This window comes from Drosophila mauritiana, chromosome 3R (genome assembly GCF_004382145.1).
Source record: "Drosophila mauritiana strain mau12 chromosome 3R, ASM438214v1, whole genome shotgun sequence".
Taxonomy (NCBI): domain Eukaryota; kingdom Metazoa; phylum Arthropoda; class Insecta; order Diptera; family Drosophilidae; genus Drosophila; species Drosophila mauritiana.
Window position 1 is genome coordinate 10768033 of NC_046670.1, and position 239980 is coordinate 11008012.

The window sequence follows — 239980 nt, forward strand, 5'->3', positions numbered from 1 at the left end:
TTGCCAGCTTTTCCGACTCGAATTTTCGTATTTTCAGTTGCTCTGTGGAAAGCCACCAGGCTGGGACACAAGCGGGCGAAAGCCATGGCTCCAATCCCAATACCAAAACTCAGACCCACAATGCTTTCAATGTACCATGCCTTCCGCCCTCTCTGCTTCGCCCCAGCTCCACATTTTCATCATTTCCTGAACTATTTTAGTGGGCCCGACCAACAAACAAAGCCAACTCGCCTTGGCTCGGTTCAATTCGGATTGCTTCAGCTCAGCTCGTATGGGTTGTGCTTTGCTTTGGCCGCTTTGCTCGTTTTCATAAAGTCGATAATTGTGATTGGCGCCTAACGGTTTCTGCACGAAGCCAAGTACATAGATGTATCGATAATATTGGATCTTTGTTGATAATGGAGAATCGATATTTTTGTGCTAGAAATCGAACTTCTGCGGCTTGTAAAGAATTTACAACCATATCAAATATAACTTATACGCAACGTAAGCTCTTAACTATATTTCCTTTTTTTTGGCCTCGTAAAATAAATCAAGATTTCCAACAGATTATTGACGATTTTGTAAGATCAAGTGTCATGTAAACTTAAAATTACAAATATTTCTATATTTTCATTCTGAAAGGCTAACAGGGCGTATGATTGATATAGCGAAAATCATTATATAAATGACTTTGGTAAGAGTAAGAACAAAAAACTTTTTCCTGAAGATCGGTAGGGATCATACGTTGGCTTAATAAATAAAACTGCAAAGTTGTATCTTAAATTACTAAAACCTTAAAACAAATCTTAGAATTAGCCATATCTCCTGTATATGTTAGTTTGAAATGATGATCAAATAAATTTATTTCGAATCAGTTCAAAGACGATCCTAAGTGCTCATATTATTTTTTCTGATTGCGAAGGCTGGCGGCATAACGTCGCACCTGATATCGCCGACTTTTATCAGTTGACAGTGAGTCAGGTGCTCTGCGGAGCGAAGCGACCACAGTGCCGAACGACCTTTTGCTGACTGATAAAAGTGGGCGGTTCGGGTGGCTAGGCTCTCTTTCCCCACACACAGTCACACTTACGAGAGCAATTCCCCACCCTCCGACCCCGCTGACTGCTGATTGCTTTGCTTGCTTCGCTGCACACACATACTCGCACACACAGTGCTGAGGAGAGAGTTGGGTGGCTCTTTGTTTGGCCCAGGCTCTCCCACAGTTACCAACCGTCATCCACCTCCCTCTTTTCCTCTCGCTCTCTCGTTCATTTATGAGAGCCAGGCCGAACGAAGAGCCGAAGTTTCTGCTGCCAAGGCAAAAGCTAAAGCCGCACTTAAACAAGAATGGATAATAAAATGGTTAAAAATTCTGATAAAAATTGATCAGGTAAGAAATATTCTAAATTATATGAAACTTGTTCATAAATTTAGGACATTATTCCAACGCTTTTTTTTTAGTTCATGAATAATTTGCTTAGCAAAAGTTTTTGTCCAGTGTAATGCCGGATTTCTAGTTCTGTCGTGGTCGCTGCTTTTGCCGCTGCCTCTGCTTCTGTCGCTGCCTCTGCTGGCGGAAAACTCCTGGTCCAAAGGCAGCCAAAACAACCGTCGACGGATGACGACGTTTTCCGACTAACAACGGACGCGCATTTTCCACCGTTTCGAGGCAAGAGCGCATTGAAATTTGTGCGACGCAGCGCAGCCTCGAAATTGGCAAAAGGGTTTTTTTTTTTGTGGGGATTTGAAAGAGGGGACAGCGCCGTGGTAATGGGCGGCTAGCAGAAAGGGGAGTCGGTTAAAGCTTTAACGATGTTGGCCACTCTGGCGGCTGTGGCATTCATTGTTCGCCTTCGAGCGCCAAGCGCTGAAAATGCCATTTTCACTGAAAACAAATATGATGTTTAAGAAGTAGTATGGAAAACAAGAGCTTAAATTGTTAGCTCTACGTTTCTCAGGAAATTCCAAGTGTTAATAGTTTAATAATATCTTTACGAACAAACCAAGAATCAATTTTTTTAACATTTTTGTTTTATTTTAGAAATCTTTAAAATGTACCTACCTACTCAATATAAAGTATATTTCTATGCAATAATTTTGTCAATCATATGCTTAATAATAATGTGTTCTATTTAAACAAATACATGTCCGTATGCATGTTTGATCGCTCAGTGTGGTGATGTTGTTGCCGCTGTTATTCATCCACTTTGCGTATCCTTTGGCTGTGCTGCTGATTTGTGCGCAAAACTTTTACAACATCGCAGTGGCAGTGGCAGCGGCAGAGGCAGAAGCAAGAGCAGGAACAGAGGAACAGAATCCAAAGCGGCAACAACAGCAACGGCCACGGCAACTCGCAACTGGCAACCTATGGCTATGGCTATGGCCATGGTATCAGCAACATTAACGAGTCTCAGCAGCGACAGCGTCACCGTCGACGAGCGCCGTTGTTGTCGCGTGGTTATTGCCGCCAGTTGCGGCTCTGCTTTGTCTACGAAAGGTCGAAGACGGAGTCTGTGGTCTGTCTCAGTCGCAGCCTCAGTCTAAGGGGACTCAGCCTGGAGTGACAGAGGCAGGGGCAGAAACAGGGGAAGGGGCGCTCCATCAGTCGCCTATGGCTTTGTCCGCTCTATCAAAAAGAAAAAAAGTTCAAAAATGCATTGCCTTGGGTTACGGGGTTCCCCCGTAATAGGGGGCAGGGGGAGAATATAGGATATGTAGAGATAGATGGGCGAATAGGTAGCTAGTTGGAATTTCCGGAAAGTTAAAACTGTCTAATAAAACAAGGGGATATAATGACTTTTATCAATTAATCACAAATTGCATAGATATCCTAGAAAGGTAGATCAAGACAGTAAGTTAGAGAAATATGCAGATAAACCAGCATTAAAGGAGATATAAGTTAACCAACACTTTAGAAGCAAATCTTTAAGATTAGAGATGAGAGATTATAAAATACCATTACTACAATAAGGATTTCAGATTAATGATCAACACATTCTATTCTATTCGATATTAAAAGATTGGATATGTACTTGAAAGTGGAAAATTGTATTTAATAAAAACAAGCTAAAGTCTTCAACCACCATGATCCTCTCCTCATCTTGATGACGATCAGTAGATGTACTGAAAGCCCCTCTTATGACCCATAACCCTTTTCTATTGCTCAACTTCCATCATTAAAGTCTTAACCGACTTTGCCTACGGAAGGCTTTAATAATTCTGTGTTTCTAATAAAATTCTCTTGATTGCCCGAAATGTTAATCATTTATTGATATTTCATTTCTGCCACAGGCCTTTCTACGCGCTTCTCATGCCCGACTCGAGCCGTGTCCACATCGCATCCCATGCAGCCCGCTTCTTTCGTTCAGCTGGCTAGCTGGGGGTTGAGTGCTCGCTTTGATGATTTTGTTTTCGAGGCTTATCCACCCCACTCTGCCACAGTGGTCCCTGGCTTAGGGTCACCCTCATTTCTACGTTTAAATCTCCCCTTAGCGAAGTGAAAGAAACTGCAACGGAGGAATATCTCCCAAGTGGGATGGGTTACCATTTAATGGGGGGATCTCGGAAAAGGATTTCACCTGAGAGCCGGTGCAAGGGCATTTGTTAGAGCTTTCACTGTATGTGCCACAGCGTACACATACAATCGCTGGCCTTTATATACATGCATGATATACTCAAATACATATGCATCTATATGAACACACACAGAGACACACACACACCTCGGGCATATACACACATCTATAAGTAAGCATATGAAGGCAAACAAAACTGAAAATGCGGTAAGCCAGGGGCGTGGGTGTTTTGGTTGTTGAATAGGGACCTCTAAGAAATAATATATATATTTGCCTGTCCCAAAAGTGTATTCTCCATTGATGTAGCAAATGAAAATGTTTTTATTGTAAGATATGATAATTAATCAGAAACTGAAGAAAATTAAAAAAATCTATGTAAATAATGGTCATGATCTTACACAAAATGGTAATAGTAAAAATGGCAAAGCTTGTTCTTTTTTTCTTTGAATTTTTCTAGTTTTCACATTTTCAATATTAAACGAAGATCTATCCACTAAATGGGTTATATTTAAAAATCATTCAGTTATCTAAAAAATAATACACCAAAAAAAATGTTCCCTTAACTACTTTAAAAGTAAAAAGTTGAAAGGAATATTTAAAATGATTATCGCGAATAAAACCCCCTTTTGCTGCGGACGCCTCTGATGTTGCTGCTGTGATGCGTTGCCTGCCCTTGTTGTTGCTGTTGTCGTTGTTGTATTTTGCCGCAGCAACAACAACAACGCCAACAAAAACATCAGCAAGAACAACAACGAACATTCGTTTCGTTCGTTAGATGACTGCCTCTGTGTGTATCTGTATCTCCGCCTGTACGTGTGTATATCTGTGTGTGGCGTGTGCTTGTGTGTGTATACAGTCCTACATTTCCATCGATTTAATCTATCTGACTACGACATCACCCAAACACACACACACACACACACACTTACCAAACCCACCCAAAAGGGGGCGGAGGGAGTCGTAGAGTGGGTTAGTGAGTGAGTCAGTGGGCGAGTGGGTGGGTTGGTGGGTTGGCGGGTTCGTCGGTCGACGGTTCGACAACGCCGACGATCCGTACAAATAACGAAATGGCAATGGGGTGTACTTGTACTGCGAATGAAAATGGGATTGGGATTGGGATGAGATGGGAGTTTGGTTCTCGTAGTGGGAATGGCAATGGAACTGGGTGCTGTTTTTGCTGGTTGGTTGCTGTTGCCGTTGCCGTTGCCTCTGCCTCTTCCTTTGCCGCTCCATGAGCAGTGACACGATGCTAGGGCACAGTGGGAGTGGGAATCGAAATGGGACGGAGTCGGACTGAGACTCCACTCGGGGACTGGGAATGGGCCAAATTTCGGTTCGTTTTGGTGCGACTATGGCTCCTAGCTTGGGTTCTGACTATGGCTCTGGCTCCGGTTCTGGCTGGTTCTACGGCTTGGATTGGATTGGACCCAGTGCTGTGTGCGCTGCTTTTTGGGCTGAGTTGGAGCCGCATAAATTTCGCTCGTCTAGTTGCCTCTGTGTGGCATTGTGTATGCCGACAACTACGACGGCGCCACAATTGAACTGTCAGTAAGCCGAGTTGGTATGGGGGACGGGGCTGGAAAATGATGAAGGGGAGTCGCTGGTAGGGCGGGATGGGGGCGGTACTGGAACAGAGTGTAACTCATAGTGCTGGAGTGTGCATAGTGTTGGAAAAGCACAAAAGGATTTCCCCCTCCAGCCAGGAAACGAATAAATTCATGACGAAACTGCAGTCTCTAGTCTCGCGAACTTCTGTGCAGAGCTTAGCCAGAGTTGCCACGTTTCGCTGAGCAGTTCATTAGTGATTCTGATGTGGGTGCTCAGTCATCAATCTAAAGGAAATGCTCACGTTATCTGCTCCCCCTTAACGCGAATGGTTTTTATATATCTTCTTTCTTTTGATCCATGGTGGGGCTTAGCTAGGGTTGCCACGTTCATAATGCAAGCAAATAAGCTCAGGTCATCATCAGAATTCTATTACATTTACAAAAAATATACCTCTGCATCTGCATCCGAATGCTATTTACTTGTACATATCTCTTTCAGAGTAATTTAGGTAAAATAATGCTTTTGTCCAAAAAATATTTTTGTATGTGATTCCGTCTCGATTCCTGATGAAACCGAACTCATTGGCACAATTTTGGTATCGTTTTAATTATATTGACACACAAAAAGAAACTAACTACTTTTTGTGGGCCAGTCTGCCAAGGACCTAGCCATCGCTCAGTGTATTCATATATTGCCATGGCGACAACAATGAAGCAACAATGCAACAAAGCGCGGCCCTTTGGTTAGAGAAGAAGTTTGCCTGCTTGCTGGAGAATCGGAAATGGAGGTAGAGCTGGAGCCATGGCCATAGTCGCATAGTAAAAGTAAGAGCTTTGGGCAGCAGTTCACTGATTGCCAGGGCAGCTGAGCGGGCTCTGAGTGGGGAAGTCTGTGTGCTGAACTCGGGTCCCAAACTGAATGGAAGGCACTGAGGGGATGCAATGGTCGGTAGTTACTACCACTCCAACAACCATTCTGAATTTGGCCAACGGTCACCGATGGTCCAGAACTCTGGACTCTGGACTCCGGACTCCGGACCAAGTCAGAACCGGAGGGGACATGTTGTGAGCTGGCAGGACGATGATGACTATTAGGACGAACAATTTCGACATACCTTACTTTCAATGGACATGGGTATGCAATAGTTGCATGTTACGTATACGTACTGTAGTCTCCTGTGCATACGGTTATGTGTTCGTGTGTGTGTGTTTGTACGGGCAGACACAAATGCAAATACACAGATACGGATACGGACACCAGTACATAGATACAGATACTCATAAACATGAACACGGACACGTGCATATGAAATACTGACCGCTGCATAGGGAACTCGCACATTATGTTTGCGGCAAGCTCTCGGCTTTCGTCTCTCGATTTGACCAAAGATTCGAGTTGGGGATCAAAACCGAGTGAGTTTTGGCATGGCAACGCTCTGTGTTTTTGCTGCTCCGTGGAACAATAGAGATATAAGATGGCTCGGAAAGAATTTGAGCTTAAATTCAATTGGCGACAATGCCTTTGTTGTGGCTTAAAGCTAGCTTTCAGGTGTTGGTTCACAGAACTATTATTATAATGTGTATTCTATGTCAGAATTTATCATTAACTTGCAGCTGAGATCAACACGCTGAGTAATTCGTTTTACTTTGGATGCTTCAATTAAAGTATCTAGTATATATACTGTATATATGTTTATTTACTTTTTAGCCTTACTGGAAGTAAATTCGACATGGATTTGTGTTTTAATGAAAGCTACTCAACAGTTAAATCCTTGTACACCATTTTATCTATTGCATTTAGGGCTGAGCATAATGATTTCTAAATATACACCTTCATAGACATCCCACATTCGTGAAACAATATTCTCCGCTAATTAGCAATACCGCCAAAGTGGTGAACTCTACTTAACGCCATTCTTGTTGTGGCTTTTTAGCCGCAGAAACTAAGGCAAACCTGATTTCGGTTCTGGCCATTAAGGTGAGGTGGGAGGGGCAGAACCACTTGTTACTCGCCGGGGTCTCGATATATTTTTTCGCGCTGTCGTTTTGGGAAAGCGCCAAAGTCAAAGTGGCCGAAAGAGCATTGAACGTAACACTTTCGCTGATGACGTAGCAGCAGCAGCTGATGCAGCAGCAACTGAAGCAGCGGCAACATCGGGGCAACAACAGCAGCAACATTGACTAATGATAGATGGATGGATGGCTGTGGCGGTGTGTTGTTGAATGCTTTTTGGTGGTTTGATGTTGATGGTTTTGAGTGACAGGTTCGCCGGTTGTTCTGCCTGCCCCCTTGTCGCACCTTTTCATACTCCTGCCACTTGCATACATTACAAAGCGGCAGCGGCAGCAGCAGCAGCAGCAGCAACACCCATAAATAAATAAATAAATAAAAAGCAGCCAGAGGAGCAACAACAGCAAGTCGCGGGGCGGAGCGGGCCGTTTGGGGTCGGTGAGGCAGTAAATTGTTCAAGGTCGCCGCTTGTCTGCTGCTTTCGAGCATGAAAAATGCAAAACAAACGCCGCCGTCGACGTCGACCGCGACTGCGAAGCTGGCGTCGGAGGTGGCGGTGGCGCTGGGCTTTAGGCGTCTGCAGCGACAACAAAAGTCTGTCATAATTCACATGCGAGTGCCGAGCCCCTGCGCTGGCCCCCCTTGGCCCCATCCCCACCAGCCCTTGGCGCCACTTACCCCACCCACCTAACTCAACACCCTCGAAAAGGCAGAACCAGACATAGAAGGTTTAGTTTAGCAGCGCCAAACAGCTGGAAAAATGTATTAAAAGCAAACGCACCGAGCGGCAACAACAGCCGGAGATTCTGCGGCAGACGACGCATCACCCAACCTCAAGCCACCACCAACCAGCCACCCACCACCACCCCCTTTTGTGGGTGCATTGCCACATATGCACATACGCGTACATACACACGAACATGCATATATGTATCCTGGGTGAGTTTGGCTTCGCCGGAGTCTGAGTCTGCATACAAAACCATAAATTGAAAATACGCTCTGCCTTCGATGCTTGACGTCGGCGTCGACGTCTCTGCCGCTGCGCTGCCGCCGTCGACGGCGGCGCTTAAAGGGGTTGGCTAAAGTTTTTCACTTTTCACGGCGGCGCAAAAAAAAAAACAAAATAAATAATAAAAACCGAAATTGCTGCCTGCCAAGGAGCAGCGGCAAAAGAAACTTTCGCTTGAAAGGGGATCCGGGGACTTACACAAAGGAAAAAGCCCAGTTAAAATAATATATGTTACAATTTAACTAGTAAACATTCACGTATTTTATTAATTTTCAACTGCATCTTTAAAGCTGGCTAAATATTTGCCAATTTCACCATAATTTATTCGGCAAATAAACACTGCTACAAAACGATTATTTAAACCCCAAAGCTACCAAATGGTATATCACAGCAAATTTGAACAGTAAGTTTCAAGGGGTTAAGTTGTTTTAGTTTTAATTAAAATTCAAATTTATGCGTCAATTGCAGAGATCTTGTCCGTACTGCTGTTAAATAAACAGTAAATATTCTCTGCTGATATCACAATCTTGCTAACGTATAGTGAAAACCAAGTTTATAGCGATATATATATATATATATTTGCTATACTCTATATATCAGGTATATTTCGTTTTTTTCGGTCTACAGTGGAGATATGTGGGGTGAAGGACTTTCCCATCTCCACCCGCTGATTAAGCGCCGCAAGGAGTCGTCACCGTCTGCAGTCTCGCTTGGCATTGTTGTCCTCTGTTGCTGCGGTTTGCCAGACTCAGACCAGAAGGAATTACGTGTGGGGGGTTGGGGTTAGGATCCCCGGGTAGGACGTGAAAGTGATGCAGCGGAAGGGGGATGCAGCGGTGTATGATGGCGAGGCGCTGATGCACCGCGGGGGGCCAAAGGGGAAACCGACACGAACTCCTACACTTCATGCATTTGCATAACTCCTCGACGCACTTTGACATGTGGCAGGCCAAGTGTTTGGCTTATATGAATGAACAGCCATTGTGTGTTGGTGCTGCTGTACATGTGTGCGTGTGTGTGGGTGTGCTGTTTGTTAGTATGTATTTGGGTCACATGCATACACGCACGGGGCCACAGACAGCCGCCAACAAGGAGGCGGCAACAGCAGCAGCAGCAGCAGGAGCAGAAACAGCAGCAGGACACGGCTGGTTCTCGGCCAAATTGCAGCGCAACCTGCGGTTGCCTTGGCTGACCTTTCGCACAGCGGGCGATGTCAGGTGGGCGGTGGGTTGTGGGTGGTGGGAGGTGTGTTGTGCGCGGGGTGTGCGGGCAGCGGGTGGACGGGCGTTAAGCCATCATTGCCTTCGAGGTGTCATCGCATCTCACCTGCTGCCTGCGAACCCCGAAAACTTTTACCAGGTCAAGTCATTTCATCGCTTTCTGCGCAAACCAATTAGTGGGTCATGTTACCGAATATTTACTTGCTGCAATTCGGCAATAAATATTGTTATGCGGGCGAGAAAAGGGTTGTGCCGGATCCACCAACACCCGTTTTAAATGCGGATATACTTCGCTAAAGGACATAAATTGCTAAATATGGAAAAGAAATAGCTAAACAAAATCTAGTCGTTCTTTTTGTGTTTAAGCCATGGCTTTCTTGCACCATTGATTTAGCTAACTGAAAGTCTTACCGCCTTAACAATTTTCGCAATATCATTAAACACTCATCACAGTGCGCAAGGGGTTGGTTTTGAAAATGAAGTGTCAGCAGGGAGTATAGCGTGATACTTATCGTCTTTTATCCGATCTGCGACACAGCTGTTGGCATTATAAAATGCCTAATCCTGGTTATTGTTTTTCAAGGGCACAAGATACGTTATAGGAAATGAGATCAAAGACTAAATGGTTTTTTCGTTTAGTAACGAATGTGGTGGTAGCAGATTTATAAATCATCTTATTTTAATATAGTCAGAATTAAGTAGATACTTTGTTCTTATTTAATTTTTTAGTGCAAATATGTAGATCTTAGCTGGCGCCTTTGAACTCTTTTGTTTGAGGATCTGATTGGTTATAATCCACCCATCAACAGACAACTATTCGGCACTCCTTCGAGATCACTATTATCCTGACCCCTCATTAAAAATATAATGCTCTTTCATTCTGCTAGATTGCATTTTGATTCTGTTCTTGTGCTTTGCTTTGTCTAGAGCGTCGGTTTTCCCAATTCCAAACAACAGCTCCAGCTTAAATGCCAGAAATTTAATAAACAATTCTAGTGGAATATATTTTCGGGCTCTGTGCTGCTACCAGCACGAGTCCTGCAACCCCAAGTCCTTTCCTTGGCCCCATCCCAGCTCGACCTAACATCAATTCCTTCCACCGACCACCTCTGCCCCGCTGTTGGGCTTCCACTTCTTCTGCTGCTGCTGCCGCTGCTGCTGCTGCTCCTCCACTGCTCCACTGTTTGTATAAAAACAAGAAGGCCAGGACATCGGGGGGCGGGAATGGAGAAGCATTACGACAACACCAACGGCAACAACAAAAACAACGTGGATTCTTGGCGTGTTAGACTTTGGCTCGGCAACAACAAGAAATTCGCTTCGAAATGAAACGAACGAAGCAAAGGACGTAGCTCTTCTTCTGCTGGTTTTCGGTCTGCACTAAACAAAAAGTATATCAAATATTTGGTAAATAATAGTGAAAATTCACTTAAAAAGGAAACAATTAAAATAAGCCTATTTTATTTTAAGTTTATCCTTTTTAGAATATCATTGCCTACTTTTTGGCGCGCCTAGTCGGCATTCTCTGGATGCACACAGATATCTACTAATTGCTTATTAAATCTGTAAAATTTCTTGATCTGTGATCGATATTAGTGTTTTATCATAAAAATCTAAATTGTATTGTTTAGGGGCTTTACTTTTTCCACTTCTGACTGTAAGGCAATCTATTAATCTTTTTAAAATACAATCATGAGTTTTTCATAATGAATACATTCAATTTTTACACAAAACATATCTTTTACTAATTTCAATAATTTTATTTAATTAAAGATAAAATTGCTCCCGAAGAAATTAAAATAATATATGCCAAAATATCCGTCGGCTATTTGCTGCATTTCTCTCAGTGTGGACACATCCTCAGATTCAGCTTCAGTTCAGCTCGCTTCTATCTCTGCGCATCTCTGTAATCATCATCAACACCAAGGCGAGGCAAGGAACGGAATGGTAAGGCAAGGCAGCCAGGCAGTCAGGCAGCCATCCTGTCCTCGTGCGCAATATCCTTGTCGTCCTTTCACAGAGCCGCACACATATACACGCGGCAACTGCGAGACAGACCCGTACACATTTTCCATTTTCGTTTTCATTCTGGCCAAGTAGTCTTCCTCTGCCTGGCTATCCTCGTATCCTTGCCTGCCATCGTTGCCATCCTTGCCATCAGTGCCTTTCCTAGCCATGCCTTGCCTTGTGCTGAGTCGAGTCGAGTCTTTGCTGCTTCATTATTTCAGCATGCGGCTGCTCGATGCCTTTTCTATCTGATGGATACGTATACGTACCGTGGGCCACGTTCAGACTGCTGCTGCTGCTCTCCTTGTTGTTGCCGTGAATTTGCAGCATTTTATCCTTCGCTCAAGCATGGCTCTCTGTGTATGTGCTTGTGTGTATGTGTGTGTGTGTGTGTGAGTTTGTGTCTGTTTGTGCTGACAATAAAAGTTTCGCACACAGACACGCTCACGGCTACAAACACACTCACATGAAAGCTTAATGCTTTGTCGCTGTTTGTTGCTGTGTGTGTGTATGCTTACCGGCTATGTATGTGTACATGGCTGTGTATATGTGCAGCCCATCGAATTTCAGAGCAAGTTTCATTTACCCTATAACCATGAAATCAGCAAAGAGTTCCAAAGCGATCCGTAATAGATTTAGTTAGGATGCGAAAACTAAGGATCGCCTCTAAATAATTAGGAAATAACTTTAGAAAATGTTATTACTAGGTATTATTTTTAATGCAATATATGAAATTTACTTTTATATCAAACTGAATATTTTAAGATAACAGAATCTAGGAGTTATTAACCTCCATCATAGTTTTACAAAATATTTTATATCTTGATTGATCTTCTTGCGATATTTCGTATCCTTATGTTTTTCCAGTACTGTTATTCCCTCTGCCACCAAGGGCATAATCCTTTTCGGCTATTCCCATCCTGTGCTGGCGTTCGTTATGCCGACAACGTAGCCCGTGTGGTGGAGATGGGTGGGTGATGGGTGGTGGGTCGTGGTGCGGCTGCCTGACGTGGTGGGTGGCCGGCTTGATTGGGTGGCCGTGGTGATGGCTCTGGTGGGTGGGTGGATGGCATGGCAAAGGCGGCGTATGGAGTGTAGGGAACAGTGGGTGGTTGGTGGCATTGCGTTGCGTTGCTCTTGCCTGTCAGACATTTGGGCTTTGGCTCTGGCTCTCTACCAGCTGGGGGAGGCAGGGCGGACAGGCGGGCTCGTTGGACGGGCGGTGGTGTCTGTGGGTCGCATAACGGTTACAGTGAAACTTTTGCCCTATTGTGACAAACAAACGAGAAGGAGGGGAGGCCGGGGAGGCTGGCTGTGGGAGGACAAGCGACTGGCATTCACCCTTAGCCGTGCGCCTTGTGCCCGTCCTTTCCCCATTTACGTCCCCGCCCCCGCTTCGGGCCGTTGAATAGCAAAGTGAGCGACCGACTGACAGCCGAACCGGCCTGAAATGTGTGCCGCTAAACAGGGTGACTCTTTCTAGGATAATTTAAAGCATTCGCACCAAATTTAAACATTTAAATTATAAGGAATCATTTACAACCAACGTGTTATTTTTCTCTTTTATTCATCGGTTATATATATTAATATTCTTATTGTTTTTGATAGACTTTGAATCACATAGATATACGAAAGATGAAAGTTAAATGTAAGTGTTTTTTTTTAATATTTGTTGTCAAGGAAGTACTGATCGATACAAATATATCATTTCTATTTTAAATTATATAATATAATATAATTTTATTAATATTAATATAAGTGGCTTCGAACGATTTTGGATAAACTGTAAAGGAGCTGCGCTCGAAAGGGTCACCCTCTATAATCTCCCCTGGCTTTTTATGCATTCGCCTGAGCGGCGGAGGAGGACGAGGACGATGGGCAGGGCACAATCTACCTAACAGCAAGGACTGCTGTCCCGTTTTCCCCCCGACCCCCAGGAACTATTGTTGCTCTGGCTGTACGAAAACTAAATGAATGAGGCGAGCAGTGGGTGGTGGTGGTGGCGGCGTTGATGGTGAAGCGTAGCTGATGGGCTAAAAGTGGGTGGCGCGGTCGAGATTGGTTTGGGGGGAAAATATCTGTGTGCGCCAACGGCTCGAAGGCTTGGTCCCTTCTGGAGGATTTCGACGGCGGCGCAAAAACGCTCCCCAAGGATCGCAGCCTGCGCAGTCTTGATTGAGCCATCGGCTCAAGTTCGCTGCTGGAAAGAGGGCATCACATCGCATCGCATCGCATGACGCATCGCCAACACTTTCAGGTTTTTATCGGCTGTTTCTCTTTCGGATGAAAAAACTGAACATAAAATGGAATTTTTTCGCGCTGCGTTGTTTGCTTGCCGAGTGACGAACCAAGCCGTACCGCACCGAGCCTGAACTCTGGGAACGTCCCAAAAAAATATCTCATGGCAGTACTACACGCAGTTGACTTGGCATTGGTTCAACACCAACGAAAACAACAACAGCCAGTCGAAGGGGCTAGGCCCCATTGAGGCGAACCTAAGTGGGGCACATACTCCCAAGCACACACCACTCGCACACATATTGGATTTAACTGTAATTCATGGTAGTACTTCGATGATTTATCGATTTTGTAATCGATTAAAGTGCATAGTTGCAATCAAACAAAATCAAACAGGCACAAGAGTTCAGTTATTGCCTTGAGTTATCTCCCAATTTACGATCTTAATGCAATGGTATATAAACTAAAAAAATGATCCATTGTTTGATTTAAATATTATGGGTCCTGGGAGAAATCGATGTAAGTGAAATATAAGGTTATTCAGATAAGATTTAATTTAAGTTAAAGTTTTAAAGCTTAAATATGTTAGAGAAAATTAATATGCTGAGGTCTTAAACAGAAATAATATCTGATTAGGGGACTCAAATTTATATTCATATCCCTAAAAAATTATAAAAAGTTTTTTATTATATTACATATGATTACACTAATCTAAAGATGCTTAAAGATGGTTTGGTGACTGCATGAGTTTATAACATTCACAGCCAAGATTCGATCGCGCTCCTTATCCTTCTTAAATTGGTATTTGACATGTATTTATGGTGCTTGCTCTATATCCTATACTAATGCCGCCTTCATTTTTAATTGACCCATCTTAAATTTGGAGCAATCGATAGAGAGCACTCTCTATCTTTCCATTCCATTCCTGCCCGCCCACCCATTTCTCTGCCCCAGAACCACCCACTCGCTTTTCCGCAAAAGCTGAGTCCGCTACTATTTCTGTCCTCCACAGCGGATCGATGCTTCAAGTTGTGTGTGCGAGTGAGTTGGTTGTTATTGCCGCCGCTGGTTTCGTTTGGTTTGGTTATTTTGGTGGCGTTGCGCAAATGGCAAGTGGTCGTCACCGTCTTCATCGACGTCGTTGGCCATGTGCTGGCTGAGAACCAGAACCGGAGTCGCGCTCAGCCAGGCGGAGCCTGAAGTTCGAATCTCGAACTGAAGCTGCGCTTGAGTGCAAGGCACGAGAAGAGCCTGAAGTCGCAAATGGGATCGAAGCGGCAATAATAAAGCTCTGCACTGAAAAAAGAGAACTTGAAAATCGAGCTTAAGTTCAATTATCATCAAAATATTAATTATGTATTCTATTCACTAAATGTATATGCTAAAATATATTGATTTTAAGTTCATTTCCAGAAAATATACAATTTAAATTTAGAATTAGGTTTCCTTTGTCTTTAATATACATATATATAATAATAATAATAAATCATTGTTGAATTTTAACCCAGGTTTAATTTCTTCGTTAGCTTAATTATGATATAGTTTGATTATTCTTACGAAAATATCTGCAAATATTTCGAAATAATACAATACCTTAATTAACGTATAGCTTTAGAACTATATGAAATATCATAAAATAAGATTCCGATTTATCAGATGATCAGATCATAGTAATCCTCCAAAAGAACATTTAAAAACCCTTCTCTTCAAATCTTTTATAATTAAAGTAGTCGATCATATCATACCTTAATTTACTTTACATTTGGTAAGATACTTGACTGGTGAATTTTTTGCCGTTGTAGATTTGCAGGTTCTAGCTTGGGGCTCAGGGTGGCAGGACGAGATGCGAAGACAGTGGGTTCGATCTTGGGGCAGGAGGCGTGGTGTTGGGTCGGCGGCAAATGTGTTGTCACAGTAGTGTGGTATTTCCTTTATCGCAGCAGAATGAATGGTGGTAGCCGAAGGACGGAGCAGGTGTGAGGGGAAAATTTTAGGTCTTCGCACACTCGATTGCGGCCCGGCACCGCACCACCCTCCCCACCATGCCCTCTGTTCCAGCTGAATCTACCAGTACTGTTGGGTCGCCCACCGCCCACTCCTTGGCGCTCCATTTCGGTCCGGCCCGGTTCGTTTCGTTGCGTTCGCTCTCTCGTCTTGACATTTGCGTTTTGCCTCTGCCTTCAGCACCAGCTCCACTCCAAGCGCCCGCCCCGGCCCCACATCCTGCCTCCAAAAGAGGGGACAGTGGGACGATGTGGTTTTCGGTTAAAGAATGCCAGCAAATTGAGGCTAAGATGCGGTCAGCAAGTCCAAACTATGAGTTACTATTTTGGGGTTATGCCTAGCAAAGGTTACGCAAATATCAGGAAATGAGCGCCAAAAAAAAAAATATATATTATTGATTATATTCTATTTCTATGAAATAGATTCTATGAAATATAAATATTAACTTCCCTATAGTATTATTATTAAACAAAATAATTGTTAAATAAGTTAAAAAGTTCTTAATTTAACAGATCTCTGCTCCACGGTGCACGGCTTAAGCGAATTTTCGTTTATTCTGATTACAAAAGGCGGCATGGGGGAAGGAAGGACGTTAGGTAGGGAGTGCTGTGGGTTGGGGGACTTGGGGAGGACAGAGCGCTGGTTGAGGCACAAATTCCAACTTTACTTTAACTTTAATGTTGGGTCGGGTCGGTCGGTCGGTTGGTTGGGTTGGTCGGTCGGTTGGACGGTTGCTTGTCGTTGTTCATCGCCGCTCGCTGGTTGCTGCTTGCTGCTTGCTGGTAACTCTGGGTTCTCGGTCTCGGTCCCGGTCTCATTCTCGTTTTCGGTCCGGTCTCTGTGTGTGCTGAGACCTCGGAGTAGTCGGTGCGGGAATGACGACAGCGCCGCCTTTGCCAATGACTACGACTTCGACTATGACTCTGGCTCTGGCGATATTCTGTTCTTTCGTTTGGAATACCCTGGGGATTCGGTGGGTATGCGTAATATATCGTACTTCTGTGTAGGTCTTAATATTTAATCTTTAATTTTTGGGTGTTTCCGTTTGTTCATAGTTTTTGAATACATTTCTTAGAATTTTGCATGAGTAGTTTTATTTATTTTTAAATGCGTGAAATAAATAAATGTATTTATTATATTATTATATATTATTTATAATTCATTATGTATTGAAAAAATGTTTCAAAATTTCTTTTATTACATTCTTCTTTGTGAAAGAGTGAGAAAAACTCGAATCCTTCAAATATCTTAGATCATTCATTTCATCATTTCTTATTTTGATATAATGTATGGATTGTATGGCATATGAAAACCGCATCGATCGGTTGGCAAGGGCATGCCCATTTCGGCGTGATGACCAGCACTTGGAATTCTCGTTCTTGGCCAGGTCCACCGGCCTGGTGATGGCTGATGTTGCTGCTGCCGCTGGTTGCAGTTGCAAGAGTCGCCAGCGACGTCCTCGCAGTTGTTGTTGCTGCCGCTTTCATTCAGCTGGTTCGTTGGTTCGTTCATTTGCTGTTTATATATATGACTTTTTTCCTCTTCTTATTTTCCATCAGCGACGCCGTCTTGCCTGTGGTACGGAGCCAGACCAGCCAAGCCATCCAAGCCAAACCGAACCGTACGGAGCCAGGCCAGGCCAACCAACGCCATCGCATGCTTCACCTTCGCCCCACCGCACACAGATACACACGCACACACCGGCACTTTGTGTGGCGGCTGCCTTCCCATTCAACTCACCATTCCCCCTACCTGCTCCCCCGGCCCCATCCCCTTGGGCCATTGCTGCTGGAGTTTCTTGTTTTCTTTCGACGTTTCGTCGTTGCTGCCCCCCATCCACTTGGCCAAGCAACCAGCCCAGCCACCGTCAGCCTTCTGCCCCATCCCCAGCCCCAGCCCCATCCACATCCCCATCCGCATACCCATTCCCACAGCCCACTGCTCTGGCTCTTTGCCTTGTCGTAATTTTACTTGGATTTTTTTGTTGTTCGTTCGTTCGTTCGTTTTCTTTTTCTTTTCCTTTCAGCGCGCTGCTTTCTGCGCTGCCTGCGACTCGGTTTCGAAATAAACTTTAATGCGAGCCATTCGTTCGGTTTTGGGGTCTCAGTTTCTGCTGCTCTGTTAAATTTTCTGGTTAAATTTTGTGCGCAGTCAGCTCGCGATGCAGTTCGAGGCGGTGACTCGATTGGGGCTGTTCGCGGGGTTAAAATTGCCCAACTTGCTGGAATTGGATGGTTCCGAGTTCTGGGGGTTAAATGCTGAGGGTTTCGAGCGATTACTTTAAAGCGATTACAGTTGTTAAAGTCTTTATAATAACAGTGTAATCCTAGAGTCTATAGATGCCTAGAAATCATGTTATGTGTAAAGGTTTTAGGGTTATTAGAGATTAGGATACAATATTGTACCTATTTAAAAACAGGTAATAGATAATATATGATATATGTTAAGCCAAAGACTTTACTACACGCATCACTGCGATCCCCTTGACTCTAAATTTTTAGGAGCACCTTGTCGTTCTTGGTCTTCTAGAAGACTTTAATCCTTTGGCCACCGGGCTCGACTCCTTTTGCGCAGTCTCGCACTGAACAGCAAACAGTGCTGTTGCCAGTGACCGCGGCAGCATTGCAAGTTTGCCGGAATGCTGCTGCCGTTTATAGTTTTACTATAAGGCGCACATATGAATTTTGCCATCGCTCGCTTTTTGGCACGCAAACGCACACAGCACGGCAGAGCCAAAGAGCCGGCCAGGCCAACCCAGTCAGCCATCTAGCGAACGTCCTCGACAAGCCCAGTCAGCCAGGCCAACGCCAACGGCAACAGCAACAGCAACATCATCAGCAACAACAACAGCAGCAGCAGCAACCACTTCAGTACCTCCAACCCGCCAACCTCCATGGCCATGCTACTATACAATCTGAAAATATAGAAAAAGCAGCGACATTTGGGACGTTCGCTCGTTCGTTCGTTGGTTCGCTGGTTCGTTTGCCTGGTACGTTCCGTCGTTCGTTTTTGTTGGTATCGCGGTGCGGAGCGTTCAGAGCCGGAGCCCCAAACGCCAGATACAGATACGAGCGCACATACTCGTGTATAGATACAGATACAGTGCCAGGCCGGGCAGCAACAACACAAACCTCCTATATGAGTGCGCCCCGTACATACATACATACATATATGTTCGAATGTATATTTATATAGAGTCGCAGCAACACGCGCACTGGATTCAACGACGGGCACAATGCTCTGTTTTCAGTTTGGCTACGACTGCAGATATAGATACGGACGGAGGGCTAGAATACAAAAATATGGGGTTGGATCTTGTTGGGGGAAATGTTTTTTGGGAACAATCAAGAAGGAAATCTGGTTTTTGAAAAAGCGCGCCATTGAAATATGTTGACTCTGGAATAGGCTTGGTTTTCAAAAATACTATATGCCTCTGGAATAGGCTTGGTTTTCAAAAATATCCCAATGTTTTCTAGGCAAACAAACACATTAGAATCCAATTTTTTTGAGGTAGCAGAGTCACAGAAAAAATATTTGAAAACATAAATTTTAAAGCAATAACTGCCCAATTTTCAAAAATTTTACTTTTATCCGATAGGAATAATATGTAATATGGAACAATACAAACATATATGTTTTCCCGCGCTCTACTGTGCTCATTTAAAAACTTCCTAGAATTCAGTAAATTCTGCAGTAACATATCGCGATATGATTAATAAGTGGGAACCCACCGCCATATCTGCGCAGCGTTATATCAGCTCCGCAGAATTGCTCGAGTGACGCAGATGGAGGGCAGTTAAGAGACTCTGGACGGCAGTATGATTTTCTTGGGGCAGCGACATCGACGCGGACTGTGTGTCGTCATCCTCATCGCCTGAGCTGAATTTGAATGCAAAGTCGAGAGTTGCAGAGAGCTCTTGCTGCAATTGCTGCTGCTGCTGCTGCTGCTTGTGATGTTGTCGTTGCTTTTGATGCTGCAGCAACAGCAGCAGCCTCGGCTCGAGAGCAATGGGAATATAAAAATGGTGATTCTGTTCTTCCGATCCGTTTCGGGGACGCCTCTCGGGTGTCCAGGTTTTTATTAGCACCCGACTAACGGACACTTGTCCGCTCGCTCTTCTTCCTCAGCAACTGCAGCTCAAACAAAGCCGCCAGCCGGTAACTAATTTTCAAAAAAGCCAAGATGATGACTACTCGTGGTTGGTGCGAGCTTAAGCTGTCTTGCTTGCATCCTGTTGTAAGGTTGAGGTTGTAAAGTTGGAATCATTGTGCATTATATTTGCGTTATTGAGTGAATGTTTATATGCACGCTGTATACTATTTTTTTGATAGTATATTTTTGAATAAAACTATTTTAAGGGGTTGGGAAACCTAAATAATATTTCCTATTTTATGAAAACAATTTGCATTCACAAAAATTGAATATTAAGTTGGTTTTTAAACATCATAATTGTACCGAAAACACTACATATCTATATCATTTAACTTACATTTTTATATATCATTTCTTTCTTTCTTTCTTAACGCTTATCCTATTTTAAATAAACCTATTTTAAATGAAATAACTACTTAGTTTATTAAGTATTCATTCAAAAAGGTCACAGTGGCGCCCTCAGCATTTGTTTGTTGAGATGCTGAACTAATGGAAATTGGCCACAATCACTTGCTCACAGTGTGCGCTCCACCTTTTGGTTGAAACGATCACTATACAACGTAGTCAGTTTCATCGCCACCTTTTGGCTGTTATTTTGAACTATGCACAGCTGACCGCTGACGTCCTCTTTTGGCATACAATTGAACTAGATAGTTTCTTTTGTATTCCACAAGGGCAGTATGTGGCGAATACGCTCCGATGGGCGAATTTAATCTCCAAATGCTAATTAATTTACCAAAATTATTAAATATTAAATAAAATAAGCATATACGACCGTTTCTTTTATTTGCTCACGAGTCGCATTTCACATCAATATGCAGATTAAGAAATATCGATATGCGATATTTTGTAAAAAAAATCTCGCGCTACAATCGTGCATTTTCGCACATATCATCGATATATCGATATATTAATAATACAATCAAGATGCAACACACAAGGCGCATGGTAAGTAATATTATTAAAAAGCCGGTAAATTGCAAAATACAATGAACAAACATGTTCTATTTTTTAGCTGAATCCCCTGTTGAGCGGCCTGCGAAATTTGCCGGCACGCGGGGCAACAACAACAACGGCAGCGGCTCCCGCCAAAGTTGAAAAAAGTGAGTAGTTATTAGGCTTAGTTATGAAATTGCACTAATTGTTGAATAAATAACAGCTGTCAATACGGTGACCATATTGGGGCGAGTTGGCGCCGATCCGCAGCTGCGTGGATCCCAGGAGCATCCGGTGGTCACCTTTTCGGTTGCTACACACACTAACTACAAGTAAGTGCATTAGTGTACGTTTTGCCGCCCAGCATGCGTCTGCAACTGAACTTGAATCTCAGAGGAGGTAAAAACAATCATGCCACTAATCAAGCTACATAAATGTTGGCAATTATGTTAGTTCTTAGCTTTAACCTCCAAGAAAATATCACGCTGAGCTGCTAATTCGGATTTATGTAATGAGTTATTGGAATATTTGTTGTATGTAATTACCTAACGATAACGGCAATACTGTACATTGCCTTGTTCAATTAACTTGAGTGAACAATTTCTTCATATGAAAATAGCTACCATTTCAGTTAAAAAGCATTCATGAAATCTTGACTATTTCCCCGCAGATATGAGAACGGCGACTGGGCCCAGCGCACCGACTGGCATCGTGTAGTGGTGTTCAAGCCCAATCTGCGCGACACCGTGCTGGAATACCTGAAGAAGGGACAGCGCACCATGGTGCAGGGAAAGATCACCTATGGAGAGATCACCGACCAGCAGGGCAACCAGAAGACGAGCACCAGTATCATAGCCGACGATGTGTTGTTTTTCCGTGATGCCAACAACTAAAATTTAAGCCCAGAACACCAAACCTAATCTTAAGCGAAAAGTTGAACTTGCAGCATTGTAAGCATTTATAATATTCGTTGGATATATTGTGTTATCAGATTACATGCGTAGTCGTACTTCAGTTGTGTCTTTTCGTTTTAACTCCTTGATCTTTTTGCAGGGGCACATTGCTTGGAATTGACTTTCATATTCTTTATTAAGCAGCTCAAACTCCTTTTGAACTTGAGTGACCTGGTTCTGCAATTTTTCGATCTGCTTTTCCATAGACTCCAGTGTATTATTGTGGCAATCGATAAGCTTGGTAACCTGTTGATACACTCACATTGGAAACTCTAAATACAACTTTTAGTCATCATATCATACCAAATTTACGGAAGGCACTTTTGCGGATATTTGCTCATTATACGTCGCGAACTCCTCTTTGATCTGATTGCACTGGTCGGCTGTTTTTTTCGTAGACATGAGCATACTCAGCAAATCCTGATAAGTGGTGCTTGCCAAAGGATACGTTTGGCCGGCCAGGATCTCAGGACTCGGATAGCTGTGCTCCAATTTCGTAACTGCTTTCTCCGCCTCTATAAGGTTAATCTCGTTTTCATGCAGCTCCATTTCTACCCTAAGCATGATGTGATTTACTGATTTCAGGGTTTCAACCACGGGAAGTGCCTGTTGTAGAATGACAAAATTATTTTCTGTTTGCCTTTGGCCATTGAGTCTCACGTTTTGGGCATTGTCTAGGCAAATATGTTCCTGTTCCTTAAGAAATTTCAACTTGGTGTTGAAATCTGACTCCATTTCAAGGCTGTCCTGCATTAAAATATCCGCCAGCATATCCAAGTACAGGAATGTCGATGAATCGGATAAGCTTGGCTCACACATAATTTTAAAATTAACTTCAAATGAATTTTATGTATTTTGGATCTGTGTTTTTGTGACATGTTTTGTTTGTCACTGAGTGTTAGGCAAACCCAAGCTTGCTAAGGATTGAGTTTTCTGATCGAATTCGAAGTGTAACCTCTAAGGAATCCTTGCCAAGAGGCATCATTTATTTTCATACATCAAGGATCCTCATGGTTCCATGATGATTAAAGATTTTGAAGCTCTTACCCTCGCGCAGAGTAAGCTCTTTAGCTCCCCACTTTGGAGACCTCCACAAGCTCTCTTCGCTCGCGAGCTTGGAGCGACCTTATCGCCATTTACCACTCGGTTTTCTCGCTGAGCGGCACAGTTCGCAGTTAGTTTTTGCCAGTTCAAATGCTGCCGGCGGTCGGAAGAGTTGATAGCTGATCGAGCGCTCCGTTTGCGATTTTGTTTCACTCGAGCACGTTGTTTATCCCGGATTCGTTTTCCATCTTCGCGACCCGTAACTATCAACAGTGCTCCACTGGTGTTCCATTCATGCATGCTCCACTTCTGCAGAAGATGACGATTTGTTAAGAAGCAACAGCGAACAGTTACTTTCATTTATTTTAGACTATCAATAAAACATCAAACATGGCTGTGGATTATGTGCTGGAGGACCTGATGGGGAAACTTGGTGAGTGGAATGGGCTTTTGGGAGCGAAGACTTTTGAAAGGTCAGCTGTTACGTTGCCAGGCGTCTCCATCCCGTGCTGATAAGAGCCTGGCGTTGTGCTTATCATTTTGAGAGGTCTTATCAGCGGTGCAAGCTACTCTATGGATAATATTTTGTTCCGCGCCGGCCAATGAGGTTTACCGCCCAACCTTCTGTTCTGCTTTTAAAATCTATAATTAATTTTTCCGTATTATGCTTTTAATCTCCGCCTAATCTATCCGGCTGGCTGTCCGTCACGTCAAGTGCTCAAAAGAAGCCGCCCATAATACTTTTTTAATTGCAACTATTTTCATTTTCATTTTGCACTATTCTTAATTTAATAAATCTTCGAGGCCGCCAAGTGACAGACACTTATGACAGCTTGATAGAGACTCCGACCTGTTGCTCCCCTTTTGACTATATACCATATGTAAGTATGTATATATAGTCGACACATGTTCGTGTGGGCCAAGTTCTGAGCTGGAGGCTGTCTGACACTTGTTGAGCCTTCTTGGCTTTAGCACAGTGACGCTAAAACGAGTGCGGCGGCTAACAAGCAAACAAAAATAAGACGGGCGGAAAGGGGGCGGTATCTGTCACAAGACTGTGAAGTAGGCTCGTCGTAAAGATCTTGGGATCTACGGATATCTGGGTATTTGCTTATAATTTATTATATACTCTAATTGTGCGGTTCAAACATTGCAGCTAGCTTGTGGGAGCTACAAAATTAAGCCTTTTTAAATGCAGTATGCAAAGTAGTTAAGATTAATTGAGGGAATACAGTGGAAGATCGATGGATGAACAGTTTTATTTGTCACGGCTGCAAATTAGAAATGTATGAGTCAAATAAAATATGAGTTGGAATATAAAATTATAAAATTTGTGTCAACGATTGTGCTAAAATTGTCGTTAATTAAAATAGAACAGTTTTTCCTGGGCAACAGTGCGAAACTGGTTTTGTATTTAGCACTCTCGAAACCGCAGCCTATAAGAAAGTGACAGGAGAGAGGGAGTAATAATCGCATTAGCGACTGTTTTATTCGTAATATATTCGCATACATTTGTATCTGTGAAATGCAAAAAACCTTAAACTGGTTTGCCCAAACTCAACCGTATGGCAATCCCCCCCAGACATCAAAATTCACATATCGCTCTTTTATTTCTGTTTACTTTGTTGAAGGCCTATTGGCGAGCAGCAACTCTAATTACTTCGAATTTGGAGGCGTGTTGCATTGCTGAGTTCGTTGTTTTTTTTTTGACGTAAGAAGGTTACCATGAAACCAGCAACTTAAAATGACTTGAGAGCACTTCCACACGTGCTATGTGGACAGCTCAGAACAAGAACTAAATCGACCTTCAGTTGTCAGTAATCGCGGGAAGTGAAAATGTTGAAGTACGGATGAACAAAAAGCGAAGGAAGCCTTAAAGTAGAGGTCTTAAACCATGATCTACCGCAATCAATCCAATCATGATATTTAACAGTTGATAGTAGATTAATAGTAGATTAATATACATATGACTGCATTATTTTTTAATATTCCGTGTTCTTATCAATCTCACTTATCGCCCAAAAGTTTGCCCAGGGTAAACAACGGTCCAAACCTGCGCCATTTTCATTTTAATGTGCAAACTGTTGGTTTTGTACATCATAATAGCTGACGACAATTAAGAGCACAACAAACATTGACAGGGCCAAAAACAAATGTCGTATTCAAGGGCCACTTGGCAACAATTATACGGCTGGTTATATTGGACGGATGCAATAAATCTGAAGCAACAATATCACTGATATATGATCTAGCATTTGGTGGCCTCTGATAATCCACTATGAGTTCCCCACATTAGTGTTTACTATTCCGAGTTTAGTTATCACGATTTTGGCCAATCGATTTCCTAGATTGTGCTCAATTATACGCTGATTATGTCTATTGGGGGCGTAATTGAATTTCATTAGGCGCAGCGTCAAATTTTATAATTGAGATTAATTAAGTCAACCCGATGACATAATTTTACACTTCGCGCAATCGTTTTAATTATGAAAAATGAAAATTCTCAGACGTTTAACTCATGATTTGTCGATTGTAACGTTCACCGGGGTGAACGTAACTTTTCATTTGATGGCAAGAGTTTCGTTTAAACGATCAATAAACGTAACCCACAAATCAATTGAAACGGCTGATTGAACATTGGACCGCGATCAAGTGTCAAATTCTCGTATCTAGGCTACATACTGTCCATGTCGTTAGAAATTTACACAGCCCCTGGCCTCCATCAACGCGATCGCCCTGGACTGACTGACCACCAGCCAAGTCATAATCGATTCAGTGCATTCTTCCAAGGCATCCGAGTCTCATTTCATGGCATTCGAAAGCACACAGACTAAACCAAAACCAAACCAAACTGTGGGCAAATATATGACGGGCTAGGCGAATGCGCTTCAATTGAAATCGAATTGAATAAATTTCACTTGATTTAATTGCAAAGCCTTTGGAGTGACGACAATTCCAGCGATACCCATTAAAAGTTCCCATCTACATAAAAGTCGCATGTTTCTCTCGGTTGTGTTTTTATCGCATCTACGTGTTATTCAAATTCAAATACTGAAATAATTATTCCAGTGAGAAACATATATATTTTAAAATGTAATCGACCTATGGCGAATAAAAACAGTGTTGAATAATGTTAGCTAGAACAGTTTAACTTACTTTCTTTTTATTAAATTTAATCGTAAACTGGGTGAATTATGGTTGCTACAGATAATCACTATCTGTTATGTTGCTGGAAGCTCACTTTCGTTGTGCGCTCTTAACCTTTCCCAAGACCTTAATGATTGTGGTATATCTTTCTATCTTTCTACTTCCAGGGGAGTTTGGAAAGTACCAGTTCCTGCAGTTCTTCCTGCAGGTGCTCTCCGGCCTGACCGCTGGCATGCACATGCTATCGCTGGTCACGGTGGCCGCCGTGCCCGAGCATCGCTGCTTCATCGAGGGCGTGGACAACAGCAGCTTGTCGGTGACACCATGGAACTCGAGCGCTATACTGGCCGCCATTCCGCTGAAGCCCAATGGCGAGCTGGAGTCCTGCCTCATGTTTGATCCGAGTAGTCCTGGCACCAATGCCACCATCAATTGCGAACGTTACGTATACGACACGACGTACTACAAGACCTCGCGCACCATTGACTGGAACTTCGTGTGCGATCGCCGTTGGATGGGGGCCATTGTGCAGACCGTGTTCATGCTGGGCGTGTTCACGGGCGCAGTCACCCTTGGCGGACTCGCCGACAAAGTGGGTCGCAAAACCGTGTTCTGCTGGTCGGCCCTGTTCCAACTGATCATCGGTGTGGGTGTGGCCTTCATTCCCGAGTACTTCTCATTCATGGTGGCTCGCTACCTGTTGGGCATTGTGGGATCGGCGGGTGCCTACATCTGTGGATTCGTGCTGACCATGGAACTGGTGGGACCTACCAAGCGTACTGTGTGCGGCATTACCTTCCAGGTGAGGAAGACTTAAATAGATCTATCATTTTTCAAATTAACTATCCAATACTTTTAGGCTGTTTTTGCTGGTGGCATCATGTTGGTGGCCGGATGGGGAGCACTTATCCCTGACCGTCAGTGGCTGCAGGTGATCTACGGACTGCATGGCTGTCTGTTCCTGGGCCATTGGTGGTGGCTCGATGAATCTCCGCGCTGGCTGTGGATGCAGGGACGTGCCGCCGAGGCGGTGGATATTGTGGCCAAGGGCCTGAGGATCAACGGATCGGGCATCCCGGTGGACAAGGAGTACTATGTGCAAAAGGCGAAGCAGCAGGCGGCGGCCGAAGAAAAATCCAGCGCCGGATTGAGCGACCTCTTCCGCACACCCAACTTGAGGATGAAGACTTTGAACGTGTGCCTCTGCTGGTTCGCCAATTCCCTGGTTTATTACGGACTATCGCTCAGTGCCGGCAAGCTGTATGGAAATCCCTACCTGATCCTGTTCATCATGGGCCTCGTGGAGTTCCCCAGCTACATAACCATTGTGTTCGTCCTGGATCGCCTGGGTCGTCGATCGATCACCTCCACCCTGATGTTGGGTGGCGGTCTGTGCTGCATTGTGGCCGCCTACATTGCCCAGGGCAGCACCACCTCCACGGCGGTGGTAATGGCAGGAAAGCTCCTCATCGCCGGCTCCTTTGCCGTAATCTACAATTACTCAGCCGAACTGTTTCCCACCGTGGTGCGGAACTCGGCCATGGGATTGGGATCGATGTGTGCTCGTTTGTCGGGAGCTCTTACGCCGCTCATTACATTGCTGGACTCATTTGATCCGAAGATTCCGGCCGTGCTGTTCGGCGTGGTGGCCCTGATCTCGGGCTTCTGGGTTATGTTCCTGCCGGAGACAATGAACCAGCCCATGCCCGAGTCCATTGAGGATGGAGAGAACTTCGGAAAGGGAGATACTTGGTTCAGTCAGTGTGCTGGTCGCAAGAAGCGCCAGAACAGCGTATATCCCGACGATCCGGAGCAGATGGTGCCGCTCAAGAACATCGAGAGCAAGTAGAACCTAGCCAAAGACGATTGTTTTCCAAGTCCACAATCCAGTTCAAATTCCTTGTTACCCTGTGTTTTCTTGTTAAGAATTCTACTCTTCTGCCTAGTAGTAAGGTTTACTAGTTTCTATCCATTCCAAGTGAATAAAATGATGTGCAGAATGGGGTGAATCCCAATATGTGGATTCACTCGTTTCTGAGTGTCCCTTTGTTGTTTGTACGGATTTTTTCTTTTGTATCTTCGGCGGTCAAATTTATTTTTAAAGAAAGTTAAATGATTGATTTCTATTAAATAGCATTGCCTACTTTTAGGCTCTATCAATTTAGGTGCAGATTTAAAATCTACAGTATCTTATAGCTTGAAGTTATTTTAATTGCAATTTTCTCTACGGTGAAACCAGTACACCAAAAAAATGATTTCCCAACTTTTCCCAATTAAAGTTTATTCTCCGACCGACACAGCCAATTCGGTTTCGTCTGGCCTTGCAAAGTTTCAGTAATTTCCACTCAATTGCACTATCGAATTGCCAATTGTCGACAGGGATTTCCAATGTCAAATCCATAACCCATCGCTTCCCTTTGCCCCAGATGATGTTTTCCTGCTGCAGCACCCGCCAATTAAAGTTGGTTTAAAGAGAGAGTTTTGGTTTTTCGGTTTTTGTTTCTTGTTTGGTAATTCTTCATTTTGTTTTGTTTCGTACATTTGAGAACATTCATTTCGAATTTGAATATATTTTCAATTTAAATTTTAACTACACGTAGGCATATAGATTTATAAACGTATGTATGTGTATGCCGATATCTGATGCGATATCGTTACACCATTTCGCTGGCTTAGAATTACATTAACATTTACATAGATATAGTAGCTTTATATCTGGGATTTCGGATCGCGGTTCTCGGTAGCGCCTCTGTCAGCGATTTCCCGTCAAAGGTACACAGAGATATATGTAGATATTGTTAGCAGGTATTCGCGATGGCTTAACATCAATAATCTTACACATAGACACACTCAAATCGCGAGATAAACACATCTAGATGCGGTTGCTAGCCAATGAACTTGTATCAGAAGCCAACTGGGGTAAATGCTACGCTTGAAGGAAGGGTGGGAAAGTATGTCGGGTATGGGAGTTCGAGTGCCTAGTAATACAAACATACGAACGTAGCTAAATATATGTATGTGTAAATTAATCACAATTGAATCGGAAAATATTTACAAAAAATACTCAATCGAAGCCCCAACCATCCGTAGAGCATGAGTCCCAACCCGTTGTCCCGTTCGTTTGGTTTTACAACTCAGGTTTTCAGCTTTAGTTTCGTCTTCACCTAATGATTATGCACGTTCCGGGCACTTGGTCTGGACAATTGGCGCCTTCACCTGCAGTCCCGGCCCGGTCTCCGCCAGCATGGCCGTGTGCACAATAATGGCCGGTTGGTCCTCGCTCTGAGGATGCAGCTCGTGCGACTCGCCGGGTGTGAGACTGGCCAACGCGGCCAGAAGATCATGGTTGACCAGTGGCTCGCCTTCCTCGCGTGGCTCCCAGCCGGCTGGCGGCGAGGCGGGCGGCGAGATGAGGAACTGTTTGACCGGTGCCGGTGGCTGCAGGTTCTTGTTGCTGACCGGTGTCACCGGCTGGGCAAAGTAGCAGGTGATAACCGTCTTCTTGTTAAACTCGTACTGGTGCAGCTTGATTCGCGCATTTGCCGCCGCAATGGCATTGTCATAGTTAACCCGCAGGCGACGGAAGCTGCGCAGCCACTGGAACGTGGCCGATTCGCTGAATGTGCGGAATAACTCCTCCATGGCGTGCTTCAGCTCTGGATTGGCAAACACCTCGGAGTGGATGTTGGTCACGATGATCGAGGTGGGTAGGTCGTCGAACGAGTCTGCATCCACCTCCGGCTCTGTGTCGCTATCCACGTCTCCCTCCTTTGGGAGCGACGGATGCTGATTGGGTAGACCGTCGGCGGCGTTGATGAAGATGTCCTGGTCCGGCGACAGCTTGTCTATGCTGCCGCCTCCACTGCTGTTCTGCGTCGACTTCAGTTTGTTCTTGCTTCTGCCGTTGGCGCTGTTGTTGTTGTTATGATTGCCACGTGGAGATGTCGGAGTGGCTGCATTGGCCGCGTCAGCTTCGCCAGTGGCGTCAGGAGTGGCCGGATCAGGTGCATCGGCGGACGCATTGTTGTTGGACTTGGCCGCGTCGGACATGGCTGGCTGAAAAGGAAAATAAAGTGATTTTTAATAATGTCGAATATCAGTCAAGAAATATACTTCTGTTAACACATACATTTATTATTTACAAAGCATAAACCCTTTTTATGTTGTTAAGCAACTAATTATTTGGGGTCAACTAAATGAATTCCTCATAAAACTCGTTTAATACAATAAGCTTGTTTTTAATGGCAAATGTATGTGGGAAGTTGCCGCTGTTCAGGGGAGTTATTTTTGTGATAGCCATTACTGCTATATTTATGTTATACGACCTTTAATTATAGCCCAACGAGCACGGACTTTACAGTAATTGGATTCAACAAGTCAGTGACATTCTCCATAAATAGAACTGTCAGCTAGTTAACCTTCACCTCCAAAACATTTTTAAAAAATTGGTAAACAGCACTCGCAAATTAATTCCGCACAAGCGCCGAGGGGGTTGGATAAACACCTCCACACAACGACAGGCTAGTATTTTTGTTTGCGTAATATATTTGTAACAAATTTCGAGCGCCACGCTATGGCAAAAGAATTGCTACCGCTTTCCACGGAACTGGCAGCCCTTCAAAGCAAACCAATTACGGTACCAAAAACTACAGACGTGTCTAAGTTTGGGAAGGAGCGGGGGGTACCACAAGGAAGTGGGTCTCCGGCAGGCGAGGACCTTAAGTATCGACACGTGAAGCTAATCAATAGGTCTACCAAAAGGGGTTGGAGTTCCACGGGGGATCTCCGCTGGTGACGCACTGTTGATTCACAACTGCTCTTGATTTTATTGTTATGCCTGCTCTTGCCACAAACTTATGGCGAAGGGAAAGCGGCAGACGGGTGATTAATAGTAGCGAAATTTTTATGAATGAATGAATTAGTGAGGAACTGGCGTCAGAATAAAAACGGTGACGTGTGTCTGCTTCTGCTTCTGCTTCGCACCTGTGACCGCCATGAAACCCATTCCCTGCGAATCCAAGGGAGCCCCCCTTGGTGGGTTTCATTATAATAACTGCCAGTCGTAGTTCTGGATGGGTGCTCATTTGTATGCTATAAAAATAGCATTCTTCTTAGTGTTTTATTGTGGCCCATGAATCAGCAATATGCAGTGAGTTAATTATACGCTGTTTACCCGGACAGGGAGTTATTTCGAACAAATGCAAATGGGTTTTTGTGCTGGCTTGGGCTAACAAAATTGGCTTAGTTTTTGGGTGCGAAATGTGCAAAGTTTTTATGAGTTTCCATGCAAGGATTCGGCCCAGCAGCTGAAATTTGTTTGCTTTGTATTTCTTAATTAATAATCTTGGCATAAATTAAATTTCCAAGAACTTTTAATGAATTTTAATTGGGGTTGGGATTTTATTCTACTCATAACTCAATTGATTTTATGCGGGTATCTATATTATAAGTTTATTTTTATTTCTTAGAATTTACGTTGTAAAAAATGCCTGTTAATAACAATGCGATTATACATATTTGTAAAGAAAGGAGAATAGGGTCAAAGAAAGATAACTAAAAAGGGTTAAGGGTTATCCTTGGCTATCAAATAATGTAACAAATTTCAATTACTTCTTTATCTATCTATGAAATATGTTTGCTCTGGAACCGTTCTTCTTGTTAGGTGAATTGCTTTTTAAAGCGATTAAATTGTAATACCATCTTTGTGCCAAGCTCATACTTATGATCTCCTGAAAATAAATAATCACTTGAAGGAATGACAAGGCCAAGGACTGGGGTTTTAAAGCTTGCCAGACGCGACGCAAGAACCTCTTTGGCTACTGAATTCCCATACCTGATGCTTTGTTAGTGCTTTCACTTTCCTTTTATGGCCATTTTCTTTTTTGTTGACTTTCACCTCAACGCAGGCGAGCAGAGCAACAACAGCAAGCGGCGTAGCTACCAATAAAAACAAAGGCCAAAAAAGAATCCAACGACGAGTTGATCTATTTCCGTATGATTGATTTCCTTGAAAGGACACACCCACGCAATTGCGACTTTTGCTTCCAGCGGCAGTGGGAGATGCGACTGTTGTTCATGACGTGTGTACTTTGTTTGCCGTGCAGCTTGATCCCTATCTCAGAGGCAGCATGGGAATGAGGACGCCCGTAAGTGCAAGTCAGCATAAACGAGCTGCTGGCATGCAAATCGCACGGGCCGCGTGTGACGTCACCGTTCCTGCACGCAATCCATAAAAAAAAGCGAAGAAAGCGGGCCGATAGCGCACTTTAAACTAGACAAAAGTAGCTCTCAGCCCCGCCCACTTTCGGAAAGGGGAGGCGGTGCCGTGGTTTCGACATGATGATGAATTGCCTGCCGGTCGTTAGCCAACGACCTTCACTCATTCATAATTGCTGTCATCATTATATCAAGTGGTTGCTGCCCCCCACCAACCTGCGACTCCTGCTCTGTAACCAACCATCCATATCCATGTAATCATTTGCCAATCCATCCATCCTTCTGCTCATCCCGCCATGTCAGGCTTTGCAGATTTTTAGCCATAAGTAGCCCGCATGTAAGCCACCTCAAAGACACGCAAAAGCTCTCTAAATCATTTGAGACGGCTTCAGTGGGGCACTCCAAAAAAATCAGCAACAAAGGGATATAAACAAATTTGTGTAACATTTTAAGCTGAACACTAATAAAATGACAGCGTCGCCTTTTATTGCTTTAATAATATTGATCAGAAGCTTAGGACATCCTTGAAACTCTTTTAAATGTTTAAGTTGCTATTTAATTGAAGCTCACGTCCCCCACTTAAAATTGATCGGATGTGTGCGAGGAAATACGAGTGTGAGTGAATTGTGGCCTTATTTACATTATCGTCCCGATTTCGTGACAAAAGGCAAATCCCACGAGTGCGTTTTCCACTCTCCATTACAGCTGCTGCTTTTGCATTTGCTGCTGCTGCTGCCGCTGCTGCAGTTGCAATTTCAGTTTACCCTATTTGAATGCAAATGCAAATAACGCTGGGGGAAGATTAATTTGATTTTCTGCTGAAATTTTAAACTTTCTCCTGGCAGATACCACGCGTCTGAGCCAGATATTTGCGATTGATGTAAACCGCTTGGAATTTAATTAAATTGTTCCTGGCCTTTTATAGAGAGCTTAAAGCGGCGCTCTGTTATTACAGCTCCTTGCGGTTGCCGGTGGAGGTTTTGCTGCTCATATTTGTGCCTGCAAGTGTCGGCTTCGTTTGCCACATGTCACATGTTGCTGCAACCGGAATCCTTTCAAGGCAACGGCAAAAGCAAAAGGTCAGGCGGTCAGGTACTGGTCGTTGGGCGGGCGAAGCCAGCATTACATCAGTAGTTCTGTGGCAGGGCAACACGCGAATCGTGTACGAAACTTAAGATATTTTGCTGAAAGCTTCGTCAACTAAATTAATTGAATCCTAATTAGTTTGGAACTTCCCTTTGTTCACTGTTCAATCTGGCCTGGATTGCTTCTGCTGCTGCTGCTGGCTTAGTAATTTCCCACACACGATGCTGATTGTTGGAAATTTAAATACTCGTATCTGTGGGCTGCACCTGAAAGTATGCTATTCTTCCCACACACACGGAGATTCTCTGTAATTTAGCTCCACCAAACCAAACCAGCTTTGCTTTCACGGCTGCTGTGGCTGGATAATTACTACCAAAGGTGAAACGTTCACCGAAAACTCACCCAGCATCATGGGCGGCTTTGCGTGGGAGTGGCACAACCTTGCTGAGTGGGTGGGTGTGGGCGGAACGGAACGAATACAGCTGATTGGCAGGACATCGATTGGCCGCATGAGCCATGTGTGTAAAACGCAAAATGCTTAAAAGCTTAGCTTTGGACTGCAGATCAGCGGGATTTGTGTTTGCTATGTATACACACTGCGGGATAATATTAATTCTAACACTAGAAAAATCACAATTTAACAGTAAAATATATCAGGTTAATTGCCACCATAACTATGCAGACCAATCAATATACATATTTACAGGAAATCGAATTACCAGGAAATTTCAATTACAGTAAACTGACAATTTTCAATGCAGATTATAATTAACCCGAATTATGCAATATTTTAGGAATCTACTTATTTTTTTGATTTTAGTACGTAACGAATATTCTTACTAATTCTACGTGGAACTGTGTGGGTTTGCTTTGTGGAAACATTAAACGTAATCCCTTTATCCATTGGCCAGTTGTTCACCACCCGTCAACTGGTCACAAGAGGGCGTCCATGATAACAACTATATAGCTCTGTTAATGCCGAGACCTTTGTTGGCTGCGCACAGCATCCGAGGGGAAATCACAGAATTTGCTGAATTTACCTTTGGCATTGCATGACAATATCAGGTTTTCGTAATTACCCGACACTTCCAGGCATGAACTGTTAATTAAATCATTTACACACCGATGAATCGCACCGCAATTGGTTTGTAAACACATTTGTACCAAGTGAATGTATGAAAAATGGTTTCTATTTTTTGGGGTTAGAAAATTCCTGGCATTTCGATTGACCTTCGACGAAATTGTAAATTCTAATGTGGGCCCCACACACACACATAACAGCTCATCCACCCCCGCCCACTACTTTTACAAATTGGATTGTTATCACTCAAAGTCCTTGGGCGATTCCGAGGAGTTCTCACTCGCCTCAGACTCAAACTGATTCGACCAGCCCCTTTGTTGTCGCCTGTCACTCGCAACTGTGCGGCTCCAAGTGCAAATGTATCTGTGTATCTGTGGCTTTCTGTGTGCGCCCGTCTTGTCAGCGCTTTGACATGAAAATAGTTTGGGCCAACTTGGCTATGCAAAAGCGATTTCTATTAGGAGCCGCCATCGCCGACATGTGCTGCCGAAATTCGGTGATTTGGGTAGGATGAAGAGATTACCAAAAGTTTACAGTGGTTCTTGCTTCCAAGCATATGAATCAATATCGCACGCGAAGGAATTAAAATGCTGTTCAGCAAGTATACCAATAAATCGCTTTTAAGCAAGTGTTATCAGCAGTTCAAGGTTGAGTTCAACCGGTTGAAACCCGCTGGTTATCGTAAATCATGGCCACGGTAGTCCCCTCGATTCGCTTCTTATCGCGACGACAGTCCCCACTGACGCACCAAATGGACGTATTTGGACTCCATAGATAACATTTGGCTATTGTTACTATGGTTAATTGAGACATTTACAGCTCAAGTATACCTCAAGTCCACCAGAACATACGTATGCGCGCATATACAGTCGAATGGAATCGACGTCGCTGCCAATCAGGCCGATGTGTTAAGTGAGTTAGGGGCACTTTTGCTTTTGGGACGTGACGTCAGTGCAAACTGCAGCTAGATCCAGTCAAGCCAATTGACGAAAGAGCCGACGGCAGCGGTCTGTACGTACTCAATTCATCAATTGGCAAAACCCTGGCAAAAAGGCAACAAATCGACGAAGCAGCAGGCAGGCAAAGAAGCTTGAAAACAAAACAAAAGCGAACGCAAACAGAAATAGCATAAAATGGACAACAGACGCGACAACACAGGCCCCAATCGTAGGGGCAAAAATTATGAGTTGCTTTTATTTTAAAATCGTTTCATTTATTTTGCGTCAGCAGCGCCTCTCAATGAGGAAACGCTGCGTATACATAATTTTCTGGCCACATATACACGCACTCCCATATCTTTCTCCCATCGATTCAGTGGTCGTTCGCAATCAAAGGCACAGACGAGTGATCTTTCCTTGGCCTTTTGCAGTCTCTTAAAATCGGTTTTTTTCAGAATGCTTTCGGTAAATTTTTATTAAACAACCCGTTCAGTAAATTTCACCAAAGGAAATGTTATCAGCGGGTATTCTCAAAATACCTCAATCTTTAACAACATATTTTTGGATTCAATCACATCAAGCCGTAATCAGATAACTGATAACATTTTAGAGGAAATAGTTTGTACTGGCACATTAACAAGTTAATGGTTTTGTTATTTGCCTTATCTTAAAATACTGTGATTTTTAAATTGCTTTTCGAAATTAGTTGTTTACAATTGAATTTATCAGAATGTTTTTTTCCCCCGGGCAGAATTAATCACGAAGTTGGGTAGTCCAGATTAACATAAGAAAAAAAAACATGTTTAAAATATAATATTAAGTCGCCATTATGCATGAGTAACAACTAACTACAAATAATAGGAGATAATCTTGAATACTGCTAGAAAGTATAATACAATGTAAGGCAATTATATGTGCAATTAAATCAATTCTATTGTTAGCATGATTGTATACAATAGTGCTCAAGACCCTAACGTTAATAACCAGCCACATTTCTTGGCTATTACCAATAGGTGCAATCTGCTGCTGGTTCTATCCAATATCTAATTCTAGATCTTCTTTGAATACGACCTTTTTGGCCATGAAACGATGATTTGCCACTTCATTCACAAGCATTAATTTGTTATGATTCTCTTAAGCGTGCACTTTATCTGAAACTCTGAACAGCTGGCTGCGAAATGGAATCCTCGGATTGGAAATGGCAAGTAAATCTGTCCTCGCTACAAACAAGTGGGCACCACTGGGCATTCAGGGAATAGGGATATGGGTGGGAATGGGGATATATTGTGGCATTGGCGAAAGGTCGCTATGCAAAGCCAAGGTCGAGACTTACACCCAGGTCATTGTGTTGAGTGGCTGGCAGTAGAAACGCCCACGCACACGCCCCTGTCAACTGGCCGGGTAAAAAATAGAATCAAATACATATGTATATAGAACAGGAGTTGAAGCAAAGCTCGCATTTTATTTGCATTTGTGAATTTATTGCTTTCGGTTACGTCTGCTTCGCCTTGCCACTTTTCCAAACTTGTTGTGCTGCTGCTGCTTGGGGAATTTTCGGAAATTCGAAGTGATTGGGTTTGGAGCAGTAGCCAAGGGCTTCTACTGTTGCTCAAAGCAATTAATATTTGAGAAAAAATAACGAAAACGAAGTCAGGCGGCAGCAACAAAGCGACCGCAACAGTGGCAACAAATCGACCCCCCCCTCCCCACCACCACACGTCTTCAGTTTTCAACCAAGGACTTGGCACGTTTAAAATTCAGCCAGCAGCCGCAACAACAACCGCGGACAGTGGGCGGAATATGATTTCGAAAAACATATTACTTTATTGTTCACATCTTTACCCACCTTCCTATTGAGTGCATACAATTCCACTGAAGCCAGTAAGCCTTCACTTAAAGTACCTTTTCCTCAACTTCGTTGAGTCTTTCTTCAACTAAAGACTTATTGTTACTTAAAAACTTACGTTGTTTTATCAAATTTGAATGATTTAGTTAAATATCATCTTTATAAATTTTTAATTTATTAAAGTGACTAAAGAAACAACTCTAATGCGTCTTACTTCATATTGGTCATCCCGACCACAGTGCACTGGTTGCCAAAGTATGCGATAACAATAACATCGTCCACTATGTGGTCGTTGCTGGGGTTACGGGCAGTCAGTCACGGTCACGGCTACAACCCCTCCGCTCCGGCCAATACGAGTCCACAGAACAATGGACAAGGACGAAGGGGGTAGGGGGGAATTCAATAACAACAGCAGGAACAACAAACATTCTGCTCCCACGCAAGAGCAGGAACTGTGGCAAAAACAGCTGCTGCAGGATCAACGAGGTGGGAGTGGATTCGAGGACTTTAAAACACGAGCCAGCTAAAAATATTCAGACACGCCGAAGCTAAAATACCCTTTCAGCAGGGGGTTTATTCAAGTGGGCGATTTTACACAAACGGGGTTTATTCCATTTCTAAAAATTTCAAATGTCTTGATGCACTTATTTCTTGGTATTTGACTATAAAAAAAAACAAATTTGCAGCTTTTGAGAAACTGATTCCTTGTTGACACAATTGAAGCCACCATATGACCACACCTTCCACGCTACTGCAATAACTTAAACATTTAGAACAACAAAACAGGAGGGCATTTTTATCGGCAAATGATGGCGCATGCATAAACATGAGAAGATCGAAATTGGGTGGCTGGGGATGGGATAACCTTGTACTTCTTGTGATAAAAACAGTTCGGTATTTAGCAGCGGCTTATTACTGAATGTTTATAAACAAATCGAGCGAGAGAGCGATGCATGAATGGCACTTGAGGGGGCTGGAGGGTGGTTGCAAAGGGGGTGACTTTTCGCAGACGCTGCGGCACCAACACAAGCAAAGCAACGGCAACAATTTGCACGTAAAACTCAGCTGCTGCTGCCGCTGCTGTTGCCGTTACATAAGAAACTCTTGCAAAAAGTACAAATCTCAATTCGGTATGCAAATGGATCGCTGCCACAATGTACTCACCGTTTTTAGAAACTATTCAGTGGCCAAATTGCGATTCTGCTTTTATGCGCCAATAACAATAACGGCTCTTCTCCCTCGTTGTTGTTGCTCTCCTCCTTGTTGTTGTGGTTGCAGCTACTGCTTAGCGAAGCAGTTGTTATTGTTGTTGCGGCAACGGTAATTTGCAAGTGCACCGCTATTGTTGAATGTTTTTTAGCCGATTGTCATGCCAGTGGAAGCTTCCAGTCTGCGTCATTCGCGGAGACGCGTAGTTTCACGTTCGACGACACAACCGCTCACAGCGAATATTGTTTTCGGACTAGAGCTGAGAAACGGTGAATTTTGGTGCTTCTGGAAACATCGATTGGCCTGAAACCCGATAGGTATGCGACAAGCGGTCACATTCGGCGATGTGCGATAGGTTTGCTGCATTCGATTATATACTTATCGAAAAGAGCAAAGAGAAGCCGAAATATTCGGCAGTAAAAGTGAATTTTGTATTAAAATTAAGGAAATAAGTAAGGATACATCGCAGAACAAGGAGACATGGCCAACGTGGAGTCTATGATTGTGGAGGAAAAGACGCAGGTCAAGCAGATTGACCGCGAGAAGGTTTGTTTGGTGGCACCGGCCATGTTTACTTCGCGCTTGCTCTAGATATGTTAATAAGTTTATGTATTTTTCAGACCTGTCCTATGCTGCTGCGCGTCTTCTGCTCTACGGGACGACACCACTCTGTGTCGGAGTATATGTTCGGCAATGTGCCCAACAACGAGCTCCAGATATACACCTGGCAGGACGCCACCCTCCACGAACTGACCTCCCTGGTGCGCGACGTCAATCCGGATACCCGGAAGAAGGGCACCTACTTTGACTTTGCCGTCGTGTACCCCAACTTCCGGAGCAATCACTTCCAGATGCGCGAAATCGGAGTGACCTGCACGGGCCAAAAAGGAATCGATGATAATAAGACACTTGCTCAGGCCAAATTCAGCATTGGAGACTTTCTGGACATCTCGATTACTCCGCCCAACCGACTGCCGCCTACTGTCCGGCGCCAGCGTCCCTACTGATTCTGCACTTTCATCTATTCTAATCATTTTAATCTTTCACTTGACACTCAATGGAGTATGGACATAATTATAAGTGGAATACAAGTAAGACGAACTACGAGCTGCTTGACTTAAGGGACTATATGTTGTGGGGAGTATCAGTTCCTGTAAAAGCCGTTCGGGCGCTTCGACTTCTTCTTGCCCAACTGCGTCATGTCGATCTCCAGGCCATTGGGCAGCACGGCGCGATTCTCTTCGTAGTTGACGAAGCCGTTCTCTTGTAACTCTTCCTCGTTGTTGCGGTTGTTAGGATCGCACTTGATACCAGTCTCGTAGTGGTACTCACGTTTGTTGCCATCTGGATCAACGTAGCCATAGGTTCCCCTGGTAAACGAGAAGTTTGGGTAAGCATAATGGCATACAGAGATTGGATTCAATATGTGTTACTCACTTGGTGATGCAATCGGTGCCGATCAGCTCTTCCTTGAAGGATCCGTCGTCGTTCTCATAGCCCCATGTTATGCTTCCATCCTCGTTTTCCTCACGCCACTTGCGAATGGTCTGGGAAACGGGCTGACGGCGACGCTGCTGCTGCTGGTCAACGTGATCATCCTGTAGCTGATTTTGATCAATGATAGGACGCGGCTGCACGGGCTTAGGGCGTGGCCTGGCCACAGGCTGTGGTGCTGGTGGTTCAGGTCGTAGGGCAGCGGAAGACGCTGGTCTCGTTCGAATCACAGCCACCCGCTGGGGCTGTTGTTGCGGTGGTGGTGGCGCTGCTGCAGTGGGAGTAGGTCGCTCCAAGCCGAATCTCTGCGAGTTTTCAAACCGACCGATGCCAAAGTCATTGAAGGCGGCGGGACGGTTTAAGGGTGTTGGAATAGATGGGCGTTCGGCGGGGAACCGAGAAGAAGGAGGAGGCAGGATGGCCGCCGGCTGTGAGTCATCGGACTGAAGGAACTGCTGCACTGGCGAGGGTTGTTCAACTGGTTGTTGGCCGGCCAGGAAGGCGGCAGCTGCCTGCTGGAACTGCGATTGCTGGGCCTGGGCCAGCTGCTGTTCCCGCAGAAGATTAGGCAGATATGGCTCCGGCTGCTCATCCTCCGCTGACTCTGTTACAGGACGAGGCTCCTCAATGGCGATGCGCTGCGTCACCGCTGGAAGTATGGTATTCTGCTGGCGTAATGAAGCTCCTGGACGGCGTACTCTCAACACAGGCTGTCGGTGGGGCACTGGGCCTGGTGATGCTACCGCTCCGGGAATGCTTAGACGCGGGGGATAGTTTTGGGCCTCTGTCAAAGCGATCGCGCTGCAAACGAGCTGGATTCGGAGGGGAAAAATGTATGTGATTAGTGCATTCCAAATGGGTATCAACTGTGCCAGTTGCCGGAACAAGGCGTTCCAACCGCTTTGGCCACCGCGTGCCACACGTGGCCAATTTGCCACTAACTGTTGATTCGCTTTTGGCAGTGCCCCTCTTAAGAAATTAGTTTTACATGCTCATATTTGGCATGCTGCTTGCCCAACGACTTCTTAGAATTTTCATCACTCTCCGATTTGGGGGTGGAAAACAGTAAGAATTTGGTACATCTAGTTGAAACCTAATTGGTCAATGAGTTCACAAGAAGACCAAAAACAAATATGGAATTCGAAATAAATGTTGTATATGTATTACAAGAATATAGAAGAGGTACACACATTATATATTTGGCTGTAGCCTAATTTTTATTGACCTACTCATATATATATTCCAAACATTTCTCAAACTTTTTCTTTAGCCACTACTAATTAAATCGAATACGGGGTTCGTAAAAAGCTCCACACTTGCAGCAGCCAGACTTTTGTGGCACTTCTTGGCTAACTGCACAACTCGCACCTTCGTAAACTGGTTTCAAATTTATCAACCGCTTATGAACAACTGCGGCAGCAATTTGTAGTTGTAACGGTGTGGCGGTGGCAACAACCACAGCAGCAGCAGCAACAACAACAACTGTGGCAGTACTGTGTAATGGCTGTAAATGTGGAACATAAAACAAATCGCGATTTCTGCCCCGCCTCGCTGCCGATCGATCATAAAAGCCGAATCCAAAGCCAAAACAAGCTGAGCCCAAGCCAAAAGCGAGACCAAAAGCAGAAAGAAAAAAAACGAAAACATTTCAGACTTTGGCGTCTGAGTTGCGTAATTTGCATGGCCGGAGTTATGCGGCATGTAGCATGTGGCAAGCACATTGGCCAAAAGTTTCCGGTTCGCGAAAGAAGTCAAAGTCTAGGACAAATGACCGACCGCCTAGTCGTATACTTAATGCTAGCACGATTTTCAGTGCGACAACTTTTAATTAGTACTCGCCGTAGTTGCATAATTCTGAAACCGGGTGGAGGGGCATTTTTAGCCGGCTTATGGCTTTTCGCCCTCGGTTTCGGTTTCCATCTGGTCACAGATCAGATAACAATTTGGCCCACATTGGCATGGTAGCTTATATAAAGGAATTAATGATTGGGGAAGTGAATAAAACTCGATACGGAATTACGGTTGCCATTTGGGTTCTTGGCAGGATTGGAAACCAGAGTAGGGTTATTTATTGAAATCGTGGTTTTGGTGGAATTATTATTTTAGCAAAATTTGAGTTGAATTATTTCTTTTGTTATATTTGGAGTTCAGCTAGGTGGACAATAACTTTTTAAATAATAAAATCAAATTCAAACTATTATTCCACTAAGTTCCTTATTAAGTAACTATTTCCTAGTAACTATAAACCCAGTTTGTATCTTAACTGTCGCACATAATTCAATTGTTCAAACATAAATAACTATTACGGCTTATAATAATCAATCGAATCAATGAAGCCTTCGGCTCATGCAGATTTTGTTATGCATGCAGTCGACACATTTTTTACTATTATTAACCATTACTTTCCTGTATCTGAGCTATGGCTTTGTTTTTGTATTGTTTGTGTGTGTGGGGAACCATTCAGCCATTCAAGCCAAACATTCCAGTGGCCAGAGGCTTGGCTGGCTGGCTGACCAACTACCTGGTCAAGTGAACTACTTGGCTTAAAAATTAATAAAAGCCAGGCCAGATAAAGCAAAAAAAAAAAGTGTATATGTGTATAAAACTGCGCAAGGCCTGGTAGACACTTGCAGCTATTTATTTGGGTGCATTGCTCGGCAGGGGAACTTGATTTGATTTAATTGCTTTTATGACTCCGCCTTGCGTCTGCGTCTCAGTTCAAGGAAACCGAAAATTTCGTAGCCATGTGTAACTGTTCGCAATGGAAGGTGTTCCCAAATTGAAGCCCAGCCAGGTGAAGTCAAGCCAAGCCAAGCCCAGGTGGAGCTGAATGCAAACGTGGGTGTTCCTCTCATCATCATCATCATAAGCATCAGTGAAAGACAACAAAAGATGTTTATGATGCGGACCCCACTCCCGTGGGTTCATCATTAGTAACAATAACTTGGCTAAGGACTTCTGGCCCGGCCTTGACTGTCCAATGGCCATTGACCGAACGAACGAATGAGCAGCGGAATGAAATCGAAAATATGTCCTATTCCGACCGGGCATTTTTTTTTAGCTCGCTGGACTCGTTGCGCTGGAATAGTTGTCAGTGCACTTTCGAGCCGGCTTCGGTCTCAAATATGTAACACTTTATGCATGTATAAAAGCCTTATTTATGCAGGCATACATATATTCCCATATACCCGTCCATTACGTAATCCCAGCACAGTACGCCCAAATGCGTCGCAGTGTGGGCAAGTATCTGTATCTGAAGCTGTAGCTGTATCTGAATCTGAATCTGCAGCAGCGACAGCCACTGAAAAATGAATGGAGCGTGCGTGCCGAGAATTTGCATCGCCTTGGGTGCGTTTTGTGGATCCCAATCGCCCATAACTAGTTATTAGCTGCGGCACCGCCAACGACCTTGATACACATAATCGGGGCTAGCACAAAAATGGTATCGTGACGAACTGCTCCCAAACAATACTTCTGTAAATTATGTCTTTCTTGTCATTAACAATTCATTTTCTGGTCCAAATTTTGGCAAGCTCATTAGGCCATGTCCGTAGTTTGGCCAAGTCAATCAATCAATCAAGCAAAAGCATGAAAATCTAATTGGAATCGCTGATTTATGGTGTTTTACAGATTTGTTTTGAAAATTTAATAATATAGTCTATAAAGAAGTTTCATTTAAAATGGATATTTATATACAAAGTAATAATTTTTTATGTCTGGTATTTTCGGAACACAATTTTTAATAATTGGTCATTTTAAATTACTTGACGTTTGTAAAGCAAATTAATCTTTTAATTTGTGAATAGCAAGTTAAATTAAGAAATGGTTTCCATCGCCAGCTTATTTTGATTGATTTTGTTTATTGTATTGCAAGTAATATAATTTATCTATCACATAATTGACAATTCATCAACTTTGCGCGGTAGCAAAGATCTTTGATAATTTTTGGCAGCATAACAAATTGAACTTAAGTCAATTGTGTGCCCATTTTGAGAGCCCAATATTCAGGTTAATAATGGAGGCCGGGGGAATTTTGCAAAGTTAAGGCGGAGCTGGGCTTTAAGCCAACAAATGCTCGTTAAAATTTCTGACCCGAGGGCTTGGTTTGGTAATTCCTCAAACGGAATTCTTTGGCCAACAGTGAAAAACCAATATCTGGGTGATTGTATCGCCTATTTATGATGCGAGTTCCTTTGTTCAGATCGATCTTAAGTTTTATGATGCCAAACGAAATTAAATGTCAATTGGCCAGCATTAATTGCTAATTGCATTGCATTGAGCCACAGGTACAGGTAAACACAACTCGCGCACTTTCTATTAAATGCAAATACTCGTAAATATCCAGCAATGTCTCAATCTATGATCGAGTATGAGCCTTAAGCTGGCAACCAAACGACCTTGGCAGCTGCATATTTATGATTCACTAACATGCTGAGGCTTTGACATGACCGAGAACACTAACACTTTTGATCCTTCCTCTGACTTCCAACTTACCGCAATTAGTTGAATCTTCATGGTCGATCTGGACTGGTAATCTCCTTTTAACTTTCCTGTCCCTTTGTAACACTTCCGCAACGCGAAAAGAATAATTTTATCCACAGGTAAACCTAGGTAGTACTTCTTGGCCAACCGTTGATCGCAGAAATGCTGGGCACGCCAGGTGCGCAGGCGGCTTTATAGCTCCAGCCCCAACGCCAAACGGAGCTTTGGCCAGCAGCGGAAAATTTATGTGCGGCGTGTGTTTGGCATGGATATGCAATTAATGACCGGGCCAAAAGTGGAGCGCATCTCTCGATGAAGTAACGAAAGTGACAGGGCAGCCTGGTTTTTTTCTTTTTTTGCACTCTTTTGTGGACATGAGAATGGTTGGTCTCGAACAGCTCCGGGAACGTGATATAGTTTTAAATTACTTTTACCGCCTTTAACGGTTTTGTATTTATTATTCAGTGGGCTGGCAACGCTCGACACCAAGCTTTAAGTTAAGACCAACCAAACTAAAGTCTTACCAACGGAGCGTATGCGCAATGGTTGATGCATCGGCTATGTGTTAAAGTTAGACAGGCTTCAAACCCACCGTATTATAGCATCTTTTTATAGGAACGGTTTATTTAGACCTTTTACGATTTAATTGTTTTAAACCCATTTTATTGTTTTTATATTCCGAACATTCCGAACACCCAGTACTACAAAATACTAATTATTTAAGCATTTAATAAAAATACTTTGTTTTTAATGCAATGAAGGTATAAATAAAATCATATATCAACAATATAAAATCTGTGTTAATGGTGGAATGAGAAGAAACGTTTTAGTGCGGGTGCGCAATGTCCCCAAAGGTCCAATAAATATCACAGTTAGGCATGTCAAAACGGAAAATCAGCTCTGGTTCTCTTAAAATTCCAATTCCTATTGCAGCTCTTGGTTAGACCACATCCTTCATAAGGCTGATGGCAACGGCGCCAATCAGGCCACAAACTCCCATAACATTCAAGGGCAGCAGGGGATCAATGTGCTCCTGTGAAGTGGGGGAAATAGGATTGGTAAAATAAAGACCACACAGGTAAACGATTTGAGGACCCACCAGTTGCCAGAGAAAGGGAACAAGGATTAGGGCAATGCCCGATGCCAGGTTGCCCATGCCAACGCCAAAGTTTCGAACTATTGTGGGATATTGCATCGCTGTGTAGGTGGGAATGATGGCGTTGTTGGCTCCAATGAGACACTTGGCTGGGGGAACATATCATCATTTACAGATTGCTATTGTCAAAGATGTTAGGGTAAAAACTTACCTATGGTGGCTAGTGCAATCACACCCGTTTGATTCGGCACCAAATTGGTGGCTAAGCAGCAAAGACCCGGCAACAACATGTAACCAATGAGACTTCGTCGGATTCCAACTTTCAAGACCACCAGGATGCTAATGCAAATGGACACGGCCTCCACGGTTCCAGCCACGGCACTATTGATATAGATATTGCCACCCAAATTGCTGAGGTGCAACGTGAGTCCAAAGTAAATGATGATCAGGGTCAGCCAGATGACCAGGGTTAGGCATGTGGTGCGCCAGTACTTGGCGCTGAATACCACCAGCAGGGGATTCACAGGGCCACTTGCACTTGGATCCGGTGCATCCGCTTCGACTGCCTTCGACTCTACGCTGGTCGTTGCATCTGGTGGAGATTGGACCGCCCGCGGTACCGCCGCCTCTAGGGTCTTGCGATAGTTGCTGGGCAAACTGGCGCTGGTGCCATTCATTCGGGCCGCTCGCTCAATTAGCCCGCACAGCTCGTCCAGCCGGCCCTGGGCCAAAAGCCAGCGGGGAGACTCCGGCAGCCAGAACCTAAAAAGCAATGGAAGCGAATAGTTGGGGTTTGGTGTGAGAATCAATGTCATGATCCGGTATTTATTGGCTTTTAGGAATTTTTTCATTTCATTTCTAAGGCGGTCAGCTAATGTGGCTCTGTGTGGTCTGCTTGGCACCCGAGGATAAACACTGAGGAATGTCCTGGACACGGTTTCTTTGTCCCTGCCGGAATCTAATTGATCCGACCAATTGTGTTGTGTACGGTTTTATCTTGTCAATTCATTTAGTTGACTGACTGCTAAAAATGTTTACGCTTTCAAGTTGAAATGCATTCATCTGGGGCTTGAATTCTAAAGTAAGCGGATTTTTAATAGATTTAAGTTTTTCGTTTACCTTTAAAGTAGCTTTGTTATTTCATATTTATTTGTATAGAAAATGCTAATAATCAAAGGTCATATATTATGTAAAATTGTCTCTAAAATACTCAGAGTATTTGTTAATTAAAGGAAGGAAACACATGAATTTAATTAATAAACAAATTTCGTTAATAAATATCATTTAGGCATTGATACAAATCAGAGCTCAAAGCAAAATGCATAAAGAGACCTCGATTTCCCTTTAGCTGATTTTTCAATTACCAAATAAACGCCCCACAATGGCACTGCCCCACCCAGGATGTCCCCGCAGAACTTACCAAATGCTGAGCATGATTAGCCACGGCCAGGAGATGGCCAGCTGTAGGTGCCGCCAGTCGCGGATGAGGTAGGCCAGTCCGGCGGAGAGGACATAGGAGATGGCCACGGGCAGAATGTTGAGAATGCCGATTATGGTGCGCCACTTGCCGGAGACCAGCTCCACCACCAGCACGAAGCTCACAACAGTCACGGTCATTGATGCGAATCCAATTATAACACGTAGCGACATGAACATGGCCACCGATGTTGAGAAGGCCAAAATTCCACCTGCAACGGAGAGCAGAGAACCCATGCAGGCGGTGGCCAAAAAGGGTTGGCCAAAGAGGGGGCGGAGGTTGGCGGAATGTCAGTGGCAAGGTCGGGCACGTAAATAAGAGTGTAAAGTCAATTAAAATCGCAGCCGGGCCAGAGAGCAGGACAAATGCGAACGCAAATGCAGCTGTTAGTCCAAGGATTCACGGACAAAGCTGCATATAAATGACAATTAGAAAATGAATCCCACTCAAATTGTCATGGTCAAAGGAACACTCGTCCTTCCAGCCCTTTAATCGGACTGTTGCAATTTCACTTGTATAATCTGCACTTGCAAAAATGGGATCTACGCGATTATACGTTTTAAAATAATTGTCTTGCATTTTTCCAAATTCTAAGCATTCTTGTGGTATTCAAAGAATATTTTAGAAACACGAATAAGGAGTATCCCTTAAGTTTACAATGGGCATTACTCACCAAACACGCTCTGAATAGTGACGAATGCCATTAGCGTGTGCCTTCTGCCAAAGCGATCCGATATCCATCCGCTGAGAACCGCTCCCGCTGCCGCGCCCACCAGGAAGCAGGTTTCCACCAGGCTGAGGATATCGCGTCCGCAAACCAGATCAAATTCCTGCACCAGAGTCTTGGCCGATCCATCCTCGTCGGAGAACTCAAAGTGCCAGCACTGTCGGTAGCCCAAATTTGTGGCATTCTCGGGCCAGTTGATGAGTTGGTTGTTCTCGTAGGTCACCTGGGTGTAGTCCACATCGAGGAGCAGGCAGCCATTGGAGGACTGACTAATGTTGCGCCATTCGGAGACGCTCATCTGCATCAGGTTCTCCGGCCGGGCACACCAAAAGTCTTTCGGCGCAATCTATAAGAGACATTAGGGTTTTATGCGTAATTTAATGCAATTTCTTTTTTCGATTAATTTAGTTCGATTAATAGAGTTTCATTAATATAGTTCGATTAATATAGTTTGATTAATATTGTTCGATTAATGAAGTTATGTTGTAAGCTTGTTTACCCAAATTCAAATTACTGCTGCTGGTTAAGTGAATTAAGAGATCGAATGACGCATTATAAGAATCCAAGTTCTATAAGAGTTGACTTTCATAGGATCATAAATAACTCCGCCCATAAAAATCCTATTAAAAATCCAAAAAGAAGCTTTTCGACAGAATTTAGGCAACACAATTTGAATTTAAATGAATTCAATTCACGTTTGTAGTTACGTGCACTAAATAAGAGATTTCCTCTTACCAACTTTCGAAGCAGCCAATCAAAGCTTGAACGCGATGATTGAGAGCTTGCGGAGCCATAAATCGAATCGCGCAGATCAGGCGGCTGGAAAACATTTTGTCGGGCACAATTTAAATCGGTAGTAAGCCGTTTAAATTTCTTCCGCATGTTGATTGCGGTTAACTCGCAGTTAGTTTGTTATACAGCAGCCCCATTTGTCATTTGGGTTTCGATTGCGAATGTTTCGTGACAGTTTAACACGGCTGAAATTACTGAATGTTGTTACAACACGAACGGCCATCTGATTGATGATCGCATCAATGAAAGCGGCTTATCAATCGAAAAGGTTGTTATCCACCGCCCACTGCGAAACTCCGCCCCATAATCGAACCCATAAACAAGTACAACCTACAACAGGTTGATAGCCTCGGCCGACATTGAACGTGCCTCAATTAAGCATTTAGTATGCGCTCCGAGGAAATGGTTTCAAGTTCAAGTTGAAGTGTAGCAAGAAAGCGAAACATTTTCAATAATTAATGGCCGATGAGAGTGGCGGTACAGGTGGTACAGGTGCATTGCTAGCTTTTCCCTTTTCGCCCAGGTTTTTGGTTAGAATTCTGGCGAGCGTTGATCGCGTGGCAGGCTCTGATGTCATTTGTGGTAAAATGTGGCACTTGTTCGTTCTGTCGCCAGTCGGTTACATGTCACGTTTCAGGCATTTGCATAGCGAAACAGACTCTCGACCAACAATGGATTTCTGTGCCACAACGTGGGCAGCACTCGACTTTGGATCCGACTCTACGCGGCCCATGTAAATTTCGCTTGATAAATTGGTTTGCAGATATGTATGCACGAGTTGCACCTGAGAGTGCGCTTTATTCTAATGACAGGCTGACAGGCACACTGGTTAAGGCTCAAATTATTAGTAATTCCTACTTTACAATCATAGCAATGAAACTATTTGTCAACTTACTAAATTTGATTGCCCTTTAATGAGCACTGACTTTAGTCTAACTTGCAGGTGATTTACCAGGTCAAGCACCCTGACTAACTTTGCATAATAGATATCTCAGTTCAGATATGCAAGTAAAGGCACGATTAGTGACAAATACAAATACTATTGTTTCTAATGAAGTTAATGACATATCCGTAATTGAGTGGTTCGGATAGTTTAAGTCGATTTGCATTCAATGGCTTTGAAAGACGTCAGTGGAGTTATACAAATCATTTCCTGGATCCTTTTTCAACAAAATCGCGTCATAATCCTATTTGAAAAATGTATATTTTTGGTTTTTTGAGAATCTTATCATTGTTTTAGCATATTAACTTTGCTTAAAAGTATTTTAAACTCCCCAAACTCCGCCTTATTTTTGACAATTAAAATGATCAGGTCTTTAAAAACAAGTTCAATAAAATTGTATTGAATTGATTTGACTATTAAGATGTGTTCTCTATAATCTTTTAAGAGATTTTCTGATTGCACAAAACCCGATTGTTAAATACAATATAACGCCCATGTGGTCTAGGTGCTCATGGGTGATCGTTAACTTAATTGTTACAGGGTCATCTGACTGACCCTAGATAGAGAAAGTACTTGAATTGCTGTTTTAAATCTGAATTTGAATCCGAATTTGGTTTCTGCGGCGAATTGGAGACCAGTGTGCCAGACAGAGTGTGGCTTACAAAGGTATTTCTGAGCATTTTATTATTATTGTTTAATTAATATACTTAGACAGTTAGCGGTCAATATTGGCCTGTGGCAGAGAGTAACCTTTCGAAGCCAACCTTGAGCTGGCTCGAACTCGGAGCAAGCCGCCGACACCACCGGCACCACCTGATATGGATCAGCTGGGAGTGGAAACTAATTGAAAAGTCTTGCCAGTACGGTGGGAAATCGTGTTGTCATGGTGTCGACCGCAGCGCCTAATCCACATAGCTGTCGTCTTCATAGCAAATAACACAGAAGCGTGCAATTTGCGGACATAGTCAATTAAGATAGGGTTATTCAGCACGAAGACTGTGTTTCAAATATCTACGCCATTAAATCAGTGTAAACAATCATCGACTTTTGGGGTGGAAAAGTGGGCATATTGCAAACTTGTTTCGGCCTAAGCCAGTTCAAATTTGTTATTACTCCGCAGGCAATTATTGTGTGTCAATAATTAAGCCAGAAGTGGAACAATTAAAGTGGAAGAGTCCAAGGCGCATTTCAGCCTCATGAGTGTGTTAAAATATAAAGTAGCGCACTTTTGTAATTAAAATTATTTGTTAGAATACCAAAAAGAAGAGAAATAATACCTAAAGTACATATACATTTAAGCAACAACTGGTTTGTATGCAATGAAATTGCAAACCTTCAGTGATTCTTCTATTCAATCGATCTTTGTAAAACATCCAGTTCAATAAACACATTTACTGAAGTATCTGAAGTTCCCGCATCCGAATTCGCTCAATGAAACAAATCTCGTAATCAATCGAGAGCGCGAACACGGGCAACAGGTTTGAGTGGCACACACACCTGCAATCGCAGTCACTTGAATACACGTTATCACGGGAACGCGCTGATAACTGACATTGGGGGAGGAGGCACTAATATACAGAACCTTGTCAATTGCGGTTGCGTTGTAGTTGGCCAATATTAGTTGGCAGTGGCGGTGCCAGCGATGATGGGCACAGGTGGCAGGCGATGGAGCGCAACGATGGCTCATGTTGTTGGCCAGAGGCCGACCGACTCACCTGGAACACGTAGACGAATATGTGGAAGGTGCAGATGGCCTGGAAGATCGAGAGCAGGGCGCACCACATGCCCTGCCAGGGCGTCAGGCAGCCCAAGAGCCGCTCGAGGAGCTTAGTGTGCAACAGATCTAGGTCCTCCATGTTGCCATCGCCCAACATGGGCGAGGCCTCGCCCGATCTCACATCCGTTAGCTCCATTGTGGCCCGGTTCGAAGTGCAACCGTTTAAGCCGTGCGTTGCACGTCAACTGAGTTAGAATGTTGACTTTCGAAAAATATCTTATGAAATTCAAATTGGTTTCGGATGCAAGATTCGGTGGGCCGGCGTTCTGAAGTGCTCCGAGGTGTCGAGAGCCGTGAGTGCGTGTGTCAGAGAGATTCGGCCGTGTCTCTGGTTTTTATGCAGGCGCGCCGTTGTTTCAGATTTCTGTGGGGGCCCTAAGATAATGTCCGAACACGGCGCGATGTTGCGATAGTCAAATTACTTGTTAGCTCCGTCTTCACACCCGGCCAAATGAGTCATTAAAGAATCACTTGATGACTTTATAATTTTGTAGAGTGTCGACCTTTCTGGGGAGTGCCTTGACCAACTCCACCCACAAGGCTAATGCACACACTTCGAGGCGTCAATTTCATTTGGAGCATCTGGCCAACATAAAGTAATCTTTATAGCAACGAACTTTCTTTCAGTTCGACAGTCGTTATCTTATCAGCGACTGTCTATTTCTGATTGCTTCATGTAAATTCACGAATAGTTTTCATAGATTACAGTCTTAAACAATTGGTTATTGTTTGTCTTCCCCAAGATAACACAGTGGTTATCAAGGAAAATAGAGGAATACAGAAACAATTAAATCAGTACCTGCTGTGCAATAGCCTTTATCAAAAAACGCTTATTTATTACCTATTTCGCTACTAGTCAATTAAGTCTCTATAAATGATTAAACAAATGCTTCAATATTTCAAGCTGATAGATGGGTTTGGCAAACTAGAAACTATAATATTGGGGGATGTCAAAGTATTTCCTCTAAGTATTTTATAATTTTTTCCAAATGAGCTAACACTTCGTCTCAGTTGCATCACACAACTTGCTGAGCTTAACCATTCCCCCCACTTGTTCCCCAATTTACAGCCCCTCAATTGGTATAATTAACCTCTGCAAATAACTGTGCTCAGGCAAACGAACTTCTTGGGTTCTTTGAATGACCATTGCATTTGCCATTGGTTCTGGCCAAGCTCTATTACCCACCGTTCCGCAGATCGTGTGTGTCAAGGTCGCATGTGGTTTTTGCTCAGCTCCCTTCGATTTGGGTCTACTTTTTCAGTGGGACATTAGCACGATAGCCGATGATTACGCTGATTACCTGTGGCATCGAAACTTCAAACCGTAGGCAAATGATGCACACGCAACCCGCATGCCGATAAATGGCTCCTAAGTACTCAGTGTTGTGACAGCCTCCCTGAAAGTTGGTCAAAGGTGCTCGAAGGTCAAGAGGCATTTCAAAAAATATTTAAAACAAAATCAAAGCCAAGTGGGTCTGGAATTGTTGGGCCAAAATTGGCATGCGTGCTGCTTTGATTGCTGGCCAACAAACTCAAGTGACAAGCTCTTCAGTGTGTTATCACTTGTTTTGTTACTGTAACTCGTTTATAGCAAACTCATTTGCTGATAACGTTTTGTAATGCCAGACTCTCTTTCGTTTTCTACTCATTGTCAACACCTTTCCGATGAATATACACATCCAATTAGCCGCCTATTATTAGTGCAAATTACTTTACAGAGTTTACAGCTATCAATCAATCAGTTGCATAATGTTTTCTTCCGGTCTAAGCACAAACTATCGAACATCCGGGGAAGTTTAGGAGGGGATTGGTGGGCGGGTGGTTTTAACGTACAAAAATATTTGATTTCGATGTTTTTTGGGCGACGCAATCAACTGGGCAAATATTTGCCAAGCCATAAAACCGAAACTCACCTGGAAGACAAACATGAACAGGTGGAAAGTGGTGGGCAGCTGGAACAGGCAGAGCAACAGGGTCCAAAGGAAGCTCCAGCGGGTGTAGTGGCCCAGGAAATTCGATATCACATCGCTGTCCTCGTCCTGGCTGAGATCCCTGCTCGGTGGCTGCTCCCTTTGCTCCGCTGAAGGTGGTTTCTTCAGGTCGTCGGAATATCGTCGAAAATCCAATGCTATGACACTGATTTCCGGAGTCTTTGGGCCGGGCCTTGTCTCGCGATATCCGCCATACAGGTTCGCCTCCAGGCTGCCCCTGCCCTTGTCCCGCGGCCCGCCAACACAATCGAAATTCAGGGAACCGCGACGCAGCACGCCACTCATATCGAGGAGGTATATATATAGGTTCTTGTATATGGACGATATCAAGCGATTTCGAAAGACTCTGATTTTATTACTCCACTTGGTGCGCCAATCGATCGATTGGAAATAAGTAGAAAACCGCGTCGATCGTTAGTAACTCGGCCGTCGGCGTCGATCTGGAACCGTTAACGGTTTGTAGCTCTGTTATAAGCACTCTGTAAATCTGCAAAAGAGCGAAAGCTACAGAGGTGGTCAAAAGTACAGAGGTGGTCAAAAGTATTTACACAACGAGCTTTTTTTTCAATTGTCAACTAATTGAAAAAAAAGCTCGTTGTGTAAATACTTTTGACCACCTCTGTATTTACACAACGAGCTTTTTTTTCAATTAGTTGACAATTGAAAAAAAAGCTCGTTGTGTAAATACTTTTGACCACCTCTGTATATGCAAGGCATTGCCAGTATCGAAAAAGCTCAACTCAAAGCTTCGACTACCCCACGATCAATTGATTTGGCATAGGCCTGCGAAAGCTTTCGCTCGACTTGAGTGAGATTCACTTCCGCCAGGACTCTCCATATCAACACAATTGGTTTTGTTTTTATTTATTTATTTATGTTTTATTTTGACACTATAATTGCGTTTGCTTTGGTAATTTTGATTTACAACAATTTTCATAAATTTATGTCAGTGTTTCGCTCAACACTTTAACTTAACAATTAATTTAATGTTGTTTTAGATTCGGGTATTCCGTTTGTTTGAAGCTTAAAGAAATCTCTTACTAATGACAAATACATAACAAAGCTGATATGATCTTAGCGGGTAAGTACAATAGGCAACAAAAGTAAATGTAAAATAAGCGACATAATATTGCGAAAAATAATACAAAATACAAATGAGCACATAACAACTTGGTAGGTAAGTACAACAAGTAATTCAACAGGTTGGCTTTCTCTAATTTGATTGTTTTTGTTTTTCTCTACATATACATACACAAACGCACACATATCCATATACACATAATTGTATACATTGTTAAATGCATTATATTGGAAATTTATTTGTTCATTTCATATACATATATTCTTTGATGGCTCCAAACAGTAAAACTCCTTGTATGTCCTGTGTCTCCGCACACAAACAGACAATATATACAAATCCATAATTGACCGATACTTAGAGACTGATCTGTTGTAGATACGTTTAAGGGTAGACTAAGGATTAATTGACTACGATTACTAGAGATTACAAATGGTCGCTTAAATCTGCCATTCTCATTTCTCTTTTCTCTGGAAGATTGAGCTGCTCTGCTTATTCATCTCGTATTTGGAAAACATTTATTAATAGACAACAAGAAGACGACGACGACGACGAGATTATGCATACGTTGAGATATTGACAAGACATATTGACAACATTATAAATTGTTTTTCTAATTTTTTCTTTGTGTGAACTTTAATTCGTTTGTAATTGAATTGGTAATTTCGTAATTAAAGCGCTCTGTGTTTACTGGGTATTTTCAAAAATGTTTCTTTTATTATTTTTCCTAGGGAGCTTGTGGCGCAATTTCGTACAAAAAAATACTTTCTTATTTTTAAAACCATTTAAATAAAATTATGAAATAATATAATAAAGCTGTATTAAAATAAATTTGTAAACTCCCGTTGCAAACCCTCCCTAAACTTGGGTCAAATTTATAACCTTCGATGGGAACCGAAGAACTTAAGCTACTTCGAGTGTTTTTGGTAACATTCTGGGTGTTCTGTGTGTTTTCAGTACTTAGATTATGACATAAGCTACAAGCCATTGTTGTTAGTTAATTGTTAAGATACATACTCACTACGTGCTACGCAAACAAGGTCCTGCCTGACATGTGACGTTCTCTAGCGAATTGGCATTACTTTTGGACATTCATCGAATCGTTACCATACATTTCAGGTGGCTTCAGGCGGTGGATATGTCGGGTGGCGTGGCAGGTTGGGGGTTAAGTGGGGGGCAGAGAGACAGCAACTGCGTTGGCTACGCTGACTTCTAATCGGCATACTTTGGACCAGCCAAAATACTTTGTTCCTCGGGGGCTGAGCAGGTTAGGATTGGCAATGGCGGTCATTACACCTGTTTGGCGGCACTGGCATTGGCACTTGAGCCACCCTGGTTGTCTGTCTTCTGACGCACAGCGGTTTCAGGCAGGAAGAGCACCACAAAGCCGCCAAAGATGCTCCAGGCGGTGAGCAGGGTCATCAAGAGGTGGCCCTCGATCTTGTTCTGAAAGACATAAGTTCAGGGTTACGGGTAATCCTTATGAGATAAGGTGATATAAACTCACCAGTAGCGACAGGTAAGGTGTGAGGATCAAGGCCAAACCGGCGGCCACGTTGCAGGCACCCACGCCCACATTGCGTATGGGTGTGGGATACAGTTCCGCCGTGTACACCGGCATTATGGTATTGCCAGCACTGATGGTGAACTTGCCCATCATCAGGAATGTGATCTTCAGCCAGAGCAAATCCGCATGCCCCTCGGTGATCGCCGCACAGCAGCAGGCGACGCCGGCACAGATCAAAGTGGCGCAAAAGAGCCACTTCTTGCCCACTTTGGTGATGATGTACATGGCCACGGCGATGGCGGGTATTTCGACTAGGCCAGCTAGCGCCTGTGGAAAAGATAGATAAAACATAACATTCAGGAGGGGATGAGGACGAGCAGGGCAAGTGGACAAGATGTCAGCTGTCGGCTGGGCGCATTAAATCAGAGCGGCATCAAAGGTGCGCCCGGCGTTGTCAAAATAAATTATGCAATAAATTAGCTGAAAACCTCGCTGTCACGCCCATTGTCGAATGCTGGACAGTGCTGAGCAGATGGCTTGGAAAAGTCGAGAAAATTGGACTCGAATTGGACAAAAATAATGTGCTTAATAAACACATGTCATGTAAGTGGATGATTTTGGGTTATTTAGGGTTTTTATTTAATAAAAATATTGAAATGTAGTACATAGCTATTTAATTATACATTAAAACATTTTTACCTGTAAGAAAATCTATAGTCATAGACATGTCTAGTGCGAACTGAACATCTTTAGCCCACTAATTCCATTAGCTTTTCGTTCCACACAAAAAGAAAAAAACAAAACAAACATGGATTTCGGACAACATTAGGTGCTTAGTGCTTTAAAACAATCAAATCCCGAACAAATGCCAAACATGCCGAACATTTTGTACACTCAAGGCCCGCCAGCACTGTGCTCAACATTCTGCTGGCCATCTGCCAGGTGGAAGGGGCTAAGATGGCTGCGAGTGGCGCTGCGGCCGCGACAGGATTTATCTACTATATGGTGGATGGATTGGAGGTGGGTGTGGGCCAGTAACATTATAATTCGATTGCAAGCACATTTTCACACCGTCCAGCCAGTCGGAGAACACTTGACATCGAACAGACGACAGTCTTTAGTCAGCGTCTGATGGAATTGCTGACAAATCCAATTAGGTGGCCATCAGTGCCACCGAAAATGGTGAACCTCTTGGCAGTGGCTAAATGCCTGATTGATCCTATATGTTAACAAGATTTCGGCTGAAGATTCCCATGCCGTCGCCGATGATTTGCCTAAGTGGATTTCCCTGCGCCCACTCTGCGTATACTTAATGTCTTAAGAGCAGCACAACTTACCGAATTCAAGTAGACATTGCCGCCAAAGGAGCTCATGTTAAGAATAATGCCGTAGTAGACCAGATTCATGGTGAACCAGATGCAGAAGAAGCAGATGGAGATGCGGCGCAGGTAACTGGAGCGGAACAGGTAGGTAACGTCCTGCGTACTGCTCTCCTGCGTCGGCGGCGTCAGTTGATAATCGGCGGGCAGCTGGCGACCATTGAACTTGGCGGCCGCCTCAATAATTCGACGCACTTCATCGATCCGACCCTTGACCAGCAGCCAGCGCGGCGATTCCGGCACCACAAACCTAACGTACAGAAGCACCCAAAATTAATCAAATCAAATTTAGCGCAGGAAACATGTGCCGCGGCAATTATGCCACTCTGTTTATAGTGGCGAAACACCCACGCGCTGTTTTCTTATTTATTCACATGGTCTGTGATCTATATACACATCTGTTTTCATGCCATATATTATGCTGATAGTTTACCTGCCCAAGACGATCAAAGACTTACCAAAGAAAGCACAGGAAGATCCCCGGAATGCCGATGCACAGCTGTAGGCGTTGATAATCCTGGGTCAGATAGGCCAGGCCCGAGATGATCATGTAGGAGATTGGCAGTGGAAACAGGTTGTACATTCCGGCGATGGTTCTCCACTTGCCATCCACATACTCAATGGCTAGGATCAGACCGGAGTAGGTGACCGATACCGATACCAGACCAAGCAGAGCGCGAAGTGTGAGATAAAGCTCAAAGGAGCTGCAGATATAGAGCCAGAGACCTAAATGAAATATACAATGCCACAATTAGACGTTATGATAATTTCTTAATTGGCTTGGGAAATGGCCCAAGATGACAGAAAAATGCTACGACACTTTGAATATCACGTATACGACTAGTTGAAAGAAAAAATTTGAATGCCAGGCCAATGCTTCAAATTCAATGCTGCAGTTAAAATGTTTAAATTTGTAGTAATTTAAGGTTAGTGTGGTAATACGCTTAACAGTTAATTAACGCTTTGAGAAATGTCCTAGGAATCCCCAGCAGCCTCGCAATCAAAAGCAATTCCGCACACGTGCCCACCCTCGATGCCAGTCCCTCATTAGTAATGTCCTTTCGAATGCAAATTTCAATTATACATTGTGAGAGATTTAATCAACAAGGACAACAAGGCTGGCAAGAGCCAGTCAGCCACAACTGCAGCAACGACCACCTGACAGCCCGGCCCCACAAAACCCGCAGAGAGCCACTCGATGTGCTCGTGTTGACCCCCCGACATGGCCAAGTTCACAGTCAACGGAGGAGGACATCGTCAGGGCCAATGTCGGTGTGACTTCCGTATATTCAGGGGTATATATGAGGTGGGATGAGGCGGCCAGTGGTGTGTGTGTGTGTGTGAGTGTGCGAGGGGAATGAAATGGCCTTTAAGGCTCGAGAGACACTCACCGAATATGGTCTGCAGCACGGCCGATATGAAGAGCATTGTCTTGCGGCCAAACTTGTCCGATAAATAGCCGGAGATAATGCCACCTGTTGCCACGCCCAGCAGGAAGAACATCTCGGCCACGTTCTTTAGGTGCTCCTTCTCGCAGACCAGATCCCACTGCGATGTCCAGGTGTTACCGACATTGTCGTTGGTCTCGTACTCCCATTTCTCGCATGCCACCAACTTTTTATCCATCTCCGCTGGTGTCTAACTCAATAGGGATATTTTAGCTCATTCTGTTAATTTTAAGCATTTTAGGTTAGCGTCTTACCTTCCAGTCTAATGGCAGCGTGGTTTCATTGCTCACTTGACTCCAATCGATGCCCTCCCATCGCCGGCAGTTGTCGACGGAGCCACTTAAGTTCCGCCAGGTGGCCACTGGCATGTGCTGGAATTGCGCTGGGCGCTGGCACCAAAAGTCCTTGTTGGCCGCCTGGTAGATGGACGAGGATATGTGGAAGGTGTTGGGCACCTGGAAGAGCGACAGCAGCACCGTCATCAGCAACTGCCACTTGCCGTAGTGGCCCATCAGGTCGCCGATCACGTCGGTCTCGTCCTCATCGTCCGCCGGATCCAGTCCGCTCACCGCCGCTGCTGGCGACTGAGGCGTCGCTGCCTGCTGTTTGGGCGGGATGGTGGGGCTGGTGGTGGGGGATTGTTTGGCGGAGTCGTGCATGATGCACAAAGGAACTGAAATCAGAAAGGTGACAATGAATTATCAGACAAAGAACTCTAGTAAGCAATATTTGACAAAGACATTTAAAGAATCTTTAATCTTTAATCATCTAAATAAACAATATAGTTTGTTGGGTAATGAAATGAATGAAAGCTACTGACCTTATACTAAATAATCAAATCATAAGAACTAGTTACTAATGATTTATTTCTAATTTTCCATCAACCGATGATAAATAACTAGCAAAGATGCAGATTGACTTAGGGGAACATGCAAATAATCGACTTCTGCGGGCAGGGGAATTAATTTTATTGCCCGTGTCAGGAGCACACAAAGGAGCAATTAGTTAAGTGGTCAGTGACTGGCCATAATCCAACTCGGAGTCGGAGGCCAAAGCCTCTCAGAAACAGTCAAGCCCGAATGCAGTCAAGTCAAGCGGCTCTATTTCATTTATTAGGACAAGCCCCCTGCCTCCTGGCCCCTTGAAGGGTTCTGATGCCCAAGTCCCGGTCATTGGTCAACCTGCGTTCGATGGAATTCAATCACGTTGGAGGCGATTAACTACAGCAGCCTGGTCTCCGGCAAGGCAAAAGTTGGTGCCGAGCACCGAGGATGGAGAACTGAAGCGAACCGAGCCAGCTAGCACTACAAAGTAAAAGAATAATAGCCAAGATTTAATGTAATTGCGTCGGGGTGGACGGAGGCAGGAGGAGGATGAGGATGAGGTGGAGTAGATTGCTCCTGCCATGTTCGTGTCCCTTAGCTCAGTTTGCTAGTTGAACTTCTGCCCCATCCATTCCGTTCGCATCCTTTCTCCGCTTTGCTCTGTTTGCGTTTTCTTTTGTGGCCACTGACCAGTGGGGCTTTTGTAGCGCATTGGCTTTGTCTGGGATTTGCCCAGAATGGGTCCATATATACCAGATATAGCTGAATTGAGCCCGCGGCCCAAGTAGCCGAAGGTATCAATGCCCAAAAGTAGGCAGCAGGCGGGCAAAGTTTTCGTCTCGAATTAGCCGACTTAAATGTTTAATTCCGTTCAGTTGATTTATTTGCGGGGTATTAGTAAGCCAAATTAAGCAAGCACGCAGTGAAAACGAGTTAGTTTGAAAGGATTTGGAATTATTCAGTTAGTTTGTAGAATACTAACTCTATTATATGTCACAAAGTAGTAGGATTTTCTTAACCCAGTTTAGTATGTGTGTAGTTAAAGCACTGAATAATACTCAATTTATTGAAAGGTAATGGTTAAAGTGATTACTAAGTTTTTTCTTTAAATCTGAATTAATTAAATGCGCTTAAATTCATAGAGTTTAAAACTATGCACAATATCAAATCTCTCCTTTCACATGACTTGTCAACAGCAAGGATATCACTATGTGTCCCCATGAATCAAGTTCCCGCGTATATCAATCAACGGAGCCAACATTTATGGCACGATTCCCGGGAGCCGTTAGTTAAATTTGCAAATGCCCAGGCGGCGGGGGGCGTGTCCAAACCCCCGGAAGAGATATTCCATTTAGAAGGGGACTTAGCATATGTGGCCAGTGGCCACCACACCGCATCACAGTGGCTGCAGCAGCAGCAGCAGCAGTAGCAGCCGCAGCAGCAGAAGCTGCAGCAGTGGTTGTGGCAGTAAAATTCACGCCATACGCCGCACGTGATAAGCAGTTGAGCGCACATTTTCACGCACTTGTAAACAGGAATAAGCGAAGCGTGTCCGGGAAAAGCCGCGGGCTGGAGCGACCGACCACCCAACCCATTCTATGCTGCCTGGCAGGATAATTAATTATCAATTTTATGGGCCACCCCCTCTTGGCCAGCTGCAGTTTGCAGTTGGCTCCAGCTTTTGGGCCAGCGGAGTTACTGGGCGGCTGCTGTCGCAGTTGCAAGTGCCACTGGTGTCCGCCGAAGGTCGTCGCGACGTCGCCATGTCGTGTGGGCACAACGGCTCAATTTCAATGCTATAAACTACGTCGTCGTCGCCGTTTACCTTCAACTCGCGGCGCACATGGCGTATGTGCAATATCGTGGCACGCTGAAAATAACGCTAATTGCATTCAGCAGCTGTTGTCGCTCTGGTCACACCCCAGTTGTCCATTCGGGCCCCTATTCCTGCCCAGCTCCCCATTCGCTGGCACTTGCTGGTATGACAGACAAATCGACAGGTTCCTGGTTTGTGGGATTAAATCAATTTAATAAACTAATTGGAAGCTGTCGAAGATGGATTAGTCCTATAATTCGTCTCTGCACAGGCATTAATTGAAAATAATTGGCGCGCGGATTTAATTGGCTCAACTAGATAATTCGAAGAGTAACTTAAATAATGTATATATTTCCTAATCCAATCATAAAGTAAATCATTTTATTGAAGTTAAGTGTGTACTTTCTAAAAGTGATAAGCTTTTCAATTTATTGAATTTGCTTTCTGATGTGCAAATTAATATTAATCGGATTTATATACATTCCAACGATAGGTAAATGAATGTACCACTCAATCAACTGCCTAGTTAACCGACAGCTAGCCGTAGTATGAGAAACTGGTTCAAATCGCTCTTTCCTTTTTTGTATGCATATCAGGCCCATTGTACTGCCAAAGATAGTACTATCTATATAGACAGTTTCACACCCCATGCAAATCAAACGGCAATGGCCCATGTCCAATTGGTAATTACGTTTACATTGCAGCCATAAATAACAAATTATAATGCCATGCACGATCATAAAAGTGCACACACATCCCGCTCCCACTGGTGATGTCCACATATCTGCGGGTTCCCAGGGACCTGGCAAAGCTCCGGAGGCGGATGCGTCTGGGCGCGATCTCTTGACACGCTCCACCAGCGCCAGGGCGCCTCAATTGAACACGATCCACACAAGCTCCTCTAATAATGATTTGTTTCAATTGAAAAGTCAATGCCAGAGCTCTCTCCCACTGGCCATTAATAATTTGCTTAGCTTCCATTCGTGGTTAATTAAAAAAAAGCGACGAAATGCGGCGCTAAAGACAATTGACAACGGGTGAAAGAGAGTGCGCGTCTATCTTGCTACTCATATTTGCATAAAAATGCGAAAAATTACTACCGCTGGTTGTAAAATATTAATGAATAACAAATTTAATTAGCCGAAAGTGTGCGTGAGAGCCAAGTTTCCATAGCATTATTGGCGTTTTGTATTTCATACAGATAATGGAAACTTTTTTTTTGGTATTTCCGTCTACTAAACATTAAAACTGACTAAAGGAAAATCCGAAAAGTTTTAATTAAGTTTATATTTAAGTATCATTTGTTGCAGTTATATATGAATAATTATATATAATATAATATATAATGAAAGTCCAGATATTTATATACCTTTCCTTTACATTTAACTAACTGCTCCCGTTCATCTGAATTTTTGTGGCACTTTAAGTAGCACAATGACAAATTGAGGGGGCTTTCCCCAGGCAATTACGACCAGCCGAGTGTAGATAATCAGGAATGCGAAAGAATCTCATAAGCGTCATAGTCACAAAAGCCGAAATGTGCTAAATATTTCTAATACAAAGGCAAGCGTTTAGCTCTGGGGAGCGAAGAGGTGGGGTGGGGCGGCTTTTGGGTGGGTGGCTACTGGCAGGAGAGGCAGACAAATTGCCGCTGTAATTAGCCGTCATGCATATAAAAGTGCATTCACTTTCATGCCATGATAGAAAAGAGAATTGAGAGTGCCGAGGGGCGGGATGGGATGGGATGGGGTGGTATGGGTTTGGGTTCGTTTGGGCTGGTGATGATGATGATAATGATGACGCCTGCATCTGCATTTGTGCAAGCATGGCTCGGTGACGTTGCCAGCTAATTTGCACATTTATAGGATTTGATTTGTTTATTATGCATTCACCGCCGCTGGGGAAGCGACGGGGTGGCGAGCGAATGCTCTGCCAAGTGGGTAATAGTAATCTTCAGACACTTGCACGCAGCAACGAGCTGCGCTTCCGTTTCTCCGACAAGTGCCCTCGGTGCGGATGAGCGATGACGATGCCGGATGGTGGCTAGGGGTTGCAGGAGCGAGACGACATACCGCCGGATGACGGCTCGTCATCGTATAGCATTGGCCAGCCTCACTTCATCACTTGTCAGACTAATTGCAACTGTGTGGCAGCCGCTTTCGGATAAGTAACAGCATCGCTGCACCACGGGGCGTATGCGCAACGTCTAGCGAATTGCATTTAATTCCGCCGTCTGCTGGCTGCTGCCTGCTGGCTGCTAGTTGCCTGTGGCGATAGTAAATAATGGCAATTCAAATTCGATTTGCGCCCGCACAACGCACCATTTTCAGTATAAACAATTCAACTTTAACTTTCTATATCGCCGATTTGCGCACGAACGTGCTCGAAACGACCGATAATGGGTCGATCTTTTGGTTGGTGAAATTTACGACCCCACGCCTTGCCATTAACACAATTGATTTTGGCACTGGGTAAACAAATTCAAAAACGAATCCATAAACAACACGAATCCGATCCGGCCGCTTGAGCCAGAAAACTAATGTGACTAATTCCGAAGTAAATCAGCCAATAAACGAATTTACTCCCAAACCTTGCGTTTTACGGCCATTTTTCCGGTGAAAAACAAATGCAAAGAAAATATACGAATCGGCTCCGTCCAAAGAAAACTTTGACCGTCATTAAAAGGCAAATTTCACGCATCATTAATTTTGAGAAAAACAAGTCTAGCGAAATATTCATAACATATTTTAGATACTTTTTCTTTAACATGTGTAAAACATTGTTTGAATATCAAATTCCTTTTTTAAACCATTTAATTATCTCTTCTCATTTTATGATGTATAATTTGAAATGGTATTGTCAAATTCTTATATAATTTTGTCAATTGACTGCAAATTCACCTCATGTTTGGCAAATGAAGTCAAGTCCTGGCAATAAAAAGGAGCATATGTCAGCATTTTTCATATCAATGCGAGAACACATTTGCAACTTTATAAGCCCAGCCAAAGCCACAAAACCCTCGAACACATTTGATTGCCACAAATTGAAGGCAGCTTGACAATTTTGTGTGATCGGATTTCGTAAAATGGCACATTTTCACAAATTTTCAAATGCCAAAATCATTACAATGAAGTGTGCTCCCCTTCGCACAAGCCCAACCACGAACAAGGATCAAATCAATTCGAATCAATTGAAAAGGCAGCCACAAAGTATTTGAAAGTTTTTATGAGGTGGGCGTTTTGTTGCCACATGTGTGCGTGTGTGTGTCTGTTTGTCGATATATTATGCAAATTTCCGCTACCTTTGGGTGCCTCCAACCCGCCTCCATCACTTCATCGCACTCGCAACAAATTCATCTCAAAACCGTTCATCTGCGGATATCTTTTATTTAGCAAGAATTGCGAGTGGGGCATTTGGGGAGGTTTATACCTATAGGTTAGTGGAAACATTGCAATATGGCAATTCCGTTTTGTTCTCGTTCACTTTTGAAGGGTCCTTACTGGCTTCCTTCCGCTTGCCGCCTACCGTGCAGCTGCTGCTGGTATGTCCTGCCCAGTTCAGCTCAGTTCAGTTTGGTTTGGTTTGGCTCGGTTCGGTTCAGTTGAGTCCGGCCCTGGCTGCATTTAGCTGTAAACAAAGTCAGAGATGCGATGCACAGGATACAACCGGACTCGCAGCCGGAATCGGTCCAGTGTTGTAGTGCAACACAAAAGAATATAGGTCATCAGCCATGGGCGAAATTGAGCTAACAAAAGGTATATGGGTACTCCATTTAAAATTAAGATGCTTTCTGTCAATAATGTTTAGTTAAACAAATATATGCTTTGCTAGTTGTAAATGGTTTCCAAGAAAGCTCTTTAGACGATAAGAGGAATGCCCATCCTACCGAGAAATACGCAAGTGGTCAAAAATTTAACCACTGTCAATCAAAGATCCACTTTCGCATAGGGTATTTCCAAGTTCGTTGGCCATATTTGGTATTTGGATTCATATTTGGTATCTGTTTAGCTAGACTCCTAATGTAAATCCGTATGGATGTCTAAGTGAGTGCCCGCTGCTGATCCATTGTTGTCAACATGAATTCACAATTCTATTTCCATTTGGTCTTGTCGGTGGCTGCTGATGGGCATATAGATGGGCCTTTGCCCATGCTCCGCGACTCGTGTCTTGTTAATCGAATAGCAAATCGTTTGGCAATTTCAAATTTTGCCAGCTAAGCAGCCATCTGCCTGCCCCTCTCCAACCCCACCCCCTCTATTGTGGGGTCGCGCGCCTTTTTGATTAGAATTTCCATTTCAAAGTGCGCACTGATTTGCTACTTTTATGCGCTTCCAATCAGTGGCAAGTCGAGAGTCAAAGCATCCGCCATTAGCATAATCTTACGGCAAGGAGTGGGTGGCCCGGCGCCAGGTGATTGCTAGCTATATTTGTTTGCCTGCCCCCCACCGCTCACCACCGTTGACCTCCGCCCCTGCGATTCATTGGCGTGCATTGTCAGGATTCCCATGCCCATTGGAATATGCTTGTGAGCTACTCAATATGTTCAATGCCGGGTTATGTGTCTCGGGACTCAGCCATGTGGAGTTTTCAATTTCATTTTCATGAGAACTCTTGGCTCCTTAGACATTTTCCTTGACTAAACTTAAGTCCTCGATGGAATGTAAAAGCACTCTATATTTGTTTGCTTATGCCAGAGAAGCGGCTTACAATGGCATATTTTATAAGTTCTCATGAAAATATATATCATTTAACATTGAAAATAAATTACTGTTGGTTGTTTTTTAAAGGCTATATGAACCAACGCATTTTATGGTATCATAAAAGTTGCCATTATACATGCTAGTGGATATGAGCTGGCTACTTTTAAAGACTATTTCCGTTTATGTCATTTATGGTTACCATTTACGGGAATATCCTCGAGGCAAATTCGGATCCTTGGAGTGGAATGAGCAGATTCTGCCTAAAGCTGCCTTCAACAATCTGTCAGGATAAAGTCATTGTCGTTGTCATTGTTGTTATTCTCATTGTTGTTATCCTGCTGTTGTTCTTCTTGTTGTCGCTGTTGTTGTTGCAAGAGCCAAACAAATAGACTCGGGCGGCGAAAAAAAAAACAAAGTCACACACACACACACACACAGACGCAGAGCAAGAAAGCAAGGAAAAAAAGGCGCACAAATAAACAAACAAAGGAGAGCAAAGCAAATGTCGCTGGCGGCACGTCCGCGAGCAAGGATGCCACGACATATATTCACACACCCCCCACCCCCCCACCGATTTCTGCACTGTGTCCTGCCGCGTTGCCAACGTCGCCAGGCAGCCTGTGTGCGTAATGAGCTTACCTTATGGATAGACAAAACAAGTTGCTGCGGGTGTTGCTGTTGCTGCTGTGCTGCTGCTGCTGCTGCTGCTGCTGGTGTCGCAGGTTCGGGCGCAGCCAATCCTGCAGCACGCGTCCTGCTGCACAATTGGCAGGGCTGATGGCGACTTCCTAGCCCGTTTCCTGCGGCTGGCTCTTTTTGTTTTGATGGTGTGTGTCTGTCTGTCTTGGCGCGGAAATCCGTCGCACGCTCTTCGTTTTTTTATTTCCTTTTTTTCTTTTTATTTTTTCTCACTTTTGGAATAAATTTACGGCTAGAGGCGCACTAAACGGAAACTGACACGTAAAATGCTGTCTGATTTTACGAGCGTCTACGGCCCTACGGTCTCTACGGAATATGCGATACACGTGGTCAGGTGGGGGTGCAGAGCATTTGCCACGCTATTTATTCGATGCATTTCGGGGATTACTCATACGCAGCGTGGTACGCGGGGCATGGAAATTGATTCGCGCGCGCGTTTTCCGCCCGCTGAAGCAACAGCAATTTGCAATTTGCAATTTGAACAACCGTAAATAAGTGGCGAAGAGCAGCGGCACTCTAGTAAATAATAACGCGATATTATAATAACAATAATAGGTTGATATTATGAAATTTCAAGCGATTCTGTGTGGGCTGCCGCTGCCCGCTCGCATTATTTATGGGTTGTCCAAACATTGTCTGGCGGAATTGTCTTTGGGCGGAATCATGAGTCCTATGTGTTAGCACATCTCAACAACGGAACCCAGTATATATAGCATGATTGTTGCCACTCGCATTTGTTGCTGTTGCTGTTGCTGTGGCTCTTGTTTTATTTATTTAATTTTATACTATGCGCACTCACGCACCCACACCACGGATATCGGGATCTCGGAATCCCAGAATCTCAGAGTTTTTGAATTTCGGACCTCGTACCGCACTCGTACCGCTTGTCTTTTGGCTGCTGGCGGCAACAACAACGCTTCCTGCTCTTGATTCGCACTATTTGCTAGGCGCTGATGCTGAAAATGCGATTCGACTGGCGACGGCAAAGGGCGACTGTTGCGGCGTTCAAGTTCATCACACAACGACTGACCAAGAGCAACTGAGCGCTCGTCTCCAAAGCGAAGAACTTTTATAACCTTCTCCCCACCGCCCCCAACGAACTGCGACGCCGGCAGCGACGTTGGCAGATTCGATGCTCGGATGCTGCCAGCTTGGACCATTCTCTTAACACGCTCTTCTGCGCTCTTTGGCTCTCGACTCGCGTGGCGCGCAAAACTGTTGCTGTTGTTATTTAATCGCCGGCAACGCTTCACTCGGCATTACTGCCATACACTACGCCCCAAAAGGGGACTCCCCGTCATATCGAAGCTCACGGGAAAAGTAAAACAATTATTCATTTTTAAATGAAATCATAATGGACAATTAATTTAGAGATGCTAAGTACTTTTTACTACCAAATATTGTTGGAAATAAAATGAAATCGTATCTAAAATGTTATAAATATTCAAATAAAATTATAGATATTTAGCATGAAATAGTGTGAACGTATTACAGTATTTCCATAAGATAGAATGAATGGTTCTTTTATGATACGAATTTAAAAAACTATCTAACAAAATAAGAGTGTTCATCTTTCGACATCAACAAAGCACTGCCGCTGCCCTCCTCTTGCACTTCCGCCTGAGGTGTAATGATATAAATCAATTGATGAAAAATGAATGACTGTAGCTATATCCGATGTGTGAAGTGCAGTTTGACCGACACAAGGAACAGCGGACGGCGGCGGAGATCGGCGGCAAATCGGCGGAGCGTGCCGAAAGATCGCCCGCCAACCGGCGATCAGCGGGTGTTTGGGCCTAATGTATCTAGCCGTCAGCGGTCGCGACCAATTTGCCTGATAGATCACATCAAATATGATTCTGACAATTTGTTGACACTTCTCTGTGTAGTTTGTGGGTGCCTTTGTATTGTTTCTCGTATTTATTTTGGGGTAGTTAGTTGACGATGATTGTTTAATGGCAATGTACTATGATGCCTGGTGGTCGTTTATGGCGTTATGATTCTCATATTGACAGCGATCTCCTCAATCCCTCGTTTTTCTTTCGGCAATGCCCGAATTTTGTTGTTACGGCGGAATTCGGCTGCTTTACGATTGATTTATGACTGCGGGGTCTATGGGGTCTGCGCTTGTTTATTGTTCTTTCGTCTCATTACGCGAAAATTTGTTATTTATTTGCTTAGAATAAAACGAACGAGAAGACATAGTTGCAAAGGCATTCCCGCTTCCGTCAAAGATAACAAACAAGAATCGTTGTTCGGTGGCTATATTGTTGCTAATTGAATGTCATAAATGGGTGCTAATTGTGAAGTCAAGCTAGAAGTCTAAATTACTATTGGGATATCTTTGGGCTGTTAACTTTATTAAATATTTTCAAAGTGTTATCAGCTTAAGAGTAGAAAATATTTGTTTTCTGAGGGGTTGGTAAGTCAATACCTTGATTAAGAATATGATTCATTTCAAATAGAATTCGGCGAAAATGAAATCATGATTCATTCATCCTGTTGATTTCCCTCATTCGTCTCAATGTTCTCAAAGAAAATGTAATAAATTTCTCATCGCAGTCTGTCAATTGGGAATTTTGAGTGATTAGACTCGTTAAAATTAGGTCGTAGAATATAAGATGTGCTGATAGAAAAAGTCGTATATGATGATCGATTGGATGTTAATTTATTTATTTATTTTGTAAAGCACTTGAAATAACTTGTTACAAATATGTCAATTATTTTATTTTCCCTTATTTTAGTGAAAAATTTGAGTTCCCATGAGTTGAATTTATAATAAATGCATTCGCATTGTTAATTTTAAAATTTTGTATCACTTGTTATACTTATTCCATAACCTTTCCATTGCCAACTTCCCACCCTTCACAGCTGAAAAAACCAAAGGGGAAAAATTATCGCATGCGATATTTCGACTTGCCTGCGAGAAACAGTATTTCCTAATCAATTTAAAACGCTCGTACAATAAATGTGACTATTCGCTGTTGTTTTGGTTTGGTTTATTGCTTTTCTAGCGGGAGACAAATGGAATGCAAATTCTGCTGGATTTATTTATAATTTCCCAACGACAGAAATAATTAGCTATTGAGTGGGAAATCAAACAACACCGAGCTTTTATCAATGAACCGAACAGAAATGGGGTGGGGTGTTTCAATAAGGGAGGGGCTCGACTTGATTTGGCTGACAGTCGGTTTCAGTTTCAATTTCAGTCGAGAGTTTTGTTTGCTTTGATTTATACTAATATTCTAATTGGATTGGCGCTACACGTTTTCCATAAATTAAGTGGCATACAAATAATTCGCATTCACATTCGATCGGTGGGGATAACAAAGCCAAGTACGCAGTATAGTATAGCACCCAAAAACCCCTGCCTGCCCCATCCCCGCGAACAACTCCTTCTGTATTGCAACGTGCAAGTGTCACTGATTTATGGCCAAGTGCGAGTGAATGTGTGTGAGTGTGCTGTGCCAGTTAGCTTGTTTTGACCAAGTTAACTGGTTTATTGGCCCAATGGGGAGCAGTGGTGGCATACTCACTTGTCCCGCTCCTGCTCCGCTGACTCCGCTCCTGCGGCGCCAGCAGCGGCAGCTCCAGTTCCATCGACGGGCTGTCGTGGGTTAAGCTCTTGCGTTTGGCCATCGGTTTTGCCCGTCGTTTTGTTTATACTTCTAATATGGCCCCTTGATTAATGATCATATACTAATTATCGAGATACGCGAATTGGCAAGGCCAGTTTTGATTTCGAATTCTATTTCTAGTTCGGTTTCTGCACACACTCGCTTTACGACTTGGCGCCTTCTTCCCGCTCTTATCACGCTCGTGCGGCGCTTATCAAACCGGCATTGGCTGGGTTCCGCTGTTGACTGACTGTCCAGCTGGGCATGGGCAGCTAGGGCGCTCGGAATAGGAGCTATTCACTCCGTTGCCCCACATAAATCACGTTCCAATTAACCGAAATTGGCCAGACGTGTTGGCATTCGGTGGCATTACTACTGTCCAAGTAGTTCCACAACAATGGCTCAATGGGATCCCCGATAAAAGTCGGGATGATCCAGGCACTACGGGATTGCTATTGCCTCTTGGCGCGACGTGTGAACTGAACGGCGAACGGTGGCTAACTGACTGACCGACTGCGGGCTGGCTGGTCAGCGAAGCCCCCAGAGTCTGAAGCGATTGGCGTCGCCTTCGGCTGGGGCTACCGAAATTCACGATTCAACGGAAACATTCCGCCGCAGAAGAGGGCACTGTATGATTTTTCATATGCTTGCAGCACGCCAGAACGAAAGCTGGCTAAATGCCTGGGTAATTAACACCACATCAGAAATTCTTTAAACAATTTTTTCAATCGCTATGGCCTAGGGTGTTTTGCATGCTCCAACCATTTAAGAAACATAACCGTTAGCTTAAGCGGTTGTTCCTTTTCTTCCATTTAAAAGTCCTCTTTACAAGACTTTAAAGCTCCCCAAAAATATTAAAAAAAAGTATACAAACATAGAAATAAAGTATAATTAAAAATATAATAAATTTTGATAATTAAAAAATGATATTTTAGGAACTTACATATTAAGTTTCAAAGAATATTTATGTTTTTTATTATGCTCATTTATTTAATAAGTAAGTAATAAAGAGTATTTAAACTTCGCCTGCTCCCCAACTGCATGTCGTTTGCTTGTGTATTTTTTTTTTGCACGGCTTGTTTGTTTTGGTTTTGTTTTACAATTCACAGCAAAAAGAACAGCAGCAAGTTCGTTTATTTGGGGGTTCATTAAAATGTATTTACACGTTCATTGATTACTAGTTTCGAACCGAAAGCTCACTTGTTTGCTCATTGAGAAGTGATGTGAAGTGCGCGGGCGACAGCTGAATGTCATCCGCGTCTGAATCCGTAAGCCTCATTGAACCCGGTCATCAATATGTTTCTGCGATTTCAGTTGCTCGTGATGATTTCGATTTGACAGGCTTTTATCGCGAAATATGCAAATTTCAAATAAGAGCGCTGAAGTTTGGCAAAACCGAGGACATGTTGAAAAACCTAAATCCAAGATTTATTATGAAATATTTGCTTGAATTATGGTACTTTTGATGAGTATTATTTTTCGTAATTTTATTTGCTTAGCCCAGGAAATGTAAAGCAGCCTAGATTGTCATTATATTTAAACTTTTGGATTTGCATGCCAGGATATCATCGGATGCACTATAAGTTCTGTATGGAAAGCTTAAGCGCAGGAAGACAATTTTCCAACCAATTTTCCTTGTCAAGCTCCCATGAGAAGCTTTCCGGTTTTCCCGTCAAAAACTCACCTCAACTTCCAACGCCAGGAATGTTTGGTTTTCCCAGGATATTCTGGCGCGGCGAATCGAAGCGCATGAAATGGCAGGGACTTAGCACGCATTAAACAACATCAAAATAAACAAACAATTTCGCAGACAATTGCTTCGAGGCAGTTTGAAGCAGCCGCAGCGAATTGCGGTCGAAGGTCGGAGCGAAATTCGGAGTGGGGTGGGATTATCCTTGCGGAAGAGTGCTCGGTGCTTGGGTCGTGTGCCGCCACAGAGATTCACAGAATGGATTTGCTCTGGTTTGGATGCAAGGCGCTAATCGATATGTACCAGACAAGGGTCCTTCGTCCTGTCAGCCACTTCAACGGGGATGGTCTGCGGTTGATGGTTGCGTTCGCAACTCCTTGACACCAGCAATCTGTTTTCTTTATTTGGGCAGTGTGTGAGAACCATTTGATTCAATTATGCCGACTGACTGATCTCAGATAATCGGTTGGTTGTTCTCAAAAAAGCCTGGTTAGAATATTCGAAGTTAGGAAAGTACAAGCACTGATTAGAAATGTACTACAATATTAACTTTGATTTACAGCATGCAGATAGAAAACTAATTTAGTTTTAATCAGCTTGATTAGATGATTATTGTATATGATTGGAAATCACCAAGTTTAAGAGATTAGTTTTATATTACTATTTTAAGAACTTTTTATGGTAGATAGTCACAGTTCTAAGTCCAGTCTAAACGCATAGGTCCAAATGCTCAATCATATTATATTATGTTCTCACAACCTTCCCATTCAAATTACCTTAACCCTAACTTACGTTTATAACCCTCAGTTAAATTGGCATGTTCCATACGGCTTAGACCTAAGGTACGTTTCAAGTAATACTCTTATATGCAAATCAAATGGATTTAGGATATTTATTCTATTTATTTTTGGTTTTCCCACAGTTCGTGATTTTCTTTTCCTTGGGTGCACTCGTTTGAAATGCGATAATTTAATTGTGGTGCGATGACAAGTCCACCTCAGTGGGTTATGGGTTAGGGTTAGGATTAGGGGAAGTACCGGCCTAAAGGGCGGCTTTCCTGCGGCAATTGCAAAAGTTAAATTAACAATCGTGTTTACATTGGTTGGTAACAAGATTTCACTTAAGGATGTCAGCTTTGTTCGCGGCACCACAATTCTATCTTCAGCTCAATCGGTCTGAGCTCGAATTCTGCACAGGATTCGGGCACTTACCCTCCATCAAAACTGATTACTGTCATCAGAGTTCGGGGTTCTGGGTGCGAGGGGTGTGCGAAGTGTGCGCCGACGCGTGCGACAAGCAAATTTGTCTGGTAATGAAAAGGTTTGCGCATCCGCATCCCTGACATATGCCCAGTCCTTTTGTTCTGCGGATCGGACTGCTCGGGATTTTCGCGCCTCGGGTTAGGGCACGCGACCAGGTCGCCCGACTGGGCGGGAATTCTCCACTTTGACGTGGCTGACGTAGCTAATTTGCGAGCAAACCAAAACATCAAATAAACATAATTCAATTTCAACAATTGCCCCGTGACGACTGCTGACAAAGACTGCGGCTTCGAGTGGTTCCAGATCCCGATTCTGATCCTGATCCTGTTTCTTGTTCTGGTTAGGTTAAATGAGCCGTGAAATGTAGCGACCAGCTATCTGCCTTAGATCTAATTGCCCTGACTCTACTTTGTGTCCTCGTCCCGTGGGAATGGAACTTTAGTCGAGTCAAATCAACAGGTCCATGGGCCCCTATATCTTACTCCGATTACCAGCAGATTTCATCGTATGTCTTTTTCCCCATATGGTTGTAAAAACTAACTTTAGTAGGGGAAGCGGCAGGGTTATCTGGCGTAGGGTTAGACTGGTCTCCTGCCTCCGCAAAGCTCCACTGGTCCTCCCCCATCATCAAAGCGGCGGACTCAAACATGGCGACTTCCTGCTGTGCGAAATATAATGGCAGAATGTCAAAAACAGGTGAAGGAAGCACAAAGCGAATGGAGCTGGATCGTAAAGGGGAGTGGCTGGAATGGTATGGTGTCGGCTAGGGTGACTTAAGCTGTGCTACAATCAAGGGGATACTTTTGTGCTTTTAAGAAATGCTTAGATAAATCTTGATATATATTCTAAAAGGTATGAAATCACAATACAAATATTTGTATTTATTAATTTTGCTTAAAATAACTTAAAACATAAAAATTTAATAGGGATGGCTTGTATTAAACATGTCTCTGAACAAAAGTCATTCAGATTTAAAAGTAGATGTGCAAATCAACTACCATTATTAACTCGAAGTCCAGATCTACGCCCAGCAATTGAAGGGTAGCCAGAGGCGAATTAGTCCAACGAATTTCCCACAGCATCCGTTCCATTTGCAGGGCAAACACCCTGTACTTGCCAAGCTCCGCCCATCTCGTAGAGGGCGCACGGTAACTGGCTGCAAGGACGTTTAGGGGTGGAAAGGTCCTGGCCAGAGTTGTGGCATTTCCAATTGGATCTGCGGCACTATAAAAGGCTCGCAATTCCCGGGAGATGGACTCACTAAAGTTTTTAACTTATTGGACAACGGAAGTGCGTAGAAGTGTCGGAAAAGTTAATAGTTGCTCCAGATTTTAATTAGATTAATATTGTTCAGTGAAAAAGTAATAAATTTGTTAAGAAAATGTCCCGAAATCAATTGCCAGATTCGTCGTCTTCGCCGCCCATTAGGTACGGATGTCTAAAATATATAGATTAAATACCTAAATTATTGACTGAATTTATTGATAAAATTTAAAAATATTTTATTGTGCGACATAAACGAATAACTTATTCCGTTTTTATTTAATCAAATAACTGAATAATTGCTCGTATATAAAAAATAAATATAATTATTTATTTATGTGCGCAGAAGTGGAGTCTACCCAAAAGCTGAACTGACTTTCGTCAGTGCCGTCGGTATCTCACAATACAGTCTTAATCATCAAATGGGCAATTCTTACCTTAAACTAATTACAATATTAAATTTTCCAAAAAGTAATGCGACTTATTTTCGCCGACAGCCATTTACCCTTCCACAATTTCGACGATGATCTGATCAACGATTTGCCCTCCTGCATTTATGCGGGTCAGCATCAAGGCGGAGGCGCCACCGGTGGAGGTGGTGGATCGGGAGGTGCCGGTGGCAGTTCTGGACTGCGTCTGAGCTCCAACAACCTGCGTCACATCCAGCAGCATTATATGCAACATAGCGGAGGTAAGACGGATAATCAATGTATTTACCTCGAGACACCTTGAATATCTGTCTGAAATCCCGCAGAAAATCTACTTGACTCCTCTACCAACCCAATGGGGGTGCACAATTCCGGGGGAGGAGCGCCCTTAATGTGCAACAGCCCCAGTGCCAGCAGCAGTGGAGGAGGTTGCGGCAACGCAGGATCTGCTACTCCTGGCGGTGCAGGTGGTCCCAATCCTGGATATGGATCCGTGGGAGCTGCAACTGCGTCCAGCTACAAAATGCAGCGACAGGCGGCCAATGTGCGGGAAAGGAAACGCATCCAGAGGTCCGCCCCAACTGGGTACACCAAATGGTCTTTTCCATTTTACAACTTGCTATCCCACGATCTCTTAACCAGAAGTTATAACTAACAAGCTTTCCTTTATTTTTTATATTTCTTGCGCTTTGCAGCAGCATCAATTCGGCTTTCGATGAGCTAAGGGTCCATGTACCCACATTTCCGTACGAGAAACGTCTGAGCAAGATCGACACTCTGCGGCTTGCCATCGCCTACATATCTCTGCTCCGTGAGGTACTACAAACCGACTACGATCCCCTAACCTACGTGGAGAAGTGTCTGCGCGGGGAGATCAAAGCGGACAGGGCCAATTGGAATACGAGTGGTGAGTAGAGAATTTGGTCGGAATATAAATGGTCAATAAACGGTTCGCTTCGCAGATCTCACAGCTCGTCTGTCCTGGATCAACTGGGAGAATCTCGGAGTACATCCTGGTAGGCGAACCCTGCTTACCTCGTTGGCTCTGTCCTCGGAACCCATGTGCGGAGCTCATTGCGGAATGCCGTAGATTCACCCTATAAATTTGAGCCTTAGCCCATCAACTGCTGAAAGCACTTACCACTTAAGTTTCTGATCTTCCCCAAAGATTACAAAGTCTTCCCTTTAGGTTTTGATCTCCCAATTTAGTTTAAGGCTGTACATATTTCTACAGTTACTAACAGTTAGCAATAGTATTTTATTTGAAAAGCGTCTCGGCTGCACGAAATACAAGACCCATCTGCCATTGAAGCCCACTACTGTGTTTAATAAATAGTTATTGGTTTCAAAGGCGCGCGGGATAATGCATTTACAAATCAATTCCTCAAATTATATTTCAGGATAAATCTTTTGTAAATAGTATTGAGTATTGGGCAACCGATTTGACAAACCGACAAACCAGTTGCAGCTAACAGACGTTTTACAGTTAGTGAACTATGTAACAACTTTAAAAGCATTTATATATTATAAAAGTAAATACATGTTTCAACTAGACGTAGACATTAACATAGCTCCCTATCAAAGTACACATACTCGAAAATAAATACTTCTTTGATCAACAAGATAACTTAGAACACAAACTGTTTGTTGTTGGGTAAAACGAGGGCTAAATGCGCTGCCGATGGTTAGGCATGTGTGTATATATAATAGGTATGTACTTGCTCTATTTGGACTACATGCGGAAGATATCAACTAGAAACTTTTGGCTACTACTCCTACGGCATAGGTACGTATGTACATATGCGGTTAAACTAATCTCTTCAATTCTGTTCCATTTTTAATTTCGCTTTGGTAACTCGACCATATTTCGTTGGCTAATACTCAAATTGTGTTGGCCAAATGCGCGCACATATAGGTATGTACTAAATAGAAACGATTACATAATGCACACTCACAATAATGAACATAAACACAATGACACGGTTGAACTACGCTCCTAATAATTGAATTTTCGATTGCTTCTCCAGTTTGTTTTTGGTTTTGTTGCTGTTGTTTGATCTATTGGTCGTGGAGCCCTTTCCACACTGGCTCCTTAGGCCGGATTAAGCACGGCCACTTTGCGTAGGCTCTCCAGCTCGCTTCTCTTCAAACGCAGACTGAACATGGCCTCAACAAAGCCATGACAGTCCGTCACAATGTTGTCCTGGATCATGGTATCCCGGAATAGGTTGGCCAAGGCAGCAATATCATCGCAGCCCAGAATGGCGTTCTTGTGAGTAACGAACATGGTTAGGGCGGCACGAAAAACGATCTTGTAGCCCTCGGCAAAGACGCAGTCCCATATGCGTAGCACAGTCTCCACGGGCAGCACCTCGGCAAAGATGCAGATGAACCATTTGCTAGCGATCACCGGATATGGCAGGCCTACAATAAAAAAATATGTTAGCAACCGATTATGGAATTTGTTTTTTAACCTAAATCTTACCCAAGTTATCAACATGCCGATTTACAGCGGGAATTCGCCGGATGACCAATTCCCGGAACACGGCCAGATCCCTCAGCAGGTTGGCCATATTATGCGAATGGTATTGCGGCACGATGTTTTCAACGATATGCTTGAGCAGCCAGAAGGACTTCTCCTCATCGTCGGTGACGATCAGCAGCAGGCCGGCTATGTAGTTGAGACCTTGGCAGTAACCCACGTCCCGATTGTGATGGGCGTAGGCGATGAGAATGTTGTACAACCGCTGCTTCTTCATATCGAAGTGAATATTGTCGGGAAAGGTACGAGGTAGATCGATTGATATGGAATCGCTGATTTCTTTGTCGAAGGGCTCGGTGCGCAGCAGGTTGCGAAAGAGATCCGGCGAGCGACGCTGTGCGGCAGCAGCTCCAGATATCTTCATCCAGACGTCGGGACGGTACGGACCAGGAATGCCCTTCCGAATGTAACGCTTCAGCTTGGCGTCCACCTGGGTGAGATCGGTGTTTTGCTGCAGAATGGCCTCCCATTTCATGCGGCGTCGCGTTAAAGTTTTCAGGTAACCATCCATGAACTTTGAGTAGTTGTTATAGTCGAAGTGGTCGCCACGCTTGAAGCCATATTCGTCCACATCGCTAACCACGTGCGGTTTAAATGCGTAAAGATATGCGTAAGTGAAAATAATTACTATATAACTGACTGCTCACCTGAACTTTGAACTTGCGGTAGCATCCATATGAACTATTGACTAGAGTTTCTATTGCTCACAGTGGAGAAGTGTGGATTTCTTCGACGTTGGCCACGATTTCCTGTCAGCCGCTCGTGGCTCGTGGCATGGCCCCAAAAAAAGATTTCGTATTCGGCGCACGTTGTGCGGTTACGTCGCTGCTTGCGCCTCTGCCGCTTCCGCTGCAACTGCAACGGATTGAACCTGCTGCAAAAGTCAATAAATATTGCCTTTAACTGGAGGCCCTTCATTTATTTATAAGCCCATTTGGCCTTCGCTGGCACTACCTCTGCCTACGCCTCGTCCTTGAGCGATGGGTGGCCTTTTGTGCGCGCCCACTCGACGTTGTTGCTGCCTCCGCTGCTGAACTGATAACATTAACGGACCGACGACCGATTTGGGTGGGCGGCCAACGGACAGGTGACAAGGGGGTGGGCGTGGGCGAGTGCGTTGGCTCCGCTTAACGCGCGCTTGCAGATGGTCAAATGCAGATTATTTAAAAGTAGTGATTTCATTGAAGATTGCTGGTCCGCTTATCAGTGGGCTTGAGTTTTCATATTTTTGTTCTTACTGGTTAATAAAATTCGCGTCTTGTGGAGAGTGACCAGAGTCACGAACTGGGAAAATGGCACAACCGGGAACTAGTTCAAATCTACGATATTTGTAATGCGATATATCGAACTGCTTTATTACATATCGCTTAAGATCCAAACAGTTACCAAAAATAGGAAATAATCGCTGAATGGCATAAAAAAAATCTTCACACGATTTAAGATTTGGAGCAAAAATTTAAATAAGTTGATTAGTTTATATCGTCAAATGCAGAAAATAGATGACCTAACAAATTAAGCGAATAGCAATACCGGTATGACACACGTGACACCTGTGAACATCTGTTGCACGAATCACCCACTGCTTTCATTCGTCGTCATGCGTCATTCAGTCGCATCGTGCTGTGACAAATTACGCAATGTCTAACAACTGATGTAAAATAAGCAATTTACCAAACAGTTGGCCAAATTCCGTGTGTACACACACTCCGATCGACCCAGCGAGGCACTTTATCCACCTCCTGACCACTTCGAAATGCTGCGCAGAACGGCAACGATGGGAATCATGGCGGCGGTTGCCGTTAAAGCGGCTCCCGAGCCCCAGAAACCAGCCTCCAGTGCGGCGGACTGCAGCCTGGTGTGCCGGCCCAGCGAGCTGCCCATCTACGGCAGCTTGCGCAAGACAGAGTGAGTGCCCCAATGCAGGAAAAAGGTCCCAACCTAAACGATACTCCTTTAATGCACCCGCAGACCCAAGCCAGAGCGGCATCCACCACAAGACTCTGTGTTGCACAAGAACCTGGAGGCCGGAGTCCGCTTTGTGCGCGAGGAGGTGCAGTCTGGATATAAGGCGGTGGCCGATCAAGCCGGCATTGTCGGCCATTACGTGGAGACCGCCAAGGCACACACCCAGTCCACCATCGACATGCTGAACGAGCCCCAGAACTCCCTGCACCGCAGCGGAGCCATTGTGGTGGGCGGTCTGGCTGGTTTCATCTTCGCCGCCCGTGGAGGCTTCATCAAGAAGGTGTTGTATTCGGGCATTGGAGCAGGTGCAGTCGCCTCCATGTGCTACCCCCGCCAGGCGGAAGAGAACTGCCGCGTGGTACTCTACGAGGGCCGCAAGATCTTCGCCGTGGCCTACAACTTCATCAAGGGCGTGAAGCCAGGAGAGGAAGTGCCCGCAGTGCCCTTCCCTACCTCGCTGGAGGACCTTAAGTACATGGCCAGCGACCTGTACGATGAGGCAAAGGATCTAATCTTCCCCAAAAAGAAGTAGGAAGTGCCCGCTCCCGCTAAAGGGGAACTCCTAGTCCACCTCCATCCGGCCGTGAAGTGTGCATCGATTTAAGTTGTATGAAGCTTGAATTCTATCCGAAAGTAGTTATCTCTTTTCTTGTTGCCAGAAATAAATTGGCCTCGCGTCCCAAAAGTGAAACGGCGGTTTAACTTGGCAAATGTGTGTGGGCCGTGGCCAGAACCCGCTCTCACATGAATCTTCGAGTGATTAATTGAGGTGTTGGTGTCAAGTCAAATGTCACGCCAGTGAGCTGTTGAAAAGTGAAATCCGGAGGAAAGTGTCGGCTGCGGATGTCTCCCATCCTCCATCTCCCCACGTGCAAAACCGATTGTGCCAATCATCATCGTCAATGACCATGGCCCGCAGCCGAACATGGCGATGACTACAAATTGTGTGAATGGTCTTGGCCGTCCATTCGCGGTGCCCTCGGGGGCTGCCATTGCTGAGGAGGAAATCGGCTCTTATAGCGATGGGTATCTCGAGCGGACCAATTCTCCGATTGCGGCATTATTTATTAGACAATATTTTCAGTAATCTTTTATTGCTCTCGAGCTTTTGCATCGCTATAGATAGACTTGTTCTTTGGGCAAGATACAAACAACGTTCGGATGTCTGCATGCATTTGTTTACAATAAATATAGATTTAGTTAATTGTTAAATACTACTACACTAAAATACCAACAACTTGTGGACATGCAAATGACTCCCAATCCCCCCTACCCCTCCCAAACCCCCTATCCCTTTCGGCTATGTACAAATAGATAATCCCATTCGAAATCCGACCGATTTCCTTGTTAGACAACTTACGGTGCTAACATTTCGCTAGACTAAATTAGTGGGCGTTGACTGTGTGTGTGTGTGTGTGTAAGTGAGTGGGTGAGTGTGGATAGGGGCGTGGCAGTGGCCCACAAGGCCAAGCTGTTAAAATTGTTAAATTGAAGCTAACTACGCTTAACATTCCTTTAAGATAAATCACACAAGACTTATAGATACAACTGATAAATTAAAACAAATAACAAAAGTCGATCTGCCGCCGTCAGTATCTTCTGATCATCATCTGACATGCTCCAGTATCCACGGCGTAAACTTGGAGATTCTCGTACAGACTCCGGGCAAATTGGCCTCGGCACAGCCAATGCCCCAGGAGATGATCCCGGCCAAAAAGAAGCGCCCATCCTGCGACTTGGCCTGCGAAATGTGTATTAGCATATATCTCATAGGGTTGCTTCATCCGGCATCTTACCTGCAGTGGACCTCCTGAATCGCCCTGACAGGAGTCCTGCCCTCCCGTTTCATAGCCCGCACACAGGAATATATCCGGAATGAACTCCTGGCGACCAGCTCGCATGAACATCGATTTGCAATTGTCGTTACTTACAATCGGCACGGAGACCTATTAAAATGTATTAGATTACCTTTGTGTCTCGCATTTAACTTTATTTTTAGATTTATCATATAGATCTTTAAGTTCACTTTGGAAATCCCTTTATGATCTCTCTGACTTTTCCTAATTGCAATCGCTCCATTTAGAACCACACCGACAATCTTTTGCGTTCGATTCGCAGCGGTTATCATTGTCGCTGCATTCTAAAAATGAAGCTTAAAGTCGTGTTAACACTCACCTCTTGGAGGACGGAGGGCAGGGTGCCGCCCTCGCTGAGACGACCCCAGCCGGTGACCGTGGCGTTCATGCCAATTAGGAGGCTGTCCGTCTCGGGCAGGCAAATGGGACTGACATGCGGCGCGAATTCGAGCGGCTGCTCCAGCTTGACCAGCGCCAGGTCGTACTCGTACGTGAGGAAGCTATACTTGGGATGCACCACCTTCTTGGCCACCCCGCGCTCTATGTAGGGCAGCTGTTCCTGCACATGCGAGAAGTCGTACTCGCCCACGCGGATGCGTATCTGCGAGATGAGTAGGCTGCAAATGGAAGAGGGGCAGGGATTAGCTCGATCTGGATCTGGATCTGGTCCGGTTTTGGGCTGATCCACTCACTCGTCCACGCAATGTCCGGCGGTGGCTATCCAGTTCTCGTTGATCAAAGCGCCACCGCAACGGTGGGTGCTCGAGAATCCAAAGAAGGAGGTGCGCCGCACCGACACCTGCCAGGGCCAACGACCGAAGGCCGCGCTCTTACCGCCCACGATTCGCGTCTCGGGCCGCGCCAAAGTCGGTACTCCGCACTCTGCAATTGCAGCAATAACAAATTGCATTGTCAGTATGGGTGCTAGCGAAGTCAGTTGTACATATCAATGTATCTTATTTGGGGAACTGTATCTCGAAACCTCTCACAAATTGATTCTTTAACAATCTACAGAGATATTTTATGAAGAAAAAAAAGTTTGCTCCTATCGAAACTTGAGTTTAATATTGAAATATATCTTTAATTTAAAAAATTAAAAAATTCCCTATCAGTAAACAATTGTAACCAGAATTTGTAGATATTGCTTACTAACAAAATTGGAGTCGTGATATCGTATATCTTTAAAATATACCCAATTATTTCATATTTTTGAAAACATAATAATAATAATGTCTAATAAGCTATAATCTACAATGAGCAAGCATATATTGAAGGGTCATTCAAATGGTCTACCCAAGTGCAAGGGCTTGTCACTCACCACTGCGAGCCGCCGAAATGGTCTTCACATGGCCCAGAGCTCCGGCGTCGGGGATGGAGGAGTCTGATATCTCGTTGGTCTCGATGCCGGAGGTGGCCAGAACCGGCGGACGGTGCGTTGGCCGTTGGGAGCTGGTGATGATGCTGCTGCTGGAACTGCTGGAGCTAATCGGCCTGGTCGTGGTGGGAGTCTTGCTCGAAGTGGTGGAGGCGCTTGAGCTGGAGATCGCCGTAGTGGGCCGCTGGTAGGGCCTGGTGGGCTTGTTTGTCGTGGTCCTCCTCGTTGTGGTCGCCGCTGTGGTTGTCCGACGAGTGGTTGTTGTCGTGGTTGTGGATGTGGTGGATGAGGTGGTTGACGATGGCCAGTGTGAGGACGAGGATGCGGCTAATGATGTGCCCGGTGACAGCTGCAAGGAAGGCCAAAGTGGTAAACATTATGCTAAAATACTCGACCAGGGTCGTCCGGCGGCAAATCATTCTCCATTGCCCGTTCCCATTCCATTTCCATTCCCATTCCACGCAAAGAATCAATTTTTCATTTCGCCGCTAAATCTGCATTAACTATGCAACCTTCTATGGGTTTTAAATGAAAGTTTGGATGCTCTAACAAAATAAAGTGTGATTCGACTTTTAAAACAGAATTAAATGGAGTATTTACAACCCATGAACGTGATCTTTAAAATTAACTGGGCTGCATAAACATTTACCCAGCTCATTTCAGTTTTCTTCGAATTCCCATATATGCTAATCATATTCCTGAGCTTCAAGTTAGTGGCAAGTGGGATGCTCTGCTTAAGGTACCCATTCCTGGAAGAGTCCTAAATTCCACACACACCCCTGAGAGCGGCAGGCGAATCTTACATCAACTTTTGGCTCCGGCTCCGCATTGTGCAAACAATAAAATGTCCCTCAAGGCTGTGGCCTGCCATTATGGAGCTGAGGTTGGAGGCCCAGTCCCAGTCGCAGTCGAGGAGTAAATGACCTCGTGGCTCGTTTGTTTCGCTTTCGACATCAATGCATCACCCAGAACCCAGAACCCAGCACCCAGAACATGAACCTGGACCTGGACCCAAAAGCCGAACCAGACTCGTATTTACATACCTGCGGCCTGGTGGGGCGATGCGGCTGCGGGGGATGCGTCTGGCCCGGCCAAATCAGCGACGTTGATGTCGTCGAGGTGGATGTGGACGGTGGGACGGACGGCGGCGGTGGCGGTGTCCGGTCGTAGACAATCGGTTTCTTTGTGGGCTTCGACGGCTTGGAGGGTCGCGCGGGCATTGGCAAATTGACGATGCCGGGCTTGGTCCAGCCGGTGGGTCGCGGCTTGGTAATAAAGCTCGGCTCGGTGGTCATCTGCCAGTGGTTCTGCTGATTCTGCTGATGCTGCTGCTGCTGGGTCGAAGTATGCCAAATGCTATCTGCGGATAGTATTTGTTTGTTACAATTCATGCTAACAATGCATCACCGCTGGGCGGGGGCGCCAAGCCCATCCTCATTGCGCTCCACTTACTGGGATTCGAACTAGAGCTGGAGCTGGAACTGGAGCTGGGATGCGAGGCTGAGCCCTGCAGATCCGAGGCAGTGGTGGGCTTGCTCTGGTAGGGCGGCGGATGCGGGCGTGCCAGTGTGCCCTGGTGGTGCGGACCCGAAGGACGAATCACAAGGGTGCCAGCGCCATGAGGCCGCTCGATGGTGGTCATGCCGCTGCGAACGGTAATTCATCGGGAAATAAGTAAGACGTATAGTTATAAAATTATAATAATTTAGATATATTATGCTATATTTCTAGCCGCTTTTATATGCACTATTTGTTAATCTGATGAAGTTACACTGACATAGTGATCTTAAATCTTTATTGACATTCGTAACAGAACACAAGTTTCCATCAATTGGTAATCTCTTACCTGATCATCGGCTTGTAGGGCGCTGCCGGCGGTCGCGGGCGAAGCGTGAGCGGCTTGGTGGGCCTCGTGTAGGAGAAGGCCGTCTGGGGCAGGACGATGTTGTCGGTGTAGTTGTGCGTGCAGCAGGAGCCGAACATGAAGGAGTCGACGCACATGCCCACGTGCTTGCCCTCGGACTTGATGCACTCCCACACGAACATGCAGGTGCCCTCGACGCGGCCAAAGGAGCACGGCTTGGGGCTGATCTTGAAGTTCTGGCCGCGCTGCAGCTGCTGCAACTGCGGATAGCCCTCCAGGCGGTGCGGGCTGCGGTAGAAGCCGCTAGTCATGTCATCGTCGTCCTCGGAGGAGGAGGCGGAGGATGACGGGATGCCCAGGGAGCCCAGTGACTCGAGGCTGTCGGGCGGTGTGATCAGCGCCGCTGCTGCTGTGGCCAGGCAATTGACTACGATTAAGGCTACTAATACTTCTACTATTTGGTCTAGACTGCGCCTGCTCCGCGCCGCAGCTCCTCCTGATCCTCGCGAGCCCGCTGCTCTGCTGTTGACTAGCCAATGCCTTTTGGGACACATCTTGGTGGCTGCCGCTGGTGTGCTTCTTCTGCAAGGAACGGGCATGACAGTTTTCGGACATTAGTCTTGTTTCGCCTGCCGGAACCCATCCACCAGAACCCTGTTTGGGTTTGGGACCACCCCCCGCCGTTGGGTCCACCACTAATTAAGCGCACTTGTCGCCACAAAAAGTGGCAGCAAGAAAAAAAAAAGCCAAAGTCAGGCAACGATTTCTACTCTTTATGATTGTTGCTGCCGCTGCCGCTGCTGCTGCTGCAGTTGCTGCTGCTACTGCTGCATATGTTGCTGCAGTTTGTTTTTGTGCTGCTCGCCGTGCAGTCAGTGACTGGTTTAATTACAACTTTTCACTTTTGCTTCATAATCAGCTTTTTTCGTGGCTCTTGTCTTGTTTTATTGTTGAACAAGACTGGAAAAAATTTATTGCGATCGCACGACGGCGACGTCAAACGACACATGCTACAATTAATAATTTCTTGTCCCAAAAGCAAGTGCACCCCAGTGCTGCCCCACCCCTTTCGTACTCCTCTTCGCTGCAGCTCATCAAAGCGGAATAGCTATTTTTTCTTTTGAACAAATTTAATTAAAGTTTAGCCAATCCATTGCTGGCCAAATTAGATGTTTGCCTTTATGGTTTGTAACCTAAACTGGTAGCACACATCGCTGCCTCCCCAGTTGCACGTGCCCCATTATATACCCCATCCAACCCCCTCGGGTTGTCAACTCACCTGTTTCTGAGTCTGGGTCTGATTAAAGTTGGCTGCTTCATCGGTAACGTGCCGGGCGCATGTCTGCAATGGATTGCACGGAGAATGGTAATAATCAGTATGGTTAGCCAAAGTTTGTTGTTAGAAAATCGTATGCTCTTTTTTATTGTGCCAAGCTATGGTTTATGTTTGTACTGCCATCGAGAATGCCGGGCGCAATGAGCTCCGGCTGTAATTAGTAGGCTAACTGTGGGATGTCTAACTTTAGTTTGGCATGCATGTGGTGGAGCCGGTGGATCTGGTGGTGCTTCAAACGGCCCACCCACCAGACAACCCACACACACGAGATTGCGGCATTAGCCGGCCACAGATCGTAATCACAAGATCGCCATCATCATGATGAAGCTCATATGCAACGATGATAACTGGGGGAAAGGCGGAAAGGAGCCATGTGAATGGATGTGCTGACAACACTTTGGGGGCGGGATCGTGGCAATTTTGTGACACTTGGGAATATGATGCAACTCATGGATGGCTGAGGTGAAGGAACTTCCAAATAGAGGTTCGAGTGAGTAAATAGTCAGTAATTGGTAGAACTTTATTTAAATGGGCTCACTTAATCAATAAATTTTGATTTAAATGTTCTGATGATAATAGAAAGTAAAGACAGGTTAAGATGAACCATCAAAAACAAAAAATTTACATACTTAAATTAATTAATATATTCATACGAATTTGTATGGAGCAAACCTCTCTCATGGATTAATTCATATTTATCGAACACTCATTGGAAAATGTAGATACCCAAACATCATTCATTCGACACACTCATACATGAGATACTCAAAGCGCGGCCCCAGCCAAATCCCGTTTATCGCCTAATCATCTTAATGTTGATTATAATTACAAATCGTTTGAATGCAATTTGATACCAAATACTTTGTGCACATCATTGGCTTGGAAAACGCTTCATGTCCATGTTGATTGAAACCGAAATTGATATTGATGTTGGAGTTTGAGTTGGAGTTGATGTGGATGTGGATGTGGAAGCGGCGGATGAACATGTGCCTCGAGATTAATTTCAGCTTTGGCCCCGAACATTTTTCCCCACATCGTGTGTCCGACTTCGAGCCGAGTTCTTCATGGGTCGCTCGAATCGATTCATCAATTGGCCGGGTCTGCAGACTCCTTTGAGCCAGAAACGCAAACGAAACGTTAGCGCTGCTCACTTCTAATAACTCTATTTCCAATTGGGCGCGGGGGGTAAAGATGTGCTTGCCCCTGCCACACGCCGGCTATAGACCTATGAAGCTATGAAGTTATAGCGCATGAACCGTTGGAAATCGATTTCGTTACGTTTTCATTTCCTCAACGAAAGTAGCAGCAGCAGCAGCCGAAGTTTTTACTTCTCTTCAATTTCGTTGCCTTCTTTAGATTTGGGCTTATTTTTCGCAGAGAACTGGTCGAAAAATACCCGAAACGTAATTACCCCGTTTAAACGCCCCAAAACAGACGCGGGTAAAAAATAGTAGCAGTAGTAGCAGCAGCAACAGCAATCTCTCGTGCTAATGACTATCTTTAGTAGCCCAAAACGAGTCAAAGACGAGTAGCACCACTGGTCTTCTGACAAACAGTCAAATGGGCAGACATCGACTCAGGCCCAGACAGACAAAGACTCAAATCCAGCCCAGGGGCCAAATGATTTTCCAGCAAAATGCTAGAGCTATTAGAAAAATGTTAGCCCAACTCGGCTGAGTTTCAACATGACCTGCCAGTGTTAGTCGGCTCTTTGGGAAGTCTGGAGCACTCACTGCCAAAAATAATCTCTAGATACTTAAATTAATTAAAGGTAAGTAGTTGGAATATTATATCTATGCTAACAACGGATTCTCTAGATTTCTTTAGTTCATATCGGAATTGAAGCGCAGACAGAAGTTGGTTTAAACTGTACTTTTATCGAAAGTGGCTTAATAATTGTTCTGCTCTGGTTTTCACTTTCAAAAAAAATCCGTTTGGATGATATTTTGACTTTTTCCAAGAATTTTCATTTATAAAATAATGTAGTTGAAGTTGTAGAAGAACTAGCAACTTTCTCACTGTCTTCAAAGAATCTCCAACCTTTTTCGCTAAGTGCAAGTACGTGCTGAGTAGCTGACTTGAACTCAAGGCTGGGCTTGCAGCAGCCGACTTAGTAGAAAAGAGTAATTGTAATAACAATTGCGCAATTTGCGTCAGTCACTTAAGTTCCGCCGCCCCCTGCCCCTTTCCACTTCCATTGGCGTGTGGTAAAGTGAGGAAAGTCTCAGTTCGTTTAGTTAAGAGCACTCCCGTCCGGGGGCATCGGCATCTGGCCAGTCACTAGCTTCCAGCTTCCAGCTTCATCTCCAGCTCCAGCAAGTGGTATCTGCTATCAGCTCTGGAGGATGAGGAAGACGCTTACCCGGTAGGCGTTTTGTCAATCGACAGGCGACGGCACAGATGACAGGCCGCCCAGCTTAATGAAAAAGATAAACAACTGGATTGCACTAGCCACAAGCGACTTAAGCAGCCAGATACTCAGGTAAATGGTACACTGGAAAATAGTTACTTTGCATATTGATTTGTTATATGATCAAAAGGCTTACGAGAAACTAACAAACATTCCTTAAGACTAATTTTTTGTGCGTATGTAGAAGGGTTTATTTCGAAGGGGGCAAGGGGCCAAACAGCCCAGATGAAGCTGGGCTGGCGGCATCTTTTGAGATAGTGAAAGAGGCCTGGCGAGCGAGAAAAAGTGAAGAAGGGGCTCGAAGCTTGTTATAATCACTGCGCGTAACGCAAACACAATTTTTGAGTGGCCGGCCATGTGAAATCCATGCCATCCATACCTGGAGGCGGTCGCTCGATGCTACGACGACTGCCTTACCACTTGGGATGGGGAATCCGAGCTGGGAACGATATGAGTACTTAGAACAGTGAGGGGGAAAAGTCGTTGCACCTGAGTCGACCGCTTATCAATGTGAAAATCAAAAAAGCTAAGCGAAACGAGTCTCGAACAGCGGAAGCAGTGCAGTAAATTGAAAGAAGTGTTTAAAATCTCGTTATAACTGAGAATAGCTGTAGGAAATATGGAGCTCTATAATCGGGCATGATAAATGACAGCCATTTGATATAGGGATTAATGGCCAGAAACCGTTTTACGAGCCAAGCCAAAGTTCTTGATGAATAATGTATGACTCAAAGATGCAGTTATAATTTAACAGTGATTCCGAGATGCATGACATCACTTTTATCCCAAATAAAATCAATTATTCACCTAGGTCATTAAGTTGAGAGAGTAATGTTGTTAAATTTTACGAGTCTTTTACACATTTAACACATGGAGCCTAATGGCTCTATTGATGAAATTGTGATTTAATTTGAAACGTATAATGCATAGATCCAGTACCTGGCACTTTCTTATTGAGTTGTTAAATCTTTTCACATTTTCTCTTTATTTCTTGCAATTTAGCTTCAAGTTATTTCGTTTGTAAGTAATAAATACCTCAGGATGCTGTTTATGCCCCGACTTTCCTTTTTCGAGCTCGTCAGTAAACTTTATGGAGCGACTGTAACAGCCTGGCGCCCGTTCGCTGATTGAAATCAAATGCGAGCGCTAATTAATTGCATTTGCAGCCTGTTGGCGCATTACGCATACGCAATGTGTAACGCATCCTCCGCCGTGTCATTGGCCGGAGGCATCAGTTTCGGCTTTTGCCGATCTGTATGTCGGTCCGAAATTAAAGCAACACGTTTCCAACCTGTTAAGTTTCCGAGACTGGGCCACAAACATAAATCACCTCGAGAGTGGGCTTGGTTGGTTTCCCCTGGTTTATTAACCTCACGCGGCTAATGGCCAATGGTCAGCCAGTCGGGCAGCGGTTGGTGGCCACCAATGGCCGGTGGGCATGGTCAAGTGCTATGCAACTCCACTCGCTGCTGCACTTGCACCTCTGACTGACCGCAGAGTTAAGTTGCCCCGAGGGCCCCCAGCTGTTATTGTTGTCGGTTTGTTGTTTGTTTGTTTGTTTGTTTTCCCTCCTTTTCTTCGCTCTGTGGGCATGGGCATGGGCTTTCCCGCTGCCAAAGAATCACATAAAAGGGGTGAGCTGGCTGGGCATTGTCCAAACATTTACTTTGTCTTGGCCAGGCTCTAGCCGCATGACGGGGCAGCTTTTAAGGTCGGGTTCTAAAGTGACTTCTCGTAATTTATTTTCCATTCTGCGGCATAATTAATTCGGTTTTCATTTCCAGTTGGCTTTTCTCCCAGCACCTATTCTAAATGGCTTCATTTTCGATTTCATAACGGTCGCTGAGGGCCCGCCAGTTGAATGGATTGGTAAATTGAAAGACCTCATTTCGTTCACGATCATGATCGGGCCCAGTTCCAGTTCCAGTCGCAGTCCCTTGAGGAAGTTACGGCAACACGTGCGTAACCGTAACGCTCCGAATTGACCGTAAATGAGGGCCTCAATCACGGCAAAAAAAATAAGCAGAGTTTCGAAAAGTAACAGTCTCTGCATCGCAAGCGTAACACTTTCGGCCCGAAAAAATGCCAGGCAAAAATGTTTGAGCCAAAGTCGTGCAGGGGCAATCACTTTTTGCCACTTTTAGTTTGGTGTGTGACAATTTGACAGATTGAAAGTGAAAAGAGCTCGAAGTAAATGTCCCTAAGTGCTGTTACTGCAAGGGATAGACACCGCCTGTCTTATCGTTAATTTGCATGAAGTGCACGTTGCCATCACTTTTGAGCATGCCCGCAGCGGATGGTAGAGATCCCATGGCCATGGATCGTACCCATCCAGTGGGTCAATCAGCATTCACTTGTCCCATTCGCGGACAACTCGAGTGGCTGCCAAGAGGGCCTCCGGGCAGATGAGCTGCAGAAAGTTAGAAAAGAAAAGTGGCGAAAATAGAATGGCCGGTGGCCGAGAAGGAGTGCCGCATTGCCCCATCAATTGAACCGATGGATGGACTCAAGCCCATTCACACCTCCAGAGACTCATTTCAACTGGGTCTTCGGCTCGGCAAAATGAGTGTCAAGAGTGTTAATTGCTGTGTTCGCAATTAATGCAGAAATAATTATACATCTGTGTTGGCCATTCATAATCACAGGCCGCTCGTTCATTCATTCATTCATTCACTCGCCACTTTGGCCACTCATTCGGAGGCTCTCTGTTGGCCAATGATTAATTCAGCGATTGCATTCGTCGTCTAGACTTTGATTGCGGCTTGTAGCTGTAAATTGTATCTTGTATCTGTGTTGATGTCATAAAATCACCTTAATGGATAATAGCTGACTGATTTGTGTTTTTATGTGACCCGAACCTGGTCAAGATTCTGTTGTTCTCATTTATTGATTGACTGCAAACGACATTTATGGAGTAACAATGAAGCCACTTATATAATTCCTTTAAAGTAAACCCCCCTCATGACCCCGATTAAACTCAGAGTCATTTTCTACTGTCTTTGTTTTTGGTGGGAATTTCTTGGCTTATATCATACATTTCTTTCTATGCTGTAACTTGCAGAATTACAATTGCTTTATATTACACTAAAGTACTACTTATGCATGACCCTTAAAAGTGGTTAGAATGTGAAACAAAGGGGAATATTTAAATGGAATTTAATGAATATAAAACTTAACGAATGAATTCTACCTCTTACGATAGACAATGACTAAGGACCCTTAATAGCTTAATAATCGAATACCCGAAAATAGTAAATGTGAAAAGCAAACAATCAATTTAACTGAGTGATGCCCAAGGGCACTGCACTTTTGTTGTATAACTTCCCCCCCCCAGAGACCAAGGTCTTTCCCAATCGCCGTAATAGTCAGAAATTATACTATCGCACTGATATTATTTCACCATTTCCCAAAGCGACAGAAATTTTTGACGCATTTAAATAATTTTTCGCCTGAAGTTGTACAAATGGAATAATGGGTTCGGAAAATTATATAACCGCCGTAGGCATCCGAAAGACGGTCACAGTTTGCTGACGCCGCTTGCCAACACTGCAATTGGTGGGCCAAAAGGCCCAGAGACACCGAAATTGGTTAAGAGCAGGAGTACAAATTTAGTTTTACGCGCAAGTGAATTGTGCTTTATGAGCGCTCGCTTTGATTGCCGCATGATGGTGATGGGATTGTAAGGTATGGTATCTTATAGGATGGAAGTCGTATTGGTATATGGCATATGGCACAAGGCACATGGCACATGGATGGAACCGGAGGGAAGACGTCCACATTGCAACAATTATTCTGCTCGATGACTTTCGCTAATAAAACGACACACGCTGTGGCAAAAGACAGCCCCGAGGTTGACACAATCCAGTCGGACTGGAAGACGACATCGACTGGGGATTGACTGCTGATTTTATAACACTCCACTCCGTCGGATAACCGCATGCAATCCGGCAGACTCTGATTTGCAGTCAAGTCTCTCGATGGGGTAACCGAGTATTGCGAAATTAGAATGGCTGGGCGAATTGAGCGGGGCCAACAGCACAACTAAATTAGTTGGCAAAATTGCGCCTGACGAAGGTGCAAGCCATTTTGGGGAATTATAAAGTAAATGCTTATGTTAATTTTGTGGTAAATACATAATATTTAGGGAGTTCTCAAGCGACAAGAATATTTTGTAAATTAGGCAACCGACCTAACGGGCGATTAACTAATTAAGAGACTTGCTAAAATGTATGGGATCATTAAAAATATTAGTCTGGGATGAGAACCGTGAAAAGAGATTATGTTGGAGGGGCTTTGATCATTTTTTTTTAATTTCGGTGTTATATGCGATGTTTTCGGGCTAAACTCGAGTTATCTGCGAAAAGCATCGTTAAATTTGTTGATGCTACATAGGTGAAAGCTTGGACAATAAAGATAATAAATACTTAAACTTACTAGGCTTTCAGTTCAGTTTCGGCTATTTGCTATTTGGCTGCGATTGTAAAGTTTACGCCTTGCTTTATTAGTCGGTTAAATGTTTAATTATCTTTGTAGAACGGCAAACTTGTTGATGGATTTTTAAATTTGATTTTCACTCCTTGCCATTTTTTTCACTTGGCCGTTTTTCCATTTACGATTGAACTCTTCCTGCTTTCATTCGAAATGATTGCACGCACAAGTTGAGGAATTCTCGTTAATTATTTTTAAATATGTATTTTTTAGAGTCGCGGACTTTCCATCGTTTTCATGGTCAATAAAACACATCAAATCCTCGGGTAATGGCAAATCAAATTGTAACGAAAATTTCTTTTCGTTTTTAACTCCTTTTTTTGTTTTGTTTTAACAATACATATGATGTTTAATTGATTTGCATTTCACTGCGAAGTCGTAAAAGTCTTTTGTAAATACATGAGAGCTAGTTTTTTGTTATTGTTATAGCTGCACCACACTCTTAATTAATTGCTACTGAGGCCTTTATTTTTTGTTTTCTTTCGAACTTTATTTGTTTTCTTTATTGCGACGTCTCGAATTGAAAATATTTTTTCTCCTGCTATTGAGTTAAGCTTTTATTGCACCGTGGTTTTCCGTGGCCTTTATTGTTTTTCACTTTTGTTTCGGTTCATTTCTTTTTATTTCACTGCCTTTCTTCAGTCGTGGGCGTATGTATTGTGGGCTGCAAAACAAAACAGAAGTGGAGCTGTTAATGAAAATGGGCCAACGATCATCGAATTAGAAATCACCCAGCCCAGCCTAGCATCGTTTTTCGGCTTCACTCTTGGCCAGCCGAAATTTATGCAAAAAGCCCTCGACAGCCATGTGATTAGGCCAAAAACGCTCCGCTCCGCTCGGCGGACCCTATTTGCATTCGATTCGCTGGTAGCCGAACGGAATTGCCAAAAATTGATGCATATCAGCTGGCCGATCGGATCGTGGGGAGTCCGCACCGTGGAACAGGTTGGAGCTGCCCAGGCTGCCAGTCGGCCAGTTAGCCAAGTTAGCCAAGTAGCCAAGTTAGCCAAAGACCCAAAATTGATGGCTATCTTGAGTTATGAGGCGTTATGGAAATGGAAATTGCATTTTACATTCGCGGACCACTCAAAAGTGACAGTTGAAAGCGTCGACGACGATTTAACGAATTAATGTTTCGTGTTTATAATTTTGGATCTCCGATTCGAAAGCTCCAACCAAAGGGGGTCCCCTCCCAATTGACGGTCTTTAAATGCAAAGATGCTTAACTGGGTGAGAGGAACATTATCACACCTGTAATTGGGCTAACGAATTGTGTTTTCTCTGACGCGAGAAAATTAGTCGATATAAAAGCACCATAAAAAGCAAACTCGATTCATTTGGGTAAAATGTTGGAAGTCTACCCAGAGCAATAAAAGACGCATCTAAACCGAATGGTGCATTATGCTTAAGTGTATCTTTGTAGTTAGCTTAAATTTTCGAATAATATAATAATCCCAGAATCTAGCCTTTAAAGGACTAGTTAAAAATAATTATCTAATCATATACTCTTTCATTTTATTTTTATGATTGATATTCCTTCTTAATAATATGCAGCATGTATGTATGTTGATTTTATCTATATAATTTGCATGTGAAAAAATGAAACTGTAAAAAAGTTTATGGCTGAATAGTTTTTATGTTATTAAATTTCTTTAAAGCAATAATTTGCTGTTTACCCCTTATTTCCCTTGTTTATCTTTTCCCTGTGGCAATCGCACTTGCAGCCGACCACAGGAATCACTTTCAGCTGGCTGAAGCCGCAGCTTCCTGCCCCTTTACCCCTTCTGCACAGCCGCCGTCCCCTGCCCGGGGGCTCATTAAATGTGAATTTGCACTTCTTTGCCGCTTAATGGTATGCTTCCTTGTGGCACGAAGACGACGACGAGTGGAAGTTGTCAACGGCCAACAATTAACTGGTGCAGCGCCTTAGCCACGCTGCTGGCCAGTTAGCTCTTGGCCACTTGGCCACCCGATCTTTTGTTGCCCCATCCCCTCGTCTTAATTGTGCCAAAGTGGTGCCAATTTTTATTGCCGACTTATCGCTGAGATTTCCCCCCTGCACCCATCCTCCTTTCCACATTCGCAGCGGCTGCTGTGTTGTACTTTACTTAATGAATCCCGTTAGGCAGTTGCAGCCACAAGTTGATTTTTCGCAACGCATTTGCAGAACAAACATCAAACTGCTGCTGCTTCTGGTACTGGCGACTCCGTGGAACGCTATCAAAACTAATTTATATGCAAATGCAGTTCAAGTAGCTGCAACAAAAGACAAAGTCAAAGACTTTGGTGTGGAGTCCCGGGTGAAAAATCCACGGCACCAGCTTTGGCGGTGGAGAAGTCTTCAATAAACAGTGGGAAGTAAGCAGTGCTCTGATCGGAGTTCTTCTGCCTTCGCTACACATCGAGAAATGGGATCGAATTGGTTGTTTTTAAAGTTCATATTCATACAATATAACTTAGATATATGGAACATTATATACTGTTCATATTTTGATTTGACTGCTGTGCTTTAAGTTAATCACTATGAAGTGAATGATTATTTTAGCAGTAAAACAAGTGTTTTTTGTTTTGCAGAAAAAGTTCTGTCAGGAACTTTAAAAGGAGTTACTACAGAATTCAATGAAACAAATTCTGTTATATGAACTTTCTTTTTAGATAATGGTAATATCTCAAAGCCCTTCATATATGTTTCTTCCGTATGGCACATACTTGTACTCTCTGTGCGAAAATTCTCCCGAGGAAGCAAAGAGCCAGCACACACGGCATGATTTACCGTAGAGAACAACAAAGAAATTAATTAACTGCACTTGTATTAGATCTCTGACCGGCTGGCACCGCGTGTGCGCCTGTGTTGGTGAGTATCTGTGAGTGAGTGCATTAGCTTGGCAGTTAAATGCCTCACGAGCAAGTCGCCCAGCCCGCGAGTTGGCATTTGACAGTGTCGGGAGCAGGAAAAACTGGCTGCCGCGGCATTAACTCACTTTGCATTTGCAGCTGAAGCTGAAGTTGCAGCAATAGCTAAAGCTGAAAAGCGTTTTTCGTTGTTCTCGGTTCGTGATTTTTGTCTCAGTTGTTTTCGTTTTTTTTTTTTGGCCAACAAGTGCCAAGTTGAGCGGCGATTGCAGTTTGCATTTAGCAGGGGCCTGCGACTAATTAGTGCTCATGTCGCCTGCCAAAAGTTATCGACTGGCAGCTCCGAAGTTCATTATCCTGTCTAGCTCTGTTATCCTGCTGTCAGCATTTGCTGCGCCCGATAAGGCTTTATTTCTTAATTAGCAGCCCGAGTGCTCCAGTTTGTGCGCCCCTCGGGGTGTTAATTTCAAAATCTTAACGCGTGCCGCAAGCAGAAAATGCTGCTGCCACAGCTGCAATGCGTTGACAGCGAATGCAATTTGAACTTGATGGCCGGCAACGTGACACGCATATTAAGCAGATTGTGGAGCTCCGGTTTTGTAATATACGAGAAGTATGCATATGTGAGGCATAAGTTGTCGAGGCGGCGCTTTAAATACGCACAAAGCGGCCTCGCATGCGCAATTAGTCGTGATTGAGTCGCAAGTTTGTTTAAGCATCGAGAAGACGGAGCCCAAGATGAAGAAACTACGGCAAAATTACCTCGAACATGGGCACGAACGAGGAAAACTCTCACTTTTCGGCGGCTCGGTCTTGTGGCTTTATTTCTTAACAGTTTCTACCATTTTGTGTAATTTTCGATTAACAATTTCGATTAGGTTTTGCGTCTTTTTGATTGATTGAAATGTCTTGTCGGTTTCGGTTACTTCTTATTATTTTATTTTTTATTTTTTTCGTCTTGATCTTTTTTTTTTTTGTTGTGGGTTTCTAGCCGCTGGGCTGAATGTTAAAGTGTGTAACAAAATTAGGCACCTTTTCGTGAATTTCTTCTTGTGCTTTTTTCCCATATAGAATGGAGCTGCAAGTGTGCGAACCGAAAAGCGAACAGCAAACAGCGAAATCGAAACCGAATCCGAATCGGAAACCGATCTGAACCGCACTCGAGCGCTGTGAAAACCAAACTGCGGCCGGCAAAGCATCAGCCAGCGCATAAAACTGCGCCAGGTGCCCAGAGAAAAGCACGCTCGAAGAGTGCTGGAACGAAGAGAGCCGAAGCCAGAGAACCGCAGACTTGAGCGCCGAAGAGAGATTTATGACGGGCAAGTTTGTGCCTTAAGTCTTTCGTTTGAACAGCTGATTGTGAGCTCTTTGCCTGGCAAATTGATAAGTGCACAAATGTTTACGGCTGCGGCGACCTCGACCCCCCAGGCTCGCTGGTAAACAAACAACCGTGTGCACATACACATTTGGTTAGCAATTTGGCCCGAATGCTTTTGGCCACTTTCCCGCCCATTCCCAGACTTTGTCACTGGACTGGCACCCCCCACCCTGAAAAGCACACCCCCACCTTCTGGGGTGATTCATGGATCGGCGATTATTTAATCTGCGTATTAGCGCAAGCTCTTTTATTTTGCGACCCGTGTGCGGTTTCTTTATTGACTCACCGACTTTTGAAAGTGGGTCAGTGTTAAAGATTTTTCGCCTCTCATTTGTTGGGATTTTTTATGAGTTATCAGTATAACTGTTACATAACACTGAGTGCAGCCTATTGTTGACGTTTTTATGGGGGATGCCAAGAGCGGCCGAACCGATGATTCAGTTCAATTCACGCCGGGATGCTGAAATACTGGTAGCACAGGGGGAATTATTATAGCCAGTCGTGGCCCAGCTGTCATTCCACATTTAAATGAGTTTCCAAAGGAGCACATATGTATGTAGATACAGTCAGCGTTAAAAACTGATTTTAAATAGGAGAAATCGCTCATGTACATAGATACTATTATTACTGTTAGGCCGATGGCTATCTTGCGAAATCTTAGAGAAGAGCTTGAGCTTACTTTCTTGAAATAAAAGTCAAACATAAATTATTTGCAACCTTTTACTTACAAAATGAGGTAACTAGTAATCACATATCTAAAAAGCCTACGTTTACGTTTTTGCACAGATCATTGATCACTCCAGATTTCTGGAAAGAATAACGATTTGCATGACGGCGCTCGCCAATTCCTAGCAAATTTATCTGAAATTGCCTATAATCTCTTATGGCTAACCGGCTTGAAAAATTAACACTCGAACATTGTAAATGGTCTGCTGATCGGTTTAGTGCAGTTCAACGAACGTCGTTGGGTTCTCGAACGCTGATCTTGGCCAAATGAAGAGAAACATTCATTCATGGCTGACTGCGCGCTGATAAATAGATCTTCCAATGGATTCCAACACAGCAGAGCAGTTCAATGACAGAAATCTCAACACTGATCGTTGATCGTCGACGACTTGAGATCGAGGATCCATGCCAATTGCTGAGTTCTTACTACTGAATTACTCAGACATCGATTGAGCCCAGATCATTTAACACTGTCTTCGCTTAACGATCATAAATCAGCTGCAAATGAAGTTGTAAATAAGGGGTAACAGCGAGTTATTCGAAAAATAATAAAGTTGTTCTTAGGTATGGAAGGGGCGAAAGTTTTTTAAATTGAACAATTTGTCGCTTACTCATTAGTTGGACTATTAAAAACATAATTTACTAATTTTCTACTAATTTCTATAAATAAATAAACAAAAAAGGCATGCATTTTTATCTTTTATTAGAAAATTGACCGCTAATTTAGCCTATCCGGTTTAATGGGTCTGGTTTAACGCTCTTTTCTTCTACCCACATTTTTCCATTTTATAATTCCAACTGTTATGGGTCTGCCAATTTAGCCCGAAACTAAAATATCTCAATTCTGCCATAAAAACTCCCCATGACATCTTTTTTTTTACCAATATTTAATTTGGCTCTAAGCGTTCGATGTAAGCCGAAAATCGAATTCCACCTTACTGACCCATTTATCCAGCTCCTCAACCCCGCGGCTGGCGAACCAAACGCAGCAAGTGGCACTCTTCGACTGGCGAAGAGGTGGTTTCCAGTGGCAAGGGGGCAGGTGGAAGGATCGGAGCCAGTTGGAGTCCGACTCTCTGCTTGGGACTTGATTAATCGTTTACACGTGAATCAAACCTCGAATTGTTAATTTAAATGGGTAACACAATGAATGGAGCTTGAAACAAAATGCTGCCAATATATTTGCCAATTATGCCGGCTCCCATGGTTGCAGACAAAGTAAGTTTGGGTTACATTAAAAGAAAAAGCTTGATAATCTTAACGAATACAAATACCCAAAAAAAATCGAGCTCTGCTCCGAACAAAATAAACATTTTAATCAATAAATTTTAAAATTACAAATTTTATAATCAGCATTTTGTTAAGTAAAAATTTTTGAGCCACATTTAGTTTAATGCTAGTGTAGACCTTGGTGTTTAGGATCCTGTCAACGCTTCTCTGATTGACATTTGCATAATATGGACCCGCTGAAGATCTCGTGATCCGTGTGTGAACTACGGGCTTTGGGTCTGGGCTGGTTCAAAGTGAAAGTCAGTGTCAAGATTAATGGGTCGCAATTTGTCATGCCAATGAGGCCTCACTCCACTCCTCTTCAGTCGATAGAAGAGTGTGCTCTGGTTAAGCCCGATCTTGGCGTGCACATCATGTCATTTTCATTTGGAATCGTTTTGTGCTGTCAACAATGCCACAAAAGCGCTGCAAATGACATGTACGAACTCAATCGATTATCGAGTAGGAAGTGGAAAGCGAGGCGAGTTTGTGCCTTAAGTCTTTCGTTCGGGTTCCGCAAAAAGAGAGAAGCGGAGCTGTAGTTGGCTGGCGCGATGGCTAAAGACGATGGAATGCGGTAATTAATTAAGCCAAAAGCAAGAACTGCCAACGGCAGCTGACGAAGAATTTTTCTTTCATTTCCAGCTGGAAAAGCCACCAAGCGGCGGTGCGATAGGGCGACGAAGGGTAGGACATGGTGGGCGGTCGATTCCTAAGAATCCAAACATTGCATGCATGAAATGAGCGTAATTATTAAGTACAAGCCAGGCAGCTGGGCACTAAGCCCCATTGCTACCACCGTCTCTTGGCCGTCTTGGCCATGTCTTTATTTAATAGTTGTGTAAGTATTTTTCACAGCAATATTGAATTTTCCGCACACACATGTGACATGGGTCAGTAACCTAGAAATGAAAATAACACCTTGCTGGGGCTGCGGCTTTGGCTGCGGCTATGGCTGTGGCTGCCAACTGCCATAAATGTGGACGGAATGGAGATGGACATGGGATGGAGCCGGGACTGGAGCTGGAGCTGAAGCTGAAACTGAAGCTATAGCTGGAGCTGGAGCTGGAAATGTAGAGGCTCGCTGCAAACGAAACGAACCCACCTAGCCACTGCCAGCGACCCCCCTCCGGTGTGTGTGCGAGTTTGCTAACGTTTCAAGACCATATCTATATCTAAGCAAGTGTACGGCAGCCCAAGAGAAAAACTGCCAGCGCAACGGAGACAGGGAGAACCTGTATGGAGAGACAAGACCGAGACCCAAGCCAAGACAAGACCCAGGCCAGGCCAAGCCACATCTCCAGAAAATTTGTTAAACCGCAGCAGAGAAATGTTGAAAACATAAACCGAAAACCGCAAAATGTGGCAAAAAATAATAATACATACCATGTGGAAAACCAGCAGTAGCAGTAGCAACAATGAAAAGAACAATAACAACAATAAAATGGTAGCAAGCTCTGGAGGCAAATTAAATTGAAAGCACTCACAAATGTAACCCTAAACATTGTCTAATGGCCAAAAAGAATACAAAAGGCCCAAAATGTGTGGCAACGCGGGGGAATAGACATCAAAATGGGCATGACAACAGGAAGCCAAGATTATTACGCAAGAAATAGAATATTGTATGCACTATCCATAAGGCTACAACGTTACACATTAAAATCTAAGATACAAAATTAACGCAAGCTTAAAATAGAAGAAACGGCCCCTAATTTAAAATTATACCATAAGTCATTTGAATAAAACGATATATTGTCTAGACAACTTATAATGATATACCATATCGTGAGCATGCTTTTAATTATATAGAAAGGCATAAATGATACAATATGCTCCAACAAGCAAAGGTTATGCTATAAACATCACAGAACGTTCTTACGCAAATATTTCCTACCCGAGAGAGCCAACCTATGATTAATATTCAACAGAAGGTCTATTAATTGCCATTCACGTTGTTCTAGTTCTGATAAGCCCACCTCTCCTCGTAGCCACCATGCCATGCGCTAAACCCCAAGATCGGAGGCCGGTCTGCCAAAGTTAACCGTCGGGGCAGTGACTCTCCTGGTGAACTCTTAGTCGGAGGCAGACGGTCACAGTCAGTAAACAGTTGGTGTTATGATGATATAATAAACAGTGATGGTCCCAGCGAATGGCACGGAGTGCTGAGACCGGGCTGGAAAAGATTGATGGGGTAGATTAAAGCCAGGTCATGTCAGGGAAGAGACGGAGTCAGCAGTCAGCAGTCAGCGCTTTGGCATGCGTTTGAATTTGGGTGTCAGAGCGGGAAGAGTCGCAAACAAATCACCCAACACTCGGGATGGCGGACTCGTGTTGGACGCAGATTAATTTCAGGTGACAAATTACACATGAATTTCTAACGGCAGTCCAATATTTATGGGAATCTTCCCACTGGCCCGCAACGTCATGCGTGAGCCCCAACCAGATCCAACCTGAAGTGGAGCGATGTGGAAAAACACTCTGCCAGGTTCCTACTCCGGTTGACAGCTGAAATTGAGATTAATTGTGCTAAATTAAGTGAGTGAGAAATTACGAAATTATTGCAGCGTGTGTTGCAGTTAGAAATCGCAATCAGTTTGCCCGAATCAGTTGGCCCCGTCCGGACTGGACCGGCCCCAGAGGGTCCTACAAATTGTCTTCGTCGCGATCCGTAAACAGGAGTTGAGTTGGGTGTAAATTACAGGTGTGTTGTGGCCAGCGCGAAAGGTGTGAAGCCGGATGGAACCCCGATCCCCAAGAATCGAGAATCGAGAACCCAGCTCCAGTTGAGGGAGAACGTCGGTGCAATTGGGTGAACGCCCAGTTTTCGACCGGAGGAGGGTGGGGCAGCTGATGACTGATGATAGAGTTGATTGAAAGTTAACAGCCAGGCAAAGGGATACTTGGGCAGGCATTACCTTTAAATGTACCCAAGGGATACCTCGCGAATTTCAAACATATTCCTCTAATGGGTAACACACTGAACTTGATGGGGTTGAGAAGGCTAGTTGTAATTTTGATCAGATTGCTTCGTATCTTAAGCCCGTAATTTTACATATTTAATTTCTATTAGAGGTAATTAGAAGTACTTAAGGGGATCTGCATGTAAAATTCCCGTCCTCGAAGAAGTGTATATCAACACATTTAGATTGATGATAGAGCTGATTGAAGGTTGTACACGCACTGAGAATCAGAATATTCCAGGCACGCAATTAAATATTTTTAGATTTTCAGATAAAAGAGCTCTGGAAAGTTTCAAGAAGCAGCTAGCAAAGGCTTATTGATAAAGTCCAGTACTAGGTAAAAGGCAGAAAATGGGAAAGGTTTAGAATTTATATTCACATTAGCAAACTTGTTAGTGCAATTTGGAAAAGCTTGCCAATATAAGTTTCATTGTTGTTTATTGGTCTTTTTTATCTCTTGGCCATCCTCTAAAGTTGAGCTACTGAATTAAATTGAACGAGTGTTATTAGAGTTGATTGTAGAGAACGTCGCTCCCAAAGGCATTCGAATTCTTTCTCAAAGGCTTCCTCTTGAAGAAAGTATGCACACGTCCAGAACCGCATTCCACGTGCCACAAAAAGCAGCCCAAGCAACACCCACTATTCCCAAAGGTGACACATCACAATCGGAGCAGCAGCAAGAGCAGTCCAGTGGAAATGGGTTTTGGCAATGGCCATGGCAAGAAGGGATTGATAGGGCGTGGTCCGGCAGTCGGCTGCAGTCTTTTGCAGTAGCAGTTGCATTTCGCAGCTCCCGGCTGAAGGAAAAACGGATGATGTCACGGGGGCAGGTGGCACGGGACAGGGGCAGGAGGCAGGGGGCAGGGGGCAGGGGCAGCAAGCGTCAAAAGCTGTTACAAATTGTGCAATTGGTTTTGGGCTAATGCCAGGCAGAAGGCACATGGAAAGCCAACCGCCTGTGCAACTTGGAGGCCGTTGCATCGAATGCTGCAGTTGCATGTGTGAGGAAGCGCAACAAACCGAAAATGGTATACGACCACTGCAACCTGTTTAGGCCATGGGGCTGTATGAGGCTAAAGCTGGAGATGGAGTCAGAGACCGCGTCGCACTTTACAGTTTGATTTCTCACGAGGCAGACGCGGCATCTGCCGCAGGACCGTTACTTACATGCATCTGGTTCCGCACTTCAAGTTCAGGTTCGGGCCAAGCCACTTTTCGGGTGAGGGAAGCGAGGCTGGAGGATGGGCGGGAGTCCGACTTGGATACGGGTACTAGGTTTATGGAGGGAGCGATTTGAATAGGGATTTTGTTTTCACTTGTGTCTGGGTCGCCAGCCGGCCACTTCAAGTGGCACAAGGTCAACTGTGAGCCAGATGAAGATGTTTTGGGCCAGGGAAGAGATGTTTTTGCCACGGGAAAACCTGCTGCCCCTAAACATCTTCATTGCCATCTCCTTTGCCGCTCATAATGATGATGGTGATGATAATGACGTTGGGGATGGGGATGACGGCGGGGCAGCGTAATGAGTTCAAATCACAGTTGCATCCATGAGATATCGCTGCTCGTGTAATTGTTGGCATTGGCATTTGTCAAACGTTTTGCCCAGCAAGTAAACGACCGACCAACCGGCAGATGCAGTGCAGCAATTAAAAAAGAAATAGAAGAGAGTCCAGCACTGGGATTCGAACTGGGATGCTGGGACGTTGGGATGTTGGGATGCTGGGATGCTGGGATGTTGGGATGTTGAGATGCTGGGAACTTGAGACTGAGGCAAACTGCTGAAGACGGACGTGATTGAACTGCAAGTGGGGAACCTGTTTGCTTGTCTATATTAGATATGAGGCAGCGATAAGTGGAGCGTTCTCTCTCTGTCGCTCGGTTGAAGCCAAGAGTTGAGATCGTCAATACAAACATGGCCAAGATATCAGCGACAAGCTGACATTCTCTAATAATTGGCCACTGGCATTCCTTCGCGCTTTGAATTTACAGAATTTATGGTCAGTGAGGAAAGATCCAATGCGATGGCTCACCCAAATCCAATTCCCATCGTCAGAAGCATCCGCTGCTGATCAAAGAAGCCCCCTCTTACATGTCCCGCTCCCAATCCCGAACGCCATATCCAAACGCAAGGCCATTACTCCAAATTAAGTGGCACAGCCGTATGCAAGTTTACAGCCTCGCAACCCATTAACACAGCCAACTCCTGAACTCTCCTGGGCCCGCTTCTGATGTCTGGAGGCGCCTCCAGCTCGGATCTACGTCAGGGAGCTGCCATAAACACAGGTATGAATATATGGCCGCATATCCATGTTGGTCCCATCACTCAACGCCACTCTGGGCAATTAGCCGAGTGAAATTCAACACTCGCCAGTGGTACCATTGTCCAAATGGGGCTGGGTTTGGCCAGGTGATTTGGACATCGAGCGAATGCCTTTCGGAAAAGTGGATGCAGGCCAATTTACTTGATCACCCGTTTCCTGCTTCGCATATTTCGGATATTCTAGGGGTTGCAAAATGGGATGAACTATTTTGGCTGGTACTATATATTGCCTCATAATAAAGATTTTAAAGATCGATGAAATACAATGGAATATTGTAAGCCTGCACTTGATATTTCATAGTGAAATTCTGGTTACTATTTTCATCCCTTTAATTATACAAGGAAAAAACTAAATTCTATAAACTTCCTAATCTTCAAAGGCATGAATAACTTTTCCAAGAAGTCCCTTGAAATGCAACTTGCTTCTCAGTAAAACGTGAACACAGTCGCATCCCAAGTAACTTGGCAATGGCAACAACTTCATTTGCCGCTGCGGCTGGCATCTATTTTTATTAGCCAGGCAATTTGGCCAAAGGCAACAGGAAAAATAATAAAATAAGTCTGCGACGAGGAGATGCGAAGGAAGGAGACTATGCCGGATGATGGCAAGACCTCAATCCCAGAAAACCCAACCGTTGGGACACACAAAAAAAAGTAAAACGGTTTCTGGAGAGACACCTGTCATGAGAGCCTCTTAACAACGGCCATCAGCGGAGGCTGCAACACCTCTATTCAAATAAGCCACAGACTCAGATTTAGGATCGCGTCCGTATCGGTGTCTCCACTTGTCGAGTGGACTCGCCGTGGACTTTAGTGGTTCGCAGCAGTCTGTGGTCCATGGTGCATGGTCCGTTGTATTTTGTCTGGGCCATGCGTGGTCCCATTTCCCAGCGAAAACCACTCGCGGTTGACCCAATGCTAAGCGGGCTAAGTTGGACAATGGCCCACAGCGCAGTTTAACGGATGCTTCCTCATCGTCGTTGCGGTGAAGAACATAAAGGGTGGAACGGGTCTGGAGGCATGTTGCTCCATGGATCGCGGATGGCGGATCGCCACTCGAACTCGTTCCGCGGAAACGTGTTTGCTGTTTGCAGTTTGGTGCCTGGTTGACCACCACACGAGCGTCCAGGCCAGGCCAACCAAGTGCAAGTCCAAGTCGCGTCTTGGACCAGTTGCATATGGCCGGCCAGTTGGGTTGTGCCCCGAAGTGTGGCCACAAATCGAATTGTTGTTAATTAATAACAGCGAAACACCTTTGTCTGGGCCCCATTCCCAGTTGCCTACCTCCGCCCCCAATCCCCCTGGCTGCCACAAACAGGTGCTCCTAATTTGGGGTGGCGCCCCAATGTTGACGCCCTTTTCTGGCTCGGTTTCGGTTGCGAATTACTGGCGGCCAGCTTGTTAGCATGGACTTTTGGCCACAAAGTCCAGTTAGCCAAGCACTCCCAGTCGCGCAAATTCTATCGCCATCTCTCTCCCCGGTTAATTTGTGGCATAACTCGTTTCGTAATTGAGAATTACATTAGATTCGTGACGAGTGCGTGCAACAGAACTAGTTCCACCAGCAGCTACTATTGAGTCATTTGCCAGCGCACAGAAAAGAAAACAAGAAAGACAGTAGTTGGGCGGTATCGAAATATCTAATACCTTGTACTAGTAAGCCTATAAAAATAAATTATTGGCAGAATTATTGACTCCATATGTATGTATATAAGAGAAAGCGCTGCGTTAGGAATCATTTCTTGTTACAGAACCACTTAAAATATTTGTCCCGAAGTTACCTCTACTAGGGTATGTCATAGTCGTGGCTTAAATTTGGCCAAGATAAGCCGAGCGTATGCCAATACTTATACGTATACGTGGTGCTCTCCATTCGTTCTGATGATCAACGGCTGATAGTCGGTACCCAAACATATCTATATTTTATTGCACGCAATTTCCTTTCAGCTCAATTCGTTTGCCAAATCATTTCCCCAGTTCCAGGCAAAGATTTGGAGTGCTCCTCCAGCCGCTCCTGGAGATAATCAGCGTTCGTAGAGGAGCCCGAGCTACCAAAACGAGCTACCTGATTGCCCCTGGAGTGAGAGTGCGGAATGGAATGATAGCTAAGTGCCAAGTGGATCTCGCTCTGTGTGGGTATTAGCTTGGGTAATCGGAGATGGGGCACAGCCCTCTTAGGAGGAGGGTAACTATGGCAAAATGGAACAGCAGAAAGGTTGATAGAAGCTGCCGATCGGAGATAATGGGGGCCCGAAGGATACAACACCATAAAACGCAGATAGGTATAAGATCTGATTAGATGCAAGGGCTTCAAGAAAGCCTCCTATGTTAGGTGCCTAATGGTAAATGTATTTGTAATAAGAAAAAGGTATTATTAATGTCGAAGCCGAAGTAAAAGTTGTAAAAACTGCTGACAAGGCAACTTATACCGTATCGCATTGAAAACATTCCGACATTTTCATCTTGATTTCCTACCGCAATGTGGAAGAAGGCAGTGGTTTGCAAATCAAATCACATATAAAATCATCCATCAATGGACAGCTAACACTATCGGTTTGAACTTCCTGTGTGCCAGTGGCTTTATCTGGCTGCATCCACCACCCTAGCCACCTTTATTACGGCTAACCACTGGCCACTTGGATATGGGCCGCCAATTGATTCCATTGCTAATGACTGCTAACGGTTCCACAGACACTTGCCACAGCTTCGATTGCGGCTGAGGAAAGGAAGCCAGCGGTTACCGCTGCAACGCCCAAGTCGCCGGGAGCCTATGCCATCTACAGATCTCGACGCACTTCACCTGCGGCACAGTAAGAACGGGCGGGAAGGATCAGTGATTGTTCAAATTATTATTGATCGGTTGTAGGAAATATTTAATGATCATACAAAAGAATAAGTATTTGTAAATAATTACAAACAATTTAATTAAATTGGTGGATTCCCAATTAATTATCTTCTTCATCACTCAAAATAAGAATTAGGATTTGCCAACGCTGCGTATGAGTAATACAATAAGTTCTGATTCTTCAGTGAGATTCCCCTGGGACAAATTTACATTCCCTATCTAACTTCACCTGTTCTAGCAAATCCCTTTTAAGATCCTCCTTCTCGAGGCCCCACTGTCGCTGGGCAGCAGCACGTTTGCGTGTGGCTTCCGCGGCCGCCCGTCCAAGATTGATTGGGCACTCGTTTATTGTCAGTGGAGCTGGGCTTATCGCATCAGTGCAATTTGTTTGCGCCGCTGCTGCTGGCGTTGGTGCAGATTCCCCCCAACGAGAGGTGCTGGCGCAACAAGTGGGTTTGTGGCCGGACACCTGCGAACTAAGGGGTAAGGATGAAGGACGGTGTAGGGTGTCCTCCACTGCCATTGGACTCGCACGCAACGAGGCTTAATGACCCCGCAAGCCTTAATTAAGGCCCAAACTAAAACACTTTGATTGATTTACGCTTGCCAACTGCCCGAGGACAGGGACAGTGATATGGGGATGGCCACAATTAAGAGAGCGGCGATGTTGGAAAACGAATCCGGCTGCTTGCATAATTACCCCGTAAGACTCAATTAACTGTAAATTAAAGAAAATGCTCGCTTACATTATGGCTGCACTTAATGTCGCGTGTGATAATGGTGCAGATCTTCCTCTGGCACTCAGTGCGACTTTGCGAATCCACTCAAATTGGGAAGCCGAAGCTGGGAATACTTCAACCAGGTGAGCAGGTGAGCCCTTGTTGATATTGTTGATACTTGTATATATAGGTAGATACTATTTAGTCACATAATATCATAGATAAATAGCATAAATAGCATAGCAAATTTTTGGTTTTATGATTTTCTGATACCCCTTTTTATAAAGTTTGAAGATTGCCCAACTTGTTGAAGATGGTTTTTGCTTTTCAAAATTGCACCGCCAGTAGATTGGTTATAATACCCCTAGAAAGGGTAAATTTTAAGATCATCGCAGAGTAAGAGCATTTTTGTTGCTTCTGTTGCTTTTGATGCTTTTGTTTTTTGCTGCCACAGCGGCAATGCCACCGACCACCCCCCGCGCTCACCACACATGGAATTAGAGCGGGTAAAAATGTACGAGGAGATAAAAGAGAGGCGAATTAAGTAACAAGGCACTTAACGTTAACACTTAACAAGGCAATGTCGTGGCTGTCTTGGCTGAGGCCTGAAACCTGCGCCATGCACCGTGCACCGTGCACGGGGAAGTTGGCCATAAAAGTTGGAGCTGGAACTTTGGCCGGGACGGGAAGCCGGAGGAACGAAATGCCATTAAGTGTCATTGCTCATTCCGGCGAAAGATTGATATCGGGCTTTAAATATGCGTACCGCGATGGTATGGGATGGGATCGGATAGGACTGTATAGAATGGTACATCAACACTGTCACGGGGTCGCCAGAAGTGTGAGTGACGATGGTGGTGACTGCGGATCCCCGAACTGCATGGCCGCCAAACTTCCCATAAAAGCAGCAGGCGCAAGACATTCCGAACGGAAGCAACTGCCCTGTAATTACGTACTTTTCGAGGAATGAATTATATGTCTGCAATTCACATACAACATTCTCACGGGTAATCACTCTTTTATTTTAGCAAAAATAAACTTTAAGTATGAACTCTAAACGCATCTATCGTATCATGACGAAATGGTACCACTTTTTTGTATGCCCAAATGTTTTTATAGAACTTTTGCAGCCTTAAAAGAATAGATTTGGTTTTGTACATAGGAGTATGTTTGAAACACCTGCCCCAAAACTATGATTGATTGCAGCTTTGCAAACTGAAGAACCGCAGAGCTGGCGTCCAAATACATACCAAAAAACTGATCGCCAGTTGGGGCCGCCAAAGTTGGCCCACAGTGAACTCCAAGCTGGCTGAGAGTGGCAGCCAAAGGCAGTTTGCGGTTAAAGCGGCTTATCACATTAGCACACTTCCAGACATCCAGACATCCAGACATTCAGACTTGCGGACTTGCAGGCCTTTGAGCGAAGACAGAAAGACCCGAACGTGGCTAAAAGAGCCGCTGGAGAACCGTTAGCGATCGCGACATTCGCATCCTGCTTGGGATCCTTCGCACACACGCACACGTAGAATCGAACTGACTCAGATATATCTTCGTACTGGGTGCAGATGCTGCCGAGATATACGAGTACGAGTTCGAGTACCGGCCGGCTGCACTTAACTCTTCGCCTGGACGAGATCTTAACAAAACTAACTCGATCGCCATTGATCGGACGCATTTCAACTTAAAGTCAAGTGGAGAATGCCGGCGCTGGCGTCGAAGTCGACGGCGACGTCCGCGTCGGCAGCGAACTGCATTCCCAAACCGAGTCGCGTTTTACTCACAAAATAAATAAGACAGAAACAGAAACAGAATGATACAAACACAAAAAAAAACAATAAAAAAAAAAAAAAAAAACTAAGCCAAACCGAACTGTGTGCAGAATTTATGGCTTGGGCTGTGGCCGTCCGGAGAAATGCTCTACAAGGCGGGCACTCAATAGATCTTGGGTCTTCCCAATGAATCAATAGCTTTCCCGGAGCCACAAAACGAATCTCGCTTGCGTAAGACAAAAGAAACTGGGGAAACCCGCCTGAGTTCAAGATCCATCTAAAAAGGTCCCAAAGAAAGTGGCGCTTGAGTGAGGGGAGGGGGCCAGACCACCCTATGGAAGTGATGGAAAACTTAAGATCGTATACGGAAGATCTCTGGTAACAGTTGCTATTGTCTGCATTTGGTGGAAGAATTTAGAGATCGCATAGAAATCTTAGAATGTTTATTTAATTATTTTAGAGATTATAATGCAAATGTTATTAAAAGTGGTAACTTATACAAAGAGCTCAATTGGCCGCGCAAATGATTCATACAGCAGATTAAGGCCTCCTTCGACATAATTCACGAAGGAAAACCTGAATGAATTCCCTCCACGTCATAACTCCAATACTTTGTGTTGATCCTCCGTTGACATTATTTATGGAAGCTCTTGGGAAACCGAGGAGCCCAAAATACCTCCATGTAGCGCACAACAAAGTGTGGAAGAAAAGCAACGTTCTGCGGTGCTGCTCATTTTGTGTGGTTGCATGGCTGTGTTGCAGTTGGAGCAGGTGGAGCAGTGGCAGGGGCAGGGGCAGGGGCACGGGCAAGAGCAACGGGGCAGCAGCACAATCGAGTTTCCACCAATGTGAATTAAATAGTTGGCCAAAAGAGAGGCGACAGAGAGCTCAAATTCCGCTAAAAACGCAGCAAATCCCAGACGATGGCCACAAAGTAATGGAAATATTGAGAATTCCTTTGCCGCCACTTCGACGGGGTCTCCATCTCGGTTAGAGTCTGGGTCTGAGTCTTGGATGTGGCATAGCCGTAACTCAAACCGACCATTAGAAACGAACATTAACAGAAGACGTCTAAGAGCTGCAAATGCTGCAAAGGAAAAAGAACTAACGAACCTTGACAATTAAGTTTGCGCCACTCTGCCAAACCCAATTGGAATTCAATGTGCATGCAATGGCAGAGGCAGAAGCAGAAGCAGCAGCAGCAGCAGATGCAGCCAGCAGGGACACCGAGATGGAGGAGGATGCGACTCAGACGGAGCAGGAGGTGCATCTGACGTTGATGACGCTCCCCGGCCTCCTCATCGAACCGAAGCCGGAGTCGCTAGTCGCACAAAAACCCATACTCCATACCCCCAAACTCCAAGCGCAAAACGCCAAACTCCCGACTGGAGTCGCTGTCTGTCGCTTGCTAATTCCCCAACAAATGTTTGCTGTTGCTGTTGGCGGCTTCTGCAACATGTGTTGCAACAAATCGGCAAGCGACTGCAGCTGGAAAGTCGCGTGATGATGCGCCAAGTGGAGAGGAAAAATCTCGTTAAAGGTCGTGTCACAAATTCTGCAGCACTCAGCGGCGAAAAGGGGACAATGCCAAGTGCCAAAAAGCAGAAACAACAACAACATCAGTCGCTAGTTGCAACAACGGCTGCCGCAGCAGCAGCAACGGCAACAGCAGATGCAAACTCGTGCCGCTGCTAACACAATAAATTTTCTCTTTCAGCCCGGGCGAATCTGGCGTTGAACTGCGTACATGGGTGGCCAAGTGATGCTCCTCCTCCGGCTCCACTTGCTGCCTCTTTTGGACGCCAGTAAATGGCTGCAGAAACAATCTGAATAAATTTGTCGCTAACTCTGGAGCTAGTGGTCCACGGGAGCGGGTGGACAAATTTATGAACCCGTTGATAGGCGCTGATGGAGATCTTTCCGGGAAATACTTAGATGGGAAGTTGTGTTGGCCGTGGACGGATTAACCTATTGAGTAATTTATTGCAGTGGGTGTGGCTTAAAGATTTCGCAATGTATTTCTTTCTTATCTCTAATTTGCAAATCGTTTATTTAATCTCTATGGTTTTCTTAATATATACCTCACCATATGCAGACTACCATACGCTGTTAAGTTCAATGAATTAACCTTTTTCCTGCCATTACGACTTTAAAATAATAACCAGGCCGTCAATGGTCTTATCTATGGGCCAGCTAATAATACCAGGACGGAACCTAACACAGTCTTGGCTTTTAATAGCCCACCATTTAATGTAAGCCATTTCGTTTGATTTCAGCTTTGAATCAACCCCACCCATCAATATTATCCTTAATACAGTGCAAATTCCGAGTTAAGTACTTGCCATTAAGCATCATTGCAGTAACTTTGTCTTGGCCATAACTCGGCACCGAGTACCCTCATCGGGGTCTTTAATCTCCCGCGGTCCGGCTGCCGTCAACCGGGCCCCATCCTCCAGACTTTCCACGTCCGCAGCTTCATGCGTGACCCCGATTCCCACAAGACTGGAAATGTGTCGGACTGGGAGGTGGGGATCTGTTCGGATCGGGATTGGGTTAGGGATATGGATGGGCTGCGATAAGCGATCACGGAATGAGGGATAACTGGTCGGTTAATGAATGGGTTCGCAATAATTGATGCCACTTTAAATTGCCCAAATGTTGATGGCCCGGCTCTGGCTGCGAGAACGGCCGAGAACAGGAAGGGAAAGTTGGCCAAGGGACTGGAGGCTGTCCCATCGCAGCGAGTGTTGCAGGTGATACTGGGACATGGAGCCGGAGTGATATTTCAACCTTTCTCCCGCTACCCAAAAGCGAAAACATTTTGCGAACGTGATTGGGGATGTGGATGTTTGGACATTGCCTTTTAATCAAGCCCACATTGCGAGCCAAGTGATTTTATGCCTTGCATTTCAGCATTTCAGCAATTCAGAGCTCACTGACCAATTTAGCCGGCTGAGCACAAAATTTCACCGCAAGATCATCGCACTTGGCGGCACGCAACCCGAAAGCCGGGCCCAAAAAACCCAACTCCCAACTTGGCACTGGACGCCACTGGACGCGGCGGCCTGATGTTTATGTATGAGTTCAGTCACATTTTGGGCCAAGCCAAACGGCTAGTTGGATGCTGAAAATTTGAAAATGGGATCACTGCTGCGCTGCACTGGCTCGCTGACTGGCACTCGTATGCTCCAATTAGTGCCGCAATGGGATGGGATCGGATGGTATGGGATGGGATGGGTTCGCTGTACGGCTATCCAGCTGTCACTCCCGGTTACATCATCCAAAGCCGAAATGCAGTTGAATGCACCCGCCAGCGGGAAAGCGCGAATTCCATTGACCTCTGACTCCTGGGAAGCTGGGCACATCGACTGCAACACATCGTGGCCAAAAAGCATCTTGGACGGCAGTCTGCTGCAGTGAGCAGACAACATCACTCATACGTGAATGATTCAATGATTGCATGATCACGAGGCAGATGCACCAGCAACGCCGGCAACCACAACCACCCACCTGTCCATCTTCGCTGGCCGCTGGGGTGTTGCATGAATTTGCGCAAATCTCTTAAAATTTAATTAAAAACAATTATTTAAAAATAAAATTTAATTAATTGCAATGTTGCATGAGTAGACACCCCGCTGCTGATACTGTAACGGTGGCACTGGCCTCGCCGCATGGGGCATCCACACCTCCAGCTCACGGGTGGCACCATCCCACCTCCTCCGCCTCTTAATCCTCCCCAGCTGCATGCGAAATGAAATGCAGTGTGCTATATGGCCTATATAGCCAAGTTGGTGTGGCACGGGAATAATTAAGTTATGCTATCTGCTACCTCGTTACATAATCAACTGGATGAGGAGGGCTGGAGAGGAGAGGAACTCGGACCACAGATTGGAGGTAATGGAATGAATAACATTCTTCGGATTAGGATTAGCTTCAACTTGTTTATTGAGCGGAGAGAAATGAATAATAAAACGCAGAACAAAGAACTATAAAGTAACCGAGCTGAATTGATTTTTTATGACATGGAAAACATTGAGATAGAAAGATAGATAAAGACATTGTAAATTAAATTTATTTCAGTTTGGAGTGATAAATCCTATTAAAAAAGTGATTAAGCAAAAATTAGTGCATGCTAATTTCTTGAAATATTTTATAATAAAGTAGTTGAGTTGTTTAATACCCATATGATACCATTATTGAAACAAATATGAATGCATTATTATTAAATGGCCATTGAAAAATTTAATAATTTGGAAATTCATTTATAAATATTTTATTGATAAACGCAGAAGGTTTGTATTGGTAAAAAATCAAGTAATCAACACAAATATATGTACAATATGTATTTTATGAGGTGCAACCAGAGAGATAAATACAAATGTGTAAAGTTCTTGATAACAAATCTGAGCTGTCAGTGCTAAATTAGATTAAATCGCTTATTTACATACCACAGATGTGGATCCAAGCAGTAACCACCTGAGGAAAGCTGCCCCATCCACAAAAGTTCTCCGGCTGCCTACATGCTGTCCGAAGCTGGGAATAAAGAAATTAACATGTTGCCACAAAACTGCAGTTATGCCCCGGAACGATCGGCAACAAGGCAGAATCGGAGCTCTAATCACTGATGTTGGCCGAAAGGGGCAGCAGGCAACACATTTAAGAAATGCGCCCAAAATATGCCGAGAACAAGGAAATGTTTACTTTGGACCGCTCCACTTGGGCCCAATAATTGCCGGCCAGAAACTAAATAACAGCCCAACATGGTCTTGGCCGGGTGCTGTACGCATAAATTTAGCCTTAATTGGCTTAAATATTATGTTGTCAGCCAAAAAAAAAGTGAAAAACGAAAAACCACAAAAAAGAAAGAAACCTAAATCAGCAACGCCAATCAAAAAGGGACAGGATGGGAAACGGAATTCAAACAGGATCGAGGCAATGAGAATGGAACTTGTGCTGGAACTCGGACAAGACTCGCCAAATGTGGCACGTTTTCGGATGCCACGGTGTTGGGCTTAATCAGCGGTTTCCATGCAATTGCCGAAAAAAATATGTCTTACACAAAGGAGGTGGAATGGGCCAAAAGATGCAGATATGCATGTGAAAGTAAAGAACAGACCCTTAAATAAGCCCAGATCACAGTGATTGCCATGGCAATGCGAATGATGATGATGATGGGTCAGGCATCGGACTCCGCCACGCCGCCAACCTGCCATACCCATACCCATACCCCTTCTCTTCCTGGCCAACAGTATGTTGGCCTTTTTGGCGCATTAACGGCTAGCCAGACTGGGTAAAAAGCGAAGATGGGGTGGCGAGAGGTGTGCGGCAGCGGGTCGGATGATGGGGCAACCTTTTAGACAGCCAGGTTCAATGCCACCCAATGCGACGAAGGCAATAAAAACAAACTACCAAATTTGAGGCAGAAAAAACCCAGCTGGGCAAGAAGCACAAGTGGAAGACGTAAAAACTACCCAACGTTTATATAGCAATTACCAACTGTGCTCGTGTTTCGGATCATATGCAAGCCGCACTCTTTTAGCGACTGTGCTGGTGTTACATCACAGCCAGAGATGATCTAGTGCTGAGGGATTAGAGTAGCAAATAGGGCTTTAGTAAAAAGATTACATTTTTATAACCTATTACTATAGGCTAGAATCTATCGATTTGATCTATGAATAGAATACATTAAGCTATTGCAATACATTTTATATGCTAATAAATTACTCTCATTAAAAGCGACTTTATGGGAAGTCCTTCCATGCGGATTATGTTATAATGTTGCACTGGAACCCATCGCTCTCCCAGCAGGAATTAGCCCATTTCACTTACTCATCTCTGGCCACGGTCAGCTGCTACTTTGTGGGGATTACTTTGTAGTTGCTGCTGGGATATAGCTATGTACATAGATGCAGATGCATCGGTGGTGAGTGTGTGTGTGTTTGTATCTATGGTCTCGGAGATTCGGCTCTGCTGGCCAGCAACTGCATCAAAAGTTCATTATGCGCGCTCGCGAATCGTGACATTGCATAATGGCAGCTGCAAGTGGACTGCAAGTGGCCGGGCGGACATGCAAGGCGCCGCCGACGTCTTCGTCGTCTTGGCCGTTCCCCAGTCAAAGGTGGTGGTGTACTGGCGTACTGGATACTAAGTCCACCAAGATAGCACACACGTTTGTTTGGAAAGAGGAGCCGGGCAGGTGCCACACCTACCTGGTAGGTGGAGGAACTGCTCGGGCTGGGAAATTGATTCCCCGCCTAACGGCAGAGTCAGCCGCCCGCTGATCCCTGTCCACATTCATATCCACGTCTTCATCGCATCCCCATCAGTCAGCTCATCATCTTCAGCAGCTACCGCACACAGCGTATAGATCCGCATATGCCTTCAAGTTTGGACCACCTTAGCCTCGTGCCCGGGCGTCTATTCCTACACCAGGCACATAACCCTCTTTGATAAAAAAATCAGTTTATTAAGTTTTTTGGTAAAAAAGTATTTTATTTGGGTTTATTATAACTAAAAAGAAAAATGCAATCAATATTAAGTCTCTAATATCTTAAATCTCAGCATGTCCAGCGCGATCCACAAAACAATCGATGTGATGATGAGTTCTTGGAAGACTTTTCTCCAAGTGCTTCCTTGCATCAGATCCTTTGTCCAGGTTGCAATTAGAATCTTTGTCGTGTCGCTGGCTTATCGGCGCACACTTTCCGACATTTTCGAGGTGTGTTCGAGCAGCTTTCTTCTGTCTTGCCAGCCCATTCTGGCCCATCTGCGACCATCCCATAGTATCCCATACCAACCCATACCACACCATACCATACCATTCCGATTGCCATTCGGATTTCCCCTCCTGCAAGAGATAAAAAAGAATATGTTGCGGATATTTTTTGCCATTTCTCTTTCTAGGTTATCGCATATAACAACTTGTACATGGCTCTTTTTGTCATACTTCATGGACTGCGACTATGAGTTTAGACGGAGTCATATAATAAAGGCGTTCCAAGGCATGCTCGGAAATTGTCCAACGTCTATATTTGGCGTCTATGCTGTGTTATGTTCTGCCCCGAACCGCACATCCCGAGATCCCTCCACTCTGCTGACCGACCACAACTTGACCACGGTGCCAGAGTTGGAGTCAAAGACTCTCCTTCGGAATGGGAGTAGAGATGTGTGCCATGTTGACCCGTTTTTATTATGTTAACATGCGGAGGAGCAGAGGAGACAGGCGGTGGCCAACTGGAACGCTTGACATGTGCACCGAAGCCAATCCAAAATGCTGTGTTGAACATGGCCAAAATATTCGCAATGCGGTCAAAGTTGAAAAGGTTCGCGGCAACTGGAGTGAGTGCATCCAGTTGGCCAGTGGTTGGTTGGATGAATGCTTGTTTGTAGATAAACAAATGTAAGCTACTGAATCGGAATCTGGAGTGAGTGAGGTTGTTTGTACCAGTGGCAATCGCCTAGATAGTTGCAACAATTTTGGAGTGTGTAGGTGGCGATTGTTCCTTAGAGATATTAATTTGGAAAGAGGATTGAATTTAAGCACTTTGAAAAGTTTTCTACAGCATTTCATCCTTTTTCCATCATTATAATTTTGCTTAAAAAAGCTAAGTTACTACTAATTAGCTGCTCACACAAACATCCAACTACTTGCCATTCCCGGATTGTTGCCTTTTATCTAAACTATAATCTGCAGACGAATGGCAAAGTGGATCATCGTTAGGCCATTAGTTGATCATTAGCAGATCACACATAACTCATCACGAAAAAAGTGGATCAGTTGTCGCCACACTTTCCCCCACTCCGGCAGCAATTAGCCGCCGGATTCGAGAGCCATCTATTCCCCATTCGATTGGATGGATGGACGTGGGGCTACCGCAGAGCCTCCTCTCAATCAGCCTCAATCAAAGATTGTCCGATGGACCGATGTATAGCTGCTATAAACGAACCCCTTAAAAGCGAACAAACAAAATTGCAGCGAAATCGGCGTATAACGCGCGAAACAAATAAATAATTGCCCGCTAAAAAGTCAAACAAATCTTCGGCAAACACCAAAAAGGAGTAACAACAGCCAAATACTGACAATGCCGATATATATATATATATATATATATATATATCTAAGCAACAAACAATATTAACAACCGACGAACAGCAACACAAACGCCGATCAATCAATCAATCATTTTCACTTCGGATGTCGATGGCTGGATTGAGTTGAATCCAGCCGGCTGGTCTTGCCCTATGGATTTGATATGGCCATAACCCATAAACCAGGGGCCCCTGGCCCCGGCTCTTCTGAGCCATCTTCTGTCTGGTCTGGGCGGCTGTGCAATTAAATAAACGAAAGTTTTTCATTAATTTCGATTGCAGCTAGACGACACTTAGACCAGGGCCTTCTCCCTCTCCTCATACTCCCCATGCTACCCGGCTCCTCCTCTTCCGATCTTGGAACACTACCAATTCATTAGCCACGCTTTGGCTGGGCTTTTGGGCCTCCTTGGCAGTGGCTGGGAAGCCTGTTTTTGGTGGACCTGGCCTCGGTCTTGATGGTACTCTTGGTCCCAGACCTGATCCGCTCTGGAGTGGGGCGTGCTCTCGTGCTGCTCATAAATGTCTGATGGATGTGACGTGCCTTGATGTATTTCACTTTTCTTCTCCGCTTTTCCTAGACTCCATGCTGGAGTTGTTAAGTGCCAGCACATACTCACGTATATGTATGTTGCTGCTGCCCAACAGCAACAACAAATAGTTGTTTGTTATTTTTCTAGTTTCAGAAATTTTCACATTACTATAAAGCAAAGAGAGCTGGAGGTGAAAATAGAAAAATTGCTTGGCAAATGAAAAGCGCGAAAAACGCGCGTAGCGAACAAAGCAAACGAGCCGCTTCCCTCCTGCCAACATCCACTGGAGGGATGAGGCCATAAGTTGGTAGGAAAACAATGATGGATCCAGTACACAGTTTCAAAATACGTATCCGATTTCCCAAGTGCACACAAGTCTCTAATTAGCAGTTGTTAGCCTCGTCAATATCGAGTTGGTAGTTGGTGGCGACGAGGTTTTATTAAGTTTAACATTTTTGAACTTCAACATTTTTTAAATATTTTAAAAGAAATTCTGCATGTCAAAAAACATAAAAGTTTATATAATAATCTCTGGAACCAAAAAAAAGACGGAAAAAATGCCTGTAAAATGGTATCTGACCTTTTGAACATTTTTAAATAATTTGTAATAAAGTTATACAGTTTCTTAGAAATAATTATATCAATTTAATTTAGAGATTCCCTTCTAACTATCTTGAAACTAATGCCAGAATAAATATCGGCCCAGAGCATTTTCCATTCGTTGCAACACCATTTTCCAATGCTGCCTTTCGTTTGGATTCGGTGTTTGCAATTTCATTTGTCGTCTTATCCGTCATAAGCTCTCCATTTCGGCTCAGTTAAGCTAAACTTGACTTGGGCAGCTCCCAAAAAGGGAAAGTACAAATCGCATCGCACTTTCCTAAGCACTTAGGGCTTGCCATTGGCAATCTACTGCGAGTAGTCAATGCAACATTGGCCTAAGGATGCAACCCAACCCAGAAACGAGCTCGAGTCTCGAACCTAGCCCAGTCCATAAAACGTATCTCAAGTTCGATATGATTCACTTTCGCTTTCGATGCGTTCCAAAATTAAATTTCTTCTCTTTGTCTCGGCTATTTTGGATGGGCGCAGTTGCTAAAAATTAATAGCTTTGTGTCGCGTTAAGTACGCGCTTATATCCGCTTGAATTTGCGGGCTGGAGCGACACACATTCTGTCTGTATATACTATATATACACTCGAGGTTAGGGGAAAGCTGCCTCCACTGCGTTCGCCACTCTCTGTGGCCCCCAAGATTGCGATGCAATTAATCATCGGACAAAACGCATTGTTCGCGTTCCCTGGCACCGGCGATGGGATCGGGCGTGGGGATCTGAAGGTGGAAGTCGGACCCCGGGCCTGCCCACTCCTCGGATTCGAGCTGCTGCTCCCGAATACTTAAGTCGGTCATTGGCGCTTGGCCAGTGCGTTTTTTCCGCTTCCTCCATTTCCACATCCACTTCAGATGCTACCTCGTTTTTCCATAGTTTTCTTGACCCAATTTTGCTGTAGGACGAGGTGCAAAGAATTTGTATTGCTAAGAGTTATGCTATGCGAAAAGTATTTCCACTCGTATGTTTATACATCAATATAAAGCAGAATAATTAAAATCATTAAATTCGGAAAAGTCAGGAGCACAAAACGTGTCCAATATCCCAAAAAAACAGTAGTTTGGTTTTATGTAGTTTTATTATTATGTTTTCACTGTATAATAAACTTGGTTTGAATGCATGTATATGTATGTTTTAGTTCGATCTTGAATCGTTTTATAAATCAGCTTAGTCATTATTATCATTATTTAATATAATTAATAATTAAAACTGTGCGAAACTCGCATTTTCGCCTATCAAAAATTACTCCTAATCAAATTTTCGGTTAGTATTGGGGGCTGGATCTGGATCTGGATCTCGGTTGTTGGAACGGGATTATCTTTTTCTATTTTACAATACAAAAAACAACTCAAGTTGCTCGAGATGATCTATGATCTGACTGGTTATATCTCTCTCGGTTTCTTTCTATATATAGTCCATTTTAAACCATGTTGTTTTATTATATCGCTTTAGAACACATTGTAGTTTGCAGTTCGTGTAAGTTTGTGTTTTTCAAATCGAAACCAAAAATTGTCTCACACAACTCAGTAAACTTAGACAACTATTTTGAAAGGTTTCTTTCGTCCCCTTCGACGGGTAGAAAATGCTTCGATTTGGGATACCAGAGATGTTGGCGTACACTAAGGCTAGTATTAAATTAGCTTCGGATGTCCCTAACCGATTTCTAAGTCTTTGCTTTAGATTTCTAGCTGGTTGCAGACTGGCCTAACGAGTCTGTCAGAAGGGTTAATGGGCTGGTTGAAGTCGATTCTCGGGTTGTATGTCTAGTAAGCCATGCTTAGGGGTTCTATATTTTGTCTATGTATTGCTTGATCGATCTGAGATTGATATTGGCTAGCCTAGATGTCAGCCGCAAACTGGGTGAGCAGAAAGCAAGGACTTCAAGCTGTTCAAGGATATAAGGATTGGTTCAACCGGAGCTATCTGATATCTCTCCTCGGCTTAGGCTGGCCTTAGCTAGTTAGTTCGTTCCTAGTCATGATTGGGAACCATCATCATCACAAGTCCAAGACTCCCACCGAAACATCCCGACTGGCTAGCTGCTCCTCAATTCTCGGTTCTCCTCGAGTTCCACCTAACTTCGCCGCTTCTTTGGCATTTTTATCGTTTATATATCCCTTCGTTTTCGATTTGCTGTTTATTGTAATCATCGATTGATAGGTTTTGTTTAACATTTAGAAGAGAGATTATGCTTTCAATTTCTTTGTTTTCAGTTGAAATGCCCGAACTTGATTTTATTTAATAATTTTTATTTACAATATTTATTTTGTTTTCTTTACGAAAAATAACTTTTTGTTTCGTTTTATTCTTGATTTTTGTTTTTATTGCGCATATAAAAATATCAAAAATTCTTTATTTTCTTTTAGGTTTTTTTTCTGTTTATATAATTTTTAATCTTCCTTTTGGAACTATTTGTAAGTCTGTTGTGGTTGATTTATATATATTTTTTTGCTGACTTGCTCTAAGTATACAAAACTTGTTATGAACTTTTTCAATGCCAAAAATTAAATGACAAAGATACATTTTTTATTGTGTCAAAGGTTAAACCTTTTCTGTGGCCTCAAATGGTGACTTCCATTTTCCACCCGACACATACATCCTTTGTTTTTTTTTGTTGCATTTACTCATTTGAAAGTTTTTGCTTTTTTATAAATATTTACAAATATATATTTTTCGTAAAAAATTATAATAAAAAATGGCGTCAATTGTAATCATTTTGCTGTTGCCGTTATTGTTTCGAAATATGTTTCTGCCTGAATATAACTTTTAGTTGTTTGCTAATTATTGGCGCCTATAAACTGCATTGATGTATGTTTCCCTCGTTTATTAACTATTAGTTTGTTTGTTTCTGTTGTTGTAGTTTTGCATAAAGCACAGCACATTAGAGGCAATTTTAACATTATATATAACTTGTAATTGTTTCTGTTTCTTTTTTGCTTCTTTGGAGTATAAATAATTTATATATACGAGTGTTGCATGTGGGGGCGGTGTTGAATATGTGTATTTCGATTTGTTGCTGTCAAGTTAACTAAACTTCATGTTCGCTATATGCTAAGTGGCTGTGTGAGTGCTGTCTGCGTGAATAATCTGTATAATCAATCAGCTTTAGCGACCCCTAGAGGATGCGATCCCATGATGCATGCCTTTATCCTAGCACTAGAACGCACCGCTCTAAGTCGCTTGGTTAAATGTTTTCCTTGCGTTTAAAATTAACTAATCACTTCAAGCGCTATGCCCCAAGTGTTATATTTAGTTGTATATATAATTATGTATATATATATATATATATTTATATATACGTGTATAATCATATGTAGTAAATTATTTTCCTCGTCTTCGGCTGTTGCCCTTTCGTTCAACGTTCCCTTTCTCGTTATACAAAAATAAGTTACTATCAATTCAATTCTCTTATTATTGGTGTATATAAACTAGCAAGAAAACCCTTTGCTTGCCTTCGTTATCATGGTATAATTAATATTTAATATATTCTTGCTGTTGTTTTCTTTTGCCCATTTCTATGTGTTATAGGTATAGTATAGTAATAGGTGATGAAGCAGAACATGATGTGTGCTGGTAAAAGTTTGTAAACTTGTTCTATTGCATCGATGCGAGACTTGTGGAAGTACTAATGTGCGACGAGGTGCCCAACGTGGAGGCCATGTCTCCTTGGTAGCTGAACTGTGGCGGTGAAACCAAAAAATCGGATGAGCATACAGAACCCCACTTTAAATGTTTCCAAGTAGCTCTTACCTGCGGGAAAAGCGGTTCTTCGGCTATGGAGCCCAGAGGCCCAGTGGGATCCGGCGGCGTCAACTCCACACTCTCTCCCGTAAACTCCTTGTCGAAGTACCTTGTATCCGTATCGGATGTGACCTGAGGCTTGAAAGGCGGCGGTATCTACGGCAAGCATTTTAAATTCAATTAATATATACAAATAGGTAACAGACAGGTTTACTGTGCCCTACTTTTTTCTGCACTAGATCTGTCCAGTTAATACTCGCAAAGAATGGATGTGCTTGTATCTCCTTTACATCATCCTTGCCACCTCCCAAACGCTTCTTGGGATCCTTAGCTAGAAGGCCTGCTAGCAGATTTTTCGCCTCATCTGTGATATTACGCGGGAATTTTACCTCCTCCACCAAAATCAATGTAAAAAGCACATCATGATCACGATTGTAAAACGGAAGACGACCACAGATCTGTAAGAAATTATATTTGTTTTAAATACTTGTTACTAGTATTTGCAGATGCAACGAACTCACCATCTCGTACATGACCACGCCAGTGCCCCACCAGTCCACCGCTTGGCCATAATCATTATCATCTAATACTTCCGGAGCTAGGTATTCCGGTGTACCGCAGAAGGTTTTCGTTGTGCGGCCGTAGGTGATGTCCTCCTTGCACAGACCGAAGTCTGCGACCTTGATGTGACCATCTTTGTCCAGCAAAAGATTTTCCAGCTTCAAGTCGCGATAAATGATGCCCTGTGAATGCAGATAGCCCAGAGCAGAAATAATCTCTGCCCCATAGAAACGGGTTCGATCCTCAGTAAATATGCGTTCGTGGCTTAAATGCCAAAAGAGCTCGCCACCGTTCACATACTGCATCACAAAACACAGGCGGTCGTTGGTTTGAAACGAATATTTGAGTGACTGCAAAAGAGGGAAGACATATCTTAGTTTGTTAACGTAAGTTATATATTACTAGCAATACTTACAATGAGGAACGGATGATTTGTGGACTTGAGCACACGACTCTCGGTCAGGGTGTGGGCCACCTCGTCCTTTTGGATAATAACCTCCTTTTTAAGAATTTTGATCGCGTACAGCTTGGCGGTTGCCTTCTCGCGACACAGAATAACCTTACCAAAGGTGCCCTTGCCGAGCACCTTGAGGAACTCAAAATTCTCCAAAGTCTAAAAGGAGATAAGATGGAGTCAGCTCGATCACGCCCTTGGTCAATGACCATGTCACCAGGCGAGTGGTACTTACCACTTTCTTAACGCCGCTGCTATTACAAGTCGTTCCCTGTACGGAGAACTGCTCGGAAAGCTCGTCCTCGGCAATGGTGGCCATGTCCACGTCTGTCATGTCTGTCTGTTCCGATGGCGTCATAGCCACCTCACCCACATCAATGAGCCGGCTGGATACGTTACGAATGGCCTCCGTCCACTGCTGGCGTTCCAATTCCGATTCGACGGCGAATGTCCTCTCGATTACCGTTGTCCATTGCAGGCCGCGGATGATGAAGGTGAATGGCTTGGGCCGATCGACGGTCATGATCTGGCAGCCGCGCACCGTAAAGTTGTTGAGCAGGAAGTCCGATGGCGTGCTGGCACTATCTGCCGGCTTGCTGCGGTAGCCCATCAGTCTTCCATCTGAGTGGAGCACGAAGTAGCGCTGGCGCCAATTCTTTATGTGCTCGCCCCTCTTCATCAGCCACCCCTCCTTTACGACCTGATTCTGTTCCGTAAGCGCATGACCCGATGTAACGCTGGGCGAGCTGAGGTCGTAAGTTGTGTTTATTGACATGGTTCCGGAATCGTGTGTAGGGGCCGCGGAGGTCCTGCTTGGCCAGGATTGCTGCCAGCTGAATTTCTCTGCACTGCCGCTGGTGGGGCTGCTGTTTGGATGGTTGGATTGACTGTAGATTATGTTAATGATGTTGCTGCTGCCTGTCGTGGTGGGCGATTCCGGGATCCTAGAGGCAGATCCTGGCGCTGGGGCGCTGGCAACCACAGTCGATCGCCGCTGAAGAACAAACGGTAGGTAATTCGTGTTGAGGCTGTTTCACTAACCCTACGGACAAGCGAATGGGGGACCTGTAAGAGGAGAACAGTGAATCTTTATATTCATGCTGAGTTTAAAAGAAGAAACCGGGTTTAATAGAGAATTCGTCTACCTTCAGGGGTTCAACATGTAAATATTGGCTGATCCGCACACTGTGGACATAAACTAGTCCAAGTGGACAAATAGAGTTCCCAAATGAGCTAACTATCAATAAAAGGGGAAACAGCTAATAAAATGCTGCCAAGTCTATCCAGATATGCACTTCCCACAAAATCGCCTATCTCACGCTGATAGTAAACAATTGTTATTGTCATTTTGCATGTTTATGACAAATGCAGTTGGCGCTTGCGTCAGCAGCTGGTGCAAAACATTTGCGGCATTTCCGCCGCCAGAAAGGGATTGAATTGGATTGAGGACTGTGATTGTGATTGTATCGAATTGGATGGGTTGGTATGGTGTGGCATGGTATGGGATTGGATTCTTAGTCACTGGCCCACATGCAGATGTAGGCGCCATCGTCGCCTTGTTGTTGCTGGCACTTTCGGCTTCAAACGAAATTCCCCGCCATGTTACGCAGCGACACAGCGATACGAGTGAAAATTGTTCGCGATTGCATTTAGCGCGAAATTAAATCAAAACAAGTCGACGGCGGCGACTGTTCATGAACTTATGTATATGCATATATACATACATATACATATGTACATATACAGGGGACTCACAGGCGGCACTCGCACTCGTACTCGCACTCACACTCGCACAGCTGCAAAAGCAAAAGCATATTCATTTACAATTTGCGAAAATGTCAACGACGGATGGCCGCCGGCTGTACAAATGTCGCTATCTATCTAAAACTGTAAACAAATGTACATAAAATAAAAATCGACAAAATACACACACAGGCATAAGCGGACAGGCGCTCGCACACCGAGGCAGTCACACAGACAGGGCTGCATTGCAAAGTGCGAGTGAGGCCAGACTGTGGGTGCGAGGGGGAGGGAGACAGACAGTACGCGTGTCTGCCACAAAGGTGTATGAGTGTGAGTGTGTGTGTGAGTGTCTGGCCGTGTGCGTGTGATTGTCTGGCCGTGTGGGTGTGAGTGGCTGAGTGAGTGAGCCACCAAGTGTGCGAGTGTGTGTGGGCAGCGGCGACCTAGCAGCGCAACATGTCAAATCACTTCGTGGAAATGGAAATTGTGGAAATGCTGGTGAAAAATCCGACGAGAACCCACCTAGTTTTGTAAAAAAACGCGACTTTTGCTTTCCCTACTGCACTGCGGTTTGTTTTCCTACTCGTTTTGGTATTTTCCTTTTGATGGTGACGGCAGCGACAACGTCACGGGCCTTCTTATTATTGTGCGTATGTTGTTGTTGCTGCTGCTTGTTTTTGTTGTTGTTGCTGCTGTAGTTGTTGTTGTGTTAAGGTGCCAGACACCAGAGGACGGAACGAAACACACACACAATCTCGCACTCGCGCACTGGAAGTCGATTTCCGCCACCCGGGCGTTTCCACTTGCTGTTTTTTGCCTTCCAACGCAACGTTGCATCAATTGCAAATGCTTAAAAACGTAGTTTTCATAAACAGAAGCACGCACACAGGCAAAGTAAATTTTCCAAGTACCGTTTAGTTTTTACGCTTCACTTTTTTTCGATAACTGGCTCGATAACTGATTCGATCCGCGCTGCCACCAGTTTTAGCGATAGTTAGGCGATAGTTATGACGGAAAGATGCCACATAGGGTCATAAATTTAAATTTAAATTTAATATTTTAAAAGGTAATAGTTCTGAAATTGAAGAAAAAATATCGAAAACTTAGTTTTGTGACTGTCTAAGCCGACACTTTATCAACAATTTACTTCCAATTTTAATGTATGAAGTGCGGATGAGTCATAATGCTGTACTATTCTTTAATGCATTTTAAAGAACTTTCTTTCAAAACTATTTATAATATCGAAAAATTGTTATAACTTTTTAAAGCATAATTGATCAAAATTTAAGCAGCCCTCAATTTCGTGAGTGGTTCCTGTCCGCACTAAATAGAGGTTCGGGACTTTGATAAGTATGACCATGTGTAAGTGGCTGGAAAAAGTCATTACTCTTTGCCAGTTTCCATGATGTATTTTGATATTCACCCCTTTGGGCACACTTGCTCAGATTTGTTTATGCAGAACGCGAAGTCTCCTTTGAATCCGAAAAAAACAAAAAACGAGTAGCGAATAAAGTGCCCCATTGGCACAAAACGAGGTAAATAACTTGCAATCCAATCGGAAGGGAGAACATAGCATGCCACCTCGAAATAAACAAATAACGACTCCAGGGTATGTGTGTGAGTGCCTCCCAGTGCATGTGTGTGTTATCAAAAAAGGCGTAGAAAAGTGCAAAAACAAAGGTGTTATTGACTCTCAACTTTCTTTTTCTGCCTCTCGTGTGTATCACTGTGGGCTGTGGCCGAATAAGAGCGTTCGCCGAATATGAGCAATTGGAATAGCATGAGCATAAGTAGTGAGGCAGAATCGAGTGCATTCAATTAGTTGGAGAAATGGAAAATTGGAAGAGATGATGCAGAGAGAAGGGAAGAGTGCAGTCTGGGGCAATCAATACCAACGCAGCCACGAGCCCCCCTTTCTTTGTGTGTGTGTGTGTTACCGTGTGAAAACAAAACAAATGTATGCTAGCTGTGGAAAAGAAAGCGCATAATTGAATAATAAATAATAACAGAAACAGGGCAAATGGCAACGACTCAATGACAAAAGCAAAGCCGCCACCGCAGCACAAGAAATGTGGGTGCAAAAGTGAAGAAATATGCCATTGTTTATGTGATTTGCAAATGTGCACATTCGCACACACACCGCTGCAAGATAACGGTTGTTGTGCGGGCGGGTGCATTGCTCGATGTGGCTGTGCATTTGTAAGAGCGAGATAGCAATACGAAGAGAACAGGACTGAGCAGTACAGGGGCGAATCCAGGGGACCTAAAACGCAGATTGTGCACACCTTAAATGTTTTTGTAAAATCAAATCACAATTAAACAAGTATTTATTTGGACCTTAAGCCATGATGAAAAAAAAAATAATAAATAATAAATTATATTACTAATTCGGAAAATTGTAAATTCAAGTTTGGAAATTAACGGTATCCCCTGCAAGTTTATCTAGGTCCGCCCCTGGATAGAGCGCAGCGGAGAGAACAGTGCAAATCGAATTAGTCCAGACTTTTGGTCACGCCCTTGAACTTCGCATTAACACACCAACACCCCCATTCCACAGATAGCACCTAAGGACCCCACACACCACACAAGATGTTCAACTTTATGAAGAAGAGCGCCGGGGATGAGGACAAGGAGCGTCGCAAGCGCGAAAAGAAGCTGCGCAAAGAGGCTAAGGGCACCTCTGGTGGCCCGGGTATGGGAGGCGTGACAGGCGTCACCGGCAGCATGAGCACCGACGAGCTGCTCCGCCTGGACGAGGTGCGCCGATCGCTTAAAATCCGTGGGCGACGCAAGGAGAAGGAAAAGTTGCCGAGCGGAATCACGGCGGACTATAGCGCAGACTTCTTTGCCGCCCTCAATGCAGACGCAAACGGCGGAAGCAACGGGGGAGCAGTGGGAGCTGCAGATCCCGAACAGGATCGTGGCAATGAGGAGATTGTAGCATCTGTGATGACCCACATCGAGAGCCGAGCGTCCAACGGCGCCGGCGTGAGTGTCAACTACAGCGAGGTCACACATTCTCTCCTCTCTGGAGGGCTCAAGGTGAGGTCTTTGTGGTTTTCTTATCCGAAATCGTATTGAACAACTTTGCTTCCACATTCCAGAATCGCTTTCTTCCACCTATACCCCCAAAACCACCCAAGCGTGGCATTCTGAAAGGTTCCCGCAGTAATATGACCAATGTCCACGAGGAGATTAGCTTCGCGGGCAGTGCCGGAGGAGCAGGTGGCACGCCAGAGATGCTATTGCGCAACACCTTTCAGAATGAATCTCTTTACGAGGGAGCTGCCAGGGGAGCCGGTTCGATCGGCTCTAACTCCAGTCAGCATGGAACCTCGTTCACTTCCGTGGAGAGCCTGCGCAGCGATGGAGAGCAGACGGGAGGTCAGCAACGGGCCATGACCCTGCCGGCCAACGCCCGCTATGGAGCTTTACCCCAGGGCAACAGTCAAGGATCGCACCTCCATGTGCTCACCTCGCCGTCGCCCAGCGCCGACAGTCTCACAGATACCACAAACTCCTCTTTCGCCACACCCCCATTTTCGCTGAGTCCCGTCGGCGAGTCCCAAGGCATCGACCGTTGGGCCCGCGTCAATGCCTTCGAGGACGTGGAGCTGCCGCTGCCGCCGGTGCAGCTAGTAAAACTTCCGCCACCAAGGCAGCTGGTGATTAGGCGACAAAAGTCGCCGCGCCAGGACTTCGGCTTTAGCCTGCGCAAGGCCATCTGCTTGGACAGAACAGAGTCCCTGACTTCGCCCATTTTCAGGCCGGTTATATTCGCCGAGCCAGGTGCTGGTGGCGGAGCCACGGGTCTGTTGCCCGGCGATCGCCTAATCAAGGTCAACGGCACGCCGGTTGGGGAACTGTCGCGGGAGATCATCATTGAGATGATACGGAACAGCGGAGAGGCTGTCACCGTGGAGGTATGTTGTTCTTAGAATTTCCTAATTCCTTTCATGTGCATACGCTAAAATAAGAACCAAAGTATGATAAGAAAAGATATGATAAGAACACCTTTCATTTTATGGTTCATACAGGTAAATACCTGACAACTTTGTTAAAGTTTTGCATGAATTGTTAATATATGGTTATGTTTTGTTTCATTATAAGCAATCCCTCTACGTCGGACTTTTGTATAAAATGCGTTATTTGATTATTATAGAAACATTTAGCTGTTAAACTTTTACTTTATAATAAACTAATATTCTTGAATCCCTTGCCACCCACCCAGGTCCAACCAGTCGCTGAGTTGGTGGAGCTGAGCAAACGATGCATGGCACCCAGCACAGCCACCGTGGAGGAGATCGATCATTCCATTACCAACGGCAACTGCAATACCCTGCGACGCAGTGCCAGCAAGCGCTTCAAGCGTCAGGTGAGTCGAGATTGCATCCATTAGTGGGTCTAGCTTACACACGTGATTGATGGAGCAGGCAGCCCGTCATCACAGCACTGCAATGAACCAAACCTCGAAGCTTTGGTTGCATAACAACATTAACCATTAGAATGCATCGGACTGCGATCAATTATGAGAAGCTCAGAGGCATCTTGGGAATTAATAACGATCTTTCAAATGATGTTCTAAGCTGAGAATGTACTTTTCAAATTAGAAAATCGGTTTCACTACATACTATTGGAATCATACTGATGATTCTTCTGGTATTCCCGTCAGGCGTTTCCTGTTTGGGTTTACTTTTCTTGTGCAAATATTCTGCCATTTGCTTCCAAGCTTTTCTCATATGACTCAATGCCAGCTCTGTTCGGTATGTGTATAGTTAGTTTTCTAGTTACTTATAAAGGCAAATATAATAATAATAATAATAAATGAGTCTTTCCACAGACTAATCTGTATGTACTTTCCTATGAATGTTTGCCACTGTTGCAAATATTTTTGTCTTACTGATAAGGGGATATATATTTGCAAATCGTTAGGAGAGCATTTCGTAACCGCATAGTTCCTTGTCCAGCTGGTAGATCGCAATTCCTATTGACTTGTTGACTACGCTAGAAACGTGTTTGACATTTTCTCGCCGTGTTTAACTGGCACAAATATTGTGAAATATGGTCGTAAGCCTGGGGCTCTGGGACTAGCCAGCGATCTATTCACCTATGTGTGTATCTATCATACTTGTCCACCTATCCCCAGTATGGCCTGGCCCTTTCTATAAATATGCACGTGTTGTTGGTGGAGCAACTTGGGTGGGGTGGTGGTAATGCTAAGGCGTTGACATATTTCACCGCCTTTTTCGCTTCCATTGAAGAAGACGAAAATAAAACCGCACCGATTTGGCAACACTGTGGAAAAACTCGAACTGCATTTGGTATGGACATTATGTATTTTTGCATTCGGCCAGCAGCCGACTTCAAAAAGTCCAAGATACGACGATCCGTGGATTTTCACGATCCGTGAGTTTGCCTCTGGCCAAAACACCAAACCTGCAGCGCTGCCAGCGCCGACTGAGACAGAGGCAGCGACTGCGGCTGCGGCTGCAGCTGTATGTGCATTTCTACACCCACTTGAAGCTGCATACACAAATAGCAGGCAAAGCCACAACAAAACATGAACGAACTCCATGGAGTTTAAGTCCAGACCATCAGATACCATGTAATACCATTGTTCTTTTAAAATATTTGGTAATGGAATTATTATAAATAGAAGAATGCTTCTCTCATGTGTGGAACGATAATATTCTAGAATTAATTCACAACATGGTTTTTTATGTTTTTATTTTTAATTTCTTGATAAGTAACTAGTATTCTGGGTGAGGTAGTTGTAAGCCACCGGTACCGGTATACTCTGAGGCTCCCCAACTACCGGGTATCCGATGGGCAGAGGCGGAGGCAGCGGCATCGATGTCGACGCAGTGTGTTTTCGTCTGTGCTTCTTTTTTTGTCTTTGGATTTGTTTTTGTTTGCGTCTCGGGGCTTGTTGTTGTCGGGCGGTTCGCAGTCGCTGCGCTTGGAGCTGGGCCGTCAGTATGCTGAAAACTTTGCCAAGGTTCGGTACGGAAATCGAAGTCGAGGAAAGACTGCGCGACGCCCACGGCGAACTCCGATGTTGTTAGCAGTTGTAGTGCCTGGTGCCTGGCGGAGTGGATTTTGGTGTTTTGTGCGCCATGACGATTACGATTCTGGCTGTCATTCGGTCTGGACTGGCTTTAATTCATAACTCGCTGGCGTCGTCGCGTTCGTGACTTGAGTCTTGCAGTGCAATCTATCAATCAGCCCGGCTTGGTTCGATCGATCGATGATTGGCCGTTTTCATTCGCGCAATTGTCTAATGTCAAAGCGCTAAGTGCTCCAGCCACAAAAAAGCTAACAGTTCCAAGGTTCCGCGGGCGCTCCAGTTACCTAATCGTCGCCTACTTCCCGCTCCGCTTCAGACTCTGGCTATTGTGTATCTTCGCATCAGTATCTGTATCTGTTTCTATATATCTGTTTACTGTTTGCTGTTTGCTAATCCGCTCTGGTCATGCTCCGCAAGCTGGCCATGACAATTGTGTGTGCCCAGTGATCGCATAACAGCCATGTTTCTTAAGCCGAAAAGCTTCGAACAGTCGCTGCGCGGCGGTATCGTTCCGGCTGTGCCAGCAGCTCCAGGATCGGGTCTCAATCCAAATTTCCATAAGGGTTGCACAGGCAAGGCGCATGCCTGCGGCACCAACAAATCCCATCGAGCCGGAGGGTCAACGGCTGCAGCGTCTGGAGGATCCAGGGCTGGCAGACAGACGCCCAAGGCTCAGCGAAAGAATAGCATCAGTTCGGAGACGATCAGCGAAAGTGGTTCGGAGAACTCCAACAGCTGGCCATCCTCCTCATCGGCGGCTGTGCCAGCTACCGTTCCGCCACCGAAACCTCCGCGTCTGGCGGCTACTAAAGCTAAGGAAGCCGCTGCCATTGACTGCTCTCCCGTACAGCCTCCGTTTACCCCAACCTTCGAGCGCTCCACTAAACGCTCGCTCAGCTTTAGGAGCAGCACCAGCAAGACAACGGAGGGAAAGCTTACTCCGGGAGCAAGTTCCTCCATTCGTCCTCCGTGGAATATTTCCGCCGCCGCTGCATCAAAGTACGCCGCTGCAGCAGCCAGTGCTCCGCAGTCGCCCAATCCTAGCACGAGGAGCTCGTTCCGACGACGCCGTGATGCCCAGAACGCTGGTCTCCATTGGCCGGCCATTTTGGCCAGTTCCCTGGCCGCCAGCTATAAAAACTACGATGCAATTTTAAAGCAAAAGGTGCGCATAATAACTTCGTAGGTCTGCCAAAGCTCTTTTTAATACGTTTATGGCTTCACATACTATTACTACAGATATCTAAAATATTAATGAATCTGTGTTCATTTTGTATTTAAATAACTTAAGCCTCAAATTACTCTGTGGACGGAAAAAGAGGCTCAAGACATACATTTGTATGTATATCCAATGAAAACTTTCTAGTACTTCTCTCCGAAATCGATGGGTGCAATAAAAAAAAAAAACAAAAAACAAATGGACAAGCCGACGAATGAACAAAAGATGGAGTCGATCGATAGATCGCCGAACCATGACCCAATGTACGATTTAGTTGTTAGACCTTTTATTATTATGCTCGGACTATGCGTGGGCCGTCGAGTCCCAACTCATAATTTACGGCATGGTACGGTCGGTCGTCGTCTTGTCGCTGCATTTATGGCGGTATAACTTTATGGCTCAATACGCCTGAGAAGCCGACAAGCGGAAGTGTTCATTTAGGTTCGAGTTAGCTTCGCTGCGTGCCCGCCTCCACAAAGTTCTATTCGAACTGGAATCGGGTTGTATAATGCAGTAAAAGATAGATGGATATGAAATCCAGACAGTAGCTTTTGGTATGGCGCATCCATCTAGCCACGCTCTTATCCTATCCGCTATCCATGTTAATTAGCCAGGTCTGATGTCTCTGTGTGGTGGCTCCGCCTCTTCTTCGTCTAATTTGTGTGCTCGCCATCATCAACAGCTGCGGCTACGACTGCGGGTTCGTTGACTTCGCCGTGTAGTGGAATGGAGTGCAGCATTGATTGACAGTGGACATGCGCCCGGGGAACTATTTTGTTTATCTTAATATTCCTCCAAACAAGTTTCAACCGATTGATGGGTAAATGTATGCGAGCTGCGAACTTAACTAGGAGATCAAATTATGCCCCAGTTGAAAACCAAGCGGGTCAATTGAATCAAATTTTAGACATAAATCTTTCGCTCTAATTCTTCCTTATTTCCTTTTAAGAACAAGAACTAAACGGAAATAAACATTTTTAGAAACTTCCCTTCGTCAAAAGAATTGCTAAAGTCTTTCAAAAAAGGAATGATTCAATTAAATGAAATGTCTATTACCAGTCGTTTTGAAACTGTTGAAAAGCCATAAAAATAGAGTGACTAAGAGCCTAATGAAAGACTACACTCGATTTCCTACTCGTTCCGGCTTTCCCAACATCTACAAAATTAATTAGTTCCCCGCGCACACTTTTCCGAAACGTGCCTTTAATTGAGGGCTATTGAACCTTGCACAATATTTTCATAATTCGGGAGAAGATCTATCTTGAGTATAGCGCGAGGAGGGTGATCTTAGTGAGCTAGGAGCTTGGGAGGCTGCGGCTAAATGCCATTTATAGCCACAAATGTGAACTGAAGCTGGCGACGACGTTGGTGGGTTGCATAATGGCGCATCCGCGTCGTCGTCGGTTTGGCTGTCTAGCCCAATAGCATTTGGCGCGTCTAGGCGGCTAATTAGGATTTAGAAAACACCATCAAATTTAGAAATGCACCCGAAATAAACTGAACGCAACTCTGCAGGCTGCTGGCGGTGGTGGAGTAGGGATAATAAATGGAATAAATGCGTGAAAATGTGCCCCGAACCACGCCGATCCGAAAATAAACTCAATGTACATGCCCCCACACCGCCGAACTACTGCTTCAGTTGAAGTTGCGCCGACAAAATGTTGACCCCAATTTAACTTAATTTTCGTGTCTGCTTTGTTTGTTTTCCATCTTTTCGCAGAGCCGCCATGAGAATGGCAATGCCGGAGGAGAAGAGGGAGGAGCCAAAGGAGTGGGCCACGATCTGGAGGCGGATGTTGCGGATGCCAGTCAGCCGGAGCGCGTTTGGCTGGTGCACCGCGGTGGCTTCACTGCCGCCATCCGTCTGCCGACTGCGTCTTCTGGCGGGGATGAGGAGCACAAGCTAAGCCTGCGCCTCCTGCATAATGGGGAGCAGCTGACCGTCGACGAGGACGATGTGGAGAAGCAGAACAGCCCCGCCCTGGATCTTGTCGAGGACATCTGTGAGCTGAAGTATCTAAACGAGGCGTCCGTGCTCCACTGCCTCCGTCAGCGATACGCCAGCAATCTCATCCACACCAAGGCGGGGCCCACGCTGCTCGTGGTCAATCCCATGGCACCGCTGTCCCTGTACTCCGAGAAGGTAGCTACCAACTGGTTACTGGCCAGAGCGGGTTATTTATCGGCTGCTGTCTTTCGTTCGTAGGTTGTCTCCATGTTCCGCGGCTGCAAGACGGAGGATATGCCGCCCCACGTCTATTCACTGGCCCAGACCGCCTACAGGAGCCTGGTCGAGACGCGGCGCGACCAGAGCTTGATATTCATGGGCCGATCTGGTTCTGGCAAATCCACTAGCTTCAAGCATGCACTCAACTACCTGGCGTTGGCAGCTGGTATGCGTTTCCACAGTCTTATAGTCGTGGTTGCTCCTACTCACACTCGCGTTGCAGTTGCATTTGTTGTTTGTTTTCCTTTTGGCCGTAGGCTGCGGGCTGCTGGCTGGCCCAGTTAGCGCGGGCCACACCAAAATCCAATCTGCGTTCGATTGGCTCATTTGCATTGTTGGCCAAGAAATGCAGCTGCAATTAGACAAGCCTCAAATTCGGTTCCATTGTTAGATTTATCACCCAAAAAGGCGAAAAGTCTAATGGAAATGTAAATTGCCAAGCTACATGTTAATGATTATTAATTTGATTTGATCTGCTTCTTCGACATAAAACATTTATATTTTGTTTAGTAATTTGAATATCATATTTTAATATAAAAGGTTGAAACCAGTTTCGTCAACGATTTTTTTTATTAATAAAAGCCACAGAATTCACTGAAGTAACAACAAAAGATATTGGACGCTTATATGCACAAATGAGATTTTTGAATTCAATTTCTCCTCTTCTTTTTGTGTTTAGGTGCCTATAATAATTTTATAAACGCGGAGAAGGTCAATGCCCTGTGCACCATTCTGGAGGCTTTTGGAAATACGAAAACTTGCCTAAACACGAATGCCACGCGGATGACGCAGCTGTTAAGCCTGGATTTCGATCAAACCGGCCAGATTGCATCTGCCTCATTGCAAGTAAGTTTTTCTTCAATACATATAATCAAGTGGTTTAAATGCCTGGTTTCTCGCCTAGGTTCTCCTCCCAGAAAGACAACGAGCTGGCCGACGTCTTGGCCATGAACATAGCTTCCACATCATGACGAGACTCTTGGCTGGCGCCGCTGGATTGCTACAGAAGGAGCTGCACCTGGAGAACATCACCTCTGAGGACAGCCATCCTTTTATATCGTTGTCCCAAAAGCTGGAAGATCGCCATCGAGCTGCCAATGACTTTATGCGCACTGTTCAGGCCTTTGAGACGCTGAACATTGATGCAAAGGCGGTACGTGGAATCTGGAGCATTTTGGCGGCCATTTACCATCTTGGCATTGCGGGTGTCACGAAACTGGGCACTGGATCAACAGCCCGAACTCAGTTTGCCAATCCCACAGCCGCACGAAAGGCCTCAGGTTTGTTGGGCGTGAATCTGGAGGATCTGTCATCAGCTGCCTTTGGTCTCACCCAACCAAACGCCCCCAATGGCGGTCTAAGTCCATCGAAATCGCCCACCTCGGACACTGGACACGAATGGGCCTGGGAATGTCTCGAGGCGTTGGTCATTGGTCTATATTCGGAGGCCTTGGCTGCAGTAGTGGCATTGATCAATCGTCAGATCTGCACATCTGCCCACACCATAGCTTCAATTATGCTAATTGACACGCCCGGCTTCCAAAATCCAGCCAGCTGTGGCCAGCAAATGGGTGCTACTCTAGCGGATCTGCGTCACAACTATCTACAGGAGCGTCTGCAGATGCTCTTCCATCACACCACACTGGTGGCTCCCCGCGATCGCTACGCCCAGGAGCTGGTAGAAATAGAGATGGACCAGGCTTCGGAGTGTCATCCGGGACCGTTGATCTCGCTAATCGACAAGGCACCTCAGAACCATGTAGTGCGCTCGTCCCAGCGAGATTTACGAGAACATGATCGTCGAGGCATGTTGTGGTGAGTACAATGTTTTAATAGCTTACACTTCAAAATGCACGGCAACCATTTATGTTCTAGGCTACTGGATGAGGAAGCTATCTACCCAAACTCCAACGACGACACATTCCTTGAACGTTTGTTCTCCCACTACGGTGACCGGGAACATCACAGCCTGCTGCGCAAATGCGCAGGTCCGCGACAATTTGTACTCCACCATCTGCAAGGCACCAATCCCGTGCTCTATGCTGTCGATGGTTGGGTGCGTCATAGCCGGGAGCACCCAGGTATTCGGAATGCTGTATCCCTGCTACAGGACAGCAGTCGGGAGGAGATCAACCGCCTGTATATCGGCTCACTGACCCGCGGATCGGGAGCAATGGTGTTTTGTGGCTCTTTTGCAGGGCTGGAAGGCACTCAGTCACTTCGTCGCGTGTCTAGTATTCGTCGCTCCTTCACAACGGCCGGAGTAAAGCGAAACTCTATCATGCTGCAGGTGAAGTTCACCGTGGATGGAATTATCGACACGTTGCGCCGCACTGGAACTCACTTTGTGCACTGCTATCTGCTGCAACATAACGCTGGCAAACACACCAAGTACACCGCCAATGGATCGCCCAGCTCAGCTGCCGGTCAGGTGTCCAGCGAGGAGGAAATGGTCAACGTGCCACTGTTAAGGAGTCAGGTGCGCCAAAGATCAGTCTCATAATTAATAACACATATTTAATTATTTTTTTTATTTGCTTAGCTACGTGGCTCACAAGTCCTAGAAGCGGCTCGCTTGCATCGCCTTGGTTTTCCCGAATCAGTGCCATTGTTGGAATTTGTCAGGCGTTTCGGTCTTTTGGCCGGGGATTTGGCTAGCAATAAGGATGTGAGCGTGGAGCAGATATTAGCTGTCAATGAACTGGATGTGGCCAGTTATCGCATTGGACCCAGCCAGGTGAGTTCTAAATCATATTGTCTTTGTTTAAGTTGTTACCAGAGTTTACGGCCTCCATATTAATAGTTATAAAATTCAAATGTTAAAAAATCAATGTGCAATATTGATTTGCTTTATATAATTAGTTATTGCAGTTTCTAATTGTGTCAGCAGTTAGTCCAACAGGTTATTGTAAATGTGTATTTCGTCTCAATTGCTGATTTTGATGGAATTGGCAGCGGCAGTCGATGAACCAGTTTGACTGAAGCCTCTGTCTTTTCCCCCCTCAATGTTGGCTCTTGATACCACGTTCCTATAAGATTAATTACTCGCAGTCGAAGGCAACTCCCATCTAATTGTTTTTACTCACTGGTAATAAGGTTGGTTAATCCGAAGAGTTGACATTGACTCAACACGTTCGTTCAATAGTTAATGAAAATCAAGACGGACCAAATAATAGGCTGAGCTTAATTACCTCCATAAACCTGCGGAGTGATCCACTTTTATTATAAGATATGCCGAATGATTACTTAAATGTAAAATAATTTTTGACTAATTCGAATTCTTTGGGTGGATAGATTCTTGTTTAAGTCTAGGCTTATTTATATAAAAAAAAGCATCACTTTTTGGTCTGTAGCAATCGTGGTTTCCGTTGATCTGGATCTATCCAATTGAACGCCGGTTTGCTGTCTCCCGAATAGTGGACGGCCGGGGTCGTTTAATGTGGACCAGCCCATCGCTGGTGCCATACGGAGATTGCGGCCGTGTGCTCAGATAAAAGATACCTCTTTTGGGGACTGCCGGTTCACCGCCCATGAACTCGTTGCCGGTGCATGTATTCACTGCATATTTTCCGCTGCCTCCGACGTTGCAGTTGCAGGTGGCCGATAGCACCGATTTCGCTGAGCTGCAGCGCAAGGCGGCAAATGATTTCGGTTGGCGGACTGACTCGGCAAAGTAGAACATGGCCGCGAAGTGGTCGCAGACAAAATCAAACTCCGTAGCCGTGGCGTTGGGACAATGTGGCTGCCCGAGGCCCCAGTTGGCAAAGAAGGAGGCATGACTGAGCTTAGTACTCGGATTGCCGAGCAGCGTTAGATCCGTGTGAATTGACTCCACATACAAGGCATCGTTGACATCCAGCCTCTCTTCGGGTCCCAGGCTGAGTTGCGTGAGACCAGCGGGATCCAAGGCGAAAATGGCACCAAGGCGATTTGGCCTTAACAGCTTTCCCGTCAATCCAGAGATGTGACTGCCGGCGCTGTGTCCAATCATGTACATTTGTTCGTAGGGAACTCCTGTGTTATCATGGAGAAACCGCAGCATTTTGGCCACATTGGCAGCTATCGACGGAAGCTGCTTAGACACACGTGGATAGCTGATGTCCAACGACTGGCGACTCCAGTCCAGAATTATGACGTTGTAATTGCCCCGGGACAGGTAGGCATCCTTGATGGCGGCATTCGAGCAGGTGACACTCTTTCCCGCCCAGCCATGAACTGAGACCCTAAGAAAAAAGACAACATTTGATAGTGCTCTATCAATAAAAACTAGCCACAAAAATTACCTAACTGGCCATTTGGGATTGAAGTGCGAGTTCCTTAGCATGGTCAGATCTCCTGGTCGCAGCAGTTGACGCTCCTCCGGATTGAGGGGCGTATAAAGATCGTACCGCAGCAGCTTTGTTTGCGAAGGACGCGGCCTTCCGAGGAGGACGCCAGCTTCAGTGGTAATCATGCCCTGGATCACATCCGAAATGGACACCTCGCACTTGCCGGGAGCATAGGCAAAGTAGTCAACCGACGCATCCACTGAAATGGCGGACGAGGCAAAAGCTGCACAACGAACATATATATCGGATTGATGCGTTCAGAACTTACTTCCCGCTGCGCCAAGGAGCAGCAGGCACGTCCACAACCAGCAGTGTGATATATGCATTCCCGTTAACGAGCCCATAAACCGCACTGGCCAAAGCCAAAAGCCTGATGAAAATTCACGTCGAGGCGTCAATTAAAATTCACTTAAGTGCGATTTAAGGTGTTCAGTTGTTTCTCGAAATTCTGCCACAATTCGCGATCCAAATTTTATCACTCGCTCGCGCCGCTCACTAAAAGAACGTTCAATTTCTGAGCCGGACAGAGCTGATCTGAGCTGGGCTAACCTGTCGTGCACCTCCGAATCGTTACAAGCCTCGAACCGAAGTATTGCTAAATTCTAAACGGAGGCTTGGTTAAATAAAGACCGCTGCGTTCTGCCTCTGCCGCCGGCGACCGGCAAGGGCGGCCTACCAGCGGCGGCAGCGGAGGCAGCACAGCGGTCACTGTCATGATGAACGACCACTAACTGGTTGGAACGGCGGACTGGTCAGTACGCCAGTGCAGTGGCAGAAAGATGCAGTTTTTGTGGCTAAGTGCAGGCAAACACTTCACGGAGTGTCAATAAAGGGATGCTGGAGATCTATGCTGGTTTTAACCACCTTTTCAACCATAGTGGGTCAATAGGCTTTCACTGAGCACTCGGCTCTTCATAAGTTATTAATTTATGCATTGATTAAAAACGACTGTGCTAGCATAATATAATCGACACGCATATCTTTAACTGATTTACAGTTTTGGGTCGATAGCGCCATCACCAGTTGGTTGATCTCTGCCAGTTACCCGCTTATATAAGTTAGTCCGAGATATCATTAATATTAATTGGAAAATGATCGCACTCTGAGTCAATAATTTGATCTGTCATTTCGAAAGGGATTGTCCATTACAACATGATAGATTGAAATGGATTATATAAATTAAATAATTACACGCTAGATAATAGAAATAAAACGTGAATGTATTCTAGTCTGCATCTTACAGAAATTATAAGCCATTAGTTGTTAATTATTTGATAAATCATAACTAGCATTTGCAGTTAGATCACTCGCTTTCTGTACTCGTTTCAGATCACATTCCAATTAATAAAATGAGGTTGGTAAACAGAAGCCCTGGGCCTGGGGAGTCGTTGATCCCACTTAGAACTCTACACTTCCACACTTTTCACCTGACCCAGACGAAATGCGGCTGAGATTTTTGGGGACTGGGCCAAAAGATCCCAAGTGGGTTAGGGTTCAGCTGTGTTTTGCAAACCATTTAGCAGGTGTTAACTTGCGTTTACGACTTGCCTTGCTCTTCCTCTTTGCATTTTTGGCTAAAACTCATTCATGCTCATGCTTACACATGTATATATAGATTTCTTTAAAGATCGTTAAACCCGTGCGTGGCGTTGCCATTGTCGTGTGTGCTGATCTCGCGCCGACTTGTTACAAAAAGTTTATTGACAGGATTTACGTTTTAAGGCAAACACATAATGTGTGCTTATTGTTATTATGATTATCTCAAACGAAACAAAACGAAACGAGACGCAACGAAATCCGTTGGCATTGTTCCGTGTATTTGTCCAGCAAATTTTGCTGTTACTTTCAATCTAATCGAGAAATTACCTTGGAATTCGATGGCTGCCATTTGTCAGTCAACGGATATTGAAACGTTTTCCAAACTGCAGTCTCCTGTAATTGCTGATGGCATGCGAACAATCACCGCCTTGTCAGGATCCTTTCATTAACCGGGACTTACCCTGCAATTATTGCATTAAATGGGCACCTCTCAATCATCACGATCCCTTTCTAGGTGGATCCACCACAGCAGCGTTCACATTTTGAGGAAACCTCAAACTGGTTACTCATCTCCAGTTTGGGCACAGTCGAAGTAAGCATGACTTTGCTAAATGACCACACGTTTGATTTGTATTCAGCCTCTTTCACCAATGTTGTAGGCATTTTCTTTAGCTTCTAATCGAATTAGAATTGATGAAGGCATTTGAATAATTTATGCCTGAAATTAAGACTAATTCACATCGCTGCTTGGATGTTACTTCCCCAAAATATCGTAAGCGTAAACTAGAATTTCGTATGTGAGATATTTTAAATTCGCACCTGGCATACCATACTGTATATAATGATTGTATGTATTATGAACAAAAGCTTTGATTTTTTGAGGGTTATTTTTAGCTAAAATAAAAGGGCTCGATTTTATGGCAGTTAATCGATTTGCCTAATAAGTTTAATTTATTTAAATTATAAACTTCCATTTGCCTCTTATCAATATTAAAATTCTTACAAAATTCCACTTATTTACTATATATGGAAAACGGAAAGTGCCTGGTTCTAATGTCCTGTCCCCCGGTGTCTCGCCTGTCTGGGAAGATATCGGTTACGTGCAACATCTTTGGATTCACTCGGTTGCCCGCATGGGGCTTTTATTTCCTGTTCTCAGCGGTGCAACTGTGAATCGAACTGTGCTTTCGACTGGTCAGTGGTGGTCGGTGCCCAGTGGCCAGTGAAGTGATCGTAATAAAGCAACTTTGACGTCACTGGCAGCGATTCCAGTTTGCTCGTCTTCCCCAGCGACTCTTTCTCCTCTCGCCGATGACGCTGGATACTTTCACGGTCAAGTTCATCTCGGCATTGTTGCCTGTCTCGGCGTATAGAATTCCCCAGATGTAATCTCTGCGCCTGGAATGTGGGCTCCAGATGGACAGGGCTTCGCTGCATTTCAGTCGGACTTTGCGAATGGAAATTGCCTGAGCTCTCGTCGAGATGTGGTCGGATAAAAGCGCAGTTTGTTTGCCGTGGAGCGGCAACGCGAGTGTCGCCGCATCAGTTCGCAACAGTGCTCAAATCCTGAACCTATTCTATGGCGAGGGGCAGGAGGATTTTGTGGTGCCGCAGCCAATCCTGGGACTGCTGACCATCGGCTGTGCCATCGCCTGTGTCCGCATAGTACGTACGGGAAAGTGTCCAAATCCAAATCCCAGTCCGAAACCAATACCGATTCCCCCGATTATGATTACGAACACACGCACGGCGGCGTTGTCGCCCCGCAGACTTTCACCAAAAATGAAAAAGAAAGAAAGAAAAAACGGCAACCAAAACAAAAATCGAAAATGACGTTGCAACCTGCATTCGCCTCACTGGGAAACCACATTTGACCAGTGCACATTAAAATTTTTTTTCTTTTTGAACCAAAGTGAAATTTCCAGCGTTCGCTTTCATTAGAAATGGGGAGTGGTCCGTGGCTGATGGCTGTCTGCCTGCCTGCCGAACATGATTATGTAACTCGATTGAGGCGGGTTCTGTCAACGCCACAGAGGTGGGACTAGGGGGGAAATACCTATTAAATTAGCTCTCCCATTCGGATGGATGGGAAAATATAAAATAAAGCCCGAACCAAACGCAATCGAGACACGAAAACTTCATTAACGCCTCCCTTTGGAAGGGGGCGCGGCTGGTGTCTTTAGCTTTAATCTGCAGGCCCCCAGACGAGCCCTGCATACATATATACATATATGCGTGCATATGTAAACTAGTTTTTAATTATGAAACAATAACCAGGAAGCTGCCAGATATGCGTTTCGAACGGACCGCAGGCCGTGTAATCCCATCGACATTTGTCGGACTTGTTTACTTCGGTTATGTTTCTTGTAATTGCCTCGAAAGCGGTAAGTTGAGGGAAGCCCCAATGACATCGTTACAGCAGCTTCTGTCACGATCATGGTAATGATGACTATGACTGCGGGGGATCAAGGATTTCCTGATCTTCAAGTGCGACGTGCAATTGTTTTCACAGATTTTGTCGATACTAGCAGGGTTGTAATAAAATGTTGTCCGAGGTCGTTGTAAATTGATCACAATGTTCAATGAAATAAATTTCGCAACTATTAAAAGTCAACGTTAATCGTTCATATTTCAAATTGCATTCATTTTATTCATTCGCAGTTACAAAAAATGAAACATTTGTTGTTTCTACGTATTTCTGATTTGTTTGTTATTCATTTTTGCCACACACAAACAAAGGGCTACTGATGAAAATAATTTACATTTTATTATGATTGTCCTAGGTTTTAGCTCATATTAATGAAGCGCCTATAGATAGTTGGTGAAAATGAATAACAAGCCCATATAAAAGACCATTAAAATTTACCGGGTTATAGAACCTGCTCTGGTTAACGACCTTTCATCCATGTTGCAACCTCTACAGTCTAGACCAGTGCAGCCTAAACCAATATTTATTTGTCCCCAATGAACATGGCACTTTTGCCCCGTTCATCCGTGGATCTCTTTGAATCTTTTGTGAGGCACACAGGGCTTGTCCAATTGCTGGCAATGAAAAGGCAAAATGGAATAACAAATAAGTAGCCGAGGGCAGTTCCAGACCTAGTCCATTGCCTCACTTGTTTCGCTTTTCTTTTGTGATTGCCTTGATGGCGATGATGTGACTAATTATGCTGGGTAGCCGCAAGTCGAGCATGTGTGGCCAATTGTTGTTGCTGGTAATTAGCATCATTGGTCCAGCCGGAGGATCGGTGATTTGTTGGTGGTTGGTGTGGGGTCGCTGCTCGGTGGCTCTTTGCTTTGGTTGCATTCACTCGCCCCTTTCCCTCGGCCAATTACCAACGGCCGCGACCTCAGCCAAGTTTGTGTTTTTGTTGGTGCTTCGAGCTGTGTTTATGTGCCAGCCGTTTCTCGATAAGCCACTTTCGAATGCAGAGCCAGCATTTGGCTTGGACTCGGACACGGGCTCGGGCTGCGTCTGTTTGGCCAGCCAATTCAGTTGCGTCGCCGAGCCCGAAGAGAAAACACCTTACCACATCCGAGAGTCCCAGTAGCTGCCGCCCAAGCCGTGAAAGTGGTGGCCAGTCAGTCGCCTTCGAGTATCGAAAAGGAAACTGCAATTTATTGCGAAATTATATGCACTTTTACTCGCCGCTGTCGTCAGTCGCTGGACCATTGCTTTACATAATTCCGCAATGTACAAGCACACGGTCAAGTCCAAGTTGGGCCAGGTGCGCAGCAACCCGCCACCTCCTGCCGCTGCCACGCCCACAACCCACAAGCATGGATTGGGGGCGGGCAAGAAGTTCTTCTCCAATATTCGCCACAAAATCGAGGATAATTTGACGCCCAAGTTGAGTGGAAAACTATATTACAAGGGCAGCAAGCACACCAGATCCATGAGTGCACTCTGCACGGTGGATGGCGGATGTGTGGGTGGGAAGTATACCCCAAAGGTTGTGCCCACAAGTCCCGTACCGCTGCAAATGCCCAGCCAGATGAGCAGCAGTGTGTGTAGCTATGTGGACAGCGATGAGGAAAGTCACTTGAGCCTGAGTCTCAATTTGGCGCAGCAGTCGCTGGAGGATGAGATCTTCGCGGAGCTAGAGAAGGTGGCACACGATGAGAGCAAACTGAACGAGGTGCTTCAAAGCTTTGACCACATACTAAACGAGTATCCACCTTTGGAGGAAATTATGTTAGCTCCTCAAGAGGAGCTGCCCGCTCCACCAGCGGAGTTCAGCGATCGCCAGCCTATGTTGTCCAAGTCACACAGTACTCTGAGCATGGGCAGGACTAGGATGCAGGTCTACCAGTCCCCGGAATTGGCTGGATCTGTGTTGCTACTACGCGGAGCAGGAGGCGATTCCAGATACAACTCCCTAAGTGATCTTAGCGGCAGCAGGATACCGGTACGCAAACAATCGAGTCTGCGCAAGCGCAGCGAAAGTTTTTGCCAGGAGCAACCGATTTGTTCCAGGACATCCAGTAAACAGCGCACCCGGTCCATGCTGACCCTAAATACAACTGCACCTGCAGGAGCAGCCATTCCGAATGCTGTAGCCATGCCCAAGCGAGCCAACTCCAGCCTCGAAAAGAGACACATAACCGCCAGACCAGCGGCCAGGAGAGCAAACTCCACCCTGAAACCGGGTGGGATAAAGCCAAAATCACCCAATGCAAACAGCGATGAACTGCTCGTTAAGTGTTTGGCCAAAGGTCAGGAGATCCTGCGCCAGGTGGAGAGCATGAGTGCCAAGCCCAAGAGAAGCACCAGTCGCGGAGTAACCAAGGAGCATTCCCAGTTGGTGAAGAATAAGAAGAAGCTACAGAAGCTGCATTACGCCAACGAGGAGAAGATGGGCAGACCCAAACTAGAGTCCTGCAAGATTATACCGCCGAAGCTGGGAGAAACATCCGACAAAAATCAGGAACTACTCGTAAAAGTTGTCCAGGATGTAAAGATCGCACCACAAAAGAATCTAAAGAAACCCACGAAGGAAATCCGCGCAGAGCAAGAAGAGGATTCTGATGATTCGGGACACATAAGCAACACACAGCTCTCCACATCCACGAGTAACTCCACCGGTAGTCTTTGTGAATCTGAAGGCGATGAAGCGGAGGATCAACCGCCGGATGCGAAAAGCTGTACCAAATCCAACAAGATCGCGGAGCTTTTACAGAAATTTGAGGCAGCTGCGGCGGCTGGGAAAAAGAGTGCCACCGCCAACATGCACTGTCCCACTGTGGTGGCCAGCAAGGTAGTGGCCCAGGTGCAAGCTGTGCGCTGCATCCAGACACAGGTGGAGATCTATCCCACCTACACGAAAGAGGTAACTATGCGGCTGCACTGACTTGGCAGCGGCAGCGCCGATCCCGCTTCCGATCCTCCCCAGCCACTCCAATGTATGCTCTCAGCTGCATCTACTGTCCTGCACCTCTCTATATCTAACGCTATCCAACTTATGCTGTATATGGAATAAATATTTATTGTACAAATCACTTGCTATGGGTTTATCTTACCCCCTCTCCTCTGGCACTATCCCTTTCCTTTCACCGCCTTAGTATTGCTTTCCGGGGTCCTAACACCTGGTTTCTGGAGCACGCTTTCTGGATTGAAAGTGGCACTTTATATATTTTTTGGGGTTTCTAGAAATATCTTATTAATTTTATTTTGTATTTGCCTCTTTCTTTATTTCCTATAGTAATATTCTTATCGTTCAGCTAAACTTTCTCTTTGTCTAAAAAATTAGAATTATCGGTTGGCTGAATCCCAGACAAGCTCTTCATATGGCTCTTTATCGGTCGGTACCGACGGACCACTCCCTGTGTCCGAATGGTCGCATCCGAGTGTCCAGGCATCCGACCAACAGCAGATGACGACTGTGCCACACACAATCAACACTGGCCGGCACAAGACCGTTTAGTTTGCCATTTCACATTGGTTTACTTTCATTTTTGTCTACGTGCCGGGCATAATTAAAATTTCGAGAAAATAGTTTCTCGACTCGGTCGCGAATTCGGCGTTGACTGACAGAGACGGCCTGCCCATCCCAGGCCACACCTCGGAGGTGCGTCTTTCAGCAGCTAATTTGTATGGGAACCCGGTGGCCCTAAATATGCTAAACACATATGCGATGGATACAACCGTGGACTTTGTGCATTTCCACCTGCATGATCCGCCATTAGGAGGGCACCATTCCAGTGTGGTTATTGCCATATGGCAATATCTTGTTTACAATTTCGTTTTCATTGCCCCCGAATGCCGGCGACGTTGCTTCTTCTCACTTTCACACCTGTCGTCAGAGTGCGGAATCTTTTTGCACACAGGTGTTCAAATTGCTCATAATTTGAATTTCCCCCTTGTGCCACTCCATTAATCTGCATTATCTGAGCTAAGTCAGCCCACAGCCCACCTTGACCTTCACTTCCTGGGAATGATGTGATTTTGTTTTTCGATTTCTCGCTTTTCGCTCGACTCTTAATTTTATGATGAACTTAATAATTGAGGGGATACCGGTTAACCTATTCTTAATTCGTCTTAATTAACGTAACCAATTATTAGTATTAAACTCTATTTACATTTATTTAATTACTCGAGATTATGTGCTCCATTTCGGATTAAAGTGCTGATGATGAATTATAAACAAATTACTCATTTTAGGTTAACATTTCATTTGAGTTTCTGGTACTCGCCGACAGCACAACTATGAAATGTTTTGATTGTGAATTGTAAACAAATTACCACTGAGTAACGAATGAATTTCATATACCATTGCTAAAGATCTATTTAAAACTTATTAGATTCGCATACATATGTAATTTTTATTATATTGTTAAATATTGTACGTATTAGCAATTAATTTAATTTAGTCATAAAATCCTTGTATAATTCTTACAATCTCATACTTATGAATAAATACCTTGTTTGTTTCAGATCCTCTTCCGCTCAGGAGTTCTTAGTGATCTGGAAGCCAAGCGCGATGTCCTGCTCTCAGATCGCATTATACAGCTGCAAGCATTTTGCCGCGGCTACTTGGCCCGCAAGAAGATGTCCCAACGAAGGGTCCAGGTAAATAAGACCTAGCTATCTTCCAAGAGTATAGTAATCCATGTTATCGATCCCCTCAGGAACTGGCAGTGCGATGCATTCAACGCAATGTGAAGGCATTCCTTGCCGTTCGCGACTGGCCGTGGTGGCGTCTCCTGGTGCGGGTCACTCCCCTGCTCAACGTTCATCGCACCGAGGAGCAGCTGAAGACGGCTAACGAGGAGCTCCTAATGCTGCGAGCCAAGCTGGAGAAGATCGAGTGTGATCGCAGTGAGGTCAAGGCGGAAAACCAAAAGCTGGAAGCCAAGGTAAATATCAAAAATCCTGATGGACATGTGTTTTCGAGTGGGGATGCAATTAAAATTGCGCCATATGACGTGACAAGTCATCTGCGAGATCATGTTTGCGTTGGCACTGCTTGGATATCTGGGGCGCCAAAAGCAAATGAATGCTTAATATATTTAGCTAGTATTGCAGTGGGGGGTTCCTCATCGAGAAACCGATTCTGTTGCAAGAAAAATAAGTATTTATAGAAGAATGGTTTTATAGCATCAAGTTAATATTTAATATAATCATGAGCATTAATTTACGTGATCATGCTTTACTTTTTGCTGCAGTATAACAAATGCTTAATCAATTAAAGATCGATTCCCTTTCCCCAAGTCAAAGTAATCAAGATGCACATTTCGCCAGTGAATTTCCATTCTCTTTCATTTCAATTATTTCGTTTTTAAAGTGGGTTAAAAATAGCATTTTGGGCATTGAACACCAAACTGACTCTGACTCTCAGACTCTGTGCGAGCGTACATATTCTGGTGGAGATGGACGGATGGGATGGGATGTGGATACTTAGGCAATGTTTCGCACATATCGCACACCAGAATAGCCAGATGTATTTTTAAATGCACTAAAAGATCATTAATAATACTTTGTCGCGCAACAGTTGAGTTGCAGCTGGGATGCGATGCGATGAAATTTACATAATACTGCCAAAGATTGCCAAATTATGGGATCAACAGTTGGTCGAAATCAAGAGACATCCGCAGATTATGTGATAGACGGAACTGCTCCGATATTGCAATTGACTTGGCTCGACTGGCGTCTCTTCTCGTCTCCCTCGTGAGAAGTAGAGATTTATCTGGCTATTGGTTCGCCACAATGGGAGAGCCAAATTGCCGGTGAGCTTTTCTGCTGGCCAGAACCAAGCGAAATCCGTACGCATCACTTAGTTGCCGAGAAAACGTCGCGTTCGCCAGAGGCCCGTAGCGCCGTGTCCGGGAGATTCGATGTGATCCGATCCGAGCCCAACCGATCCGATCTGATCTGTCTCGATTCGTTTCCCTGCCGTGCGTGCGTGAAGAATCGCTGCCAAAAGCAATAAAAAGCCAGCGAAAACAAAGGAAAATCTGAAAAGCTGGCAATTTGAAGCGCGCGCGTGCTGAGGCCAAAATAAATGCAGCAACAACAAGCCACAGAAAAATTCAGTCCGAGATAAATTTAAATTGCATCAACGGTCTCAAGTTTTTGACAGCCCCTAGCATAATATAATCCCCACCGACACACGAAAACCAACTACACCAAAAACCAACTCGATTGGCATAACGAAAACGAGACATAAATTTCGAAATTTGCGAACAGAAACGAAAATCCGACAAATATTGGCCAAGGAAATTTGCACAGAAACAAACCATCTAGCCAAAAAACCCAAAAACGAAAGCCTCTAACCCCCTCAGCCCCGCTTGCACTAATCCGAACCCATGCCTCCCCTGTCGCCTGCTAATGAGGCTACTGCTGACATTGCAGCTTCAGGTGAGGAGAATGCAGGACCTGTAGAATCGGACCGATTGGAAAAGGAGAAGTTCTTGGCTCGCGTACTGGCAGCCATGAACGGCGGCCCTAGATCAGGAACCCTCGCCTCCAACAACAGCAGCGGTTCATCGTTGAACTCTACGTTGAGTGGATCCGCCCCTCTGGCACGCCCACCCAAACCACCTGCCAGCCAAGCCAGGAAGCAGCTCCGCCTGCTGCCCAAGCAGCGGGAGCAGAGTCCTGTGCTGAGCAATGGCCACACCACACGTTCCACACTGAGCCACCAGCACACCACCAACAAATACACACTGAAATCCACTGGTGGCAGTGCCGGCAGCTCGTCGCTTTCATCGTCCTTGCTGGGTAATAAGGACTCTGAAATACCGTACGAGGTCTCGCTGAAACTGCCACTGAATCCTCCCACAGGAGCGGACAGTGACCGTCATCGCCTAGTAAACCGTTCGCCCAGTCCGGCCTTTTCCGTGTCCTCGCGATGCTCAACCCAGTCATCGATCTCCAACTTCACCTCGAACTCACGACTGCAGACGCCACCGCGAAGGGTCTTCCCGCAGAGTTACACGCGCGGGTCGGGTGGAGTCGATCCCTACGAAATGCGACAGTTGGAGAGTTCCCCTGTGGTCTTTGATGGCAATCTCTCCTTTGTGCTCGGATGCCAAAGGCAGCCGGTGCATCAGTCGATGCGTGCTTCGCCCTCTTTCGAGGATCCGCGCACATCATCCGCTTATCTGAGTGAGAAGATACAGAATTTCCTGAAGCGCACAGATCATGTACAGGAGGAGTGGACGGCCATGGCCAGGAGGACGCGAAGAAACACCAGCAATAGTGGTCGTGCAGGAGGATCCGAAAGTCGCTGCACCACCCCAGGCAGCACCTGTTCCGGATACGATGACTACGATACCATCTCGCTAATAGAGCGTCAGCGAGAGAGAAACAGCATGGAGCGCTGCGGATCGGTGGGACGCACTCGCTCCTCGCAGAACATCTTGACCAAGGCCTTTCAACTGGCCAAACAGCTTCCCCATACGCCAACGTCGCGTGGGAATTCGGTTGCCCGGGATCGGGAGTCATCTGTGGCCACCATTAGTCTAACGACCGGGGAAAATGACGATGATGATGATCGCACCATTCGTGAGGAGGATGATGAGGTATCAGTTGCGCCAACCTTGAGCTTGTTGCTGACACAATTTCCCGCCTCTCTACTATTAAATCTGTTGTTGAGTGGGGGTGATGATGTCTCCTCCTCATAAATATTAAATTCCTAAACAAACACAAAACACACCGGCCATAGGATGGGGCTTCCATGCTGACATTGACAGCGGCGAAGCTCCTCCGCCATCCCCCACACCTGAGTTGAACAAGGATCTATTTTTGGAATCGAATACTGCGTGAATCACACGTTCGAATTCTTTTGGGCGGGAGGAAAATATTCCATATTCATATTCATTTTTTTATTTGTTTGTGGCAAAATAGAATAAATCAAATGTTTCTGTGGGCTGGATACATTCAAAATTAGTTCTCCATAGTATTTTCTGGAAATTCATTTATTTGGAAGATTCGTAGATCTTAGGATCACATATTTATGTGGGCATTGAACCGACCTTCAGCATTTTATTGAGTCAGTTTAGATATTGTGGTGTACAATAAGATTGAACTCTGGTACTTTTCTTGACAGATATGCTTTGATCTGTGGTTTAGTAAATGATCCGTCACAATGAGTAATTTCCTTGTCACTTTTTGTGATCTAAAATCCATTTACCAGCGCTTCATTTTAGTTTTTTACCAATGCTTGCTGGTTCTCTAGTATATTTAACGTCATGGGAATGCCAAAAGAATACAGATGACATCAATTCCTGCTCGCACTTTTGTGGATCAATGTTCGTTTACTCACTTTATCTCGGCACTCCGGCAATGTTTTGTTAATAATAATTTCAATTGTTTGGACACAAGTTAGTCAGAAAACAAAATCGTTAAACTCAAATATATAGTCAGATAAACGTGAAAAACTAGGACACAATCATGAATGTGTTACATCTTTCGAAATCAATTTCTTTGCAGCTATCCGAGCTGACGGTGGACCTGGCCGAGGAGCGATCCACGGCTCACATAGCCACCGAGCGGCTGGAGGCGGAAACCGCCGAACGCTTGAAACTGGAGAAGGAGCTGGGCGATCAAGCCAACAAGGTAAAGAACCTTCAGGAGACGACGGAGAAGCTGGAAATGGAGCTGATATGCGCCAAGTCCGATCTGAATGGCATCTCTGAGGACGAGGATGCAGAGAACGAGGATGGGGTCGGTGGCGGCGTCTACAAGCTTAAGTACGAGCGGGTGGCCAGGGAGCTGGAGTTCACCAAAAGGCGGTTACACACGCAGCATGAGCACGATCTGGAACAGCTGGTCGGGCTCAAGAAGCATTTGGAGATGAAGGTCGGTTAACATGATTCCTAATATCTACACCACGGAAGTGTAATATGTTCCACCCCGCCATTTCAGCTTTCCGATGCCTACGAAGAAGTTGTGGAGCAACGTCAGGTTGTGGGCCAATGGAAGCGCAAGGCACAGAAGATGACCAACGAGATGAACGATCTGCGCATGCTGCTCGAGGAGCAAAATGCGCGCAACAATTTGCTCGAGAAGAAGCAGCGCAAGTTCGACGCCGAGTGTCAGTCCCTGCAGGATGCAGCGCGTCAGGAGCGGCAGGCCAAAGAGCGCTACGGTCGCGAAAAGGACGTCCTGCAGGCCGAGAAGTTTACGCTGGAGCAAACGCTGGCGGTAAGTGGTTGCTGCAACATAGTTTCATTTAGTCTTGGCAACATGTTGATAATAGTCTCGAGCAACATTTCTCGAACACTAGTCAGCAGATGTATACATTTTTTTAGCCAATTAAAATTAGTTAGTAATTCATAACATTGGGATTATAAAAAACACAAGGAAATTATTTCAATATTTTTGTGCCATAAATATGGGTTCGTAAATATGAATATTTAAGAAAACACTGGTTGCTCAGTGTTTGAGCAAGGTACGGCACTGTGCGCACATTGCAGTCGAGATACAGATAGAGATACTGGATATCTCCGACTCAGAAACTCGTTCGGCTCGTTTGCCCATGCACATTCTGAGGCACTGCGCTCCACGGTCTACCTAGACTACTGCCTACCTGCCCACACCGATCATCTGAGACATGTACGCATGTGCGACCGCTCTCTTGCATTGTTCCATACCCAGTCGAGATGTTTATGGTTCTGGGTTCTCGATTCTTGGAGTTTCATGTTTTTATCGGCCTGTACTCGAGACACTCTCTGGCTGTCTCCGGCCGTCTCTGTATTTGTATCTCTTGTCGGCCTTTTGGTCACACATTTGTGGATCTTCGCTTTGCTGCTTTCTTCTCGGTTCCGCTCGACAGTAGCTCGAAGAACGTCAACGTGCGATATCTGGAGTATATAGTGTGTTACGATTCCTCCGTCTACGTCTGTCCCGTTGTCTCTGTGTTCTGATTGTTCGGACTGGAAAAAGAAATTAAAACGTTGGCGGCGTTCTCATTACGCTTTCGATACTCATAATTAGCTGGAAGAGGAAGAGCCTCCATGAAGGGCGATAACTGAACTGACCACTGCGATTTAGATAGCACAAACCGAGGGTCAGAGGCACAAAAACAGAAATTCCCAGGCCAGTACAGCCATGAGTTTCCGCTACTCAACTCGTCTGATTCAAGTGAGTCTGAATAGGCACTGATCCCAGCTCTAAACTCCAGAAAACAGTAGCAATTTAGCTGACTAAATGAGCAGAAGCTACCTTTATTACTAAGTGGCTTGTATCAGAGTGAAACTATAATTAGTTTACAACTAAAATCTTAGTTTTTTAAGAATAAGTAGACGTTTGTTAAGGTACCATAACAAAATTAGGACATTGTTCCAATTATTAATTCTGGCGTTATTTATTCTTCAGGACACCCGTCTGGATCTTGACCTCAAGGAGGAGAAACTTGCATCGCTACAGCGCGAGCTGGAGGAGATGACCTTTGGTGGCGGCACCGAGGAGGAGTTCGCCCAACTGCGGCGCTCCAAAAATGAAACAGAGCGTCGGGCCAAGGAACAGGAGGAAGAACTGGACGAGATGGCCGGTCAGATACAGTTGCTCGAGCAAGCCAAGCTTCGCCTGGAGATGACCCTGGAAACAATGCGCAAGGAAGCGCGCCGTGAGTCCCAGCAGCGGGACGAAGAGCTGGAAGAAGTACGCGGCAATGGCTACAAGAAGATTAAAGCCCTTGAATGCCAGCTGGAAACTGAGCACGAGGAGCGGACTCTGCTGCTGCGCGAGAAGCACGAGCTAGAGCGTCGTCTCTCCTCCATGGAGGATCGCGATCGTGTTGATCGCGACGCCGAGGAAGCGCTCAACCAAAAACTACGACGAGATCTTCGCAAATACAAGGCCCTGCTCAAGGACGCCCAGACACAGTTGGAGCGACTTAAGGCTGACACGCCTGGCAAGACGCTTATAAGACAACTGCGTAACCAACTGGAGGATGCCGAATCTGCTCGTTCGCTGGCTATGAAAGCGCGACAAACTGCGGAAGCTGAACTTACTGAAGTGCAGGCCATGTTCGATGAGTCGCATCGAGCTAGGAATGACGCGGAGGAGCGAGCCAATGCGGCACACAGAGATCGGGCTGAGCTGCAGGCCCAGATCGAGGAGAACGAGGAGGAGCTGGGCGAGCTGATGAAGAAGTACAGCGCTACGGTAAAGCAACTGAATACAGAGCAGATCAACGTATCCGAGGCTGAGTTTAAGCTCAATGAAATGGAAGCAGAGCGCAATAATCTCAAGGAGCAGGTGGCCGAGCTGCAACACCGACTGGACAACGTTGAGAACTTGGGGGATCCATCTATGGCCATGATGTCCAAGCGGTAAGATATGGTAGCTCATTTTTCTAACCAACTTTATTTATTTTATTTTGTTTATGGAACAGACTGGAGCTGCGCACCAAGGAATTAGAGTCTCGACTGGAACTAGAGCAGGCCACACGGGCTCGCCTTGAAGTGCAGGTGAACCGTCACAAAGAGGCTCTGGAAAAACTGCAGAACGAGGTGACGCAGTCAAAGATGCGTGAGATGCAGGCCCAGGATGTAATCAAAAAATCGCAAAAAAGCTTGCGCGACATGCGCGAAGAGTTCCACGTTGTCTCCAGCCGCGAGCAGGAGTCGCTCACCCGGCGCAAGGACCTCGAGAAGAAGATGGAGCAAATGGAGTCGGAGGGAGCGGCGCTTAAGAATGATCTGCGACTGGCTTTACAGCGAATAGCTGATCTACAACAGGCAATGGAGGAAGAGGGCGAGGAGGAGCTGAGCGAAAGGTAACTGAATGAATGAATACTTATCCTTAGAATGGTAATAATTATATTCAATACATTGCAGTGATGAAAGCCTCAGTTCGGTGGGCTCTATCAGTGATCTGGAGGATCGACTTCGGCCAGTTCATGTCAAACGCAGCTCACAGCAGTCCTTGAACGGCAGCATCGGGGGCGGAGGCGGCAGCGTTGTCAGCTCCACCCGCACCGTGGTGTTCGAAAAGGACGACAACAGCCCGAGGTACGCTGATAACGAAGTCAACTCGAACAGCAGAAAGCAGCACAAGCATTAAAGGCCCAAGCACACAGCGTAGACTCACTCACCCTCTATTTGTCTGACTCTTAATATGCCTATCGCTAGTTAGCTAGTCTGTAAGGTCTGTTGCTATTTGCCGGCTTATCTAATTTAAATAATTAAACCATACATGCAAACCATCCGCCTCAATCCACATCCACCAACGACCCCAAAAACCAACTCGACAACCGCTGCCGACACTTAAACGCTGCAATTCTCCAACGACTACCGCCAATTCAAACAAAATCATAAAAACCGAAACGAAACGCCCCAAAACAAACGATGCGTGTAAATATGTTAATGCGTATGTGACAAAAACCAAAACACACAAAAATTCCTAACTCCGCTCCGCTCTGATCCGCTGTACCGCCCCCGCTCCGCTCCGCAACAACAACAACAACCCGTCCCTCCCATTCCGCGTGTGTGTGCGTGTAAACCATTAGCTTTTTCTTATTGTAGAATAACAGTGACGTCGCCATCGTCGCCACACATTCATAAGCTGGCACTGGCGGCCAAAGCCATACCGGCCAACAAACCGGACACAAAACCTGCAGCGTCTACCAGGATGGAGTTAACAGTGCCAGCGGGCCAGCATAATGGCCATAATGCCTAGCTGGCCAAGCAGTAGATCCATCCATTGTACGGGGCATGTCCACCTGGGGCTGCAGCTTGTAATTTGTAATTTTTATTTTTTGGATATTTATTAGTTGTTTATGATTATTATTTTATTACTGTTTAGTTCAATACGTTTAACTATTTATTATCGAAATATAGCTACATGATAATATTTAATATAAAACCCAATAGGCATTTGAAAACAATGCTGAGTTGTAGTTAATTTAATTTGCGCGACAGTCCCTATACAAAAAGTGATTAACATGTTTTATCTCTCTCAAAAACAAAAAAACAAAAACGAAACTGAACTAACACCTATAGAGCATAGTCCATTATCCTATAGCCAACTTAAATAAAATTAGTTAAACGCGTTTCAAAATCATAGGCAAGTGTATGCAAATACAATAAATTGAACGTTTAATCAAATTAAAACTCACAAATGCGAGTATTTTACAAATAACTCATATTCTTATACGAATCATCATCCCATTCACAACATCAGTAATTAAACATCATTAGCTTCATTCATCATTAAAATAAAAACCATAATTAATATTTGAATACGAAATTTTGCAGAAATAACGCCAAGTAACGGGAAAGATTCATAAAAACCTTTATAAAAACTAACAAAACGAATATAAACAAATAAATATATTGTTATAAAACTTAAAACAATGTGTTTTTTCTTGGCTGTTAGAAAGTTAAATGTTATAATTTCGAAAGGAAAAGCATTTTGAGGTGTCAAAAGTTATTGCATACTCTTGGGCGGCGTTGTGAAATGGGCCAACAATCCAACGAATTCATGCGTCAAAATATATTTCACCATTAAAATCCTAAGATCAAGCTTTAATTGATAATGTTGAAAGCCCTGCTCAATTTAGTTAGCCCAAATTTCAAATCAAGGCACAACAATCAAAGGTTATTACCGTAAAATGGCGCACAAGCTGCACTTGGCCCAAAACTAAACTTCCGGATAAGAAGTGAGAGGACTCTTGAGCTCCACCGGCACATTGATTTATTTGAGGAAGCACGCACGCTGCTAGGCCGAGGTCAAAAGTGTAAGACATTACCGTGTACCCATGCCAGATCTGGGGCTATAAATCTGGCACCCACTTACCCCCGAAAGGGAGCCGAAAACCCATTAAGTGGCACCATTTGGCATTCGCCATCCCAGGTGACTTTGAAAGTTGCAACAATCGCAGTCCTACGCCCACGCCTGGAATCCTGGATCGGACTTCAATGAAAGTTAGGCACGCAAGCTTACCGCCTTTGGGGGGATGGGCTCGAGCACTTGAAAACACTTGTTGTATGTCAAAGCCAGAGGCCCAGACATCAATCAGGCGTCTGACATCCATAAAGCGAAGCGATGGCTTTCCAATCCAGGCGTAGGCAACAGGTGGCTTACTCAGAGAAACTTCTCCGCTTGGTCCTCCTTTTTTTGAGGGAAATGCCGCGTGCCCGTCAGTCGAGCTGAACTCAAAAACAACCGTCAACTAGGCGACTGTCAAATGCGCCACGTATCCGGATTATCGATCAAACAGCAGCGACTTTACGCCAGTTTCTGGGTCTCCGCTATGGCGCAGACACGTATTGGATTTCAAAGGCTGCGGAACGGAATCGCAGAGCTGCATTTGCGGCACTCGGCGTAGTTAAAGATAGCACCAATATGGATGACCGCACCATAGACTCCATATTCCTGGGCTCGCTGGAGTCCCTGCCGCCGGTTAGCTCGAAAATCGTGCGCATCTTCACCAGCTCCACGTTCACGGGTGGGTCCGACAGCCAAGTAACCTTTGGCCATGTGTGGCTGTTTTGCGGGAAAGTGTGAAATTGTTATGCAATCCGGATTTTCACAGACACCACAATGGAGCGGAACACACTGATGGCCAAGTGCTATCCGCGGATCAAGGACTACTGTCGCGAGAAGCACGGCTTGGAATTTCAGGTGGTCGACATGCGTTGGGGTGTGCGAGATGAGGCAACTGACGATCACATGACCACGGAGCTCTGCATGCGCGAGATCAAAAACTGTCAGCGGCTCTCGATGGGACCGAATTTTATCGTGTTCCTGGGTCAGAAGTACGGCTACCGGCCCATTCCCACTTACATAGTGTCCTCCGAACTGGCCCTAATCTGCGAGGAACTCACCTCGATGGGCGTGGACCGCGCCATCCTCGATCTGTGGTACAAAAAGGACAGCAATGCAGTGCCACCCATCTCGGTGCTGCAGCCCATCTCATCGATTTTAATTAATTTCAACAACAAGGTTAGTTTTCTGGTGAAAATATTAAGTATTTTCTTAATTTTGGGGAGCATCCTTAAAAAATTAAAGTGAAGTGTTTAAGTTTTGGCTATTAAATTCAAACATTCTGAAGGACTTTCGTAAGTAATAGTCCTAGTTAAGAACGCTAGGTTTTTTAGTAACCAGTTATCAGAGATGTGTGTATATAATATATAAAGTTTTTTTTTTTAATTCTCTATATGCACCAAAATGTAGTTTTTCTTAAGAAGTAAGAATTAACTGCTTATATACGACTCCGTTCTCCAGCGCGTTCCCAAGCTGCAGGCGGAGGATCAGGCTGTGTGGTGGGACACCCTGAACAAGATGCAGAAGTTGCTGCGCAAGGCAGCTGCCTCCTTGGGGGCCAGTAACAAGATGTCCAAGGAGGACGTCCACAACTATTTCATGTCGGGTAAGTAGCAAGTAGCAAACGTAGTGGTAGCTCAACAAAAATTGGTCCGCGTTTAGTGACGGAGCGGGAGGTGATCAACGGAATATTGAACGTCAAGAATACAAAGAACCACTGTCTGTCCTATGTGAGGTACATCAACAACATTAATCTGCAGAACCTGAAAAAGGCCTCTCTGTTCGTGGACATCATCAACCGCAGCCTGGACACGGAGTCGGCCAAGTTGCTGAGTGACCTGAGAGACGTCCGCTTGCCGGCCAAGATCGAGGCCGTTAACGCCCAGAAGTAAGGCATGAAACGAGAGCCCAAGCCGGCGGAAGGAGGAGAAAGATAAGGATGCTAATTCTTTCTGATGTGGGGACTGGGGGTGCACTTTGCAGATACACGGTGGAATGGATCGGACGGGAGGGACTGGATATTGAGACGCACGAGGAGTACCTGAATCATTTCATCTCTCACTTCTATAAGAACGTAGTGAAACTGGTGGATAGGGCGATGCGCAAAGAAGACTCCAGTGCACAGGGGCAGATAGTAACTGAGATCCTTCAGCATCTGCACGCTTGCAACAATTCGGTCAAGATATTCTACGGGCGCGAGGAAAGTTGCGAACGTATCAAGCGCTACATGCTGGGGGATTCAGATAAGCCACTTGTCCTTTTCGGCGACGGAGGCTGCGGCAAAACCTCCCTGCTCTCCAAGAGTGTTTCCCTCGTGGCCACCGAGTGGTTCGCCCACGTCCGGCCCATCAATGTCATCCGCTTCTTGGGCACCACGCCGGACTCCAGTGCCTTGACGGCCACCCTTATCTCCATTTGTCAGCAGGTGAAGTCCATTCAGTACCAGCCAGCATACTAAGCCAGGATACTAACCCTAAATGCTTCTAACCTCTTACTCCGAAACACACACACACTTCCCTAATCCAATCAGATCTCTTACAACTACATGCTACCCTTCGAGAACATACCCGATGATCTTGTTCCCTTAACAGCACACTTTAAGCAATTACTAACTTACGCCAGCCCCACCCAGCCGCTCACCATCTACCTCGACTCAGTCGACCAGCTGACGGGCACCCAAGACTCGAACAAGGTATCATGGATACCCACGCGTCTGCCCCCGCACTGTAAGGTGAGCCCTGGCTGTGGACGCCACTCCAAGTCCACTTTCTTGTTTTTCTTCCTTTCTTCTCTGTGCATGATATACTTCTCAATACTTTTGTGAATATAACAAATCTCTATGCGTCTATTCTTAGTGCATGATATTCGAAATTTTTTATGGAAGTACAATTCCTATTCTCCTGACACTGTATATAATTATGCATGATATTTTTAATTTCCACTTATTGAGCACCTAAGACCTTGACAGTTTAAAATATTTTGTATATTGTTAGGAACAAAAACGGTAAAATCATTTGATGTATATATAAATTCTTCACAAAAAGAGAAAAATTATATATTTTTCTGCAAAAGGAACTGCTAAAAAATTAAAATTTATTGGATTTTCAAAATTTGTGTTAAAAATGTGCAGTGAGCTTCGAATCCTTTATCTTTAAATACCCTGTTTAAACCCCTGCATCATCATCATTGCTCATACGCCCTGTATATACATTGCATGAAACCGCATGCCCCAACTCAGATGGGAAACTGAGTAAGTTTTTCCAATTGCTTGACCTGTGCGTGCTAAGCAAAATCACTAGAAACCGCCACCAGAACATTTGCAGGCACCTCACCCAAAACGACATCGCAAGGAAGCCGTTCTGCATGAGGCGATCCGCGCGTGGTATCCACCCAATCCCAGTGTCCCCGCATATATATCCGATTCCGACTGATTCCAGATAATCATCTCATGCGCCAACGAACCGGCAAATCCGACGGTGTCCCACGAATACCATGTCTTGTGCAAGATGATCGACGTGGAGGAGAACTTTATCGAGGTCACAGCACTGGGCGAGGACTTGGCAATGAACGTGATCAAGATGTGGATGAAGACGGCGTGCCGGGATCTTAACAACTACCAGTGGCGCCTGGTGGCTAATGCCATCAGCAAGTGCTCCTTGCCAATTTTTGTTAAGCTGGTTTTCGCCGAGATCTGCCGTTGGCGGAGCTACACGCGTCCCCAGGAGACGCACCTGGCCAACACTGTAATGGATTCAATTATGCTGCTGTTCGAACGGGTAGAGAAACAACACGGTCGTATACTGGTTTTCCATGCTCTAGCCTACATAACCGCCTCTAAATCGGGACTTTCTGAGAGCGAGCTGGAGGATCTCATATCGCTGGACGACAAGGTGCTGGACGATGTCTACCAATATCATTTGCCGCCAACTCGACGTATTCCGCCCCTTCTCTGGACCCGTATCCGCAACGATCTGCCCAACTATCTGAGTGAACGCGAGGCGGACGGTGTAAACGTGATGAACTGGTATCACCGGCAGTTCCGGGACACCGCCAAGGAGCGCTACTTTAAGAACATGAACATGGCCATTTACTTTCACTCCATGATTGCAGATTACTATCTTGGCATTTGGGGCGGTGGTGTACCGAAACCGTTTAAGTTTACAGAGATTCAGCGGCACAGGTTCGGATTGGCGGACAAAGAGGGATCGGCTGATCGCAAGGTGCCCATCCAGCCGTTGGTCTTCAGCAGCAAGGATGGACTCTCCAAACGCTACAACCTGCGCAAGGTAAGCTGGTCCACATACCTAGCTCTATTATATAAAAATTCGATCCCTATTAGTTTGGTGAGCTGCCGTTTCACTTTGTACGCTCGCGACGGTTTAAGGATTTGTTCGAGCACGTCCTCTTCAACTACGACTGGCTGCACGCCAAGCTATCCAGCTGTCCACTGCAGGCGGTGCTGGCGGATTTCGAGGATGCCTCCAGCAACACCGACGACAAGGAAGCCAAGCGAGAACTTATGCTGGTTTCCGATGCACTGCGTCTAGGTGGCGCAATCCTGGCCATCTATCCGAACATGCTGGCACCGCAGCTGGTCGGTCGTCTTCTTCCCGAGATTGGCGGTAATCCCAATATCAAAATGCTGTTACGAGCTTGCGATCGGAGTGGCCCCAAGGACTGCGCTCTTATTCCGGTGAATCATTGCCTGCACACGCCAGGTGGACCACTTAAAGTAGGTGCCTCAGTCTTTTAGTAACAGTTAAACTTGATAATAAGAAGCCCCGTTGACCTGTAGTATTCCCTTGAGGGTCACCAGTTCGCGGTGTTTGCTTTTTGCTTGACTAGCGACATGCGCTACATGGTCTCCATATCGACGCACTTCATCACCTTTGACCTTTCCACTTCCGACCTGACGCGTGACGTGAATCCCGGCATCGAGGGCATTATGCAGCAATTGGTTCTGAGTCCAGATAACAAATGGGCTGCCGCCTACTCGAACAACAACCAGACGGTTCTGCTCAACATGCTCTCCAGCGAGTTTGTGGTAATCAACAGTCCTTTCGAGGAGTCCCACGGACCAGTCAGCGGCCTCTATCTACTAAATCAAAAGTAAGTTTAAGTAACCATTAAGTAACCACTGCACCTCACTCATTCTTTTCGATTTAAGTTTGTTTATCACCTGCAAGCTTCGTTGGGCCCAATTTGATATGCGCGGCAATCTTGTAGATACGTTTGAAGTTCCCGGCGAAAATAAAGATTGGGAGATCTTAAGTAAGTATATATATATAATGACTACTAAGGAATTTAATCGTAATCTCACAATGTACGTCTATTTATTTAGCTATGGAGTTCTTCAATCCTGCGGACTACAACGTAGTTTTCTGGTCTGGCTCCATTAACGACATGCGTCTAAGACTGGACTCGTGTCGGGGTGGCCACTACTCCAACTGTCAGCTGCTCTTTAGCGCCATGGTGATGAACAAAGCTAGGACTCGGGCCTATGGATGTGCCAACGAAGAAAACTTTGAGGTCTCCGTGTTCGACTTCATTGAAGATGAGGTTACTGGGGACATATGTTGGACTTTAGTAGAGAGCTTGCCGCGTTTCGAGAACGATGACAAGGAGATGCTGCTGCAGTTACGGCTTGATCAACATGATCGCATGCTACTGGGGACGGCTGGCAAGGGTTTCGTAATCTGGGACTTTGGCAGCAAGGATAAGGATGCAGCGGAAGAGTGCCGTTTACGGGAGGGCGCCCTGTACTTGGCCCTACCGCACGGAGTGCGCAATATTACCACTCGCATAATGCAGTCTAACTCGATCATGGTTAGCTCCAAATTGGATTATGCCGTTGCCGGAGTGCGTAAGAACCTGTATGTGTGGTGCCTACAGTCTGGTCAGTTGGCTAAGGTCCTGGACGCCCACTTTGGACGTATTATTCAACTGGAGCCGCTGACCATCGGCAACTGGAACAACCTGGTCACATCCTCCATTGATCGTTCTGTAAAAGTGTGGAACATCAACAATATTTTTGAGAAGGTCCACGTCATCGACCGTCACGAATTGCAAATTGACGACATAAGCCTGTCGGAGGTTGATATGGCCGTGACCGTCACCCGCAGTTGTGTGGGTGTCTGGGAGACCCGATCTGGTCGCCTTCTATCCAAGCTGGCCGACAGTCCGTTGGGCGCCATCGTCACACATGCCGAGATCACCCCGGATGGACGCTATATCATCTCCTCGGAGACTGGCAAGTTTTTAGTGTGGAACCGTGTGTCGGAGCAGGTAGTTTTTAGGGACGACCAACCCGGAATTCAACAAATCACCCTTATGGACTACGGCTATAAGGTTCTCACCGTGTCTGTGCCGAACATAAATCAGCGAGATATTCTTGCAGCAGCTGCAGGAGGGTCGTCAGATGAAGCCAACCGGCTTACGGCGATAACGACTATGCGGTCCGTGCCTGGTGAGTTAGTCTTTTATACTCATTTAGTTAAAAAATATAAACAACTTACACGAGTACATAATTGCAGAGGGCGCCATCTTATTCCGATTCGAATTCCCCATACGGATGATCACAGGCATGCCTTTTCGTCAGTCGGTTATAACAGCTGACAACGCATACATTGTGGTGGTTACGGTGGATAAGTCCAACAAAGATTGCCTGGGCGTCTACAGCGCAGCAAATGGAGCATTTGTTTCCAAAGTCCTGTTGAAGGGCTGTTCCATTAAGGAGGTCATTTCACTAGTCCCGATGCCGCACAAGGCCAACCAGGTGGCCGTGATCAGTAGCGAGAAGGGCAGCGTCATGGACATCAAGACGAAGAAGCACGTCCGCTCCATTGCCAAGTGGGGCGGTAGCATTACGCGAGACGGCAAGTGTGGATTATATGCCCCCACCCGCGGCGGACTTGAAATGTTGGAACTGCGCAAAGGCACCACAGTTAAAACCTTTATACCCAAGGTGGCCGAGGGCGTGTTCTCGGTGATCTGTATCTTCACGGAGAACGACGAGTACGTCGCTTATTACCATAGCGGCCGCAAGACCATACGCGTATTTCGCACCACGGACACTGAAATGATAGCCAACTACCGGCTGCAGGCCGAGCTTACGGCGATCAAAAGCAGCAAAGATGGACGCGCTATCGTTTTGGGAACTGTAGACGGGTGTATGTCGGTGCTGGCGATCGTTGATCCAAAGAAAGAGGAAATGAATGAGTACCTGAACGACTTGCCCTCCCGCGACGAGAACTGGAAGGCCAAGCTGGCCAAAATGAAGGCCCGGGTTGGTTTCAAGGCGGCAATTCGTGTGGCCACCATTTCCTCACGTTACGCCAAAACCAGCAAGGGAGGAGAGGATGGCGAGGAGGAGCTGCTCACAGAGATTACGGAGGACATTGTCGTGCCAGTGGCCGATTAACTCAAGTCGTTAATTTATAAATATAACATTTATTTTCGCATATAGTTCATGAGGATGTTACAAAAATATGCTGCGTGTCTACTGTGTATGTTATCCTGCGTGTATTGCGTGCTCTCGGCATCGAAATTAGTGTGTATGAGCGGGTAAAACTGAATGGGTCTTAAACTAAAAAATGGTTAAGGGGTAAGTGCTATTTGGTAAGAACTACGGTTAGCTAATATCAGTATAAATTAGAATTTTCAGCGCGCACTGAGCCCAACGCTTGGCTTGAAACAATTTGAGGGGTGTTGAGAGTGTTGAAAACATAACCAGACATAATAATAACAAGAATCGATCCTAGTAGGCGCGTGTTGCAAAAACAATGACCTTTCAAGTATACACAAACCTTTAACATGCTACTGCTTTTACTGACAATTCAAACAAAATAGCGTAGGCATAAACTAACAAGCTGTCTAATGGAACCCGGTCTCAGTCACAGTCGCCACTTTAATCTCAACTCAGCCAATCGAATCTTATTGAATCGCATACGAAACACAACTCAGTGCTAATACATAGACCGATCGTTTGTTGTTAATAAAAATTACAATACATAGTTGGAGGAGACATAGTAATAGTGTAATCTGTTAATTATTGTTACTGTTGTTAACCTGCTTTCGACACTCACTGCTGCTCCTGTTACCTCACATAATTACCGTGAATATATATATGTGCCGATTCGTAAGCATACAACTATGTTAAATAATAAATGAATTATGTAGTTTACGAGGACTTGCTCGATCAGTGTGTTTTGAGGGGTCTCTTTTTTCGTATAATTTTTAGCTGCCGCTGTCTATAGCTAAGGTTTTTCAGCTACGGGAAGCGCACAGTTTATTAGGCATGATTCTCTTTCTTGATTTGAGCCAGCTTTGCCTGGAGATGCTGCAAGCGATTTGGTGACATATCCCGCTTCTGTTTAAAAAACCTCAGTTAATGGTTAATTATTTCTTCATTTAGCATACTCACTTCTCGCTTAATGAGCGACGCCTTCTGCGCGTTCATTCCGTTTAGACAGAGGTTCTCATCAACCACCTTATTGTCCAGCATATGGGATCCATCGTCTGCTGAACGTGCGGATGCTAGCTTGGCGGCCCCTCCGGTCATATGATACTGTAGGCGGTCCATCCAGAAATCGGGATCGGGACCGCTGTTCTGGTAGTTGACATCTGTGAGATAAGAACGAGTAGCTGCTGCAGTTCGTCGGATTTAAACAGTGTAGTTAGTATACGTTAGTATAACAAATTGGGCATTAGCCGATTTGTGTGACGCCCGATTTGTCTTACCCGTCCGATTATCCGGCGCCTGTGTGGATCCAGCGTTCTGATTCCTCTCAATCTCGGCTAAGCCCTCCTCGATGTACTTGTGAAATGGGGCACTGGAGCCTTGCAGAAAGGTACTTAGATCGATATCAGGATTTTGTTGCTAAAATGTTTAGAAGTGTTACCTCAGGTGCCTCAAAAATCAATGGAAATATTATTAGAAAACCAACCTTAAAGTCGTAAAGTTTCTGCAGACCTTGCTGTTTGGTATCTCTATCTGAGATCAGCTTAAAGATCTGTGAAACTGTATCATGTGTTTGGTGCGAAATTCGCTTGGAGGCAATCTCCTTGGCCCTCTGGGGGGAGGCACCAATTCCTGAAGCAGAGCCATCCTTTTGGAAATTCTATAAAAAATAGCGTGTATTTTGTATTAGAGCATTATTATAAAAATTAGTTTTAGGAATTTCACCTTGAGAATGCGTATTAAATACGTGTGTAGCTCCGAGTGTGTTGGAATCTGGTTGAGATGCTGCAGAATTGCATTCCCCTTCACCTTTGCCATGTTATGCAGAATGGTCTTAATCGTGCGCATTGGAGTGTCCGACGGTCGGTTTTGCCACCAAGTGCTAGGCAGCGCGAGCATAAACTCGTGCACCTCGAGAATCACGGCGTCATAGTTAAGCTCGTTGCTTCGTTCTGGTAGCATCTTAACGTTGCGCCATATGCACTTCATCAGCAGGTCTGTAAACTTTGGCAGCTTTGCCTCCGGACAAGTCTCCCGCAATAGGCGTATCAAAGCACTACGAAGTAATAAATTCAATTAATGTGGCTTAATACACAGTAGACTCAATAATCTTACCAGTTTAAATTTGTAAAATCAACCTTGTCCAACACTTTCAGACATATGCCATTAATAACCTTGTTATACTGACTATCATCGCCCACGGCCAACTTCGGATCAGCCATAAGGTTTAACAGCGCCGACATTAGATTTTTTATGCATGCCACGCTCAGCGTTTTGCCCAGAATGTTGGCATGGAAAAATGTATACAGAATGGATAATAGCGGCTGGTAAACAACCACAGATTGAGCAGATGGTATCTGTGAGAGATTCTGATAAAAGGAAACAAAGGAAAACTATTTATGAAGATTCGAACTATATAATAAAGTTTTTTATACCTTAAATTGTGCAAGCACATTCTGAATAAATATTTCTTCGTAGTCGCGCAGCACAGCCTGCTTCTCTGGAGCCTCGATGATGGCGGCAAGCTCGTTGATAGCCGCGCGCGCCTTGAGAGTGTCCGTGCTGCTTACACCTTTTATAACTTTTACCAGCTGCGGATCGTGCTTTGGCAAAACATCAGCCAAACTGTTAGTATAAAAAGAAAAGGTAAAATACGCGATGTGTTGGATAGCCTGATGGACCACCTACTTTGGTATATTGTTCTCCAGCTGCTGTTGAGGCTGCTGGTGCTGCAAGCGCATAGGACTGCGATACGGCGAGACTCCACTGGTCATTCCGGCCGTGGATGACGGGGACGTGGTTAAAGTCTGCTGCATATAGTGCTGTCGAGAAATCAGCCGATCGAACTTCTCCTGCGGGTAGTGAATGCCGGCCCGCGTGGGCCTCACCTTAATGGGCTCGTCCAGCGATGAGATGTCTACATTCAGTAGCGGCTTCTGCTCCATTTGGTCCACTCGGACCCAATCTCTTTCGATCTCGCTGATTACCTGCGAGTCCAAGCCGAATGGTCCGCTGGGCTTCTGTTGCTGGGCCTGCTGTTGTAACTGTTGAAGCTGTTGCTGGAGTAGAAGCAGCTGTGACGAAGGTGCCTGGTCGAAAGTTCTAGATAATCGAAACAAAAGAAATTGTGAAATAACTTCAAACCCAATTAAACCGCATACACATAAGAGGACAACAAAGAACAACGAATGCAAAGGCGTCTTTACAAACAGCAAGCAACACAAAAAAAGAAAACAACACAAGTATAAAGAAAGCCACTTTACGCCTGTCGAGTCAGGGAGCTCAAGTAGGCAACCACGTTTGTGGCGCTCCGATCTGTCATGTTGTTCTGCCCACGCGCATTTAGTTCCCGCTGCAAACTAGTTAATGAAATATAAATAATAACGAAAATCAACAGAAACAAACCGAAAATTATAAAAATAATATGCTCATCTTTGGGTACATCCGAGGGAGGAAACTACTAACCACTTCTTCGTATCTTTCGTACCTCTTTCTATCAGGATTAACTATATTACGTTATTGTGTAAAGTTTACATAAATACTATAGCTTGTTTTAGAAATCAAAGAATAAAAGCTTTCACTCCCGAACAGAGCCATAAACTACGGGTTCTGTATTTTTGGGCATGTACGTAAAAGTGGCCAACTAAAATTAAAATTGTTTCCTTGTCTTGTGGATTATTATTATTATTATTATTGCTATCCCAGAATAATGGCAACACCAGTTTCCGACCCTCGGTTGTACAGGGCACCTCGCCAAACTTGAAGCCAGCCTTCTCACTTACCCGTCCTCATCTGGTGGCGGAAGCTCGTCGCAACCATTGCCCACTTCAGCATCTTCGATTTCGATACTGTCATGTCGTTGAGGTGCCGGCACATCAACAGTCGGCGGTGGCGTGGGCTTCTTAGTCTTTTTGGCTCGCTTGATGCGTTCATCTAGCATTGAGAGGTCCTTTTCGTTAAGATGGCCAATCATCTTGTAAGTCTTTTCCCCGGACATAAAGAAGACATGGACGATGCAGTTGAGTGCTGCGTTGCGTACGGAATTATCACGGTCAGAAATTTGGCGAGCGATCTCGCGCACCGCCGATTGTGGACAGATGTTCATGCCATAGCTCTCAATTAGAAAGGTTAACTCGTCAAGGCACTCAGTACGCTGACGGGCATTCTTCGATTTTAGACCCTCCATCACATATCCGAAAACCTTGACGTAAGGGAAGACCAATATTACTTGCCGCAGAACACGGCGTACGCCATTTCGAACAGCATCCTTTGGATCTCCGATCTGAGTGTGAAAAAGGAAGCTTAGAAAATTGTAATACCCCCTATTATCTGGAACTTGCCTTCAAAAGCAGATGTGGGACAAAAGAGCTTCCCTCGTTCTCGGCCAGAATGTATTCCACGTCAATAAGTACCTGGAAAACCTGTACTAGATATTCGAGACCCTTAATCAGCACAGAAGGGTTCGTATCGTAAAAGCGCAGCGTCAGCCATTTAAGTATTAGGTCCAGATTAGACACCAGCGCCTTACTGTTTCCAGCCAGATCTTCGCTCAACTGCTCGATGACTTTCAAGTGGTAGCTTTAGGGTAATTCAAATATTTATTTCGGTAATGCGAAAGGGACACTAGAGGGACTTACCGAAAATCGTCGTGGAACATGTTGGCTATCAGCGCTTTATTTACGTTTGCGGTCATCATTTGGTCGCGTAACAGCTCGGTGAATTCCTCTCTTGGGGTTACAAAAGTCCACTTTAGCACCTTCATTTTTTGTTCGTCTAGCAACCGCTGGTTTTTAGCACTGTTGGCGCACAGTAGCGGCGACGTGTCGATATCTTCGTCCTTTTTGCGCGCTGGTGCCGGCTTATCTTGTCCTCCGGCTACCCGGGCTGAAGCACTCTTCTGGATTCCAGGCGCACCCCCTGCTCCACCGCCACGCACCGTTTTTGGCTTCGGCTCTTCAGGTATTGGAGCCTGATGCTTCCCTTTGGGCAGCGGTTTTACCGGAAGATTAGGACGCGCTTTTTCGAGTGCTGCAAGTATATCCTTTTTGGAGGCGGGCTTCTGCTTGTCCAGAGCGCGATTCATTGCATCAAATCCAAGGTGAATCATAATGCCCAACACCGCCTCGTTGGCATTTTTCCGGACATCAGCGTTTCGATCGCAGATGTGAGCATATAAGTGCGGCACCATTGAATGGATATCCTCCTTCGATACTGACTTGGGGGGAAGACCAGGCAGCTTATCTGCCAGCCAAGCCCACAATTCTGTCTTTAGAGCTGGGGATCCTCCTTTCAGGGCATCGGCTATCATTTCGCTCTCAAAGAATTCCTTATAGCCGCCCTTTTCGCCAAAACTATTGATGCAATTGAGGGCAGCGGCTCTTACAAAACTCTTGTTATCACCCAGAGCGTGTAAAAAGCCAGGGAACAAGTTCCGCACGTGGTTTCGACAACCAGCCCCCATGGCTGTGGCAAGCTGCTCGCAAATGGCAAGTGTCGTTTGGGCAATCTTAGCATTGGAATCTACCAGACGGTGGGCCAGAGCAGGAGCCAAGTCGCCAATGCTGGGTTTGATTAGCCGCGCCTCTGAAATAATGGCCTGCAGCTTAGTCAGACCCTCGTTGCGAGTTTTCCAGTCCTTGTCGGACATCTCCTTCAGCAGTGCCTCCGTAATCTGTGGAGAAATGTCAACGCGTGGTAGAAGATCAGCCATGTTAATGGGCTCTTCTTCTCCGGCTGCCCCACCATCATCGTCCTCATTGTCCGGGGAATTACCGGCGGTTCCACCGCTGCTACGTTGAACTCCTCTAACAGGCTTGGGTGGTTTTTCGCCCACATTCTTGTCAAACTCTACCTGGATCTGGGACTTTAGTGCGGGCTTCTCGTTGTCGAAGAACATCATTAGAGTTTTGCCCATATACATAGACATGGTGCCCACCAGTTGAATAGCGGAAGCACGAACCGTTGGATTTGTGCTTTGCACCCCTTTTCGTACATCTTCAATAAGTGTCTTTGGCTGCAGTTGGAAGCCGAATTCTATGATTGACTTGCTCACCCAGTTAAAGGCCTCTGATTGCACTTTAGGCGATTTTTGCTCAAAAGCAAAGCTCAACACTTTGCCCACAACGTACTCCAGTTTAGTGGCTTCGGCAAAGGCAGACAAAACATCGCCAGCTCCTGCACCATTCTTGGCGTCGGCTAGCTTCTCGATTATTTCGTTACTCACCAGATCAACGGTTGTCGTGGTCAGTGGATAGTTTTCGGCCACACTGCGGATTATGTCTAGCTTAAACTTGAGTACCTGGAAATTCATTTCTTTGAGGCCTGGCTTCCGTCCACTGATTGTTCGGATCAGGATTTGTGATATGCCAGCCTGTTTTGCATCAAAGCCGGTTATTTCACCCAGAAGCTGTTCCACAGCAGCAAGGCGGTTCTTCCAGTTGGAATCCACCAGCCCATTAAGAATATCGGCTGGCAGAATTTCTTCGGATTTTTCTTGCAATTCCTCGGGGGTTAATTCGCGTTCCGTGGCTAGGGGTTTTCCACCCGCTTTAAGAGCTGCAGTTGGGGCAGATGTAGATCCTCCTCCACTAACCGTCGCCGGCTTTTTCAAGACCTTACGTGCCCCTGTGGTGGCCGGTCGGGTTACAGGCTTTGGGTCCACACTACCAGCCGTTGTCTTAGCAGGAGCACCAGCTTTCGCAGTCGGTGCAGATGCAGGTCGTGCCTCCTTCTTTGGACCTGCAACCTTTATTTTAATCTCCGCCTTGTCATGGCACTCCTTTATCTTAGCCATTTTGAGTGGATCAACATCGGCTAGCAAGGGAGTCACCGCTTTGTCTCCCATTAGCTTCATTAAAGTACCAAGAGCTTCGGCGCTGCTGTCACGTACGGTTGGATCTGGTTCGTTAAGCGTTTTCACTAGACTGGTGGTCAGAAGTTTAAGCAGCTTCTTGTTTAGCGCGGTTGGTTGGGTGCGGGTTAGGGCACGGGCCATAAACAAGGCCGTTTCGGACTTGACACTTGGATTTTTGTTGGCCAGGGACTCTACAATGGACTCCTGCTGTGCCTCTAGAGAAGTGGAGCCGTATATGGCATCAATAGCTTCGCGCAGCGCTGTCACAACATTAGGTTTCTTCTCTTTAAATTTTTCCAATAGGGATGGGACACAAGCCTGAAATAGAAATACACATATGAAAATACGTTATTTGGAAGAAGGTAAGAATTACTTACGGATGCGTAATTTGAGAATCGCTTTGACAATCCTTTGGCTAGTAAGGCTAGACATTTACCGGCCATTGCAACGAGGACTACGTTGGAGTCCTTGGTTATAACCTTTTTAAGAGCGCTTACCAGCGCTCCATACTCGCCATTCTCTAGCTTGGGATGGTCCGTGAGCAGCTTCTCCAGGATCTCCAAAGATTCTTTGCGCAGAGTCCATTTCTTTTCCTCCAGCTTATCGTAGAAGTCCTTGGGCATTTTGGAGAGAATGTCAACGGGGTCTAAAAGATCCATAGGATCGATTTCTTCAACGCCAGCCTCGCCATCATCTTCTGCATACGAAAACAAAAATTAAATCAATAATTCACTGCTTTTGTAATATGTAGGACTTTATACCATTATATGCATCCTCGGTCGCTGCAGCATCGGCGATCTTCGCTTGCTTTTCCTGCTGGGACTTTAGATATCTAAAAGTAAAAGCGGTTTAGCCAGGTAATGATAAAGAGACAGCATTTAACACACCTGGAGGGTTCAACGCGTTCACCTTTGAGTTTGTCGAACTCATCCTCCAGCTCCTTTAGCGTTACCTGTGGTAGCGTTGAGATCTGTGCCTTCATTGCAGCTCCGATCCAACGGTAAATCTCCACGGCCAGCTGCTTGCCCTCATCTCGGACCGCCTTGTCTCGGTCACTCATCAGCGGGGCAAGCTTTTTAATTAACGGCTTGACGCCGATCACCTTGTGTCCGAACTCCCGGAGGGCCAGTGTGGTGGCTGCCACGCAGGCGGACACAATCTTAGGGTTCTTGGCCTCCATACCCTTAACCAGCTCTTCGACGACGGCCTCCTGCTTCTCTATCTCCACATACATGAGAGCCACTTGCACGGAGAGCTCCTTGGTTTTGGTCTTTGGCGCCGCAATGCACTTCTGGACGATGCCAGTCATCACGTCGCCTACTGTGCGTCCCGCCAGCCCGCTGTTCTCCACAAAGATGAGGGCCGCTTCTAGACCCTTCTCCTGGGCTAGGGCATTAGAATCCACTACCATCTTCTTTATGAGCCCTGCAAATTTAGACCATTCCGGCGACTTCTCGTCATCCAACTCGCGAAAGATCTTTGCGGCCTCCTCGTAACCATCGACGCGGGCTTTCCATAGTTTATGGACACATCGCTCCTCCACCGGCAACTTCTTGTACTCTGTGTCCTCGGCCATGGTGTCGTTTTTCGTATGCTACTGGGGTTCTCCTCAATGGTCTCAGACGCAAGCAACCTCAAGCAGCATTCTGCGAAACAAATAGATAAAAATGTATAAAAAAGCTACTTTAATCGAATTTTAAAGAATCGAATTTTTTCTTAAAAGAAAAACTAGTCAAGCTTCAAATGAAGCAGAACTATTCCGGATGTCAGGAGTCATCGAGCTGATGTTTTAAAATTGAGCTTAATAGTCTATGAAATACCGATGGCCAAGGAAGCAGCATCATCCATCCGTTCCGCTCGAGGGGCGGCAAAAAGTAAATGGGTCGGCCATATTTAGATTGTCGTTCTCTAAGTGCAGTTATTTGGCAAACAGAAGCAGAAATAGGAGAGTGTAAATTTGGATTTTCGGAAAAGGTTGGTGGGCTTGTCACCCAGGATGGGTGATATCATATCGCTGAATAGCGCGTTTTTTTCAGACAATTAATCAGGGGCAGGGAAAATACTCCCCGCACAACCACTACAAAAGGTGACACACACGCACACGCAAGCCTGCGACTGATTCAGGCGTGGATTTTCCATCACTCCCATTTGTTATTTCTCTTTATTTGATGCGCCCCTGTGCTCCAGTTCGAGTAGAGCATTTTTCAATTCGGACATGCCCGCGCTTTGTTTCTCCCTCTCTCATTCTCACCCTGGTTCAAGCTCTCACGCACACCGACGCTCTCAAGTTCGAATTAACGGATTGTACCGCAGGCAACAGCAAATGTTTCTCCTGTGGGCTGTGCGTCTGGATTATGCCGTCGTTTACCGTTCCACCCAACCGCTAATGGTTGCAGCGGCTATCAATTTCCTGTGGCTGCAACTTGAGAGTCGCAGATGAACCACATACCGCCCATTTTAGCGACAAACAAATTGCGACGCCCTGGAACAAAATTGCGATGCATCCGATTGCATTCCGGTACACGCACTAGCACACTCACCATCAGAATTGTGATCCAAGTACCGCCGTAGAGCGGGGACTGGGCGGGGAGCTGCGGTTCGGACAGCTGGCCAGGGACAGCGGCTTGGAAGGGCTGCGCAATGCAATAACTTCGATTTTTCGCAGGCGACGACGTACCAACACTCACACACGGCACAACACAGAAGCACGCACACTTATGCGACAAAGACACACCGACGGGCGTCTTTCCGGGATGCCAAGTAATGTAGCAACAATGAACAATAACTTAACTACGTTTCCAGCACTTCGAGGCCCTTTTGTGCAGCGGAATTCACTTGGTTTCGCGAGAGGTAAATAAATAATAATTTTTGCAGTTCTTCAACAGCGTCGTTGCGCCAGTGTGACCGCTACTCACAACTGTAGCATTCCTTTAAAACCTATAATTAGTGTGCCTGGGTGGAAAACTTTGATAGATACGCGCCAAATTTTAAACATATATACATTCAATATACAATATTTTGACCAACTTTGATTTCAAGCGATTACCACAAGCAAATCAATTAAGAATACAAAAATATTTATTTTATGTTCGGCAACAAATGCGTTTTGTCTAAACAACATTCATTACCACCCCCGTATAAAATACATTGCCGTGTAAAACATGTAGAACTAAGATAGTTTTGACATTCAGTAAGAAAAGCCAATTGTATAATTGTTATGTTGTATTTATTGAGCCATCGCTTTCGATGCGCGTGATCTCCAGAAGATGAATGGTGTGTCCGCCCATAAACTCCAGCATATCCACTCCCGACTCCTTGCCAATGTCCTCCATGCTAATGGGTAAAGCCTGCAGCTTCCACTTCTTGAGCAGCGCCTCGATAGACCAGTCGGCGCTCCGCTCCTGGTATGTGAATATAAATTTGGCCCCGGCATTTCGCTCCAGCAGAAAGGCGACTGTGACCACGATATCCTCGAACACGCTGGGATCGTAGAAGCAGTCTGCTGCAATGATAAGGTCCAGAGGCGGCAGACGGAACACGCTGTTCAGCAGCAGGCCCCAACTCAGGCCCACCACATCGATGTCAACCCCCGGCTGCAGTTGATTGGCCAGGCAGGACTTTCGGATATGGGCCAGAGACTTGGGCAGAATGCAATTGTCAGTAAGTACCACTTGGGCGCGGCACTTGGCCGCCAGGATGCCAGGCAGGGCGGTGCCGCTCCCCAGCTCCAGGATGCGCTTGCCCGCCAGTGTCTGTCTGCGCTCCCACAGGAAGTGGGCTAAAATTGGTGCGCAGGGCCATGTGTAGAAGGAGTAGGCTCCCTGAAGCAGCTGTAGGCGGATTTCAGATACTTTAGTTACTACACGAACTCCTGGTTCTAAGGATTACCTCAGGTATTTTGATCTCAAGTCGCTCGGCGGGTGATCCGCTGAAGACAAACTTGCGGATATGCTCGGCAGTGGCTGTGGCCGCCACAATGTCATTGTCCTCGCTGCCGCTCTTCATGTGGAAACGCATCTTAGCTCAAGCATGCAGGAGTATTACTGTTTTCATTAAACTGCAGCTATTTTTCAGAGTTTTGTTTACAACCTGTTTGATTAGCGATGCCACTTCGTTGCGATAACTTAATCGATAAGTTTGAGGTGAGCGAAGCAAATAGTGACCGGGTGTTCCAATGGTTACTTCAGTATCAGTTTACATTTTGGGCCACCATTTTATTTTAAGTTTCAATTAAAAACGTTTATGGGTATGCCAACTAGTGCAGATTTTTTAAAAGCATCCCAATATAAAGTAGTTGCAGGTGAGCGCTCCTCTAAGTTAAATTCTCGTGACCGCGACTGCTGCTGACTGATGACAAGTGTACGAGTAATCGAATATCGCCCATCTCGTATGATCACTGTGAAGTTTTGATTTTCCGATTGCCATGGAGGGATTCAGATTCTTGGAAGAATGAGCTCCGTAAATAAAATAAAGCTAAACGAGATCAACAAGATGGACTCCTGGGGAAACTGGGAGCGGTGCGGGAATTTGGGACAGGGCGGATTCGGCCAGGTGATCCATTGGCGAAACCGGACTACGGGCCGTGAAATTGGTGAGCTATAAGCACCTTATGGGCTAACACAAATATACTATAAATATTTTTATGATTTTCTTTTTTGCAATCACACACATTACCAGACCCCCCACCCCCCACCAGCCATACTCATAAACATTTACATTTTTTGTTGTTCTTTCTATATATCCAAATCATAAAACCTTAAAAAATAACATACATGTTTGCTGCCCAACAATTCCTAGAAACGGAGCTGAGGCAAGCGTTTCCGGGTGGTCCACTGATATAGGGCTCGAGTTTTGCGCGTTTGGTGTGTGGTCTCCGCATGAGATATGTCGCTTATAGCCGTTCGGCTGAGTTAACCGATATCGCAGATATTTTAAACGTCAGTCTTAAGTGTTTTTTTTATTTTCCACATAGCCACCAAGCACTTCAAGGTGTTGGAGTCCCTGGGCGCCGATCAGCAAGTCAAGTTCAGCGAGCGTTGGAACAAGGAGCTGAACTGGTCTCGTCAGTTTAAAAGTCCCCACATTGTGGCTGGCGTGATCCTGGACAACGAGGATCCGGAATTTTTGAAGTACCTGAATGACATGCACAGTGTTGAGTTACCTGTGATTGTGCTGGAATACTGTAATGGTGGAGACGTGAGGAAGCGTCTACAGAGCCCGGAGAATGCTAATGGTCTGACGGAGTTCGAGGTGCGGCAGATCCTGGCAGCTCTACGTCAGGCCCTACATTTTCTGCACTCGGTGTGTGGGATTTGCCACCGCGATTTGAAGCCGGACAATATAGTAATCCAACGAGGAGTTGATGGCAAGAAAGTCTATAAGCTAACCGATTTCGGACTCGCTCGAGGAACTCCCGACCAGACCATGGTGCAGAGCGTGGTGGGCACCCGACATTACTTCGCCCCAGAAGTGGTAGAAAAGGGTTTTTACAACTCGACCGTGGATTTCTGGTCCTTCGGAGTAATTGCCTATGAGCTGGTCACTGGTGAGCTGCCCTTCATCCCCCATCAAAACCTTAAAAACATTGTAGTCAATCTGATAAAAAAGCCTGCCGGATGCATTGCTATCACAGAGGATCCGGAGGATAATACTCGTTTCGTGAATCAGTTTAAACTGCCACAGGAGCACCATCTGTCGCGGCCCTGGGCTGCTGAGTTCACGAAATGGCTGCGCAGCCCGCTAAACTCAAACTACAAGGAACGCGGTCTACTAGCAGCTAATGAAGTTCCAGTCGTCTTCGATGACCTGGACAAAATACTCAATATGAATGTGCTAACTATTTTTGCTGTTAACTACTGCAAACGACTTGAGTATGCGGTCTCTGCAGAGATGACTATGAAGGAACTAATTGGCTTGATTGTCCGGGACACCGGAATGGACGAAAAGGATATGTACTTCGTGCTGCCCACTTCCCATCCGCACAAAACGGTTACGCCTGAAAGTACGCCTTTGCAGCTGTATGTGGAGGAGTGGAGTGACACAAGCAAAGATTCACGAAAGTGGACTAAGTGCAGCAATCCACCTGTGATGTTGTACATCTTCCAGGTCAAGACAGAGTGTGAATACAATGCACCTGAACCCATTCTATCAATTCTTGCTCGAAAGTTTATCGCTAATAAATTTAAGACGGCGGAAAGATGGCTGCAAAACCGTGTTGTCTTGGATATGCTCTACGTGCTTACCAAGGAGCAAGCAAGATACGAAATGCTCGTGTCAGGAATAAACGAGCGTGCGCTGTCGTTGGAAGACGAAATGATGGAAAATTCGTTCATCATAGACAGCATCGATAAGCAGCGTATCATAATCTCCTTTGCCTGCGATCAGCTAAAAAGTTTGCTAAAAGAAGCCCAAGCAAAGATTCCGTCCCGTCAGGTAGCAATTCTTACTATTCTCCTTAATCCTTTAGTAATTCAGTTTTTTTTCAGCTTATCAGCAGTGCACAGTTGGAGAAGCTTAACCGAAATTATGAAATCATTATACAAAGTGCCAAATCAATTAGGTCTTACTTGGAATCCTGCTTGCGTGAAGCCAAGGTCATGGTTAAAACCACCAATCAACTACGGAAAGAAGTTTGCGGGAAAGACATATTCGATTGGTAAGGTATTTATATCAAATGACCACCTCAATATAATGCAGCTTTTTTGTTTTTAATTTCTTAGGACTCGATTTTATAAGGAATACGTCTGCAATGGTGCGGTAATTTCGCCATCAGAGTTGAATAATGTCGCCGAGCAATTCGCAAGCACTCGTTTCAAGTTATATAAAAAGGGCGAGGCTAGAAATCTGTCCAAGTCTATCGATCACATGCACTACTTATATTTTAAGACCAAGGAGTCCATCCCGGTCCTTGAACAACAATTTTGCGACATCAAGGAGGAGATATTTCAGCTTAACTTGCAGATGTTGATGCCAGCCTCCAACACACAACCTCCGAAGCTTGAACTAAGTGCAGCGATGGACCGCCTGGCTATAAGCTCTGGCTCAACCAGCTCGGATCCATTTGACTCTCTACGCACGATAAACGCTATCGAAGCGGCAGAAAGGATTAACAACATGTAAGTTAATATTGAAAACTGTTAAAAATTTACTAATAAATGATTTGGTTTACAGGCTTGTTCATGAAATGAAAATTGATCACTATTAGTCTGCATTCTGGTCGACCATACATTTTAATTTGATTTCAATCAAAATCGCATGAATATTTGTCCATTCGAAATCATACAAATATGAATTTCGATCTTATTTTGTTATCGTCCGCTTACCCAATTAATTAGCTTTATTAGTTTCATAGAATCTTCGCATGTTCTCATTTTAAAACGATTTTTTATTTGTTTAGTAAACTGTGTTACGAACATTGAAATAAATGACAAACCTTTTTTAAAATTGGAGTATTTTTACTAGCTACGCTTTTTTTTCACTACTTAAATTCTGTTCGCGGTATCGTGAAATGGTACACTTGGATTTCATCTGCTTTCCAGATGTCTATTTTCCTATATCAATACTTGCTATATATTTAATCCACAGTAGATTATATAAGTGTATGACATATATATATATATTTACATTACATACAGACCGCTTAATTTCTGAATAAACAGCTGTATATAGCTTGGCTTGGTCAATTGAAATAAAACTTGCTGAGGATTGCAATGTCACGGGAAATTGCACATGCGGCAGAACAGAGAATTAGTCGGCTTTTGGCCATGCCAGACGTGGCTATAAAAGCGAATCGAGCAGCTGGGCAGCCACCATAAGCCGAAAGCCGGTGACCACTGCCAGAGCTTCAAGGAGATCGCAAGGATACAGGAAATGAACCAATACAGTTTGACAGGCTTGCTTTTGGTCCTAGGAGTAGTACTACATGTAGAGTGGACAACAGCCAAACCTCCAAACAAAATGCCGGATCAGCTGCGTACGTAAATCAAATTGTCTTTCTTATATTTTACTAACAATCGCGTGAGTATAGTGATATTTAAAAAATTTAACAATTTATTATTTTAAATGGGAACAATAGAATAAGTAAAATAATTTTGTTGCTTCGCCCCTTTAGCATCCTTTCTTAAGGTATGCCATCGCAATGCACCCGACCTAGACACCTGCGTTAGAGAATCCTATGAGGAACTGCGTCCACGGCTTATAGAAGGTATACCAGAGCTATATATACCTGCCATGGAGCCGCTGGTTGTGCCCCAGGTCAAGATGGACCAGGACTCCGGGGCCATCTACTTGCACTCAGTGTACCGAAACGTCAAAGTCACAGGCATCTCAAAGCACACGGTCAATGAGCTGCGTCTGGAGCCGTCAAAACTCAAGTTCATTTTGTCTCTGACCTTCCCAAAGCTGCATATGGAATCGGACTACAGCATTAAGGTCAGTAGAGATGTATGAATATTGTCTTTTCAACAATTTAAACTTAATTGACTTAACTAAAACTGTTCTATTATTTTAGGGAAAAATTATGATGATGCCACTTTTGGGCGATGGCCACTGCAATGTGGATCTCGGTAAGCTAGAAGAGCCAAGTCTTTATAGTCTATATATACTTATTTGTAATATTCCTGCAGTTAACATCACCATGCGAACCGAGCTGATTGGACAGGAGTACAAAAAGAATGGAGCCAACTTTTTGAAGATCAACACTGTGAAAGTTAAGTACGAGCTATCTGATGTCCACATTCATCTGGATAACCTTTTCAACGGGGACAAAGCTTTGGGCGATCGCATGAACGAGTTCCTCAACGAGAACTGGAAGGCACTGGCCGAGGAAGTGCGTCCGTTGATGACCAAGGCGCTGGTGGACATTTTGAGGGCCTCCGTGGATAAATTGTTTGCTTCTTTTAGCTACGATGATCTGCTTCCCAAGTAAAATATCGAGTGAAGCCATTTTTTTTTTCTATCTTACTGATTTAATCGTAGTACAAACAGTAGCCTACAAATTAAGTAGACAGTTAAAAGCGAAATAAATTATATATATAATACAAAAACGGCGGACATGGTCCTCAAGATCACTAAACCAGCCACAGTTTGGTGGGCATCTTGGAGAAGACATTGTTCCACAGCCCATGAAAGATGTCTGCCAGTCCCAGCTCCAAGTCTGGACGCAGCTCTGCTATCACCTCCTTGCCGTTTTGATTCAGAAAGGAGTTAATCGATGCCGCCAGAATTTCGTTTCCGTTGAATAGGTTCTTCAGGTGTATTCTCATGGCGCCCACATCGAAGCCCACCTTCATTTCATCGATATGGATGATCTCGTCGCCCGTGCGGGTCTCGTTCCGTAGCGAGATCCTTGTGTACACGGTTGTGTGTACGTTCTTCAGCGCCATAGCCACGTCTCCACTGCCCACAAGGGGCAGAAGTAGGATATTTCCCTTCAGGTTGTACTTCGCCCTGATCCTAAGCCTTGGAAGCTCCAGCTCGAAATTTAGCAATCGCCGCTCCAGATCCAAGCTAGAGTGCAGCGGAGGGAAATTATTGGGCTTGTTATTAGCTATTTGGTGTTTAGTGAGTTATATTTAATTACCTGGCTCGTCGCACAGTCGCGTTGGACGGTCCTCGGATTACCAGGTCCTGAAATCCTCCGGAGAGCACCAGATTGCCGCTGCCCTTGGACACCGACACCTGGTCAATGTTTAGGGGCTCAAAGCTCTTTACGCCGATCTCCGGAATGCCAGCGGCTAGTGCCGGAAAGCATCCCTCGAAGAGCTGCCGAAAGCACTTGTCCTCGTTCGGATTGGAGCGTTTGCACGTCTGCAGCCACGGGGCTGTGAGGCAAAGGATTGGTTTATACATTTCATTTCATAAATTTGGTCTTTCATGTTCACTCTATGTTTTATATACGATCTACTTACGCCTCTCCTGCAACGGGAGCTTGTCGTTGACAATTTCGCGAGTATACGCCCCGTGGGTGCCTGTTATCAGATAACTCAGACCGAAAACACTCAAACTAACGGCCAACTTCCAATATGTTGTGCTAATAACCATGTTTACAGGCAAACGAAACTAAATCAAGTTGTATCCTTGCGATCGACACTTTAATCCGTGGCGTAAAATCAGCTATCCGTTGAGCGCGACCGTTGGCGACGATGGCTCGAGACCAAGTGGCGGGATAGCCAAGAGAAAAGTCGAACGAAACCATCAAAGGCCAAGATGGCCAACAATAGTTGTGTTTTTCGTTCGCTGCTTTTGCGGCCAGTTTTACATACACTTTTTTTGGCTTTACGAATTCCGCGATTTCGGTACTACCCGTTTATCCGCCTGTCAAGTGACCACTGGAAAAAGTAGATAAAAAAGGTTTTCAAAGCAATGCACTTTTGAGGAATTGATTTTTATTAAAATATTGCTTATGATTATCATTGATATCCATTAAGTGAAATATGTAGCATACGTTTTGGTGTTTAAAAGAATTGTTCTTTCTACAGAATAAGTCACGTTTAAATGAATAGTAACGACACTAATTTATTAAATTACCTCATTTGAAAAATTGCGTAGAAAAGAAAGCTATTTTATTATAGTTATTGCCCAATGTGTGAGCGATTAAATTTATATAAGCCATTCAAGCCGTTGAGCTTCATCGGTTTTAATTGCTGCAGAAGTACTATGCCAACTTTCCCAAGTGTAGTGCACATGAAGCCCCAACACTTGACCGAATATTTGGGATGTTTTATTTGTTGTATTGATATTTGTGCCTTAAATTTTACTTTCGTTTGCCGCATAAACGCCACCGGTTCCCAGGTTGTTTATGTTTATGAATGTTGCGCCACACACACGCCATACATATGTATGTACATATATATGGCCTGGCCTGCTTCGGGCTCCACCATGGTGGAGCAGAGCTCCCCCGAAGTTGTTCACCTGTTGACTACTTCTGGTATTACGCAGACGCAACTCGATCGCAACGGGAGTTGGAGTTGTCTGCCTGGGATAGTCGACGCCGCCATGCCCCTTCATTGTCACGGGTGTTGTCCGGTTTTCGGACTCTTCGTGCTCCAATGCCTCGGGCCACCGATGCCCACAATCTCCCCTTCCATGTGGCGCTTGTCGCGTGTAGTCTGGTTGCAAGTTTCTGTTACGCAGTCTCCCCAATTAATACTTAGCCTAGAGGTGGCCCACAAACTTGGCTCGTGAAGGCATAGTTGATGAATCAAACCCCCTCGTAATTGAGCCATGAAAATACATTGCGTGACAATAAGTAGCATTCATTTTCATTGGCTATTAACATTTTTTTACCACTCTTTTGTAGACCTTAAATTTAGAAATGAAAAACAAAGTTCAAAATGTTGTATTTTTACCTTTTCTCACGCTTGCATCTCCAAAACCCATTTGTCATTGGGGAAGTCACTTAATTGCCGCAGTTTACGAAAACGTGAATATGCAAATTCAACTGTTATGTGAATTATAATTATTATTATAATCTTTCTCCCCCAAGGTTTCAATGTTGCATGCTGTGACAATAACCGAATATCCAAAATATCATCCATGTTCATCTCTCTCGGGTTTTTGGGCTTACAAGTTGCGTGCAGAAATTACCAAAAATTCGTGTCTGCGGATTGCGATATCTTAAATTGAAGCTGCTTCCTTACCGACTAGCCCATACAAACAATATAAACAAAATCCAGCCGAGATTGAACAGCTGTCGAACCGGCAAAAGTTGTCCCACTCGTGAAGCCTGTGATTGCGCAACGTTCGGCTGAATGATTAACCAGCGTTTTATTTTCTTTAAACGCCAAACAAACGAGTTTAATGTTCGTATTGATTTTTTTTGTATTTATGTTTTATTGGCGTTTATTTTCACACTTGTCGGTGCATTCCTGGTTTTTTTCAATACTGCCAGCTTGCCAGAGCAAGTGATGCAATCACCCGTCTCCATCACTTTTTGCGGTATATATTTTTTTTTAGCAAAGTCATAAAGGCAAAGAAAACAAATAATTGCATGGGCTTTCCCATGGCTTTTGGCTAATCCGCACCTGATCACGTGCAATTGGCGCCAAGGGGTCAATAGCTTCGATTGGGCTTGTTAAATTGGCACCTTGGCAGGCAGATCACGCCTGTGTGATTTGGTTGCTTATCACCTGGCTGATGGTACATTTTGACACTCTGACATTGACCAACTAGCCCGTTAGTGATTATTGTGAAAATGTATAAGCAAATTGGCAACGGTAACAGAAACACTATTTTACTGATTTGCAGTTCACTTGGACTTTAAATATTTTCGCTGGCGGCATACAAATAGTTATTACGTTGTAAAAATGCTTCAGTGCTGTTTAGTAGCATTCATATGTAAAGTAAATATGTAAGGTAGAGTGAAGCCGCGCTTGAAAGTAGGCAACGCTTTTTTCCAACTTAACCTCTGTTAAAAGCTCACAGATATGATAAAACTACTTCGTCAGTAGAACAGGACGGAATACACAATTTTGACCAAAAACGATTTGAATTTTCAGTGTATTCAGTTTTGATATGCAGACTTATACGTTTTATATATCAAATCCACAAAGAAGTAATACTAAAATCACTGCATAATTTAATACAATCTTTATTTAGCGTTCATATTGAATGGGATCAGAGCTACGATATTAATTCTAGACTTCTACATAGGCCTACTGCTAAATGTTCTATTAAGTGGGTTGGTGGGGAAGTGCGGAATACACATAAAATATTTAAGCTACTTGAACAAGATAATGTTTATGATAAGGACCTAAATGGAACTACACTATAAACGAAGCGATAATCAATATCTGTACACACACATAAAACTTGATGGATAAGCACATACATATAGACGTAGATTTGTACAACAAGAATTGCTATTAGTTATTTACAAGATATAAAAACTAAGTGCCATTCAGGCAGCTCTTAAACTAGAAAAGCCCCATTTGCGACCCGAAATTCAATTAAACTTAGCTAATTCAGGGGAAAATACGTCACAGAAAGGCACACAATTAGCTAAACTTAATTAAACGAAATTGCAAACGAGGCCGAGTAGTACTAATGTCTAAAGTCTTTTCAATGCCATGATTCCAAGGAAGGCTTCAAGTGAGGGTGCAGTTTTGGAGGAGGAGGAGATCACATCACAGAGCCAGTGTCCAGAGCCCAGAGTTCTAACCTTACGAGGTGGCCATCAGTTTGGCTGCCTGGATGACGTTGTGCTGGTGATGGTAGCCAGCCAGTTCACTGGCCGCTCCGCCTGCCATGGCCGTTGTGGTAGCAGCTCCTCCGAGCGCACCGAAGGTTCCTCCAAAGTAGCAGTTGTTCACATAGTCGTAGTTGGTGGCACTCGCCTCTGTCTTCACCCCGTAGGCGGCGACAGCGGCAGCGGCATGGAAATGATGATGGGCCGCCGCCGCCGTCACATGGTGTCCATGGGATCCGCCGAGGTGGTGGTGGTGCTGGTAATGGGGCGAGGGAGTTCCGTTGCTCAGGGCCGGCGTCTCCGCACTGTGCGATGTGTAGGCAGACGCATTGCCTCCGCCGGAACTGCTGCCGGGCGTGTAGAGCTGCGTTCCTGCCGCTCCGTGAAGCTGGCGGGCACTCAGCTGTGCCTGTCCAGAGGATGGAGTCATGCTGTGGCCATGTTGCTGGTGCTGCTGCTGCGTCGTCGCCTGTCCGTAAAGGGGAAAGCATTGTTGGTGTGCCGATTGCTGCTGCTGCTGTTGCTGTTGTTGTTGCTGTTGCTGCTGCTGCTGCTGCGCGCTGTGATGTCCCATCAAGGTGCTACCACTGCTGGTGCTGCTCTTCATATCCGTGTGCAGCTTACTGAGGCTATGGCGCTCCAAGCTGAGCGAGGGTTTGAGATCTGTAGATGGGCAAAAGGTGATGAGTGAGTGTCTGGTTAAATCTAGACTGCTTCCTCTCATGCTCCACTTACCATGCTCCTCCTTGCACTCCTTGATGGCCTCCAAAGTGGAGCCTGTTCCGGATCCAGTGCCCGCTCCTCCCGCCGAACCGCTGCCGGTTTTCTTGGGCTTTCGCTTCCTGGTCTGAATGCCATCCTTCCTCATGGCCAGTGGTCTGTTAACACCGTGCAACTTGTAGTACAGTCCGCAGGCATTGCACACGGGTTCGCCATCGTTGTTGCGCCTCCAAAGTGTGGTGGTCCGAGTGCCGCAGTTGGTGCAGCACAAGCCCATCCTCCGGGTGGCAGTCTAAGGTGAGGAGAACGCATATTAGCACTTAAGTCTTGTGATGATGGACGGGGTCTACTCACTGCACTCACCAGGCGCTTGCTAGGCTTGATCAGCGGCCGGTTCATTCCGTTCATCTTGTGGTACAGTCCGCAGGCGTTGCACAGATAGTGTCCGGTTCCATCCCGTCGCCACAACGGCGTCGATATGGCACCGCAATTGACGCACTCGCGTCCCTCGCCAAACTGGAAGTCCATGGCGCTCTCGTAGGGCGAGGATCTTTGGAAGCCCGACGGATCGTAGGCACTGCGCCACGAGCCCATCATCACGGCGGCGTTTGGCGAGTAGAACTGTGCATGCGCCGATCCGAATCCTTCCGTGGTCCAGGCATTCTGCGCCGCAGCGCTTCCGAAATGCGCGGCCACGTGGTTGTACTGTCGGTTGGATGGCACGTAAACGGGAGCGTTTACCGCCTGCTGGTGATAGCCGGACACACCGACTCCGACTCCGGCGCTAGCCGCACTACCGGCGGCAGCCAGGTCCGTGTATGCCGCAACGGCGCTACTGTGGTACATCTTGACGGCGGCGGCGTGGGTGGCAGAAGCGGATGCGGATGTGGATGCAGAGGCAGCCGACAGCGTCACGTTCTGATAGTCGCCGCTGAAGTGGGGATAGTCGCGAGTCGACTGCTGATCCGATGTGGACTGAAAGCATAAAGGACAAGCATATATAAACTTTATGTTAAAAATAATGTTCTAATTGAAAAATATATTTAAAATATATAAATAAAATATATAATAAAAATGGGTGTCGCATGTCCATAATGTAAATGTATTACATTTGAATTAAATATACTGCTTTAAATTCGCAGAATATTATGTTGCTAATAACTTAAAAGTAATGACCATTTAAGGTAGGACATCTTTCAGAGATCATCTGCCCTTCCATCCCTTTAAATCCCTCTCCCAACTCCCTGTTCCATCTCTTTCCTTCAGGGACTGCCATTGGATGCTCTGCCACTTGGGCAACTCCCCTTGCTTGGCAGCCATTTTGGATTCGGTTCTTGCTGCAGCTCCTGCGGCTGCTCAACACCCCTGCTCCGAACGTTGCCCCCTCCTCCACGCTGGAACTCGTTTTCCCGGACTGCGCCCTTTCGAGTTGGCAACTCGAGTTAATGGCGCTCTCAGCGTCTTGCATCTCCACACTGCTCGTGTATCTCGGGCATCCGTGAGTTTGTGCATCTGTATCTTTGGCTTCGCAGCACTTATCTGGTGCGTAGGCACTTCGATTTCTGGGGGGAGATGGAGGGACATGCCATAAAGTGTCATTTGAAGGCACTGGGTACATACTTTGAAATAAAAAAATATTGGGAAGTACGCATATATTTGATTTCATGAAGAAGCTGTGGAATAGGTATACATCTAATAACAATTTAAATGTACTATTGCAAAATAATTTCAAGCTTAATCAATCCATTGTAAATTCAGCGAAACAATTGCTTTTTATTTCACCACAGTTTTTCATTGTTCATTCAACATTTTTGCACCAAATGAGGGAAATGTTTTCAAGTGGCGTTGGCTGTTTTCCCCCACATACACTTATATTTGTATTCCTATTTCAGAAAAGTTCAACAGCCAAAGAATCAAAAGCGCGGGCAAAATAATAAAAAAAAAAACAATAACGTAACTCGACAGCGATCATCGAAATCTGTGCTTCACATCGCTTTCAATTAAGGCGCCAATTGCATATTTTTATTTATGCGGATATATTCCAATATATTTTTAAATTGCCTTTACAGCCAGCCCAAAAAAAAATCGAAAAAAGAGGGGAAACATTTGACGTCTTTATCTTATCCCACAAATTTAATGCGATGATGTATGAAATTTTTAATTTTTCTCATTCACATTGCCTCTTGGGGGCCGCAAATAAATTTTACTTGCAAACAGATGGCCACTTAAGGGGCGGGGTATTCGGAATGGCAAAGTTTGGCAATATTCATGAAATTAAAAATTTTAAATGCAGTTGAATGTAATTGCTGGCAGGCAAGTTGTTGGGCAAGAATTTACTGCAATGGATTAGTGGATTAAAATGCCGTCGGCAACATAGATTTAGTATAAGACAATTCGAAGGTACGTTTAGTACCTATCTCTAGTTAATTCTAAATATGTAAAATATCTAAACATAAATAGAAATATATTTTATTGTTTTGAATGGAAGTACTTAAATTATTCTTATCAGTTCTCATAATCACCCTTAAGATCCTTTTGTTGTGTATATGTACATCGTTATAGTACATTTATTTTTAAAATATATAGCTATTTAATTTGCACATTAGTTTTTAGCAATTAACCAGCTTTAATTTCCCAAAGCAAAATCAAACTGGGATAATCCATCTGATTGATCGAGTGCAACGTGACGTATGAGCAATAATATTTAAGACTCAACACGCAACTGTCAAAACAAATTAATTGCGTGCATAGAAGGCAGGGGAGGGAGGGGGGATAGGTGAGTATCGGTGCATCATTTTCGGCTGCAACTACCCAAATTCCAGCGGAGCCTGCGTGCGAAAGGGACGGCGCGACGGTGGCAATCAAAGAGTTGACCACGCGTGCATAATGACGTCGCTCCCTTCAGAAGATCACTCGATCAAAGGAGCGCCGAGTGAGAGATGCGATGGCGATGGAGTCAAAGTCGGATTGGAAGTTGCAGGGCGAGATCAAAGGAGGCGGCGACCACACGAAAAATTGTCAACAAGCCGGTCGAAGGCAAAGCGATGAGAGGGGTTCTTACCTTTAGTACGGGTCGAAGGGATCATGACGTATGGGATACCAATGGGCGAGTCGGGGAGAGGACGCTTGGCGCTTATTAAAAAGCGATCAGCAAAAGGGACAAGCCGCGAAATCCCCCAAAGGAGGCGAGGAATTCAAATTAACAGCCATAAAAAATCAATTTAAAAAAGTGCACTTAGCGAAGTTATTGTCGGAAAAGTGCTAAAATGTTAATATATATGTACATACGTGTAAGATTCTTTTCACAAAATTAATTTATACGAATCATATTTTCTTTGAGGTAAATCGAATATATTTTATTTGAAAATACGATTGAATTTATTTCAAGTGTAGAGCAGACGTGAATCAAAAGAGGATACCGAAACCTATAGCTATACCAAGTATAACGTTAATAATTTGTCACCGCAAATGAAGGAACAAAAACAAACAGAGAAAACCACTTGAGCGGGAATGGCCGCGCAAAACAACAAACAAAACAAAGGCCGAGGAGTCAGAACCAGGATGAGAAGAAGGAACCCATGGTGGAGGGGGCCCGGCGGATAAGTGGAGGACGAGGATGAGCGGCGCTTTGAGTGCTTGTATCTTGTTTTCATCCCGCTCTTAAGCTGGCGCTCTGCCGTCAAGTGGCGGATCCTGTTTTCCACTCACCACTGCTCACCGCTCCTCGCCACTTCAGCCACCTCCACTTGACTCATTCATTCATTGATCTTCGCTATTCCTGGCTCTCACCGTGCTTTCTACTGCCCCTTTCTTCCCACTCCCGCTCCGCGGATCCTTCACCAAGCTGGTGACTTGTTTCAATTTTGGATTTTGTTTTGGCCTAATCGCTAAGCCATTTAAGTTTGCCGCCTGTCGAGGCTCATTTCATCTAAGGATAGTCGTTTTACTACAACTAATTGATGCAAGTAGATTAAGGAGTTATTAATGTCGATGCGATTCAAATCAACTTTATGAAACTGATCAACTTTTCAGCGGTATCTAGGGAAACTAAAGTAGAGTCTTTAAGAAGTATTTACGCTTCTTAGGAAACTAAATAATACCATACACATGTATATAAAATCTACTATTACTCGTATTAGAAATTAAAACAAAAATGTTCTTAAAGGAATAATGCTTCAAAATTGATTATTTAACGTTTAACATAGTCTTATATCAACATACTTCTAATTATCAACATAGTGCCAATTTAAAAAGTAGTTTTTATGATTGAAAGACTACATCAAGTTCGGAACACGATATGCCAGCCCAAAAAAGAAGCTGTAGCACAAGTTCGGTGGCATATTAACAAAAACGTGAAAAACTTGGAGTAAACTTACATCGCCGTCACTCAGTAAGATGCCCATGATTTATGGCCGAAAAATTCGCGATCGCAGCTCGTTTTTAGAATGATTAATGGGCCACGCAAGCAGCTCAGTTCAAGTTGAGGTTGAAACCGATTCGGATTTAGCTTCCGATTTCGATATATTCGATTTGATACGATTCTGCTTTACAGCTAGTTATGTTATTGATATGGACGTTAATAAATAATCGTATCACCAATGCATTCAGATTAATTGCAACAAGCTCCGAAATGTTTTATTGCACTTTTGCACGACGTTTGTTTATTATTTATTTGTCATTTTATGGGCCTTGTTGTAAGACATTTGATTAATGTGGCCTATAAAGCGATAAATTTCGTTTTAATCCATTTACGAGCACTTAACCGATTCCGGTGCTTTTGTCTCTGTTTTCTTAACTTTCGTTGTCTCTTGTTTAATTGTATTTTGGAGAGCGAGAGCACAACGATCCGACTTCCTTGAGGCGAACAAACAAACTAAAAAACGACCCGGAGTAAACAAAAACTTAATCCCAAATATCCAGATCCAGTTCCATCCGTTGCCGTTGGCGCTGACGTCGACGCCGACTGCGGCGCTGGCAGCGGAACGGCAAGAAGTCAACGGCAACAACATAAAAAGTCAATTTCATCAATGGGCAGTCCGTCGTCATCGCGCCTCTCTTTCCCGCTCCCCTCGTCCACTGCCGCAATGTCACCCAATCGCCACGAGTGTGAGCGGGATGCACTTGGCTGACAGGTAAAAATTTGTAGGTGCATTTCGGTACGCAGACGCTGGCAGCGACGTCGGCAGCGGCGCTGACTCGAAAATTAGTCAATTTCATGTAAGTCTTGAAAAATGATGTCCCGCACACTTGAGCCGGGAAATCGAGGCAGGTCCGCACTTGAGACCGGAGAACGGTAGGCACTCTACCACTCGTCTTTCCTAATCCGCTTTTCCAGACCCCGATCCCGAATCCTATACCATTTCTTATCCTATTCTTACACAGAGAGAAAAGGCATAGAAGATGTAAACTAATATATGCAAATAAGTATTCTTAAAATATATTATATTTTGAATATAAAAATCGAAATGTTTTTCCTTAACTAAGAGATAAGTATCTATCTTTTTTCAAATTAAGAAACCTACTGTAGATACTTTTGTGAATACATACAATTTATTTCATCTAAATATTCATTTGAAGTTGATATAATTTTTGCTGCGTGTATAAGAAATCAGAAAACCGAGGCGATATTGTGGGCACTGTAGGTCCAGCCCATTGTCAGCAGCTCATTATATGGACTGGGCGTGTGTCTATCCCCGAGAAAGGATCACAGGATCTGGACAGGCTCGAATTAATTGATCGCTCAGTCCCGTGTGTGCTTGTGTTTATATAGCTCCTAATGGTAGGCGATAAATTCAGATGACTCAAATTGCAAGTAGGGCTAGGGGAATCACAATTTATTGTTGGAAAATGGATTGACTGAATACCTATCCATAAGTAACTTAATGGGGTTATACGCGACTTTCATACGTAAAGATAAAATAGTCTGAATAATGTTTTTTTACGATGATTAAATAACAAATATATGAAATAGCACACATAGAAGCATGGAACAGTTTTACTATTTACTGCATAACAAATGAATATTAGGAATTGAATATTAGGAAATAAATTAAATACATAAAAGTGCTAAAAATACCATTATGTAATGCCATATTAGGGCAAAACCTTTAATGAACTCTAGATTTCAATTCGTCAATTCCTAAGCCATTAGTTTCCTGATTCAGAGCCGCAGATCGACCACAAATCACTCGCAAAGCAAACGGAGACCCCAGGAGTCGTCATTAATCAAGCAATTTGCCTTAGTTTCTGGCAATCGGCCAAAACAAGAAAAGGTTCTCGCTGAGCGAAAGAGCGACCAGGTTCACTCCATTAAAATGCAAAGCATAGGTGGCAGAAAAGGAAGGAGAACAAAAGCAGGGTGAGGAAAGTCAGTCACAAAGCCAGTCCATGGTGGTAGGTAGGAGATGATGTCAAAACAAAAACCGCAGGGATGGGCTTTTCGGTGGAGGAACGCGGCGCAGGCGGACATGCGCATATTTCAATCCGCGCTGACACATCCTGCTGCGCTAATGGACCTTAATTTGTGAACAGCTTTATATATCATGCGCCAGACCGTTAATGTGATCATCCACACGATCTGAAAGCGACTGCGAACTTGAAGCTGGAGTTGGCGATAAAGTTTTTATGTGGCTTATCGAACGGAATGGGGCTGGCACGCGCTTTCCTGGAAATTGGAAAAACTGTCGGGGGAAAGGCTCTGGAGAAAGTGCAGGAGAGCCACTCGCAGGCCCATTCCGAGCCCATTGATAACGTGCAGACAAATGATAATTGTCCCGGCTCCACTCTAATCCTTTTCCAGCCATGGAAAAACCTTTCAATTGACTTCGTTCTCGGGGTCGGGGAAATGTCGCCAGAATTTTCAAAGTGGCGTCACCGCTTATCCGCCCCGGCCGACCCCTTTCTCCGACTATCTCCTGCCCCCGCTCGAAGGGAACCCAGTGGAGTCTAACTCTCGGGTACTTTGCATCTCGATGATCACAATTCCCATTGATCGTCATCGCCATCATCGACGTCTTTCTACCCCGCTCGCTGGGTACATGGATCTCCCTCTCGGCAAAGATGAAAGCGATCTTTATTGGTTTTTGTAGTGATTTTAAGTGGATTTGTGGTTCGATTCTTAATGCCGAAGTGCGCCAGGCCAGCCTCGGATTCAGAGATCCAGAGATTCGGATTCAACCTCAACCTCCGTGGCCGTGGCAGCGATGTCTCTGCGGTTATATCGTTTTTATTCAAATTTGTATGTTTATTTCTTTCTTTATGCGTAATTATGAGAATCTTCCAGCTGTCGTCGGCAGACGAAGACATACTTGGCCCACGGCTGTTGAGTGTTTTAGGTCGTTTGAGGCTTGTAATTATGGACTTTGGTTCGTCTTTAATGTCGCAAATGCATCTAGCCGAGGGAGTAAGGATGGAGGTTCAGATGAGCAGGGTTCTTTGATCGCATTTTCATCACAACTTGGGAAAGGCCAATGCGGCTATTGACGAGATATCGGGCGAACTTTAGTGAGGAGAAAGCGTTTTATGAGTATTTGCAGTCATCATGACATATTTTAATACTTTTTAGAATTATTTAAAGTTATTAAAAATAATTATAGGACATTAATAGATCTGAATTTGTTGGTACTTAATAGGACTAAATAGCATTGACTTCTTATCACAAATTTCACATATATCAAAGCACTCCAAATGTAAACTAGTTTTTATTTACTGCTAGAAAAGTTTAGTTATTTTCCTAGCGCCACGAAAGTTGCGATCTGGTTTCGTTATCGCAGTACCATTAGGGGCTCTTTTTTAACAACCGCTGGCGTTACTCATCAAAGTAACTCCCCGGGCTCCAGTTTTCATTGCGCCAACCCCACTTGCTCCCCAGCCCCCCTCCTCCTTTGTCAGCCCGCACTCAATTCAAGGAGGCACTTGACATGGCAACTAAAACGCAGTTGAAGTGCGACGGCTACTTACAAATTGCCGAACAACAAAAAAACGCAGAGCTAGCAAAGAACTCAATTTGAATATGGAAAGATAAGTGAGCCCCCAGCCCCTCTCCGTAATGATTGTTCCAATCGCTGATTTTTAGTGTGTGTCAGTCTATAAACATCGCTTTGGATAGAGGCGCATTAATGCTTATCACCGTGCCTTCGGCAGGGAACTGATGGCGGAAATGGGGACTTATTGCAACTCTGGTACTGATAATACTACATTTGGCTGTGCATTTTGTTTTATAATTAATTACAAGGGAGATACGCGTATCCGTGTTCGGTGAGCGCACTCTTATGTTGGCCCATTTTTTGTCAGTTTTCCATGGAGCGTGTGAATAACGAAAGACTCAAGCAACGAACTTTATTCGGTTGTCCTTAGTGGCCAGCATAGATGGCGTCTAAATCGGATATATTTGATCTCCGCTGTTATAACGATACCAAGGAGGTGTCCCCATTTCTCCCTGATATTATTTTCTACACTGAGAAAAATTCAATCACTCTTAGGTAACTGAATGTTAAGTAAAATTATGAAAATGTTTAAGATTTCATAAGTATTATCGCTGTGCGAAGGCAGTGACAAGTTTTCGGCACGCGGTCCGACATATTCAGATTCTCGAGGAATTTGCCTCGAATGTGTCTCTCGATTGGGCCCCCACTCCGCCGCTCGTTCCGTCGGCTCCTGAGCAAAGCTCTTAAGTGTCTTGGCGTCGGCGCGGCTTATGTCTTCACGTCTCGCTCCCTCTTGGGTGACATTTACATTTGTGAGATCAGAGAGAAACACGCGGAGAAAGAGGGGGGCCGCGGGGAATTAATTGCTGTGGAAAAATCAAGATTTAATCGGCGCTCTTGACTGTGAAAAGATGTCGCCTAATTTTCTCTAGCCTTTAATTAATTAATTATGGCCACCTAATGACGAAGAAGGCCAATGTACATTCGGGAGTATTCGAAAGTTTTTTTATTAGCCTTTGACGCCGACCCGAGCCACAGATGAACTTTAAGCCTGAGAAATATCACGAGAAGGTTCAACTGCAGGCGGTATCGAAATCAGTTTTCTCCAGCAGAATTTATTGTTGGAGCTCGAGCACCACAGCATCCCCTAAGACCCACCGATAAGTGCGGAGATTACGCCTCCCTTGCGTGGGTTCCGCAAGGCCCCGATTGGATAAATCCGCCTTGATAGCAATATCGCCATGAATAAGGCGAGCTTATCGGACTGACTCTTTGTATTCAGACTAAAAATTATACCATATATGATTTATGTGGAAGTGCGATAGGAATTTAATCTTGAGCCACTGGTAAACAATATTTGCGGATAAGGATTGGAGAACAGTGACCGAATGTTTTGATTCAAGTGCTTCACATGGATCCGAGAAATATTATTATTCATACATAAAAAAAAACAAAAATGATCTGCAGACTATTTCCTAATAACAACATTCAAAAACAACGAATGATTTATTGAAATAATATGTACTTAAAGAAATTCTGTTAGTAGGTTTTCAATGTTTTCAGAATCTCCTCAAAATATAGCGCATATAACCCACACAGCAAGCAGCTCAGACTGCTGACGCCAAGTTCCCGGCTACCGAGAAGTACCAGGACCTCGCCAGGATCTCCTATCTGCTGGTCGGGTCCTTGGCTAACACGCAATTAGCCGTCGTCTCGCAGGGCACGGCAGGACTTCCATGACGGTGGGTCAATGGGTCTCCAGTCCAGGGCTGTACTTCCTATTGGGCTCGGTGTTTCTGGCCCGTTGACCTGCTCGATGCAAAGTGCTGCCAGGGCATTTATCATCCGCCTGCCAGTTGTTTCTGCCGCCGATACACTTTCCACTTGCGTGCTGCATTCTCGGAGCCGGCTCTACCTGAATGAATATGGTTATGGATATGTCTACATGCCGGGTTCAGTTCAGTTTGGTCTACTTGGGATTGTGCTGTGTGGGCTGGTGGTCAGCTTGGCGAGCGAGTGTTGAAATTGCATAATTAGGTTGGGCTGTGCTGTTTGCGTTTTAACCAAGTTTGCCTGGGGGTTGCCGAGCAGAGTTGCCATGTCGCTTTAGAAAATTAAGAAAATATTTATTTCTGAGCCGTTGACCTTTTATTCAAAGTTACGGGAAAAAATGAATGCATTACTATATTATACAAGCACAAGTCAGAAATAACTTGAACTTAGAAATGTAATACTTCTGTATGCAAATATTTTCGTACTCTGAAGATATATTTTGGTTCAACGCTTTGATTCTACTGTAGTAGATATCGAATAATAATGATTCGGGTGCCTGGTAACCCTACCTCTCGATGACCTTTGACTTGGCCTCGCCAGGCAATTTGGGTTAGGATTTATGATGCAATTCCCAAAATATTCTTTCGGGCCATAGCTGGAGACAAAGTCAGAGCCATTTAACTAGTTTTGTTTTGCCTTTTTTCCTGATGCTTGAAGCCAATTTCAGTTTTATGGGTTTCTGTTGGTCTCATAAAAGTGTCATAAATTAAAAGGCGCTTAAACACGCACACAGATCCATCCAAAAACCCACTGCAAATGGACGGAATAGGGATCATGTAACCTGTGCCACTGGTCACACGCAGCGCTTTTGACTCATGACCTCCTCCGATGGCATGGAAGGGCATGAGATTGGCTAGCCTTTGGCCTGCTTTTATGGCCCCTACGGACTTGCCCTTACTGTTTTCCACCTAATGATTTTATGGCACTTTTTGCAATATTTTCCTGCGTTCGGGAATCTGCCGTCATGTTGTGTCATTGTCAACACAGTCCGGCCCTATGGGATTCCATTCTCCGGCCTCTCGGATGTCTGGGTCATCCATTCTGTTGTCCAGTTAGTGGTGGCGCCAGCAGTTAATTGCTTTATGGAATGGCACTTGTTAGTGCCTTGAGAAAAACGACAAATTCGTGGCCTCTGCTCGGAAGTGAAAGTGTAGCAAAGGGTTGCAAGGTAACTAATTGGTCTGGTGAAGGATAAGTTTAAAAATGATAGGGTTGTCAAGGTTTTAACAGCTCAAGGACTATTGTGCACCTATATCGCGATTAGATATACTAAAGCGTGTATTTATTTATCAAGATTTTTTTTTCCATTTTCCATGGCTTTTCCTAGGAATTGACAATTCTCCTTAATTGTTAAGTCCCAATCCCTATTTTGCACCAAATTAACAATATTACCATTACCATTACCATTATAGTATTGTAGACTTTGTTTGCAAAATATAAATATACCCGCAGAGAATATTACATATCTATGTATACCACAAATTGTAGACGATAAGACCACTTTAAGTGAAACCAAAAGATCGATTAAGTCTGTTCAAGATGCCTAATTGTAGCCAAGCCATTTCATTTCTTTTCTTTCTTTCTAAAACCCCCTCGCCCCTTCTTTGTCAGCTGCTTACACCTTGCTCTAATTTATGTGCATTACCAAAGAGTTTTGGCCATGTTTCGAGCGGAGAGGAGTCGAGACCCTAATGAATAGTGATACCAGTTAATGTTAATGTTAATTCGAATGTTAATGACTGCCGTCCGTTGTTCTCGCAAGTTTTGCGCTGGAGTCTTTTGTTGGGGTTGGCCCGAGTCGGCAATATATGTATCTGCAGTGCAATTGTGCGAGTAATTATGCCAACTACTGGCACTGCAAGTGAGTGTTGAAAAATTCATGAAACAAGAGCCAGTTTTTCACTGTTTTCAACGGCTTTTAGCACTCGACTGCCGTTTGGCTGGCTCCCATCAATAACGGGCAAGCAAATGGAAGTCTGAAAGATTTTTGACACTTGGTCTTTCAAAGGGGAGCTAATCGAAACAAAACTGCACTCATGTCAACTGCCAATGGACGCCAAGTTCATATCAAAACCTCCCCGGCGACAACCCCTTTCCTTTGCTCTCTGACAGCTCAAAAGTTGATCTGAAATTTATGGCATTGCTATATTTTATGGCAGTTAATGCCAGAATATAAAACGCAAGCGCATAAATTACAATTCAATTAAATTATTGATAAATACAACAATGCCCGCGGCAGTATAAATTTGATATATGCCCAGCCGCTAATGGCACCATCGAAAATGATTTAGTTGCCAATTTTTGTTTGGAAATCCAAATTTACGATCCTTTCACCCCGTTGGCTTCTGGGTATCTGAAAATGCATCTGAATTGACTTCCACCAGCTTTGTCATAGACTATCGCGAACGAGTTTATTTATTTAGATCGTTATCTTACGCAGTCTTTACATGTTCAACATTAGTCCCATGCTAATTTCATTGTTGATCCATAAAGATTGTGTTGTAGTCGAGCTTTAGCTTAGCTAATTGATATAGCAGATCATATTGCTTATGTCTAATTTAAGCTGTAACTGTTCTCACACAAAGTTGCAGTTCGCCAATCATTGAAATAGATCATTGAATGGCACTTAACAGCGGTCTAATGATTCGCCACTGGAGTTGAAACCAGTTTCTTAATTTTCTGATGCTCAAACAAATGGGGATGTAAAAATAAAGACGTTTTCGTAAGCAAGAATTATAGAAGAATTTCTTCATTGTTCATTAGCTATAATTATAAGATCCTTGAAGTTTTTTAAGTTAGTTGAATTCCAAGAAGGATTTTTTGAATCTTCATTCATGTGATGTGAACTTTGTACTCCGTTTTTATAACATATGTTAGGTATTAAATTAAAATTAGTAATAGCCAATTAACTCAGATGCTTTAAAATAAATTTCAACTTACATTATTCAGTGTATAAACAGAGAATATCTTCTCTTTTCTGTCCGTTTGATTCGTCTGCGTATCTCCAATGGTTTTGTGTAATTTATGCTAATCAAGATTCGTATGCCAATTGGCAGTTATGGCACTTAATGGCCTCTTTGTTGGGCGGTTAAACAGAAATGTAAACTGCTTTTAAATCGCATTTATTGTTTTCACAGCAATCGTTTTGTGAGTTTTTGTTATGTGTGCGCGGTTTTGATTTGATTTTGAATGCCGGAGTCCAAATAAAAGCGCCACAAATCACACGAAATCCACAAATATTTGATGGGTATGAACAAAAAGGCAAAGATCACAGATCACTCACACATACACTATTGCTTTCGGCAGCTATTCAGTTAGCTAAAGATGGCCAATGAAACGGCGGATGTGAGAACCGAAACCCGCTTAATTAATCAAAATGCGAGCTATTAAAAACGGTCAGTTTTCCAGTTTTCAATTGATGGATGATAGCTGTTATAGATCACTACTATTTTTGCTTTTTGGCGACGGCAATTCGCGTTTCGCTCGCTTCATTCGCTGCGTTTCGCGTGTCGCGCATAAACGTTCGGAATCCAACTGAAGGCAAGGAATTTCAAATTCGACGGGGACTCCTTGTCGCGGCGCCTGCAGCAGTGTGTGTGCGCGTTCTGATTGGAATGGGGAAACTGTGGCACACACTGACGTGGTATACGGTCACACACGCGCGTTTCTTTTGGGCTTCCGGTTGGATGTGCGCTGAGAGAGCGACTGACTGCACTCTCGCGGGCAAACAAACGGGTTTTCCATACGCACGCACACACACTCACGCTCGCTATCGATATAAAAGTGGGTGTTGCCTTGCCATCGCGTGCTCTCCCTCTCTCTCTCTCACGCTTAGCAGGCCGTCCTGCTAGCTCGCTCTCTTACTTAATCAAAATGTGGCCATATTAAAGTTAGCTTGATTTGCTGTTTAGATATTGGTGAGCGAAAGAGCGAGAGAGATGAGAGCCAGAGAGAGACAGCGTGACTCTCTGGGGACAGCCCACTTTGTGCTGGCTAACGCGGCGTATGCGCAATGTCTCCCCTTCGCCGTTTAAGCCCATTATATGCGCTAATAAATGGAATAAATTACCAATATCAAAGCCATAAGCCAAGACTCCTTTTTCCGCTGGTAAAATCCACACTTTATGTGCTCTTTAATTGGCACCTTCATAACTCTTCTCCCATCGCAATTAACAGCCATGCTATATACACTTACTTATATATACTTACATATATGCGAGTTCGTACTAGTACTGGCCTGCAATTTATAGGTTTAACGCCCACTTTTGATTTATTTATCAGATAATGTCTTCATTAAGTTGATGCCATTTACATACATTCAATCGGAACGAACTTTAGAGGTGAGAATAAACAAAATCTTTCTGATTTACAAATTAGTTGTGCCATTCATTTGTCATAATGCAGATAAAGCAATCAGTTAACGCTGGTTTCGATGAATAAATTTTAATTACTACGCTGCAAAAAGATTTCTATACGAAAATTATGTGGTTGCAAGTTACATACGTTGACTTATGGGGTTGAAGATTATAAACGATTTGTTGTTATTATTTATAATGACTAACTTTATCGTGCAATAATTAAAATCACTTCATAAATGATTTCTATTGAAAAACAGCCACAAAAGATGAATTATAAACTTGTTCATCTTTGGCTTCAAATTTTTTGAAAGTACGAATAAATTGACGCAAATGAAGTTGCTCTTTAATGAAATTTTAATCTTTGATAGAGTGTTTCGTGTCATGGTACTTATCGGTATTTCACATATGTACGAAGTGACTAATGTGAACTCTACCCACGCAATTATATAGTCATATTTATATAAGATTCCGTTTTTGAAAGATTGTCATTTCGTGACACATTCACCCCCAAAAACAAAGACAAAAAGATGCAATCAGCTTTCTTACGCATCCAGCCACTTCCTCGTTTACTAATTACGCGTCAACACTAAAAAATTGCCATTTTCAATTGGAATTTCAGGCGGGAACAGCCCGATAAGCATTTCGTGGAACATTTTCGTGTTCAAGTCTGGTCAAAGCCTAATGCTCAATTACCACAAATTAAATTTATTAAATGACCAGCGGGCCAGCAGACGATAAAGTTCAATTATTTATTGGAACTGCCAAAATACGAGCAGGCCAAATCATAAAGAAAAAAGCAGACACGAAATGCGTTTTCCCCCACCAGTTTTCCACCGACGGAGAAGGAGATGGCGACGGAACGGAGAATGAAAAGCGGGCTGCAAATGAATTGGACCTGAAACGCGTGTAGCCGTGCGATATACCCATACACGGACGGACTCTTGTGGCACGGACATGAAGCGCCCCAAACATGCAACAAAATTTATGCGAAGCTTTAACGAAAGCCAGACGGAGGATTGAAGTGCGGGGTGGTGGGTTCAGCAGACACAGCACAACAACACTTCCAGAGGCATATCCACTGGCCAATCGCCGCACGGCTGCCGCATGGCTCTGACTCCACCTCAAAATGGGGACCAGCAATGTGTGGCACCCGAAACGGGTTTCCGTTGCAAGCTGCCCCGTCGGCCTGCAGCGGCGTCCTGCTGATCTCCAGGCGCGATAGCCACAGCCATAGGAGGCCATAGCCCGGGTCTGGTCTGGTTTCGATTGTGGTTCTGATTCCGGGGTGTGGCGTGGCGTGGCGAGGTTGTGGGCCGGGGCAGAAGCCGCCACTTCGTCGCAGCAGGGTCAAAAGTGGTAGAATTTGTAATGGTGGCCAAGAGTGTGCTGCAGGCCAACAGCAGAGGCGCCCCAAAGGGGGTTTGTTTCTAACTGGATTAAAGAGTAATTGGTAAAAAATCCTTTAAGTTTTTATTCTTTAACTTGGATATATTAATACCAATATTATTACTTGTGGTGAATTACGGAACCTGCGAATTAATAGAACTATGTTATCTTTCCTCAACATCCCCTTTTTCCACAGTTTTATCAGCACCTGCGACCTGCGCCCAGTTCCCTGCCCCTTTTCTGTGGCGCCCAAAAAGTGGGCTGTGGCTTACGACCAGGTCTGATTGGGATTTCGCCTCCGACACCGACTCCTTGAGGTGGCGTGGCAGCTCTGGCTCTTTCGCCTCCTTCTGGCCTCTTATCCAGCGCACTGCCATTGCAATTAATTTTGGCATTTTGACATTTACGCTTTTTGTTGGATGTGGCTGTGGTTTTCTGGCCCCTATCTCAAGCATACGCACATACATTTTTGTTCAGGTATGCTGGCGCTCGATAACAAGACATTTTGCCTATACAATTCCGAGCGGAATTTTCTCACGTTGAAGGGTCCGCGAAAGCGGCGCCAGTTGTGAAAAGGGGCCCAAAGAAGAAGTCGTCCCTTTAATTGCGACTGCTTGGGACCACTTTTTAAGGGCAGCATTTGAAATATTTCCCCCACCAGTGCCGTTCGATAAACTAATGAAAAGCCCTGCAGGATTTTCGCGGGCGCCTAATTGAAGAGGATGCCAAACATAGATTTGGTCCCCGGTTTCGATATGAGCGATGCTCGTCGTAAGTGGGTGCCATACATTGTAATTATTATGGCCAATATCTGGGTTCTCTTTCACTTTAGTTTTGTGGTTAAGTTGGCGCCGGCCAACAAAGTTGTTAAGTTGTTAACCATAAGGTTTAATGGTTTCTTTATAGCTTATTAAGGCATTCCTTGGTGAATGATGCTAACATAATGAACGCATAGAAATGGGTTTGAAATTACAATAGCGGTATATGGTATTGGTTACTATATTGTTTATCGATTTGTGTTTTTTATTGCATTTTGGATATTTCTATTGTATGCAAGTGCAACTACCACTTCTTTGTAGTGGATAGCATAACCAACAATCGTTCTCTTTTGAATACAAAGCAATCCGAAATGATATCACTAATTATTCCAATTGAATTCACACGACCAACTTGCCTGTCCAGTGCATGCAGAGCGGACCAAGAGAGCGGCCAAGTCCGCTGGGGATTACAATATCACAAAGTGGCCTAGCTGGATCGTGATCATGATACGACTGAAGGAGTGCCACTGCCCCTGGCGACATTTAAAAGCTGCAAGTGCATTAGTGTGAGGCAAGGATCGAGGCGCCGTCTAAATTACAGTCGGCAAGAGGCATCGCGATCAAGATCAAGTACCATTTTCAACGCTTCCTTTGGCGCCACGTTTCTGAGCCCCAGAGAACCCTTTCCCAGCTCATTTCGCCCAACTTGCATTCCCTGATGCGATGCAAATGCGATGGCCCAGGTGGAGTGGAGGTGGGGCAGGGGCAGGGGCAAAGTCTGCAGCTCGGGCGATAAGGAACGACACAGAAATATGCGGAGGAGATGGGACTGCTGCAACTCCCATCGTGAACTCTTTTCGGGCTTCATCTTTGCGTTCCCTGCTTCTTTTTCCTCCTCGATAAGCGCCGCATCTTCAATCTTCCTCCAGTCCGGGCGGCGTCTGCGAAAGAGACGGTGCAGATAGAGCGAGAGGGAAGGCCCATCATCATCATCGTCGTCATCTGTGATATGTGTTATGCCTTATATATGTATGTATATGCACTTGTGCATGCATACGTATATGGATGTGGATGCGGCGTATCCATTAGCTGCGTCGCCATCTCGCAACGGAGAGCAAAGATAATGTGATTTCGGGTCGGTCCGAGCCGAAAACCGAAATGGAACGAGACGCGCGTGAGTTGTGATAAGGGACCCGAGACAAGGGAATACCTTAACCCATATCCCCCATATCCATTCCTCCTTCGCCTCTTGCTCTTCCCTCCCTGTGCGGCTCATCCAAAGCAATCGCGTTTTGTCTTTCGTGTGAATTCTCGGAATTTCGATATATTTTCCTAGAACTCGAATCGAACTCGGTTTAGTCGATGATGATGCTGCTGCTGTGGCTTTTGTGACGTCACTGGTCTTCTGGGTGTGTCTGTGGTTATGATCTTGTGATAGAGTTGCAGGGCAATAGAAACAAAGGAATTGAAAACAGCTTTAATGAGAATATGAACAGGAATATATATATTTATAGTTAGTGCATAATGATTATTACAGAGTTATAATAATCCGTAAGTCTCCTATGGTCTCTATATATTTGTAGGATCTATCTATTACTATTTTTAGATGGGTAGAATTCCCCAGATACCATATCAGCCTGCCCACCAGGTCCAATTAATCTCATCGAGATGTTTAGAAAGCTAAATATACAGGCAACTAATAGAAACCATTTTTTCTTGAGTATAATCTGTCTGTTTTGGATCTCCCAAGCTTTGGCCAAAACAAATGATAGTCGCATTCGTAAACGGACTTAGCGTAGCCTGAGCCCAATCCCGAATACCCCGCAATCCTCCATATGGCCGGCGACGTCTGACTATCGGCTTTTATCTATTTTAACTGCGAGTTGTTAAAGCGCATTTTCGTGTCGTTTGTCGATTTGTAATGCCAGCCATGAAATTGACGCTGACGATGATGGTAGCTTGCGGTCCGTCCCGAGGGAGATGCACCACCAGCGACCCGCGACTGCGGCCGCACTTTGAAGTTGGCTAAGTGGCGCCTATGGACCCGGCTCGGTGTTTTCGGGGCCAGATCGAGATCCAGTTGAGTACCGAGGCGGGTTCAAGAGGCCGCCGTGCTAGGTGGTCAGCGCTGGCTAATTAAATGCACAGGGAGTGGGGGAGTTGACAGTTTCGACTTTATGTCGGCTTTTATGCCCACATTGGATGACCCAGCCGTGCCCTCTGCTCTATCGCGATCACATCTGCACGGAGAGAAAAGCAGCTTAATAAGTATATTAGATATTATCTGGCAGAGAAGTTGCTTAAATGGTCGTGTGACACAAGCTTAGTCGTTTTAATTCCATTTAAACTATTAAATATTGCAGTTAGCACATCACATCATTTATAATTTTCTCTACCTGTAGAAACAATCGTTACTTGACTGTTATTGGACATGAACAAATGCGCGTTCGCCTTGGCCAATTGCAATTAACTTAATAGAAATTCAAATGCATGCAAGGCTCCGGAGATTAGCGGATCGCTCTTGCCAAAAGCCCCCACCCCCCATCCAACCGGCGATTCCCCCATTTCTTGCGCCGTTGTACGTCTGTCATAATTCCGGCGATAATGTCAGTGCGCTGCAACTTGTAGCATAGTAAGTGTGCCAGGGGATCGCTGGCGAAGGGGAGTGCTGCGCTGTGGCATCTGAAAAATGGCGCCCGCTGTCGTATCTTGTTGCCTGTCACATTGAATTATTATTTTACCGTCTCGCCTGCCCTCCGCTCCTCGCTTTTGGCCATGGCAAATGGGAAATGGAACAGGTTGGTCGCTAATGTTTTAATTCGCTGCTGCAGAGGATGTGCCGCTGGCTGCAGGTGCGGCAGCTATTAGTGCTACGCTTATTACGGATTGCCGAGTTATGAAAGCATAAATACAATTGCGATTCCGATATACTTTATGTGTCCGTCCGACGGGGCTAATTAAAAAGCGTATGCGGTAGCAGCAGCTCCTTTCAAGACGGCTGTTCATGCAAAAGGGCGGAAAAAGATTATGAATTTTTTATTACTTTAGGATGTCGTGTATACACTTAATTCAAATGCAATCTTTTCGAGATTGAAATTATCTATAAGTAGCATAAGATTATCATCAGAGATACAGAACTATACATTCATTTCGATTCACAACTTTAAATATGATTTTAGCCCTCTTTGGAGCAGTTTTACAATGCCCGAAAAAAAACTAGAAAAGAAGTGAATGTTTTTTATTCAGCTAAATGAGGTGTGATCATTGCTATGGTGTCCATTATTTTCTATAGCACTCCTCCACCAGTCCGGCCATTCCATTTCGATTCCCCCGAATCCATTCAATTCCACTTGCACAACTTGACGCTGCACATAATTTTTGCCAACACATTCCATAGCTGCCGGGTGCTGGGGCCGCCGTCTCATTACTCATTCGCACCGCAGTCTGGAAACCGCAACCAACTTGGGTCCCAGGCCCAAGTGGAAGTCTCCCCAGTGGAGCCGCGGCTTGAGTTCGACTCGGTAAACTTGGAGCGCCGGCCAGAGCGGACGCTAATAAAAGCGGTCGTAAAACAAGTTTGCCTAATTGATCGAGCGTACGCCAAAAACAAAAAGAAGGCTCGGACAAAGAGAGACCCCAAGCGCAAGGCGTTAATACCATACCTCCTTTGGCTCGAACTCAAACTGGACTCCATTCCCGGGCTGTGGGGCATTTTTGCCATACCATGCCATACCATCCGAGCCATGCCATCCGTACCGCCGACAGCAGATCAAAAGCAGCGGCTGCGGGCGGTGGCGTTACTGTGCGTCGGACAGGCTTTTAAGCGATGACACCAAATCGCTATTTAGACACTGCTCCACTGGTTCGGTGATCCGCGCGAGATCTGGGGTCCTCGTCTCTGGGGTGCCCCTTGGCTGGTCTCTTGCCTGCCAACTTGTTAAGATTTTATGGTCTCGCGCTGTGGTCCGTGGGGGTCATTAAAATTAATTTGGATCAATTTGGTTGGCTGCCAAATTGTTGACAATGAAATATAACGATCTCCACCGAGGTACCTCGCATCCTGGTAGAGCCATCAAAGTCCGAGTGCCTTGCGTTTACAACTTATTTATTTTGTAGAATTAAAAAGAGGCTTAAACATACAAAATCGTAGGCTTCATTATGGGCTTGTGCTGTCTTGGGCTAAACTACCTCTACATGGAGTACAGCGATCCTAAGTGGTTGGCACAAATCATTTCAAAACTATTTGCTGTAAGCAGTTGACTAAAATGAGGAAGACATCTGCCAGGTAAAGTGGTTACTCAAAACCCGGAAACGCGGCAAAGTCTTCCTCTAACTGGGACAATGGTCTTGGCTATATGGTATGACTAACTAGCTAGGGCTTAAATAAATATTTTGGCAATTTTTGACATTTGGGTTAGGTTAACTATAGGTTACTTTAGTGCGTAGCTTAAGTCAAAGCTAGCTTAGTTATTCGATGACCGCTCTGGCAGACCAGTGCGCGTAATTACGCTGGGGGTCAGTTCGGTGTTGGAGCTGCGACTGCTTTCGATGGTGGGTACTCTATAAGGTATGATTATTATTGAGGAGTTCGGCGGGGCATCGAGAAGTATCTTTAACTTACGGCTGAACTATCTGACGGTTTATCGGCACCGTGCCGGGCAGATGCGGCGATTGACTCTGTGGCGTTGATTGCTGGCTGTACGGAGAATGGCTCTCGCCGGTCACGTGATGACGGGCGGACATGTTGAGCGTTCCGTCGGTGGTGGGCGGTGCCGTCGCATTCAGCGAAATGGCCACTACGCGTTGCCCACCCGCTGGACCCGTCGTCGACATGTCGTGCAGCTCCGGACTGGCATTCTGCTGGCTATTTAGCTGGCTATTCAGCATGCTAACCGGCACTTGGGAAGGATACAGCGGGCTGTTGGCCATCAGGTTGACTCCTTGCGACATGCCTGGTTGGGAATACAGGGAATTGGGATTAGGAGGAATTGGGATTAGTTTATTGCATACGGTAATCCCTGGCAGGTGTACTCACTCGGCAGCGGTGCTCGGTGCATGGGTGCTCCTCCGTTGTTCTTAGGCTTCCGTTTGCGCTTCTGGATGCCCTCCTTCTTCATCGACAGCGGTCGGTTCATGTTGTGCAACTTGAAGTACAGTCCGCAGGCATTACACACCGGATTGCCCTCGTTGTTGCGACGCCACAGGGTCGTCGAGTTGGTCTGGCAGTTGGCGCAGGTGACCCCGTTGCGGCGGTTGTTGGGGGCGGCGGCGGCCTTGGGCTTCGCCTGCCGCTGGGGCATACGGGGCGTCATCCGCATGAAGGACGGGCAGTTGGGGCAGAAGTACTCGTTACCCTTCCGCAAGAACGGCGCATGGCAGTTCTCGCACTTCAGCTCGTGGTTGGGCGACGAGGTGGACGAGGCCGTCACCGGACTTACATCGTATTGCCCTATGCTGCTGGCGGGCGGCCAGTGGGAGGTGCTCATATTGCCGCCCCCGTATTCATCAATAACCTGCGGATGGAAGTTGCTCTGTGAAGCGTGCGGGAGAACAGTTAGTATGTACTGTCTCAAGAACCAGTAACTTAAGTTATACTTACAAATTGAACACTCTGGTACTCCGGCGGGGCGGGAGATGGCCATAAAGCCTCGATGCCGTTTCCGCCCTCAAAAGATATCGCCTGAAAGGTGGCCGGTCCAGCCTGCCGCAGCTGATTTAGGGCAGACTCGGACTTGGCCAAGAATTGACCGGTGCCCGGAACACTGTAAATAGTGTTTCCCTGCTGCAGCGTTGCCGCATAGCTATTACTACTGAAGCTGGAGCTGGGCGGGAAGGGGGCGTATGCGTTGCCCAGATCGGCGTACGTCTTGGACTCGTTGGCATGCACAGAGCCATCCACCACGGGTACATCGTAGTACATATTCGAGGCGGACGTCTCCGGTCCGGCGGTGGTGAAGCGTACATCCTCCGTGACGAAGCGCACGGGTCCACCATGCGAACTGGTCGCTATGTGGACCGTCTGGGCCGCCGCCGATGCTGCAGCTGCCGCCTGGTGTTGGTGGTGTTGCTGCTGCTGCTGCTGGTGCTGCTGCTGCTGTTGGTGGTGATGCTGCAGTGCCTCCGCCTCGCTGCTGATCACTATGGTCTCGCCGTAGCTGGCACCGTTGGGCGTGGGACATTGCTGTTGCTGCTGCTGCTGGTGTTGCTGCAGTTGCTGCTGCTGTTGTTGCGCCTCCCCCGCCGTCTCTCCCTTCTCCATTGTTTCAATTTTGATAGCGGCCACATCGTCACCGCTGCAGATAATCTGTCCGGAGGAATAGGCGAAGATGGTGCCCGGCGGAGCTCCGGCAGCAGCTCCCACCTGTTCCGTCACATCTGCGTTGCGTGGCGCCATCTGCACGTAGTGGGTGGCTCCAGGAGATTGGTGTGCACTGCGCTGGTACTCGATGTGGCTATCCGGAGCAGATCCTGAGCTCGCGTTGCTGGCGTTTGTGCTCGGTTCTCCTTCACGAGCTTCGTTTAATTCACTGAAATGTTGTTAACAATATAATACTGTTTAATAATGGTAAATATTAACAATCGATTGCGTTTTACATTAGATAATTGTATTTAAAAATGCAATTTTAGAATGTTTATGTTTTTAGGGAAAGAAGGTCTCCAGAGGTTACTTACAGTGTGCCCGCTGTGGTGAGGATTCGGCGCTGGATGCGTTGCACCACCACGTACTGCTCCTCCGGTTCGCTGACGCCCGCTTGTCCCGTCTGCACCACCACGCCCACCGATGTTGCGGCCTGCTGTTGCTGTTGCTGCTGCTGCTCCTGCTGCTCATCCAGATTGTTGGCCGCCTGCTGGGCCAACTGATCGGCGCCGTTGCTGGACTCGAGCTTGATCTTGTCCAGCAGTTGAAGCTGCTGCTTGGTCAGAGCCTGCTGCTGTTGCTGCTGCTGTTGCAATTGTTGCTGTTGCTGCTGCTGCTGCTGCGTTGTCTGCTGTTCCATCTGCAATGAGCAAGCGACAAGTGTTGAATGCCATGTTTCGCTCGGCTCGTCTCAAAAGTGTGGCTCCAGTTCCGGCCGTGGCAGTGCGAACTGCCTGCCTCGATTTCCGTCACAAAAGTCAACAAGACGCAAGCCCAACCAAGACCGCTGAGTCGGACTTCAAAGACACCGCCCGCTCTCGACTCACAGCTCAATTTGTCGCCTACAACCGTAAAGTACCAGAAACTGAGCCGAACGGAGACGGGCTTGGAGGCGACCCCTCTCCTGTCTACCACTCAGTTGCTCCGTGTCAACATTGTCGAACACATTTTTCACTTTTATTCCATTTCATTTCCACCAGCAGAAGTATTTGCTCACAGAACCCTAAACTCAGAGCGGTGCCTTGGTTTCGTTTTCATTTTTCTTGTGTGTTCGGGGTTTTTTGTTTTTGGTTTAGTTTGGCTTTTGGCGGAAATTAAACTTGGCCATAAAATTGGTTTGCTTTCCCCGCCATACGTCAGTCGCTTTTGGGTTTATGACCTCATTCCGTTGGGGGTGGCATTTCCACTTCCACTCCAAAGCCCCATACCCATCCCCATTCCCATCCTCGAGCTTGTGTCAACACATTCGATCGTCACTGTCACCTGATTCACGATGCGGCCAGGCCGGAATTTACCGCAAGTCCGCTCATGACAAGTGCCATATAGCTCAGAGGCTTTCAGGTGGGTTCCACCTTTACCATGGCTATAAATATACCAAAAAATGTGTGTGCCTATGTGTAACCATCGTTCAATACACCCTCAATTGGGGAAATCCGTAGCAACACTCAAGGAAAACTATATTGCAAAGGTAATCGCAAACTGTTAACTGAGATATAACCATATAATTTTACAGGTGTTTTGTTCCCGAAAATAATCTCCACGCTGAATTGATTTAATACATTCCATAAAACGTATTTCATAAAAATCCACACTCCCCCTTCATATAACCAAACCAATTTTTTACCTTCCATTTAATTAAAATTGATTCACTTTCGCAGAACTTTAGGTTGACTTGCCACAAATGATTGATACATTTTTGACATGGACACAAGCTAAGTTCAATGATGATTCAGTTGGTGAGTTGACAAGCCGTAAAAATGAAAAATCACCCGCTTACCAAGGTACAAAGTTTAACTACTTATGTGGAAGGCATATAAATGGGGGACAACCTAGTTCCGTGGAAGTCGATTGCATTCCGTCGGCGCTGTTGACCGTGCCAATTTTTCGACGTCTTGGCCAAAGTTCAAAGAATTCCCTGGATGGAAATGGGTGCGAGATAATGTGGTGCAAACGTCACTTTGACAATCGTCTGGCCGAAATGCAGATAAACCCGACTTTGAGTGTGTATATAGTAGTAGTACGATAGGTAGGCCCCCATGCACGTGCCATGTACCGCGAAAAAGTTAAGATACTACGGCCGAACGATACGGACAATATCTTATCCGGGCGCTATCAATGTACATAATCAGCTGCTGCTGGTGCTGCTGCTGCTGCTGGGACTGTTGAGACTGAGAGGTCATGGTTGGTATCCCCCACCTGCCCGCACCCACTCTCAGTTGCGGCTACGTCATCGATAGGGACAGATACAGATAAATCCAAGAATTACAAAAGTTGGGCAAGCGATGTTTGTCACCCGCGAATGGCAATGGCATGTGCTATTTGCTCGGCTTAGTCAAGAATCGTTGCGAGGGTGTGGAGCCCGCTGAACTTATGAATGAAATCTGCCCAGTCACACCCACAACCATACACACACACACACACAAGCAAACGTCCGTACTTTATCTATATAAACAAAAGATATTGACTATATAATCGCACCTCGTTTCGCTTTCGTTGAGCTTGAGTTCGTGGTTGATCAAATTTCAAAGGCAGCTCTGAGCCAACATTTTAAGGCATTTAGAACTGAATAGAACTTTAAAACTTGAATTTAATGAATTCTTTATCCCAATTTAATTATATGTTTAAGTTGTGATAAATGCAATTTTTGTTAAAATTCTAAATTTCTTCAGCAATTTCTATGTCAGTTTTACTTTTTATTTTAGACTTTTACAAAAATATGATCAATTTCTGTATTATAAAGACATGAAATTGGTTAAGACTGCTTCAAGGCAAAAAAAGTGAAAGCATTTTTAAAATAACAATATAATTAACAAAAGAATGGGAAGTAAATAAATATCCATTTTTGGATATACATCTTACACAAAGGCCTGCATTTATACCCTTTCTATCTGCGCTCGTTAGAAGATTCTCCGATTAATTAAACTCCACTGCAGTTGGCTAATGAAAGTGAGATAAGACTCTCGACTGCCAGCTGCATTTACAGCTCTATTAAAGGGCCATCAATCGTAACCTTCGCCCCCTCTCCTATCAGCCATCATCAACTGTCAACTGGCGACGCGTGTCTAATAAAAGTATCTGCAACTGGAACTGCAACTATCGATGCCGCCATTGAGCAACTGTTAAGGGACTGTTCTTCCATTGGTCGAAAGGACACTTCCGGCAGGGTAAAAAGTACCCCCAGATGAGCCAAGGGTTGGCAGTCGCCGGTTCATTCATTCACAAAACCCACCCCAAGCCCATGAAGGATACGCTAGAGACAGGGATAAGGAGCAGGACCAAAGCGAGGTGATAAGATTGACATAAATTTCACATTATCCGTGCCCAGCAAAAAATGGAAAAAAACAGTCCTTTTTCATGAATGAAGAGGAGCGAGCAGTTGAAAGTCGGCTGCGTGTTTCAAATTTTATTTTTGTCAAAGGTATTTTGACGCCACCTTCGATCGCAGCTGAATTTGGGCCTCATAAAGATTAGCCATCTTTCCACATTTAACTGGCTTTCTTGTTGCCTCGTTTTCTTAATGGTTTCGGTTCGGTTCGGTTCGGTTTTTCATCCAAGAGCAGACACCAAAAAAAAAGTGTCGCAGTTTGCCGCTGCATCCCAGATGACTCATTCATTATAAATCAATTTGTCTTATCTTATTACCTGGCGCTAGAACTGAAAAAAAAATCCATACCGCTGCCGTTTGCGGGCTAAAATCATTTTCTGGCTCGGTAAATCGAAGGATGTAAAATCTATATGGCTATTCGAGCTGTAAATACCTTTGAAAGCTCTTTACACTACGTTAATTAATAAATTAATATTTATTCGTGTCTTGCGACTCATCTATAAACTTGAACTATCTGCTTTTAATGACCCTATATGGCCTGTCTATTTAGCTTAATGAACTTGTGTGAGAAAACGTTAAAAACTTTTATGATCTTGTCGTTTCAACAAAGTTGAAATGATAGATAGGCTTATAGAGAGCTCGTAAATGAGCATCAAAAAGGTATTTAAATGTTTTTAATAGAGTTCACGTATAGTTGCTAAATTTTTTGATCGGGCAGGTAGATATTCTCGATTCCGATATGAAATTTAAACGAAATTGGTTTTGAAAAAGAAAATACCGACTTGACAAACTTAAGTGATATATTCATTTTAATATATAATACCCAAAATTTACGTTCACAATTTTTGAGTAATTTTAAGTTTATTTCACCCACCTTCAGCTGCATGTTTACACTCGGTGAGATAGTTTTGCAGACCATCAAATTGAGTTACCCACGGCGCTTCTTTGCGTTCCTTCCAGCGTTTTATCTAAGATTGGTTTTTATCACTTGATTTCAGTTCTGTTGTGTTTTCAAAAATGTATCACAAGCACGGCGTGTCCAGGTGTTTGGTTCACTTCTCCTATCAATCTGGGCGGCCGAAAAAGTGGCGCGCAAATTGGACAAGTTGGGAAAATTGACAAAAATTGGCGAAAATTTGTAACTTTGGAATGTAGGAACTTTGGAGCTTTGGGGTCGATCTAATGCTGTCATCCGTGGGGCGGTTGTGGTTGTGGCCCGCGCGCAACCTTTGCCAGTTAGCAGTGATACGAAGTGCTATTTTTTCGAGACCAACTCGGCTCTGGTGGTGGCACTGGTCTCCGGTCTATGGGCTCGGTACACTAAACACTGAGCACTCTGAGCACCAAGCACCTCACTTGCGATGACAACAACGACGGCGACGCAATGCGGTGCCTGCCGCGCGTTTGCCGCCCAATTAGCTACCCACACCGATGAAGATCCAGCGCCTCTGCGGTTGGGCGGCCTCACACCTGTGTGGGTGCGTGGTCCTGTCGGTGTGGCAGCGTTATGATTTATTCTGCAGCGCCTCACCTGGTATTGGTTATCTTATCGACACACATGCGATAAGATACGCAACGAGTGTTGGTGCCACGGATGCGATAAGTATCCGTGAGATATAAATTGCGCCTGCGTGCTCGGCCGATTTTCCAACACACCGATGTTACGAATGTTCCGAGGTTTCCGAGGTTTCCGAAGAGTGGCGTCAAGAGGCCCACCAGCCGGCACAGTTCAGCCAGCCCCACATTTGATTCCATTTCCACCCTTCAGCGCTCCTCGCCCTCGCCCCCTGCTATTTGTCAATTGTGCAATTTAGTCTAGCGCATTTTCTAATTGCACTCATAAAACACTTTTCTGGCAAACTAATAAACTCGAGCAACGTTAGTCAACGTCAACAGAATATCATCGGATCGGGCTTGGGCCTGGAAAGTGGGTCTGGGCATGGGCATGGGCATGGGCTCGGAAACTTTATATGACCCCACGAGCAGTCTCGCTCGAATGTGGGCCGCTTTGACAACTCGACTACTCCGTGGCTGCGCTCCACTTCCACTTCTTCAGTTCTCCTAGCTCTACACACTTCACAATCCACTCTCGAGTGTTGTAACTAATGAACACCGCCGGAGGAGGAGGCGGAGGTGGAGGGCAGGAGCACACGTGGTCGAGGATCAGGTGCGGCGCATATATTGCAAAACCCCTGAAATGTCACCAGCCAGGAAAAGATTGAGTTTGAAGTGGCTGGGTGATTGGAGTGCTTGGTCAGAAATCTGATATATTTTTCAACCTGTCAATTACAGATACTTTGTAAGCAGAGATGTAATATGTAGATAAATATTGTAAACATATCTATACTATATAGATAGCTAAATAGTAAATATTATAATAAAAATTATATGAAAAGCATGACTGAAATTGTAAACAATCTAATCTAGGCTTATGTATCCATACCTTAAAGCTAAGCCCCTATTGCAATTCGTACAAACTCCTTGCTTTCTTTTCTTCGAAGAGCTGCAATCTGTAAGTTAGCCACATATCTTGGCCACCCAGCCAAGTTGGCCCAGCGAATCATAAATTGTTTATAGTTAAAGTCATAAAGCAAGCAGATATATGACGGCCATTAACATGCACAATCCCCTCGGAGTTGCTTATAATGCCACAATTACGGGCAACTTTCCGCTGCTCCCATGAATGGAAATCGAGTTGAGGCGATAATTTTAATTATTGCAACGCATGCGGTGCATAAATCATGGGCAAATCTTAAGAGCAAAACCGGCAGACAAAAAGTATCTAATAGTAGCTGCTGCTGCGTGTCGCGAAATATCTGTGCGGTGATTAATCACTCAAAAAGTTGACGGCTATGCCAGTTTCGATCGTTACAAATGGCGCTACACGAATTCAACATTACAGGAGATTAATGCTGGGGAGGAGGACTCCAAACTGGATCCCCTGCCACTGAACTGACTCATCGAGGTGGCTCTCTTGCCCAGGCAGAGCCGGGCAATTAATACCCTAATTGATGGCACCGCCGCGCCTAGCTTTAGGTGCTTTGCCGGCGAATTTACGACCCTAAGACGGAAGACTTAGGGGCGGCGAAACAGACAGAGTCTTAAGATTGCTGACCATGGCGTATCGTGTGCCCGGAATCGTACACCCTTCAACTTGTCCACATCCATGCAGTTTCGAGTGCTACGTCCGTGAAAGCCCATAGAAGCGAACCAAAACCCCAAGAAACCGTAGCCCAAGAAGTTATCTAGCCTCAAGTGTTCTCGGCCAGTTGACAGTATCGCCGATCTTTGGCTGGAATGACGGTATGGAATTTAATTTCTATATATTGTTTATTGCGCTCTTGTTTTGGTTATAATTGTATTATTTCTCTAGCTTTCCGTTTTGGTCTTTTTCCAATTTTGTTTGGCGGCGCAAACGGGTTGTTCTGATAAGGGGAAGAACTCTTTGGAAATTAAACGTGCCAGTGGCAACAAAGGCGTGCGCCATAGTTTTAATTATAGTCGACAGCCGGGGGTGCGATCCGATTCGATCCAAAGTCCCACCCCGCATGGCTGGTTGCCCAATCCCTGCCAGCCGCAATGGCGTGGCTCAATCGAATAAAAATGGAATGGAAAGATGGAGATGCAAATGGAAGTGCCGTAATGGCTCTCCCTTTTGGGCGGCTGCACTCTGCGCTTTGCAACCGCTGGCAAATTGGGTTCAAGTAAATTCTATTAACCCGCGCCGAGGTCATAAATCATCCGGCCAAAGCACGCTACCGACATTTCGGACATGAGTTATGAAAATGGAACTGCGCACTCCGCACTGCGGGATTTCATGGTCCCAGGAGGAGGTAGAGGCACTGCCAACCAGCTGGAAGAGCAGGAGGTCCAATTCCGCAGAAGGAGCTGGCAAGGAAAGAGTTAAGCTTTCTTTGTTTACGCTCCGAGGAGTTGTCACTTGGCTAACGAATGTTCATTCGTTTATTTATGGATTGGACACTCGGACAGTGATGTATCTTTCGAGTGAGTCAGGGGAAAGTTCCGATATCAGAGAAGAAAAAGAAGTATGTTATTAAGCCAATTACTCATTATTCATAACCAAACTTATACAAATAAATATCTATATCATACTGTTCAAAAAGATACTATGATTTCAAATAACATACATTTTCGATCTAATGCATATTCCATCCAACTGCATAGCCTCTTGCGATTGGCGTTGGTGTCTTTTTTGCGAGACTCTCTTGTTTGTTTGTCAAGTATACGTACCTTTGTTTGCCAATGGGGCCAGGTCGTGACTCATCACTATAACTGGCAATCCATAATAATCCGCCAGAGGTGCTCAGTGCGGTTGCTGCTGGGCATTGTTTTGGCTGGGAAACGTGAGACGTGGAACGGATGCCACAACGGCAACAAAACAGCAACGACATCGACGCCATTAACGTTAACAATCATGGCTACTGGGGTTGATTGGGATCGGCACTTGGAGTGGGTACCCCCGGGGTGGAGTACGCGCTGTGTTGGGTTTTCGATTCGGTTTTGGGTAGGTAGCTGGTTAACTGACGACTCCGGCGACCCCAAAACGCATACGAACATTATTTATTACTTATGAGCGCGGACATTTTGTTGTTCGTTGCTTTCAAAGCCTTGCGATTTAGCCATGAGAAATTTATGGATGGGCTTCTCGTTGCCACCGATTTGAGTCGAAACTGGACCGAGTTGTGGCATGTCACTTTTCCGCGGCTGCCTGAGGAAAAATGCTCTTCTGGAATGGAAACTCCGTTGGGTGTTGCACACCCGCTGATTGCTCCTATCAACCAAAGCGATTTTTCCTATCGCCAACGCCTCTAATACAGCCCGTACGTATGTATATGGTATACATAGGGGGACATATCGAATATCTGAGAATAGATAGTGGCCTTAGATAAGTTAACGTATCTTAACAGAGATTTCGACTCCGCAACTAGAATTTAGAGATATCCCTCCCGGTGGCAGGCCCCCAACAAGACCCAACCGAAATCGTAAGTCAATCGGTGGCGGCTACTTAACCTAGTACACGGCTCCTCCTCTTGGACAAACATCCGAGTGGGTCTGGGAATTTGCTTAACCGATAATGGGGGAACTCTATCTGTGACGTCGCCGATTCCTTACGAGGCGCGGGATTGGGGATGGGTTGGGGACAAGGGGACAAGGGGACGAGGTTGACCCAGCTAGATAAAAGTATCTAATCTTGGCTTTTTAGCGATACACGACCACCAATGCAGCCGTATTTATAAGATAATGAAGATTTCCTATCAATTGGACGCGGTGCTTGTTGTTAGTTGTTGCTGTTGTTGTTGCAGTCGTTGCTGCTGTTGTTGTTGGTAGGATATCGGTATCAGTTTGGGGTATCTGCAGCCAGTTAAGGTTCCATTTCCAGTTTGGGTCGGGGTTCTGGGGCTGGTTTGGGTTCTGGGCCTGGGCATGGCTCTCTCTCGCGGTCTGTATCAGTATATCAGTGTTTGAACTGATAATGTCCCAAGATAATAAGCGATAATAATTTGAATTTTTCAGTAATTCCTTAAGTTTGGACGCCCAGCGGCATGGAATCTAATCACAGTTGGTGAGTGTAACTGGGATTTTCAACATGGAAACATTGCCTTTGCGCGTTCGTCCCGAAACGAAAAAAAGAGATGATCGGCTTGCCTCTAAGGATATAAATCTGTGAAAAAGTGCTATAATAATCTCGAAATAAATATCAAATGCGGATTACTAAATGGCCGGCTATCCACAAAGTGCACCTAACAAAATCAGCCGTTTATATAAGAGCTTCCAATGAATTGTGAAACTTTTGGCGTGTGTTTCGAGATTTGAAAATTTGATCTTTGGCTCATCGATAAGATACTGCCGGGCCGTGTGTATAAATTCCAACTGCCAAAGCAGCGCTCAAGTAACACTTGAGAAAGCGAAAGTCAACTTTGGAAGTTAATTAACGATCCGCTGATTAGATTAGAATATGCTTATTAACTACTGGCCGCGATACGACAAAGGCACCTCAAAATTGTATTTCCAAGAAATCGCCAAACACACATGAAGTGCAGTTTTCGTTCCGAGCATAGCAATTTTACCCATCGATCTTATCCATCAGTTTGGCTATCGAAGCTTGTGTATCTCATCGAAAGTTCAATTCGTAGCTGGTGACATTCTTTTCCATTTGAATTGCTGCTGATGTGGATGTGGCCCCCTCTTCGTGTCACTTTGAGGCCTGGCTGCTTCTTCCTCGTTTTCGTTATCTTAAGTACACATTCTGAGGTACAAACGTCAGTTGGCGATAAGGCCACGAAAAAGAAAAAAACAGCAACACCAGCCGAAGAAGACATCAAAAAGCAGTCAAGTCAACAACAAACAGAAAGAGCCGAGGAGCGCAGGGTGGAAATCGAGCATTGGGTGGGGGATCCATCCGACTGCTCTAAATGCAATCTGTTTGCACAACACCGACCTGAACCCATACCCATACCCATATATGGTATATGGTCTACCTATGTCTAAGCTGGCCCGGAATCGGGAAATTTTAGGCATTTTCACGCCAAACAAATCAGGCAGATGTCAAACATTTAATTAGGTGCACCGCAGCCGAGAAAAACCAGGGAAAATGTGCATTTCTTATACACTATATTATGGTATATATATAGACGGCAGAAAATCGAGCGACTTACACAACTCAGCTGAGCTGCTTGGCGGCTTCGGTTTCTGCATATGGTAAATACCATTATCAAATCATATTATCTTATTTATAAGCATTATCGTGCCACAGATACAGATTGCCTATCTATGGAATGGGCATGTAAAAAAATCATATATACTCAGATATCTTACCGAGTGTGGTTATTTCGTTGCTGGCACAGTAAGTTTTGCACTTTCCATTAAAACGCGCTCCGTTCCCCAGCCAACCCGTGTCGCAATTATAAAGCAATAATTATGCATTATACGAGAAACATTGAACGAGAAGGGAAGCTAGATCGTAAAGTGACGAACCAGAAAAGTGCGAAAATAAAAATGAGTAACAAAACGCGTCTAATGAAAAGAAAAAAAAAATACACCCATAAAATGTCGAGCGTCAGCGCCGAACATGAATTCATCGTAAATTACGGACAACAAGTGTGTGTACTAAAATCGTAAAGTCGGCCTGAAACCATATAGTATATATAGTATATGGGCAAACAAATGGACTGCGAATTAAGCCCACTGTGAATTGTTACCGTTCTAGTCCTCAAATATAACAGTGAACTTAGTGCCATTGGAATCGCCGGAGAAACCCATGCTATTTTTCGGAACATGATGACTAGTTTTATCCCGTTTCCGATTTCAAAATTATATATCCTTGGTGTCACTTGGTAACAGTCTTCAACCATTTTGTGATATCAACATCTAATTTTTAAATGCTTGCGACATTTCTAATTTCGTTTGAAACACTTAAAAGAAACCATTGTTTATCATTATGATTGTGGAAATCCCATAAAATTAAAGATATATTTAGTATATATGAGTAGTTTGTACACCAGTGCTTCGCTTTGAAATCAACGTATATATACACACATATGTACATATATCTAGCCTAGTTTGTGCACAAATAGTTGCCTTGTTTACCAGCAGCAAACATTAAAGCCTAAGCTCTTATAAAATAAGAATAAACAAATTCAGCCAAATGATTACGAAACAATAATTCCAAGTTGTCATGGCTAAGTAAATAAGGGTTAGTCATATACGAGTGTTTATTTAGTGTCAACCATTTTGAAAATTTGCCACCACCATCCAAATCATCCTATTGGATTTTATAAAGTTTCATTTTCATAGTGACAAAAACATGGCAACACATTTACATTTACATACAGCTCCCGAAAGTTGGAAAACGAAAACATAGGCAAACTTTATCTTATCGTTCATGATATCGGGCAAGACAAGCTATATGCTTGGCATTATCATTTCTTTATTTGCTCAAGTTTCAAGTGTGAAACCCTGACCCGGAGCCAAAAACTAGCAATCTGTTCAGTGAAAGTTTTTGCGAATAAAGCAACGACCGATTAGATCTTAAAAACACATGGTATCGGCATTTAACAATTGCAGGAAGAAAGGCAACCATTTTGCAATTCATTTTGAAACCGAGTAATGTTGTCTACAAATGTAATTTATGGTGGATGGACTCCATTTCACTAATCAACAGGGGTATCAATCAAATTACTGGACGGAGTCTCCTCAGCACCACTTGAGTGGTGCACGAGCCATTTCAACGAGCGGCACTCGCTACTTCACTCAACTTTTGTACAGTCACGTAGTCAGGCACCCAGCTCGTACCTCCCACTGCCACCCACCAGCGCCACCTCCACGCTTACCGCAGACCCTCCCTGTGGATCCCCACAACTCGACGAGCAAACAACCCTAGCTAGCAATAAACAAAAACTGTTTTGCCACATGAAATGACTTTCAGATTTTGTTGCTGTTGTCGTTTTGTAACGCGTGACTCCCATAAAAAACAAGAACAACAACGGCAACCAGCGCACTGAAAGTTTATTAAAAAAGAAATAGAGCGAAAAATATAAATAGAGGGAGAGGGCGAGGGCCAGGGAGTGACAGAGACAGAACGCAGGGAACTCAGCAATGCGACGTTATCTTATCACTGAAAATGTCGCTTTCGTAAATGGCGGCGCACAAAATAATATAACACACACTTACTCCACCCCAACGTACATATATGTATGTATGTATGTACACCCCCACACATATGTATGTATGTACATATGCACAACCACTCTCTGCTATATTTTATTCTCGTCTGTAATTGTTGAATTCTGGAGTGGCTCTGCGTAGAGGACACCCACTTTACATGTTTCCTAAAAATCAGAAAATATATTAAAATTTATCTGAAGTGCCCAATATTCGAAAAATGTGTGATATTCCCTTATTTTTCATAATATAAGTGCTCTAAATCTATAACAATTTCTGCACCTATCAAATATGTGTAGTACACATTGTGTACCTATGTATATGTATACCTTTTTCGGATAGCTGTTCTTTTTTCATTATTCTCTAATAAAAAACAATTAGATGCTCTACTGTTCTAATAGTTCTCTTTTTGTACTAATATAACATTTAAACGAAATAAAACAGTATTACCAACTAACTAAAGGGGTCAATAAGTATTTAAAACTCAATCTTAAAGAAGTATAAATATATGAAGTCATCTCACATGACAAAAACTGCAGAGAGTTTAATTAGCAGCTATTTTTATCTGGCAATCGGATTTATTTACACTTTTTATATATTTCCGATATAAAGAACACATTCATTAAATAACATTTAAGCTGACGTGATATTAGCATGTAAAATATATACAATTTTACTTTACATGTAAAGTAGAAATATGTAGCATACTTACGAGGGAATACATTCAAACTAAAGTGTCTACTTTCAGGGTTCAGCCATTCTGAAAACGATTGAAATAGAAATACTTACCAACACTTAACATCTTAACAACGACATTACGAATACGCCACGTTGTCAAAAAATCGCTTTAGGATATTTCAGGGACAATTGTCTTTTATTAACTCAAGAGAAATAAAATTAATATTGCAAATATGATGTAAAAAATATACCAGACTAAAACTTAAATTGCATTAAATATATATCGATAATGCTATAAAAAATATATAAATTAATAGCTAATTGCATGAGATTATTGGTTACTTCGATTGTTTTTCTTTTTCGTTTTCATTTGCCGTTTTTGGTTGACTTAACTATGATTTGTGGCTAATATCTAAGTGGAATTTGATTGTGGGAAATCTCAAAAGGTATTCGATTTGATAACAAAACTTTAAATGAATATTCTTAGCCTAGTTTCTGAATCGATTTTATGCTGTTGGCATTTTGCTAACAATTAAACTAGTATTTCATAACAAATTTCGAGTAGTGGACCATAAAAATTCGACGAAAATGTAAATGTCAATCGACTTAGACCGTATGTACAACTAATGATTCGATAGATTTTAGATAGATGAGTGTTCTTTGAGAACTGCTCTTGGTATACAGGCTATAAATTCTTTGGAGCTATGAGATTAATGTAACAACAGAATCTTTGGTCGTGCGACATACAGCGTGTCGCGCCTACTCCATCTTCACCACTGTTTCCCGGTCAACGCCGAACTTGTGCATCGCATAGTTGGTCACATGCTGCTCATGTTGACCCAAAAGGGCAGCAGTCTGCTGCTGCAGCTGTTGCTGCTGCTGCTGATGTCTCTGGAAGGCGGCCAGTTCGTAGTGCTCGTCCAGCGAGGCCGATCGGCTGAGCATTATCTCTCCATGTTGTTGCTGCTGATGCTGCTGCTGCTGCTGTTGCGACTGATCCATCTCCTCCATCTTGATGAGAGCGGGCTGCTCATCCTCCTCCGGAGTCAGGTAGTAGGGTGGTGAAGCTCTCGTGGGCTTGCAGAGCGTCATACCGGCCTGCTGATACGGATTCTGCAGACTAATAATGTTGCTGTGACTCAGGGACGATAATGTGTTCGATGCCGTGGTCGGTGTTGAGGTGACCATAAGTCCCGCCGACGCCGTGGAGCAGTTGGCCTGGGAGGTGAGCGACAAGGCCTCCGTCTTGATCGCCGCCGCTGCCGCCGCCGCTGCTGCTGCTGCTGCCGCCGTAATGGAGTTCGGCAGCAGTTGGGCCAGCAACTGGTGGTCGCTGGTTGAGCCGCTGCTGCTGCTCAGTTGCTGAGCTTGCAGATATTTCTGTATAAGTTTGTTGTTATTCTCATTGCTACTATTGTTGTTGTTGTTGTTGAAGAGCGAGCTGTTGTTGTTGTTGTTATTGTGGAGCTGGTGAGTAGGCGATGGGGTGTTGAAGATGGATGTGGGTGTGCTGGGTGAGTGCTGCATGCTGCACGATTGCTGCTGCTGATGCTGCTGCATGTTGAGGGGCGACATTTGGTAGTTTGAGTTGGGCGACATGTCCAGCCCGGAACAGAGCTGCTGCTGTTGCTGCTGATGTGGATGAGTCTGATGCTGATGTGACATGGCTGATGGCGACAATGATGTGGAACCCATGCTATGGGGCGAGCTGGCCGCCGATGAGTGCTGATCAGCCATTAGCAGCGACTGCTGCTGCTGCTGCTGGTACTGCGGAAGCTGTTGCTGCGGCTGCGATGAGTATGAGTTGTATGGTTTCAGATCGAGCTGTGGTTTCATATCTGACCAGGTGAGCGGGGAACAAAGAGAAAGCAAACATCACTAATTAGGCATGCACATGGAATGAAAAGTCGCTGGAACTCACCGTCATTGACATCCATCTGGCTGCTGTCCAGGACGACGCCAACGTTATGGCAACTTGTCGCCAACGAACCACTTTCCATGATTGCATTCAAAGCGTTCTTCGACTTTGACTTGGACTTCTCGCTCTTCGTTCCCTTGGGCTTGCGCTTGCGTTTCTGTATTGGTAAGATAATATACTTATAGTATACGAATTCATATGCCACATTTAATGCTAGTGAGCTGTATTCATAATCAATCAATCAATGTGTTGGATACATTGGTTTAAACTTTTAAACAGCAAGATTGATACAAAAATTGATCAAATAAATATTACTATATTTAAACCAAATATTTTTTTCATATTAACTAAGTTCCTTTTCAAGCTAATAAATACGAATGAACTTTCAGCTGCAATGTGTTTTTTTTTAAAGGATGACTTACCTGAATGGTGTCCTTTTTCATGGTCAGTGGCCGTGGGACACTGTGGAGCTTATAGTACAGGCCGCAGGCATTGCAGACTGGCTCTCCGGCGGGATTGCGGCGCCACAACGATGTGTGGGTGGTGTGGCAGTTGGAGCAGGAAAGCCCGGCTCGCTTTGAGGCGCTCTAGATGTTGCAACAAGAAATCAACGAATTAGTTAAGACTAGAAGCGCTCGGGATGCAGTAGCTTTTCGTGTGGAACAACGTTTTCTATGGCAACTCAGTGGCCAAGGAGGTTTACGGGTGTACGGATCTACAGATCTACGGGTTTACGGGTTAGTCAAATGTGGTTAGCATCGATTCTGGGCTAGGGGTTAGTGACTACTTGCTCTCCTCTGTTAGTCGGTTTTGCTATTCCGAAAGGGGTTTCGGTTGGTTGGTAGGGTTTTGGTATGGGTTTGGTTTGGTTGGTTTTGTTTGATTTGGTTTGGTTTCGGTATCGGTAATTAATGGGCGACCTACCAAGCGTCTCGAATTGGCGCGACTAACGTGCTCGTCGAGCGTCGTCGCTGCAGTTGCTGCCGTTCCCGACGCCACCGCCGAAGTCGCCGCCGAGGTTGCACTCGAGCCTGGACAGGAGTAGGAGCTGGCGGCACCACTCGTGTTGGCCTTACTACGGCCACCGCCGCCCACATTAAATGAGTTGGGTTTATAGAAATCCCCGCCTGATTCAGCGGCCACTGGAATTGAGCAATCAGAATGTTGTTGGTTGTAGTACACAAGAAGCAGATGCAGATGCAGATGCAGATGCAGATTGATCAGATTTTCTTTGTTTTTGATGTCACTTTTCGATTAAACTAGTTGGCATTGCGTAATAAATAATAAATTCAATTAATTTTTTCACTCTCTTGGAGCATTGGAGCTTTGCAGGGGGGGCTGGGTGAAGGTGGGGCGGTGGTGCTGAGGCTGGCGGATGCGGATTTCTATAAGTTACGAGTACCCACTACCCACTAAACACTGAGAGAGGAGGTTGCACACAGAAATTTTGTTCCACACAAAAGCGTTTGTTTCGATTGATTGATTGGTATTGGTTAGTAGTAATTGCTGGTGGTAGTTTTGTGATTTTGTGAATTTGTTTTAGACATTTACCAATCTTCTAGGCTGTTTAATTAGGGGTCGATTCATGCCGTTCATTTTCATGTACAAGCCGCAGGCATTGCACAAATAGTGTCCCGTGTTATCGCGTCGCCATAATGGGGTTGAAATCGCACCACAATTGACACATTCTCGCCCCTCAGTGAAATAATCGGCATCGAATAATGCTTCAAAGATTGACATAGAAATATCGGAATAAGTCATAAGGTTTTGCTAGGTGTTTGTTTGATTTGAGTTGATTTGGTTTGGTTTTGCAATGTTTGCTGTTGCTGTTTTTGCATTTGGGTATTGTGTGTGTATTTAATATTTAGATTTGCTTTTGTGGTGTCTTTTTGTTGGTTTGAATTTATCTCAAGAGTTGAAATAAAATTAATTGAATTTATTATAGAGACGTAGGCTTAACGACTAAGTATATGTATAAATAATAAAAATGTACTAGAAATGAGAAAGAGTGTATGGGCTTTACAACAGCTGCTTACAGTTGGCCACCAGTGGCTGACCCAGTTGGGTCGTGGTTTGCTCAGGTTATGCAAATACGGGTTTCCTTCTCGCCTGGTGTGCGTGTGAAATTCTACCTAAAACCCTCTCTCTTTCGTTTGGCCAGACAAATGGGACAAACAAGCATCGGAAAGGATTTTGGTTTGTGTGTACTTTTGGTGAGTGTCTTATGTCCTAGTCTAGACTAATTCTTGGTTTTCCAATCCAAACTGTAACTTACTTGCTGACAACGATGCCGAGGCGGAGAGAAAGGTTCCAGGATCTACGCGTCCAGTGGTTCCATCCACTGCGGCTGCGGCTGCTGCATTAGCAGCCGAAATGGCCCGACCATTCCGTATCACATTCGAGACCACTCCGGCTCCAACTCCGACGCCCAACTGCGCCTGCCCGGAAGAGGAGGTGGCGTAGCCTAACGGATCGAACCAGGTATCGTTCTGCAAGTGAGTGAAGTGTATGCTGGTTAGGGGGGAGCTCAGAGCAATCATGGTAGTGGGGGCAGCACTCACCTGACCGCGATAATTGGTCATCGGAGCATAACGTTCCACCGAGCCACTGTTGGGGTATGCGATCCGCTGGAAGGCTGGCAGTGTACCACCGCCCCCGCCGCCACTGTGGCTGCTCCTTGGCGATCCGTAGCCGTCCTCCAAGGAGCTGTTGTGTCCATTGACCGCCGCCGTTGCCGCAGCCACCGCTGCCGCCGTGGCCGCCGAGGAGCTCGAGTGGTGCAGACCCGCTGGCCCCGGACTGCTGCTGCTGGAGTTGTGGTGCTGGTGCTGATTGTGGTGATGTTGCTGCTGCAGTTGCTGCTGCTGGTGTTGCTGATGTTGCTGCTGCTGCTGCTGCTGTTGATGGTGCTGCTGCTGGAGATGGGCGTGTGTTTGGTTGGGGGACTGCATGCCGTACTGAATGCCATTGGCGGTCTGAGTAAGCAAGGAGCCAGCATAAACAGAGCTGTAATCAAGGAAAAAAGGTAAAATTAGGCATTTGCATATTTTTTTCATTTCATTGCTTTGGCTGTGCAATTATACCTATAACAATAGTTCTTCAGATACATATTATTGTAATTCGAGAAGAACATTTTAGCAATTTGTTCTATATTTGCCCAGAGAAACGAAAACTTTGCACGCGTTTAAAATCGCTGGGCACACATTTGCACGCGTTTTTAACCGCAACCTCTGCTGTTATTGCCGCTGTAGAATCTCTGTAACATTTCCTGCGTTTTGTTTACTTTACAATAATGAGTGGGTTTTGCTCGGGACGGACGGACCACCAGCGTCCAGTTTTTGGCATGTTTGCAGTTGAGCCTGCGCGGTTGTGGCCATAAAACTTTTAATTAAAGAATAAAAGTGTTTGCAGCGTTGTTTACCCCCGCAAAATAAAAACGTACGTAGACGTTTGTTTGTTAGCCTTAGCCAACAGTAGCCTGTGCAAATATTTTTGCCAAGACCCGGAAAGACATATTCAATAAACAATGATGGGGAACAACAAATTGCTGCGTAGGCAAAACTTTCGTATGCCCAACGATCTCGAAGAGACTAGGGATCAAGGATCGAAGTTTTGGAGCTTTCGTTTTCACAGGTGCACTCTTATTTCGCGCTGGACAGGAAGGGTCCTTCGTAGGAACTCAATCGATATCCTGTCATAATACGTTTTTGCTTTTTGTTGAACAGTACATTCTTCTATTTATTTTCAAACAGCAGGAAACTCGCGAAAGTGTTCAGCTCAGCATTGGCGTTTTCATTTTCGTTTTGATTTATTTGTGTTTTAGTTTTCAGTTTTATTTCGGGCCGAGAGTTCTCTGGATGACGAGATGGAGGCGGAGAGGGAGATGGAGATGGAGACCGAGACCGAGAAGAAAGCACAACCGAATCGGGGCACGCGCGTTTGCATAATGACTTGAGTCGGGTTTAGTTTTATGCCAATGCAGTTGCAGTTGCAGTTGTCGCTGCTGCTGCTGCTGCGGCTGCTGCTGCTGCTGCTGCAACTGCGATTGCTATTGTTGTTGCCGTGAGTGTTGGAACAAAGTAATCCAACTCACTACACACAATGTGATCGAGTGACTAAAGAATAAAGTTAACCGAAAAAAATCGCATATCTGCGTGTGTATTCAATTATCAAACAAACGGCTTGCAAATAATTGACTCTTTGTTGCCAGAATTTATACGACCAAGTCTTGCAGCTAGATGCGCACGCTCTCTGATAACAGCGTTAACCGCATTTCCAGCCCGAGATGCCCCACAGCTATAGCCAAGCTATAATATATAGCTGCATATATAGGAAGTCTGAGTGACAAGAAAAAGTGCACGACAACGATATAACTTTATCGCCGCTGCGGTTCACTTCTGTTGTTTGTCGCAGGTGAGTATTTTGCGTCGACTTCTTGTTTTTCACATACTTATGAGTGTGTATGCATGGCGAAAATGGCATGTGAGCTGGCCAGCAGCGTGATATCTTCTTCTGGTTTCTCACTGCCACAAAAGCGAAACTGGCCAAAAAGTCACATACGAAATGCGGGGCACATCGGCGTCACCATCATCCGGCACCAGATGACGTTCTGTTACCAGATATATGTACAAGTGCATATTTCCGCCCTACGAAAGATACTTTTCCATAACTCTAATAGCTCACCCAATTGCGTTTCAAACATGTTTGCATCCTAAAAATCGAACTTTTTGGACTGCTCCTCACATGACTTCATATATACTTCAACTGAATGTGCATTCATGCCTGTTTCCATATGCATATGCAAAACACGTTTTCAATTTAAATAATAACATAGGGAAAACAAACGAAAACAGCAAAAAGTTTAGATGCGAATTACCAGAAAATAGTCGAGTAAAACGCGATCGGCAATGTGCGGGTGCGTTGGGTCCGCTGCCTCCCACCGATGTATTTATAATTTCCCGCCGTACCTAACGTACCGCTCCTGCCCCGCTTGCCGCTCCCCTTAACCCTTCATGGTGCACTGCAACTTGGGGGTTGCTGAGTCAGCAGCGGCTGCCCTGAACACACAAAAAAAAAAAAATAGACACGAAGCATTTGAGGCTGTTTCTGTTTCTGTGGGCTCCAGTTTGGGTTTCGTTCGGGGGTTTCTATGTCACGGGATGGCTTTGGGTTACCCCAGCTCCCAAGCAGTCACACACTCGAAAGGTATCCTCACACCGAAAGCAATAGAGCTTGTTGCAACCCGAGCACCCAAAACAAGCTAGAAAAATGCGCTACAATTGCAATTTGCATTTACTGCTTTTTTTTTGGCTCTGAAGAGTCGCCGCGAGTTTCGACTGTTCGATCAAATGCGGGTCGCGCCCCTTTTTTTTGGCCTTTAGGAGCTAGCTCGCCACAGTCTGTGGCACGTGCTGGTTTTAGGCCAAATGTGGCAGCAACCTGGACACGTGCAACACTAGAACTCTCGCATGCTGGTCGGAAAAACTAACAAAAGAAACTAAGTGAACCATTTAGATTTCCTGCATCTGGCGGGGAAGTCGGTGCTGCCCGGACTAGGATCCAAAGCGGAAAACTCATGAGTCAGACAAGCCATGCGTCAATAATTAAGACATTGCATATTCTTGTTTACGAAATTCGAGCGGCAATTTATATATATTCTGCTGAGTTCGAGCTTGCAGATGATTTCACAGCGGCGACGCTATAAAATGCCAAGTGCAAAGCCTCCTTATTTGTTGTCTCGCATTGTTTACTTTGATCGTGGACAAGGTTAGTTGTCCCAATAGAAGCCGAAAAGCACTTGTACATAATCGGAAAGATGACAAGCTATATGTTAAATGATGGAGTCTGTTAAAATAATAATCAATCCCTGAACTTTATATAAATAAACTTTAAGTAGCATCTCCGAAGGTAGAAGTAACATTCTTGAATGTTAAAAACCAGGACGAATATCTTGTCTTTAATTTTCTATACCTACAGCTACTTTTCTAAACCAAAAGTCCTGCCCCACTGATCCTGCTCCCACGGAGGTCGTCATGCGTGGAATGCTCCTCACATGAGACATCTGCTGAGGCGTCACAACTGTGTTTTGTTTATGTTTTTGTTGTCCCGCTGGAAACACATTCTTGGAGCAGAACTAACTTGGTGGCTAGATGAAAGTGGAACAGATTTTCGCATTCCGCATACTGAGTAAACCACCTGGGAATGCCATAACGCCATAACCATAACCGACTGTATTTGGGTATGGATTTGGGATTGCGAGAGACGGTGGAAAAGAGGAGACCGAAGTCCGAGCTTTGGAACCAATACCCCACAATGGGGGCTTCTGTTCGGTTCGTCACTCCGCCCGAGAAATCGCGCCAAGGCGGGAGAAATATGAATCAGCCGGCGCGGTTCTCTGTTAGGTGATCGCTGATCGCTGATCGGAGCTCCGATCATGACTTTTAACGGTGTCGCCAAGCGGGCAAAAGGCACGTGCGCCCGCCCGCTTCGTGATAGTGAGCTCATTACAGTGCTCCGCGGCAAGACTCACCTGTTCTGCAAGCTGCTGCCGAGCTGGGCGGCCGCAAAGTAGGCGTCATTCTCCGGCGAGAGGCTATCACGCTGGGTGGCGCTGGTCAGCTGGGTGAAGCTCTGCAGGGTGGACAGTGCGTGCGAGGACGACGGGGAGTCCCCACCCGCCGAACTGGTGGAGTTGTTGTGGTGGTGATGATGTTGCTGCTGCTGCTGTTGCTGGTGGTAGAGTTGCTGCTGCTGCTGCTGGTGATGATGTAGTTGCTGCTGGTGGTGGTGCTGCTGCTGGTGGAGTTGCTCGTGGGTGAGGGCATAGGGACTGGCGTCCTTCAGCGTATGCATATCGGACACGGAGGTCAGCACATGGTAGTCGGTGCTGTGGCCATCCTCGAAGCACTCGTCCTTCAGCGTGTCCTGGATGACCTCGTCTATGTTGGGCGTGGTGCCCTGGGCCACTGCTGCTGCCGCAGCCGCCGCCGCTGCCAAATGCTCGTGGCTGGTCACTCCGCCACCGCCTCCGGTGTAGACGCTGTAGAACGCAAAGTTGTTCCGCATTATGGGATCCGTGCTGGGGTAGTGCTCGTAGAGCTGGGTAGACGTATGATGGCTGGGCGGATAGGGGAACTGCCCGAAGAGATGGGGATGCGATGCTGCTGCCACGGCCGCCGCTGCTGCTGCCGCTGATCCGCTGGTCAGGTCATAGGCCAGCCAACTGGCCTGGTGTTGCTCCTGCACCGCCTGCTGATGCTGTTGCTGCTGCTGCGCCTGCTGATGCTGCTCCTGCTGATGGTGGCTTATTAATTGCTGGCTGAGAAACTGTTGCTGTTGCTCGTAGATCTGGGCTTGTTGCTGCTGCTGTTGATCCTCCGACTGATGGTAGCTTATCACTTTTGTTTTAACACTTTCACTCGCGTCGTTCTGCGCTTTACTATTATTATTATTATTAGTATTTATCGCACTTGGATCGTCATCGATCGCTGCTTCAGATGTTGCTGCCGCGTCGCTTGCTGTTGCGGTTGCTATTTCTGTTGCTGCTGCTATAACTGTTGATGTTGGTGTTGCTGTTGCCGACGCGTTTGCTGTGGTAACCGCTTGCCTTGCTGTTTCGCTGACAACTGAAGTGAGAGCCTGCGAGCGAGCGGACTCAAGTGACGATAAATTCGCTGCGGCGGGCGTTGCTGCCGCAGTCGGCGTCGCTGCTTCTCCGTTCTCCGTTTCGATCGCTATTGCCGTCTCTTTCGCTGCTGCATTTGATCCTGTTGCTCCCGCTGTTGTTGTTGCCGCTAAGGCTGTTGCTGTTGTTGTAGTTGCTGCTGCTGTTGCTGCAGTGGTCGCCGCTCGTCCTGCCTGCCGCTTGTTGTTGTTGGACTTCGCCGTGCGGATCTTACTGTCCGCCGCATTCGTAAGCAGACTACCGCCGCCCGCCTTGGCCGCCGAACCCAATCCCGATCCCGACCCTATCACCGCCCCTCCCGCCGCTGCCTTCTCCTTAGGCTTTGTCGTTTTCGTCATGATTCCCGGCGCTCCACACGATTATCCGGATTCTCCGCCGCAATCCACGTACGTGTCCGTATCCGGCGCGATTTTCACAGAAACTGATTTGATTTGAGCGGCTTGCGGTTCGAACTTCGAAATACGGAACAGCAAAGCAACACAAAAAAATAAAGCTCGTTAAAATTTTTTTTTAGAAAACCAAATCGAGAACAAATCTCAGCGAGCATCCTCTCTCCCTCTCGCCATCTCTGTCCATTGATTACAGTTGCGTTTGCTTAGCGCTTTGCTCCACATGCCGTTACACGAGCGCCACTCGTAATCGTAATCGCATGTTGGTGCACCGAAATAAAAATTACGATCATCTTAAATTCTATCCTTGTCCTAGGATCACCATTTAATAAATTTATTATTTACATGTATTTATTTATTTCTTTACATAAAGCAAACTTTAGATTTAAATATAATAATAATAATACATTGAAATATATTATATAATATAAAAATACAATATAAAAATGAAATTGGATCTTTTATTTTATAAATTATATATATACATTTTTACTATGAATACTTTTTATGACATAGTTTCCAAGTTTTCAAGATTTTAACAAGGATTAATTTAAATACGAAAATATGAATATTTTCGTCTCGTGTACAGCTTTAAATATTTCGAAATATTCGATGCGAGCTCCACGCTCTCGCACTCGCCCACTCACTCTTTCTCTTTTTGGGGATCACTCTCTTTGGCTCCTCTCTTCCTTCGCTTGCTATTCGTTTGTGCTTGCGCCTAATGCCTGCCTTATCGCACTTACTGCCTCCGCATGGTGCTGCGTTGCTCCGCCTCTCAATACAGCAGCAGCTACAACAGGCGCGGAAAGTTGGAGAAGGGGTGGGTGGGGGGTCAGGCCGAGGTAGAGGCCATGCCGGAACGTGTTGTTGTTGTAGCTGGGGCGGCCTCAACTGTTGCTCGATTGGTGTTGTTGTGGTCGCTGTTGTTGTGGTTGGTTGACTGTCGACTGCCAGCGACCGCAAACAAGTACACACAAAATCTGGAAATAAAATGAAAAAACAATCCATATATATTAAGAAACGTAAGCTAAGTTTAAAGGAATTCGAAAGACTTACCATTTCTTACTGAAAATTTCTATTTAAATGAATATTTGTTAGCAATAATAAAGTTTAATTCAGTATAAATTTTTAATACCAACGCTCTAATCTATACAGTTTTTACTTCTTAACAGCATAGATTAAAACATTTCTTTATAGAACCAAAAAAATACAAAAATAAACAAATAAACTATATGTTTAAAAACGCCGAAACAGTAACTAAAATCAGATAGATTTATTAAATCCAATCAATTTGTAGGGCTAAATGTTCGAATTGCGTTTGGAGTAAACCCAATAATTTAATTAAACTTAAAATATAACAGCATGAAGCCAAATAAATCGCCCTTCACTTAAGCCCATTACTTTCGTCGTGGCTAATGGTCTCAATACTCTTCACGGTTAGTTCTTCAATTCAATCGTGAAATTTACGCATAAATCAGAACGCCTTATGAGAGACCCAATATGAAATTTCTCAAAAATTTCAAAATAACATGCATATAGGACTGGGCTCCAGGATCCAGACACACTTTCATGCCTATCGCGAGGACGAGAACATTAAAATCCAACCGAGACGCGTGTAGAATTTCAGGACAAATCTCGCGGCGCGACAAGTGAACGTGAGAAAAATGCTGGGGAAAGACTTTCCCCAGGAGTCCGTCTGCGTTTGCCCCTTGCAAATTCCCGAGACGTCGCGCCAAAATACATAAAAACAATGCACTTGAGCTCCGTTCTAATGGCTGATTAAAAAATTGTTACATTTGAACCAGGACGAGTCGTAAAACGATTTTCGAGTGGGATCTTGGGAGGCTCGTACGGTGATTTTATGGCATTTTTATCGTCATTTGAATAGGCGGCACCAACGATCTGTTTGGACATTTTGGGAACATTTTAACGATCGTTGATCAATTGCTGTACATAGTGGGCGACACACTCAAGTGCTTCGCTTCCAAAACCAAAACCAGAACCGAATTCGATTTCGAATGCTGCATAGAACGCCGAATACAGACGACATGCGCACTCGCTCCATAGACATAAATCGCTTAACCTTTGTCGGTATTAAAATCAAATAAGTGTACGTTATTAAATATACGAAAAATCGAAAACGCTGATAAGGTGCTCTTGGGATCGCTTGGGATCGAAGCCGTGCTGAAGTGGGGAACTAGACCGGACCTTTCGCTAGACACATGGGGACTGAGGTTGACGCCTCTCCGCGATCGCCTCATTTGTTCATATACATATATATTTTTATTTTTCAAATAATTTATTCACATGTTTTGCTGTTCGCCTTCGGTTGGCCCAACACTCTCGATCGGAATCGGACGAATTTCAATTTTACTACGAAATCAAAAACAAGTATTTCGAAATGTTCAATTCGAGCTCATTGGCTGCATGTGCCTCGGATACATAATGGAACTTTAACCTTGAAATTATTAATTGCCAACTTTGAAAAACTGGCACCGACGTCACACGGGGGATCAACTCAATATAGCATGCGATTCGCGCATGTCTAGAACCTAAATTAGCCAATTAATTAAAATTGAAATGAATTCACAAAATGTTTAAACATTTCTAATTTTCTTTCTTTTCATTCCATGTAGTCTCCTTTAACGCGAGTTAGAAAAGATCAGCTGTAGTTTAAACGCAATTAAAGGTGTTTACTAACTGGATCTTATTATTATAAAAAGTACCTCCTCCACACTTGTGACTTTCTCACACTTTAATTCAGTATTTACCTAGCCGAGCTCCCCATCCGAGTTGACCCTCTTTTCCCTGTGACCCCAAGCTGGCAATGTTATGCTTAGTTAGGTCTGATAAGTCGGGCTTCCATAAACGAAATGCATTGAGTACACATGCAAATAACGGTGGGCGGCCTTAAAGCCACGACTACGGTGAAGAACTACGCATTCAAATGTGAGTCAGGGCTGAGTGCCCCGCCCTTCGAAAAGTTCCGCAGATCGGACAATTCAGATGAGTGTGTGTGTGGCGAAGATACGGAGGAGCATGTGGGTAGTGTCAACAAACATGAGGATCTTGCTCCAGAGCGATCTCCCGAAACGATAAATCACCAGGAGATGCTATGCTAATGATGTGATTTATTACAAGTCCTTGGGAAAGGATAATCTTGTGGGTCTGCGGGCTAGGAGGTGCCCTGTTTCACACTCGATCTCCGATTGTCAATGGGCCGTGGCACAGCTCTCTGGATTTTGTTTGGGGGGAAAACATATCGAATAGCCATTGTTTATGGCGAAAAGTCGTTTAATAAGTTTTATACGGTACATTGGGACATTAGTAAACCCACTGAGGGCCAATTCAAACAGAACATTCTTATTTGTATATCCCACGAGACCAAAGTGAAACGCACACGTACACACGAAATCCAGGGTTTAATGCCACAAAGTTTGGCTTCAAACTATTTTGACATATTTATGGTGGCCGAAAATGGGTTACCCCGCTCCACTCCCCCCTCAAACAAACAAGTGTCAAGCGTGGCGAGTGTCTCACATATCAGGACGATGTACGATGATCGGGCATAGTTTCGGTGCCGATGTATTTATGCATTTTTAATATTTTCGTGTACATCGCGGCCATAAATATTGCGCTGGTAATCCAATACGCGCCACGGATCCATTTCATGAAGAGCTCTTTGTTGAGTGCTGAGTGTTCCCCTATCTTTTGGATACAAGTCGTTTGACTCCTTAAGCGCCAATTATCTGCATCGTTATGTGGTAGGCATTCAAATAAAACTCCTACAATAAACCGGCCAGATCCGATTCAAGTGGCCTGCGGTCCGCCACAAAGTTGTGCTCTTATCAAACCCATTTAATGGCCATTGAGAACATGTCTTTAACACTCTTTTAATGCAACAATAAGCGACTCAATTGTTTCGGGTTATCTTCAGATGCTGGTCGAAGATACAAGAATGGGAAAACTAACGATTTTGCCACATTTCATCAAATTAAGTTCAAAGATTTCTTAAATTCAAGTATTTAAATAAACATTTTAAGTAAATAGTAAATTACGTTTGGGTAAAATCTAAAAAAAGAGCTTTTTAAATGATAATGTCCATTGGTATGGAAACAACTCAAAGGAAGATTTTTCTGTTGCCCACATGCCAGTGTTAACAATCTTAGTAATTTTCCAATTTTATGCAAATAGAATTTACATGGCATACTTATCCAATTTGTTGAGTCAACACTGGCGCATGTGACGTTGAATTAAATGAGCAAACACATCATTAGGTAATATGGTCAAGCGGATTTGTTTGGAACAATCCCCGACTGACTTTCCTGGACTGGCCGAACATATTTTCTGCACATTTGAGAGAAGTTTTTCCCACAGCCGGACAAACAAAAAAACGTCAATTGAACCTATTTAAATAGAGTTTGTATTGGAAACTGTCAAGAAGCCACGATTAAGCCGCAATGATCAGCGCTAATCGGCCGTCCAAGCCGCAGACGGCTGCCATTTGCCCGCTCAGGTAGGATTCCCATTTCGGGTGACCCGTCCGTCCAGGTAAGCGGATGGTGAGTGGCCTGTGGCAAGGTAAACAGGACAAAATGGCAACACGCGCCGACACGATACAAATTGATCGTGGCAAGGGGAAGGGAACGGGGACAGCGGACAGAGGACAGGACACCCAGGGGATGCGGTTGTTATTGTTATTGCCGCATCTCGTGCTCACTTGGTTCCCTCGGTCCCTTCGATGTCCTTCGAGATCCTTTCGCTCTCGGACCAAGCAAATAAACAGAATTATGAATTTGTTTTCGCTGACAACGTCAGGGAAAATATTGTCCCTTCCATTGTTGGGTTATATAATTTTCGAAAATATGTTTTTACTTTTCGTCGTTAGCCACGTATGTACCTAGGCGCTGGCGCTTTATAATTAGGGCGTCCACTTGAAAAACATTTCGAATCGCTTCTCTCTGATGATTTTTTAATGGTGCGTTTAAGTGACAATCGCTGTAGGTGGGCTCCCAATGCGGAGACTATTTGATTGCAGCTCTTAAATTTAAATATCTTATACTATAAATCATTGAAAAAAAGTCTTAATAAATATTTCTTAAAAAATTGGGATCAGAACCTAATAATAGTGTATGTATTAAAGTAAATGACTATTTTTAGATCATTCATTCCATATGAACCTTTTTAAAGCATTTGGAAAAACTAAGGAACTTTATGGGGTCCAAGTTATACAGGATTGCTTGCAATAACCATGCTTAAATGCGGTATACGGACATCTACCAATCAGATAAATGGAATTCCCCCATTAAAAACCGATCCGAAGCCATCCCAAAAATAGAGCACATCCATTCATAAAAAGGAATGGCAAATGAATCAGCACACGGGAATTTCCCAGCCCAGGAACAAAATTTATGAATGGAAGACGCAGACGCTAAACGGACAAGTCCTAAACTCATTAATTTTTATGCGGACAGTGAAAGGTTGGGTAATTAAAGTTCCGCAGCGGAGAACAATGCAAGTCGGAGCGATGACGGGGCACGGTGTCTGGGTGTTTGGGATCGGGGAATAGGGACTGGAAATGGAACCGGGACTGGGCATATCCTGTCAAGCACACATTACATTACGAAGGTGGACGGACAGACAGGTAACCAAGCCACTAGCAACAGGTACCCATTGAAGACCCAGTTAAGAGACACGCGCGGATACTGCTCATCCGATGTGCTTGTGGCACTATGTTTATATGGAGTAGGTGCGGTTTTTCCTAGAGTGGATGTGGTGTGCCGACCACAAAGAACTGGAACTGGAACTCGAGCTCGAACTGAAATCGGGACTGGGATAGGGACGTGGCCAGAGCAATTAACGATTAAGACAAACACGAGTGTCTTGTATCTTGTATCTTGTCTTTGGTGGATTGTTGTTTGCCGTGCAGTTTGTTTGCGTTTCGGAATTTCACAAAAATTCTTTTATACTACAATTTTTACTTTACTTGTTCTGTTAATGTTTAATGTATGTGACTGTCCGTCATTGTTGGTTGTTTGTCCTCGGCTTGGTTTTGGTTTTTTGTTTTTGCGGTGTTTATTGTCGCGGTTTCCTCCGCGGCACCCAAAAGTAAATCCCACTTGTTTGCGGATGCATTTCGCCATGGAGATGCACGTGTCAGGGGAGTCGGATGGCTGTGTGGGATGCATCCAGGGTTTCCCTGGAAAATCACTGGCTGAACAACAAAAGGCAATTGTCGGTTAACTACGACAATTCGCTTGACTATTATATGTGTGTGGTTATATATATTTTTTTTGTATAATTAATTTTCAATATGGCTGACCTATGGCAGGAAGTCATGTGTGTGTATATAGCAATGAATTTATGGTTACATAGTATAAGGCCCCACTACATTTATTTCATTTGTTTTGAAATTCTTTTCTTAAATGCTTATTTTTCTTGAATAATTATTTCTTTTTATTTCCCCCCCACATATACATATATATACATATACATACAAGTCGATGTTGATAAGGCCTCGTTGTTGTCGTCGCAACAACTCAACGACCGCAGGGCAAATTGTATGACCGCCAAGTGGATCGGCGGCGGTACCATGGAACGGGACCCATCGTTTGGACTCGCATTTTGTTTTTCAGTCGTTTCAACCTCCTTATATATTTATACATATGTACACATATATATATAAAAATATATATGGGCACTTGCTGGGTGCCACTGCCTGGAGCTGAAAGGCAATGCCCCACCCCTTGGCTGGACGGGATCCGGAGTTTTGTGCTTTTTGGGTTCGTTGATCGTCATGCTGGTTTCGTGTAATCGTCATAATTTTCCCTACTTTTTCCCTGTCTGTCCCTTTTTAATTCCTTAAAATTTCTTTTTGCTAGGGTGAATTCCACTAATACATTTTGTTTTTAAAACATAACAATAACCTTACTGCGTCTTGAACTGAAATATTTATTCTTATAAACTATTTTTAAGCTTAAAAATCATTAAAATCATGACTGTACAATGACTCATGATAATACGTACACTATGTCTTCCCAAGAGTTGTGACTAAGTACTATGTGCCATTTACTTTGTACATATGTACAATGTAGCTTCATTTCGCACATATGCAGCATTCCATTAGTATTATTTGTGTTAGTTATGACAAGCTGAATTGAGAGCAACTTCCCCCGAATGGCCACCACATCGTCTGGGGAATCTTACCAAGTTGTCCATGGCCAGATTCCCATGCATATTCCGCCAGCGATTGAAAATCCATTGTGGCTAGGTCCAGAATCGAGTGCTCGGATCCGTTGCGCTCATTATGAGGGGCGTTCGGTCGGCCCATGTGGTTTTCATCGATGATGACCGAGCCTCGGGCATCTGGGCATCTGGGCATCTGGCGATCTCAGGCGCTAAGCAGGCGTTAAATTTTCGGTTTCGATACTGGCCGGATTTCGAGGGGGCGTTAACCCGGCAAATGAAAGTGTCACACAGGTCACGCCGACGGATCACAACTCTTTCGGGGAACGATGAGGAGGCGGGTGGTGGCTTTTCCGTGCGCCCAACCGTCGATTATGTTGGTTAAACTCACGTCGCTTTTGTGGTTAAACACACGTTCGAAGGATTTCCCTTGCGCCGGCGCAACTTTCCTCACATTTTTCCACGCTCAACGGGTTTTCTTCGGTTTCACGCCCAACAGATCACGGTGATAATCGCCGGGACACGACCCACGAATCCGCACCGGTGTGTCGGATGCGATCGATAGGATGGGATGGCACGGGATAGGTTGGGTTGGGTTGGGAGTGGACCCGACCAGACCCGCATCCGAGCTCCGACCTACTACTACAACTTTTCAAATGCTACTCGGCCCGGAGCCACCCAAAGCAATGCGAGTAAAATATTCTTGATTAAAACTTATCAGAGCACATTTCATATCACCTTTTCAAAAACGCAACAACAGCAAAGTAACGATTGTACTTATTATCGGCGACGCAACCGTCGAACTCATTGCGCCGTGTACTCGGTACTTTGGCGTAGTTTGGCTGTCGCCGGTTCCGCTGATTGGACGCCGCCAAGATATGGCTATCTGAGCCGGGCCCGATTCCGATTCCACGATTGCCAGCCCCACAGGCGCCACCTCCGCCGCATGGACGCCACACGGGAGCGAGCAGGACGCCGGCAGAGATAGAGCGAGAGGCAGGGAGGGTGATACCAAAACACGATTTGATTAAGTTGCATCACGCGTCGGTCGCGCGACTATCCTTATCGGGGCAACTCTCGCTCTCCGACTTGGCGAGTATATGCCATAGCCATAGCCATATGCCCAGCCGAGTCCTTATCATCTGGCCTGCTTTGGCCAGATTTGATTTGGTGACGAAAGCATTGGGAATCCGACCAGATTGCTACTATCGCGGCATGTACATAAGCTCCTTGTCGCAAAGATGTATTGGGCGACCTGGAATTCTTACCAAACAGTAGAGAAAGGATCTTTAACCAACCTACAAAATAAAATCTAAAATCACAAGCCACTTAAAAGACTTTTGCATTTAATCGGAAATATATAAAAGATATAAACTCCTCCAGAAACAATCCTGTAAATACCTTATATCTAATTATTTATCAATGATACAAACTCTTCCAAGCTAATCTTTTAGTAAATATAAGTAAGTTCCTAATATAAATCTATTTTTTAACTTTGTTCTTTATATCTAAGTTTTTTACTTTGTGAAAAATATAAGCTTTTTTGCGGTCTACTTTTAAACGATAACGAAGCCCGTCAGTCGACTTTGCCTATCTATGGCACTCATACTATTCTAGACCACTCCCCTTTCCATGAAGTTGAACAGCAGAGCTTTATATAACCGAAACCACTAGGGAAATGCCAAAGAGTCTGGTATTTTTAAAAAACTACAAAGCAAGCACGTTTCCAAAAAAAAAAATAAACGATAAAAAAGTGTAAAGAAATTCCTATCTAATAGCAAAATGCCGGCTCTTATGACGTCACGCGTCGTGATAAGAGAACCAGTAATCAAGAAACAATAACAAAATGCTGAGAGCAAACATATTGCAAACAGAAACATTGATAAAACCAGACGAATCAGAAGCAAGGAGCGGAGCGGGTGACGAGGCGAAAACAATGCTGGCGAGATAAGGAGGTAAATAACCTGGCGGAAAACTTTAAGTCGGCGCCTCGCAGACCAAGATCCGACCCAGCCAGTAGGGAGAGGAGGAGGCCCTGGCCACAGGCTGCGGGTCACCCATGCGGGGAGGAGTCGAGGAGGAGACGTTGCGATAAGGATGCAAGGGTGCGGGTGCGGGTGCTGGCTATCAGTAGTTGCAGTAGCAAAGTCCGGAAGATGCCTTGTGGTCAGAAGATAAAAGGCCAAAGCGAGTGGGTAAGAGAAAAAGGAATGCACTGAGAAGAATGCAGAGCCAAGGATTGTAAACTACTATTAAGTTTTAATAAACTATTATCTTGTCATAATGTTATTTTGGATACTATTGCTACATTTAATTTAAACCATCCTGCTACATTTAGCTTTAATCATGTAAAAAATTTCATATGTGAAATGTGTATAAGATCTGTTATATTTTTCTCGCAGTGTAATATAGCGAGTGGAAAATCGCAGCTTATCACTTGCTTTTGTTTTGTTTGTGCTGGCTCTTATAATACAATATTATAATGACCATTATAAAGAAACTGGGGAAGACGGGCACTACTACAGGCCAGAGATAAGGCTATCCTGTACCACGCACCGAATCCCTCGTACCGCTCTGCAGGAATCACTAT

At 44.8% G+C, this 239980-nt stretch overlaps 24 protein-coding genes across 54 annotated transcripts; 9 read left to right on the forward strand and 15 right to left on the reverse strand.

Annotated features, from left to right (window-relative positions):
• Positions 1-20598: 20598 nt before the first annotated feature.
• LOC117144206 (single-stranded DNA-binding protein, mitochondrial) lies at positions 20599-21696 on the forward strand. Its single transcript, XM_033309255.1, has 4 exons — positions 20599-20694; positions 20762-20849; positions 20906-21014; positions 21353-21696. Exons 1-4 carry the CDS (start codon positions 20674-20676, stop codon positions 21573-21575), a joined length of 441 nt encoding a protein of 146 aa, XP_033165146.1. The 5' UTR covers positions 20599-20673; the 3' UTR covers positions 21576-21696.
• LOC117144205 lies at positions 21640-22546 on the reverse strand. Its single transcript, XM_033309254.1, has 3 exons — positions 22296-22546; positions 21939-22241; positions 21640-21881 (listed from the first exon to the last, which is right to left on the reverse strand). The coding sequence occupies exons 1-3, from the start codon at positions 22452-22454 to the stop codon at positions 21675-21677; spliced, it is 669 nt and encodes a 222-aa protein (XP_033165145.1). The 5' UTR covers positions 22455-22546; the 3' UTR covers positions 21640-21674.
• Positions 22547-22823: 277 nt separating this feature from the next.
• Positions 22824-27888, forward strand: LOC117142738 (organic cation transporter protein). The gene is made up of 4 exons (XM_033306909.1): positions 22824-22938; positions 23049-23112; positions 25994-26628; positions 26686-27888. Exons 2-4 carry the CDS (start codon positions 23070-23072, stop codon positions 27673-27675), a joined length of 1668 nt encoding a protein of 555 aa, XP_033162800.1. The 5' UTR covers positions 22824-22938; positions 23049-23069; the 3' UTR covers positions 27676-27888.
• Positions 27889-28376: 488 nt separating this feature from the next.
• Positions 28377-38469, reverse strand: LOC117142740 (protein sarah). The gene is made up of 2 exons (XM_033306911.1): positions 38158-38469; positions 28377-29882 (listed from the first exon to the last, which is right to left on the reverse strand). Exon 2 carries the CDS (start codon positions 29874-29876, stop codon positions 28998-29000), a length of 879 nt encoding a protein of 292 aa, XP_033162802.1. The 5' UTR covers positions 29877-29882; positions 38158-38469; the 3' UTR covers positions 28377-28997.
• A 95-nt stretch (positions 38470-38564) lies between these two features.
• Positions 38565-39306, forward strand: LOC117142741 (histone deacetylase complex subunit SAP18). The gene is made up of 2 exons (XM_033306912.1): positions 38565-38748; positions 38823-39306. Exons 1-2 carry the CDS (start codon positions 38683-38685, stop codon positions 39207-39209), a joined length of 453 nt encoding a protein of 150 aa, XP_033162803.1. The 5' UTR covers positions 38565-38682; the 3' UTR covers positions 39210-39306.
• Positions 39223-44347, reverse strand: LOC117142739 (translation initiation factor IF-2). Its single transcript, XM_033306910.1, has 3 exons — positions 44191-44347; positions 39640-40508; positions 39223-39572 (listed from the first exon to the last, which is right to left on the reverse strand). Exons 1-3 carry the CDS (start codon positions 44209-44211, stop codon positions 39347-39349), a joined length of 1116 nt encoding a protein of 371 aa, XP_033162801.1. The 5' UTR covers positions 44212-44347; the 3' UTR covers positions 39223-39346.
• Positions 44348-44929: 582 nt separating this feature from the next.
• LOC117145260 (organic cation transporter protein) lies at positions 44930-53410 on the reverse strand. Of its 2 annotated transcripts, XM_033310843.1 has the most exons (7): positions 52904-53410; positions 50929-51120; positions 47425-47824; positions 46695-46962; positions 45486-46036; positions 45278-45423; positions 44930-45211 (listed from the first exon to the last, which is right to left on the reverse strand). In XM_033310843.1, the coding sequence occupies exons 1-7, from the start codon at positions 53264-53266 to the stop codon at positions 45119-45121; spliced, it is 2013 nt and encodes a 670-aa protein (XP_033166734.1). In that variant the 5' UTR covers positions 53267-53410; the 3' UTR covers positions 44930-45118. The 2 variants fall into 2 exon arrangements, with proteins under 2 accessions (XP_033166734.1, XP_033166733.1); XM_033310842.1 differs by lacking the exon at positions 50929-51120.
• A 460-nt stretch (positions 53411-53870) lies between these two features.
• On the reverse strand, positions 53871-70532 carry LOC117144737 (organic cation transporter protein). Of its 6 annotated transcripts, none has more exons than XR_004459655.1 (8): positions 69969-70532; positions 58648-59066; positions 58337-58583; positions 57404-57671; positions 56904-57195; positions 55567-55893; positions 55077-55505; positions 53871-54428 (listed from the first exon to the last, which is right to left on the reverse strand). XR_004459655.1 is itself a non-coding variant. In XM_033310087.1 (8 exons), exons 3-8 carry the CDS (start codon positions 59050-59052, stop codon positions 55350-55352), a joined length of 1695 nt encoding a protein of 564 aa, XP_033165978.1. In that variant the 5' UTR covers positions 59053-59066; positions 66373-66675; positions 67314-67460; the 3' UTR covers positions 53871-55349. The 6 variants fall into 6 exon arrangements, 5 of the variants coding, with proteins under 5 accessions (XP_033165978.1, XP_033165977.1, XP_033165980.1 ...); XM_033310087.1 differs by lacking the exon at positions 69969-70532 and adding exons at positions 66373-66675; positions 67314-67460 and having other exon boundaries at positions 53871-55505; XM_033310086.1 differs by lacking the exon at positions 69969-70532 and adding exons at positions 66373-66738; positions 67314-67460 and having other exon boundaries at positions 53871-55505.
• A 3850-nt stretch (positions 70533-74382) lies between these two features.
• LOC117142330 (twist-related protein 1) lies at positions 74383-75833 on the forward strand. Of its 3 annotated transcripts, none has more exons than XM_033306244.1 (5): positions 74383-74429; positions 74762-74955; positions 75019-75277; positions 75388-75599; positions 75655-75833. In XM_033306244.1, exons 1-5 carry the CDS (start codon positions 74383-74385, stop codon positions 75780-75782), a joined length of 840 nt encoding a protein of 279 aa, XP_033162135.1. In that variant the 3' UTR covers positions 75783-75833. The 3 variants fall into 3 exon arrangements, with proteins under 3 accessions (XP_033162135.1, XP_033162136.1, XP_033162137.1); XM_033306245.1 differs by having other exon boundaries at positions 75019-75262; XM_033306246.1 differs by having other exon boundaries at positions 75019-75262; positions 75388-75596.
• An 88-nt stretch (positions 75834-75921) lies between these two features.
• Positions 75922-78518, reverse strand: LOC117142329 (growth hormone-regulated TBC protein 1-A). Its single transcript, XM_033306243.1, has 4 exons — positions 78189-78518; positions 77882-78108; positions 77178-77809; positions 75922-77116 (listed from the first exon to the last, which is right to left on the reverse strand). The coding sequence occupies exons 2-4, from the start codon at positions 77908-77910 to the stop codon at positions 76785-76787; spliced, it is 993 nt and encodes a 330-aa protein (XP_033162134.1). The 5' UTR covers positions 77911-78108; positions 78189-78518; the 3' UTR covers positions 75922-76784.
• Positions 78519-78822: 304 nt separating this feature from the next.
• On the forward strand, positions 78823-79890 carry LOC117142331 (MICOS complex subunit MIC27). The gene is made up of 2 exons (XM_033306247.1): positions 78823-79139; positions 79203-79890. The coding sequence occupies exons 1-2, from the start codon at positions 78988-78990 to the stop codon at positions 79729-79731; spliced, it is 681 nt and encodes a 226-aa protein (XP_033162138.1). The 5' UTR covers positions 78823-78987; the 3' UTR covers positions 79732-79890.
• Positions 79891-80262: 372 nt separating this feature from the next.
• Positions 80263-108959, reverse strand: LOC117142328 (serine proteinase stubble). Of its 3 annotated transcripts, none has more exons than XM_033306241.1 (11): positions 108849-108959; positions 92475-93192; positions 85574-85636; positions 84277-84876; positions 83883-84076; positions 83474-83790; positions 82374-82779; positions 81748-81937; positions 81375-81672; positions 80996-81145; positions 80263-80940 (listed from the first exon to the last, which is right to left on the reverse strand). In XM_033306241.1, the coding sequence occupies exons 3-11, from the start codon at positions 85612-85614 to the stop codon at positions 80806-80808; spliced, it is 2331 nt and encodes a 776-aa protein (XP_033162132.1). In that variant the 5' UTR covers positions 85615-85636; positions 92475-93192; positions 108849-108959; the 3' UTR covers positions 80263-80805. The 3 variants fall into 3 exon arrangements, with proteins under 3 accessions (XP_033162132.1, XP_033162131.1, XP_033162130.1); XM_033306240.1 differs by lacking the exon at positions 108849-108959 and adding an exon at positions 96414-96577; XM_033306239.1 differs by lacking the exon at positions 108849-108959 and adding an exon at positions 96144-96577.
• Positions 108960-121120: 12161 nt separating this feature from the next.
• On the reverse strand, positions 121121-124387 carry LOC117143768 (RAC serine/threonine-protein kinase). Its single transcript, XM_033308596.1, has 6 exons — positions 123590-124387; positions 123316-123513; positions 122861-123250; positions 122564-122797; positions 122349-122495; positions 121121-122276 (listed from the first exon to the last, which is right to left on the reverse strand). The coding sequence occupies exons 1-6, from the start codon at positions 124127-124129 to the stop codon at positions 122193-122195; spliced, it is 1593 nt and encodes a 530-aa protein (XP_033164487.1). The 5' UTR covers positions 124130-124387; the 3' UTR covers positions 121121-122192.
• Positions 124388-126523: 2136 nt separating this feature from the next.
• On the forward strand, positions 126524-156278 carry LOC117143765 (unconventional myosin-XVIIIa-like). Of its 12 annotated transcripts, none has more exons than XM_033308586.1 (18): positions 126524-126632; positions 127655-128139; positions 128202-129020; positions 129329-129472; positions 134104-134526; positions 134590-134776; positions 135290-135456; positions 135515-136425; positions 136486-137089; positions 137153-137347; positions 147412-147546; positions 147606-147833; positions 151411-151779; positions 151846-152124; positions 153298-154256; positions 154319-154702; positions 154764-154937; positions 156183-156278. In XM_033308586.1, exons 2-18 carry the CDS (start codon positions 127687-127689, stop codon positions 156196-156198), a joined length of 6447 nt encoding a protein of 2148 aa, XP_033164477.1. In that variant the 5' UTR covers positions 126524-126632; positions 127655-127686; the 3' UTR covers positions 156199-156278. The 12 variants fall into 12 exon arrangements, with proteins under 12 accessions (XP_033164477.1, XP_033164474.1, XP_033164476.1 ...); XM_033308583.1 differs by lacking the exon at positions 156183-156278 and adding an exon at positions 155451-156032; XM_033308585.1 differs by lacking the exon at positions 156183-156278 and adding an exon at positions 155435-155544.
• On the reverse strand, positions 137606-139531 carry LOC117143769 (lipase member H). The gene is made up of 3 exons (XM_033308597.1): positions 139207-139531; positions 138894-139137; positions 137606-138833 (listed from the first exon to the last, which is right to left on the reverse strand). Exons 1-3 carry the CDS (start codon positions 139280-139282, stop codon positions 137990-137992), a joined length of 1164 nt encoding a protein of 387 aa, XP_033164488.1. The 5' UTR covers positions 139283-139531; the 3' UTR covers positions 137606-137989.
• Positions 156279-157230: 952 nt separating the features above from the next.
• Positions 157231-164120, forward strand: LOC117144962 (NACHT and WD repeat domain-containing protein 2). Its single transcript, XM_033310421.1, has 12 exons — positions 157231-157375; positions 157463-157872; positions 158155-158299; positions 158356-158581; positions 158677-159118; positions 159224-159424; positions 160131-160979; positions 161033-161425; positions 161489-161802; positions 161861-161964; positions 162035-163159; positions 163227-164120. The coding sequence occupies exons 1-12, from the start codon at positions 157273-157275 to the stop codon at positions 164111-164113; spliced, it is 5199 nt and encodes a 1732-aa protein (XP_033166312.1). The 5' UTR covers positions 157231-157272; the 3' UTR covers positions 164114-164120.
• Positions 164121-164122: 2 nt separating this feature from the next.
• On the reverse strand, positions 164123-173916 carry LOC117144960 (protein mini spindles). 5 transcript variants are annotated; one of them, XM_033310416.1, is made up of 16 exons: positions 173546-173916; positions 171893-172651; positions 171767-171837; positions 171383-171702; positions 168790-171323; positions 168493-168730; positions 167935-168434; positions 167416-167511; positions 166841-167254; positions 166588-166777; positions 166268-166521; positions 165878-166208; positions 165639-165812; positions 165433-165571; positions 165116-165339; positions 164123-165061 (listed from the first exon to the last, which is right to left on the reverse strand). In XM_033310416.1, exons 2-16 carry the CDS (start codon positions 172579-172581, stop codon positions 164984-164986), a joined length of 6252 nt encoding a protein of 2083 aa, XP_033166307.1. In that variant the 5' UTR covers positions 172582-172651; positions 173546-173916; the 3' UTR covers positions 164123-164983. The 5 variants fall into 5 exon arrangements, with proteins under 5 accessions (XP_033166307.1, XP_033166308.1, XP_033166309.1 ...); XM_033310417.1 differs by lacking the exon at positions 173546-173916 and adding an exon at positions 172826-172860; XM_033310418.1 differs by lacking the exon at positions 173546-173916 and having other exon boundaries at positions 165116-165315; positions 171893-172581.
• A 296-nt stretch (positions 173917-174212) lies between these two features.
• LOC117144966 (methyltransferase-like protein 23) lies at positions 174213-175123 on the reverse strand. The gene is made up of 2 exons (XM_033310426.1): positions 174894-175123; positions 174213-174835 (listed from the first exon to the last, which is right to left on the reverse strand). Exons 1-2 carry the CDS (start codon positions 175020-175022, stop codon positions 174221-174223), a joined length of 744 nt encoding a protein of 247 aa, XP_033166317.1. The 5' UTR covers positions 175023-175123; the 3' UTR covers positions 174213-174220.
• A 265-nt stretch (positions 175124-175388) lies between these two features.
• LOC117144963 (inhibitor of nuclear factor kappa-B kinase subunit beta) lies at positions 175389-178448 on the forward strand. The gene is made up of 5 exons (XM_033310422.1): positions 175389-175596; positions 175978-177437; positions 177491-177660; positions 177725-178120; positions 178176-178448. Exons 1-5 carry the CDS (start codon positions 175455-175457, stop codon positions 178207-178209), a joined length of 2202 nt encoding a protein of 733 aa, XP_033166313.1. The 5' UTR covers positions 175389-175454; the 3' UTR covers positions 178210-178448.
• A 350-nt stretch (positions 178449-178798) lies between these two features.
• LOC117144965 (protein takeout) lies at positions 178799-179986 on the forward strand. Its single transcript, XM_033310425.1, has 4 exons — positions 178799-178977; positions 179116-179435; positions 179515-179569; positions 179630-179986. The coding sequence occupies exons 1-4, from the start codon at positions 178875-178877 to the stop codon at positions 179929-179931; spliced, it is 780 nt and encodes a 259-aa protein (XP_033166316.1). The 5' UTR covers positions 178799-178874; the 3' UTR covers positions 179932-179986.
• Positions 179987-180013: 27 nt separating this feature from the next.
• On the reverse strand, positions 180014-181149 carry LOC117144964 (circadian clock-controlled protein). The gene is made up of 3 exons (XM_033310423.1): positions 180914-181149; positions 180586-180826; positions 180014-180512 (listed from the first exon to the last, which is right to left on the reverse strand). Exons 1-3 carry the CDS (start codon positions 181044-181046, stop codon positions 180074-180076), a joined length of 813 nt encoding a protein of 270 aa, XP_033166314.1. The 5' UTR covers positions 181047-181149; the 3' UTR covers positions 180014-180073.
• Positions 181150-183576: 2427 nt separating this feature from the next.
• Positions 183577-198316, reverse strand: LOC117142493 (GATA-binding factor A). Of its 3 annotated transcripts, none has more exons than XM_033306521.1 (4): positions 189288-189783; positions 185275-185886; positions 184927-185203; positions 183577-184854 (listed from the first exon to the last, which is right to left on the reverse strand). In XM_033306521.1, exons 1-4 carry the CDS (start codon positions 189312-189314, stop codon positions 184166-184168), a joined length of 1605 nt encoding a protein of 534 aa, XP_033162412.1. In that variant the 5' UTR covers positions 189315-189783; the 3' UTR covers positions 183577-184165. The 3 variants fall into 3 exon arrangements, with proteins under 3 accessions (XP_033162412.1, XP_033162411.1, XP_033162413.1); XM_033306520.1 differs by having other exon boundaries at positions 185266-185886; positions 189288-189782; XM_033306522.1 differs by lacking the exon at positions 189288-189783 and adding an exon at positions 197610-198316 and having other exon boundaries at positions 183579-184854; positions 185266-185886.
• Positions 198317-205286: 6970 nt separating this feature from the next.
• Positions 205287-212221, reverse strand: LOC117142491 (box A-binding factor). The gene is made up of 6 exons (XM_033306519.1): positions 211729-212221; positions 207844-208169; positions 206771-207698; positions 206207-206702; positions 205793-206123; positions 205287-205731 (listed from the first exon to the last, which is right to left on the reverse strand). The coding sequence occupies exons 1-6, from the start codon at positions 211771-211773 to the stop codon at positions 205635-205637; spliced, it is 2223 nt and encodes a 740-aa protein (XP_033162410.1). The 5' UTR covers positions 211774-212221; the 3' UTR covers positions 205287-205634.
• An 8173-nt stretch (positions 212222-220394) lies between these two features.
• LOC117142490 (box A-binding factor) lies at positions 220395-230339 on the reverse strand. Of its 4 annotated transcripts, none has more exons than XM_033306516.1 (7): positions 228662-230309; positions 224694-225138; positions 224408-224621; positions 223684-223856; positions 222555-222719; positions 222136-222289; positions 220395-222052 (listed from the first exon to the last, which is right to left on the reverse strand). In XM_033306516.1, the coding sequence occupies exons 1-7, from the start codon at positions 230152-230154 to the stop codon at positions 220974-220976; spliced, it is 3723 nt and encodes a 1240-aa protein (XP_033162407.1). In that variant the 5' UTR covers positions 230155-230309; the 3' UTR covers positions 220395-220973. The 4 variants fall into 4 exon arrangements, with proteins under 4 accessions (XP_033162407.1, XP_033162406.1, XP_033162409.1 ...); XM_033306515.1 differs by lacking the exon at positions 223684-223856 and adding an exon at positions 223057-223274 and having other exon boundaries at positions 228662-230307; XM_033306518.1 differs by lacking the exons at positions 223684-223856; positions 228662-230309 and adding exons at positions 223057-223274; positions 225216-225235 and having other exon boundaries at positions 220402-222052.
• Between the last annotated feature and the right edge of the window lie 9641 nt (positions 230340-239980).

What these genes read in the sequence shown, in the direction of transcription:
- LOC117144206 (XM_033309255.1), top strand. Translation starts at nt 20,674, where the DNA reads ATGCAACACACAAGGCGCATG. An exon ending in TGCAACACACAAGGCGCATG is followed by an intron (nt 20,695 to 20,761) that starts GTAAGTAATATT and finishes TCTATTTTTTAG; the next exon opens with CTGAATCCCCTGTTGAGCGG. An exon ending in GCTACACACACTAACTACAA is followed by an intron (nt 21,015 to 21,352) that starts GTAAGTGCATTA and finishes ATTTCCCCGCAG; the next exon opens with ATATGAGAACGGCGACTGGG.
- LOC117144205 (XM_033309254.1), bottom strand. Translation starts at nt 22,454, where the DNA reads ATGTGTGAGCCAAGCTTATCCGATTCATCGACATTCCTGTACTTGGAT. An exon ending in GCCTAGACAATGCCCAAAAC is followed by an intron (nt 22,242 to 22,295) that starts GTGAGACTCAAT and finishes ATTCTACAACAG; the next exon opens with GCACTTCCCGTGGTTGAAAC. An exon ending in AAGTGCCTTCCGTAAATTTG is followed by an intron (nt 21,882 to 21,938) that starts GTATGATATGAT and finishes GTGTATCAACAG; the next exon opens with GTTACCAAGCTTATCGATTG.
- LOC117142738 (XM_033306909.1), top strand. Translation starts at nt 23,070, where the DNA reads ATGGCTGTGGATTATGTGCTGGAGGACCTGATGGGGAAACTTG. An exon ending in GGACCTGATGGGGAAACTTG is followed by an intron (nt 23,113 to 25,993) that starts GTGAGTGGAATG and finishes TTCTACTTCCAG; the next exon opens with GGGAGTTTGGAAAGTACCAG. An exon ending in TGTGCGGCATTACCTTCCAG is followed by an intron (nt 26,629 to 26,685) that starts GTGAGGAAGACT and finishes CAATACTTTTAG; the next exon opens with GCTGTTTTTGCTGGTGGCAT.
- LOC117142740 (XM_033306911.1), bottom strand. Translation starts at nt 29,876, where the DNA reads ATGTCCGACGCGGCCAAGTCCAACAACAATGCGTCCGCCGATGCACCT.
- LOC117142741 (XM_033306912.1), top strand. Translation starts at nt 38,683, where the DNA reads ATGGCCAACGTGGAGTCTATGATTGTGGAGGAAAAGACGCAGGTCAAG. An exon ending in AGCAGATTGACCGCGAGAAG is followed by an intron (nt 38,749 to 38,822) that starts GTTTGTTTGGTG and finishes TGTATTTTTCAG; the next exon opens with ACCTGTCCTATGCTGCTGCG.
- LOC117142739 (XM_033306910.1), bottom strand. Translation starts at nt 44,211, where the DNA reads ATGAAGATTCAACTAATTGCG. An exon ending in TGAAGATTCAACTAATTGCG is followed by an intron (nt 40,509 to 44,190) that starts GTAAGTTGGAAG and finishes CTCCGAATCCAG; the next exon opens with CTCGTTTGCAGCGCGATCGC. An exon ending in GGCACCGATTGCATCACCAA is followed by an intron (nt 39,573 to 39,639) that starts GTGAGTAACACA and finishes CTCGTTTACCAG; the next exon opens with GGGAACCTATGGCTACGTTG.
- LOC117145260 (XM_033310843.1), bottom strand. Translation starts at nt 53,266, where the DNA reads ATGAGTGGCGTGCTGCGTCGCGGTTCCCTGAATTTCGATTGTGTTGGC. An exon ending in TATTCGTCTACGTGTTCCAG is followed by an intron (nt 47,825 to 50,928) that starts GTGAGTCGGTCG and finishes TGTCTCTTATAG; the next exon opens with ATTGCGCCGAAAGACTTTTG. An exon ending in CTAATCATGCTCAGCATTTG is followed by an intron (nt 46,037 to 46,694) that starts GTAAGTTCTGCG and finishes ATTGCTTTTTAG; the next exon opens with GTTCTGGCTGCCGGAGTCTC.
- LOC117144737 (XM_033310085.1), bottom strand. Translation starts at nt 70,071, where the DNA reads ATGGCCAAACGCAAGAGCTTAACCCACGACAGCCCGTCGATGGAACTG. An exon ending in GCGGAGCAGGAGCGGGACAA is followed by an intron (nt 59,067 to 69,968) that starts GTGAGTATGCCA and finishes TTCTGATTTCAG; the next exon opens with TTCCTTTGTGCATCATGCAC. An exon ending in ATCTTCCTGTGCTTTCTTTG is followed by an intron (nt 57,196 to 57,403) that starts GTAAGTCTTTGA and finishes TCTGTACGTTAG; the next exon opens with GTTTGTGGTGCCGGAATCGC.
- LOC117142330 (XM_033306244.1), top strand. Translation starts at nt 74,383, where the DNA reads ATGTCCCGAAATCAATTGCCAGATTCGTCGTCTTCGCCGCCCATTAG. An exon ending in TCGTCTTCGCCGCCCATTAG is followed by an intron (nt 74,430 to 74,761) that starts GTACGGATGTCT and finishes TTTCGCCGACAG; the next exon opens with CCATTTACCCTTCCACAATT. An exon ending in TTATATGCAACATAGCGGAG is followed by an intron (nt 74,956 to 75,018) that starts GTAAGACGGATA and finishes GAAATCCCGCAG; the next exon opens with AAAATCTACTTGACTCCTCT.
- LOC117142329 (XM_033306243.1), bottom strand. Translation starts at nt 77,910, where the DNA reads ATGGATGCTACCGCAAGTTCAAAGTTCAG. An exon ending in ACCGCAAGTTCAAAGTTCAG is followed by an intron (nt 77,810 to 77,881) that starts GTGAGCAGTCAG and finishes GCACGTGGTTAG; the next exon opens with CGATGTGGACGAATATGGCT. An exon ending in TCGGCATGTTGATAACTTGG is followed by an intron (nt 77,117 to 77,177) that starts GTAAGATTTAGG and finishes TTTTTATTGTAG; the next exon opens with GCCTGCCATATCCGGTGATC.
- LOC117142331 (XM_033306247.1), top strand. Translation starts at nt 78,988, where the DNA reads ATGCTGCGCAGAACGGCAACGATGGGAATCATGGCGGCGGTTGCCGTT. An exon ending in GGCAGCTTGCGCAAGACAGA is followed by an intron (nt 79,140 to 79,202) that starts GTGAGTGCCCCA and finishes ATGCACCCGCAG; the next exon opens with ACCCAAGCCAGAGCGGCATC.
- LOC117142328 (XM_033306241.1), bottom strand. Translation starts at nt 85,614, where the DNA reads ATGAAGCAGCCAACTTTAATCAGACCCAGACTCAGAAACAG. An exon ending in CAGCTCTAGTTCGAATCCCA is followed by an intron (nt 83,791 to 83,882) that starts GTAAGTGGAGCG and finishes TACTATCCGCAG; the next exon opens with ATAGCATTTGGCATACTTCG. An exon ending in TGCCCTCCGTCCTCCAAGAG is followed by an intron (nt 81,146 to 81,374) that starts GTGAGTGTTAAC and finishes ACATTTTAATAG; the next exon opens with GTCTCCGTGCCGATTGTAAG.
- LOC117143768 (XM_033308596.1), bottom strand. Translation starts at nt 124,129, where the DNA reads ATGTCAATAAACACAACTTACGACCTCAGCTCGCCCAGCGTTACATCG. An exon ending in GCGTGGTCATGTACGAGATG is followed by an intron (nt 122,798 to 122,860) that starts GTGAGTTCGTTG and finishes AATTTCTTACAG; the next exon opens with ATCTGTGGTCGTCTTCCGTT. An exon ending in CAGATCTAGTGCAGAAAAAA is followed by an intron (nt 122,496 to 122,563) that starts GTAGGGCACAGT and finishes TGCTTGCCGTAG; the next exon opens with ATACCGCCGCCTTTCAAGCC.
- LOC117143765 (XM_033308583.1), top strand. Translation starts at nt 127,687, where the DNA reads ATGTTCAACTTTATGAAGAAGAGCGCCGGGGATGAGGACAAGGAGCGT. An exon ending in GAGAGGCTGTCACCGTGGAG is followed by an intron (nt 129,021 to 129,328) that starts GTATGTTGTTCT and finishes CCACCCACCCAG; the next exon opens with GTCCAACCAGTCGCTGAGTT. An exon ending in AGAAGCATTTGGAGATGAAG is followed by an intron (nt 151,780 to 151,845) that starts GTCGGTTAACAT and finishes CCGCCATTTCAG; the next exon opens with CTTTCCGATGCCTACGAAGA.
- LOC117143769 (XM_033308597.1), bottom strand. Translation starts at nt 139,282, where the DNA reads ATGGGCTCGTTAACGGGAATGCATATATCACACTGCTGGTTGTGGACG. An exon ending in GCTCCTTGGCGCAGCGGGAA is followed by an intron (nt 139,138 to 139,206) that starts GTAAGTTCTGAA and finishes CCGCCATTTCAG; the next exon opens with TGGATGCGTCGGTTGACTAC. An exon ending in AATCCCAAATGGCCAGTTAG is followed by an intron (nt 138,834 to 138,893) that starts GTAATTTTTGTG and finishes CTTTTTTCTTAG; the next exon opens with GGTCTCAGTTCATGGCTGGG.
- LOC117144962 (XM_033310421.1), top strand. Translation starts at nt 157,273, where the DNA reads ATGGATGACCGCACCATAGACTCCATATTCCTGGGCTCGCTGGAGTCC. An exon ending in GAGGCCGTTAACGCCCAGAA is followed by an intron (nt 158,582 to 158,676) that starts GTAAGGCATGAA and finishes TGCACTTTGCAG; the next exon opens with ATACACGGTGGAATGGATCG. An exon ending in CTCTATCTACTAAATCAAAA is followed by an intron (nt 161,803 to 161,860) that starts GTAAGTTTAAGT and finishes TTTCGATTTAAG; the next exon opens with TTTGTTTATCACCTGCAAGC.
- LOC117144960 (XM_033310416.1), bottom strand. Translation starts at nt 172,581, where the DNA reads ATGGCCGAGGACACAGAGTACAAGAAGTTGCCGGTGGAGGAGCGATGT. An exon ending in ATTTAATACGCATTCTCAAG is followed by an intron (nt 165,813 to 165,877) that starts GTGAAATTCCTA and finishes TATTTTTTATAG; the next exon opens with AATTTCCAAAAGGATGGCTC. An exon ending in CGTCGCTCATTAAGCGAGAA is followed by an intron (nt 165,062 to 165,115) that starts GTGAGTATGCTA and finishes TTTTTTAAACAG; the next exon opens with AAGCGGGATATGTCACCAAA.
- LOC117144966 (XM_033310426.1), bottom strand. Translation starts at nt 175,022, where the DNA reads ATGCGTTTCCACATGAAGAGCGGCAGCGAGGACAATGACATTGTGGCG. An exon ending in TTGAGATCAAAATACCTGAG is followed by an intron (nt 174,836 to 174,893) that starts GTAATCCTTAGA and finishes ATCCGCCTACAG; the next exon opens with CTGCTTCAGGGAGCCTACTC.
- LOC117144963 (XM_033310422.1), top strand. Translation starts at nt 175,455, where the DNA reads ATGAGCTCCGTAAATAAAATAAAGCTAAACGAGATCAACAAGATGGAC. An exon ending in GACTACGGGCCGTGAAATTG is followed by an intron (nt 175,597 to 175,977) that starts GTGAGCTATAAG and finishes TTTTCCACATAG; the next exon opens with CCACCAAGCACTTCAAGGTG. An exon ending in GGGAAAGACATATTCGATTG is followed by an intron (nt 177,661 to 177,724) that starts GTAAGGTATTTA and finishes TTAATTTCTTAG; the next exon opens with GACTCGATTTTATAAGGAAT.
- LOC117144965 (XM_033310425.1), top strand. Translation starts at nt 178,875, where the DNA reads ATGAACCAATACAGTTTGACAGGCTTGCTTTTGGTCCTAGGAGTAGTA. An exon ending in AATCGGACTACAGCATTAAG is followed by an intron (nt 179,436 to 179,514) that starts GTCAGTAGAGAT and finishes CTATTATTTTAG; the next exon opens with GGAAAAATTATGATGATGCC. An exon ending in CCACTGCAATGTGGATCTCG is followed by an intron (nt 179,570 to 179,629) that starts GTAAGCTAGAAG and finishes ATATTCCTGCAG; the next exon opens with TTAACATCACCATGCGAACC.
- LOC117144964 (XM_033310423.1), bottom strand. Translation starts at nt 181,046, where the DNA reads ATGGTTATTAGCACAACATATTGGAAGTTGGCCGTTAGTTTGAGTGTT. An exon ending in GCTCCCGTTGCAGGAGAGGC is followed by an intron (nt 180,827 to 180,913) that starts GTAAGTAGATCG and finishes TTTGCCTCACAG; the next exon opens with CCCCGTGGCTGCAGACGTGC. An exon ending in GCGACTGTGCGACGAGCCAG is followed by an intron (nt 180,513 to 180,585) that starts GTAATTAAATAT and finishes GCTGCACTCTAG; the next exon opens with CTTGGATCTGGAGCGGCGAT.
- LOC117142493 (XM_033306520.1), bottom strand. Translation starts at nt 189,314, where the DNA reads ATGGGCATCTTACTGAGTGACGGCGAT. An exon ending in TCTTACTGAGTGACGGCGAT is followed by an intron (nt 185,887 to 189,287) that starts GTAAGTTTACTC and finishes TTATGCTTTCAG; the next exon opens with TCCACATCGGATCAGCAGTC. An exon ending in GGAGTGCAAGGAGGAGCATG is followed by an intron (nt 184,855 to 184,926) that starts GTAAGTGGAGCA and finishes GCCCATCTACAG; the next exon opens with ATCTCAAACCCTCGCTCAGC.
- LOC117142491 (XM_033306519.1), bottom strand. Translation starts at nt 211,773, where the DNA reads ATGGTCTGCAAAACTATCTCACCGAGTGTAAACATGCAGCTGAAG. An exon ending in GTGTAAACATGCAGCTGAAG is followed by an intron (nt 208,170 to 211,728) that starts GTGGGTGAAATA and finishes TGCTCATTGCAG; the next exon opens with ATGGAACAGCAGACAACGCA. An exon ending in GCACCGAGCACCGCTGCCGA is followed by an intron (nt 206,124 to 206,206) that starts GTGAGTACACCT and finishes ATTCCCAACCAG; the next exon opens with GCATGTCGCAAGGAGTCAAC.
- LOC117142490 (XM_033306515.1), bottom strand. Translation starts at nt 230,154, where the DNA reads ATGACGAAAACGACAAAGCCTAAGGAGAAGGCAGCGGCGGGAGGGGCG. An exon ending in GGCAGCAGCTTGCAGAACAG is followed by an intron (nt 225,139 to 228,661) that starts GTGAGTCTTGCC and finishes CCTTGATTACAG; the next exon opens with CTCTGTTTATGCTGGCTCCT. An exon ending in CTCGGCATCGTTGTCAGCAA is followed by an intron (nt 223,275 to 224,407) that starts GTAAGTTACAGT and finishes GCTCAATTCCAG; the next exon opens with TGGCCGCTGAATCAGGCGGG.